This window comes from Cervus canadensis, chromosome 24 (assembly GCF_019320065.1).
Source record: "Cervus canadensis isolate Bull #8, Minnesota chromosome 24, ASM1932006v1, whole genome shotgun sequence".
NCBI lineage: Eukaryota > Metazoa > Chordata > Mammalia > Artiodactyla > Cervidae > Cervus > Cervus canadensis.
This window is the reverse complement of record NC_057409.1, coordinates 39287128-39575485: the sequence shown is the minus strand read 5'-3', so window position 1 is coordinate 39575485 and position 288358 is coordinate 39287128. Positions and strand designations below refer to the sequence as shown.

Here is a 288358-nt window from a genome sequence, read left to right as displayed (position 1 = left end):
GGAAACCTTCAGAAAAGGGAGAATATACACTTAGAAAATAAGGATAATGTACCTATTGTTTCTGAAAGCAGTTTGAAATCTGGTATTACTTTTCATTTAGTGACTGGTCATCTTTCCATAGCTATTAAAGAAATAAACCAAAAAGAAGAACATGTGAATTTAACAGATAAGAATAATGAGTCAAAAGTTTCTGAAACAAGTTTGGATATTGATATCCCTCTTCAATCAGTAACTCATAAACCGGAATTGATTGTGAAAGAACTAGGGCTTCAAAAAGAAAAGCATGCTAAGTTAAAAGGTCAAAGTGCTGAATATAGTGATTCTGAAATAAGTTTAGATTCTGATTATTCAATGACTGAACCTCAAATAACTGTTAAAGAAATAAGTGTTCAGAAAGAAGAACGTGTTGGTCTAGAGAACAAGAGCGATAAATGTAGTAGTTCTGAAATAATTTTGGACTCTGGTGTCCCTCTTCAGTCAATGAATGAAAAACCTCAAATGACTGTTTTGAAGGAGGACCATGTTGACCCAGAAGAAGAAAGTACTGGACCCAGAGGCTTTGAGAAAAAATTGAATACTAGTAACTCTCTTCATTCAGTCATTGACCAACCTCAGCTAGCCCTTTTGAAGGAAAAACATGTTCATTTGGAAGATACAAACAATGAATCTAGTGATGGTAAAGTAGATTTTGATTCTGCTGACCCTCTTCAGCCATTGACCGAACAATTTCAGGAAGTGGTTGAAGAAACAAATGTGCAGAAAGAAGAGGATATGAGCCTGAAGAATAAGGTTGATGAACCTAATGATTATAAATTAATACATAATTCTGATGTTTCTCTTCCATCTGTGTCTAGTCAACCTAAAGTGGCTGTTAAACGAATAAACCTCAAGAATGAAAATCATGTGTACTTGAAAGATAAGAACAGGCAAGATAGTGGTTATTTTGCAATGAGTTTGAATTCTGATCTCATGGATCAGTCAGTAGTTGACCATCCTCAGATAACTATTTTGGAGCAAAAGCATACTGAACTAGAAGATAAGCACAATCAATCTTGTGGTTCTGAAGTAAGTTTTAATTCTGTTGACCCCCTTCAATCAGTGGCCAACCAGCTTAGACAAACTGTTAAAGAAATAAACTCTTGGAGGGATGAAGTTGACGTGGAAGATAAGAGAGATGAACCTAAGCATTTTGAAATTGTATCTGACTCTGATGCCCGTTTTCAGTCAGTGGCTAGCCAAACTGAAGTTGTTAAGAAGGTAAACCTTCTGAAGGAGCGTGTTGACTTGGAAGATAAGGTTGTCAAACCTAGTGATTCAAAAATAAATCTTGTTTCTGATGAACCTCTTCAGTCTGTGGCTAATGAAGTTCAAGAGGCTGTTACAGAAATGAATCTTCTGAGGGACGGACCTGTTTGTCTGAGTGCTAAGAGCTATGAACCTAATGATTCTGAAATCATTTTTGTTTCAAATACCCCTCTCCAATCAGTGGTTGAGCCACACCACGATTTGGAAGAGCAACAAGCCAATTTGGAAGATAAAAGCAATGACCCTTGTGGTCCTAAGATAAATTTTGTTTCTGAATGTCCTCTTCAGTCAGTGACTGGCCCGCATCAAAAAAAAGCTGTTAAAGAAATAGGTCTTTGGGAGGAAGACCATATTTACCTGGAAGATAAGAGATACAAACTAGGTGATTTTGAAGTAAGTTATGATTTTAACGTTGACTTTGTAGCTGGTCATTCTACTGTGGCTGTCAAAGAAATAAACTTGCAAGAGGAAGATCAGAATGACCTAGAAAATAAGAACTGTGAACTTAGTGTTTCTGAAATAAAATGTGATTCTGGTGTTCATCTTCAGTTAGGAGTTGACCAACCTCAAGTGGTTTGCAAAGAAATAAATCTTCAGATGGAAAAGCATCTTGACATGCAAGAAGAGGTTAGTGAACCTAGGGATTCTGAAATAATGTGTGATTCTGATGTTCCTCTTCAAATAGTGATAAACGAACTTGAAGAGTCAGATAGAGAAACAGATAAGATGCTGTTTGTGGACCTGACAGCAAGTGATGATGACTGTGAAATGATTTCAGATTCTGATGTCCCTTTTCAGCCAGTGATTGATTCACCTCAAAGGACTGTCAAAGAAATCAGCTGTATAAATGCAGAAAGTTTTGACCTAGATGAGAACTGTGACTCTTGTGATTCTGAACTAAGATATGTTTGTGAAGCCTCTCCTCAATCAGTGAAAAACCATTCCAAAAAGGTCTTCAAAGTAGTAAAGCAAAAGCAAGATTATATTATTTTGGAAGAGACAAGCTGTGAGCCTTATGTTTCTGAACTGAGTTTTCAAATTGATTCCTCTCATCAGTCTGTGACTTACCAGTCGCAAGAATCTGAAAAGAAAAAGGCAAAATATAGTGACTCCAAAGATAAGAGCTGTCAATCTAGTGGTCCGAAAAGAAACTTTGAGTGGGAGGAGACTTCTCAGCCAGTAACTCAGCAACAGCAGAAGGTCGACAAAGGAGTCAACCTTTGGAAAGATGTAGAAAATATTGGCCTAAAAGATAAGAACTGTGAATCTGGTGTTTCCACAATGGATTTCAATGCATCTCCTGGATTGGTGATCCATCAAATGCCTGATCAAGAAAACCTTCTGAAGTTAAAACATACTGATCTAGAAAGTATGATCTGTGAACCTTGTGGTTCTGGGGTGAATTTTCAATGTGATCCTTCTCTCCAGTCTGGCAATGACCAGCCTCAAGAAGCTGTTAATAAGATCAACCTATTTAAGAAGATGTCTTTTGACCAGAGAGAAACAAACCATAATAATTCCCATTCAGACTCTGTTCCCATGGTTGATTCTATAAGGGACTTGGAAAAAGCAAAGGAGGTCATAGAAGATGATCTTCATGAACTACTTCCTAAAGACTTGTCTCCCGTCCCTCCTTCATTTGTGGGGAAAATGTGGTCTCAGATAATGAAAGAAGATGATGTGCAAATGAGTGCTCTTGTGAAGGAATTTAAGAAAGGTCATTTGTACTGTTACTTTGTTAGCGACTGTGAGATGAGAAAAATTAAAAAAAAAATTTTGAATGAAGAAAAAAAGATGACCTGGACTGACCTCAATCAGGACACCACATCATTTCAAGTTCTCTCAGATTGTGATGATAATGTGGGTGGTATTTCAGATATTGATGACTTTTCAGTGGCTTTAGATAAACTTAATCATTATCCTTCAACAGAGAGGAATCATGAACAAACATGGCGAGAAGCCTCTCAAGGCCAGGCTATAAAAGTGAGCCATGGAACTCAAACCAATCTCACAAGTCACCCAGGGACAAAAAGAAGAATTAGTGGACAAGAGAAAGACTCTCCAGTAAGGAAGCATTTACTTTTACAAAACGACGGGAAATCAAGAGAGAAAGTGAAAAAAAATGAATTTCCCGAATCAGGTATTAGTGTTTTGAAGCCTTTGCAAGCAAATACCTTAATTTATATTCTTTCTTCAAATATTAAGTTGAAGAAAGGTGAATCCAACAGCTTCTCTAAAAGGAAGGATGGTAGTAGAAATAATTGGAATATTAACATACAGTACAAATTTAACCAGAGTTCCTTTAATTGTTATGACCCATTGAATAAGCAGATTGTAATCGATCCTTCTCTGAACATAGAAGTACCAGGGTCTGACAGGAATAATTGTGTTGAAATGCATGTTAGCCACTTAAATTCCAATGCAGGAGATAATGATCCTTATGTACAAAGCTCTGCTTCAGTACCTTTTGTGGCAGTGTCAGCAGGACATGAACTAAAGACACAGGAGGCCAGTGAATCTTCTGTGTTTCCAGAAAAGTCCAGGATTTTCAGTTCTAGTGAAATTTCAAAAGAATGTAATTTCCAATCAACTTTTTCAAGTCGTGATGTTGCCAAAACTTCATCGAAATCATTTAGAAAAAGGTTTTTGAAAAGTAAAAGCAAAAATCAGAGAAGGAAGGTAATAGCTAATAATAAGCCAGATTTTCCCAAAAAAGGTTGTAGATCAGTTATTCCCCAGCAAAATACCAGAACTGCTTCAGAAAAACGGTCGATTTGGATTCAGAGCAAACTAAGTGATATAATTAAAAAGTATATTCCAAAATACTCTGTTTTTTTGCGTCACAAATATCAGTGCAGGAGCACTTCCGTTAGGATGCATGTTAAGAAGAAAAAACCTGATGTTAGTAGGTTAAAGAAGGTGAAGAAACCAGCTAACGTGCTCTCAAACGCCTCAGTTCTGTCGGCAGGAGCTGAAGAGCAGTCACGAGCTATAGCAAGCTCTTCTCCTAAGCAACCTGTGCAGACACCTTCCAGCGCTGCACGAAGTAAGAAGAATGGTAATAAAAAACACCCTAGAAGACAACAGAGAAAGCCTTATAGACCTATTAGAACATATGATTTGAGAAGTTTGTTTTCTGGTGTATCATATTCAGATAGAATGAGGACTCGATTCTCTAACAAATTATGAGGTAATGAAGTAAACTAGAGGTGTTTCTGTTAAGGGCTGGTTGAAGATTCAGTGCTTCAGTTGAAAATATATTTGGTACCAGTGTACCACCTAGTGTAGCTTTCCTCACTTTGCTGAAAAAAGTGAACCTTCAACTATTTTGCTATAGCCTTATTTTTCAGGACTTTTAATATTCATTTAAAAAAATTTTTATTTTAATTGGAGACTAATTACAATATTGTGGTGGTTTTGCCATACATTCACATGAATCAGCCATGGGTGTACATGTGTTCCCCATCCTGACCCACCCTCCCACCTCCCTCCTCATCCCATCCCTCTGGGTCATCCCAGTGCACCAGCCCTGAGCACCCTGCCTCATGCATCGAACCTGGGCTGGTGATCTGTTTCACATATGTTAATATACATGTTTCAGTGCTATTCTCTCAAGTCATCCCACCCTCGCCTTCTCCCACAGAGTCCAGCAGTCTGTTCTTTACATCTTTTTCTCTTTTGCTGTCTCGCATATAGGGTCATCGTTACCATCTTTCTAAATTTCATATATATGTGTTAATATACTGTATTGGTGTTTTTCTTTCTGACTTACTTCGCTCTGTATAATATGCTCCAGTTTCATCCATCTCATTAGAAGTGATTCAAATGCATTCTTTTTAATAGCTGAGTAATATTCCATTGTGTATATGTACCACAGCTTTCTTCTCCATTCATCTTCCAGTGGACATCTAGGTTGCTTCCATGTCCTGGCTATTGTAAACAGTGCTGCGATGAACTTTGGGGTACATGTGTCTCTTTCAGTTCTGGTTTCCTCGGTGTGTATGCCCAGCAGTGGGATTGCTGGGTCGTATGGCAGTTCTATTTCCAGCTTTTTAAGGAATCTCCACACTGTTCTTCATAGTGGCTATACTAGTTTTCAATCCCACCAACATTTAATATTCATTTAAAGTTAGTGTTAGGGTTTTTTTTTTTTTTTTTAATTTAAAAATGCCCTATGTCCCTTTGCTGTGGAAGAGCTTCATCTTAATTTATATTACATAATTTAGCACAATATATATACCATTTTATACCTTCAGTCATGTCCCATTTATTTTTTATGATTGTGTCTCATGTCAGCAACTTAATAACGTTGCAAGAATGAATATGGCAAACACAAAATACTATTTTATTTTTTACTTTTTAAAAATTGGAACAGATGCATATGTAGTTATTTTCTGTGTGTTTCAAAGTAGTGTTGTCAATATCATATTCTAACTGGGTAATTAAAAAGAAGAAGTTCTAATAGATTATCTCAGCTTTTGAGTGGGGTTAACCTAAATAATCACACATAAAATACAATTTATCTTTCTTTAAAAAACGTTACAGAGAATGAGATTTCATTAACTTTGATCCAGTTTTAAAAAAACTGCCTGGTGATTTAAATACATAACAGACGACTCCTGTTTCATTTAAACTGTATCTGCAGGCCTTCAACTTTCTTCATTTAGACACATCCATATTGTATATATACAATCTCTGTAGGTTTTTCTTTAGCATTACTAGATCTTAAGGGGGAAAGGATCTTGCTACTGTGATTATGCTTTTCTACCAGCTTCCCTGGTGGCTCAGATGGTAAAGAATCTGCCTGCAATGCAGGAGACCCAGGCTCGGTCCCTGGGTGGGAAGGATTCCCTGGAGAAGGAAGTGGCAGCCTACTCCAGTATTCTTTCCTGGAGAATTCCATGGACAGAGAAGCCTGGCGGGCTGTAGTCCATGGGGTCGCAAGAGTTGAACACAACTTAGCAACTAAACCACTATCACCAATAAAACTGATAACCTAAGTGGAGTTCCATTTTGCAAGTGAAAAGCTGTATTTGTACATTGGTTTGGCCTGCCTTCAACTTGCTAACTGATTTTAGTAGTTCAGATGAAAGATGTCAAGATATGCAGTTTAGGTCTGACATACTCAGAAAATCTTTAGGTCTTTTATTCAGGGACACTGGTTGTGCTGGTACAGATTCATTCATTATCCTACTAAGTCAAGGAAACTGGATCCTTTTCTGTCATTGATGCTAAAAGGGAAACATGAATTTCAGCTTCTATATTGTATAAACCATATTTAATTGAAACTTGATCAGTCAGAATTAAGTACAGTGTAACAGTTGGTTTCTAAATGTAGCTTTATTTCAGAGGCCATTATTTAGCCTGTGGGTATGTTATGGTGTTATGTTGTATTGTATTAATAATTTCTTTCAGTTCTACTCCTGTCTGACTCTTGGCGACCCCATGGACTGTAGCACACCAGGCTGTTCTGTCCATCACCAACTCCCGGAGCTTACTCAAACTCATGTCCATCGAGTTGGTGATGCCATTCAACAATCTCATCCTCTGTCGTCTCCTTCTCCTCCCGCCTTCAGTCTTTCCCGGCATTAGAGTCTCTTCCAATGAGTCAGTTCTTCCCACCTGGTGGCCAAAGTGTTGGAGCTTCAGCTTCAGTATCAGTCCTTCCAATGAATATTCAGGACTGATTTCCTTTAGGATGAACTGGTTGGATCTCCTTGCAGTCCAAGGGACTCATGAGAGTCTTCTCCAACACCACAGTTCAAAAGCATCAATTCTTTGGTGCTCAGCTTTCTTTGTAGTCCAACTCTCACATCCGTACATGACCACTGGAAAAACCATAGCTTTGACTAGACAGACCTTTGTTGGCAAAGTAATGTCTCTGCTTTTTAATATGCTATCTAGGTTGGTCATAACTTTCCTCCCATGGAGTAAGCGTCTTTTAATTTCATGGCTGCAGTCACCATCTGCAGTGATTTTGGAGCCCCCCAAAAATAAAATCAGCCACTATTTCCACTGTTTCCCCAACTATTTGGCATGAAGTGATGGGACCAGATGCCATGATCTTAGTTTTCTGAATATTGAGCTTTAAGCCAACTTTTTCACTCTCCTCTTTCACTTTCATCAAGAGGTTCTTTAGTTCTTCTTTGCTTTCTGCCATAAGGATGATGTCATCTGCATGTCTGAGGTTATTGATATTTCTCCCAGCAGTCTTGATTCCAGCTTGTGCTTCATCCAGCCTGGCATTTTGCATGATGTACTCTGCATATTAGTTAAATAAGCAGGGTGACAATATACAGCCTTGATTATATTCTTTTCCCAATTTGGAACCAGTCTGTTGTTCTATGTCCAGTTCTAACTGTTGCTTCTAGACCAGCGTACTGATTTCTCAGGTGGCAGGTCAGGTGGTCTGGTATTCCCATCTCTTTCAGAAATTTCCACAGTTTGCAGTGATCCACACAGTCCAAGGCTTTGGCATAGTCAATAAATCAGAAGTAGATGTTTTTCTGGAACTCTCTTGCTTTTCTATGATTCAACAGATGTTGCCAATTTGATCTCTGGTTCCTCTGCCTTTTCTAAATCCAGCTTGAACATCTGGAAGTTCACGATTCACATGCTGTTGAAACCTGGCTTGGAGAATTTTGAGCATTACTTTGCTAGCGTGTGAGATGAGTGCAGTTGTGTGGTAGTTTGAACATTCTAGCATTGGCTTTCTTTGGGATTGGAATGAAAACTGACGTTTTCCAGTCCTGTGGCCACTGCTGAGTTTTCCAAATAATTTCTTTACTTCTAAATTTAAAACAGTAATTAGGTTTAAAAATGGACAAATGTTTATATTTTTAGTTGCAGAGCAACTTCAACTTACCCTATATTCAAATACTTTAATTTCTTTCCTTAAAATATCACTCTCAGCTACTAATTTGGAATAATCCTGCAATTTTAATTTAGAAATAAAACTGTCATTCTGATTAGGAAGTAAATAAGCAATTAATTCATACAAATATTCCACTTGTGGTTATTGGTGTCTTTTTTCCCTATGAAGTAGACATGTAATTCCCTTGAGTACTGTTCATAGGCATTTTGCAAGCTTTTAGTGTCAGTTTAAAAGCAAGAGATCATATGGAAAAAAATGTACCATGTAATTGTGATGCATCATATCTACTGTGTTTACATCATGCAGAGAGGAAAGTTCTTATAATTCAGCTGATGAAAAACTTAAAGAAAATTTACTACTATTTTCACATTGGAAACTCTTCTAAGTACTTTTTTTTTTTTTAGAAGAAGAGGTTTATATCTAAAATTTAAAGTATAAAATAGTCCTGATGAGATTTTAAAAAGCATTTTGAAATGTTTACTAAGTTCCTGTAGTCATTGTTGTTTTAGACAGGCTTGAAAACTTGAAATTGTAAACGTTATAATTTAAATTAAATAAGTAGTGAATAACTTTCAGAGTTTGGTAGGATACAAGAGTGCCTCTTTGTCAAAATTTGCCAAAATTTATTTGGGCTTACTTTACTATTAGATAAAAATTGGATTTTTTTTGTGTGTGTGTATTCAAGTATGCATTAAATTATTTTAATAGTAAAAAATCAAATGATAGCCATAGTGAGTATTTTATTAATCTTGTCCTTGCTCAGTATCTTGCATAAATATTTATTATAATTATTCCAGATTGTGTAGTATGTAGACAATGTGTAAAGTGTGTTTTGGATTTGTGTGTTTAAATTTTTGTGTAACTCAGGCTCTGAGTGACAGTGATTTTGCTAAAGAGAAACTATATTTAAATATTCAAATGATTATATATTTCCTTGTAAAACTAATGTGAAGAGTAATGTATTTTTTATAATGCAATTTAAAGAGTAAATTTGTTTTCAAATTATCATGATAAAATTTATCAAATATTGAAATTTGCCTCTATTTTCTCTTCATGTTAGGAACTTTATGTGGGACTACTTAAGGAATGATAGAATAAGGAAAACAGGTTCATTTTATAAATTGTCATACAGATAATATAGGGGAATATAAATGTTGATGCTGGTGAGAAAATAGTTCAACCAAAGATACATAGGTTATATTCGATGAAGTAGTTATTTCAAAGGATTAAAATTAAACAACTTTTTCTTTGTCTGGTGGAGTGGTGGGTTGGCAGTTTTTCACTTTGTATACCTGTGTGGAAAGAGTCAGCGAACAGGCTGAGCTCAGAGGCGGTGCCTGTGTCGTTATTTGACCCCGCCTGGAGGAGGAGCTGGTGCCCCCAATACCACAGCGCATGTTTTAAGGATGAGCAAACGTGGAGGAGTGTGCGTGTCTATGTCAGTGCCTGTGGCCTCACCAGTACTGGCTTCTAGAGTTTTGGTCCAGGATTATATTGGATTATATAAGGAGAAGTCTCTCCTATATAAGAGAGACTTTTATGTAAGTCTTACATATGTCTCATATAAGAAACTTCTTATATAAAAACATTGATAAAGTAAAAATGTCATTGGAAGCCAATTTTCAGTAAAGGACTTTTATGTGTTGAAAAAATGTGAAAAACTGTGAAAAATCATGTAATTAAAAAATTCAGGAGATTACCCATCAAAATGTCAAGAAGATGAAAGGTTGAGGAAGAGTCTCAATATTTCCTTATACTTCATTGAGACCGCAAATATTAGGGAAATAACAGTATATTTAATGAGTTTCATGTGTTCTTATAGTTGATTGTACATATTTAAAAAGTTCTCCCAAAGTCTTTTAAATTATTTACCTTGATTAAGGAGTTGATTATTTGTCATCAGGAGACCAGTGTTTTATTTTTATTTATTTATTTTTTTTGAGACCAGTGTTTTAAATTATTTACCTTGATTTGGATGAACTCCAGTTTGATGCTGAATCTTTAAAGTATGAACTTGTACTTTTCTCTATGTTTACCATTTATTACATGCATATTGTTTTGTTCTACATGCATTTTATTTTCTGAATTTTTAAGCTGGACATGTGTATGTACGTGTTGAGCCCTCACTAAGTACCAGACATTGTTCTAGACTTTTGACCTGTGTTATCTCATTTGATCTTCAAAAGGCCCATTTGAGTTAGGAACTGTAATTGTGACTAAATAGCCGATGAGAAAATTAAGGCATTGAGCTTCAGTTTGAAGATTAAAGATGAGTTGTTTCCTATAATCAAATGAGGATTACATGTAATCCCCATTCCCTTCCTCATCCGCAATTTCAGGCCACCCCTAATCTATTGTCTGTCTTTAGTTTAGCTTTTTCTGGACTTTTCATATAAATGGCATCATATAATATGTTGTGTTTTGTGTCTTGACTTTTTTTCATTTCCCGTAATGTTTTTTAAGGCTTACTCATATAGCATGTAACAGTATTTGTTCTTTTTTAAGTTGCTGAGTAGTATTAATAATCAATTTTTGATAAATCTGGAAACAGAACACTGGTCTTCTGATGACAAATATAATGAAAGCTATTAGGTGTGAGGTTAGATGTTCCTTTATGCCTTGTATACCTGTTATCCTCGATTACTACCCCAAATCCACAACCAACTGGATATCTGCCTCTGTGAGTGCTCTTATTCCATACTTTAATGCTTTATACTTCTGTTTTTGACACATTTTCTTTACTGCCCTTCTTGGCATTCTTATCATTGTGCTTCGTGAATTCTCATTTTCAGTATCAACACATTACTTTCATTATGAATTGCTTGCAAGTAACTAAACTGAGAATCATATCCAAGGTGCCCATTTTTCTAATCTTACATGTATGATAAAGCCAGGAAGTGTTGATGATGGTACCTGTCACAGTGAAAGTTCTTGTTTAAAATGACTATCCTACAGGGACTTCCCTACCGGTCCGATGGTTGAGACTTCATGCTTCCACTAGAGGGGGTCTGGGTTTGATTCCCTAGTCAGGGAACGAAGTTTCTGCTTGTCGCTTGGTGCAGCCAAAAAAAATTTACTCTCCTACATAACCACAGTGTACCTCATCAAAATCAGGAAACCAATGTTGATATGATTATTACCCTCTACTCCACCGGCCTCGCTTGGATTTTACAGATTGCCCCAACGCATCCTCTGTAGGTCCAGGATTTAATTCAGGACCACACAGTGTCATGATTCTCGTTTCCCTCAGTATGGAACAGGTCCTCAGCCTTTCTGTGTATTTTATAACTTGACATTTTGAAGTGTACAAACAAGTTTCTTCGTGGAATGTCCCTTAGTTTGAGTTTGTGTGGGGTTTCTGGATAATGCTTTTTCTGTGGGGGGTGGGGCGGGGCAGAAAATCTGTGGACTTCTCAGTGTATCATAACAAAAGTCGTGTGATGTCAATTTGAATAAATGTGATGATTGAAGATATCTAATTTTTGTTCTTATTTTAGAGTAAAAGAGTTTAATAATCTGAAATGGGGGCTCTCATATAGAGTAAATTATCAACAAATAGTTACATTTTTTTCACAGCTCAACCTAGAGGCAACTGTGACTGTGAATATTTTATCTGTTACATTTATCATCTAACTGATCATAGATAAGGCAGTTACTTATTCATATATTTAACAAATATTACTTAGACCCCCTACTATGTGCCTAGCCCTATGGTGGGTGCCCAGGATCCAAACGTCAATTAAATAGGTCTCTAGTTGATCACTTTCATTACTGATAAGAATGAAAGACAATTTCTGTATTAGTAAGTCTGTGGAATTGCAGCATAATTCTTAAGCTTTCAAAAGATCATTAAAAAACCTTGTGTTAGATCTAGATAGTGCTCTTTGGCATTAAAGAATTCCCCGACTTTCTACATTGAGGCCCATTGCAAAGCATTTCTCATGATTATCTTGGAAAGATTGTTTTCCTATGTTTGCATTATTATGAATAGTCTCTCTTGTGTTGGTTTGATGCCCTAGGATGAAGTGTTATTTATATAGATTTACTTAGTTACCCATCTTATCACAGCACAAAAATGACTTCCTAAGGAAAAGTTTGTATCTTCATCAGATGTTTATTTGAAGAGATTCTAATTGAAGTATAAGATGATTTACAATATTATGTTAATGTATAGCATATTGATTATCTTTGCAGATTACATTTCATTATAGGTTATTAAAGGTAATGAGTATAATTCCCTGTGCTACATGGTATGTCCCTGCAGCTTATCTATTTTATTATATATAAATTTGTATTTATTAATCCCATACACCTAATTTATCCCTCCCCATTTTCCTCTCCCCTTTGGTAACCATACGCTTTAAAAAAAAAAAAATCTGTTAGTCTGCTTCTCTTTTGATACATATATTTGTATTATTTTTTAGATTCCACATATATGATATCACATAGTATTTGTTGTTTCAGGCTCTGTTTACTTCTCCTCTGATATTTATGATTTCTTTCCTTCTGCTAACTTTGGGTTTTATTTGTTCTTTTTTTTCCTAGTTCTTTTTGGTTTAAGGTTAAGTTGTTTGTTTGGTGGGGGGGTCTTCTCAACCCAGATGGATGGCGTGTTTCTCCCTCACCTGGCCATCCCTTGCCTCCTCTGCAGGACTCAGCCCATATACTTTGAAATCTAGATCTTGTTTATTTCTCCCAGTTACCTTTTAATTTTCAGAACTTTGGTGTGGTGCATGAATTTTTTTGTTTTTTTCCAATTTTGAAAGTTAAGTAGAAGGTCCTGAGGATGAAGAGGGGTGAATTCACTGAGGGGTATACACTTGAAGTGGCAGCATCCTTTTTTTTCTTTACAATTTGTTTGAAAAAAAATACACATTTATAACAATATATAAATTATATATTAAGATTCAAACACATAGCATTGGAATTCAGGAAGAGTTAATCTTGTCACTTTCTGAGCAATTTTTGACTTGTTATTATGAATAAGAGGTTCTTTTCCTTCTTTCCTTGAATTTTGTTACAAAGTCCTCTCTAATAACTTGCCATTGAAGGATCCTATGAGTGTGTGTGTGCGCGTGCATGTGTGTGTGTTCATATGTGTGTTTTTTCTTGACTAGGAGAGGTAAGAGAGAGGGAAAACCTCTTATATGGGAGAAAATTGTGACATAGAGAGGTTAGATCTATTATTATCAATAATCAATAAATGTTGAAGGAGCATTGTATTTCTCAGCAGCTAAGTGCCTGTTCTGCATCCTGACCAGAGGCTTCTGGGGACACTGGTGTTTGGGTAGTAGTTTTTCTTTAGGCTGGTTATTTGGCGCCACAGGACACTTTCACCCCTTACAGCTACAATGCTATGAGGGAAAGAGCTGTGGCTATCAAAATACTTATGGCTGATTCATGTCAATGTATGACAGAAACCACTACAATATTGTAAAGTAATTAGCCTCCCACTAATAAAAATAAATGAAAAAAAAATACTTATCTCTAGAATATCAACTATCTAGAAGCCATTTATCAGATTTACTTATTGATGTTTAAGACAGAGATGTTGAGTAATTTTCTTTACAAAAAACAAAAATGAAAGCAAAACTTGTAGAAATTAAAGATAAGAGAAAAAATAAATTTCCTTGTTTGTTGTAGAAATACTTGAAGCTATGGACAAACAAAGTTAAAATCATCCAGAAATAACAGTTTTGGTATTTTGGTGTATATTTTTCCAGATACATTTTAATAAGATGATCCTATAAATAGTGTACGGAGGATTGTTTTTTGTCTAGTTTTCTTGCCACTCAGTTCAGTTCAGTTGCTCAGTTGTGTCCGACTCTTTGCGAACCCGTGGACCGCAGCACGCCAAGCCTCCCTGTCCATCACCAACTCCCGAAGTTTACTCAAACTCATGTCCATTGAGTCGGTTGGATGCCATCCAACCATCTCGCCCTCTGTCGTCCCCTTCTCCTCCTGCCTTCAATCTTTCCCAGCATCAGGGTCTTTTCAAATGAGTCAGCTCTTCGAGTCAGGTGGCCAAAGTATTGGAGTTTCAGCTTCAACATCAGTTGTTGGGTCTCCTTGCAGTCCAAGGGATTTTCAAGAGTCTTCTCCAACACCACAGTTCAAAAGCACCAATTCTTTGGTGCTCAGCTTTCTCTATAGTCCAACTCTCACATCCACACATGACTACTGGAAAATAGTCACTCGCCTCTAAATACATTGTGATCATCTTTTCTTGCCACAGTTTTGAACAAGGTACTTTTTTTTTTCAGGCCTTGCTGGGCAGCATGCAGGATCTTAGTCCCCTGACAGGGATTGAACCCGTGCCCTTGCATTAGGAGCATGGAGTCTTAACCACTAGACCATCAGGGAAGTCCCTGAACATTTCTTTTTAATGGTCTTGCTGTACTCCGTTGCATGAATGGTCACACGTTTATTTAAATAATTCTAGCTATATTAGATGGTTTTCAGTTTATTTTTTGCAAATATGTAAAAACTCTGCAACTACTATTCCTGTGGATAAAGATTTTGAATATTCATGATTATTTTCTTGAGATAAATTCCTAGAAATAAAACTGTTGGAACACAGCCTACGTGCATTTTTAATAAGTGCTTTTCCTAATGTAGACAAACTGGTTTTATAATTAGTTGCTCTACCAAAAAGTGCAGCAGAGATTTAACATATGGCTTTTTCTTAAATTGTTCCATAATAAAAAGCTGAGGCTAACTTTTGTGTTATATTGTGAAAGGCAATTCTATTGAGGATAGAAGAACAATATAGTACAGATTATTCTTGGCAGTCTGTCTATTACACTGTCTCTCTAACCCCATAGAATGTAAGTTCCATGAAGAGAAGGATTTTTTTTTCTGGTTTCTTTAATACTGTATTTCCAATGCCTGTATCTAGCACAGAGTAAGCATCCAATACATAATTGTTGAAAAAATAAATTAATGACTCTGGACTTTTTGGGCTTCCCTGATAGCTCAGTTGGTAAAGAATCTGCCTGCAGTGCAGGAGACCCTGGTTTGATTCCTGGATCAGGAAGAGCCACTGGAGAAGGGATAGGCTACCCACGCCAGTATTCTTGGGCTTCCCTTGTGGCTCAGCTGGTAAAGAATCTGCCTGCAATGTGGGAGACCTGGATTCGATCCCTGGGTTAGGAAGATCCCCTGGAGAAAGGAAAGGCTACCCACTCCAGTATTCTGGCCTGGAGGAGAAGGAAATGGCAACCTACTCCAGTATTCTTGCCTGGAAAAGTCCATGGGCAGAGGAGCCTGGCGGGCTGCAGTCCATGGGGTTACATGACTGAGCATGTACGCATGAAGGTGGAGGGAGATGGGTTGGTAGCAATAAAGTGGTAGAACTAAAAAAAAGAGAGAATTCCACAGTTCATGGGGTCACAAAAAGTCGGACACGACCGAATGACTTTCACTCGGTGGACTTTTATAGGTACATATTGAAGCCATTAACAAGTGCTTAAACTGCATGGTGTTAAGTAGAGGCCCACTGGCAGGGTAATGGTGAGGTAGGAAATGTAAGTTATCTTTATTTAATTGGTAAGAAAAATTTAATTATTGCATATATTCCAAGAAAAAACATGATGGAGTTAGAAATGAAACTAGAGACTTATTGTGAAACATTCCTGTCAAATAAAAATACCTGTGAAATAGGGAGGGAGCGAGAGTAGGCAGAAAAATTCTTCAGATGTAGTACATGTCTGATAGCGATGAAAGGAGAAGGAGGAAAGAAAGAGGGTTGGGTGGGGAGAGTCACAGACCGGTACAGTCTGATAAAGTCTTGGCCAGCCAGAAGGGAGCTCCAGTGACCCATGGAAGAATTCCACATGGTAGCAATGGCTTGGTGGTTGGCTGAGGGTTGTCCAAGAGACTCGTGGGCCAAGCTCAAATACTTAGTGGGTCCTGAAGATTCTGCCGCTAGAGATGATAAATTAACTGCACTCCTGATTGCTGACCAGTGAATTCCTCTTAGAGTCAGGAGGTGTATCTCCTTGGTTATCATAATCCTTACCTTGAGCTGTGCAAATCCTCCTTTTCATGCACATTTTTGAGAACACCTTCATCAAGGTTTATTGTGGTCTATTTGCCTTTAAGCTTACACCTTATTAAACCATGTCACTGCTCTTTCAGACTCATTGGTGTTTGGATGGTACTGTGTGTATTATGACCAGTGAATGCCATGGTCATGAGCTCATTACTGGACTTCCTTTGCTGTGAGGTAGGTTGGATGCTATGTTGTGTGTGGTTTTATGGTTGCAGATTAATCCCTCTAAGCCCTCAGATCAGGGATGTTAGCAGGAAAAGTGGAGGCAGAAAAGACATTCCCTTTACTTGAAAGAAGTATATATTCTTGAGAGAACCAATCACTGGCTTTTCAAGGACATACGGGGTCCAGAGTAGTCAACTGGCCACCAAGTGGTTGTTAATAGTTGGTTTCAATAAGAAATAGTGCCCAATCATGGGTTCAACATTGGTCTCTATTGTTGGCAGTTTAGACATTCAGAAATAGCAGTACCTCGATTGGCCTTGGTAAGTAAAAGTTCTTGCTCTTGGGACCACGTGCAGCGTCTATCCCTGACATGGTGGTTACTCTATTTGTATGCCCATCTTTCCAGTTCTCAAGAGATTAATGATGCAAGCTATCTAATGTCACCATTTTATCTACGCTGTTGCTTATTGCCTGCATGCTTTCTGGTGGACGTTAACATTTGACATAAAAGTTTTTACACTCTGTACCCATCACCATCTGTCCATCCACTTGCCTCTACTCCAGAACTCTCTTCTCCAGTCACTCAGAATTTTCCTCTTAACCCCTTGACCAGCCTACCAGGCCATTCTTTTTTTAAAAAAATTATTATTTGGCTGTGCCAGTCTTTCACTGTGACATGCAAACCCTGAGTCTTGGCATGTGAGATCTATTTCCCTGACTAGGGATGGAACCTAAACCCCCTGCACTGAGAGCTTGGAGTCTTAGCCATTGGACTACCAGGGAAGTCCCTATCAGGCCATTCTTTGCTGCTTATGATTTTGTGTATATTCTCTCCTTGGACCATTTCTCCTTCCACACGTGAGTGATCAGGTGTGCCAGGTGAGGCTCCTGTCATTGTAAAGATTTTTTTCTCTCACCACTGTCTTTCAGAGTCACCCCTGGATGGGACGTAATGCAGCTTCCATTTATGTTCAGCTCTCACCAATATTCAGAGCCAGTCCATCTGTGAAGCTAGCTCAGGTTTTCTCCTCTTGATTCAGCTGTTCATGTGGGACCCTCCATATCACCATGAGGGGCAAGCTAAGGAGGAACACTTGTGCAACCAAGGACGGCAAGTAGGAGTATGGACTACTTTCCCATGCAGCTCACACATGCCTTCTTGTCTTGTGTAAGCTTGACCTCAGGCCTATCTTTTCAGTCTCCTGCTCTTGCTGGGCAGTTATGTGTCTGGTCTTTACCATTTCAGGGACCCATTATCACTACTGCTATCTCTGAGCCTCTGACTGGCTCTCCTGTGGTCAGCCCTAATCTGCAGAGATGGACTACACTGAGCTTCTTAGTGAAACTGGTGCATTTCCTCTCCCTACTGCACTTCCTTTTTTTTGGTATTTCTTTTTCTTAGGTCTTATGGCTTAATTTCTACATTATTATGCAAGTCCAAACCAAATCAATTTTTTTACCTACATTAAAAACTCTACCTTTATGCACCCCACCAAGAGATATCAAACAGTGAATCACAGACATGGGGCTCAGATTCAAGACTGAAGAAGCTAAGTCACAATATTGAAGAGAAACAGAGGGTCAGAGGAATCTAGGAAAGGTCAGAATCCAAAGGCAAGCAAGCACTTGACTATAAGTCAGGGAGCACTGTTACCTCTGTAAGCGCCCCAGCACTCAGAGAGCAGAAATAGGTCAGGGGGCTCCTGTGTAGGGTCAAAAGGTTTGCTTAAAATCCTGGCTCAGTAAGGAATACCTCCATAGCTAGGGGCAAGTAATTAAATCTTTCTCAGGCTCATATTTCTCATATTAAGTAGGGATAATAGCATACCTTTGTAGGTCATTGTGAAGATTAAGTGAGTAAATGAGTTCTAAGCGCTCCCTACTGCATTTCTGATGGCCTTTGTGAATGGCGTGTCCTCCCGGTTCTCCTGTGGAATATTCTTCTCTGGTTGTCTTCTTGCCCCACATATATATGCATTCCAGCATGTTCAATTCCCTGAGGCTTTAAATGATTTTTTTTCCCACTGCTTTCCAGGGCAACTCATGCATTTAAATTTACTTAGCATGGCTCATTGCTTTTTCCAGGTGTTTAAAGTCACCCTACCAGTGAGTTTCTGTCATCTCTTTGGGTCCTTGCCAGGGTGCTAAATCTTGTGTTCTGAGACAGTGTCTCTTAAGTCAGTAAACTTTTGCTTGTACGGGAATTGATCAAGCACACTCAAAAATCCAGTCTTTTGACTTCTACCTGTATATCCTAGCTAATCCTTGCTAGTCCTTTAGGGTATAATCTCTTCTTCCGTTATTATTTCCAACATGTTTCCAAGGATTTTACCCTAGTTATTGCTCAGATAGATGAGGAGGTGGAAACAGCTTCTGAGATGAGGTGTTGGTTGACACGCAGAGGGAGACATCTCCGTAGTGTCTTTCTCATAGGGGAGGTGCTCACTCAGAAGGGAGCCTCATGGAGGAAATGCTAAGTGTTCATAGGGAGGGACAGGTAGTCTGTGAGGGCTTAGTCCACAGAGCCGAAGTCTTATGGGAGAATTCATTCTTATCCCATATTTTAAAGTCCTGTATTTTCTAGCCAGAGCCTTGATCTTAGTAAATCAGACTTGCCTTGGCTGAGTATTCCATAGTCTTTGAAGGTTGGCTATCCTAAATTTGCTCCACAACTGTGTCTGTTCTCTAACTGTGGGAGATACATCTCTTTGGAAGCTGTCTTTTGTCTCACATGCTTAGTTTTAAAATAAGTGGCTTCAGTTTCTCATCGGCCCTGTACATCCTACAGTAATAACCAGCCAGTTCCATTGTCCTGGTTCCATTGTCCTGCAGGTGTATGGTTCACCCGCTAATGCCTGAATTAATGCACTGGCCAGAGAAGTCTCCTGCATCAGAACACTCTCCTGGGTCACCACTGGTAAAAGTTCAGTGAATAGGCACCACCTTTTGCTGGGAACTATCCATGACACTGGGGCGCAGGGTCCTCGTTTGCAGCTGAGCAGTGAGTAACCTAATCCTGAAAGTCCCTTTTGCTGTCCATTGTTTTGGACCACTCTCAGGATCAACTGAGTTTGAATCCTCTGGGAAGAAGATGTCAAGTCCAAGTTGGCAGTGAAAGTGATGGGAGTGACTCTGAGATATAAACAGAAACAGCAACGGGCAGGTAAGAAGAGGGAGAAGGGAGATGAATTACGCAGGACAGGGCTAACCCTCACTCAGCTCAGTGGAGGGCTCTGGTGTAAGGACTGTGGGTAGAGGGGTCCCGTGTTGGCAGATGACCAGTCCCTTGTACACCTGCCATGCGCGGTCATTGGCTTGGGGTTGCCAGGCAGAGTGTGGCAAATCCTGAAGGTGTTGTAGTTGGAGGCTGTCAGCTAACTTGAGCTGAGCTTGAGCTGACTGGCAAATCCACGTGGCACACATCTACGGCTGCCATATTACATCAGTTATTTATATATAACCCCAGGTGTGGTAGATTGATAATAACTCACAAGCGCCTTATTAGGAAAGAGGAAGATCACACACACACACACACACACACACACACACACACACACACACACACACACACACGGTAAAGTGATATGAAGACAGAGGCAGAGTTTGGAGCAATATGACCAAGGAACACCAGCAGCCGTCAAGGCTAGAAGAGACAAGGAGGAATTCTCCCCAGAAATCCCAGAGGGACCACAGCCCTACTGACATCTTGATTTCAGACTCTGGGCCCCTAGAATTGTGAGAATAAATTTCTGATACTTGAAGTGACAATTCTGTGGTGGTTACAGAAGCCCTAGGAAACTAATGCACCAGGTTTATAATTTCTTTTTTAATGTAATTTTTAGTCGAGATTTAATTCACATACCCTAAAAGTTCCCTTTTAGAAATAAATAATTGAGCGATTTTCTAGTATAATCACAAAGTTGTACAACTTTTACCACTCTCTAATTTCAGAACATTTTCACCATCCCCAAAAGAAACCCATACTTGTTAGCAGCAACTCCCCAATGCCCTTTACCCCATTCCTTAGCAGTCACTCATCTGTTTTATGAATCTAATTGATCTGCTTGTTCTGAACCTTTCATATGAATGGAATCTTGCAATGTGTGGCCTCTGATCTGGCTTCTTTTGTTTGGCATAATGTTTTCAAGGTTCATCCTTATTGTAGCAATCATCAGTACCTCATTCCTTTTTATGGCCAAATAACATATCTCTTTCTGCACTCAATCTGTGGCTTTGGTTGAACTATGAAAAAAAATGGCCTTAAATAGATGTCAAGTGGAAAAAATGAAGTATTTTAAAAGTCTTGTCAGGTAATTGTGCACATTTGTCTTTGAAATTACATGGAAACTTGACAAGTGGTCTTTCTTAAAGGATAGCTGCAATGTGAAATCTAAAATCATGCCAATGATCATTTTATACTTTTTTACTTTAAGGTCCATTGGTCTATTTTGCATTTTGAATGAATCTTTAACCCTTGCATGATTTTGTAACTTACTATGCATTGATCATTTGGGAAAATGCCATTTCACTGAGATATGCAGATCTTCCAAATGTTGACACATACTATACAATATCAAAAAATTATTTTTATTACTGCTAATTGTATCAGAAAGTTCTTAAAGTATTGGCAAACTGTTAAGTTCACCGTGTTGGATACAGTTTTCTAAAATTCTAATTTTCAAGCGAAAAAGCTTGCATTTTTTTTTAAAAGCTTGGATTTTATCATTGGTGACAATACTGTCACTTGTTTTCCTTGAAGTTAAAGGGTTCATTTTGTTTATTTTCAATAAAGTGTCTGCCAAATATACAAATCTGAATAAGCATACCTTGCTCTTTTTTGTTTTTTTCAAGAAAAATGAGGTTACAGGAAAAAGTCTAGTTCACACATCAACTGTGCAAATTCTCTTCCTGGAGACTATTCTAATTTAGTGCACAATAGTTCTTTTTAATTTTATTTAATTTATTTTTTCTTGAGTTGGTTTACAATATTACATAAGTTTCAGGTGTAATACTCAGGAGATTTTTGTGTACTTATCATTTCATTTTATGGAATATTTAAAAGACATGTACCTAACCACCCAGACAGACTGTAACTAATAATTTTTACTGATTCATCAAGGGCATTCTTAAATGAACCTGTTTTTCCCCTCAATAAGGACATTTTGGTAAAGACTATAATAACCATTGGCACAGCACCCCTATTTTATTATGTACTTATTTTCCAGCACTTTCAATCACTATCATTTTGTGCTATCAATAGAAATGTTAACTTGGTGAGGCAAGCCCCTCAAATGATGTCTTAGTAATATTATAATATTAATTTTTTTATCTTATGACCGGTTGAAAGGGTGGGCTTCCCTGGTGGCTCAGATGGTAAAGAATCTGCCTGCAATGTGGGAGACCTGGGTTCAGTCCATGAGTTGGAAAGATCCCCTGGAGAAGGGAACAGCTACCTACCCTAGTATTCTGGCTTGCAGAATTCTGTGGACAGAGGAGGCTGGCAGGCTACAGTCCATGGGGTTGCAAAGAGTCGGACATGACTGAGTGACTTTCACTTTCCTGGAAGAGTATCCCTGATCCCCAGTGGTCCATGGGTCATGCTATGAGAACAGCTGCCTTAGATCATCTTGTGTTCCGAGTGCAATGCTGCTAGGAGCTTTAAGCACCCCATCATCTCAGCTAAGAAGCGTTGATAGTGGAGGTATGGCCTGCAAACTTCATAATTTAGCAGTGAAGATAGGCGTGAAACAAAGAAGCTTTGACTTGTTTAATCTACCAACTGTTTATCGTCTGACTTGTTTGCTTATTTATTTATATCACTTAGTTCATACGGTTTTTATTATAAGCTACAGTAGTGAACTCATCAATGCAATTTTATAAATATTTATATGGTATTAAATAGGTTGATGAGGTAAAATAATCTTTCAGCTTGACAAATGAAGCTGTTCAGTTTCTACAGAGCTCTAAGTCGTCCAAAGATAAAAGTCACTTATAAGAGCAAAGAACAGGGACAGAAATCGATTCTGGTATCTCATGTGGGCAAAATCCATTTTCATGTTCCAAAATTATCGTTACACCAGAATCTAAAAGATGTCATTATCAATATGAATTCTGCTTCTATGAGCTGTTCAAAGTGGATACCATTTACTGGTTAGTAATTTCACAGAACACGGAAGTTTCTGTATTTTTTTTTAGCGTATGTTTCAATTCAGGTTAGTTTCAGGGTAAAGCATCAAAAAGATCAAAAAGCAGTTATGTGGGCAGGAGTTATACTGTAAACATTTTTGTTATGGTCATGAAGATATACAAAAGGAGAATTTTGGGGTGTCTTCAAGTGCTATGAAAGGGCTTTCTTTATTTTAGTAGTAGCCAGTTAGAAAAAACTAGAAATCTATAGATAATGATACTTGAAGGGAACTAAGATGTGATATGCAGTTAGTTGCCTTGAGAGAGAAATCAGAAGGTTTGACCAAATATCTGCTAGGATTTCTTCTGGATAAAGTGCTCCTTGTCAGGGAACTTGTTTGAAATAGTCACCCTAAATATAGTGATACAGCTCATTCATTCAGACAACACTTATTTATTATTATTTTTTAAATGGAGGGCTGACTATATTCCAGGCACAACATATTTGATCTGATAGAAAATTATGAATGTGTGTCAAATCTGAGTGTTGGAGTAAGCTGTAAGTTTGACAGTAGTTCAGTAATATAATGATATGATACAGGAAGGTGTTGACAAGGTCAAATGCCCACTTAGTCTTTCACTCCCTATTTATCTACTTTCACTCTGAGTAACTTGCACTTACACTCTTTTAGTCTACCCTCTGAGTAGATCCCAGGTGTTACACATCTCCTTCCATCCCGCTTCACTCATTTATCCAACAAATATTTATTAGCCACTGCTTGTGTGCCAGGCACTCTGCTAAGCACTAAGGATGCAGCCATGAACAAGACCCTTGGGCCCATGTGGCACTTGCAGTCTATTTGAGGAGACAAGATTAGATACACAGTTGGATAACTAACAAGCACAGTTGTGATAAGCAAGAGAACTGACCTAGACATGTGATTTGGGACTTACTTACCTTCTGTCTCGTGTACAGTCAGGCAGCCAGAGTCACCAGGATGATGATCAATTGTGCAAATCCAAGGGCCGAGGGGTACATGGAGCCTTGTTATGGTGACCAGATTTGCCTGGGACTTGACATTTCTGGCACATGAGTCTGTCAGTGTAAACCCAGGTAAACCATGATCATCCCAAGCTACCCCTATCCTAGGACATTTTCTATCAAGTGGAAGGCCAAAGGCTCCTTTGGAATTGATGGACCTTAAAGACAGTGCCTAGTAGTGACACAGAATTTCCCCTTCTTGCCATTTAAAGGAGGGTGGGTGGGATGCAAAAGATTAGACTGGAAAATGTATAATAAGCTTGGTCACAGCAGGTGAGTCCTGAGGACCAGGTCTCCTCTGCCAGGGCAGAACACTGTTTAGTGTGACACTGGAGATTTCCAGTGGTTCCAAGCTCAGTAAGTATTCTTCAGTTACAGAGGGAAGTGTGATTAAGTGATTTTACTATGGTTACAGAGCTAGTTGAGAGAATAGGTGATGCAAGTCTGGTTTCTATGGAAACACACTCTGATATGTTGATTCTGTTGCCAGTGATTTATTAGAGCTTGCTCTTGGGAGCAAGGAAAGCAGGACTGGGGAGAAATAGGTTGAATTGTGATGTGTTTAGCCAGGAAACTCTAAAGTGGGGATGGGCATTCAGAGATGTGTGGATTGAGGCAAGAGGTCTGGGTCCATGAGTCATTGTATGTAGATTGACCCTGGGAAGAAGCCTAACCTTTTGACTGAGAGTACTTTCTTTCGTTCTGCTGGGGCAGTGAGTACTTAGTTCTAAACACTAGACCTGAGTGGCACATATTCTAGATACCAGGTCTTTGAGTTTCTGTTCAATGTTTCCATGATACCATGTGTCAGCATTTAATCAAGAATTGCCCATTTCTTTCGACTGTTGACTTAGTATGTAATAAAGAAAAATTTCCTGCCTTCAGAAAGATGCTCATTGATATGTAAAATCATAAAGTTGTTAATAATGAATGAATCTGTAGATGCAGATGGGATACAATTACTATGTTGTGCTTTCACTGAAAAGACAGTGATTATTTCAGGTGGAAGCTGACTTTTAAAATATAAACTGTGATATACCCATAAGCAAATAATCAGATTTTTTTTTTTACAATTCCAAAATAACATGTGAGGTGACATTTTCCTACCAGCTTAGAAAGTATTCTGTGGACATCTAAGAAATTTCAACAGAAAGTTAACAGAAGAAATTGGGGAAATGTGTCTAAAAACTCGGTTTTTTTAAAAGGATTTTTTTTTGATGTGAACAGTTTTTAAAGTCTTTAATGAATTTGTCACAATATTGCTTCTGTTTTATGTTTTGGACTTATTTTTGGGTTGCAAGGCATGTGCGATCTTAGCTGCCTGGCCAAGGATGGAATCCATGCCCTTACACTGGAAGGCAAAGTCTTAACCACCGGACCACCAGGGAAGTCCCTAAAAACTTAATTTTAAAAGATTCCATCAATTCTTTTTTTAAGTAATAAGTCTCCAAGTCAAGTTTTCAGACTATTCAATTTCTTGCTATATGTCAATATAGCATGATGTAAAAAAAAGATCACCATGTTTCATTATATAAAATCAGTCCATGTAGAGTTGAGTCAATTATGAACAAAAGACAGATAACTGTTTTCTTGCCTGTAAATCTGCTATGGTGAAATTGTAGAATGGCAGCCTTTAAACACAGCTACATATTGGAACCACCAGGGGAATATTAAAAAATGCTCAGACTCCCCCCCAGACATAATGCATTAGAATCTTGATGTGGCCCTATATATAGCTTGTATTTTGGCCAAGCTCTGAAAGTAATTGGAAATTTACAGTTAATTGGGCACCAGGCCAGTGCCCTGCTTTACTTTGCGGAAGTTCTGAGTGAGAGGACAGCTTCAGTTGTGGGTGGTGTTTTGTTGTAGCTGACTTTTTTTTTATTGTGGTAAAACACATATAACATAAAATTTATCACTTGACCCAATTTTGAGTGTACAGTTCAGGAGCATTAAGTAAATTCACATGGTTGTGCAGGTACCACCACAATCCATCTGCAGAAAATATTCAGCTTCCCCAACTGAAACATGATACCCATTAAACAATAAATTCCAGTTCTCTTCTATCCCCAGCCCCCTAGCAACCACAGTTCTATTTTCTGTCTCTGTGGATTTGACTGTTCTAGGAGCCTCATACCACTGGAATCATACAGTATCCTTTTGTGACTGGCTTATTTCACTCAGCATGGTGTCTTCAAGGTTCATCCATCTTATAGCATGTGTCAGAATTCCCCTTCTTTGAAAGGCTAAGTAATATTCTATTGAATGTATATACAATTGAATGTATACACAGCATCGTAGATGGATACTTGGGTTGCTTCCACCTTTTGCTATTGTTAATCATGCTGCTTGAAAATGGACGTACAAATATCTGTTTGAGTCCTCACTTTCAGTTCTTTTGGGTATATACCCAGAGGTGGAATTGCTGGATCATATGATAGCTCTATTTTTAATTTTTAGGGGATTCCCATAACATTTCCCTCAGCAATCTCATCATTTTAGCCAGAAAAGGGCCAATTTTTCCTTATTATCACTAACACTTGTTATTTTCTTTTTTAAAATAACCATCCTAATGGGTGTATAGTGGTATCTAGATTTGATTTACTTTTCCCTACATGATTTCTATATGATTTGTGATGTAGAGAATTTTTAAAGTGCTTATTAGTCATTTCTCTTTGGAGAAATGTCTATTCCAATCAGTTTATATTTCAATAAATCCCCTAGATTTATTGAAATATAATTGACATATAAAAATGTACCTATAGCATAATGTTTTAAAACATGTATATATTGTGAAATATTACCATAATCAAGCTAATTGACATATCCATCATTTCTCATAGTTCTCATTGTTTGTGTGTATGTTGGTGAGAACACTGGAAGTTTATTCTCAGCAAATTTCAAGTAGAGATCCTCCTTGACTTACAATGAGGTTAAGTCTTGATGGTAAGTTGAATATTAGTATATGCAGTATTTATGGTATATGTCAGTATCTCTTAAAGAGCCATATATATATAACAATACATATATTCTCTTGGTTTAGTCATTTGCCAGAATCCACAGGCCTAGTCACAGAATTAGCCCAGGCAATTTTGGAAAACTCTAGTCATGATCGATAAAAGTTATCTAGGCAGGAAGGTAACAGGATGGCTTGGCAGTAGGTACCAGACACAGGCTTCCTGTAAAGAATGACAGGAAAGAATCTGCCTCCCATGCAGGAGACACAGGAGATGTTGGTTCGATCCCTGGGTCAGGAAGATTCCTTGGAGAAGGAAATGTCAACCCACTCCAGGATTCTTGCCTGAAAACTCCCATGGACATAGGAGCCTGACGTGGTGGGCTACAGCCCAAAGGGTCACAAAGAGTCAGAGATGCGCGACTAAGCACTCACCAGACATTAAGTACAAATACTTGCATTTTCTCAGGGACCTTCCAGAGAATGATTTCATTGAATGGAAGGTTATAATAGTGAGGATTTCAGGTCCTATGTCAAGCCGGAAGTGCAAAAATTTAGGGGCAAATGGACTTGTCTCTCAAATCACATTATCCAGGTAGCTGATTGCTAGTTTTGATTTTATGAATAATTAGTCCCAAATCTGAACAACCAATGTCTTCCAGGAAGTTAGACTACTTATTTCTTTATGAGGTACTTTGAATTGCAGAGTTCATTGGGCTGAAGTAAAGCCAGTGAATTGGCAGGTGAGTAGAATTCTGCTTTACATTCAAGCCCCATTTTCTCTGACTAATCTCCCCGCCCTCCCCGTTCTCTCCACCCCGTTTCTCACTTGTTCTCACATCTGCTAGAACTGTTTTCAGAATTTATTGTTTGGGCAACTCATTTTGACATAACTGGCAAGTTGACTCATGTGGATAGTTAAATTAATCATGGGTTAAAAGTTTGTGATTATGGCAGCACATTAGAGCTATCATAACTCCAGTGTTGTCTTTGCATGAATTTTCCTTCCTTGTCCTCAGCTGAACATCTCATTTTCAATTTAAATGAGAGGTTCCTGAATCTGTCTTTCCTGTCTTGTTCACTGTTTCGGTTTAATTCACTATCTTCATTGCTAAGCTAATTGGAGTTAGAATGTTATTTCCTCTGTCTTAGAAGAGATAGAAAGTGGCTAGACTATGATTCAGAGTTAAATAAGATAGTTCCTGTATCTATTTTACAGTAAACACAATTGTAATCTTTTGGGTATATTAAGTGTTCTGTTTCTGGGGGTGATAGGTTCAGAGCTTAAAGGAGCTCAGTTGTGATTTGTTGAGACCAACCTATAATAATTTGTCACATTGAAGAGCTACTTAGTAGTGATTTGGAAGCTATCCTCTACTTTGGGGATAAAACAAATTGAGAGGACATCGCTGGTGGTCCACTGGTTAAGAATCTGGTTTTCAATACAAGGCATGCAGGTTCGATCCTCCGTTGGGGAACCAAGATCCCACATGCTGCAGGGCAACTAAAGGCCTTCAACTAGAGAGCTAGTGCATCACAATGAAGATCCAGCACAGCCAAAAAACCCAAACAACACTCCCCCTGCCCAAGACAAACAAAAAAAAAGCAAATTGAAAATCTGATGGATATATGAGATGAAATTTATAAAATGGACATAAAAGTGGGACTTACGTTTATTCATCTTTGAATGCCTAGTATGTAAGTGCTCATGAAATATTTGGCTGATTTGAAGGTGTTTCCCTTGTTTACCTCCCTTTATCTGTCAGTCACCTACATAAATGGCATGATTTACGAGATACTGAAAGGTCCACTTGCTTTCCAGTTTTTGCCATTCTGGTTTGACATGGTATCTGAAATCTTTATTGTAATAACCATTCCCTGGAAGATTTCTGAGAATATGCAAATATTAGCATTTTCTCTTAGTACTTTCTGCCATTTACCTCCCTAATAAAATTGCTCACTATTATTGATGCTACTCTCACTTTGCCTATTCAAACCATTCATATCTCCCTCCAAAGAACTTTCTATAGCACCATATTTAACGAGATGGTGATTGTCTCTACCTCTGGTATGGTCCCATTCAACCTTGAAGTAGGATTTAGTTATTTTTCACATTTCTCCAAAGACAAAGCTAATCAGGGGCTTATTTTAAGGAGTCTTCCAAGATTGTTTCTTTATAATAGACCCACTTCGGCTTGTACCTCATTGGAACTTAGCTACAGGCCGTATCTATCTACAAGGAAGGCTGGGAAACACGGTCTGTATTTCAGGCAGTAATGTACTTGAGTATAGATTGGGATCTCTACCAAAGAAGAAGATATGAATAACTATTTGCAGGCAGCCAACTGTTCTTGCCCTGTGACTCCATACTGTCTTTCGGGTATTCCTTCTCACATGGCCTGTCTGGGAAGGGTACTGCTTGGGATGGCCTGATGAGCAGAAAAGCATATGACACGTGCAACTCTTCAGATACCACATGGAAACCAAAAGCCAGCTGACGTCTCAGCCTTTCAATATGCTCTGCTTCCGTTGTGGGGAATTTTCCTGTCCTGTTCCTTCCTGCTTGCCATGCTGAGGGCCCTGCCATAGCTTCAAATGCCCCTTGATGCTTGTTTTCTTCCTGTTTCCCAGCCTTACATCTTGCTTCTTCCTCTTCAAGGGTATGTTTTGTTTTGCCACCATTGGCTTGTCCTCAGCTCTCTCTTTTATACTTCCCATGGTTACTTCGAAATTAGCACCTCCAAAATAATTTTAGTCTTAGTGGTGGAGGTTGATGATGGGAGTGAATGGGCAGGCGTGTATGTGGGGATGTTATTAGGTCTTCTTCCAGACTTACCTCCTCCGCCATGCCTGTCATTATTGTCATTCTTCTGTAAGAGACTCTCTTTAGTCACAGAACTTGGCTTGAATTCTGCCTAACAGCAATGCCAAGCATGAATGAATGATTTCCCCATTTACTTTTTAGCATAAATTCTTTATTTCAGATGGTTGGGGTTTTTTTTACTTTCCCTTCCCTTTAATTTCCCAAGCTCAAAAATCAGTGGTTTGTGGAATCTCTCCTACTTTTGTCGTTTTTTTCTCTTCCTATTTCCCCACTCATCTGTGTCCATTCTTTCAATCAATATTTTACCTGATTCTCAAATAGTAGCTCAGTAACAACCAAGCACTTTATGTTGTCTTCCCTGACTCTTCAGTTCAGTCGCTCTGCTGCTGCTGCTGCTGCTAAGTCACTTCAGTCATGTCCAACTCTGTGTGACGCCATAGACGGCAGCCCACCAGGCTCCCCCATCTCTGGGATTCTCCAGGCAAGAACACTGGAGTGGGTTGCCATTTCCTTCTCTGTTCAGTCACTCAGTTGTGTCCAACTCTTTATGACCCCATGGACTGCAGCACGCCAATCCTTGTCCATCTCATGGAGCTTGCTCAAACTCATGTCCATCAAATTGGTGATGCCATCCAACCATCTAATCCTCTGTCGTCCCCTTCTCCTCCCACCTTCAATCTTTCCCAGCATCAGGGTCTTTTCCAATGACTTAGTTCTTTGCATCAAGTGGCCAAAGTCTTGGAGTTTCAGCTTTATCATCAGTCCTTCCAATGAATATTCAGGACTGATTTCCTTTAGGATTGATGGTTGGATCTACTTGCAGTCCAAGGGACTCTCAAGAGTCTTCTCCAACACCACAGTTTAAAAGCATCAATTCTTTGGCACTCAGCTTTCTTTATAGTCCAACTCTCACATCCATACATGACCACTGGAAAAACCATAGCTTTGACTAGACTTTGTTGGCAAAGTAGTGTCTCTGTTTTTTAATATGCTGTCTAGTTTATCATAGCTTCTCTTCCAAGGAGCAAGCATCTTTTAATTTCATGGCTGCAGTCACCATCTGCAGTGATTTTGGAGCCCCCCAAAATGATCTCTTTCATATTAGAATACTTTGAACATTGGTAGTTTGTATTACACACTCAAACAGTTGACTGTGTTGTATCATTTATCTAGTTATTTTATAGAATAATAGCTCCTCAATAGCACTGTAAGATTTTAGAGAGTAGGAACTATGCGATTTATCAATCTCCTACCTATCAGCTACCTTTCTTTCTTTTATCTATCATCTATCTATCTGTCTATCTATCTTCTATCTGTCTATATTCTACTCAATATTTAGGGTAGTATTGGAAAGATAGTTGTCATTATATAAACATCAATTACCTTGACAAATAAAACAGAGTGAAAATAACCTATAAAAGAAGAGACATACTACACTTTAATGAATCATCATGTTCATGCTCAGTAGCTCAGTCATGTCCAACTCTTTGTGACCCCATGGACTATAAACTTCCAGTCTCCTCTGTCCATGGGATTTTCCAAGCAAGAATACTGAAGTGGGTTGCCATTTCCTACTTCACGGGACCTTCCTAACCCTAGGGGATCAAACCCACATCTCCTGCATCTCCTGCGTTGGCAAGTGGATCCTTTACCATTGAGCCACCTGGGAAGCCCGATGAGCATATAGAAGCACTGTAATCCTGGTGAGGAGATCACCTGTGATGACATCGTGATGACACAGCAATGGGTGGGCATGGCAGCTGCTCTGGAAGCTGCACCTGCTATTCGTCCCTTCACTGTGCTCAGCGGGGAGGCCATGGTCCTGGTGCTACAGAAGCAGCAAGAGAACCGTCATGGCCTCTCAGGAGAAAACACAAGCCACCAGAGGCTCTGCCTGGCCAGTGGAGGAGATTAGAGGCACTTAAGGACCCTGTACATTTATCTGTGGTGAGACACTCTGGAGTCCTCTTCACTGGCTCAGAATTTCCAGAATGTTCCAGAGTAACTGAGAAGGAATAAGACTGATTCACCATTGCCTAATAACGATAATAATCTTGAAGATGAGAATAGCTAGCACAGCTGCTAATGATGTGCCAGGTGCTGTTCTAAGGGCTTCACAGACACAGTAACTCAGGCCTACCGCCACCCACTGCCCATTAACCCCCCAAGCACCTGTTGGCCTTGCTGGCCTCTCGAGCCTGGGAGGGTGCCGAAGAGTGTGTGGGGAGCAGAGAGGAGCTGAGGACTGTCTTGGAGAACAAGCCTGTAGATTGGATCTTTCTTCTTCTGAATCTACTCTTTCTGCTAAATGTTGAAAATTGCTAAGAAAACCAGTTTTTTTTTTTTGTTCAATAGTTTTCTCACTCTTTATTCTAAATTGCGAAGTAATTTTCATTTGGAAATGCATTTTGAGATTGCCCTGGAGAGCAAGAAGGATAACAGAGTAGTGGTGGGCAGTTGTGACTCATAGGATGCGTGATTTGTGCATCAGTAATTTCCAGAAGAGCAACAGGATTAGAAGAGGAACATAACAGGGAGCAGACAGATCATACTTCTAGGACTATAGGTAGTCAAGTCTTCAATAGTAGCTGACCATTTCTGCTTCTATTCCTATCTTAGAAAAAACTGTTTATTAAGTGAAGGTTTCTCCACAGGCTACTGGGTGATTACCCATTACTATCTGGTAAAGTGTGACACTTAGTGTACTTTGGGGAGCAAAGTAGTTTTTGTGTTTCACTATTTTGGCTCAATATGAAGCATTATCTTCTTGGTATTTGACAGTCAAAAGAATAGTCAAAAACCTTTCTCTTCATCTAAGTAATTAAAACCAGAGTTGATATTAGAGGAAAGCCAATTATATTCTGCAGAAAATTAGTTGAAGAAATTGAATGTATTCTTATTTCTACTATTTTAAGTATTTATGATCTTCCCTGGTGGCTCAGTGGTAAAGAACCTGCCTGCCAATGTAGGAGATGCAAGGGGCCTGGGTTCAATTGCTGGGTTGGAAGATCTCCTGGAGAAGGAAATAGCAACCCACTCCAATATTCTTTCCTGGAAATCCCACAGACAGAGAAACCTGGCAGGCTATAGTCCACAGGTTGCAAAAGAGTCAAACACAACTTAGTAACTAAATAGTAACAACAAAGTGTTTATTATTATAATTACTTTTTAATTTTTTTATTGGAAGATAATTGCTTTACAACATTTCATGCAAAGATGTGCATAATAAAGGACAGAAATGGTATGGACCTAACAGAAGCAGGAGATATTAAGAAGAGGTGGCAAGAATACACAGAAGAACTATACAGAAAAAATCTTCATAACCCAAACCCAGATAATCACAGTGTGATCACCCACCTAGAGCCAAACATCCTGGAATGCAAAGTCAAGTGGGCCTTAGGAAGCATCACTACCAACAAAGCTAGTGGAGGTGATGGAATTCCACTTGAGCTATTTCAAATCCTGAAAGATGATGCTGTGAAAGTGCTGTACTCAATATGCCAGCAAATTTGGAAAACTCAGCAGTGGCCACAGGACTGGAAAAGGTCAGTTTTCATTCCAATCCCAAATAAAGGCAATGCCAAAGAATGCTCAAACTACTGCACAATTGCACTCATCTCACAAGCTAGCAAAGTAATGCTCAAAATTCTCCAAGCCAGGCTTCAACAATACTCGAAACGTGAACTTCCAGATGTTCAAGCTGGTTTTAGAAAAGGCAGAGGAACCAGAGATCAAATTGCCAACCTCCTCTGGATCATCAAAAAAGCAAGGGAGTTCCAGAAAAACATCTATTTCTGTTTTATTGACTATGCCAAAGCCTTTGACTATGTAGATCACCACAAACTGTGGAAAATTCTGAAAGAGATGGGAATACCAAACCACCTGACCTGCCCCCTGAGAAATCTGTATGCAGATCAAGAAGCAACAGTTAAAACTGGACATGGAACAACAGACTGGTTCCAAATTGGGAAAGGAGTGCATCAAGGCTTTATATTGTCACTCTGCTTATTTAACTAATATGCAGAGTACATCATGCAAAATGCTGGGCTGGAAGAAGCACAAGCTGGAATCAAGATTGCCAGGAGAAATATAAATAACCTTAGATATGCAGATGACACAAACTTTATGGCAGAAAGTGAAGAACTAAAGAGCCTCTTGATTAAAGTGAAAGAGGAGAGTGAAAAAGTTGGCTTAAAACTCAAAATTCAGAAAACTCAGATCATGGCATCTGATCCCATCCCTTCTTGGCAAATTGATGGGGAAACAGTGGAAACAGTGACAGACTTTATTTTTTTGGGCTCCAAAGTCACTGCAGATGGTGGCTGCAGCCATGAAATTAATATATGGTTGCTCCTTGGAAGAAAAGCTATGAACAACCTAAATAGCATATTAAAAAGCAGAGACATTACTTTGCCAACAAAGGTCCGTCTAGTCAAGGCTATGGTTTTTCTAGTGGTCATGTATGGATGTGAGATTTGGACTATAAAGAAAGCTGAGTGCTGAAGAATTGATGCTTTTGAATTGTGGTGTTGGAGAAGACTCTTGAGAGTCTCTTGGACTGCAAGGAGAGCCAACCGTCAATCCTAAAGGAAATCAGTCCTGAATATTAATTGGAAGGGCTGATGCTGAAGCTGAAGCTCCAATACTTGGCCCACCTGATGCGCAGAGCTGAATCACTGGAAAAGACCCTGATGCTGGGAAAGGTTGAAGGTAGGAAGAGAAGGGGATGACAGAAGATGAGATGGTTGGATGGCATCACGGACTCAATGGACACGAGTTTGAGCAAGCTCCGGGAGTTGGTGATGGACAGGGAAGCCTGGTGTGCTGCAGTCCATGGGGTCGCAAAGTCGGACACGATTGAGCAACTGAACTGAACTGAACTGAACTGAACTGCTTTACAATGTTGTGTTGGTTTCTGCTACACAACGTTGCTAGTCAGTCATGACTATATGTCTATATCTATATCTATATCTATATATATCTCCTCCCTCTTGAACTTCCCTCCCACCTGATTATATTCTTGAAAGTGCTCAACACTCCATGACTTTTGGTGCATTCTTAAATCAAACTGAAAATTTTAAGTGTATGGACCAGAATTTTTTATAAAAGTAATCATTTGCATTTTTTATGAAAAGCATCTCTTACACAAGAACCAATTTAGACAGACACATAATAAATGGATAGATGGAGTAACATCTAAGATTTATCCTGAAAAAAATGTTGTGTCATGTTGTCCCCCTAGACAGTTTTGAAATTTTAATTTTTAGGAAAATTTTCAAAGATATAAAGGAAAGTAAAATTAGGCTACATGAAATAAGCATCTTCTCCTTTTCATGTTTATTATAATTTTGATGATTTTTTAATGATAATGATAATCATTTTTGGTTAAAATTGTTGCTATAGTGGTTAGAGTTATTATGTCTGAGACCTGAGCTTTAGATCAATATACTTTGTGTAATGGAATTTAAAATGCAAGTTTTACTGTCTTAAAAAAGAGATTTAAGTTCTGGTTAGTTGTAAGTGGACAATTTAAAATGATTTATAAAAATTATCTTTCTTAGTGACGTAAAAGGGAACTCTAGTGCTATAGCTACTATTTTTAGGTTCTAAAGTACCCTTTGAGAAACATTTATTCTAAAGACATTAAATCTCTCTAGAACATGGGAAAATCAGCCTGAAAATTAGAAGTATGAGAGTGAGCATGGCATATTTAAAGAATAAGAAATAAAGGAAAGTATTTCAATTGTTTTTTTAAAAATAACAGCTTGATTTAAAAAAATAAAAGCTTGATTGTGTGCTTCTTGCCACTCTGATATCCATGTAGATGGCATTTGTGCACAAAGTAACTTCATGTGGATAGAAAACATCTTCAAGGGTCCTCAGTTGTGTGCGTGCTGCTAAGCTGCTCGGTCATGTCAGACTCTTTGTGACCCCATGGACCGCAGCCCTCCAGGTTCCTCTGTCCACGGAATTCTCCAGGCAAGAATACTGGAATGGGTTGCTGGGCCCTCCTCCAGGGGATCTTCCTGATCCAGGGATCAAATTTCTTACATCTCGTGCACTGGCAGGCTTGTTCTTTACCACTAGCACCACCTGGGAAGCCCAGGGGTCCTCAGATGCTGCAGTAATTTCCAACCAAATCTAGCAGACACAGCGTCATGTCACAATTGTGGTATAGCTTCAGGCTGTCTTCAGTTTTGTGTTATATTCATGGTGGTTCTAAGGCCAATATGGACCTTACTTTTATCCTGGTTGTCTGGTGGCTAAGTCTACTTAATGAAGCCTTCCCTCTAGCTTTTACTAGGCCCCTACCATCTATACCTAGATCACCAAAACTCCACCTAACCAGGCCTAGACATGAAGCCAGACATGTTTCTAAAATGCAGATCTGATCATGCCATTTATCATTTAAAAATCATTCCCATCCAGTTTTCTGGCAGAGATGCAAGCTTGTACACATCTTTTGGATAAGTGTTGCCAATATTTATCAAGAATTTAACAAATATATCTGTCTTATGATACAGCAGTTCTATTTTTCAGCATCCATCCTCAGCAGATAGTCCTAAGCAAGGTGTTTTGAATACAGAGATGTTTAATGCAGCATTATTTCAGTTCAGTCGCTCAGTCGTGTCTGACTCTTTGCAACCCCATGAACCACAGCACGCCAGGCCTCCCTGTCCATCACCAACTCCTGGAGTCTATCCAAACCTATGTCCATCGAGTCGATGATGCCATTCAACCATCTCATCCTCTGTCGTCCCCTTCTCCTCCTGCCCTCAGTCTTTCCCAGCATCAGGGTCCTTTCCAACGAGTCAGCTCTTCGCATCAGGTGGCCAAAGTATTGGAGTTTCAGCTTCAACATCAGTCATCAGTCCTTCCAATTAATACCCAGGACTGATTTTTTTTAGGATGGACTGGTTGGATCTCCTTGCAGAGTCCAAGAGACTCTCAAGAGTCTTCTCCAACACCACAGTTCAAAGCATCAATTCTTCGGTGCTCAGCTTTCTTCACAGTCCAACTCTCATATCGATACATGACGACTAGAAAAACCATAGCCTTGACTAGACAGACCTTTGTTGGCCAAGTAATGTCTCTGCTTTTTAATATGCTGTCTAGGTTGTTCATAACTTTTCTTCCAAGGAGCAAGCATCTTTTAATTTCATGGCTGTAGTCACCATCTGCAGTGATTGTGGAGCCCAGAAAAATAAAGTCAGCCACTGTTTCCACTGTTTCCCCATCTATCTGCCATGAAGTGATGGGACTGGATGCTATGATCTTAGTTTTCTGAATGTTGAGCTTTAAGCCAACTTTTTCACTCTCTTCTTTCACTTTCATCAAGAGGCTCTTTAGTTCTTCTTCACTTTCTGCCATAAGGGTGGTGTCATCTGCATATCTGAGGTTATTGATATTTCTCCTGGCAATCTTGATTCCAGCTTGTGCTTAAGATAATAAAAATTGGAAACAAACTTAATATACATTTACATAGTTAAGTAGGCCATGGTCAGTAAGATTTTTTTCAGCAACTAAAAGTACTTAACTACACTATTTCATAGCATGCAAAGATCTCCTGTAGAAGGGGTGGCAACCCACTCCAGTATTATTGCCTGGAGAATTCCAGGGACAGAGGAACCTGGCGGGCTACCATCTATAGGATTGCAAAAAGCTGGACATGGCTGATTAACACTTTCACTTTCATAGCCTGGGACAGTGCTTATGCAATAATGTTTAGTAAACATCTTAAAATACAAAACTGTATCAAAATCCAAAACCATAAAATACAGAAAAAGAGTTGAAACCTTCTCTTTCCTCTTCTCATTCTGCATACCCTGCCCCACCCTAACCACCCAGGGTGAAGTAGGGAAGGATAATAAACCTCAAGTTGCCTTTTACTACTGACAAACCTAGTCTTGGAGATAGATGCCCTACCTAAGAAAATGATTTGATATAGTAGAAAAGTAAGTGATTTCAACACCTTGCTATTTCTTTGTGGAGCCAGATGTGGCCATCTCAGACGCTTGAAAAAGATGCAGAAATTACAAACCTGGGAAGGATTAGTGAGCAGGAATACAGGAAATAGTTGTGGGGTGGTGAGGTTGGGATTGTTTTGTATAATAAGGTAAAACATTATCTTCGGTATATGTGAGGGCCATGTTAACTCACATTTAGGAAACTGTTTCTCTGACTCCTTGGTATGAAATGAGACTGAACTCTGAGAATTTTCTTTGTCTCTCTGTGTGTATACATTTGATTCAATGATTACCTGCTGAATCTATCAGGAAGAAAGCTGCCTGTTTTTACCTTACAATGGTAGAGACACCTTTCCTGGGATATTATTCTGACTTTGGGAGATGTTCTCCTGAGAGTGTCCCACGGACTGCTTATGAGAGAAAGGAGCTGAAGGCAGGGGTCTGGGTCTGCCCACAGACTGCTTTGGTAGTGATGGCTCTTTTTCCTTGAATTGTGGAGGCTCGTCTCTGGTGTCTGGTTTGCATTTTTCTTTGCTCTGTGTTTCCCTTCCATTACCTCCAACCTTCCAGAAAGCCTGTTCTCTCTTTTAGGCTTGTGCAGTACTGTTGAAGGGAGATTAAAGAGCAGGTCAGTAAAAGGGGCTTCCCTGGTAGCTCAGCTGGTAAAGAATCCACCTGCAATGCAGGAGGTCCTGGTTCGATTCCTGGGTCAGGACGATAACAATGGAGAAGGGAGAGGCTACCCACTCCAGTATTCTTGGGCTTCCCTGGTGGCTCAGCTGGTAATGAATCCGCCTGCAATGTGGGAGACCTAGATTCGATCCTGCGTTGGGAAGATCCCCTGGAGAAGGGAAAGGCTACCCACTCCAGTATTCTGGCCTGGAGAATTCCATGGACTGTATAGTCCCTGGGATCGCCAAGAGTTGGACACGACTGAACGACTTTCACTTTCACAGTAGAAACATCATGTAGCTCTCTACTGTAGTAGCTCACCGACTTCCTATGCATGCACTCGGCAGCACAAATAGCAACACCGCCCCAGAAAGGACACGAGGCGTGAGTCCAGGCCCTGGTGGGCAGAGGGATGGGCCGTGGCCAGAGCAGGGCTGGGCATAGGGGAGAACTAATCCTTAGGAACAGGGGCTGCCAAATGGGTGGCTCCATGGTGTACTGAGACCATTTGCTTCTTCACCAAAAAAATGAAACAGAGGTTCTGCTCCAGGTTGCTCTGGAACAATCTAGGAGTTTTCAAAGCTACTGATACCTGGGGCCCAATTTGTAACAACTGACATTTAGGAATCTGAACCTCTGGAGATGGGGTCTGGGCATCAAGATTTTGTGAGAGGTCCCCAGTTGATTTTGATGTGCAGCCAGGTTGAAACCACTGCTATAGAGATGGTGATGAAGAATGGGAGAGGCTGACCTGGGTAAGAAATATATATCATACAGATCTCAACAGCAATATTGCAAAAACCTGAAGCATATTAAAAAGTCTGGAAAAAAATGCAGTCCATTTTCAAACTGGTATTTATATTCCATAAAGTCTGGAAACACTGAATTAGTGGATACTGAATCACTGTTGTTTGGAGAAACACGTTCTTGTATATATATATGTTTCACATAGATCATAATCTTAAATACTAAAAGCAAATCATTCTCATAGAAAACCATGAGGTTCAGAGGTGTTAAGTGACTTGCCTGAGACACTCCCATGACAGGTACCAGAGTTGAGATTTAAACCCTATCTAGGTGATCTCAGAACCAGAGTTTCTTTCACTACACCACACTGCCCCCTACTGGCTTCATCCTCTGGTCTTCTAAGCAGGAGAGCTGAAATAGAAGGCAAAGAGTGACTTGCCTAATCTGGAACCAGTGCAGATCCAGTAGACAGCTCAAAATTTTCAGCGCTGTGTCATGCCCACAAGTATTGATTTTGGAGTTCCAAATAAATTTTAGAGAGTAGGTGCATTTGCAAATTTGGAATCCACTAATAATGAACATTGGGCTTCCCTGGTGGCTCAGACGGTAAACCGTCTGTCTGCAATGCTGGAGACTGGGGTTCAATCCCTGGGTCTGGAAGATCCCCTGGAGAAGGAAATGGCAACCCACTCCAGTATTCTTGCCTGGAAAGTCCCATGGACAGAAGAGCCTGGTAGGCTACAGTCCATGGGGTCTCAAAGAGTCGGACACGACTGAGCAACTTGTGAATTGTGTGAATAATGAACATCAATTGTAAATAATCATATTATAAGCAATTGTGTTTGGACATAATTAATTGGCTTTTTCTTTCTCATTTTTCTATTTTTCTAATATCCCTTTAATGTGTATGTATAAATTTTGTAAGGAAAAAAATGTAAAAAAGACAAAGTAAACAGTTTCCCCACGGCATTTGTCTATAGTCCTATTTCTTCCCAAAGTGTGGCTTTGACATAGTTACATCAGAATCACTTTAACTGGTGGCTGAAAAAGTTTAATCCTGTCCCATCCCTTCCAAAACTACTAACCTAGAATCGCAAATGAGCCCAAGAAAATCTGCATTTGGCAAATTCCCCCAGATGATCCTTATGCATGCTAGTGTGAAAAAATTTGCTATTGCGGTCTCTAAAGAGTGAGGATGAAATAATGGTATTTCAGATAAAGTGACTGAAAGAATTTACCTGTCACAAACCTTTGCTAAAAGAACTACTTAAGGATATACTTTGCTTTAAGAAAAGGAATTAAAACTAAAAGGAAGGATTGGGATGCAAGAAGTAATGGTGAGCAAAATGGTAAACATATGGTAAACCTGAACAATTACTTACAGCAAACAAAAAAGAAAACTATTGAAAGGGGAGGAAAATGAAAAAGAGGCAAAATTAAATTAAAAGGCAACTGTAACAAGGAAAAAGAGATGGTATAAGTGGTGCTAAAGCATGCTGAAATCTTTGTAGACTTTGGAAGAAGAAAGGAGACACTGATCAAACCTTTTTTTTTGGAGGTACATGAGCATGATCTAAGGATAATAAAAAAATAAAAACATAAAGTATAATTTTGAGGTTAGTAGGGAAAAAGGAATTTTAAAACTATGATAATCAGATAAAGAGAAAAAGAAGAAACAAAGAAGAAAAAGGAGGAAGAAAGAATGTTTCAAAAGAATGTGTGGGCAATGGAGTAGAAGTGGAGAAGAGGCTCCACCATCAGGTACATTTGAGTTTACTCTACTTACATGCTAATAACCTATTATTATAGCTTCCTGGATGTTGGCGGGAGACACAAGGTTGTTGGATAAGACACAAAGGGCGGTGTTACTCACAGCCTGGCTAATAGCGGAAGCATTAATCAGCATATTTGTGTCAGTCCCTGTTTCCCAAGTCCCATAGTAGTGATAGACAGGGTTCAGAGGGATGTTTGCACATGTAGTGGGTTGTGTTATAGGAGAGAAACACTGAATCCACTGATGATGAACATCAACTATAAATAGTATTATAAGCAATTGTATCTGGTTTTATAGCAAGCCGTAAGGAAGTCTGTTCTTTGTCCCAGAGGAAAACATTGCCTCATTGGCACAGGTTATAGATAACCCTGAGAAATGGTACTGGTAAAGATCAGTTAGGGCTTTGCATGCTTGGCACAGGCTGTTAGACATGTAAGACCATGAGAACCTCAATAGAAGTGTAAGAGTAGAAAAGAAGTTGTTTGTTGTTGTTCAGTCACTTGGTCATCTCCGATTCTTTGTGACCTCATGGACTGCAGCATGCCAGGCTTCCCTGTCCTTCACAAAGTAATTTAAAACTCCAGTACGAAGGGACTTGTGTGGCTACTTGGGCTGCTATAGTAAAATACCATACACTAGGTGGCTAAAACAACAAACATTTATTTCTCACAGTCCTGGAAGCTGGGATGTCCACGATCAAGGTGTCAGCCAGGTTTTTATAGCATCTTAATAAATAACGATGAACAGAAGAGCCTGGCGGGTCACAGTTCATGGGGTCGCAAAGAATCGGACATGACTGAGCGACTGAGCACAATAAAGAATACTAAGCTTGTAGAGTAATGACAAAACAAAGGAAAAGCACCGTGAGCTTCTAGGGGATGGCAAATTATGGAAAGATAAATATATAAAGGAAACTAACCAACCTAGACAGAGTATTAAAAAGCAGAGACAAAAAAAAAAAAAAAAAGCAGAGACATTACTTTTCCGACAAAGGTCTGTCTAATCAAAACTATGGTTTTTCCAGTAGTTGTGTATGGATGTGAGAGTTGGACCATAAAGAAGGCTGGGCACCAAAGAATTAATGCTTTTGAGCTGTGATGTTGGAGAAGACTCTTGAGAGTCCCCTGGACTGCAAGGAGATCCAACCTGTCCATCCTAAAGGAAATCAGTCCTGAATATTCACTGGAAGGACTGATGCTAAAGCTGAAGCTCTAATACTCTGGCCACCTGTTGCAAAAAGCCAGCTCACTGGAAAAGACCCTGATGCTGAGAAAGATTGAAGGCAGGAAGAGAAGGGGACAACAGAAGATGAGATGGTTGGATGGCATCACCGACTCGATGGACAAGAGTTTGAGTAAGCCCTGAGTGATAGTGAAGGACAGGGAAGCCTGGCATGCTGCAGTCCATGGGGTCACAAAGAATTGGACAAGACTGAGCAACTGAACAACAACAAAAATGGACAAGTGCGGTTTTTAGCAAAGTTTGTTATGTAGTATTTTCTGGCGCCATCTCTGGGCTGATAAGAGTCTAGTGTTGTCTCTAATGATTGAGAGTCTATCTGCCCTTTCTGGTAGAGAAGGGAAGACAGGAAGTTTTTCTTGTGTCTGATTGTGGTTCATTTTTTATATCTTTAGTTATAGAAAATCTTTTCTGGTAGGTTATGGCCTTTTCCACTGATGGTTGTTCTGAAAATAGTTGCAATTTTGGTGTACTCTGCTCTCTTATCTCTAAGTGCAGACCTTTCATTGGGTTGGTGAAAAAGTTTGTTCAGGTTTCCCCATAAGATGGTACAGAAAACCCAGAATGAATTTTTTTGCCAGCTCAATAAAATAGACTTAGTCTGTTTATATCCCATGCCAACATTTCCTTTTTGAGGAGAGATACCTCTAAGAGCTCTTTGTGAATGAAGAAAATTAGCCCTTTGTTACATGTGCTGTAAATATTTTCCTGAATTGTTCCTCCCCCTTTTTTATTGAGTTGTAGTTGATATACAATATTACAGAAGTTGCAGATGTACAACATAGTGATTCACAATTTCTTTTTTTGGCTGTGCCTTGCAGCATATGGAACTTCCCCAACTAGGGATCGAACCAGCAACGGAAGCACAGAGTCTTAACCATTGGACCACCAGGGAAGTCCCAGTGAGCCACAATTTTTAAAGGTTGTATTTCATTATGAAATATTGGTTGTATTCCCTGTGTTTTGCCATATGTCCTTGTGAAGGTGAAAAGTGGAAATGAAAGTCACTCAGTAATGTCTGGCTCTTTGCAATCCTGTGGACTATACAGTCCATTGAATTCTACAAGCCAGAATACTGGAGTGGGTAGCTGTTCCCTTTGCCAGGTTGATCTTTCCACCCCAGGGATGGAACCCAGGTTTCCTGCACTGCAGGTGTTTTTTTTTTTTTTTTTTTACCAGCTGAGCTATCAGGGAAGCCCTGTGTCCTTGTAGCTTATTTATTTTATACATAGTAGCTTGTACCTCTTAACCCCCAACCTCTGTCTTGTCCCTCCACCCTTCCCTCTCCCCACTGAGTTGCCCTTTGTTGAACTGTTTGGGGCCTTGGAGAGATGTTTAATTTCTTCTTCTTCTTTTTTTTAAAAAATGTAGCCAACTGTGCCATTAGATATTCGTAGGCACTTATTCCTGGAGCAGCAAGGAAGTAGTAGCCACAGTAATCACTTCCTTGAGTGACAGATTAGGAGCCAGGAGGGGAAGCCTTATGGTTTGTGCTGTCGGAGTTGGAGAAAGATAAGCAAAAGGGAAGCAAGTTAGGAAACTGTTAGGATAACCATGTGGTTGGGAGCACGGGGGAAATATGGAAAGAGCTCTGGACTAGCCTTTGTGTGTTTAAATCCCAGGATAATATTTACAGAACGACTTTAAGGGTAATGAGCATTTCTGTGCCTTAATTTCTTCATGTAGAAATCATTACTATTTTATCTGAGGCTTAAATGAGATGCAATACTGGAATAGTGCTTGGCAGAGAGTGAGTGCTTCCTGAAAGAGAAATAAAGAGAACTTGGGTTAGATTTCAGGTGGACTGGAAAAGAATAGACATAGAGAGACTTGTGGATTGTAGGTGAGTGTTCAAGAGGAATGAATGATTAACTCTCTTTCTGTGATTAAAATCATCACCATATCATGAAAACAGCAATCAAATGCTGTGGCTTGGAGGTTCAACATAGAGACGCTAGAACCAGACAGCTTGTTCTAGGTCTAGCCTGTTACTGGTTTCATGACATTGGGCAAATCACTTAATGTTTCTCTCTCTGGTTTCTTCAACTAAAGATGTGGAATAATCATTATACCTGTCTTATAGATGAAGAAATGAAAAGTGAGCTAAAATATATAAAGCACCTAGAAAGCCACCTGACACAGAGTATGTACCCTAAACATAGTTATTATATGACTACTAATCATTTGTACATTTTTGCATCATGCATTTTTACTATTACCTCATTTGAGTTTTCTGAGATACTTGTTCTTTTCAATTTATACCCACCTATTGCCAAAATGCTGTTCCTGATCTCACCAGGTCCTAAATTTGGGGACTGACTTAAGCCTGCTTTTCCCTGCTCTGGATCTTTCATATGCTCTGCTAAGCTAATCATATTCTATGTTATTAATAGGTATTGATAATTTCATGTTATCCCTCTCAGATGACATTTGCATTTTAACAAGAATTTTCAAGGCCTTGACTCAAAGGAGTGAGTAATGTGGTTATTTTAGGGATCCTGGCAGAGAGAACCAGTCCTTGGGTTGGGAGAGATTTCCTAAACTCTAAATTTATATCAAGCCAGCAGCTGCCTACTCTTCTCACTCAGAATATGGTGTGGGGTTGCACTGGTGACCAGGGAGTGATTTAAATCAATTAATCAATATTTTCATCACTAGTTATATGCCAAGAGCTGTATTAGATAATATGGGGAAGAATATAAAAATGAATAACCCTTGTTTCAAGGAATCTATGATCTAATTGAAGAGCTCAAGATGTGGAAAAATAAAAAATATAGTTATTCTCATTGCCAAGGTCAGAACAGACCTGAGAATCTTGCCTTCCATGCATGCATGCTAAGTTGTTTCAGTCATGTCTGACTCTGTGTGACCCTATGGACTGTAGCTCAGCAGGCTCCTCTGTCCCTGGGATTCTCCAGGCATGAATACTGCTGCATATGCTGGTGTGAGGTCTTGAGGGCCGGGTCAAACCAGGAAGATGATTACCTAGAAGCTACTCATAAGATCGTTTTACCGCAGGGCCATAGTGAGAGCAACTGCTTAGAAATGGATCTGGTTCTGCAGTCAGAACCACTGAAGGGGCAGATACTGCCCTGGGTTATGCACTGGATAAGAGTCTGGATGAAGCATTATTAGAGAGGAAGGGCCTGGAACAGGATGGGAGTGCAGGGCAAGTGAAGGTGGAGGATCCATGTGGCTTAGCAGGGACCTCTATATGAATTCCGGCAAGACTTTTGAGGTAAGGATGGCATCTTAAAGGAACAAAACTGGGATGAACAAATAATATCTCTTTTCTCATTTGTGGGGCTTCCATGATAGCTCAGTTGGTAAAGAATCCACCTGCAATGTAGGAGACCCCAGTTCGATTCCTGGGTCAGGAAGATCCCTGGAGAAGGGAAAGGCTACACACTCCAGTATTCTGGCCTGGAGAATTCCATGACTGGATAGTCCATGGGGTCCCAAAGAGTCGGACACGACGGAGTGACTTTCACTTTCACTTCTCGTTTGTAAAATAAGGAAGGTTGAAACACATGACTACTAAGAAATTGCCCAGCTCTAGAAGTTTATAAGTCAAGCATTCTAGAACCAGACAAAAAGCTATAATAGGTAGTATTCAAATCAGCTATATAGACTGATGTTTCCAAATCATAGCCCATCAGAGTTCTTTTATTCATTTGCTGTGAAATCTTTTAATTTTCTTACACTATCACTTGAATGTGTTGAGGAAAGGTAGATTCCTAGTTCTCCAAAATTGAAGTGATCTTCTTTTCAGAAGAAAAATAAACTTAATCCAGTTCAGTGATTTAAACCTAAAGTTAAGCATATTGAGTCAAAATGATAGTGTCCCTTCTCCATTTTTTCCATTGAGCATCAGATCAGCTTTGATAATAGCATTTTTAAAATTATCCTCCTCTGTTTTTAATATATTAACAGCTCATTACTTGTTTATTGTATAATTCTTCAAAAAGGCCTCCCAAAAAGTATTGCTGAAAGGAGAAACAAAAAGTATTACAAAATAATCTATGAATATGAAAAAAAAAATTTAGCTAATCTTATTGGTCTTTGCTCTTTCTTCTTCCTTCTTGTTTCACTCCAAGATGGTGTCTTGGTGTATTTGCTCACATAATCTTCTGGTATTGAGAGGAGGATGTCCTTGTACTCATACACCATGTCCTCTGGCTCCTTAGTGCTATCAGTTCTCCACCTGATTAGTGCCAGACCTGAATGCACTCCACGGAGAAGCCACTGCCTAGGGTAATTTGTGCTCTGGCCTCTCTAGTTTGATCAGGGCCAGTGTTTTCTCTGGTTGACAGGATCTATGGAGACCCCTTAAAGTCTGGTTTAGACTCCCATTTGGCCCTGGCCCACAACACTCTTCCTTCTCATTACACATTCAACTTCTACCCTGACTTGTACTTTTTCTTTCAAACCCCCTTGCTAGTTTTCAATGATAAATGAATCCCATCTATCTCACATCTCCCAAACCATGCTCACCACCTGATTTACTTTCAGGAGTTTGTGTCTCTGGTGGGTGCTGGGGCAAGTGGAAAGGTGATTGCATTCCAGATGTTCAACAGGAAGCAGAACGAAAGTCTTCTGCCCGTGGAGGTCCCAGCTTATGTGAGTGTTTCTAAGTCTCCCTTAGTTTCTTCACTCATTCAATCAATGTACATTGAGAACAAGATAAAGTCCCTATCCTCTGGCCTTTATAGAGTAATTGGGACTGGGGAGTACCCGTGATAAAGAACTCAGCAAATAAGTGAATAAATGCAACTTTTAAAAGTGCTATGGAAGAAACCAGATTTGTGTTCCAAATAATAAGTGAGAGTTACTAAAAAACCAATTTTAGAAGTAGTTTGGTAAACCAATTTTAGAAGTAGTTTGGTGAAGATTTCTCTGATAAGACAATCTGTTAAGGAGGAGAGGCAGCCAACCATGTGAAGATGGGAAGAGTAATGCAGGGTGAAGAACAGCAAATGCAAAGGGCCTAGAGCATAAAGAGCCTCCAGATGGATTGGAAAGTGATCTGCAGATGTAAGATTCTCCTTACATGCTTATTGGAAAGTGACATGATTTTCTAGGTATGATTGAAACTAGAAACTAGAAAATTGCTGAGTTTTAAACAAGGCCCAGGCTAGAGTAAGGCAAGTGAGGCACTCACCTCAGGTGCAAAATTTAAGGATGCACCAAAAAAACTGAAGTTTGGAAGAAATGATCTTTATGAGTGCATTACTAGTTTTGACTTTGGTAGTGGAGTTCTATTGTTATACACATATTCATTCACTTAATAAACATTTATTAACATATGAAAAATTACCACTAGCTTTTCCCTTTGTTAGATTTTTTTCCTTGTATCATCTTGATTATTCTCAAATTCTTTTTCCATTGAAAATTAAGAATGAATGAAGGTTGAGCTTCCCACGTGATGCGGTGGTAAAGAATCTGCCAATGCAGGAAATGCAAGTTTGATCCCTGGGTTGGGAGAATCCCCTGGAGAAGGAAATGGCTTCCAGCATTCTTGCTGGAAAATTCCATGGGCAGAGGCTCCATGGTGTCACTAAGCATCAGATATGGCTAAGTGGGCTGCTATAAAAAATGTTTGAGCAGTGCCAATGTAGCCCCCAAATCAATGTTTGAATTATTTTTAGAAAGGCTTTATGGTAATCTAGGACAGAAAGAAGGCATCAAGATTTAAGCTGCTATTTGATTCACTTGCCACTTCAACGAAGAATGAACAGGGCTGTGGCAATAGAACTGAGACGTGGAAAAGGGGCTCCAACCCTATTCTGTGATGAAGCTAGAAATGTAAATAAAGCTGAAAACTGTTGTGCAGGAGTTCTGAGATTTAAGGGCTCATTAGGCAGGCTCTGGGGGTAGCCACAGCTGAGGGGAACTGGGGGCAGCTAGGACAGCCACGTTTGAAGCAAGAGTCATGACTTCTGTAGTCTCACATCCTCTGCGTAGCAGCTGGAAGCTTTACTAGACTGGGGGCCCTGAGGATATTAAGGGCAGAACCAGACAGTGTCACCCACTTAGTTATTCTCCGTCAAAGCCATCTGACCTGCCACCTTCCTTTGCTCTGTCTTCATGTGTGTGTGCATGTGCTAGTCGCTGAGTTGTGTTCAGCTCTGTAGCTTGCCAGGTCCTCTGTCCATGGAATCCTCCAGGCAAGAATGCTGGGTAGCCATTCCCTTCTCCAGGGGGTCTTCCCCACCCAGGGATCCAACCTGGCTCTCTCACATGGTGGGAAGATTCTTTACTCTCTGACCCACCAGCGAAGCCCCTGTCGTCATGCCTTTGCTCAACTGTATTTAGAAAGCCAAATTATTGTAATTAGGCTAGCTGCAGAAAGGGCAGGGTAGATCTCCTGGTATATTTTTTTCTACTTTTCTTTCTTTTTAGTCCACCTTCCATTTTTGTCTTATCATACAAACTATACACCTTCACATGCGCACACAGACCACACACATTGTGAGTCCCAGGACATCTGAAAACTCATGTGGACATAACTTCAGAGCATACCCAACTCTCACCACTGGTCTTCTTGGGTAGGAAGATAATATTTCCCTGCTGTTAATTTCTAAACTGAAAAAAAGGAACCATGTTTGCTTTGAGTTCAGAGTCCTTTCCACTGGCTTTATGGATGAAGACACTTGATCAGGTAGGATCCAGTGTACCTGATACACTGTGCACATGGGTACATATCCCATGTACGGTAGAGAGGAAAGAGATGACTGAGAGCTGCCACAAAGAGAGAACTAGGACTGGATCAGGTTTGGGACCATGTCCTGGTATATTCTTTACCAGCCTCACCACTAAAAGTCAGTGTGCTGCTAGCGCCTCATTTTCTGGATTGCTGAACTATCTCCTTTGGACCATCAGAAATCCCGAGGTGTTCCCGTAGACAAAGGCTTTGGATATCGGTTGGTCATATTCAAGACACATTACTCCCTTGATCTTGCGTGTCCATATTATAACTATAATTAGCTCAGAAGGCCAGGAACTTTGCTGTTTTCCCCCTAAAACACAGCTGCAGTTGCTGTACCCTTGATTCTGAATGTTGTGCTGGGACTGAGGCCACGTGTCCCTGTATCTGTAATTTTTTTCTCAAAGAGCTGAGTGATTGCCTTGAACAGCTGTGGGTATTTGTGTTTTATTTTTATAAGCCCTAAGCAACTGAGTGAAAAGCAAAGCCAATTATGTCATTGAGTCTTTTAATATGCATGAACAGAATAGCAGAAAACTGAGTTAGCCATGGCAAATCCAAGGTTTACATAGAAGAAGCGGCACTGAATTTTACTGGGAAATCAGTGAACAAAGAGGCAAAATGTTTGCTTTTGGGGGGAAAGACTATTTTTATTTTGTTTATGTTCATTTAGATAAACTATCTTTACACAAAGTCTCTTTAAATCCTACAAACACTGAATTCATCAATACAAGACGGTAGAGGAAGCGTGGTTGGAGGACACGCAAAATCTAAGTCCAGCAAAGAGAATTAGGTTTCTAGAGGCAGTAACCCCTACAGACTTATTTGTTCTTGGGGATGTTTAAAATAATGTTCCCTTTTTCTTTGATTTTTATGGAGTTTAAATGTTACAGACAAGTTCAATATCCCCTCTGAAAACCTACTTGTAGCATAATCAGAGTAAGTCAAGAATTTGGAGAGCTGGAGCCTGATTTCTGACATTCATTTCAGATGCCAGTGGGTCTTTGATCACTGACTATCATTGCAGAATCTTCAGGTCAGTGTTTAAGGCAGAACGCAGTTTAACCTAGTATTGTGTGCATCTTGTTTGGGATTACAGATCAGATCTTCGATGGCTACATTTTTAGTGACAACAATGGTGGTGAGTGGTGATGTTTTGGGAAGTTAAATACGTGGACCTTCCAATCTGCATATGAAAACTTGTAGAAGCATTCTACCTAAAAAATTATCACAAAATTTGAGACATTTTGATCTCTTTTTCTCATTATTTTCCTTCTTATTTTAAGGTGAATGCAGTTTATCTCAGTTGTATTTTTTCTTCTTTATTATGAAAATGCTACTTAATTATTGCTTTTTAAAATGATAGAAAATACAGGAAAACTAGAGATAAGAAAAATTCTATTCCAAAAGGCCATGTTTTAAGTATCTTAGTCTTGGCCCAGATTTGTGTGTGTGTGTGTGTGTGTGTGTGTGTGTTTGAAATCGCTCAGTTGTATCTGACTCTTTGCAACCCCATGGACTGCAGCCCACCAGGCTCCTGTGTCCATGGGATTCTCCAGGCAAGAATACTGGAATGGGTTGCCATTTCCTTCTCCAGGGGAACTTCTTGACCCAGGGATTGAACTGGGTCTCCCGCACTGCAGGCAGATTCTTTACCATCTGAGCCACTGTGTGTGTTTGTGTTTTCATAATTGAGTCTGTATTGTATGTACACTTTTGAATTCTTTAAAATGTTAAGCATCATCAGCCTTTTCCAATGTTATTAGAAATTCTATAAGCAATTTTGCCACTTCTTTTACTTCTCCTTCCCTACCTTTCCATTCACTTTCTTTTCATTTAAAAATTCATTTATCTATTTATTCTGGCAGCCCTGGGTCTTCATTGCTGTGGGTGGCTTTCTCTAGTTGCTGCTAGGACAAGTGGGGGCTACTCTGTAGTTGCGGTGCAGAGGTTCTCATTGCAGTGGCTTCTCTTGTTGCAGAGCACAGGCTCTAGGCGTGTGGACTTCAGTAGCTGCAGCACACAGGCCCTATAGCACAGACTCAGTAATCATGGCGTGTGGGGTGGGTTGCTCCGTAGCATGTGGGATCTGCCCAGACCAGGGATCTCCTATGTCCTCTATGTTGGTAGGTGAATGCTTATCCACTGTACCACCAGGGAAATCCCCATTCTCTTTCTTAAATGGTATTTATTTTCTTATTTTTTCTTTCTTTCTTCCTTTTTGCATCATCAAAATGTCATTAAGAAAATGTTTGCTTTTGGACAAGACAGACTAGGAACTGGATTTTCCTTGGAGCCTATGAGGAGGTGGCAGTGTGAGTCCAGTGGGGCCACAGCAATTGGGACTCATGGGGAAAAGTAGCAAAGAGACAACTGCACAAAAATAGAGCCCTAAAGATCTGAAGAGCATCGCCTTTGAGTTTTCACCTGAGTACTGAACAGCATCTTAGTGTCAGGAAATTATGACGTTTGGGGAAAGAACTGCATAAAAGGACTAGAAGGAAAAATCACTGGGATTCACATAGGGCTTAGAAGAGCCTGTAATCCCACTAGCCAGGGTGGATAGACGGCATGAGTTACGGATGTCAGAGTTATATACCAGAAGGATAAGGCTGTGCATCAGTGGGACAAAATTGTCCTTAGATTAAAAGCTGTTCTGGTCTCACATAAAAAAGTATAAAAGCAAGCCTCAAAAAATTTGAAATCTTTCTAAGTATCTTTACTCCAAGAACAAAGCTCAAGAATATTTGTATAAATATGAAAAAATAAAACCCAGTACCTAACAGGTAAAATTAACAGTGTTTGATATCCTATAAAAAGTTAGCAGTTATACAAAGAAGTAGGAAAATATGAACCATAATGGAAAAAAATTGGTCAATAGAAATAGACTCTGAAATAACATAGGTTATAGAATTAGTAGACAAGGACATCAAAACTGGATATTGTAATTATATTTTATATATTTGAGACAGTAGGTTAAAGTATGAATAGTTAAGGAGAGTTATGAAAATATTTTAAAAACTCAAACAAACTTCTCAAGATTAAAAATGTATCTGGAAGTGACTTCCCCAGTGGTCCAGAGATTAAGACTCCATGCTTCCAATGCAGTGGTATGGGTTGTATCTGTAGTCAGGGAACTAAGATCCCATGTGCTGCAGGGTGCAACCCCCACAAAAAAGTCTGAAATAAAAAATGCATTGGATGGAATTTACAGCGTATTGGTCACTGCAGAAGGGAAGATTAGTAAATTTTAAAGCATAACAATAAAACCATAAAAAATGAAACAGATAAAAAGAAAAAAGACTGAAAAAAGTGAACTCAGCTTCAGTGAACTTGGGAAAAGTTCAAACAACTTAATACACATATAAGTGGAGATCCTAAAGGAGGTAAGTGAAGATAGAAAAAGATGCAAATAAATAGTGGGTAAAAGTTTCTAAATTTGATAAAAACTCTAAATCCACATCCCAGAAGCTCAATGAACTCCAAGTATAATGTTTTCCTTCAGTTCAGTTCAGTTCAGTTGCTCAGTCACATCCGACTCTTTGCAACCCCATGGACTGCAGCACGCCAGGCTTCCCTGTCCATCACCAACTCCTGGAGTTTACTCAAACTCATATCCATTGAGTTGGTGATGCCATCCAACCATTTCGTCCTCTGTTGTCCCTTCTCCTCCGCTTTCAATCTTTCCCAGCATTAGGGTCTTTTCCAATGAGTCAGTTCTTATCACGTGGGCAAAGTATTGGAGTTTCAGTTTTAGCATCAGTCCTTCCAAAGAATATTCAGGACTGATTTCCTTTAGGACGGACAAGTTGGATCTCCTTCTTGTTCAAGGAACTCTCAAGAGTCTTCTTCAACACCACATTTCAAAAGATCAATTCTTCAGCACTCAGTTTTCTTTATAGTCCAACTCTCACAGTGATAGAAAAAACTTAAAAGTAGGCAGAGAAAAAATTCATATGTAAAGGAGAAGAAAGATAAGGGTAACCACAGACTTCTCACTGGAAACAATGCAATTAAAAGAGACAATTAAATGGAGGAATATACTGCGTTCATGAATTAAAATAGTAGATATTATTAAGATGCCAATTCTCCCTAAACTACAATCCAGTATGAATCTCAACAGTTTTTTTTTTTTTTGGTTGCAAAAGACAGTCTGATTTTCCAGTTTATATGGAAATTCAAAGGGCTTGGAATAACCAAAAACTTTGAAAAAGAAAAAGAAAGTTTGGGGGCTTTAATGCTTGATTTCAAAACTTATAAAGATACTATAATCAAGGCAGTGTGGCATCAGCATAACATTGGAAAATGGTGAAAAACTATAAATAAAACTGCTTCTATAAGAGTCTTGTGTACCAGGTAGAGATCATGAAAACTTGGTACTGTTGAAGACCAAGAAGAGCTGTTTTGGCAAGACAAGCTCATAGTCAAGTGACTGACTTGCTGTGGTCCCAACTGCAGAAACACAAAGCAATAGTATGTAAAACAGCATGATACTGGCATAAAAATAGACACATGGAACCATAGAACAGAACAGAGAGCTCAGAAAAAAAAACCCACACATTTACCATCAACTAATATTTGACAAAAGAGCCAAGAAAATTCAAAGGGGAAAGGATACTCTATTTCGATAAAGTGTTGGGAAAAAACTAGAAATTCACAAGCAAAAGAATGAAATTTGATTTCTGTCTTATACCACTCACAAAATCACAAAATTTAACTTGAAAGGGGTTAAACACTTAAATGTAAGGCCTGAAAAACTCCTGGGAGAAAGTATAGGGTAAAGGCTTCTTGACACTGGTCTTGATAACAACTTTTTGGATATGATACTAAAAACAAAACCAAAATAAACAAGTGGGTCTATATCAAACTAAAAAACTTCTACACAGCAAGCGTCAACAAAATGAGAAGGTTACATACAAGATGGGATAAAGTGTTTGCAAATCATATATCTGATAAAGTGTTCATATCCAAAATATGTAAGAAACTCATATAACTCAAAAGGAAAAAAATCAAATAGGTTGATTTAAAAATGGATAGACATTTCCCCAAAGATACACAAAAGAGGTTCATGAAAAGATACTCAACATCACTAATCATCAGGGAAATGTTAATCAATACCACAATCAAATATCACCTCATACCTGATAGAATAGCTATTACCCAAAAACAAGAGATAACAAGTATTGATGAGGTCTTAGGGAAATTAGGACTCTTGTACATTTTTGGAAAGAAAGTAAATTAACACAGTATGGAGTTTCCTGAAATTTAAAATTAAAATCACCATATGAACCAACAATCTCCCTTCTGGGTATAGATCTGAAGGAAATGAAATCAGTATCTTGAAGAGATACCTGTACCCCCCATGTTCACTGCAACATTATTGACAATTGCTAAGACATAGAGACAGCCTAAGTATTCATCTACATATGAATGGATAAAGAAAATCTGGAATACATACACACAGTAGAATATGATTCAGTTATAAAAAAGGAAATCCTGCCATTCACAACAATATGGATGGAACTTGAGGACATTATGCTAAGTGAAACGAGTCAGAGAAAGATAAATATTGTATGATCTCACATGTGGAATCTAAAAAAGTCAAACTCACAGAAGCAGAGTAATATGGTAGTTGCCAAGGGCTAGGAAGTAGAGGAAATGGAAATAATTGGTCAAAGGATAAAAACGTCTTATATAATTGAGATGTATCAATTATATCTCAGTAAAGTTGGATAAATAAATAAACATGAAGGCTAGAGAAAGTCCTTTGAATAGAAAGCTAATTACTAATTGTGGAAGCATTGATGATATTAGAAAATCTCCATTTGGCAAAAATTAGAGTAATAATTAATACAAATGGGTGTCAAAATTAGTGAGTGAAAGTGAGGTAAAGAATCAGATTTTATATAGTTATCTCTCTAGGAAATATTTATTGATGACAAAAGAGGAAAAACACAGCTTTACTCTCTTAAGGATCTGGCAAATACTGTCTTAACCATGTGAGGTTAACACCTCAAGTTGTAGGGTTTTTGTAGAGATGAGATGAACCACCTTCCCACAGTTGGTTCAGATGTCAAGACTGGTGATCACACGCACACCCACACCCCAAGAGGACAGAAAGAGGTTTATCACTTACATTTTGAGACTTTTTGAAAAGAGTAACAAGCATGTCTGAAAATGGCTTGAGAGAAGAAGAAATGTGACTGGTTTTGGCTTTGATTGGGTTAACGGGTGGGGCTACAGACATGGCTTCCCAGGCATGGGCCAGGGCTTATATAGTTGGAACTTATCTGCATGAAAAAAGGGAGCATCTGTGCTTTCTTACCAGCTTGCCCAGATGTGGGGCAGCAGAAGGGAGAGGAATAAGACTTGAAAGCCATCAGCTTGTTTTCAAAAATAAGTTGTCCAAAGTCTACTTTACTGCACGTGAATGCCTCATTTTAGCATTTCAAACATCTTTGTTAACATGTAGACAAAATGTTATCTTGTTTTAATTTTTATTTCTTTGATCTCTTTAGAGGGTGAAGTATTTGCAAATTTTGTTGCTCATTAGTGTTTCCTCTTTTGGAAATAACGTCTATATCTTTTTTTGATCGAGGTTATAATCTTTCTCCCAGAGTTTTATATAAGTGCTTTATCACAGTCATTGCAGTCTTGCCCCAATTTGTGGTTTGCCTTTTAACTTTGGCTATCTTACTCTTTAAGAGAAAGAACTTTTTTCTTTTTGAAATGAGAAAATATGCTGCTGCAGCAAGAAAAGTTGGCAAATTCAAGGCTAGCTCTATATCTGGAAGGAGTTCCTAAGACAGAGGAGGAAGGAAATACTGCAAGCTTTGGCTAAGGGGCTCTGTGTTTTGTGCTCTTGAGTTATACGGGGGTGAGGAATGTAGATGGCGCTAGTGGTAAAGACTCCACTAGCCAGTGCAGGAGACATAAGAGATGCGGGTTCAATCCCTGCGTAGGGAAGATCCCCTGGAGAAGGGCATGACAACCCACTGCAGTATTCTTGCCTGGAGAATCTCATGGAAAGAGAAGTCTGGTGGGCTACGGTCCATGGGATTGAAAAGAGTTGGACACAACTGAAGTGACTTAGCATGCTTGCAATATGGATCAAACTCAGCAAGTTTTGTTTTGTTCTTTTTTAAAAAAGATTTTACTTTATTTATTTTTGGCTGTGCTGGGTCTTTGCTGTTATGCGCTGGCTTTTTCTAGTTGCAGTGAGTGGGGCTACTGTTTGCTGCAATTCAACGGCTTCCCATTGCATTGGCTTCTCTTGTCACAGAGCATAGACTCTTGAGTGTGGGGTCAGTAACTGTGGTATTTGGGATTAGTTGCTGCATGGCATGTGGGATCTTTCTGGACCAGGATTGAACCAGTGTCCCCTGCATTGGTAGATGGATTCCTAACCAGCAGGCCACCAGGGAAGCCCTTAATTTGTTCTTAATCATAGGTCTAGATGACTTGTTTTGAGAACTACTTTAGAGTAAATTACACACACACACAAGTTATTTTTCTCCTCTGTCATAGAATATTTGGAAAATCTGGTACTAAGTTAATTGTATCACAGCCCTAAAAATTAAAAAAAAAAGGCTCAAAAAATGATTTCACATAAATAGTGCCATGTGGGTTGACAAAAAGAAACAGAAAAGAATAAGCAGATTGTACAATCTATTACTGAGAAAAATTCTGGGCTAACCCCAGTCATAAATACTGTAATAGTCAATGTTTCAGGATAAGAACTCATCACAAAATAATGTTATTTCAGAAAACACTTATAAAAAAACACATCAAAGGAAGATAAATGGATTGCTCACAGAGTTGAGAAGTTCAGAATAGCTAGAAAAAACGCAGCCTACCCATCCAGGTGAGCAGAAGTTTTCAGCCACTTTGTTGTCGAGTCGCTCAGTTGTGTCCAACTCTGCATCCCCATGGACTGCAGCACGCCAGGCTTCCCTGTCATTCACTATCTCCCTGAGCTTGCTCAAACTTATGTCCATTGAGTTGGTGAGGCTAACCATCCATCTCGTCCTCTGTTGTCCCCTTCTCCTCCTGCCTTCGATCTTTCCCAACATCAGGGTCTTTTCCAGTGAGTCAGCTCTTCGCATCAGGTGGCCAAAGTATTGGAGCTTCAGCATCAGTCCTTCTGATGAGTATTCAGGGTTGATCTCCTTTAGGACTGACTGGTTGGATCTCCTTGCAGTCCAAGGGACTCTCAAGAGTCTTCTCCAACACCACAGTTCAAAAGCACCAATTCTTCGGTGCTCACTTTTCTAGTCCAACTCTCACATCCATACACGACTCCTGGAAAAACCATAGCTTTGACTAGATGGACCTTTGTCGGCAAAGTAATGTCTCTGCTTTTTAATAATCTGTCTAGATTTGTCATAACTTTTCTTTCAAGGAGCAAGCATCTTCTAATTTCACGGCTGCAGTCACCATCCACAGTGATTTTGGAGCTCAAGAAAATGTCTGTCGCTGTTTCCATTGTTTACCCCTCTATTTGCCATGAAGTGATGGGACCCGCCACTTGGGGGAGCTCAAATCTCACGTCCCTCAGTTACTACTCCACCTGCAAAGAGGTTGCCAGCAGACACTGGATTGATTGGTCAAGTCCAAGAACACAGGTAGAGCATTTTGCCAGGGCCTGGAAATTTCTCTATGCTGAAAGGAAGGGTAAACACAGTTCCTTTTGAGGTTCTCATATTGCAGGGTTTTCTTTGATTGAGTTTTTAGGAAAACTGGCTTCCTATAGAGCTGGGGTGATTAAAGAGAGCTCTTCCTAGACAGAGGTGCTCTACTGTTCCCTGGGTGGTCTTGGGGGACAATGAATGACTTTTGGTACTAAGAAAAACTTTTCTTTCTCTCCTTGATTTAATTGAAATTTCACTGGAGTTGTCTTTTCTTTCTATCAGAGCCAAACAATGAGGATGACTGCAGGCCAGGTAACCTCTCTGGCTAATGGAACAGAACTGGTCATATTGCACTAAGAATTAGTTTCAAGGGCAAAGGAGGGCTCAGCTCACAGAAGAAAGAGCTCTGTAGAGAACTTTTGACTGGTGGTGTTCGCATTTGTGGACAGGAGAGTGCATGCATGATCCAGGGGTTTTATTTCCCTTTAATCTCCTTTTTCTCAATATGGGCTAAGATAAAGTCTAATAATGGCATAGATATTAGATCACTAGACGTGTCTGATAAGCCAGCACAATGAAATTCATCACTAAACAGATAAAGAGTCCTTTTGCCTCCTTTTTTGTTACCTTTCTCTTTCCCTTCATTCATTCCTTCAAGCTGGAAAACACATGGGAGAAAACTTCCTCTCTCCCTCCCCACCTTTTTTCTCTCTCTCCCGTCCTTCTTTCCATCCTTCTCTTTGTTCACTCATTCATCTTTTCCTTTTTGATGTGGTTCCATCTAAGATGTATCAGTAATTGCTTTTCCTATTTGGAATTGACTTTGAATAATATAAGTGATTCCTGAATACACTCTCAGAAACCTACAGTTAAAGCTGCTGTGAGGTCCTCTTGGAGCACTATCTTATTGCCCCCAATGTGTATCCCAAGCATCATTATTAAAGGAGGCCATGTATGGATGTGAGAGTTGGACTGTGAAGAAAGCTGAGCATGGAAGAATTGATGCTTTTGAACTGTGGTGTTGGAGAAGACTCTGGAGAGTCCCTTGGACTGCAAGGAGATCCAACCAGTCCATCCTAAAGGAGATCAGTCCTGGGCGTTCATTGGAAGGACTGATGCTGAAGCTGAAACTCCAGTACTTTGGCCACCTCATGAGAAGAGTTGATTCATTGGAAAAGACCCTGATGCTGGGAGGGATTGGGGGCAGGAGGAGAAGGGGACGACAGAGAATGAGATGGCTGGATGGCATCACCGACTCGATGGGCATGAGTTTGAGTAAACTCCGGGAGTTGGTGATGGACAGGGAGGCCTGGTGTGCTGCGATTCATGGGGTCGCAAAGAGTCAGACACAACTGAGCGACTGAACTGAACTGAACTGATAGCCAGATTATCTTGGCTTAAGTTATACTCTACCAATTAACTGGCTGTGCGACTTTAGGCAAGTTACTTAACCCGTCTGTGCCTAAGTTTCCTTATCTGGAGAATGGAAATTTTGTTAACACCTACCTTATAGAGTGGTTTTAAGGATAAAATGCAAAAATTTATGTAAAACACTTGAACACTATATCGTATTTAGTAAGCTCTTTAAAATGTTGGATGTTACCCTGCTTCCCATTTGTGATATATTCCTTTCCTCTGTTCCTGGAGGTTATCACTACTATGAGTTTTTATTGTTTTAATATCATGTGTGTGTGTGTATTTGACAAATGGTGACCTATTAGTCCACTGGGCTCCTCTGTCCATGGAATTTTCCAGGCAAGAATACTGGAAAGGTTTGCCATTTCCTACTCCAGGGGATTTTCCCGACCCAGGGACTGAACTGATGGGAGGTGAATTCTTCACCACTGCGCCACCTGGGAGCCCCCAACATATTACACATATTATTCTGTAGTTTGCCTTTTTAAATGAACATTTACATTTTATGATTTATCCATGTTGATGCAAATTGGTTTAGTGTACTCCTTTTAACTGCTGTATAATACTGTGAATCTAACTTGTTAAGCTGGAATCAAGATTGCTGGGAGAAAAAAAAAAAGATTGCTGGGAGAAATATCAATAACTTCAGATATACAGATGACACCACCCTTCTGGCAGAAAGCGAAGAAGAACTAAAGAGCCTCTTGATGAAAGTGAAAGAGGAAAGTGAAAAAGTTGGCTTAAAACTCAACATTCAGAAAACTAAGATCATGGCATCCAGTCCCATTACTTCATGCCAAATAGATGGGGAAACAGTGGAAACAGTGAGAGACTTTAATTTTGGGGGCTCCAGAATCACTGCAGATGGTGACTGAAATTAAAAGACGCTTGCTCCTTGGAAGGAAAGTTATGACCAACGTAGACAGCATATTAAAAAACAAAGACATCGCTTTGCCAACAAAGGTCCGTCTAGTCAAAGCTAGGGTTTTTCCAGTGGTCATGTATGGATGTGAGAGTTGGACCATAAAGAAAGCTGAGCGCTGAAGAATTGATGCTTTTGAACTGTGGTGTTGGAGAAGACTCTTGAGAGTCCCTTGGACTGCAGGAGATCCAACCAGTCCATCTTAAAGGAGATCAGTCTTGAGTGTTCATTGGAAGGACTGATGTTGAAGCTGAAATTCCAATACTTTGGCCACCTCATGAGAAGAGTTGACTTACTGGAAGAGATCCTGATGCTGGGAGGGATTGGGGGCAGGAGGAGAAGGGGGTGACAGAGGATGAGATGGCTGGATGGCATCACTGACTCGATGGACATGAGTTTGAGTAAACTCCGGGAGTTGGTGATGGACAGGGAGGCCTGGTGTACTGCGATTCATGGGGTTGCAAAGAGTTGGACATGACTGAGCGACTGAACTGAACTAAACTGAACTTGTTTAGTTATTTTATATTTGATAGATAATTAAAACGTTACTAATTTCTTCTATTATAAATAGTGCTGCATGGAACCCTCATATAAGTTTCTGGGCCATATTATGATAGAAATCTATGTGTAGAACTTATGAGTTGTAGCAAAAGTATAAACTGGTTGAACCAATTTGTATCCCCACTGCGAATATCTGAAAGTACTCATTCCCCCAAACCTTGCAAAAGTTCAAGAGGAAAATCAACCATTTTTGGCACTCTAATGGATAGGAAGTTTGCCATTATTCTTTTAACTTGTATTTCTATGGTTACTAGTGAGATTGAGCATCTTTTCATATGTTTAATGGCCATTTGTATTTTTTTGTGAATCATCTGCTCATAGACTCTGTTTGCATTTCTATTATATCATTAATCTTTTATTACTCTGTAAGATAATCTTTAAAAGATGATAAATACTGTCTCCTAATCAGGTTTGCTTATCTTTTAGCTTTGTTCATGAAGTCTTTGATCATACATGCCTAAATTTATTTTCAGTTATACTTAACTGAACACTTATTCTTGTAAATACCATTTTCAGCCTTTTAGTCTATAGAAGGAAATTGAAGTTCTATAAGAAAAAACAAATTGTGTAGAAAGAACACATAGAGTGAGAAAGGGAGAAAGGTAAGAATCAAAGCTTGCTCTAAAGAGCACCTTCATGTGCAAGTGGCAAGTCTGGAACATGGACAAGAATAGATCTAGCTTTAAAAATATATTTTGTCTTGCAATTCAATGGAGAGAGAACATAAAGAAAATGATGACATCAATCAGACAAACAGTGTAACCCTATATGTTATAAAGGAGGAATGAGAATAATTTAGGAAGGGGTGGAAGTTTGGGGGGAAAGCCCCTAAATTTGACTCTAACTGAAAGAGAGAGGGATTCTCTAGGGGGAAATGGAAGTGGAATACAAGAGTAAGGAATTAGGTTGTGCTACTGCAGGAACGGAGAAGGCAATGGCACCCACTCCAGTGCTCCTGCCTGGAAGATCCCATGGACGGAGGAGCCTGGTGGGCTGCAGTACACGGGTTGCGAAGAGTCGGACACGACTGAGCGACTTCACTTTCACTTTTCACTTTCATGCACTGGAGAAGGAAATGGCAACCCACTCCAGTGTTCTTGCCTGGAGAATCCCAGGGACAGGGGAGCCTGGTGGGCTGCCATCTATGGGGTCGCACAGAGTCAGACACGACTGAAGCGACTTAGCAGCAGCAGCAGCAGCAACTACAGGAAAAGAGGTAGAGAAAGCAGTGTTCTTCTTGACCTGAAAGAAAGCTAGGAAATACATGGGATAAGACCTATTGCTCTTTCCTGCACCACTAATGGCTTGAGAAATGTTACCAGTGGTAAATTCAGCTCAGAAATACACTGATGGAAGGATTCTCCAGCTGGTATAAATGTGGTGGCAGAAGGAAACGCTAACCTAGGAAGTAGGATTGTTAGGACTAAAAACGATTTTAGACTCCAAAGTCTAAAACAGTAGCATCTTCAGCATAGATGACATCATAGGACTGGAAACAAACAATCACATGACATCTGGTGGGAGAAAGAGAAACAGACATGAGCCGGAAATTGGAGGTATGGGGAAATACCCCGGGCAATGGGAGATGCCTTTTGTAAATGAGTGAGAACTGTTATAAGAGAGAACGTGTGCTCTTTGATGGGGTTCAAACTCAGTTCAACGTTTGGACAGTAGGAGTAAGGCAATAAATATGAAAGCAACTTAAGAAATTTTCAATATGCAGAATGAACACCAATGAGAAGAGAATCCTAGAAAGCCCTGGAGACTGGTGGACCCTCAGTGAAAATTTCTGAGTCATGCAATTAAAAGGACAGTTTACAGGGGTGATGGATTCTTTAACAAAATTTGGAATCTAGTATCATAATTAATCTCTTGATTGCATTTCTTCTGGTTGTAAGGTCATGGGGTTGATGGAATGGACTCGGGAAAATTGCATGGATTGTCCTGGCAATGCTTTTTTACTCTTTCTTCTATTCCTTTTTGGAATGTATCTATGTTAGTCTTACAATAAATATGCATTTGAGCATTTTTCATTCCTCAGCTGACACGCTTGTTCCCTTTGGTTAGGTTATCTTTGTGTCTTTGGAAACAAGGCCATCTTTAAGGACACTGTGATGCTCTTCAACTTCTGACTCCTGACCAACAGATTTATCTATAGTCACACCTTACTTCCGTTTCTTTCCAGACTTCTCCGTCAAGTGGTACTGTGAACATATCCTTAAACATTTCCTCTCTGCGCCAAACCTAAAAGGCCTAGCAATGAGGAACAAAAACCCAAACAATAACTCAACATTTTCATGTGCCAGGAATGGAAACACTCGGCAGTAAGCCGGGACTGCATCATAGGCCTGCTGGGCTCTAGGTTCAGAAATAGACAGTTAGGAGAGTGACTTCTGCAGCAGAAAGAAAACCAAAGTGACTGACATGCGGTGGGGCACCAGGGCCAGCATCCCCATGTAAAGGCCAAGGCCAGGTGGGCCCACCCTGACCATGAAAGGAGGTGGAAACAGCTCTGATCACTGCTTGAAGCTGTGGCTGAGTCCCTGCAGGGGGGGCAGAAGGAAGTAGAGCAAGCCCAGCGGCAGGACTTGTTTGGCTCTGTAGCTAGATCTAAAATAGCCCCATCACTCTGCACTTGGAGCTGTCCTTCAGTCTAAGACCTGGTTCTGGACTTGAGTGGTGGGTCTCCCTGGGGGCCGAGTGGAGGCAACCACATAGTTTATACAGAGAGGTATTGTCACAGAGAGTGAAAATAAGATAATATAAAACAGCAATAAACCTGTTCCATCTAGGATTAGCCTACCAACCCATAATACAAATTCAGCATTATGAAAACTACCACTAAAAAAGAGAGCAAAATAGTCAGATGGTTCACTCCTAGTGAAATGCAAAATAATAGAAACATATTGAATGATTAAAAGAAATAGGTTTCTGATTGTCAAAAAAAAAAAAAAAGAGTAAGAAATTACAGGACTTCCCTGGTGGCACAATGGATAAGAATCCACCTGCCAGTGCAGAGGACACAGGTTTGATTCCTGGTCCAGGAAGATTCCACATGTGATGGAGCAACTAAGCCTGTGCTCCACGACCACTGAGCCTGAGCTCAAGGGCCCGTGAGCCACTACTCCTGAGCCTGAGTGCTACAGTTACTGAAACCCTCACCTAGAGTCTGTGCTCTGCAACAAGAGGAGCCCCCAAAATGAGAAGCCTGCACAGCTCAACAAAGAGTGGACCTCGCTTGCTGCAACTACAGGAAGCTCGTGCAAAGCAATGATGATCCAGCACAGCCGAAAATAAATAAAATTAAAATATATGTAAATATGTATGTAAAAAGAAATCGCAAAAAAAAAAAAAAAAAAAAGAATCAATAGGTCACAAATAAAAAACAATTAGGAATTGTGAGAATGAAAATACAGTTAAATAAAAAGTTTAATAGGGTAAACACTATACTAGACACTGTAAAAGAATATTTTCATTAACTGGAATTAAATAATCTTAGAAATATTACATTTCCCCTCTTCTTCTGATGGTCTTGTATGTGAATGCTCTTTAGAGCCATCTTTGATTGTCACTTTTCTCCCTTTTTCACGCTACGTGTTCTTCCTACACAACTTGTTTTCTCCTGCGTCTTTAGTTTCCTCCTATAGCCTAAAGGCCTGAAAATGTAGTCCAAAGAACAATTGTGCAATTATGTGTAATTATGCAAACATGGTCGATGATACATGAACCACTGTAGCTCTTATTATTGGATAGTTTGCTAGAATAGTAAAGCTATTCTTCAGCCAATGTAAAATATTGGCTGAAAATATTGCCACAGATCAGCTTCCAAAATTTCTCCTAACTTTTCTGCAACAGGCACTGTGATGAATAAGCTGCAGAGGTTCCAACTATTCGTGTGACATATAAGTTATAGAACTGTTCTGACAGCTCACCTTCTCTTTACCACTGTATTCCTTTCATAAAATTGCTTTTGAATTTAAAAACTGCTTGGAAGGCTCTCTAACTGACGGGAAGGTCTTAATATGCATCTACTTGAATGAATAGTTGGCACTAGTGGTAAAGAATCACCAGCCAGTGCAGGAGATGTAGGAGATGTGGGTTTGATCCCTGGGTTGGGAAGATCCCCTGGAGGAGGGCATGTCAACCCACTCCAGTATTCTTGCCTGGAGAATCCCACGGACAGAGGAGCCTGGTGGGCTACTAGTCCATGGAGTCGCAAAGAGTCAGACACGACTGAAGTGACTTAGCAGGCATACACAGGACTTCTAGACTGTGACCAGTAGTCTGATGACTAGGATGAGGAAGGTGTGGGAGACACTTCTGGTTGCTTCCCAGTCTTTCTACTCCCTTCTTTGCTAACAGAGTCCCAGTTTTATTCAGGGTGGTAATGGGTTCAGTCTTAAGAAGGAAGAATTCCCAAGTAAAACCCACGGTCCAAGAAGCCAATTGTGACAATCCTGCTTTGTTCTTTGTTCTTTCTGCCAGCCTCCCTCGTCCTTCCTCGGCAGTGACCTTATGACTCAGTTCTATTAAGTGGGATGTGAAAGGAAGACTGCTAAGTAGAGGAGCCATGTGGTTGGTGCTGCTCCTGCCTCTCTCCTCCTGCCTTGAAACTGATGCTTGGAAACTGTGACAGCTCTCTTGGGAATGAGGGACAGACCAAGAGAATCGTAGAAATACCAGCCCTGGCCCATTGAGCTGGGTGAAGGCCAGCAGTAGCCTGCCATTGGGCATTTTGTCACATAAGAAAAACTAGGTTTTATCAATGTGCTTTAAGCCATATGCAGTTCTAACTGATATAGTGTGGGAATAAAACAGTTAGCTCTTTCAATCTACATTTTGAAAGACTAAAGTGATTAGATCAGATCTAGGCTAAAGTAAAAGAAATGCATGTTAACTGATCTATATTAGATAAAAACTTAGGCTTAAAGAAAAGAGAATAGGAAATATTTCCCTCACAACTCTTGTTAGAGTTTTTCAATGAATGTGGAGATGGACTTAAATATTTGAGCTCCTATGGTATCTCGACTGAATTAAGTGAGTTTTTTTTAAACTATTCTTACCACTATATTTACAGAAATTGGAGTAGCATATAAAGATTAGAGAACTGAATAAGGACTGAGGGTGAATGTGTTGGGCTCTTTCTAGCAGCTTATTACTGTCATCTATTGCCTTCTTACTATTCTTATTTTGAAATAATTTTAAGTTTATAGAAATGTGGTAAGAATAGTGCAAAGAACTCCCATATACCCTTTACCCAGTTTCACTAATTATTAACATTTCCCCACATTCCCTTTATCAGCCTCTCTATTTTTATTTATTTTTGGATGCAAATGTATTTTATTGTATTTTTTCATGGAAAGGCATTTTATTTTAAATATAGCAATGTGTACATGTCAGTCCCAAACTCCCAGTCTATCCCTACCCACTTACCCTCCCCCCACCCCCGTATCCTTATATTTGTTTTCGAAGTCTGTGAGCAATCTCTCTGTTTAGCAAAGTAGATATAGAAGTAAATATTTTTTTCTGAACTATTTGAGAATAAACTGTAGACCAGATGTTCCTTTACCCTTAAACTGTTGAGTGTATATTTCTAAAGAAGACAAAAATTCTCTTACATAACCATAGTACAATTATCAAAATCAAGAAATAACATTAATGGAATATTGTTTAATTATAATATAGGCCTTATTCTAATTTTGGCAATTATTCCAATAAAGTGATAGATAGATAGATCTGTCTTTGGGTCCAGGATCAATTCAGGATTGCATATTGTTTTTAGTTGTCATGAACCTGTTAACTTTATAATTAAAAACATGCATGTGTCTATTTTCCTAGATGGCTGTATATAACAATCAAAATACAAAATGCTGTATTTACTCACTGTCCGTCGAGCTCATTATGTTGGTGGGTATAGATGAAGATGATTTGTAAGTGTAAGGCTATTGTCTTTAATTAAGTTTTAAATTTGCACTGAAGTTTTAAACATATGTAAAGAGTCAAATAATTCTAAAAGTTTTCTTACAAGAAAAAAAATAACTGCCTCTGTCTTGACGTTTTTATCTTTTCCATTTCTCCTTTCTCAGAAGCAAATATGTTAAACAATCTTAGCTGATTCTTTTTATATTTACTTTCATTACCTAAATAACATGCTTATATTACTATATATTTTTATGAGAGCCTAGACAAAATCTATTGATTTCCTGCTGTGGCAAATGAGAACATACCCTTCCCATACATCTGACCTAATTTAGTCATATCATAATTTTGGTTAGATTAATATTTGGAGTTAATGCTTTTATTGCTATAAAATGCTACTGATAATTGATATTCTAGGACAACTTTTCTTTTTCTGTCCAAATTTGCTTTCCTTGGACTTAATAATTGTCTTTTTATATTTATTTGCTTATTTTCTATGTATAACATATAGCACTAACCCAAGGCCACATTCCTCTAGTTGTCTGTCTCTTTTTATTATATTCAGCTGTATTATGTCTTTTATCAATTGATCTTCTTGACAAGATGTCTCCCAGAGCCCTCTGACCTTCTTCCATCTGAACCAGTTGCCCCTCTCTGTCTAAGGACCATTGTCATCAAGCATCTCTCTTTATCGTCATTCTGAGGATTCTCATACCCTTTCTCTTTTGTTACATCTCCCATTTCCTATATTCTGTGTCTTATGTATTTATTTATTTTTGGCTGTGCTGGGTCTTTCTTGACACGTGGGCTTTTCTCCAGTTGCAGTGCGCAGGCTTCTGTGGTGGCCCCTCTCACAGAAGCACAGGCTCCAGGGCATGCAGACCACAGTGGTTGCAGACTTCAGTAGACATGGATCTCAGTAGTTGTGATTCGTGGGCTCAGTAGGCACGGTTCCCAGGCTCTAGAGCACAGGCTCAATAGTTATGGCGTGTGGGCCTAGCTGGGATCGTGGCACGTGGATCCCCCCAGACCAGGCATCAAGCCTGTGTCTCCCACATTGGCAGGCAGATTCTTTACCACTGAGTTACCAGGGAAGCCCTATTCCATGTCTTCTTCTTTCTTTTTTCTCTGTTTCCTGGCACAGTCAGTTTTTGGGATTTTTGACAGTTCTAATGTGTAAGTTAAATCATATCTTTGTCATTTTCACTGCTGGGTCTAGATTCTGCTTTTCTTATAATTTTCAAAGACTCAAGATGCACCACATGTGACAACACAGATGAACCTGGAGGGCTTATTTTAATGAAATAAGCTAGTCACAACAGGCCGAATACCCTGTGATTCCACCTATATAAGTACCTAGAGTAGTCAAATTCACTGATATTTTACAGATGGTAAAATGATGATTAACTTTTAGTGCACCTGCCGCAGTCACCAGGTTTGAACCTTGCGGGTGGGCCGATGCAACCCCCCGGCCCAGGCCGTGCCAGAGAGCTCATAGAAGCCAAGATGGCAGAGTAGAAGGACATGCGCTCACCTCCTCCTGCGAGTACACCCAAATCACAACTAGCTGTTGAACACCCATTGACAGGAGGATGTTGGAACCCACCAAAAAAAGTACCCCGTGTCCAAGGACAAAGGAGAAACCACAATGAGACTGTAGGAGGGGCACAATCATGATAAAATAAAATCCCATACCCACCAAGTAGGTGACCCGCAAACTGGAGAACAAAAATACCAAAGAAGTTTTTGCACTGCTGCAAAAGTTCTAGGCCCCACATTAGACTTCCCAACCTGGGGATCCAGCAAAGGGACTGGGAATCTCCAGGGAATCTGACTTTGAAGGTCAATGGGATTGGATTACAGAACTTCCACAGGACTGGGGGAAGCAGAGACTTTTGAAAGGCACAAACAAAACCTTGTGTGCACCAGGACCCAGGGGAAAGGAGCAGTGACTCCACAGGAAATGGAGCCAGACCTGCCTGTGAGTGTTTGAAGTTCTCCTGCAGAGGCCTGGACCGGCAGTGGCCTGCTATGGGGACAGGGCACTAGCAGCAGCAGTCCTGGGAGGTGCGTGTTGGCATAAGTCCTTTCGGGGGTCGCCAGTCACCCTTCTATGGAGCCTAGAGACTCCAGGACTGGGTCACTTCAGGCCAAACAGCTAACAGAGAGGGAGCACAGCCCCACTGACCAGCAGACAATTGGATTAAAGATTAGCTGAGCATGGCCCTGCCCACTGAGCAAGACCCAGTTTATCCCATGGCCAGACCCGCCCGTCAGGAAGCTTGCACAAACTTCTTATCCTTATCCATCACAGGGTGGATGCAAGAACTATAAGAAGAAGCAAAAACTATAATCCCTTAGCCTCTAGAAGAAAAACCACAATCACAGAAAGCTAACCAAAATGATCACATGGGTCACAGCCTTGTGTAACTCAATGAAGCTCTGAGCCATGCCATGCAGAGCCACCCAAGACGGTTGGGTCATGACGGAGAGGTGGAACAAAACGTGGTCCACTGGAGAAGGGAATGGCAAACCCTTCAATGGCCAATACACTTCAGTATTCTTGCCTTGAGAACTCCACAAACAGTATGAAGAGGGGAGAGTGAGGAATGGTGTATTATTGCTTAATAAGTACAGAGTTTCAGTCGCATGAGAAGAAAAGATCCGTGAATTGATGGCAGTGACCACAGTAAAACGTTGTGAATGTTTTCAGTGCCACTGATGTGTGTGTACTTAAAAACAGTTACGGCGGAGCAAGATGAAGGAACAGGGAGGCTTCTGTCATCTTCTCTCCCATGGACACACTGATTCCACAACAATACATGGACGAATTTTCCCGTTTTTCCCTCAAGAAATCAGTTGAGATGATTCTATCACTAAAGAGAGCAAATCAAGCCACCCTGAAGCTGGTAGGAGAATTTGAGGCTCCATTTTGCCATAATCCTTCCCTTTGGTAGAGTGCCACATGATGGGAAACTTCCAGCTCCCTGGATAAGGGAAGAAAAGGTTAGACTGGGTGTCCAACATTCTGACTTTTCTGTGGGCATAGACCACATACTGGATTCTTCCTTGCCTGAATGTGAGCGCTGACAGGTAAACACCCTGCCTTGGGAGCTTTTAAAAGCAAAGGCAGTTCTTTGGATTAACACGCAAGGACTCACCATAGCCTTTCGTCTTGGCTCAGTACTGAGTTAGAGAATGAAAAAAATCCCAAATCCCAGCTTCTCTCTGGGGAGGGAAAGCGTTGGGCCACATGTCCAAAATCCCAACATTTTTGTAGTGCTGTCTGAGAGACTGATATCTGTCCCACCTGTTTCAGAGTACTGGATGGGATCGACATATTCTAGACTTCTGAAGGCCATTGAGAATAAAGTCAAAGGCTTGGATTAGTACACAATCACCCGTTCAGTTCAGTCAGTTCAGTCGCTCAGTTGTGTCCGACTCTTTGTGACCCCATGAATCGCAGCACGCCAGGCCTCCCTGTCCATCACAAACTCCAGCTCCTCAAAACAGAGTGAGCAGAAGAAAAGTCCCAAGTACCAGGTCCTAGCTGGGTAGGGAAAGGATTAACAAAATGGTGACATCAAGTGTTAATCTGCTGACAAATACTTTTTGTCTGGAAGTGATGTTCATTTTTTCTGCCTGCATCCCATTGGCCAGAACTCAATCATATGGCTTCTCACAACTGCAGGGGAGGCTGAGAAATGTAGTTTTACTTTGTCCCCAGAAAAGAGAGAGATTAGATTGCCATGGGCTAGTCGATGAGCAGCTAGGACCCTCTGTGACTGTGTCCATCTTTCCTTATATTTTACTCCATAGGCCTGTGATATTTATTTATCTGTATGTTCATTTTTTTAATCTTAATATTAGAGGCATGTTCATTGACAGATGAATGGGTAAAGAAGACGTGGTATATATAGAATGGAATATCACTCAGCCATAACAAAGAACGAATTTGAGTCAGTAATAATGTGGTGGATGAATCTAGAGCCTGTTGTACAGAATGAAGTAAGTCAGAAAGAGAAAAACAAGTATTATATATTAACATGCATATATGGAATCTAGAATAATAGTACCGATGAAGCTAATTGAAAGGAAGGCATGGAGATACAGATATAGAGAAAGGACTTGTGGACTCAGTGTGGGAAGGAGAGGAAAAGACAAATTGAGAAAGTAGTGTTAACATATATACACTATCATGTGTAAAACAGATAGCTGGTGAGTGGTTGGTATATAACACAGGGAGCCAGCCTGACGCTCTGTGATGACCTAGAGGAATGGGATGGGGTGAAGGAAGGAGGATAAAAAGGGAGAGGATACACACACACACACACACACATATATATATATAATTATGGCTGACTCCTGGTGTTGTATGGCAGAATCCAACACAACATTATAAAGCACTTATCCTCTAATTAAAAAATAAAAAGTTTTAGAAACATATGAGTAGAGGGAGTGGAGAGGAATGTTTGGATGGGTTTCAAAGGATCTTCTACTATATCAATGAACATTTGTGTTTATGGTAGAGTGACCAGGGTTATGGCCTCAGGGTGGGATAAGGAGAAGGAGGCTTCTTGCTGAATAGTTTCTCTGAGGCACTAAATGCTTCATTGGAAAAAAAAGTCTTAATTTAAAACTGATAATTCTTTGCCAGCTAAAATGCTGCTATATATAGTAATTCCTTTAATTCCCAGCACATTAAAATCTAACGTGATTGGCAGATTCTTTAGTTGGTAGTCTGAAGAACAGAAAAAAATAAATAAATTTCACTGTTTGAATAATTTTGCATCTTTTATAGGTCCTTGGGGTCCTTTCTGTTTTCACTCTAAATAGCCAGAGTCCTTGGAAACACAGAACTGCTCATTTTCTAGCCCACTAGAGGTAATGCCAGCCAGTACTTTGATAATTGGACTTCCTGAGGCTCACACTGTCAGATTTATGAAGCGCAAGGAAGGAATTTCAGTAATGGGGCAAAATTCACTTCCAAGAAGGGGAAATGTCAGCCATGTTGCTAGCTCATGTCATATAGATCAATGGAAAGACAGTCTCCTTGACCATGTGTGGAATGTTGTGTCCTTTTTTGATGAACTCTCCACATATGCCACTAATGTAAATGAATCTTGGTAAAACGTATTGAAGGTGAACAAGACAATAAGGAGACATCATATTTTTTTATTGCCTTTATGTTAAATAGTATCTTGTTTTCAGAAATGCTTTAAATTTGAAAAATGACTTAGCTAAAGTTGTTTGGGATGGAGAGGGTACAGAAAATGTCAAAGTTTAACTGCTGCCCTCAAGTCTACCAGTGACTGTGGACTAGATTATGAAGATGGAATTGAATGGGGTCTTTTTCAGGCTTACAATGAGTCTGTTTTAGTCTCACTGATGTTTTTGCCAAAGATTTTTTTTCCTTGCATGCTAATGAGATCCTCCTCTAACTTAGCCTTACTTAATCTTCTACTTTGAAAACTCTATCAAGTATCTCCTAATGGTTGCACTTAGAATGAAAAAATAAGGAACTTTATTGTTATCAATATAAAACTCATGCCTACTACTGACTAACTAGTTTGGGGGCAAGTTACTTAAATTCTCTGGAATTAATCTTTTTAGTCACAATGATCAATACTGCAATTTCTGAGTTGAGCTGAATCTTCAGAGTTGAGAGGGAATGTGGTGGTTATATTTTTCAGAGGGTCCAATTAAAGCTCCCTAGTTCTCTAACCAGAGTCTATGCAAGCCGAAAGAAGACTAGAGGCCAAAGCCTTATTCTGTTCTGATGGAGGACTTCTGTCCTCTGTGGGTAGCTCAGTCCCAGTAGGAGAAAGGAAAGCTGATCTATGAAGTCCAGTTTATTCACCTCAAACTTACTCATCAGACAAATCACTTCCGTATTCCAAAGGTGGAGCCAGGAAAGTGACAGAGAGAAGCCAGGAGCAGAATGCAGTAGACTTCCGCTCCCTTGGAAAGAAACATTAGGAATGGAATTATTTCCCGCTAATAACATTATGTACATGTTAGTCATGTATGGAGGTGAGAGTTGGACCATAAGAAAGGCTGAGGGCCAAAGAATTGATGCTTTCAAACTGTGGTGCTGGGGAAGACTCTTGACAGTCCCTTCGACAGCAAGGAGGTCGAATTAGTCAATCCTAAAGGAAATCAACACTGAATATTCATTGGTAAGACTGATGCTGAAGCTGAATACTTTGGGCACCTGATGCGAAGAGCCGACTCATCGGAAAAGACCCTGATGATGAGAAAGATTGAGGGCAGGAGGAGAAGTGGCTGACAGGATGAAATGGTTGGATAGCATCACTGACTTAATGGACATGAGTTTGAGCAAATTCAGGGAGACAGTGAAGGACAGGGAAGCCCCGTGTGCTGCAGTCCCTGGGGTCGCAAAGAGTCAGACACGACTTAGTGACTGAATGGCAACAATAACAACAACATGTTAGAGCAGGAGACATAAAGTAGGAGGTTTATATGGCAACCAGGGGTCAGATCATGAAGGCTCTTGAAATAAAAGGCAATAGAGAGTCACTGTAGGTACTTCAGAAAAAGCAAGATGAAGACAATTTAAAGAAAAGCGCAACTCAACAAAAAATTAAAGAGAAAAAGATAGTTTGGAGAACAAAGAGGAACTGGATGGGTTAGAAAAGGAAAGAGGTAATAAAAACTTAGGCATTTTGTTTTTGGAAGACATCTTTCAAGAACAAAAAGCAAGTACAGGAATAGGATTGTCCTGTGCTGATCCAGAGAACAGAGTCGTATAACGTGGAAGCTACACTAATATTGAAAGCTTTGGTTCAGAATAGAGAAGCATTCAGGATTAGAGGGGTTGAAATGTTTATTGTACCATCAGTCTGATTTTTCACGGAGAAAAAGTCACCACTGTGAGTCAGGTCTGGTTCACGTCCAGGTTTTCTTCAACCTCAGGCAATATTTTGAAACATTTGAATAAGTGGATAATATTTAATAATTTTTAAAAATCACCAAAAATCTGGGTTTCCAGTTCTTAAAAAATTGAAAGGTCTAGCAACATGAAACCTACTCACAGACAACGACTGGACTGAGCTATGGAAGAACTGCCCCATGTAAACAAGACATGCATTTTCTTGTTTACCACCATTCCCACCATTCCTTATTATATGGCAAATGCTTTTTTCATTACCTGCTGGTACCTATACAGGCATTTGACTTTTCAGCCCTTGTTGTGCAGGGAGTCTCTACACCAAGAGGGAGGATGGATTCAATAACTCTTGACTCATGGCTTCTCTGATTCCAAGGTCTTTGGCCATTTTTATCTAAATTTATCTCATTTTAAATAAGATCAGCTTCCTTCTGTGATGTGCTATTTTTATTATAATTTTTCACTTCATTGTTCTGGTAATATTTCCTTTTATTTTGGAACAACTATGTGAGGTTTTCACCTGGTATTAAGCATAGAAATGGCCAACAGGATCTGTAGGTAGGCCTGGTGCCAAGCAAAGAGGAACGTGACCAGATTTGCTAGAGGTACTATTTCTCCCTCTCACTGCATCATCAATGAAGACGGGGGCTCTTCGGGACAATTGCTGTAGGTACGTTGTCACAGCTTGTACTCTCAAGTCCCTACTTAACAAGGTTTCAGAAACTCTGGGCTCCCTAGATGGCTCAAGTGATAAAGAATCCACCTGCCAATGTAAGAGACGCAGGTTCGATCCCTGGGTCAGGAAGATCCCCTGGAGGAGGAAATGGCAACCCACTCCATTCTTGCCTGGGAACTCCCATGGATAGAGGAGACTGGTAGGCTATAGTCCATGGGGTTACAAAGAGCTGGACATGACTTAGCAACTGAACACACACCCACACAGAGCACCCTGCATGGTTCCTGGCTAGCCTACTGGACTGCTTGCATGCGTGCTAAGTCGCTTCAGTCATGTCCAACTCTTTGTGCCCTTGTGGACTGTAGCCCTCCAGGCTCCTCTGTCCTTGGTATTCTCCAGGCAAGAATACTGGAGTGGGTTGCATACCCTCCTCCAGTGGATCTTCCTGACCCAAGGATCGAACCTGCATTTCTTATATCTCCTGCATTGGCAGGCAGGTTCTTTACCACTGGTGCTGCCTGTGAAGCCCTTGGACTGCTTCGCATGGCTTAGTTTCTGAGAAGTGACTCTAAAGCCATGTCAGAGTGGTTACATACTCCATAGTCAGCACAAGGAAACCTGATCCACAAGGAAGTAGATAAGTCAGAAATGATTCTAGAGAAGCTAGGAAGAGACTCAAAGGGCCTCAGGGGACAAAAACAGTAGGAGGCCAGGTGGCCAAGGGGGATATCAGTAGGGCAGGGGAGGGACAGTCAAGGGTGGGAGGAAGCAAAGCATCTGCATTACAGAGTGGGTGCAGGAGAAACTTTGCCAAGTAGGGATTCTGATTACTATCGTCACCTTTATGTATATTTTGGTACTGGACTGCAGGTGGGTTCCTTTTCTGTTTACCTCACCTTGTTGACTGACCATGACTTGTATCTTATTTCTTCATAGTTATTAACAGAGAGCCAATAAACTGATGAACACTTGATATTATGATAAACGGAAAGGAACTCTCAGATACTAAGGAAGGTGTATATTGATAAAACCACTATAATATATTATATATATGCAGCACGGAACCTCAGAGGGTGGTTTTTCACTCACAAATGTTGCCCCATGTCTGGGAGCTGTTCCAGAAAATGAAAGAGAACATGTATCCTGGATATCAGCAACTACAGCCAGGATCTACCCCAAGGCTCATGCTACAGTAAAGCCTCATTTTCTTCCATGACATAAATATCAAATACCAGAGATGTATGTCAAGTCTGTCCCTTTCCTCTAACAATTTTTATCAACCATAAACATTTAACTAAGTGTAAATTCCCAAATATGATAATTGACAAGTTTACAGTATGTCAGAGTTTATCTAGTGATTCCATGTCTACCCCTTTTAAAATTCTTCATAAGACTGTACTGAGACAAGACCTTCAATCATGAATTGTATGCTCCCACCACTGCACTGCACTGCCTTTCTGCTGCTCTTACCAGTTCCTGGTTTTTGCCAAAATGCATTATTTATCAGCCCTTCAACATAGCAAATCACCGCAAAATAGATTGTGTACTCCCCAAAGAATGTTATAATTGAGGGTTGCCTTCTTCACTTAAAACATGCAATCATATTAAATAAATCAAAACAAACTACCAGCATTTCCTCTTTAAAATCTATTAACGGTAAGTCCAATAAATTGGAAAGGAATGTTTATACATATTGATTACACAAAGGCTCAAATACAGCATAGTTTATATAAAGTCTGGCAACTTTCTAACTCTATCACAAATACCATCCATCTAAAGTGCATATGCTGGTTAAAATAGCCATCAATTAAATGTGCAAGACAGACCTATGTGTTTTAATGTAACAGAGTACAAAAATATTCAGTGATAGAGTTTTAGGTTCTACATTGCAACTAACCTTTTGAAAACCAACACTCAATGTAGTTTAAGTTTAGTAGCAAAGACAAAAATCCATAATTATCTAAAATGGTTATGAAAGTACTCATATGCACTCATTGTGTGAGGCTGAATTTTTTCATATCCTGAAGCGCATGCTGGAATCAAGATTCCAGGGAGAAATATCAATAACTTCAGATATGCAGATGACACCACCCTTCTGGCAGAAAGCGAAGAAGAACTGAAGAGCCTCTTGATGAAAGTGAAAGAGGAAAGTGAAAAAGTTGGCTTAAAACTCAACATTCAGAAAACTAAGATCATGGCATCCAGTCCCATCACTTCATGCCAAATAGATGGGGAAACAGTGGAAACAGTGAGAGACTTTAATTTTGGGGGCTCCGGAATCACTGCAGATGGTGACTGAAATTAAAAGACGCTTGCTCCTTGGAAGAAAAGTTATGACCAATGTAGACAACATATTAAAAAACAGAGACATTACTTTGCCAACAAAGGTCCATCTAGTCAAAGCTGGGGTTTTTCCAGTGGTCATGTATGGATGTGAGAGTTGGACCATAAAGAAAGCTGAGCGTCGAAATATTGATGCTTTTGAACTGTGGTGTTGGAGAAGACTCTTAAGAGTCCCTTGGGTTGCAGGAGATCCAACCAGTCCATCCTAAAGGAGATCAGTCTTGAGTGTTCATTGGAAGGACTGATGTTGAAGCTGAAACTCCAATACTTTGGCCACCTGATATGAAGAACTGACTCATTTGAAAAGACCCTGATGCTGGGAAAGATCAGAGGAGGAGAAGGGGATGACCGAGGATGAGGTGGTTGAATGGCATCACCAACTCGTGAGTTTGAGTTAGCTCTGGGAGTTGGTGATGGACAGGGAAGACTGGCATGCTGCAGTCCATGGGGTCACAAAGAGTCAGACATGACTGAGTGACTGAACTGAACTGAACCATTTAATAACAGCAAATTAAAAGCAGAAACAGATATGAAAATTCAAAGATCTTCTCAAGAGACAGACAAGAAGGCGTCCCTGCTGGGTCAGTGGTAAAGAATCCTCCTGCCAATTCAGATGACTCAGGTTGAATCCCTGGTCTGGGAAGATCCCACATGCTGTGGAGCAACTAAGCCCATGTGCCACAACTACTGAGCCTGTGCTTTGGAGCCTGGAAGCCACAACTGCTGAAGCCTGTATGCCCTAGAACCTGTGCTCTGCAACAAGAGAAGCCACCATAATGAGAAACCTGTACACTGCAACGAAGAGTAGGTCCCACTCTCCGCAACTAGAGAAAAGCCCACGCAGCAGTGAAGACCCAGCACAGTCAAAAGTATACAAATAAATAAAATTTAAAAAAAGCAATTACCACAGAACAATTTTTTTAAAAAAGAGACAGACAGGAATGCAACTTGCAAAAATGTAAATATAATGATTAATTTTATTAATTTATTATTATTATTAACTTTATTAATTAATATTATTCTAAATAAGTTTTTTTAAGACTTAAAGAATTAGCCACCAGTTAAACATTTATTTAGCAATTATTTTCCTTTGTCATTTTAGACTTAGGAGAACTTTTGTGGTATTACTTTTATGATCATCCTTTGTCAAAAGTTGGGTGAAAGGCAGCTGGTTGTCTCATCTGTTGTGGGTTTGGGTCTCTTGCTAAGCAGACATGAAGATGGAGTTTGGCATACAGGATGTTTTTTATGGAAGGACATTGGGATCAATGCCCCATGGAAGAGTGGGGGAGGAGGGAAGCAAAGGGAGAAGGCGAGGTGACCTAAGAGCTGCGTTGGCACACTCCACCAAGGGTTCTGGAGTGCAGATGGCTCATCGGAGCTTTACTGCATGCGGGAATATTATGGCTGTCAGATAAAATACAGGACACATAGTCAGATTTGAATTTCAGATGCAAATTCGAATGGGACATGCTTCTACTAAAAAATGATTCATTATTTATCTGAAATTCAGATTTAACTGGCTGTCTTGTATTTTCATCTGCTACAGCTGGCAATGCAAGCAAAAATGGACAGGCTTTTATATCCTGCTAGTTATTGTTATTGTGGATCATCCAGGGGATGGTGTGACCCCTGGGAATGGCATTACTCTCTGCCACTCAAGGAATCCCTAAGAGAACTGACATCTGAGGGCTTTCTGCTGACAAGTCCCTTTTCAAGTGGCATCTGGGCAGCCCAGCTCTATGTCAACTGCACTACAGGCAGACCTTGGAGATACTGTGGTTTGGTTCCAGATCACTGCAATAAAGCAAACTTACAGTAAAGCAAGTCACATGAAGTTTTTTATTTCCCAGTGCAGGTAAAAGTTATGTTTCCACTATCCTGTAAGTTTATTACATGTTCAATAGCATTATGTCAAAAAAACTGCACATACTTTCATTAAAAGTACTTTACTGTTAAAAGATGCTAGTCATCATCTGAGCCTTCAGTGACTCAAAAATTTTTCTGATGGAGGATCTTGCCTCAGTGTTGAAGACTGCTGAATAATCAGGGCAGTGGTTGCTGAAGGTTGGGGTGCTTGTGGCAATTTCTTTTTTTTTTTTTCATAGAGTACATTCTTTGGGTTATATATTCCATCAGTTTTGACAAAGGTATCATGACATATATCCACTATTATAACACCATACAGAATAGTTTCACAGCCCTACAAATCTGCTGTGTCTCACCAATGCATCCCACTTTCTCTCCCCAAAACCCCTGACAACCACTGATCTTTTAAATCTATCCATCAGTTCTGTTGCTCAGTTGTGTCTGACTCTTTGCGACCCATTGGACTGAAGCAAACCAGGTTTGCCTGTCCATCACCAACTCCAGGAGTTGACTCAAACTCATGTCCATTGAGTCAGCAATGCCATCCAACCATCTCATCCTCTGTCAGCCCCTTCTCCTCCCACCTTCAATCTTTCCCAGCATCAGGGTCTTTTCCAATGACTCAGTTCTTTGCATAAGGTGGCCAAAGTATTGGAGTTTCAGCTTCAGCATCAGTCCTTCCAATGAATATCCAAGACTGATTTCCTTTAGGATGGACTGGTTTGATCTCCTCGCAGTCCAAGGGACTCTCAAGAGTATTCTCCAACACCACACTTCAAAAGCATCAATTATTCGGCACTCAGTTTTCTTTATAGTTCAACTCTCACATCCATACATGACTACTAGAAAAACCATAGCTTTGACTAGACGGACCTTTGTTGACAAAGCGATGTCTCTGCTTTTTAATATGCTGTCTAGATTGGTCATAACTTTCCTTCCAAGGAGTAAGTGTCTTTTAATTTCATGGCTGCATTCACCATCTGCAGTGATTTGAGCCCAAAAAATAAAGTCTCTCACTATTTTCATTGTTTCCCCATCTATTAGCTATATCTCCACAGTTTTATCTTTCCCAGAATGTCATATAGTTGAAATCATCCCATGTATATAGCATTTTCATTTTGACTTCTTTTACACAGCAATATTCATTTAAGGCTTCTCCATATTCTGGCAATTTCTTAAAATAAGACAGTAATAAAGTTTGCCACATTGATGAATTCTTCTTTTCATGAGCAATTTTGCTGTAACATGCAGTGATGTTTAATGGCATTTTATCCACAGAAGAAATTCTTTCAGAATTGGAGTCTGTCCTCTCAAACCCTGCCACTGCTTTATCAACTAAGTTTGTGTGATATTCTGTCTTTTTTGTCATTTCAGTAGCCTCATCAAGAGTAGATTCCACTTTCTTTGCTCATCCATAAGGAACAACTCTTCATCCATTAAAGTTTTATCATGAGGTTGAAGCAACTCTGTCACAGCTTTAGGCTCCACTTCTAATTCTAGTTCTCTTGCTATTGCCACCACATCTGCAGTCACTTCCTTTGTTGAAGTCTTGAATCTTCCTTGATGTTTGTAGTCTTGAGTTATCCGTGATGGTTATAGTCCACTTCTTCCAAATTCCTATTAATGTTGATATTTTGAGCTCTTCCCAGGGATCACCAATATTCTTTTTTTTTGTTTGTTTTTTCTGAAGGAAATATCCTTTATCTCTTTATTTCTAATTATAACATTCTCATTTTGACATAATTTACACCTTTTTTACCCAATTAACACTACGCAAACAAAATTTTTCCAAATGTGAAGACTTTCTTTACCATTTATGACATATGACATAACTGTAACTCTTTAAAAGTTCCTTAAAAGAAAGTTGAAATTTTAATTTTCACCGTGCATCTGTCTGATAAAAAAGTAAAGGACATCCCTACCACATGAATTAACACAAAGAATGGAATAAAAAACAAAAGTGGCATCTATATAATCAGCAAATTATCTGATAAGACATTTTAACTACTTCACATTTCTACTTAGCACAAGTGAGTACTGGTTCCAAGGTACTACAAGGTTTGCCATTTTTACTCTTAAGCTTTAAATCATTGAGTAGTATTACTCTACTCCAGTCATCTTTGAGAAAATGGCAGTGTTCATAAGTACAAAAATTATTATATCCAGTAGATGGTATTCTACATAGTCAAGATAACAAGAAAATTCTTTATAAAATTAGATTTTTTTAAATGCAGAATATCTGGTAATTACCAGTATCTCAAAAGCTAAAATGAGAAAAATACAGAAAATAGAGAGGTACTCATTGAATAATATTATTTTGCTTTGAGGAAACCAGAAATGATTCTATCCCAAGAAATAAGTAACAATGATAAGAGATGTAGTTAATACACCATGTATCTTTTAAGCCAAAGCATGCTTTTCTGCTCAGAACAACTCTGGTTTCTATATTCTTAATCTCCTTTGTCCAAAACAGGACCCCATTTTAAGCCATTATTTGAATAGAGTTCATAATCTAAAGCCACTTTTCTTCACAGGATGTTTTCATTTTGATATTCATTCACAAGCTGCAAAAAGACAAATGAAAGTCAGTTATTAGAATTTGTAGCATAATAAATGCCAGTTTACAGTAACTGTCAACAGACTTCTATACTGAAACCGAAAAGTTGCTACAGTACAAGTGAGAACTGACATGATTCTTCCATAGACTCAGACTTTGTTTGGTAATACTGTCATAAGATCCGAAAAGAAACCTTAATGGGTCCTTTCAAAGATGCATAATTTTCCAAACAATTTTCCTTTGGATGCACAGCCTGTTCATTCCTTCAACCTTTTTTCAGTCGTTTAGCTTTTGCAATATTTTCTTGACGTTTTTGTTTCTTCTTTTGCTCCTTTTCTCCGGCCTCAATCATCTTGGCCAATTTCCAAGACATCACAGCACTTGCTAGAAACAATGGAGTGAGAGCCAAAATAACTGTTGTAAGGAAGCCACATGGGTCCTTTGCAGCCCATTCCACATCATACTCAGCTCAAGCCTTTAAATCAAACATCTTCCTGGAGGCCTTACACTTGAGTAGTAATCTGTAATTTTGTCCTGGGACTATCAGCCAGTCACCATTTCAGATGACCTTTGGTTGGCTGTCTTCTTCTTTAACTTCTGAGAGAAGACTTAAATTCTATATACTCCTGTACAACTTCACACTTTAAGAAATAAATATTATTCTTCTTTTGTAAAGGATCCACCAGGCTTTATCTTCGGGCCAGGCCCACACGGCGCCTGAAGCGGATGGCACCTCACAGCCACCCACACTTTCCCTTCCTTCTGTTTTCCCCTCGCTCACCCTTCCTCACCCAGCCCGGTGGCCCTCGTCTGGGACCATGCTTTTCCGATCCTCTGCCTCAGTGAGCGTGGGCCCAGCGGGGCTCGGACAGCTGGTGGTCCCCGGGAATCAGGGGTCGTCCCTGCCACGCCCTGGGCCGAGGCGCCGTGGTCATCTCCACTGAGCACTAGGGCAAAACCGCAGCGGTGACCGCCACCCACCTCCCCTCATCTTGCCGGGGATGGTGGGTTGGGACCCCCACTCCCGGCTCCCACGTATATTCTTAATACCACCTAGTATGGTGAATCTTTTACAGAGGTTTTAAATTGACTTTGCCCAAATCCATCAGATGAATCATTGTCACTAGCAGCTATAGCCTTATGAAACAGACAGCTTATATAATAAGTCTCAAAAGTCTAAATTACTCCTTGATCCATGAGCTGCAGAATGGATGCTGTGTGGTCAGGTATAAAAACAACATTAATCTGCAGCATTGTACATATCTATCAGAGCTCTTGGGTGAGCAGATGCATTGTCAATGAGCAGCAATATTTTGAAAGGAATCCTGTTCCTGAGCAATGGGTTTCAACAGTGGACCTGAAATATTCAGTAAGCCATGTTGTAAACAGATGTGCTCTCATCCAAGTTTTGTTCTTCTACTTAAAGAACACAGAGTAGATTTAGCATAATTCTTAAAGGCCCTGTAATTTTCCTAATAGTAAAAGAGCATTGACTTCAGTAAAAATTACCAGCTGCATCAGCTCCAAAAAATGGAGCCAGACTGTTTTTTGAAGCCAGACATTGACTTCTCCTCTCTAGCTATGAAAATCCTAGACGGCATATTATTCCAATATAAAGTTGTTTCATCTACACTGAAAATCTGCTGTTTAGTGTAGCCACCTTCATTAATTATCTTAGATCTTCTGGATAACTTGCTGCGGCTTCTACATCAGCATTTGGTGCTATACTTTACATAATCTATTCTGAAAATGGCTTCTTCCCTCAAACCTCATGAACCAACCTCTGCTTATTTCAAACTCTTCTGCAGCTTTCTAATCTTTCACAGCTCTCATAGAATTAGAGAGAGTTAGGGCCTTGCTCTGGATTAGGCTTTGGCTTAAAGAAATGTTGTGGCTGGTTTGATCCTCTATCCAGACCACTCAAACTTTCTCTGTATTAGCAATAAAGCAGATATACTTCCTTATCATTCATGAATTCATTGGAGTAGCATATCAGTTCTTTCAAGAACTTTTCCTTTGCATTCACAACTTGACTGATTCTTTGGCACAAAAAGCCTAACTCTTGGCTTACTTGCTCTCAACATATCTTCCTTGTTAAGCATAATCATTTCTAGTTTTTGATTTAAAGTGAAAGATAGCAACTCTTCTTTTCACTACAACAAGTGCTCAGTGAGCCACTGGAGGATTACTAATTGGCCTAATTTCAATATTGTTGTGTCTCAGGGACCCCAGGAGAGTGAGAGAGACAGGGGAATGGTCAGTTGGTGGAGAAGTCAGAATACATAGCATTTATTGACTAAGTTTGTTTTCATTTATGGCCATGTTTGTGGTGCTCCCAAACAATTATGATAATAACATAAAAAATCACTGATCACAGATCACCATAACAAATATAACAATAATACAAAATTTGAAATATTGTGAAAATGACCAAAATGTGACAGAGAGAGAGGAAGTGAGCAAATGCTGTTGGAAAAATGGCACTGATAGACTTGTTTGACTCAGGGTTACCACGAACTTTCAATTTGTAAAAAAATGCAACATGTGTGAGGTACAGTAAGCCAAGTGCAACAAAACATGGTATGCCTGTGTCTTGTTGCTATTGCTGTTGTTTTTAATGTTTGCTATATTAATTGTTTGATTAACATTAGTACAGCTCAACATTCAGAAAACTAAGATCATGTCATCCGGTCCCATCACTTCATGCCAAATAGATGGGGAAACAGTGGAAACAGTGGCTGACTTTATTCTTTGGGGCTCCAAAATCACTGCAGATGGTGGCTGCAGCCATGAAATTAAAAGACGCTTGCTCCTTGGAAGGAAAGTTATGACCAACTTAGACAGCATATTAAAAAGCAGAAACATTACTTTGCCAACAAAGGTCCATCTAGTCAAAGCTATGGTTTTTCCAGTGGTCATGTATGGATGTGAGAGTTGGACTATAAAGAAAGCTGAGCACCGAAGAATTGATGCTTTTGAACTGTGGTGTTGGAGAAGACTCTTGAGAGTCCCTTGGACTGCAAGGAGATCCAACCAGTCCATCCTAAGGGAGATCAGTCCTGGGTGTTCATTGGGAAGACTGATGTTGAAGCTGAAACTCAATACTTTGGCCACCTGATGGGAAGAGCTGACTCATTTGAAAAGACCCTAATGCTGGGAAAGATTAAGAGCAGGAGGAGAAGGGAACGACAGAGGATGAGATTGGTTGGATGGCATCACCAACTCAATGGACATGAGTTTGGCTGGACTCTGGGAGTTGGTGATAAACAGGGAGGCCTGACGTGCTGTGGTCCATGGGGTCACAAAGAGTCAGACACGACTGAGGGACTGAACTGAACAGCAATTAAAGTGAATATTAGTCTTTTTCAAAACCAGCCTCTGCAATATTGAAATACTGAATACATTAAAAAAATAGGTAAGAATAGCCATGATTCCTCTCCTTGTTCTCTCTGTTTATAGCAAGAGCTAAGGGGAACATACATCTGAGTTTTTTCAAGACATCCCAGTTTATGCCAGTTCTCCTCTTGGTTTAAATACTAATAACACTACCTTCACTCTCAAAAGTTTCTTGATTTGGAAAACAAATTTTCTATTCTTCTTAGTGAGGATCCTCTTAGTGCTTCTCATTGTGGATGGGCACCATTTCTGACTTTTCAGAATGTGAAACAAAGCTGCTGATCCATATATCTCCAGAGAGGGATCTATTCTCTTTTCTTAGGTCTGATTTGAGAAAAGTCCATAAAAGGCAAGGACGTCCCCTCTCACCACTCCTTTTCTACACAGCAGAAATCCTGGCTAGTGCAATAAGACTATTTTCCAAGAATAGACAAATACACACACATACGTATATATGTGATATATACACATAGACACACTGATACACACACATATATGTGATATATGTTATACATATATATATCTATCACATCTTCAGTCCATGGGGTCGCAAAGAGTCAGACAGGACTGAGCAACTGAACAACAACAAAATCTCATCTTCTTTATTAAGTGTTGATGGACACTTGGGTCACTTCTATCGTAAACAGTGCTGCTATGTACATTGAGGTACATGGATCTTTTCAAATTACTGTTTTCATTTTCTTCAGATATTCATCAAAGTGTGAAATTGCTGGATCATATAGTAGTTCTATTTTCAGTTTTTTGAGGAACCTCCAGACCATTTTCTATAATGGCTGCACCAATTCATATCCCCTCACCAACAATGTACAAACATTCCCTTTTCTCCACATCCTCGCTAACATTTGTTATTTGGAAATTTTTGATGATGGCCATTCTGACAAGTGTGAGGTGAGAGCTCACTGTGATTTTATTTGCATTCCTCTAATAATCAGCAATGTTGAGCATCTTTTCACGCACCTGTTAGCCATCTGAATGTCTTCTTTGGAAAAATGTCTAATCAGGTTTTCTACCCATTTTTTAATCAGGTTGTTTGATTTTTTTTTATATTGAGCTGTATGAGACTATGTATTTGTGGGAGTAGAGGGCACAGGGGAAATTGCTTTACCTTAATCTCAGTTTTGCTGTGAAACTTCAGTTCAGTTCAGTCGCTTAGTCGTGTCCAACTCTTTGTGACCCCATGGACCACAGCACGTCAGGCCTCCCTGTTTATCACCAACTCCTGGAGCTTACCCAAACTCACGTCATTGAGTCGGTGATGCCATCCAACTATCTCATCCTCTGTCGTGCCCTTCTCCTCCTGCCCTCAATCTTTCCCAGCATCAGGGTCTTTTCAAATGAGTCAGCTCTTCTCATCAGGTGACCAAAGTATTGGAGTTTCAGCTTCAGCGTCAGTCCTTCCAATGAACACCCAGGACTAATCTCCTTTAGGATGGACTGGTTGGATATCCTTGCAGTCCAAGGGACTCTCAAGAGTCTTCTCCAACACCACAGTTCAAAAGCATCAATTCTTCGGTGCTCAGCTTTCCTTACAGTCCAACTCTCACATCCATACATGACCACTGGAAAAACCATAGCTTTGACTAGATGGACCTTTGTTGGCAAAGTAATGTTTCTGCTTTTTAATATGCTGTCTAAGTTGGTCATAACTTTCCTTCCAAGGAGCAAGCGTCTTTTAATTTCATGGCTGCAGCCACCATCTGCAGTGATTTTGGAGCCCCAAAGAATAAAGTCAGCCACTGTTTCCACTGTTTCCCCATCTATTTGGCATGAAGTGATGGGACTGGATGCCGTGATCTTAGCTCTCTGAATATTGAACTTTAAGCCAACTTTTCACTCTCCTCTTTCACTTTCATCAAGAGGCTCTTTAGTTCTTCTTCACTTTCTGCCATAAGGGTGGTGTCACCTGCATATCTGAGGTTATTGATATTTCTCCCAGCAATCTTGATTCCAGCTTGTGCTTCATCCACCCCGGGGTTTCCCATGATGTACTCTGTATATAAGTTAAATAAGCAGGGTGACAATATATAGCCTTGATGTACACCTTTCCTGATTTGGAACCAGTGTGTTGTTCCATGTCCAGTTTTAGCTGTTGTTTCCTGACCTGCATACAGATCTCTCAAGTGGCAGGTCAGGTGGTCTGCTATTCCCGTCTCTTGAAGAATTTTCCACCGTTTGTTGTGATCCACACAGTCAAAGGCTTTGGCATAGTCAATAAAGCAGAAATAGATGTTTTTCTAGAATTCTCTTGCTTTTTTGATGATCTAGCACGTGTTGGTAATTTGATCTCTGGTTCCTCTGCCTTTTCTACAACCAGCTTGAACATCTGGAAGTTCACGGTTCACGTATTGCTGAAGCCTGGCTTGGAGAATTTTCAGCATTACTTTACTAGTGTGTGAGATGAGTGCAATTGTGTGGTAGCTTGAGCATTCTTTGGTATTGCCTTTCTTTGGGATTGGAATGAAAACGAACCTTTTCCAGTCCTGTGACCACTGCTGAGTTTTCCCAATTTGCTGGCATATTTAGTGCCGCACTTTCACAGCATCATCTCTCAGGATTTGAAATAGCTCAGCTGGAATTCCATCACCTCCACTAGCTTTGCTCATAGTGATGCTTCCTAAGGCCCACTTGACTTCACATTCCAAGATGTCTGGCTCTAGGTGAGTGATCACACCATCATGATTATCTGGGTTGTGAAGATCTTTTTTGTACAGTTCTTCTGTGTATTCTAGCCACCTCTTCTTAATAATTTCTGCTTCTGTTAGATCTACACCATTTTTGTCCTTTCCTGTGCCCATCTTTGCATGAAGTGTTCCCTTGGTATCTCTAATTTTCTTGAAGAGATCTCTAGTCTTTCCCATTCTATTATTTTCCTCTATTTCTTTGCACTGATCACTGAGGAAGGCCTTCTTATCTCTCCTTGCTATTCTTTGGAACGCTGTATTCAAATGGGAATATCTTTTCTTTTCTGCCTTGCTTTTCACTTCTCTTCTTTTCACAGCTATTTGTAAGGCCTCCTCAGACAGACATTTTGCTTTTTTGCATTTCTTTTTCTTGGGGATGGTCTTGATCCCCGTCTCCTATACAATGTCACAAACCTCCGTCCATAGTTCATCAGGCACTCTGTCTATCAGATCTAGTCCCTTAAATCTATTTCTCACTTCCACTGTATAATCATAAGGGATTTGATTTAGGTCATACCTGAATGGTCTAGTGATTTCCCCCACTTTCTTCAATTTAAGTCTGAATTTGGCAATAAGGAGTTCATGATCTGAGCCACGGTCAGCTCCCGGTCTTGTTTTTGCTGACTGTATAGAGATTCTTCATCTTTGGCTGCAAAGAATATAATCAATCTGATTTCAGTGTTGGCCATCTGGTGATGTCCATGTGTAGAGTCTTCTCTTGTGTTGTTGGAAGAGGGTGTTTGCTATGACCAGTGTGTTCTCTTGTCAAAACTCTATTAGCCTTTGCCCTGCTTCATTCTGTACTCCAAGGCCAAATTTGCCTGTTACTCCAGGTGTTTCTTGACTTCCTACTTTTGCATTCCAGTCCCCTGTAATGAAAAGAATATGTTTTTTGGGTGTTAGTTCTACAAGGTCCTGTAGGTCTTCATAGAACCATTCAACTTCAGCTTCTTCAGCATTAGTAGTCAGGGCATAGACTTGGATTACCGTGATATTGAATGGTTTGCCTTGGAAATGAACAGAGATCATTCTGCCGTTTTTGAGATTGCATCCAAGTACTGCATTTTGGACTCTTCTGTTGACTGTGATGGCTACTCCATTTCTTCTAAGGGATTCCTGCTCACATTAGTAGATATAATGGTCATCTGAGTTAAATTCACCCAATCCAGTCCATCTTAGTTCGCTGATTCCTAGAATGTTGACGTTCACTCTTGCCATCTCCTGTTTGACCACTTCCAATTTGCCTTGATTCATGGACCTAACATTCCAGGTTCCTATGCAATATTGCTCTTTACAGCATCGGACCTTGATTCTACCACCAGTCACATCCTCAACTGGGTGTCGTTTTTGCTTTGGCTCTGTCTTTTCATTCTCTCTGGAGTTATTTCTCCACTGATTTCCAGTAGCATATTGGACACCTACCCACCTGGGGAGGTCATCTTTCAGTGTCCTACCTTTTTGCATTTTATTTTTCCTTTTTGCATTTTTATACTGTTCATGGGGTTCTCAAGGCAAGAATACTGAAGTGGTTTGCCATTCCCTTCTCCAGTGGACCACATTTTGTCAGAACTCTCCACCATGACCTGTCCGCCTTGGGTGACCCTACTCAGCATGGCTTAGTTTCACTGAGTTAGACAAGGCTGTGGTCCATGTGATTAGACTGGCTAGTTTTCTGTGATTGTGGTTTCCCTCTGGCTGCCCTCTGATGCCCTCTCTCAGTGCCAACCGTCTTAGTGGGGTTTCTCTTACCTTGAACGTGGGGCATCTCTTCACAGCTGTTGCAGCAAAGCGCAGCCGCTGCTCCTGACCTTGGACGCGGGGTAGCTCCTCTCGGCCGCTTGCTGCTCCAGCTGTGAATCTTAAACTGCTCTAAAAGATAGTCATTATTTTTAAAAATCTCAGGTAAAAACTTGATTGGCCACAGTGAGCTGGGGGAGCAAGACCATGAAATATAGACATAATCATGGAAACCTACTTCTCAGGATGTTTTCAGCAGTGGGGATTTCCCAAGAGGGGTCCATGTGTGGGACTACTTGTCTGCTCAAAATTTCTCTCTCAAGTTTCAGATGCCTCGCCTTCATTAAAATATTTTAGGATTTGGATGGTTATGTTCACCTTATCTACACGGTTCATGCTTTTAAATTCTTTGAGAATATTCCTTCTCATTCTTTATCTTGCCAGATGATGTGGTTCTTATCTTCACAGGTTGTTCTCATCTGGCAGCAGCTTGGTCTTTCAAAATGCTCTTTCCTGAATCATGCACAATTGCTTTATAGAACTTGTGCATCACAGTTTGGTGTAATTTTGATCATATTTTCTATTTGATTATCAATATTGCTTTGTTGGCATTTTAAAATAAAGTTGTTCTATTCAAGGGAGAGTCAGCTCCACAGTCTAACTCCCATGTTGGTGTGCAGGAGTGTGTGTGTGTGTGTGTTATTGCCAGCTGTGATGTGGATAATAATGCTATGTGTGCTGTGATATTTGAAGGTGGGATGTATAGCTATGTAGATATATAAATAGTTTAGATTACTTTTTCCAAAACTTACTTGTTGATAATGAAATTCTTAGTTTTTTTTGGCCAGGTCACACAGCCTCAAAAATTTTTGTTTATAGTTTATCTCAGTTCAGCCAAACATTTTATTACATGGAAAAACTTCATGTTTTTTACAAGAGCATCTTCAGCATGGAATCTATTCCTCAGATAATTTAAATAGCAAACAAAAAAGTCTTAGAATTGGATTCAGGAGAAGCCTAGAGTTTTATCATTTCCTTGCAGAGAAGTGATTGTCTCTATCACTCGTTTTCTATCTCTAAGCTATGTCTATGTCTGTGACGTGAATAGTCTAATTCCATGACAGTCTTACAGGAATAATATAGCTATTTTAGCTTTAACTCATGTGCCAGAATATAGTAAGTGACAAATGTTGCACCAGAGCATGCTATATGAGCTAAGGAGCTATTAGCTATTCCCTTTGCCTCAGAATAACAAAAGAATAAAAATATTTAATAACTGCTGATCAGAGTTTAAGCTTTCTTTGTTACATCATTAGAAATCTGAAGGTGTTAATGTGTTGGCAAAAGATAATATTATTTGATAGGAGTAGGTTAATAAATGTTGCTAATTATAATTAAACTAACTTGAATGGGTAGCTATGTTGGTTAATTTGAAATTTAGAAAAAATTAAATTCTCTAGTGAGGATCTTGGCCCTCTCTTGTGGAATGGTATTTTAATTAGGAAACTAAATATCTGGACATAGCTAAGTTTTGTTTTGGAATTATACAAATAATTATACAGAATGGCTGTAGAGATTCAAAAAATCTCTACTGTGAAGTAAGTAACACAATTCAGAACAATTCTGTGTGTGGATCAATATGTTTATGGTTTTAAACAGGCAAAAACAAAAATAAAAATTCTATTTGTAGTCAAGTCCCATGATTTCAGAAGGCTATAAGTCCTTTGAAAAGACTGTTTCAGGTGTTTGTTTTGAGGTTGTGGCCAAATAAATTATACAGCATTGGTGTTTTTCAGCTCCAGTTTCAAACAAAATTAATTTCTGATTAAATGTGAAATGGATAGAGGATTGAATTTTAGTTATTTTTTGGTGAATCTGATTATTAGACTTGATAAACTGACAGTATTTATGACTCATCATGATGTGCTTGAGAGTTTATTCTTTGGAGTCAGGCAAACACACTTCCTGATCCAGCCCTACTTCTTAGTAGTCATATGACCTTGGATAAATTATCTGACTTCTCCCAAGCCTCAGTTCTCTAATCAGTCAAAATGGAAGTAAGAACAGTAGTTCTTCATAGAATTGCATGAAGACTTAACGAGACCATCCGGTTAAAGTGCTTAACACAGTATCTAGCACATCTTAGGTGCTGCATAAAAATTTCTCTTCTTCCTTTTTCTCTTTGTTATTATTGTTAATATTTTATTTTGGAGGCTTACCAGGTGGCTCAGCGGTAAAGAGTCCACCTGTAATGCAGGAGACGCCGGAGAAGTGGGTTCAATCCCTGGGTCAGGAAGATTCCCCAGAGGAGAAAGTGACAAGCCACTCCAGTATTCTTGCCTGGAGAGTCCCATGAGCAAGGAACCTGGTGGGCTACATTCCACAGGGTCACAAAGAGTTGGATACAACTGAGCATGCACGCACTATTTTATTTTTATTGTTATTATTTGTGTTCTTCTTTGGTTTCTCACCAAATTTGGTACTACCTAAACTATGATTTAAGAAGTTACAGTTGTTGAATTCTTAAAATATACTGAGGGTATTACAAGAAACTCATTGGATGAGAAAACTGTCCCTTGGAAATATTTGAGACACAAAAGACAAGAGAAATAGGAGAAAGATAGGTATTGTATTTTGTTGGATTACCTCCAAAGATGTGTGGGACCTTGCCCCATAGTTCTCCCCCCGCCATATTGAGCTGCCTCCATGCTGCTATACGAGACTGTATTGTGCTTCCATGCTATTGAACTGGGCTTAGTGGAACTGACGCTGTTGGGCCCAGACCTCATATTTCTATCTCTCTTTATCTTTATGCAACAATGCCGAGTGGAAGACCAAAAATGAATTACATTGCAGGCTGACCAAGACTTTTGCAAGTCAATTTTTTAAAAGCAAAATATTGGAAACTGTAAGCAAAGTGAAAAGACAACCTTCAGAATGGGAGAAAATAATAGCAAATGAAGCAATGGACAAAGAATTAATCTCAAATATACACAAGCAACTCCTGCAGCTCAATTCCAGAAAAATAAAAGACCCAATCAAAAAGTGGGCCAAAGAACTAAACAGACATTTCTCCAAAGAAGACATACAGATGGCTAACAAACACATGAAAAGATGATCAACATCACTCATTATCAGAGAAATGCAAATCAAAACCACAATGAGGTACCATTACACGCCAGTCAGGATGGCTGCTATCCAAAAGTCTACAAGCAATAAATGCTGCAGAGGGTGTGGAGAAAAGGGAATCCTCTTACACTGTTGGTGGGAATGCAAACTAGTACAGCCACTATGGAGAACAGTGTGGAGATTCCTTAAGAAACTGGAAATAGAACTGCCATACGACCCAGCAATTCCACTGCTGAGCATACACAACGAGGAAACCAGAATTGAAAGAGACACGTGCACCCCAATGTTCATCGCAGCACTGTTTATAATACCCAGGACATGGAAGCAACCTAGATGCCCATCAGCAGATGAATGGATAAGAAAGCTGTGGTACATATACACAATGGAATATTACTCAGCCATTAAAAAGAATACATTTGAATGAGTTCTAATGAGGTGGATGAAACTGGAGCCTATTATACAGAGTGAAGTAAGCCAGAAAGAAAAACACCAATACAGTATACTAACTCATATATATGGAATTTAGAAAGATGGTAATGATAACCCTATATGTGAGACAGCAAAAGAGACACAGATGTATTGAACAGTCTTTTGGACTCTCTGGGAGAGGGCGAGGGTGGGATGATATGGGAGAATGGCGTTGAAACATGTAAATTATCATATGTGAAATGAATCACCAGTCCAAGTTCGATGCATGATACAGGATGCTTGGGGCTGGAGCACTGGGATGACCCAGAGGAATGGGATGGGGAGGGAGGTGGGCGGGGGGTTCAAGATGGGGAACACATATACACCCATGGTGGATTCAAGTCAATGAATGGCAAAACCAATACAATGTTGTAAAGTAAAATAAATAAATTAATTAATTAAAAAAATAAAAGCAAACTATTTACAAAGTACAATGGAATGTACTGGGAAGTCTGGAAAGAGGAACTCTGAATCCAGCCCCAATTCTGCCACAGAAAGCCTGGAAAGAGGAACTCTGAATCCAGCCCCAATTCTGCCACAGATTGGTGTGACCTTGGTTAACAAGCTTAAACTCTGGGCCTTTGTTTCCACAACAATGGGTTTGAAATCCTAGATGTCTTCAAAGATAACTTTCGGCTCAAATGCTTTCTAATTCTGTATTTTCCTAAATCCTGCAGCAATTGTACTAAGTTAATTTTTTAAACTTTCCTTGTTCAGGGTAAACTTGTTATGAAAGCAGAAATAGGGAAGAAGACCTTGGGAACAGTGCAGGAGTTGAATTCAGGGTTCCAATTCAAGTTCTGATGTGTTAATCTTGTTCTGGTGTGTGATCTTGGGAAATCCCTCTTCTTAGTATATCTTAACTCTGCTTCACATTCAATTAAACTGGGAGAAATTTTAAAACACTGACGTTAGACTCCATTCATGAGGGTTCTAAATACTCAGCCATCAACAGGTTGTTAAAGCTTTCCAGGTGACTAGAACGGAAAGGCAGGATTGAGGATCACTGCAAAAACCAGGGGTCCTTAATATCCTTGCATCCAAGATGGAGCCCCTAAAAAGAATAGTAATTACTGTCCTCTCTGTGACAGAATTGAAGATCAAATAAAATAATAAAATAGATAAAAGCACTTTAAGGCTTCCCAGGTGCACAGTGATAAAGAATTCGCCTTCTAATGCAGGAGATGCAACACGGGTTTGATCGCTGGGTAAGGAAGATTCCCTGCAGAAGGAAATGGCAACCCATTCCAGTATTGTTGCTTGGGAAATCCCATGGGGCAGAGGAGCCTGGCAGGCTTGGGGTTGAAAGAGTTGGACCCTACTGACCAGGAGTGTGCACCGTGCAAAAGCACTGTGTGATGTGTAAATGCACAGTAAGTCTTAAAGCAAATGCTATTAAAGAGCTTAAGTATTATTATTATGTAAATGGAGAGATTAGCTTTAGTACATTAATTCTTTTGGTGGGATTCTACCCTTTCACTTACAGTCTCTAAAAGTATTGATAGTTGAGGACCTCCTTCCCCAATCAGGACGTGGCAATTTACTACTGCAGAAACTCGAAGAGTTGCTCCGTGACCCAGAGGGAGTTTAGTAGTGACATGTTGCCTCGGTGATTATTATCAATAAACAGAATTCTTCCAAGTTTTGCACAGCATAGATTATCACCACAAATCATCACGACACACTTGTTTATCCCTTTGTACTATGGCTTGTAAATGCAGCAAACGGGGATAAACTAGTCAAATGTTTGTGCAGTGGGGAGAGAAGTCAGCTGTTTTAAAGCTGTATCTTATTCTGTCAGGAATTCATACTTAACCTTCATTTAGTAGAAATAATATCCTTTAAGAACTAAATTTTATGTGTCCCCCGTGGTTATCTTTATTCAGATGTATTCACGCTTGGACACTTGGAAACATTTTTGCCTGTTCAACTATTCCATTAGAAATATGACTGTGACCATTGCAGTTTTGGTAATAAATACTTTTGCTTTTCCCGGTAGGGTTAGAGTAAGTCACACCTTGACTTCTGAAATTGGCCCGCTGTAGTCCGTCCTTCAGAATGAACACGTGTATTTAATACAGACTTGCAGACTTATTTTCCATGAATCTGCAAGCTGCCTGTGAAGCTGTATCCTTGCTGTCTTGCAGCTACTCTTCAGGGTTGAGTTTGAGGAACACATACTCAGGGCACCTATGGTGACAGCCTCCGGGAAGGGCTCTCACTGCGTGCGTTAGTCCATCCTCTGACGTGTCACGGCTGTAGCCTTCCTTCAGCATCTCTCTGCTCACCAGAAAATACATCGTGGCAAAACAAAGCAAAGTCTGGGATGTTTTCTGTGTCTGTATTTTTTTGGCAAATGATTTCTGACATTTCCCTCTGTTTTCTGAGTCTGGGAATGATCTCAAAATGTAGGAATGCTTCTTTCTTTAGGAATCCCTTCAACTGTTGAATGTCTATTAAAAATTAAGCAATTACATGCTGATTAAACAAATCATAAAGTTCAATGAACAGCTAGTTTTTTTGGAGTTAGAGCCATATACTGTTGCACATGTTTTCTGCTCACAGGCATATTAATGCAGTTGATGAAAAAATTTAACCTAAAGTCATTTTTATATATATATGTAGTTAAAAACGGTAGGTTGACAAACTAGGGCCTGCAGGCTGCGTAATTTTTACATTTTTAAAGGGTTATTAAAAATACCAAGAATATGCATCAGAAACCATATGGCACACAGGGCCTAAAATATTTACTATATGAATCTCTAGAGAAAGTGCTCGCTGACCCCAGAACCATGTGGAAAGTACCAATAAAGAGCTCACCCATCTCTGGCTTTTACCAAGAAGTACATTGTCTTGTTTTGAGAGGCTGGAGCTGGGGGACTGAACTAAGAACATGCAGATTATGACCTGCTGAAAGGTGAGGGGCACAAGCCACTTACAGGGGCAGACAGGTTTCTCTCTCGTTTATCTGAGCTCCCACTTTGGGAAAGTGTAATCAATGAACTCATTTGGATTGAAGGCACAGTTTCAATAAACCCACACAAAGGAAGCAGAGAGACAAGATTTACTACTTACAGATCCCAGAAGCTGGGGGAGTGGTGGGAGTAATGAGCTGGGGAAAGGACAGTCCTCTGTCCCAGGTCACCAATGAGCAGGAGATAGAGAGTGTGGCAAGCATTGATCCCTTATAACGTGGTTGGGGCAGAGGTCACTGACCTTTTACTGGTTTAATCCTAGGTGGTTACTTGAAGAGGTACAGCGGAAAAAGCAAATGCGAGCTTAAGGTGGGAATCTGAAGGTCGAGTCCTCATCTAAATGTTCAGACTCTGGCGTGAACAGGGTTTTCATACTGTCAAACGCCTAGGCAGCAAGTCAGAAAAACAAAAAGTTGTTTTTCTCATCACACTTCTCTCCTTGGAAGCATTAATTCTCACTTGTAAAATCAGTCTTCACAGCCAGTCTAAAAAGAGAACCAGAAACCTCCTGTAGCAGACGCTGTAACAGAATTCTCAGCTCTTCAGTCAGAGCTGCTGCCCTTTGGCCCTCGTTTGCTCCTTTGCTCTCCCTCCCCCAGACCGCTCCTCAACATCATCACCAGCCACCAATTTGCCACCCCCGGTCTTTGACCTTGGCTTCTTGGTCAAATGCTTTTTCCATTCTAATTGCTCTTGTGAATCTGCTTTGCTACATTGTCCTACTTTTTCACCTGCTTTCATCTTCCAAGGCCCCTCTTCTGTGATTTTTTTTTTTTCCCTGCCTTCTCCACCAGAATCTCAGCCCTGTAGAGACAGATGCCTTCCAGATCGAATATTTCTACCCTTTTACTTGCTCCTGGGCAGGCCCAGTTTTCTTGCTGGTTTCAAGGCAGGTCTGGTTCTGGCCCCTGCTGCAGACGATAGCAGAGAGAGGACTTTGGGCATCTTCCCTCACCAGCCTAGCTGCACCACTTTTGGGGAGCAGCATGGCTATCTTTCATGGACACTGTTTGCGCACACCTTTCATCCTGTTCTTTTAGTATCCATATTGCTTGCTGTAATTTTCTTCCTGTGGACTTTCTGGCTGCTTGCCTTCCCCTATAACTGCATCAGTTTTCCCCATCTACCAAACTGACCAGGCCACTCCAGTGGTGCCTGCTGCTCTTGGGGTCCAGCGCGCATGTCTAACCAGAGCTATTGTATGCTCAGTTGGTAAGTCATGTCTGACTCTGTGACCCATGGACTGTAGCCTGCCAGGCTCCTCTGTCCATGGGATTTTCCAGGCAAGAATACTGGAGTGGCTTGCTGTTTGCTTCTCTAGGGGATTGTTCCAACTCAGAGATGGAACCTGCATCCTGCATCTCCTGCGCTGGCAGGTGGATTCTTTTTCACGGTCCCTCCTGGGAGCTATTACAGCACTCAGATTTCTGGTACAGTTCTCTCTTCATTCCAGTTCAGCTTGCTGAATCCCTCCCTCCTACCTGTGAGAGCCTCCTCTACCCAATACACATTTATCAAGTGTCGACCCTATAGGCTCCGCAGGTCAGGGATGACTGAGAGGCAGCCTAGGTCTCAGTGTTTTTCGACAGAGGAGAGATGATATGCACAGACATGAATATAGAGCAAAGCAGTAGGTGGTGATGAATACAATTACTAAATATTATGAGACCAGAGGAGACTGTTTAGAACTAAACTCTCTAATGATAAAACTGCCAAACTACCTAGTGAAGATATTACTAAATTAAACAAATTAACCACTTAAAGAACTTTGATTCTGTTTTTAACCTTTCCTTAAATACATAGTTTAAAGGTCAAACTCCTGGGACATTTTTTTCTGAGTGACTTATTCCTTCTCTGACTCAGTTTCATTTACTGATACATTATCTTGCCTCCAGTCGAGTCTATAAACATTAAAGTTCTGTAAATAAATGCAGTTTTTGGATTATAGTGCAAAAGACAACATCTTTTTTTTTTTTTTTTTTTTGGCAAACACTCCTGCTTCTTACTAGAAATGGAATTCAGTCCTTATTCCATTTCTCAAGTCTGTGGGATGGCGTCTGCTGACAGGTGGGTGTGCAGCTGATCCAGGGTGATTCATGGCTTTGTTTATTGGAAGAGGCTTTGAGAGGTTGCAAGAGATATCTTTTAAAGAACTTTGCATCTGGGCATCCATTGTCTTCATTTCCTTTTTTTCTTCTCATTCCTTGTCTACCTCCTTTGGCCCAAACCCTTTTCCAAGGATTATATTGATATATCAAATATAAATTGGGAAAACCTGGCCAGGACCTGCTTGTCTTGAGGGAGATACCCTCAAGAGCACTGGGCTGCAAGTAGGAACTGTGGGGCCATGACTGTGTTTTCATCAGCTGCCCCATGTGACTCCTGCTGTGGGTACCACCGGCTGGTCTGGTCATTCATGACATATTTTCTGAGAGCCTTCTCTGTGCCACAAACATCATGCTAGGTTCTAGGGACACAAATTGAGTCAAAAGGAAAACTGTTGCTGCCCACATTCGGGGGAGGTAGCATCAATTACAAGTTCACATTAATAGATGTGTGATAACAAATTATCCTACCTCTGATACAGAGAGGAAGAGCTAATATTAGTGTTTAATTCTCTAACAGTTCTGAGATCTCTGGTCTCTGAGGGTGTGTCTCATCTCTCTCTCTCCCGCTCTTCCCTCTCTTTTAAGTGAAGGTGGAGAAGACAGCCAGCAACAGAGTCCTGTCATCCCAATGGTGCAATATACCCACATATTTTCTTTTATTATTATTATTTTAATTGGAGTATAATAGCTTTGCTGTGTTGTTTTAGTGTTGTAGACATGAATCAGCTATATGTAGACTTAAATCCCTTCCCCCTCGAGCCTCCCACTGCTCCCCTGTCCCACCCCTCCAGGTCAGCACAGAGTACTGAGTGGAGCTTCCGGTGCTATACACTGGCTTCTAACTAGCTATCTATTTTACACATCATTTTTTTTTTTTAATTGTGGAATTCTTGATCCCCCAAAGTAGATGTTATGATCTCCATTTAAAATACACATAACGGAGAAAAACACTATTGTTATTACTCAGACTGTCATCGGGAGGGGGAATAAGTGAGTGCTTGTATTATGGGGGCCGAAATCTGCCACAGGCCCTAGCCGGAAACCATGGGATTTAGTGGCTGCTAATCCATTCAATTCAGGCATTTATTTTTTTCCTCCGTATTTTTTACAGCAGTGAGAGAGAAATCTCTTTTTCTCCACAGAAGTCATTTCAGATCTCAAAATCTGAAATGCGTCCTCTCCGATGCATGCCCACCCACAGGGTTGACAAATGCTAGATTTCCCAAGATAGCTGCTACACGCTCGGTTTCTAATCTCCGTATTCATTCCCCGCCAGAATTTCTAAATCCTTCCCCAGTACGTCCAGCCATCCTTTCTGAACTTTTGAGCTCCATCTGTTTTCCACAAAGCCCCTGGGCACTAGTCGGGCGACAGAGGCCAGGACGGAGGGCCCAGGTGGGGCATCCCTGCACCCGAGGTCTGACTCTGCAAGGCCTCTGGGCGTTCTCGGGCCAGCCAGCCCGCCACGCGCCAGCGTGCTTCCCAGTCTTCGTTCCCCGGCGCTGCCGGCGAGCTGAATGAGGAGCAGCGCTATTTTTACCTTCCCGGCTGCAATCCTTTATATATATTTGCAGGAAGGAAATAAATAAAGGATTGAGAAGGAAAGGCTTGGCCTAAGTTTTACACTAGAAGGAAGGGGTTGGATTAGGAGCGGGTATGTAAGGTCTGGGGCGGTGGAAAAATGCAGGTCGATTTCTCTGGGTGGGTGGTTCCTCCACATCCTTTTGCCCTGGAAATCCCCACACTCTTCTTTTCCTCCCTGACTGCCAGCGTCCTCTCTCCCCCGCCCCCACCTCTGGAGGTGCCACCATCACCTCTGATGCTGCATCACTCTGCTGCCTTTTTTCTCCCCTCTTTTTCTCCCAAAATAAAGCATGCGCAGTGCGTCCCGTGCCAGGGACCAGCATCAGCACCAGCACCAGCATCAGCACCGGGCCGCGGGGCCGCGCCCGGGCGCGCTCTCGAGGGCGGGGCGCACGCCCGCGCCACTCGCGTCCGCGCGCAGCCTCAGCATCCTCAGCCCCCGCAGTCGCTGGAGCTGCCGCGCCCGCCGCAGGGAGGGCGGAGCATCTGGGGAGGCTCCAAGTTGGCTGAGCGACTGGGAACCCCCGGACTCTTCAGCGGCCGCCCGGGGAGGGGCTGAGAGGCGAGCGAGGGAGGGGGCGCCGCCCAGCCCCTAGCCTCGACCCCCTGTCCGCGGCCGCACCATGCGCGACGAGCCGGCGTGACCGGCTCCGCCCGCAGCCTCCCCTGCAGCCTAGACCCGCGCTCTCGCTGGCCACACCAAGCGGCGCCCGGGAGCTATGAGCCATGAAGCCACCCGGCAACAGCTCCCGGCGGCCGCCCCTGGCGGGCTGCAGCCTTGCCCGAGCCTCCGGCGGCCCCCGCGGCGGCTCCGCCGCCCTGGCGCCCATCCGCGCCCTGGCCCGCGCGCCTCCCTGCCGCCTGCTCCTCGTCCTTCTCCTGCTGCCTCCACTCGCCGCCTCATCCCGGCCCCGCGCCTGGGGGGCTGCTGCACCCAGCGGTGGGTATGGCCCCGGTGCCCTTTGCATTGCCTTGCCCAAGGGGCCCTGCAGAAGAAAGCGAAGGGCGCGCGGGACCGTGCCCTCCGGACACGTCCAGGGCTCGGCCTTTCCAAGCCTCCCTGCCTGTCCACCCCTCTCATTCCCAAACCCGCGTTCACTCCAGTTCACTTTTTGAAGTCCATTTCTGTTGCAGTCACTGAATTACTGCCGGAAGATATTTAGTGGATGCGGGGTCCCTAATTGATTTCTGTGCAACTTGGGGAGACCGGTGTACGGGAGATGCAGCGAGGAAGCAAGTTTTTTTCTCGGGTGGTGGAGCCTGAACGCGAATGCGGGAGGATGTGATGAGAACAGTGCTAATGTATCTTCTTAGATTGCCTAGAGGGTTTATTCACCGCTGTTGGAATTATAGGTGGGGGAGGGAAATTTTGGGGCTCTAAACCTTTGGCTTGTGATTTCTCAAAATACTTGTTATTATCATGAACAATTAATGTAATGTTCAATACATTGATGACGGAAAATCAGTGAGAGCAGGAACCTGGCCATAGCAGGAAAATAAATTGGAAAGCTGCCAGCCTCTGCATCCCTCTCTGGCAAAGGATTTTTGCTCATCTCAAAGTTAAAAGAAAAAGGAATTATCCATTTTGTTTAATGAATCAATTAACATTCAGTGTTCATGAATTCAACACTCAAGTTATCTTAGGAGTGTTCTTAGCTCTCAGGTGGGATACTGCTAGTTGGAGTCCCATTTAGCTTCTGCAGAAGCCGAAGGGGTGGAGAAGAGGGTCAAGAACCACTGAGCATGTTTGTTTAATGACCCTACCTTCAAGTCCATTCTCCCCCACCCCCATATTTAGAAGTATAGATTTAAGACTATAAACAGTACATTGTTGGATATTCCTTATTGGCTGTTACCCTATCCAGGCCATTTCGTTGTTGCAATAACTTGCTTTCCTGTGTCTCTACTCCTTACATGCTTTTAAGTAGAAAACTTTGTTTTTGCAATTAATGGAAAAAAATGCATTTTAGTACTTATGTATTGATAGGGTACTTGTGTGTTTGTGTATGTTTGTGTCCCCCTCCGTCCCCCAACCCCAGCTCCCTATTGGAGTGAAACTGCAGGAAAAAAATTGGGAGTCCTGGCAGATGAAAACAACACATTGCAACAGAATAGCAGCAGTAATAGCAGTTCCAGCAATGCAATGCAGAAAGAAATCACCCTGCCTTCAAGACTCATATATTACATCAACCAAGACTCGGAGAGCCCTTACCATGTTCTTGACACAAAGGCAAGACACCAGCAAAAACATAACAAGGTAGGCAGGGGCTGGGTATGCAATGTGGCTGCTGTGAAGAGTTGTCCTTTGATTTGATTTTCTGCCAGAATCTGATTTTACAAATTTTATTGCAGCATTTTATTAGGAAACCAATTAATATTATGATAGGGGAGAAGCTGAAGGGAATTCACCTGGAATCTACTGGGATAGGGTTGCTGTTTCTCTCTCCTTTCTGACTCTAAACTGGAATTGGAATTTTCTTAAGGCCTTATAAGTTTAACAGCTGATATGTGGTCCATTTTTCTAGGTGCATTGAACACTGAACAGTAGTTAAACCAATATGTTGGTAGTCCTGACTTTTATCTGTGAGGCTTTATGTAAGGGTGCAGTATTCTACCTCCCATGATGAAAACTGCTTTCAGCCTGCACCCAGAAAATATATAAGAAGCTGTTGGGCCATAGATTCCGCATCTACACTTTCACTTAGAAATTGAGTCATTAAGTTTGAACAACCTCTTTCTTTAGTTAGTCAATACTTTTTTTTTTTTGGTTATATTTTCAGTAGGTCAATAATATGACATATTGAAGGATTAGGGTGAATATAAACAAACAATTTATATAACTCAGAGACCAGTTCTTTCAAGACTTTATCTGTCTTGTTCATTGTGAGCAATTGCTTTACTTTGGTTCAGAAAGTGTCACTGATTTTTTTAAAAAAGAATTCAGTGGAAGATGAAGGTGCATAACATCCAAAGAGTTTAAGAGATCCTTTTTTTTCCTGCTTACTAGTCATTATTTGAGTTAATAATATTTTGGACCCCAAGCAGATTTCCATAATGGATTATCAGTGCCTTTTTCTTTATTAGCAGCAGAAAACAGAATTTCTGTGTTAAATATTTTACTTTGGACTTGTCAGGGAGGAAGAAAACGTTTTTCTGGCTTTCTAGGTTCTTCTAGCTGGTCCAAATATTAAATTGACATGAGTTAGATTAACAAGAGAAAGTGAAATTTACTTTCATTTGTATACATGTGAGGGCCTGAGGCCCCTGCATACCTGAAAGGGTCAGAGATGGAAAGATAAAATGAGGCATATATACCATCTTAGGCTAAGGAATGGCATAGGGCCCTGGGGCTTCCAGGGACAGGAGGGTCATTCATAAGATGATAAAAAGAGTGGATGGTTGGTAATTAGATGTTTGCTGGCCATATAGATGGGGCCACTTAGCTAAAATTTATCTCTGGTAATAAATCTTTTCTGGGAAAAATCCTCAATTTAAATTCTTCTGAGTCATTAAGGGAGTTGCAGTGGTTTCTTTTGAACTTTCAGGGTCTTGATTGCACCTTTAGCTCAAAATAATCCTGATGCAAAAGTGACATTTTGTGGGAAGTGGTTCTGAACGCCTACAGATTATACCTGTTCAGTTGAGAGGAACAGTCATTTTCTAAACATGTGGAACTTAAGGAAAGTAGATGGTTTGCATCATTACTTCCCTTAGTTTTCTAAAATATAGGTAACAGTATTTATTCCCATTTTCCAAACGGGGAGTTAGACATTTAAGGCTATCAGATGACTTTCCATGAATGTAAAACCACTGATATAAAATTCAAGGGGCCTGAATATTTAATATTTACAGGTCAGGTTTCTGAGAAAATGCTTCCTCCATATAAGATGTTATTGGAGAAGTTAACTTTGCTTCACGGTGCTGTGAAGTGACTGCTCCCCACCTTAGCTGAGGTGCAGGGGTCTCTATACTCACAGCCCTTTCCCCAGCTGCTTGTATGTAACTTGATGGGTTCACTCCTGGATCTTCTCTACCCATTTGTCTTGTTGGTAGGAGGAGTGGGTGAGTCTTCAAGGAAGAAAAAGTTCCTCTTGATAAAGACACTGAGGCCAATTTTATGGTTTTTCTACTAATTAGTAAGATCTTCTATGGTTTGGTAACAAGTTCTCAAACTCACCAGTGCCTTCTGCATAGGGTGCTGGAGGAAGAAAAAAATAACGGCCTGAAAGTCTATTTTAAAGAAGTTCTCTTGAGGTGAGACGAAGGAAACTTTAGGGGAACTTTTTTTTTTTTTTTTCCTAACAGCTCAGGTACTGTTGTTGGCTATGACTGACTCCTGTCTTCTAGCCTAATGTTATGTGATTGCTTTGTTTGGTGGGACTTGGTTTGACTACAGTATATCAGAAGTTTTATGTTAATGAGGTTGTTAAAACTTTACCCATGACCATATAGAGGAATGGGTTTCCCAGATGGCGCTAGTGGTAAAGAACCCACCTGCCAATGCAGGAGACAAAGAGATGCAAGTTCGATCCCTGGATCGGGAAGATCTCCTGGAGAGGGCATGGCAACCTGCTTCAGTATTCTTGCCTGGAATCCCATGGACAGAGGAACCTAGCAGGCTACATAGGGTCCACAGGGTCACAAAGAGTCGGACACGACTGAAGCAGCTTAGCATGCACGCACTTGTGCACACATGTAGAGGAGTAGATTTCTCACTGTGGAGCACATACTTGCTTTTGGAAGGATGTTGCCTCTCTATTTCCACCACCCTTAGTGGTTGAGTTTCTTCTATCTTCAAAGCAAATGTTTATGCAAAAATTACATTTGAAAGCATTTTTCTCCTTATTAGTTTGACTCAACAAGTATTTGTTGCACTGTTCTCAAGTGCAAAGTGGTATGCTAAAGATTCAGAGATAAGAGATAAGGAGAACAAGGATGAACAAGACATGGTCTGTCTTCCAGGAGATGCAGAAATGAGATCAGCAAGATTCCATGAAGTGTTCCCGAACAGGTGTAAGCAGTGTTCTTCCTGTATGGTGGTTTCGCTGAAATTTCCCTTTGAGTCCTGTGATTTCCCTTGTGCTTCTGTTTTGAAGCTTCTCTTGAACTCATTGACAAACAGTGTTCCGTATGGTTTCTGCTAGATCTTTCGCTGACTTACCTAATCATAGTGATGGGAGATGCATGTCAATTCAGCAGCTTTCCAAATGCTTCAGTAAGAGAGAAAGTATACAGTTTCCTTATTTTTGCTTTTATAAAAGGATGTTTGACTTTAATATCTGTATATTTTGCACCTTTTTCTCCACTGATTTCATTGCACTCAAGCACATTTTAATGAATGCCTTAGAAATGCTGAATCACTGTGCCATTCTCCTGGGTCCCTAGATTGGGGGATAGAGGTGGAGAGGGAGATTTCCAGATATAGATCGCAAGGCAGAGCTCTGTATTTACTTCCTAAATATTCAGAGTTGACCAGGCGCTACTACTTTACAGTTGTGAAAGTTAAAATGTTTGTTAACTCTTTCAAAAATCACTAAGTGTAAAAGCAGACTGTGCAAAGCACTGCTGTTAACACTAGTGTTTTTGAAAAGCGTTAAGTTTTCTCTCTCAATGATTGTTTAGGAATCTTTTTATCTCTAGATAGGGCTTTGCGTAACTTACTGTTCAAACTGTGACATTTTTTGAGAGTGAAAATAGGTGCACCTAATAATTATGCCAGGATAATTGGCATAAACCTAGATGGTTCAGGGCGGACTGGAAACGTGGTTACCTCAGACCTAAATAGTAATATTCCTTGATTTTTGGAACTTACCCAAATTCAGGTGTTTTTAGAGACAGCATTATTTTCTGATGATTTATTGTAATTTTTCTCTTACTAACTGAGTGTGTTAGTCACTCAGCCGTGTCCGACTCTTTGCGACCCCATGGACTGTAGCCTGCCAGGCTTCTCTGTCCATGGAATTCTCCAGGCAAGAATACTGGAGTGGATTGCAACTAACTAGGAAGTTAGTTTACCACCACGTGGAAATAATAGGGTCTGAATTGGAAACATAGTTTTGCTGCCTTATCAAGACTTTTCTTTACTTGTAGAGACTTTTATAAGCATAAATGGAATTTTATGATTACTAAAGACAAGCATTTTATCAACCATTCATTCAGTTTATTGATAAACATTTGAAAAGGAAAAGAATCCATTTAGATAAATAAATAAATTAATTAATTAATAGATAATCCTATGAGATCTGTTTCTGAGAAAGTTAATGAACCTGTGGAGGAAGAAAAATACTTTTTCTTCTACTTTTCAAGATTCTTGGCTGAGACACGCCCTGTAATTAAAGACAGGTTAACAGGAGAAAAATAGAAATTTAACACCATAACACTATAATATCAATAGTTAATAGTTGTGTTTAATAATGTGTATGTCTTCTGTGTGCATGGGAGAGACCGAAGAAAACTGAGTAACTTGAAATGGCCCAGCCACCAGCTTAAATAACTGTCCTGCTAAAGACCAGCTACTGGGGACTGGGGAGCCACTGATGGGAGGCTGTCAGGAAAAGCACCGTAAATGAGGGTAAGATTGTATACGGATTTAAATCGTTGCCTTTTACACTGATTAAGTGTTTCTGGTGGCTTTGAGCCTCCTCCTCTTTCTGGTATGGACAGGGAAACACCTTATAAATAGAGATTTCTTATACATATAAATGTCTCTTACAAAAGAGTAACTTCTGTTTGGTTTACAGAGCTTCTCCTGTGTCTGCTGTTTCTTAAAAATAACCAGCCTAAAATAATGTTTATGCCAAAGAGGCATATTTTGGGATAGTATATTCTGCTCCCCTTCAAATCTTTTCCTAACACTTGCCTTTAGTCAAAATTACTTGCCTTGAATCCTACTTTTTTAGGATTCTTTTCTCTTACAGTTGGGAAGGGATGGAACAGGCAGCTTATGAACAGCACAGGGTCTGAGGGAAGATGAAAGTCATCTCCTTGGCTGAGTTTTTTGTTATCCTCCCTGCTGTGTTGAAAGTGTTAGTTGCTCAGCCATGTCTGACTCCTTGCAACTGTGTGGCCTGTAGCCCACTGGGCTTCTCTGTCCTTGGGCTTCTCCAGGCAAGAATATTGGAATGGGATACCATGGTCTTCTCCAGGGGAATCTTCCTAACCCAGGGATCGAACCTGGGTCTCCCACATTGCAGGCAAATTCTTTACTGTCTGAGCCACCAAGTCAGGAATATCCTCTGGAGGAGGGCATGGCACCCCACCCCAGTATTCTTGCCTGGAGAATCCCATGGGCAGAGGAGCCTGGTGGGCTACAGTCCATAGGGTTGCAAAGAGTCAGACACTACTAAAGTGAATTAGCTCACACACATGCAATGACCCTCATTACTGTGTTGAGGGGTTGGAGTTGGTGTATTGAATTAAGGACATACAGATTATGACCTGTTCAATGAGGGGGCTCAAGCCACCCACACCGGTTGGCTAGTAACTCCCTCAGCATCCAAGCTCCCACTCTGGGGAAGTGTAATCAATTAAGTCATTTGGATTGAAAGCACAGTTTCAGTACATCCGTGCAAAGGAAGTAGAATCACAAGATTATTACTTAGAGCTCCCAGAAAGGGTTGTGGGGCAATGAATGAGAAGGAGGTGGGGAAAGAGAGTCCATTGTCCCAGGTCACCAGTAAACAAAAGATAGAGAGGGTAGCAAGCACCTATCACTTATAAGGTGGTTGAGTCAGAGGTCACTAACTTTTCCCAGGTTTACCTGTAAGTGATTATTATTATTATTATTTTAATATTTTTTTGTGTGGCTGCACCAAGTCTTAGCTGAAGCATGCAGGATCTAGTTCCCTGAACCGGAATTGAACTCAGGCCCCCTGTGCTTTGAAAGTGCTGAGTCTTAGTCACTAAGTGATTATTTTGAAGGAATCTGTGGAAGGCAAAGAGGGACTTTTTGGTGGGAATCCCGAAGTTAAATTTTTATCTAAATGTCCAGACCCTGGGTGTGAGCAGGATTTTCATTCTGTAAAATGCCCCAGCAATAACTAAGAAAAGCAAAAGTTGTTTTTTCGTCACACCTATCCCCACCACCCCAGGGTGACTAGAAAGGTTTAAGTGGATTTAGATCTCCATGGTTATTGGAGAGATCTGCCTACTCTGCTTCAGGACAAGGCTGGTTCCACATTTCCTGACCACCCAGAATCCAGCTGCTCCACCACTCTGGGTGTGGGACAGCAGAAAGAAATACAGTGTCCTCAGAACTGATAGTGTGACCACTACTAGGTTATTTGGTAAAACAGACTTTGATATTGGCCTCAGTGGCCTTCCCACATTTTCTATGACTACCAAATTGTAATACATAGAATTCAGGTCTGTAATGGTTTTCCTTATAATGCCTGGCATATAATAGGCTGTCAGTAAATATCTGTTGAATGAATTGATGGTTGAACACTCCTGTGTTAGAAAGAGTGCAGTGCTTTCTGTGAAATTTCATGTTATAATTAAATTGACATTCAAAAGAGCCTGAAGTTACTGTTAAGTATTTTTGGCACTGTGACAGAGCAGCCAGAGACAGAATTTTGGTCTCAAGTTATTCAGTTCAGTTCAGTTCAGTCGCTCAGTCGTGTCCGACTCCTCGAGACCCCATGAATTGCAGCACGCCAGGCCTCCCTGTCCATCACCAACTCCTGGAGTTTACTCAAACACATACCCATCGAGTTGGTGATGCCATCCAGCCATCTCATCCTCTGTCATCCCCTTCTCTTCCTGCCCCCAACCACTCCCAGCATCAGGGTCTTTTCCAACGAGTCAACTCTTTGCATGAGGTGGCCAAAGTATTGGAGTTTCAGCTTCAGCATCAGTCCTTCCAATGAACACCCAGGACTGATCTGCTTCAGGATGGACTTGTTGGATCTCCTCGCAGTCCAAGGGACTCTCAAGAGTCTTCTCCAACACCACAGTTCAAAAGCATCAATTCTTTGGCGCTCAGCTTTCTTCACTGTCCAACTCTCTCAAGTTATTAGCACTGTGTAAATTGTGCTTACATTACCTAAAATTGTGAGAATACTTCTATTAACAATTCTTAGATTATTCCTGTCCCTGTCACTCACCGTTAATGTGGATAATCACGAGCTGACTGCGTGGGAGATTTTGTCATTGCAACTGGTTAATTCTCAATGGTGGAACCCAAGGTGTCCACTCATATAGTTTCCAGTCAATCAGATTTACATCTGATCTGTGAGGTGTTCAGTTCCATTTGGTTAATGCCTGTTTTGAATGAGACCCTGTGCTAGCCTCTGGGAAAAGCGAGGAAGAGAACTACTGAGTCCCTCCCTCTGCTCTGACCTGCTGGACATCAGAAACACGGCAGCTGCTGGTGTGTGTGTGGTTCCTGCCGGAGTATTGCTAATTGTAGGAAGAAAGGGCTGCAGGGACTCAGGAAAGTCAGAGAAAACCTCAGACAGGAAGAAATGATGGAGCTGGCCCTAAAGACCAACTAGGAGACACGTTCTCGGGAGATGGAGAGAGGGTAGAGGTGGAGAGGGGCCCACAGTCAGCAGCTTTGGCCTTGGGGAGGCAGCGAGGTGAGTGTGAGAAGGGGAAATCCAATTGTGGGAAATTTAAAAGAAACAGGTGTTATTATTACATTCATGTTGTTGTTTAGTTGCCAAGGTGTGTCCAATTTTTGGTGCAACCCCATGGATTGCAGCCCTCCAGGCTTCTCTGTCCATGGGATTTCCCAGACAAGAATACTGAGTAGGTTGCCATTTCCTTCTCCAGGGGAGCTTCCCAACCCAGGGATCAAACTCGTGTCTCCTGCATTGGCAGGCGGATTCTTTACTGATGAACCACAAGGGAAGCCCATTGCATTCAGAGTCAACTTAAAAAAACGCTCACTTAATTCCTCCAGAAACCCAGTAATGTACGTGTTTATAGATGCAGCAGTTGAGAATTATTATTAGTGTTTTTAGAAAGGACAAACAGCTAGTACATGGCTGACAGAGTCAAGATTTGAACCCAGGTCTTACCCTTTGCAGAGGCCAGGCTGGAGAAAGACTTGGTTGTGTTGGGCATGGCAGGTGGCCAGGGGGAAAGGCTATGAAGACTGTGAAGAGATCAGGGATTTTGATTTATTTTGTGTCAAATGGTTCAGTCCTGACAAGTCCAGAGGTGAGCCTGTGACTGGTTGAACATTGATTGAAGGCCAGTTCTGGGCTCCTTAGGGAACTTGTCTTCCAGTGGGGCGAGACAGACTATAAACACAGAAGCAAAACAGCACAAAGATTTTAGGTATTGACAAGTGCTTGAAGAAGATAAAATGGCACATGTGATAGAGAATCGTGGGTGGGATGGTTGCTCTTGGAGAATTGGAAGATTGGGCCTATGGTCTTGGGTGAGAGTAACCTACCTACTGTGACTTCTCTTTAGATGGGGTGGGTGAGTGCTGTTTCAGTGCCCCCCCACCCCATCCTTGTTGCCAAATACCTACCTGTCCTGTTACTTGCCGGGCCCCTGTAGGAGTTTGAGTTTGGACCCTAGTCTTTGATTCTTCTCTCCTACAAAGTCTGAACCATTTTTGATCATTTCACCCTGATTTGATTTGACGACCACCGTGTTTTCCATGGTAGGACTTCCCAGGTGGCACTAGTGGTAAAGAACCCACCTCCCAGTGTAGATGCAGGAGATGAAGGTTTGATCCATGGATTGGGAAGATCCCTTAGAGGAAGGCATAGTAACCCACTCCAGTATTCTTGCCTAGAGAATCCCATGGAGAGAGGAGTCTGTGGGCTATGGTCCTTAGGGTTGCAAAGAGTTGGACATGACTGAAGTGACTTAGCACATGTGCTTTCCATGTTAAGTCATGGTCTTCAAAGTCTTGCTTCATTCTGTGTCCCTACATTATATTTTCCACTCTTTCTGTTCCTGGGTTGGTGCCTTCCTGATAGCTATGTAACTACTGTGTCATGCTGTCTTCACTTACTCTCAGGTTTTGTTAACAGATTATAGGCCACTGTTCTCTCTTTTGTTGTTGTTAGTGTTCAGTCTCTCAGTAATGCCCGACTCTTTGCCACCCCATGGAATGCAGAATGCCAGGCTTCCCTGTCCTTCACCATTTCCCAGAGCTTGCTCAAACTCATGTCCATTGAGTCAGTGATGCCATCCAACCACCTCGTCCTCTGTCATCCCCTTCTCCTCCTGCCTTCTGTTTTCCCCAGCATCAGGGTCTTTTCTAATGAGTCAGTTCTTCGCATCAACTGGCCAAAGTACTGGAGCTTCATCTTCAGCGTCAGTCCTTTCAATGAATTTTCAGAGTTGATTTCCTTTAGGATTGACTAGTGTGATCTCCTTGCAGTCCAAGGGACTCTCAAGAGTCTTCTCCAACAACACAGTTCAAAAGCATCAATTCTTTGATGCTCAACCTTCTTTATGGTCCAACTCACATCCATACATGACTACTGGAAAAACCATAGATTTGATTAGACAGATCTTTGTCAGCCAAGTAACTGTCCTCTCCGAAGCCAATCATAAAATAACAAGGCGCGTTTATTTGCTCATTGGCTTTGCCCAGGGCTGGTGGCATCACCCAGGCTGAGGGTAAAGTCACACAGGACCAGAGCTGTCCTGACTGCCTTGTTCCTGCTTCTCAGCGGTACCACTGTTTTCTCAGCCGCTGGGGAGTGAACCTTGGGAGTCGTCGTTGACTCTTTCCTGTCCTTCATCTTCTGTCTATAAGTAGTCACATGTTAAGTCTTGACATTTCTCCCCAAATCCATCCTTGCCTCCTCTTCTGTATTGTGTTCTTGTCATCGCCTCTTGTCTCTCTTTTTCTCTCTCTGTCAATCCATCAGCCCCACTGCTGACAGATTAATCTTCCTGGAACACTTAGTGCATCACATGACTGCTTTTATCCACATGCAGCAAGCATGATTTCAGCTGATGAATTTTCCTTGTGGGATGAAGAAGAGAAAGTGAAGTGCTCTGGAAGAGAGCTGTCGCCCCTGCACTGCCCTTCTGAATCCTACACATTTGCTGGTCTTTTCTCCTTTCAGCATTTCTCCAGGCCTCTTTTAACCCAAAAGTCAGTTCATGGCAGGAGTTAATTTTGTCCAGATGATTCCATTCATATCCATCCAAACCCTGGGTCTAGTTATGGAAAACCCTTGTGTGCGTGTATGTGTCTTAGTTGCTCAGTTGTGTCCAACTCTTTGCCACCCCGTGGACTGTAGCCCACCAGGCTCCCCTGTCCATGGAGTTCTCCAGGCAAGAATACGGGAGTGGGTAGTGATTCCCTTTTTCAGGGGATCTTCCCGACCCAGGGATCGAACCCAGGTCTTATGGGTTGCAGACAGATTCTTTACAGTCTGAGCCAGAGAAGCCCCAAGGGGGATAGTTATGAAAAACCCTTGTGATCAGTGGCAATAACTCAAACTGTCAGCAGTGTGTTCTTGACTTTTGTTTCAGGTTCAGATACCTAACTTTGCAGGTTAAATTCCTGCCTCAGAAGGTTCTTCCTCTCTATCTTTAAGATCTGAATAATTAATCGCTTCTAGAGAATATGTTTTCAGAATGAAAATATTTTATTCCTTTCAAAAATGTACATAATCATAAGGCTTTATTCAAAGTATTCGGTTCACAAATGACGTGGGTATCTGTAGCTTTCTGGAAACCTCATTCATTCACAATACACAGAGCCTCTTAATTTTGCAATTTTACAAAGGAGTTTTTGTGTTTAGAATTTATATAAATTCAGTACAATTTAAATCAAATCCAGTGCTAGGAATTCTATTATGAAAGGGTGGATTCAGTTATCATATTTTAGTTAGAATAATGAGAAGTTAAAAACAATTACGTTCATTCACAGCAAATCAAGATACAGTTTTTGTGTCTCAAGAGGAAATGAGACATGTGTCCTCCATCATTGGTTACAAAGTACGGACAGAGCCAGACTGGGAATTATGTTTCAGATAAGGTTTTGTAATACAGGTGTCTTCTCGGGCTCAAGAGTAGACAGAACTTACTTTCCTCATCTGGAACATTGCAAATTAATGAATTAAAAATCTATGTTCAAATCTATTGTGGTCAGTATTTGTCAACGAGAACTACCTCAGTGCTAAATGTTCTCAAAGCTTTCTATTTAGACATAGAATGGATAGAAACTCAAGTATCTCTTCTCCTGATAGACATGAATTACAGAGAGTTAAGTTAAACAAACCAATGGACAGAGAAATATAAGTGGAACCCCATAACCAGTGACCGTATTGCCTTTTAGCTTTGATCTGTTGTTATATATCTGGGGACATTCATCTCTTTTTTATTTGCATGGCAGTGTCCACATGAGGGAGTCATTCTGGCAAGTTTTAAACCCTCTGTGGATAGGAAGAACAAGATAATCACACACTTCTGGATCATCTCCTTCTGCCCTCAGTGGGGCTAAAGATTAAGTGTATGAGTCAAGTCTAAGCATAACTAAAGACATATCGTACAAAACAGTCCAGAGCCATGAAGACGTTGATTTTTGAGCATCTGCTTGAACTCCAGTATCTGTTCCAGTGCTGCTGCTGCTGCTTTTTTTTTTAACTGTGGATGTTCAGGAATTTGCTGTATCAAGTTGTAGTCTGGATCACTTAGCTGGGTGCTTTGTATTGTCTTTTGCTTGTTAACAGGCCTGCTAATACCATAATACTATAATATCAATAGTTAGTAGTTGTGTTGCAGATGGGCTCCATTAATAATATAAATCAGGCAACATTTAGATCAGTCTTCCCACTGCATGTGCCTCCTTGCTCTTTTCCAACATTAAATCAACCTGCACTCACTCTGCGGTACACCGGTAGTAACACAGATAATAATTCAGTTTGCAGTGAGCCTGAACAGTTTTACTGAGGCATTTTCATATCTATAATCTCACATGGTCCTCAGAGCATTAATACAAGTTTTCTTTTTTTTTTTTTTAACTGGATGATTATTATTTCTGTGCTCTAGATGAGAAAACTGAATCCAAAGGGGCCAGATCAGTTACTCTAGGTCTTAAATTATTGGCATGGCCAGAATGATCAGAACCTTGGTCTGTAGACTTTTAGGCCCTCATTCTTATCGTAGCACATCTGGAGTTTGGGTTTGACTAGGGAAGTTTACAGCCTTTTTAGACACCTTTCATCTCAATAATAAGGGCCTATGAACCAGGACTTTCCTGGTGGCTCAGCTGGTAAAGAATCCACCTGCAATGCAGGAGATCTGGGTTTGATCCCTGGGTTGGGCAGATCCCCTGGAGGAGGGCATGGCAGCCCACTCCAGTATTCTTGCCTGGAGAATCCCATGGACAGAGGAGCCTGGCAGCTACAGTCCATGGCTTGGCAGAGTCTGACACGACTGAGTGACCAAGGCCAGCATAGCACATGAACTAATCACACACCAAGGGTTCACAGCCACGAACACCACCCGTGGTCTTCCTCTGCAACCAGTTGGTTTTCTTGACATTTTTTTCCCCCCTAAATGAACTCCGGATAAATAATCTTGTTGCCATTTTAATAGTATTTTTGTTTATCTGCTTACCTTTGCTTATTGATCTTCCTTAATTTCTTTATTCCTCTATCAGATTCTCCTTCTGCCTTCTTTACCGAACAAGGGAGTTCTTGTTGGGTGTTTCCAAATCACGTGTTGGACATTTGACTGTTCTATGAGAGCCTTTTATTTTTTAATATTTTAAAATATTTTTAATATAGTAGTGTGCATGCAGCCTGAAGAAACACATCTTCATAAAGAGCTGAATTTACTAAGAACTGGTTAGTTTGCCTTCTTCTCTCCATTAATACCCAATTTAAAACTTTTGCCAGCATGTGATAACTAGTGTTTCCACATAGACATGCTATTTCCACATAGACAGTCCTAAGCCGGGAAACTGGCATTTTAATGATTCAGTGTAGGCATTTATTTTTGGGATAAATATGATTCATACTAGGCTGTTTAGAGTGTCAGATATTATTTGACTTATCTTAAACTCCTTTCCCACATAGCAGGGGAAGAATGGTTGGGGAGTCAGGGGTCAGAGGGTCTTTCAGATCTGCTAATACCAGCTATTTAGACTTGGGCAAGTTACTTAGCCTGTCTAAGCTCTAGATTTTTTTTTTCTTGGTCAATAACATGGACTTAATAATAGTACCCACCCCAGAGGCTATGCTTGGTCAAAATGGTATCAACCCACGTAAAGTGGTTGCACAGTGCCAGGCATGTAGGAAGTACTCAGTAAATGTTATCTGTTAATTACTGACTAGGGAATCCAAGCTGTGCTCTTTTATGGACAAACAGTTGTTTTATTAGAAAAGAAGGTGGGCTTAGAAGTCATTGTGAGGACATTTGTGGGAAGGGTGATTCTCTTGAGTCTTCCTGGTTTTATGGTTGCTGGTGAGCTCGACTGATCCACCTCAGATGAGACTGGAATATTTATGCAAGAATAAATACTCACGGGGGGCTTCCCAGGCAGTGCAGTTGGTAAGGAATCCGCCTGTCAATGCAGGAGACATAGGAGACTTGGGTTTGACCCCTGGGTTGGGAAGACCCCCTGGAGAAGGAAATGGTAACCCACTTCCTGTATTCTTGCCAGAGAAATCCCATGGACAGAGGAGCCTGGTGGGCTGCAGTCCATGGGGTCACAAAGAGCTGGGCACGACTGAGCATGCATGTGCTATCACCAAGTACTCAAGGATGTGACGATGCCCTGCAGGTTGCTGCCCTCTAAACTGCAGTGTGTCTACAGGGCGTTTGTAGACTGGCAGATAGAAGAGCTTGCCCTGAACCTTTGCCGTGATTAGTACACTCCAAGGCAGGCTTGGAATCAAGCATTTTGACACAGTTTTTAAGGTGAACTGTTTTCTGTGTCTAATTGTATGTCTATGTGTGCATGCTCAGTTGCTCAGTCATGTCTGACTCTTTGCGATCCCATGGACTGTAGCCTGCCAGGCTCTTCTATCCATGGGATTTCCCAGGCAATAATACTGGAGTGGGTTGCCATTTCCTTCTCCAGGGATCTTCCAGACTCAGGGGTGGAACCTGCTCATTCTGTGTCTCCTGCCTTGGCAGGTGGATTCTTTACCACTGAGCCACCTGGAATCCCTAATTATTTGTCTTTATGTTTGTGTATGGCTCAGTGGGTAAATGACCTGCCTGCCAATGCAGGAGACACAGGAGGTGCAGGTTCGATCCCTGAGTCAGGAAGATCCCACAGATGAGGAAATGGCGACTTGCTCCAGTATTCTTGTCTGAAAAATCCCATGGACAGTGGAGCCTGGCAGGCTATAGTCCAAAGGGTTGCAAAGAGTTGGACATGACTAAGCAACTAAACACAAAAACAACATCTATGTAATTGTCAAAGTTATAGATATGGTGTGGCACCAAACACTATATATAACACACATTCATATGATAATTTCCCTACAACTGTCCCTATTGGACATTCACACTTCTCTCATCTCCCAAATTCCCCAAACAAAACAAAACCCAAGAAATATTTTCATCTGCCATTGATAGTTTTCTGGCTTTGGAAAGGAATGTCAACAGTCATAAAATCATAGCAGATGGAATAGTATGTAGTCCTCATAGCCAGAAACATTTAACAGGGTAAAAATATTAGAAATACAATTCTGTTTTTGTTTGGACCCCATGATATTACTGAACATGTTATGATCAAGAAGTGAAATTTTGGGCTTTGCCTTTTAACTGCCTTAACCAAGTGGAGTTCATATACTGACTCCCCTTCTCTTATAAATCATGGCTAAAAATAGTTAGTGAACTCTTGTTAATTACTATAGTCCGCCCTGTACAATGCAATGGACTTTCATCTCTGTAGAATGTTCAGACCATAGTTAGAGGCATTTATCACTGCTGGGCAGCATAAAAGCAATTACTCGTTCCCTTCAGAACCAGTGGGGCATTGGGATGATACTGTCTTGTTATTTTTGGCTTTGCAGTGGTGCATAAAACATTTTTTTTGGAAATAGTTAACTATTATTGCTTCCTTTCTAATAAAATATGTCTGTATTTTTCTTTTTATTCTTTTATTTGGTACATTAATCCTTTTAAGATCTGCTGATGTACTTGAGGATTATTACTCAGATAGTGTATTTATAAACTATCCTGTCTGCTTGTCAGATCTTATGTTGTTTTTTCATTTTAGTTTTCTGGAATTCCTGGCTTTCCCCTGACATGTTTTAACACCCTAATGTGTTAAACGTTTAGGAACTTCTTTGGTTTATTTATGTCATGCACTTGTTTGTTGTGTAACATTTAAGAATTTTAGTTATTTCACAAACAGCATCATCTTCCTTGATAACCAGACTACATTTCCAGCTATTTATCTCATATCTCCACTTGGAGATCTAAAAGATGACTTCAACTTAACATGTTCAAAGAAGAACTTTAGCTTCTAATATCTCCTTCCCCATTCTGCCCCTTCCACTTTCTTCTCATTTGAGTTAGTGGAAAATCATCCTTCCACTAAGCCCTAGAGCTGTTACCCTTCTCTTAAACATAACTTCAAGCCATCAGATCTTGTTGGTTCTCTTCTCAGGGTTGTTTAGAATCTGACCATTTCTCATTGGCTCCACTGATGCCAACCTGGTCTAATCTACCATTACCTTGTATTATTCCTTCCTACCTCTTAATCCCTACTTTGGTTTAGTTCCTGTCAGTCTGGCTCCAGTCTGTTTTATACATTTCAGGCAAAGTGATTCTTTTAAATACTAAGTGGGATTCTGTCAGTCTTCAGCTCAGTAACCTGCAAGGGCTTCCCATCTGGCTCAGAGTGACTTTTTATCTCTGTCAATCAGAAAGTAGTCACTGCTAGTAGGAAGTTCTGTATATGTTTTATATACACAGCTTCAGTTCAGTCGTTCAGTTGTGTCTGCCTCTTTGCGACCCCATGGACTTCCGCACGCCAGGCTTCCCTGTCCATCACCAACTCCCGGAGCTTGCTCAGACTCATGTCCATTGAGTCGGTGATGCCATCCAACCATCTCATCCTCCGTCGTCCCCTTCTCCTTCAATCTTTCCCAACATCAGGGTTCTTTCCAATGAGTCAGTTCTTCGGGTCAGGTGGCCAAAGTATTGGAGCTTCAGCATCAGTCCTTCCAATGAATACTCAGGACTGATTTCCTTTAGGATTGACTGGTTTGATCTCCTTGTAGTCCAAGGGACTCTCAAGAGTCTTCTCTAACACCACAGTTCTAAATCATCAATTCTTTGGCACTCAGCCTTCTTTGTGGTCCAACTCTGATATCCATACTTGACTCCTGGAAAAACCATAGGTTTGATTAGACAGACCTTTGTCGGTAAAGTAATGTCTCTGCTTTTTAATATGCTGTCTAGGTTGTCATAGCTTTTCTTCCAAGGAGCAAGCGTCTTTTAATTTCATGGCTGTAGTCACCATCTGCATTTTGGAGCCCAAGAAAATAAAGTCTGTCACTGTTTCCATTGTTTCCCCATCTATTTGCCATGAAGTGATGGGACCAGATGCCATGATCTTCATATTTTGAATGTTGAGTTTCAACCCAGCTTTTTCACTCTCCTCTTTCACCTTCATTAAGAGGCTTTTTAGTTCCTCTTCGCTTTCTGCCCTAAAGGTGGTGTCATCTGCTTATCTGAGGTTATTGATATTTCTCCTGGCAAGCTTGATTCCGCTTGCGCTTCATCCAGTTCGGCATTTCGCATGATGTACTCTGCATATAAGTTAAATAAGCAGTGACATATACAGCCTTGATGTATTCCTTTCCCAGTTTGGAACACGGCTTAGGAAGATTGCTAAGACGTAAGCATCACATTCACTCATGGTTTACAAATATTATAATAAGTGGATTAACCTACTTTGTCCCATTCACATTTTAATTAAAATTTTTTGTTTTCAAGCCATAGATCAAGGAATTAAAATGGAGCCTTTTTTGTTATAACAATAAGAGCAAGAATAATGCAGAAATATATTTATTGACCTTGTGACAAGTTCAAGATTACCTTGTACTGTTTAAAAATGCCTTTGATGTGTCAGTGGTATAATATATAATTGTACTATAGTATACTATACTATAATTATATTACTATATGTATATATAGTAATATGTATATGTATATATAGTAATATAATTATAGTATAATTCACAAGATTATACTATGTTATTTACTGCAAAAAGATAGATGATGCTTCTGAGATCAGCAAACAGTGGGCTGAATGAGAGAAGGGTTATTGCTGTAGTAATGAGTGTCACAGTTTTTATTTCCATGAAGAGCAGTGCTTTCTTTAGTAGTTGGGGAGATTGCTTGAGGCCAAAGAAGAGGAGCTTCATTGTGAGGTCTGGAGTCTTCACAGAATTTTTGGAAGGGGACTCTTAATATCAGACCTAAAGGAAATGGATTGTACTGTAACCATTGGACTTCCCAAGGAGTGGATGGTGGGTATCAGCTGATGCTCTTGAAAAGAAAATTGCTCAAAAGAAGTATTTGGAGATGTTTTGCTGGAAACTGAGATTTGCTAATTGCTAGATGAATAAAACAAATGGAGAGTAATGTTTAAGAGAAAGAAAAAGGAGTAGTTCTGTTTTTGCAAGTTAAACTTCTTTATAGTTACAAAATAGATATAAACTTTACCATGTTAATCATTTAAGTGTATATTCTGTGGTATTAAGAGGGAAATGGCAACCCACTCCAGTATTCTTGCCTAGAATATCCCATGGACAGAGGAGCCTGGCGGCCACAGTCCATGGGACCTCAAAGAGTTGGACATGGCTGAGTGACTGAGCACGCGAGTTTTATTGTGCAACTATCAGCGTCATCCATCTCCATGATGTTCTTCGTCTGCTCCAACTGAAGCTCTATAAATATTTATTCCCTATTCCTCCCCTTCCCTGGCCTCTGGCCACTGGAATCTTACTTTTTATCTCTGTGAATCTGTCTTAGATACCTAATATGACTAGAATCATAAAGTATTTGTGTTTTTTGTGACTGGCTTATATCACTTAGCGTAATGTCTTCAGGGTTCATCCCTATTGTAGTATGTATTGGAATTTCTGTTCTCTTTAAGGATGATTAATATTCCACTGTAGACCCAGGTTTGATCCCTGGGTTGGGAAGATCTCCTGGAGTAGAGAATGGCTACTGGAGAATACTCCAGTATTCTTGTCTGGAGAATCCCATGGATGTAGGAGCCTGGTGGGCTATGGTCCATGGGGTTGCAAAGAGTTGGACAGAACTGAGTGACTAACACTTTCACTTTTTTCATACACACACACACACACACACCCCACATTTTGTGTATTCATTAATTTGCTGAAAGATACTTGGACTGTTCTACCTTTGGCTAATGTGAATAATGCTGCCATGAACATGGATATAGAAATATCTGAGTCTCTGTGTTCAGTTCTTTTGGGTATATACCCAGAAGTGGAATTTCTAGGTCATATGGTAGTTCTATTTTTAATTTTTTGAGGAATTACTATAACATTTTCCAAAGCAGCATCATTATTTACATTCCCACCAGCAGCTCACAAGTATTCCAGTTTCTCCATGTCCACATCAAAACTTGTTTTCTATTGTTGTTGTTGTTGTTTTAATAACAGCCATCCTAATTTGTGTGAAGTAGAATCTTATTATGGTTTTGATTTACATTTTTCTGATGGTTAGTAATGTTGAACACCTTTTCATTTGCTTATTGACCATTTGTATGTTTTTCTTGGTGACATGACTATTCATTCCTTTGCCTATTTTAAAATCGAGTTGTTTATTTTCTAGTTGAGTTGTAAGAGTTCTTTACATATTCTGGTTATCAATTGCTACCAGACATATTTTTCTCTTATTTTATGAGCTGATTTTTTTACTCTTAAAATTTAGTTCTTAATTTTAATGAAGTTCAACTTTTCTATTTTTTCTCTTGTTGCCTGTGCTTTTGGTTTCATAGCCAAGAAACCATCGCAAAACCCAGTGTCATTAAGCTTTACCCCTATATTTTCTTCTAAGAGTTTTATGGCTAATGGTTAAGCGTTCAATTCATTTTAAAATAATTTTTGTATATGGTGTAAGTTAAGGATCCAGCTTCAGTGTTTTGCATGTAGTTATTAAGTTTTTTTTTTTTTTACATCACTGTTTATTGAAAAGACTGTCTCTTCCCTATTGAATGGCCTTGGCATTCTCCTTGAAAATCATTTGACAAGAGTTTATTTCTGGGCTCTTTAGTCCATTGGTCTATATGTCTATCTTTCTATCAGTATCATATTGCTTTGATTACTGTTGTTGTTGTTCAGTTGCCAAGTTGTGTCCAACTCTTTGTGACCCCATGAATTGCAGCATGCCAGGCTTCCTTTCACTATCTAAGGAACTATGAGACTTTCAGCTTTGTTCTTTTTCAAGACTGCTTTGACTGTTCAGGGTCCCTTGAAATTCCATATGAATTTTAGGATAGATTTTTTAATTTCTGCAAAAAATATGATTGGAATTTTAATAAGGATTGCACTGAATCTGTAAATTTCTTTGGGTAGTATTGCTATCTCAACAGTATTATGTTTTCCAATCCATGAATATGAGATGTCTTTCTATTTATTTCTGTTTTGTTTAGTTTCTTTTTTATCAGTGTTTTAGTGTTCAGAGTCCAAGTCTTTCACCTGCTTAGTTAAGTTTATTCCTAAGTACTTATTCTTTTTGATACTATTGTAAATAGAATTGTTCACTTAGTTTCCTTTTAAGATTTTTCATTGTTAATGTATAAAAATGAAACTAAGTTTTGTGTGTTGATTTTTGTATTCTTTAACTTTGCTGAATTCATTAATTAGTTCTAATAGGGTTTTTTCCTTCTTTATTATTTTTTAATTTATTTATTTTAATTGGAGGCTAATTACTTTACAATATTGTGGTGGTTTTTGCCATACATTGGCATGAATCAGCCATAGGTGTACATGTATCCTCTATCCTGACCCTCCCTCCCGCCTCCCTCCCCATCCCATCCCTCTGGGTCATCCCAGTTCACTGGCTCTGAATGCCCTGTTTCATGCATCGAACTTGGACTGGTCATCTATTTCACATACGGCAATATACATGTTTCAATGCGATTCTCTCAAATCATCCCACCCTCACCTTCTCCCACAGAATCCAAAAGTCTATTCTTTACATCTGTGTCTCTTTCACTGTCTCACATATAGGGTTGTTGTTACTATCTTTCTAAATTCCATATATATGCGTTAATATACGGTATTGGTGTTTTTCTTTCTGACTTACTTCACTCTGTATAATAGGCTCCAGTTTCATCCACCTCATTAGAACTGACTCAAATGTGTTCTTTTTTATAGCTGAGTTATATTCCATTGTGTATATGTACCACAACTTTCTTATCCATTCGTCTGCCAATGGACATCTTGGTTGCTTCCATGTCCTAGCTATTGTAAACAGTGCTGCGATGAACATTGGGGTACACGTGTCTCTTTCAGTTCTGGTTTCCTTGGTGTGTATGCCCGGCAGTGGGATTGCTGGGTCATAGGGCAGTTCTATTTCCAGTTTTTTAAGGAATCTCCACACTGTTCTCCATAGTGGCTGTACTAGTTTGCATTCCCACCAACAGTGTAAGAGGGTTCCCTTTTCTCCACACCCTCACCAGCATTTACTATTTGTAGACTTTTTGATGGCAGCCATTCTGACTGGTGTGAGATGGTAACCCACTGTGGTTTTGATTTGTGTTTCTCTGATAATGAGTCATGTTGAACATCTTTTCATGTGTTTGTTAGCCATCTGTCTTCTTTGGAGACGTGAGTGAGTGACTGAACTGAACTGATGATTTGCAAACAGAGATAATTTTATATCTTTTCCCCTTAATTTTCATGCCTTCCCCCTTAGGCAATGAAATTTGTTTCTTTTTCTTGTCTAAGTGTTGTGGCTAGGAATTCCAGTACTATGTTGAATAGAAGTGGCAAAAAGTGGCATGTTTTTCTTATTCCTGATCTTAGAGAAAAAGCTTCCATAAAGTATGATGTTAGCTGTGGGTTTTTCTTAGGTAGCCTTTATTATGTTGAGATAGTTTCTTTCTAATACATGTTTTGTCTTCCAGGTTTCTTTAAAAGGGATACCACAATATGTATGAGTAGAATAATGAATTGGTTGCATATCAGGTGGGCAGTTTTGGACAGTTCACTTACCTCTCTGGATTTAACTTTCTTCATTTCAAAAATAAGGAGATTGGGTTAGATGAGGAATCTCAAACTTTTGTGTGCACTGGAACTTTCTGGAGTAAGTTGTTGAAAACATTTTGAGTTAGTAATTCTGTATGGAGTCCAGTGGTTTGCATTTTTATATCTCAGGCTATTTTGATGTGGGTGTGTTTGTTCTCTGCAGTCCTTTATCAATTCTAAAATTCTGTGAAATATTCTTCATTGAGAGGTGACTGGGTATTCATACCGAGATTGGTGGTTGAGTTAGGGATTGTTCATTATTCCAAACAAGGTCTGTGTTTGTGGAGTAGTTGCTTCCTGAGTTTCTGGCATGTTGGAAAAAGACAAGGAATTATAAAATGTGAAGTCATTGTTTGAAAGTGTGAGAATAGCTGGCTCCAGAAGTAATTGGCAATTCAGGAAGGAAGAACTTTTGGAAAATGGAGGCAAAAGAGGGCCTAAGGAACAATTTTCTACAAAGAGACTGCTAGTGAGGTCACAGCACCCTTTGATTTATCAGCAAGAAGTCCTTGGTGGGATGTTTCTAGTAGGGGAATTCCAAAGAGCCGTGCTGGGAATCAGAGGAAAAAAATGTTGCAATAGGTGAAAAACTGATGACCCATTTACATATATAAACATGCACACCCTCACGGGCAAAATTTGTGTAAATATTTGTGCAAAGTTAGTAACTGCTCTCCTGTATTTATTTATTTAGTCTAAGAATTTGGAGTTCATTAAAAAAAATGAAATGAAAAGTCTCTCTCCCATAATTCCCCATGGGCTGTTAAATTTTTATTTTTAGTTCTCTTAATGTTAAATAATTTATCTCTGCACTATTTTTAAACCCATCAAAAGACATTATCTTTTGTCTGCCTGTTATGAAATGTGAAGACTCTATCACACTGTGTTGTGCCTCTTCCTTTCTTTGCTCTACCTCTTGATTTTTATTTCTTACATTTCAAATTTTCTGGTAGCATTAGCAGGAATGTACAATTAACACAGACTTGGAGAGGGAGGGCATAGGTTTAGAATTATGTGGTAAGTTACTGTCTTCTGCCTCTGGGGAGAACCACGAAGGTCAGCTCAACTACATGTACCTTCCTTTGATGAGCTGCTAACAGGTGCTGCTCAGCATACAAGGCTTTGGAAGGTTGATGGTAAGGGGTGGAGAGAAATGTTGTGGAGGAAAAAAGGTGCATTTTTTCTTCTCCGTTATTTTTTAAAGGTGAGAAGGGACCAGAAGATGAAGTGCTGATTAGAATTTTGTCCTGGTTATAATGGCTAACCACTGATGGGTTTTAAACAAGGAAATAACACTATCTGACTTATATTTTAAGAAGATCCTTCTGTGAATTTGTAGATGGGCTGTAGAGGGATAAGAGTTGCAGGAAGGGGATCAGTTAGGAGATGCTCACAGTTGTCCAGGGCAGAGTCTGTGTGGCCCTGCACAAAGATGGTAGCAGAGGAATTAAAAGAAAGTAGTTCAAAGAAGGCAGAGAGCCGAAGAATTGTTGCTTCTGAACTGTGGTGCTGGAGAAGACTCTTGAGGGTCCCTTGGAAAGCAAGGAGATCAAACCAGTCAATCTTAAAGGAAATCAACCCTGAATACTCTTTGGAAGGACTGATGCTGAAGCTGAAGCTCCAATACTTTGGCCACCTGATGGAACAGCTGACTCACTGGAAAAGACTCTGATGCTGGGAAAGATTGAAGACAGAAGGAGAAGAGTGTGACAGAGGATGAAATGGTTGGATGGCATCACTGATTCAATGGACACAAACTTGGGCAAACTCGGGGAGATGGTGAGGGACAGAGAAGCCTGGCGTGCTGCAGTCCATGGCGTTGTGAAGAGGTCGCCAAGGTTGCCAAGATCCCCGACTTAGCGACTGAACAACAACAACAAAAGTTGATTAGAGATATATTTAGTGGTGGAGCCTCCAGACTGTTGATGATGTAGGGATGGGTGAGCTAGAAAAGTCTTGATAGAATGATAACCTTCCAAAGATGTCCACACCCTAATCCCCAGAAACTGAGTATGTTGCCATACGTGGTGGTAAACGGTGGATTTGATCACTAAATTCTAACATGTGGAGAGGGTTTCCCATAGCAGCAAGCAATTCTCAGGACCCAGCAATGTATCTGATACTGCAATTCATTTCTGACATTATTCACCTGGAGATAGGTAAATAAAATCACCCTCATTTCAGATGCCAGTTGCAAGCACTGGTTATCACCTGTACTTCTGACCGACCGGCTGTAAATAAGAGGCCCCCATGACCTCCTTGGGTTTGATTAATTTGCTTAGAGCAGCTCAGAGCTCAGAGAAACATTTTGCTTACTAGATCGTTGGTTTATCATAAAAGGAGATAACTAAGGAACAGCCAGGTGGAAGAGATGCAGAAGGCAAGGTACGAGGAAAGGGCGCAGAGCGTCCATGCTCTCTCCGAGCCGCCACTCTCTCCGAATCGCCATGTGTTCACCAAACTGGAAGTTCTCTGAATCTCCTTTTTTGTTTTTAAGAATACTTCATTGCATAGGAATGATTGATGAAATCATTGGCCATTGAACCTCCAGTTTCTCTCCCTTTCCCAGAGGTCAGAGGGTGGAACTGAAAGTTCCAATTCTCTATTCAGGATCGGTTCCCCTGGCAACCAGTCCCCATTCTTAGATGCTTTCCAAAAGTCATCTCAATAGCAAAAACTTAGTTGTGGTGAAAAAGGGCTTGCTATGAATAACAGGACACCTTTACAGCTCTGAAATACTTTTAAAAACTAATGATAGAGACCAACTGGTATGATAAAATATGCTCCTATTGCTCTCATTGCCCAGGAAATTACCAGGGTTTGGGGAGCTGTGAACCAGGAACTGTGGATGAAAAAATATATATAAATTTTTGGTCATGTGACCAAATTCATATATTTCTTATAAATCACAATATTGCACATGGCAAATAGACCTTGTAGATGTGATCAAGTTAAAGATGGGGAGTTTATCCTTGAATATTTTAGTGGGCAGTGTCCTCACAGGTCCTTATCATCACAGAAACAGAGGTTGGAGAGATGCGAGGATTGTCACAGAGCTGGCTGCCTGACGTGCACAGAAGCTAGTGCTATGGCTCTGGCTTTGGAGGAAGCAAAGAACTTTATTTTGAGGTCATCAGGCAAGGGGACAGGAGACAGGACTCAAATCTGTATCTCCCATCCAGGGTTCAGGACAAAATTTAAGGGCAAACTTGGCAGAAGCTGATTGCCTGGTCTCAAAACAGTCTCTCTGGAAGCAAGGTTTCCTTGTTCAAGAACTTCTCCCTTCAAAAAGGGCCCTAGTGGCAGCATTTCTGTCTGTAAAATAACTCCAGGTTTGAATAATCAGCCATTTGCTTCAAGAAAGCAAAGCCAGTTTAAGCTCGTCAGTGCTGTTTTGGTTTCCCCCTTTTTCTTTATACATTCCTCAGTCTTGAGGGAAATCATGTGCCGACTGCGCTAGCTGCTTCCTGCTGATTAGGGGCGTGGATTTTTATGAGAAGAATGAAATTATTTTGTACTTAATTGTAAATATTCTTGAGTCCCACCTTGAACTCTTACATCTTGGGCAATTATCATGCTAGTGGGGAGACCTTTTTAAGTATACAAGACAGACAATATGTACAAAATTTTATAAGACCCATGAAGGTGTCTACAAATATCAGAAAATGTGTGTGATTTCCCATGGCTTTTGGCATGGCGGTAAAGTCAATTTGCCAGTCATTGCCTGGTTCTGTCCCTTGGTTTTGCACCCCTTTTATTATTGGGGGTGGCTTGGAGTTTGGATTGTTTCTGACCAGGTCAGGCAATTTCGTGTTACCTTTTGGTTGGTCCTGTGTGTTTGTGAACCAGCAGTAAATTGTAGCCAGTGATTGGGTAAGTCACTCCATAATGGGTTCCTTGATGTAGATAAGTAATAACTCTTTTCATTAACTGCTCAGGTATAAGCACTAGTTCTTATTTGTTATAAATCCAGTCTTCTTTGGTTGTTTGGTACTGATCATCTAAGTCTTAAGGTTCATCATGAAATCTCCCTTCATCTGCTTTCTCTAGATCCATATCTGAATACTGAGACTTAAAGGGGGATAGGTCCACTCTTGGGATGAGTGCTAAGGCCTTAGCATCTGGTTTTTTGGTTCCGGCTTCCTGTTTTGTGACCTGATCAGGCAAATTATTTCCGTTAGCTGTATAACATCAGTCTTTTGGTGGCCCTGGGCAATACAATATGATTACTCCTAACATCATTATAATTGAGTCTAGTAAGGCCAGTATCTCCTCCACATGTTTTTTTTTTTTTTTCTTCCAGATGTTAGTAGATTCGCCCTTCTGTGTGGCTCTATGTGTGTGCACAGTAGAGAAGGCATACTTAGAATCAGTGTAAGTGGTTATCTTTTATTTAGCTCTAAGGTACAGGGTTCTCTTAAAGGCTATGAGCTCTGCCTCTTGGGCAGACATTCCTGGAAGGAGGGCTTCCTCTTCTAAGACTTCGACTTCCTGATGACTTTCTGCTGCTTGTTCAGCCTTTCAGAGTCCCCAGTCCATGAAGTTGCTCCCGTGTGTAAACATTTCTGTATCTGGTCTATCAGGCAGGTTGGGTCTGCTAAAATCGACTTCTTTAAGATTTGTATACAGTCCACAAGCCAAGGTAGCTTCTAGAAGCCAGAAAGGTAAGGAAACAGATTTTCTTCCAGAGCTTCCAGGAGGAACTGCCCTACTGACACCTTAACTTTAAGCTCTAGACTTTGATTTTGGACTTCAGACTTCCAGAAGTGTTAAGGTAATTATTTGTGTTGTCTTAAGTCACAAAATTGGGCTTCCCAGGTGGCTCATTAGTAAAGAATCCACCTGCCAATACGAGAGATGTGGGTTTAATCACTGTGTCAGGAAGATCCTCTGGAGAAGGAAATGGCAACCCACTCCAGTATTCTTGCCTGGGAAATCCCATGGACAGTGGGCTGCAGTCCATGGGGTCACAAAAGAGTCAGACATGACTTAGCGACTAAACAACAAGAAGTCACAAAATTATGGATATTTGTTATAGCAGTAATAGAAATGGGGTCAAAGATGACTGTCAGGCTTTTTCCTGGGGAATAGGTTGAGAGTTTTGGATATATGATGTGTGCTCAGTAGTGTCTGACTCTTTGCAACCCCATGGGCTACACCCACCAGGCTCCACAGTTTGTGGATTTTCTAGGTAACAATGCTGGAGTGGGTTGCCATTTCCTTCTCCAGAGGATCTTCCCAATCCAGGGATTGAACCCACGTCTCTTACGTCTCTTGCATTGGCAGGCAGGTTCTTTAACACTAGCAACACCTATGGGAATAGCCTACTATTTCTCAATATAGGAAAGCCTGGGGAGGAAAGAAGGCTAAGAGGAAACGGAACCTGCCCTCTTCAGGCGGACAGTTGGTCATCATTCGGGTATGTTGATGGGTGAGTTGGCCTTGGTCTCAAGGGCAGCCCAGGGTGCGGTGGAAATGTGGAAGCTACCAGCGTATAAATGGTATTTTGAAACCTGAGGTTTTACACCCCTGGAGAAAGCATATTACATTAATCATGGAAAGACAGCTCAGTAACTTCCAAACAGAGGCCCCATACAGACTTACTCCCCTTCATTTCTTGCTGTTTAAATTACAGTTGTTTTCTTTTGAGTCACCAAATGACATTTCAAAAGATAATAATAAGCTGCCACTTTGAAAGAAAAAAAAACCACATTAAGCATCCTTTTAAAAGATCACATTTCTGGACTGTATAGATAGTTGCAGTATTTCTTTCTTCATTGCTTTTGAAGAATACATGTGAGCTCACTTAACAGTTTTAGACCTAAAGTTTAATTTGGGGGGATTTTTATGGGTATAAGGTTTTAAGAATTTGTTTCTTACCAGGTGGATAACCTTTACTTTTGAAAGAACCAAACCCCCCTTTTCTGTTGGTATCAGTTGCTTCCTGCTGTTTTGTTCCAAGGGTTTCAGTTGAAAATGAGCTTTGAAATTAAAGTTAAATTTTGTGTAAAGACAGCCCATGTAGAGGAATCTATATAAACTCACATTTCTCCTGAACACATAGATCAGGGGTTCTCAACCAGGGACAGTTTTGTATTCCCTGAGGGACATTTAACAGTGTCTGGAGATATTTTTGGATGTCCTTATGGGGATGGGATGTTACTGGCATCTCCTGGGTGGAGGCCAAGAAGGCTGCCAAACATACCACAATGCACAGGATAGCCCCTCCCCCCACCTTACATCAAAGATGTATGTAGCCTAAAATGTCAGTAGTGCTAAGGTTGGCAGACCCTGTAATAGAACTTGTACACCTACAGGTTAAGAAAATGGGAATTATTATCTTTCTGTCCCTTTGAAACTGAAAGTCACTCAGTCGTGTCCAACTCTTTGTGACCCCATGGACTGTACAGTCCATAGCATTCTCCAGGCCAGTTGGGTAGCCTTTCCCTTGCACCAGAGGATCTTTGCAACCCAGGGATTGACCCCAGGTCTCCTGCCTTGCAGGCAGATTCTTTACCAGCTGAGCTATCAGGGAAGCCCTCTGTCCCTTTACATATATGCTGTTTCTCCAGAAATCTGATTGCTCACTGAGCTGGGAGACTTAGTTTTGCTGCCCAGTTGCAAGTACTTCAACATTCTTGCAGATTCTTTAAGTGCTATTTTGTGAGAAACTGGCTAATTTCGTGTTAACTGGTTTGGAAGGCAAAGGAGAGTTTGAAATAAATTTAAATGACTTCTTTGGGGGCTAAAACGAAAGTGCTAAATGTATTATAGTCCTGTTTTGGGGAAAATTTCATATTCTATAAGCAGTTTTTGTTTTGGACTGTTTATCAGGTAACACTTAACATTGTGCCCTTGCTAGTCATGACTAATTAAATACTGCCCTGATACAGTTATTTGCTTATTTCAGGTTAAAAAAAAAAATCACTTAAAGTAGCTATAACTGAAATAAAATAAAATTGTAAAAATTTCTTTGCTTCTTATTTGGCATTATTGAAATAGAATAAGCATTTTGATTTAAAAATGTATTAATATATTGAAGAAAAGCCTCCTTCCTATCATTTGCTAATTTAAGTAGCAGTCAGGAACAGATGTGGGAATAAAGATATTTGTACAATGATCTCAAGTCTTTTCACTCCTAGATGCAATATGAACTTTAATTCAAATTGCTTAGATACTTTCAGAAACCCACATTATTTAGTAAGGTGTGGGATATACCTTAATTTCTTGCAATGTAAGATTAAGCCCCTATGGTGCAGCCACTATGGAGAACAGTATGAAGGTTCCTTGAGAAACTAAAAATAGTTACCATATGATCCTGCAGTTCCATTCTGGGCATATATCCTGAGAAAATTATAATTCAGAAAGATACATGCACCCCAAATGGGCTGTAAAGCAGGAGGAGCTTCATGCTCTGTGATAACCTGGGGGGATGGGATGGAGGGGTCTGGGATGGAGGCTCAAGAGGGAGGGATCTGAATGTATTTAGCTGATTCGCTTCATTGTACAGCAGAGACTAATACAACATTGTAAAGCAGTTATACTCCAATTTAAAAAAATAGAAAATAAAGGTCCATGTAGTCCAATAAGTTCCATAGCAGCACTGTTTACAATAGCCAGGACATGGAAGCAACCTAAGTGTTCATTGACGGATGAATGGATAAAGAAGATGTGGGATATATACACAGTGGAATATTAACTGTAAAAAAGAATGAAGTAATGCCATTTGCAGCAACATGGATGGACCTCGAGATTATCATATTAAGTGAAGTAAGTCAGATGGAGAAAGACAAATACCATATGATATCACGTATATGCGGAATCTAAAAAAATGATATAAATGAACTTATTTACAAAACAGAAATAGACTCACAGACATAGAAAATGAATTTATGGTTACCAGAGGGTATAGTGTGGGGGTGGGGAGGGAGAGATAGATTAGGAGTTTGGGATTAACATATACACACTACTGTATATCCCTGGAGAAAGGAAAGGCTACCCACTCCAGTATTCTGGCCTAGAGAATTCCATGGATGGTATATTCCATGGGGTTGCAGAGAGTCGGACATGACTAAGCAACTTTTACTTTCACTACTGTGTATAAAATAGATAAAAGACAAGGACCTACTATATAGCACAAGGTACTATATTCAGTGTCTTGTGATAACCTATAATGGAAAGTAATCTGAAAACGGATACATATACCTGCAGATCTGAATCACTTTGCTGCACACCAGAAGTTAACACAACGTTGTAAATTAACTACACTTAAAAAGTGCTTAAAAAATTAAAGTGAAAAAGAGAAATATTTAGAGGTTGTGCCTTTTAATTCTGCAGGGACATAACAAATTGAAAAAATGGACTAAAAGTTTCTTGTTAATAAAGAGAAGAAAAGTCAAGTAAAAAAAATGATTAGGCCCCTAAGATTGTAGATACAGTCAGTAGATTAAAATCACAAGGTGTATACCTTAAAAAATTCCTAAAATGAGATATATGACAGTGTATTTCTAAAAGCAGTGACCAGTTTGAAATATTAAAAGTAATTAAGATAGGACCACTTTCAGAATATGGAGGTGGGCTTTGGAAAATCAGAGATAAACATTGTATTGTTTTTTTAGAATACTTAATACAGATACATTAATACTTTCAACTCATTTGGTTTGTTAAAGAACTAATGTACTCATTTGCTAATCATTCTTTTGTAATTTTAACACACACACACACACACATATATATATATTTACACAAGACATATGAAAATGATGCCCTTGGACTTAAATTCTTTTGGGGGAATTTGTAGTGCATTATATACCACTTGGATTCCAAAGTGGTACTGTTGTAACAGAAAATGTTATTGTATAACCCAGTGAGTGAGTTGCTTTGTACTGACTTCTATAGTCCCCTTCTCCCCGTCCCCTTCTCCCCAGTTATCTTAGCTTTCTCACTTAAGCCCAAATTATTTTAGACAGTAAGTTATTTGCTGAATGGTACTCTCCTCATTACTTCTTATACTGAAATATTTTTGTATCTCCAACATTCATTCATTCATATGCTCAATTGTTCATTTGATCATCACTCAGTAAATGTTAATGAAAAGAAATATCTATATGCTTATATCTAACTGCTAACTCCACATCTCTGCTTAGATATACAATGTGCATATCAAACTTAATAGATTCCAAATAGATGTTCTGAATTCTCATTACCACTTTTTCCTTCTGCAGCATTCCCCATTTCAATACATTGCTCACTCCTTCTGGTTATTTAGGCCAAAATTTCTTGGTCCCCTTATTTCGTTTATAATCCATATCTGATCTGTAAGTAACTCTTGTTGACTCTGCTTTCACTAGCTACCCAGAATCCGACCATGTCTCATCAACTCCACTGTTACTACCCATGTTAAACCCATCATCAACTCCTGCCTGGATTATTGCAACAGCCTCTTAACTGGGCTTTCTCCCCTGGCCCCTCACCTTTAGTCTTTTGTCAATACAACAACCTTAGTGAATTTTGAAAAATGGAAGGCAGGTCATGTGACTCCTCAGCTCAAAATCCTCAGTGAGTTCCTGTTTCATTAAGCGTAAAAGGCAGAGGACTCACAAGATCCTATATAGCTGAACTTCTCTAACTTCAGTTGCTTCTTTAACTTCAATGCTTACAACACCTTGCTTTATCTAAACTGGCCTTATTGCAGTTCTTTAACATACCCACTATGTTCCTGCCTCAGAACTTTTGCAACCACTGTTCTCTCTGCCTGGAATTCTTTCCACAGATATCCTTGTGGTTTGTTCCTTCACCTCCCACTCTTTGCTCAAATGGCACCTTTTCAAAGAGTTCTCTCTGTCCACTTTATTTAATACTGTCACTTCTTCATACTGTACACTCCCTTTGCCTCTTTTTTTATTCCTTTTACCTATAGGATTTATCACCATCCAATGTGTTTTACATTTATTTGTTGATTCAATTTCTCTCCATTGCCCCTCAACACATTCTAAAATACAAACTCGAGGAAACTGGAGCTCCAGGTTGAAACATGGTAGATACAATAATTATTTGTTGAATGGGTAAATGATTTCATGTGTGATGTAGAAGCCAAGGAGGTCACATATAATCTGAGGAAATAGATGTGTTCCAAAGTACTATTTTTATTTTTGTATGTCTTCAAGGTTCCATGTAATTATAGGTTCTCATTTGGAAATAAAAATGAGCTTTAATGAACCTAAAACATTCTGGAGACATAGGGAGAGCTATCATTTGCTTTCTAAAATAATCAGAATATTCTACATAGCAGTCAGTATTCTAAATGCTAGTTTTAAAAATTGTGTGACTACAGGCTGTGTGGTTATCATTTTGGAGAATTCTATTGAAGTTGAATGTTAGAGAAGATGAGGTCGCATCAATATTAGCTTTTCTACATCTAACTTTGAGTAAGGTATGTGTAGTGCCCATGTTACTTGTTTTGAGTATTATGATACACGACAGTTGTGAGCCTCTGTCCCGGAATACAATTTAATAGCGTGACTTTTGAAGCCTAATGGCATCTATTTGTGAAATGGGAAAATCCATTTTTGGTTTGGCCCCCAGTTTGTAACTCTTTTCATGCCAAAGGGCATAATGCAACCCTTCCACGGTCATAACTAAGATCAGAAGAAAGGACAGAGCCAGACACAACTGAGAACTGGAAAACACAGAACTCTTTCTAATCCATAAATGTAGACAGAGCTGGGTCCTGTCTACCCAGGACCTGTCTACTCTACAAGACAGAGCTGAGTTGTAACGTCCAACTTGTGACACACATCTTCCAGAGGGTAGTTAAGGGAAGCAGAGAACGTCTTAGGAAGACTGTTGTCAAATAGCTATGTGTGTGCCATGAACTCATAAGCGTTCAAACATTTCTTCAAGCCTGAAACATTTCTTCAAGTAGAAATAACAGAGCTGATCTAGAGATTCCAATACAAATCAGTTCTGGGCAAGAATAGTGTTAGGCCCACCAATGAAGATCAGTGGAGTCAAGGTAACTCAAGAGAAATCTGGCCTGGACAGGTCTGCTTAGCCTCTCTAGATTATACATTTTCAGTAGTTTTTAAATGAAGGAGACATGGACATTAATATTTGAATTTGCTCTGTATAATTTATGGTTTGTTGTATATAATAATGCTTCGGTGAGCAGTGTAATTACTGTCTCATTTTGTATTTCAGACTCATTCATTCTTAATTAATCCTTATGTAGTCATCTTAAAGACCCAAGTGAAAGAACCTTCTTTTGCTCGAGATAGATATTTGAGTTGACTTGAGTCCCCTGGACTTCATAGGCAGCATTCCAAGGACCAGAGTGGGAAGCCCAGGAAAGTAGGGCTTGTCATGGAGAGCTGCCTCTCAAAGTATTTTTTTTTTTTTCTTTTAGGAAAGTATTAATGTTAAATAAGCAAATTAAAAAAAAAACAAGTATATGAGTCAAAGACATTAAACATGGAGCTTGGTGTTTGTTTCTTCTTTGTTTTCCAAACCTTATATCCTACTTCTTTTATTTAAATTATTTAGTGGGTGTTCAGTAATTCTTGCTAGAAAGACAGAATTTGTTCTTGTTTTATCATGAAAGTGTCAGCAGCGAGAGAAGCACTCCTTGGAGATGCATAGTTTGGTGATGTAGAAATTGACGAGGAAAAAGAATGAGGTGAATCACAGCTACTAGATTAATGCGTCGAATTAAATGTTACTATTCAGGAAGGCAGCAGAAAGAAACTGCTTCCTTGGTAACTGTTGTCAGAGTTGTATTTTCACTCATCTTTCAGAAAATATGTGAAAGCTAAATGATATAGCTGTAGTGATACTTGTAATGATTTACTCATTTTCAAATGGCAAGAGCTCTAAGGCTTATGATTTCATCTCTCTCTTGAATTGGCATTGTCGATTTAATATCTGCCAACATTAATCACCTAAGGTAAATGTATAGAAGACAGTTCATATAAATGTCCATAGATGATTTGTCTGTGAAAGTGTATTGTTAACAAAGTTCTTTTGGATTGCTAAATGATCACTAAGGAAAATCTTAATGTGACCCATTAGGGCTTAAAAGACCCCCTCGAGCCCTCTAATAATATTAGAGGTAGCTTCTCTTCTTTGGCTGATCACGAGGAATTTTGCAAATACATTTTTAGTAGAGATAACTCATGATTTATTCACTGAAATATCTGATGGATTATCCATGCCTATTTTCTCTCTTCTCCAGTGTCTGTCTTTTGTCTGAATCCTATTTTGAGAACACCTCGAACTGAGGGGTAGGTAAAAAAAGGGAGAAAGCTGAAACTGGATTCTTTTTAAAACTGGTTTATTTAGAAGAGCGCTCTTATAAAAGATTTGGTCAGAAATTAGAATTCAACCTGCTGTCCTTTTTTTCTGTATTATCAGATTGGATAATTGGATGTTGGCTAGATTTCTTTCAGAACAGACGTTCTATCTTCCTTGGCGAGGCTGGCACAGAGAACAAGGTCAAACGGTGTCCTGCTTCTTTCACAGGGAGAGCCTGATCTGCTATGACCTGTGCAAAGTCTGTGCTTTGTGGTGTTTTGGTATTGTTTTGTAATATCCGTCCAGGCTAGGATTTCTGCTTCCTAGTTTAAGGGTGAAAGATAGATTAATTAACAAAATATCTTAGTATTTGTTGGACTTGTATGTGTTCACCTGACTTACTGATCTCGTGTATTCCTTGTTTTGTAATAAATTACCATGTTTTAATTCTCACAATTAAACTCTACAATCCAAACTGTAGTTTAACCCTCCAGAATGGAAGGCTTCCTGTCTTTTACCTTAAAAGCATGTTTCTTAAGTCTCTATTTGTTAGGAAACACTTTGAAAATTTATCCTGTTGAATCAGTCCTAGAACTATCTGAATTCTATCTTTAAATACTGAGAATGATCTCCCCAACAAGCTTTTCTTAGTTCTCTCTAGACCTCAACATTCTCATTCCTCATATTTAAGTGCACTTGCTATGTATACTATATGCTTGTTCATACTAAATTGAGTAATCAATCATGGTTACATCATCTGTGGTGTCTTTATAAGTAATATTACTATTATCATTTAACTAAAGTATTATATTTCTTTTTGGCTTCTCATTTCATTTCCCTAACCAGACTATGAACTTTTTGATATAAATACTCATTCTCCTATACTTTTGGGCTTCCTTGGTGGCTCCGACAGTAAAGAATCTGCCTGTAATTTGGGAGACCTGGGTTTGATCCCTGGGTCGGGAAGATCCCCTGGAGAAGGGAATGGCTACCCACTCCAGTGTTCTGGCCTGGAGAATTCCATGGACTGTGTAAATACTCATTCCCCTATACTTTTACATCTGCCATGGTACTTCATACAAGGTAGAGGTTCAGTGCAAGTTTGTTAATGGGTTAACCAATAATCCTGTGAAATGGAACATGCTAGAAGGAAATGTGATATTCTTTCCCACAAACTACCTATTTAAATGAATCTTGGGAAGAACATTGAACAGATTACCTTAATTTGCAAAATTGCCTTCATGTAACATTTGCAGCTGTTCCACTTCTCAGGGAAATGATTCATATTATTTTAAAGACACGACAACTTGAACAAGGTCAAAACATAATACCTGATGGTAATTAGCAATACAGATATAAAATTTGCAAATTTCGCAGAGTCTAAGTGCACATTGGATTTTCTAGGAGGTGGCCAGCTATAATGGGAGGGAGCTTTTAAGACAGAGCTGACTGATAACCTTTCTAAAACAGTCATATAGTTTTCTTTTTCTGTTTTTCTTTCTCCTTTTACTTTACCCCCCTCCTTTCTAAATTATTGAGCTCTTTCTTTGTGACCAGCCTTTTCTAGGAACTTTCTGTTACATTATCATATAATTTAATCATTGCATACATCCTGTTGGTAAGCTATTATTGTTTATATTTTAATGACCAGGAAACATTGAGGTTTGGAGGCTTAAGGACTTCTGGCGTGAACTTGGCCCTTTTCCTCACTGAACCTGATCTTTCTTTGATGTGCAGCCTTGGACAAAAAATATCACTTGATTCCTTTGTGCTTTATAAAAATGTCTTTCTTCTAGAAGAGGCTAATAAAAAAGTCTGCCTTACTAGCTTCATATTATTCTAGATAACTGAGACAATTAAAACATGAGAAATATTGGGCATTATTATTTTTATTATATATGAGTCTTGACTGAATTGGTGATCACCAGTGAGTAAACTTAGAATAATGGATTAGAACAAGATTGTAATTTGAAATGATCTATTGATGTTTTCTTTTGCACTTTATTTTTTTTTATGTTTCTTTTTTTTTTCCTTTTGCGCTTTAGAACTCCTAAAACATGTTCCCATATTTGAGGTTTTGCATTATACAGAAAAAAATCCACAAGATGGACTTTTATGTTTCTTTAGCTGTGGGGTAAACCCAGATTAGTCAGGTACACAAAAGCCTGAATGAGCTAAAAGAAAAGTAATATATTTTCTTGTTTATTTATGATTATAAATCTTTGCTGCACAGCCTTATTCAGTAGAATATTAGATTGGTTCAGTTCTCAAGTTGTGATTTTGTACAGCTTATGAGGAAATCTCTTGATAGTGACATTGCTTAACATTTTCTTTTACATTTTGCTTTTTTTAAAAACTTCTTTAAGAAATTTTATATTGGAATATAGCTGATTTACAGTGTTGTGTTAGCTTCAGGTATACAGCGAAGTGATTCAGTTATATATACATATATCTATTCTTAAGAAAGTGATGCCTTTCCCTCAGACTGATTTCAATTTAAACTTGACAATTTGTTTCTTATTACAATTTAATTATTTGGGTCACCGGATTCTGTGTCTCCTGTTTTTCTGTGAAGAGGAAAACATATTGTGCAATCAAGATTGATGCAAGGCTCCCTAGTGAAGCATCTTTCTTCAGCAGCCACTCTGGTTCTCTTCCTTCTTAGTTGGAGTATTTCCAAGGTTGTTGTTTCTGAAATATCATAAAATGTCCTGGACCTCAAAAGAAGGTAGTCTTTGAAATTCTGTGAACTCTTCCCACTGTGAAGAAAAAAGGGTGGACTCTTGAAGGCACTTATGAAAAAAATCATTGAGAGTAGGGGAAGAAACCATGAGCAAGAAGATAGAGGGAGGAAAAACAATTCTCGAAAAAGTTACAGTTTATGCACCTGTGCATACAAAGACACATACACCGTCTATGTTTGGTATTTTAATGAACACAGAATAAGAAATATTATCATAGCAAAGAAGGAAGTAAGAAAAATTTTACCTACAGTCTCATGTGTGTGTGCTAAGTCATTTCAGTCGTGACCAACTCTGCGACCCCATGGGCTGCAGCATGCCAGGCTCCTCTGTCCATGGGATTCTCCAGGCAAGAACGCTGGAGTGGGTTGCCATGTCCTCCTCCAGGCGATCTTCCCGACCCAGGGAGTGAACCTGCTTCTCTTATGTCTCCTGCATTGGCAGGCAGGTTGTTTATCTCTAGTGCCACCTGGGAAACCCACCTAGTGTCTTTTCTGCTGGAAGGGGTAATGGAAAGCATGAGACAGATGAACGGTTGATTACTAATGAGATCGTGTCTAATGAGGCAGTTTTATTAATCTTTCTTCTAATTCTAATTTTAGCAGTTTTTGTTTCTCAAGCACCTTCTTTCCTAGAGTCACAGCTCTCCTCTTCAGGAAGCAGAGCTGAAATCATCTCAGCGGTGTCTGCTCATGCTTGCTTGATACCTTCCAGGTCTTTTGCTCCCGATTTGTAAAGCTTTTTCTTGTCTTATTGCTCTGCCACTCTGGATGTGTTTCCTTCATTACTTAAATGAGCATCTCCTTAAATAAACTGAATATATCTTAAGTGCAGGGAAACTTCTAAATTTTCCTCTGTTACCCTAACCATGTCTCTTATAGAGCATAGTAAAGTAAAATACATGCTCAGTGAATGTTGTCATTGATAGCACAGATACCGCAATTCAAGTTGCTCACTTTTCATGCTGAAATACGGAATTCAGTCTTGTAATGTTTTCTGAATTTGAGAAAGTGTAAACTGCGTGTTTCCCCTATTCTGTTTCAGTTATGCACACACTCTGTAGAATTCACAAGTCCTTGTAAGTAGTACAGAATACTAATTGAATACTTGTTATGTGTGAAGCATTTTTGCATGAAAATATCTGTATCCTGGAAATACTTGCTTCTCGTTTCTATAAGTAGATAGTCATCTTTTTCCATTGTTTTCATGTCCATATTAAAGTTAACTATTCTGGAATGTAAGTCCCAAGAAAACCACTGTGTCTCTTCAGCTTATATAGTGTACCTTACCTAAAGCTGAATATTTATGATTGCTTAGTAGCATAACACTGGTGGATAAGATGCAACGCCAGTCTTAGCTGAGGAATCTAATGGTCTTGTAAGGTATTTAATATGATATTAAATTGGCTCAAAAGTTTGTTTGGATTTTTCTAGAAGATGTTACAAACGGACCCAAAGAAACTTTTTGGCCAACCCAATATTATTAGGTGCCATCTACTAAAAGGAAAAAATCACAGGAAAACAACAGCACATTGTTAAGATGTGTAAATTGTTCTTCAGTGAAGGAGGTTTGTGTATATAATTGAGTTTAGTTGTTTTTGTTTACTGGGCTCCTGTAATTTCCCTGTGCCAGATTCTGAGTCAAAAGAAAAATACCAAAGTGCTTAGGCAACAGCTGCGCTCAGTCCTTCAGGGTGGTAATTCTGAGCCCAGGGTTGTGCTTATTCTTGTCGTGAAATGATGCTCTTTGACTCTGAAACCCTGCGTTCTTCCATAGTGCTACTATAGTGACGGGCTTGTAAAAACAAGTGTTAATCTTTGAATCTGTCTAGCAGATATCCTGATGGAGAAAATAACCCATTATGACCTGATGGGTGGTTCAGGCACCTTCTCTGAAGATTTCTGTGGTTCTGTGTTATTGAACGTGCCTCGCTGTGCAGGTCCTCCTTTGAGCAATGCTCTTTGAGGCAGTCTTCGTATTTTCAGCGGGTTTCAGTGGTGCTGGTCAGATAACTTGGAAATATTTAATAAGCTATAAGCAATACGGCCATGTATTATAAAAATTTTCTACCCATCCTGGCTATTCTTCTAATTTTTTTTTTTAATCTTTTGGAAGAATCAGGTTACTATGAAATAAAAATAAATAGTATCCACAAATGTAATTTGTAAAACAATAATGACTCATTTTACCTGATTTGAAAACATATTTAAAATTGACTATTATCAAAACTATATATATATATATATATATACACACATGGTATTTTGTTGAAGAAAAAATGATCAATTGATGTGGAATAGCATAGAGACTCCAAAAGTTAAAGCCCATTTTAATCATATCTAGGACAGAGCAGAAATAACAGCATGATAGGGAAAAGTAGCATTTGTCAGGTATTTATTTTGGTCTAGAGAAGAATCTGTTCTCTGTGTACAAAGGCAGAATGTATAGCAAAGGAGAGAGAATATGAGAAAAATAACATACACCACTGTATTGAAATTACTTCAAATGGGTACAGATATTTTAGATGCACCTACTAATTCCATTTGCTATCTATGCAACGAAGATGAATGTTTAAGGAAATCTTAAGTCATTTTATAGGAAAATTTGCTCCCTCTCAGCATTAAAGTGAATTTAGATGTTAAAACAGTCTTCTTGATAAAGGTAACGAAATAAAGTTTTTTTTTCCTGGGGAGAAACAGAAATGTTTTTGATGTCGTCGTACTAATTGTTTCATTTGTTGTGAAGAGGAGTCTGTCAATGTGTTTGAATCCTAGGGTTGGTATTGATGATGATGATGATGGCATATGCCAGACACTCTGCTCAGTAAGTGTGGGGACATTTAAAGGAAAGCTCTCTGTCCGGGCCACGTGTACACATGTACATGTGAGCAGACGTGTCACTGAGCATGTCACTCAAAGCTCCACAGCCCACCTTTTCAGATTCATTGTTTGACGTTTCCCCCAAAAGCCATTTTCCTGTAGGCGATTTCATTAAAATTTTTTTTAAAGTTTGTTTTCCACGTTAATTTTTTACTCTATTTTTATAATTGTTTTCCCCCCAGGCCCTGAATATCTTTTCTTCTCCTGGCAGGTGGATTCTTTTTATCTTTTTTATCTATAGCATTTAATTTTATTTTTATTGTTGTTGTTCAGTTGTTCTGTTGTGTTCTGACTCTTTGCGACCCCATGGACGGCAGCCGTCCGGCTTCCCTGCCCTTCACTATTTCCTGGAGCTTGCTCAGACTCATGTCTGTTGAGTCAATGATGCCGTTCAACCATCTTCGTCCTCTGTCACCCCCTTCTCCTCCTGCCGTCAATCTTTCCCAGCATCAGGGTCTTTTCCAATGAATTGGCTACTCACATTGAATATAGGCAAATATAGGTACTTTTTATTTCATATTGATTAACAAGCAATGTTGTGATAGTTTGAGGTGAACAGCTAAGGGACACAGCCTTACATAATAAATGTATCCATTCTCCCCCAAACTCCCCTCCCACCCAGGCTGCCATATAACACTGGGCAGAGTTCCATGTGCTGTATATGGTAGGTCCTCGGGCAGCTGGATTCTTACTCACTTTTAAAAACTTTGTTCACACTGCACCTTGTCACTGAAGCCTTGGTCCCTGTGGCTCCTTAGGCACGTGGAGGTTGAGAGCCCTGCCTGCTTCTCTGACAGATGCTGCTTTCTTGAGCCTGGGCTGTGTCCCAGCCATCTTTCTACATAGGGTGGGACTCAACACCTGTGTGTATAAGGACTAAATAAAATAAAGGAAAATCCCAGTATTAATATTATTTGCCAGGTTTTTCATTAAATTCTGTTAAACTGAAACTTGCCACATTGACTCAGTATAAACTTACTTAACAATGATCAAATTGTCTGACTCTCAATAATTTCTTCAAAATGGAGTAAGCAGTTATAGAGGAGCCTAGTGGGCTACAGTCCATGGGGTCGCAAAGAGTTGGACACAACTGAGCGACTAACATACACGCATTCACGTGAGCAGTTGTTACCCAGCTACATTATTTTGCAACAGAGTTTTCTTGGGGTTTGTACTTGTCTCAGTGCTTATTTGCTATAAAATCAGTCTTTTGCTGGGTCACTGGCAGGTTCTGTAGATTAGTTACAGACATACAGAGATTTATCTAAGCTTGAATTATAAGCACTTTTCCATGGAATACTCATTTGGAAGTTTTGCACCATTTGTTTTGATGTCATAATTTATGTGTAGTTTTTTCTTCAGTACTAAAAAAGTTGTTTATTTTCGGTTGTGCTGGTCTTTGTTGCTGCGCGCAGGCTTTCTCTAGCTGCGGTGAGCTGGGGCTACTCTTCCCTGTCATCCACAGGCTTCTTACTGTGGTGGCTTCTCTTGTTGTGGAGCCCAGGCTCCAGAGCGCGTGGGCTTCAGTGGTTGTGGTGCGTAGGCTTAAGTGCTCTGCTGCATGTGGAATCTCCTCGGACCAGGGATTGAACTCATGTCCCCTGCGTGGGCAGGCAGATTCTTATCCACTGTACCACCAGGGAAGTCCCTATGTGTAGTTTTTGTTTTATGTATAGTTATTCTCTTTTTACCACAGTATCTTCTTGTTTATAAAGATGCTCAAACAAGTACATTTAGCAGCTCTTTTAAGCCAGAGTGCCTTTAATGAACTCTTCTCTACTATTTAATATTCTTAAGAGAAAGTATGCCTAAGGGACCATGTCTTATTCCCAGGAAAAAAAGCTGTTTTCTTAAGCTTTTGGGACCCAGAGATGAAAAATTTTCCCCTATACAAATTATTCATCAAGTACAAATTTTCATGCAGAAATTAGTGCTTCAAGACACAAAATGAATTTTTTTTTTTTTACAAAATGAATTTAGATGAAAGACTTTGTGATAGTTATATTAGGTGAATAGAGGTTTTGCTGCAGATGACAGAGACCACACTTGACAAGGCAGAAATTTCTCAAGGAGTTGTCTGAATATAGGAAGCTCAAATCAAGGATAATGATCCTGTTCTACATGGTTGTGTGGGGTCTGACATGATAACCCATGATATTAGGGATTGAGGCACCTTCTCATTGTTCTGTACTGAAAATTTAATATGTTAATTTCCTCTTAATTTTATTTGCTGATTATTGAGTGACTATCAGATCAGCAGTTATGCTTGACAAGAAGTTGAAGTCATGGTTTACTTATAGTATTTTATGGATTTGGCATGGTGAAATAGTCCTGATTATAAATATTTGGTTAATTAGTTGAAAGTTCATATATTTTGGGGAAGGATCGTTAATATACAGATGTTTGCAAGACCCCTGTGCTATCAGTTGTGAAGCAAACCATCCATAATGGAATGGGATTATCCATCACTGTGGAGGGAGGGCACAGTGCTCCTGAAGCCTCAAGTTCATTCCCAGCAGGTGTGTGTGAAGAAGGCTTCCTGGAAAGTAATGTCATTGGTCTGCCCTTGAAGGAAGAGTAGGAGTTTGATAATGGGAAGTGGAGGAGGAAGGCAAGAGGAACAAGCAGTGGCATTGAGGAGAGTGGGAGTGAAAAGTGTCTGGTTGCTATGCATGTAACACTTCATAGAGGACACCCACTGTGCCTTAAGAATGAAGTCTGGAGGAAGAATGTTTGTGAGCAAGGCAGGGGGTTATGTTACATTTATCTTTGTTCTTTTTTTCCTGATAGGGTGACAAAGGAGAGTCTTTTCTTAGATAATACTTTAACAAAACTTCATTGATTTGTTGATTTATATTATTCAAGATGCTTCTGTGAGCTATTCTAATCTTTAGGACCATAACCCGCCGGGCTTCTCTGTCCATGGGATTCTCCAGGCAAGAATACTGGAGTGGGTTGCCATGCCCTTCTCCAGGGGATCTTCCCGATCCAGGACTTGAACCCAAATCTGTTATGTTTCCTGCATTGGCAGGTGGGTTCTTTACCATTAGCACCAGCTGGGAAGCCCCTTTAATACCTAGAATGTATGACTCATGTTGAGATGAGATTATCTTTACATTTTGGGTTAAATCACAATGAGGACAGTATTTGTAAATGTGTGACTTCAAAAGGGGACAGAAACTCTTAGTCACAGAGGGCCTGGTTTGACGTGCTTTCTGAAATTGAAAGGTTTTTTTTTTACTGGGACATTCTGCTGATAATTCATTTAGAGAAAGTTCCAATTCCTGATGAAGAGCAGAACGCTGACATGAGTTTTCATTTAGGTGTGCAGAAAGAATTGGTTAGCTTTGTGCACAAAATAGGCTGAAATCAAGCTTTAATTAGTCAGACTTTTGCATAATTCATCACAGTCACTTTGAAAGTTCAGTTGAATCTGCTCTTAATTTTTATCAAGATGGATTCTTTTTTAAAGGACTTTTATTAGTTTCTTGCTGAACAGATATTTAGGCCTTCCAAGTAAAACCATGATGATACACCTGTTCTGTTTTTAAAGAAATGAATTATTATATAGGGATCCATAAAAAAATGAATCAGTCCATAGAATGTTCTTCTTATTAAATATCATTCTTGATATCAATATAATCAGCTTTAAAGATATGAAAGTAAACTAAGGTTCTTTCTGTCTTTTTGAATCCATAGGCTGTCCATCTGGCCCAGGCAAGCTTCCAGATTGAAGCGTTTGGCTCCAAATTCATTCTTGACCTCACATTGAACAAGTAAGTATTTAGTTATGATCTTGTCAAGAAATAATTGCGATAAAACTCTACTTCCTGATAATAGTTTTGTCAAAATAATACCTGTTGTTGAAGCAACTGATATTTTTTAGCTAATTATATGTCGTATAGAACCTAAAGAAAAATATAAAGCCTGAAGTTAATTCTTTTCTTTTGCTGAAAGAAGAGACATTTAATGTATTAAAAATCTCAAATGGAGTACTTAAATGTGATTTTAAATGGGATAAATATTTGAAGTGATGCTAGCTAATTAAGTGCTAACTACAATCTTTACTATATGTATATAGCAAGCATGATAAGTTACTGACTCAAGTATAATTGGACTTCAGTCTAGAAATTCCACTTTACCTTTCAGTAGGCAGTTCACATGACTTCTGTATGAAGAGTAAAGAAAATGACGACTTGCAAATAGTACCTATTTTGAGAATGTTCTTTGCTTCCTAATTTGCTCTAATACACTTTCTTAGCAATTTTGATCCTGATGAAGATTTACCCGATTTTCCTCTGAGCATGTGTTTATGTTGATATTTAAATGCTATTTCTCAAGTTGGAACCAGTTGCCCAGATGTCTTTGTTCAAAGCATGAGCAAGAGCTGTTGCCTTAAGCAGGACTCTTCAGTCTCTAATTGATCCAGCAGCGAATATTTCTTTGGTGAAGGAGCATTCCTGCATGGTTTTCTGTAGTTTGAGAAGCTCCAGTCAATATCTTAAACTCTCATCAGTATTTTGACTAAGACTGCATTTTTTGCCAGAAAGATACCACGTAATGCTATCAGACACTGCAATGTAGGTGACCACAGTTCAATATCTGAGAAATTGCAAAAGACTCTAAAAGAACAACTATTAAATTTCTTGTGTGCCAAATTCTGAGAGCTCTGCAGAAAAAAAAATGCAGAGTCAGCTTGGGTACTCCTTACTCAAGTGTAATTGCAGCTTTAAGTCAGGATGAATCAGCAGAACTCAGAATTTCCTGTGTTACAGATATTGCAGGTTTTCTTCTCTGAGTCTGCTGAGTATTAGTTGAGTTCCTTTTCACCATGCTGGGTCAGCACTGTGCCTGCCTGAGAGATTTGTCTTGCCAATACTTAGACTGTGTTGAGTAACAAGATATAGCTAATTTTAGTTTGTTTAGATCTTCTGTTCCTTTAACTCTTACTGCAGTGGATGCTGTCATATCAGACTGTACCTTGGTGATAGCAACCAACATTGCTATGTGGTTGAACATTAAAACATCCTGGCCATAGCACAGCATCCCAGATGACTGAGAAAGGATCATACGGGGATGTCCAGGGTACTTAGAGGTCTGCCAGTCAGTCAGTTCAGTCAGTTCAGTCGCTCAGTCGTGTCTGACTCTTTGCGACCCCATGAATCACAGCACGCCAGGCCTCCCTGTCCATCACAAACTCGCGGAGTTTGCTCAAACTCATGCCTATCGAGTCAGTAATGCCATCCAGCCTTCTCATCCTCTGTCGTCCCCTTCTCCTCCTGCCCCCAATCCCTCCCAGCATCAAGGTCGTTTCCAAAGAGTCAACTCTTCACATGAGGTGGCCAAAGTATTGGAGTTTCAGCTTCAGCATCAGTCCTTCCAATGAACACCCAGGACTGATCTCCTTTAGGATGTATAGAGGTCTGTAGACACATCCAAAAATTATTTACCACTAATATTTAACATGCAGAGGAATCAAGTTGAGCACCTACTCTGAGCAGCCCTTGCCTTAAGGAGCTTATTACTTGGGAGAGGCTAGTAGATAAATATATAATTTTACTGGAGTGTGAAATTCATTGTGCTGGTGATAAACATGGAATGCTCTGGAGGCACTGAAGAGTGGAAGCTCTTCAAGCTGAAAGAGTGTGGGAAGGCATCTTAGGAAGGGTGATGCTTGAACTAAATCTTGGAAGGCAAGTGCTAGTGAGGAAGAGAAGTGTTAGGCATGGATTGGAGAGAGAAAAAATGGAGAACTGTATTCTCGGCAGAGCAGAGAGTGTATGCTATGGAGACAGGGCCATGCAGCAGTGTAGCAAGTTAAATTTTGTTGAATTTCTTGGTAAATTACAAGATGCAGAGGGAGATAAGTCAGGAGAGGTAGACCCAGGGACAGCTCAGCTCGTGGAAGATCTTGTATGTTATGCTTAAGTGCTTAGCTATTATAGCCTAGACTGTGAAAAATGAAGTAAGGGGAATAAACACAAGTTCTATTCTCAAGAAGTGCTAAAAGCCATGGAGAGGGAATGCTTTTAAGAAATCTTCGATGGATAAAAATCATTAGGATAGCTTTGATGTGGGTGACAAGGCAGAAAAAAGACTTAAAGTTAATGGGTACCTTGATTGCATAACTGGGTAGAAGATGGTATCAAGTTGAAATGGGCACAAGGAACAAACAGGTTAAATGGTGAAGAGAAAAGAATGTGAAATCAGGGTAGACATCATTGATTTGAGGGCTCTGGGACGTTTCAACGTGGTAGGTGGATAGAGCAGTCTGAAGTACAGGGAAGACATGGGGGCTGGATGCTTAGCTTCCTAAGCTTTAGTTTCCTTTTTAAGCTATGTGTTGCTATAAGGACTAACTGAGATAATGTGTGGTACTTATACACGTCTGCTAATTGGAAAGACATGCTTAATGCTGTGGACTGAATTCCCCCTAAAATTTCTATGTTCAAACCTTCACCTGAAACATGACTGTATTTAGAGACAGAGTCTCTAAGGAGGTAATTAAGGTTGAATGAGGTCATATGGTGGAGCCTTGATCTAATAAGACACCAGAGAGCTTGCTGTCTCTCTCTCTCTACCATTGAGGACACAGGAAGAAGGTAGTCATCTGTAAGCCAAGAAGGGAGCCCTCACCAGGAATTGAATCAGCCAGAATGTTGTTCTCGGAAAGTCTCCAGAAGTGTGAGAAATAGATCTCTAGTTGTTTAAAGCACCCACTTTATGGTATCTTATAATGGCAGCCTGAGTTGATTAACACATTCAATATATGTTTGTATTTATGCTTAATTATTATTGCCACAGCCAGGCAGTCATGGGGCTGGGTGTTGGGGAATTTTAGGATTGAAAAAGAATCAGTGACCTCATGGAACTCATGATCTAATAAGAAAAGCACAGTAAGTCTTTGCTTTGTTTTCTGTCAGTACTTTTTTTTTTTTTCTCATTTTTGTACATGAGGGTAGTATACTCTGTGATCTTTACTTTGCTGAAAGTTAGACTGAGGGAAAACTTGAGGACAGTTTGACAGGCCAAGGTTGATATGCATTCAAGGTAATGAGCACTGAGAATTCAGACAACATACTTTTTTAAAGTTAAAAACCTATTTGCAATACATTTGGTCCTTCTCCAGCTGCTTACCCGAAATCCATTAAAGAGCATGACAAGAGTTGTAAGTCATTGACTGGATATTTAACTTTCCATTTGATTGTGTCTGATGTGGCTGCTGAAGCTTTCAGCATGCTCTCCTGTTTATTGTAAAGTGAAATCCATGCAGTCCTTCTGGCCTTTGCCTGGCACAGAGAGGGAAGAAATCTCAGGATTCCTCAGGTGCAGTAAGAGAGCAGTTTGTTCCTGAGAGAACACTATCCAGTGAGAGAATAAGGGAGTCTTACAAGCCTCTGCTGTACATTTGTCTTGAACAATCAGGAAAGCTCCAGTTGGGTGAAATCTATGTGAGACATAAATATTGGATGGTTGTAGCTTAAAACTGAGGAGTGGACCTAAAGCAGCTTGGAGAGTAAGGGCTTTGCTTCATGGCACCTAAGTGAACTGACAAAAACAACTCTGATTTTGGATGAAGGGTGGAATGCTAAAAGCTGTATCATGATTGTCAAGCAGGTACCAAGCTAAACAGTCATGCATGTGTAGTTATCAGCTATCTGTGGTTTGCTTTCCACACTGCACCGTGACCAGAGTTCTGTCGTGAATGGTCACTCTAGGGAAAGTGCAGGGGAAGGATGTGGATGAACAACTTGTGTGGTCTTTGGTCTCTTCTTTTTTTTTTTTAAATTATTGAATTTATTTTAATTGGAGGCTAATTACTTTACAATATTGTAGTGGTTTTTGCCATACATTGACACAAATCAGCCATGGGTGTACATGTGTTCCCCATCCTGAACCCCCCTCCTGCCTCCCTCCCCATCCCATCCCTCTGGGTCATCCTAGTGCACCAGCCCTGAGCACCCTGTCTCATGCATCGAACCTGGGCTGGTGATCTGTTTCACATATGATGATATACATGTTTCAATGCTATTCTCTCAAATCATCCCACCCTCGCCTTCTTCCACAGAGTCCAAAAGACTGTTCTTTACATCTCTGTCTCTTTTGCTGCCTCGCATATAGGGTCATTGTTACCATCTTTCTAAATTCCATTTATATGTGTTAATATACTGTATTGGTGTTTTTCTTTCTGACTTACTTCACTCTGTATAATAGGCTCCAGTTTCATCCACCTCATTAGAACTGATTCAAATGCATTCTTTTTAGTGGGTGAGTAATATTCCATTATGTATATGTACCACAGCTTTCTTATCTATTCGTCTGCCTGTGGACATCTAGGTTGCTTCCATGTCCTGGCTATTGTAAACAGTGCTGTGATAAACATTGGGGTACACATGTCTCTTTCAATTCTGGTTTCCTCAGTGTGTTTGCCCAGCAGTGGGATTGCTGGGTCATATGGCAGTTCTGTTTACAGTTTTTTAAGGCATCTCCATGCTGTTCTCCATAGTGGCTGTACTAGTTTGCATTCCCACCAACAGTGTGAGAGGGTTCCCTTTTCTCTGCACCCTCTCCAGCATTGATTGTCTGTAGGTTTTTTGATAGCAGCCATTCTGACTGGCGTGAGATGGTACCTCATTGTAGTTTTTATTTGCATTTCTCTGATAATGAGTGATGTTGAGCATCTTTTCATGTGTTTTTTAGCCATCTGTATGGAGGACACCCTTCTTTATTGCTCCATCTCCCTGGGAGGATAATGGCTTTGTTCTGATGTGGGGGGATTCAGGGGTAATTGATTTAAGATGAATAGCTAGAAAATGCTGATTTAAAGAAATACATGCACACGGTGGTTTGCTTATGAAAAGTAGTTCATGCAATGGTTTTAAAAGAAGACGGGCTTCCCTGGTGGCTCAGAGGTGAATAATCTGCCTGTCAGTGCAAGAGACACAATTTTGATCCCTGGTTCAGAAAGATCCGACATGCTGCAGAGCAGCTAAGCCTGTGCACCACAGCTACTGAGCCTGTGCTCTAGAGCCCAGGAACTGTGACTGCTGAGCCCGTATGCCACAACGACTGGAGCCTGCGCACCGCTGAGTCTGCCCTGTGCAACAAGAGAAGCCGCTGCAATGAGAAGCCGCAACACCGCGAGCAGAGAGTTGCCGCCCCCTGCTCGATGCAGCTAGAGAAAAGCCTGTGCAGCAGTGAAGACCCAGCACAGCCAAAAATAGATTAATACATAAATAATTGAAAAAAAACAAACAAGCAAACAAAATCACAAAATAACATAAAAAAGAAAGAAAGAAGGAAACAGCTACATTGATGTAGTTTCAGCTAGATTAAATAAAAACCCTGGCTTTCATGCTGATTAATATGATTGATTTATTCTTTGTTCAGCCAGCACACGTTTACTGAGCATCTAGTTTGCATTAAGATACTGTGCTGAGCAACCCAGGGGTTTCAGGACTGTGTAAAAGACTCCTCCTCTCTTAAGAGCCCACAACAGAGAATAAAATATATGCAAATTGTATTAAATATGATAGGAAGTGACTTGGGAGGCCTTGGTGCTGGAAGGTTTTATGGGGAAGATGAGATTTAATATTTGTCTTAAAGGATGCTGTCTTGGGTTTAGTTCCCCTGGTAGCAGATCCTGAGGCAGGATTTCCAGAAAATACCTTCAGGGAGTTAGGGAGTGAGATGTGGACGGGGTGGGAGCTTTAAAAGAGAGATTTCCCATGTGCCCAACTGGGGCTCATTCCCACTGAGGAAATCCTGGGAGTCCTTGGGTTCATTCTCTAGAACATGCCAGAATGTTATCCAACCGAGAATGGAGAAAACTGGAGTTCCGTCCGCTGACTGCAGTCTGTTGTTGATTAAGGGTTGTTTCTGGGAGCAGTGCCTCTTCAGCATGTTGCTTTTGCCTCCTGTGAGGTAGAAAAAAGCCGAGAGTCTTAGGTGTTTCTCGTCACCTGCCTTCAGCGTGTCGAGGTGCCTGCTGAAGGCATGTGGGCAGGGCGTGTCAGGGTCTGCTACAGAAAGATGTGGGAGGGAGAAAGGTACATTCCACATGGGAAAGTGGCAGAGCAAAGGTTGGGGAGCAGGAAAGCATCGAACCCCTGGTGCGAGTGAAAACCAGTGAACCCCTTCTCTTGAAGAATTTTGAAACACCCATCGGTGGATGGAAGGCAAGCTGCCCACCCCGAGTCACTGGATTCGGAGGGGGAATTTCAGTCGTGTTCTGTTGAGTGTTTTTTCAGCTCTTCACGTTTGGAGATTTGAACTCAAAATTGGGTTTATAAGACACAACATGTGGAGGAGAATAGGGCTCCTGCCCCATTTTCCTTTTGTGTATCAATCAGAGAAGGAGTTCAGAACTGTGGCTGCAGAAGACTGAGGCAAATTTGCCTTCACTGCAGCCCAGGGCAGGCCATCCTGGCTTCCATCCAGGCTTTCGTGTTGGCTTCTGAGTTGCTTTGACTCTTCTTTTTTTTAATAACAGAAAAATAAAAATTAAAAAAATGATTTGTTTTTAGTTGAAGGATAATTACCTTACAGTGTTGTGTTGATATCTGCCAAACATCAACATATAAAAGAAAAAAATTTTTATTTAGGAAAGAAACCTAAGAAGAATATTAACTTGAAGTGCAAGATAGTAAGATTAAATACTGTAAATAACTAAATTTTACACACACAGATTCTCTTTCTCTCCATATATATGTATGTATGTATGTGTGTGTGCTCAGTTGGGTCCAACTCTTTGCAACCCCCTGGACTGTAGCCCGCCAGGCTCCTCTGTCCATGGAATTTTCCAGGCAAGAATACTGGAGGGGGTTGCCATTTCCTTCTCCAGGAGATCTTTCCCAACCCAGTAGGCTTGACTGTTGACCTAGGTTAGCTGGTCGTGTAGCTCAGTGCTAACCCCTGCCCCAACCCTCTTCTCTCTTGCTGTCCGCCCTTTAGTCTCACTGCTGAAATTCCTTGCACACATCTGGGTGAGGGAAGGCACTGGCTTTTCAGAACTCAGGCCTTTGGTCTCAGGCTTGTGCTGAGGCTGCCAACTGAGGCATGTTTTCTGGGTTTGCGTCCAAAAGAGCTAGAAATGATGAGTAACTTGGCTCTCCATCTCAGGATTCTGTTCTTTCAGATGCTGCTAACTCATAGGCTCAATGCTGCATTTGCTAGTTTCCAGAGTCTGTAGAAGGAAGGCTTTCAACTGCAGTCCTACTAGTAATAGGACCTCTGCTAAGCCCTTTACCCATTTTATCCAATTTAAATCCTGTGTGATCATTTCCAGCCTGAGACCTCGTGACATTCAGTTATGTGCTGGCGTTCAGGCTGTACTGTCTGTCTGGAGTCTTCTTCTGTTGCTGCTTTGATCACTGGACTCTCAGCTTACAAGGGAGCTGGGCATAATTCTAGTGATTGCTCATCTCTTCACATTAAGTGAGACAAAACAATTTAGCTATTTTAGTCAATTATTTCATTTTATTTATTTGTTTAAAATTTTTGCCTGCACAAGGGTCTTCATTGCTTTGCGTAGGCTTTCTCTAGTTGCTGCGAGCGGGGGCTACACTTGGTTGTGGTGTCTGAGCTTCTATTGTGGTGGCTTCTCTTGTTGCGGCGCATGGGCTCTTGGGTGCACGTGCTTAGCTGCTCCGTGGCATGTGAAATATTCCCACACCAGGGATCAAACCTGTGTACCCTGCATTGGCAGGCGGACTGTGCCACCAGGGAAGTCCTATTTTTAATGGTATAAAGAAAATACAGGAGACCAGGGTTTGATCCCTGAGTCTGGAAGATCCTCTGGAGAAGGGAACGTCAATCCACTCCAGTAATCTCGCCTGGAGAACTCCAAGGCCAGAGAAGCCTGGCAAGCTGTAGTCCTTGGGGTTGAAAAGAGTCGGACCTGACTAAGCAACTAACACACAAAGAAAATGCAGAAGAAGGCCCAGTGAGGTGGATGAAACTGGAGCCTATTATACAGAGTGAAATAAGTCAGAAGGAAAAACACCAATTCAGTATATTAACGCATATATATGGAATTTAGAAAGATGGTAACGATGATCCTATATGTGCAAAAGAGACACAGATATAAAGAACAGACTTTTGGACTTTTGGGAGAAGGCAAGGGTGGGATGGTTTGAAAGAATAGCACTGAAACATGTGCTATTACCAGATGTGAAACAGATCACCAGTCCAAGTTCAATGCATGAAACAGGGCACTCAAAGCCAGTGCACTGGGATGACCCTGAGGGATGGGATGGGAAGGGGAGAGGGGGGTTCAGGATGGGGGACACATGTACACCCATGGCTGACTCATGTCAATGTATGGCAAAACCCACTACAATATTGTAAACGAATGAGCCTGCAATTAAAATAAATTAATTAATTAAAAAAATAAAATTATCCTGTTTTTTTAAAAAAATTTTATTAGTGACATTGGTTTGTAACATTATATAAGTTGCACATGTGCCACATTAGATTTCTACTCATGTATACACTATAGCCGGCTCACCACCCAAAACGTAGTTGCCATTGGTCACAGTGCAGTTGATCCCCTTTATCCTTTTCATGCTTCGCTCTATTCCTGCTCCTCCCCTCTGTTAGCCCCACTCTGTTCTTTGTATCTACTTGTTCATTTTTGTTTGGTTTGCTTTATTTATTTAGTTTGTTTCAAATATTCTACATGTGAATGAAATCATATGGTATTTGTCTTTCTCCGTCTGACATTTCACTTATCATAATACCTTCAAAGTCCATCTGTCTTGTCATAAATGGCAAGATTTCATCTTTCTCATGACGAGTAGTATTTCATTGTGAGTATGTATACACCACATGTTTTGTATCCATTCATCTGTTGAAGGGCACTTAGGTTGTCTCTATATCTTGGCTATTGTACATAATGTTGTCATGAATGTATGGGTGTGTATATTTTTTTGCATTACTGCTTTTGTATTCTTTTGATAAAAACCCAGAAGTAGAATAGCTGGAGCATATGGTAGTTCTGTTCTTAACTTTTTGAGGAATATCCATAGTATTTTCCACCTGTTCACATTCCCACCAACAGTGTGTGAGGGTTTCTTTTTTCCTATATCCTTGCCAGCACTTGTTATTCTTGCCTTTTTCGTAATAGTCATTCTCATAGGCATGAGGTGATAGCTCATTGTGTTTGCGTTGATTGCGTTGATTTGTGTTACGCAGTGATAGTGAACAACTTTTCGTGTGCTTATTAGCCATCTGTATGTCTTCTTTGGAAAAATGTTTCCTTTGCTTATATTTTTATTGGGTTATTAGTTTTTTCACTGTTGAATTTTATGAGTTGTTTGTATATTTTGGATACTAATCTCTTAAGTGTATGATTTGCAGATATCTTCTCTTGTACAATAGGCTGTCTTTTCATTTTGTTAATAGTTTCTTATATTGTGCAGAAACTTTCTAGTCTGATGTAGTCCCATTTATTTATTTTTACTTTTGCTTCCTTTGTCTGAGGAGATACATTCAGAAAGATAACATGAAGACAGATGTCAAAGAGTGTACTGCCTGTATTTTCTTAAAAAAAAATTTTTTATTGGCATATAGTTGATTTACAATATGGGGTTAGTTTCTGCTGCACAACAACGAATCAGTTATATGTATATGTGTATTCACTCTTTTTTATATTCTGTTCTCTTTTCAGTCTCTATTTCATTTTTTTCCCACTCCAATCTATTTTATTTCCTTCCTCCTGTTGACTTTCGACTTCATTTGTTCTTCTTTTTCTGATTCTTTTACATGTGGGGTTAGGTTGCTTGTTTGAGACTTTTCTTGTTCCTGGAGAAAGTCCTGTATTGCTATAAACTTCCCTCTGAGTGAAAGTAATCCAGTTTGTTAAGCAGACCAGGTCATCTATTATGGGCTGCATTTTGTCCTCCAGAATTTATATGTTGAAGTCCCAACTAGCCAGTAACTCAGAATATAGCTGTATTTGGATATAAGGACTTCAAGGAGGTAATTAAATAATGAAGTCTTTACTGTAGGCCCTAATCCAATAAGACTGGTGTCCTTTAAGGGATTCCCAGGTGGTGCAGTGGTAAAGAGTCCACCTGCAAATGTAGGAGACACAGGAGATGCGGGTTTGGTCCCTGGGTCGGAAAGATCCTCTGGAGTAGGAAATGGCAACTGACTCCCAATATTCTTGCCTGGGAAATCCCATAGACAGAGGAGCCTGGCAAGCTGCAGTCCACGGGGTCGAAGAGAGTCAGACAAGATTGAGTGTGCACACACACACGGTGTCCTTTAAGAAGAGGACATTTGGACACAGACACAAGAGAAATACCGTGTACCGTGTGAAGACCTAGTGATAAGGAGGCCATCTGCAAGTTGGGGAGAGAGGCCTCCAAGTGAAACCAGTGCTGCCCATAACTTGCTCTTAGACTTCTATCCTACAGAACTGTGAGGAAATAAATTTCTGTTGTTTAAATCTCTGGTCTATTGTACTTCGTTATGGCAGCTCTAGCAAAGGAATACACCGTTGCCATCCATTTATTGCTTATTTACTGCAATGAGACAGTCAGCATTAAACTGCTGCTTGTTAATGGGTGAGTCTGTCCCTGGTAGCTAATTCTGCTACTATAAATTTTAAGTGTTGTTCTGAGAGATTATGGCCTCTTTTGCATTTATGTACTTCAAAATAAAGAGTAGCGCTATTTATGCAGTTTTGAAAAAGTTTCTGCCATAATAAGGAATCTTAAGAAGCAAAGGAAGGAAAAAAAAAAAAAGAATCAAAGATCCCCAAAGTTGCTGTATTGATTGCCACTGTGCCATGTGCAATATAATGTAGATAAATATTGCTTTTTATTTGTCCTAGAGGCCCAGAAGTGTTCTAAGATTTCCAGTGCTGGCAGGATTGAGTTGCTATGGGATTTTTCTCCTTAAGTCATCCTTTCCTGTATATTTTTAAACATTTTGTTTAAATGTATGGTACAAGGTAGTTCCTTTTGCCTTACTTTCACTGATCAGGTCTCCCTCAGGCATTTCTGTTTGAATAATGAAGCCTGTAATGGATGCTTTGGATAATATCATTGTCATTTGCTTTTGATGATGCATCTTTAAGCTGCTAGATTAGATCCAGGAACTCTTGAAAAAAATTTAAGATAAACGTTAGTAGGTTCTAGTTCTATTTTTGAGGATATGTGTTAATATTTGACCTCCTTTCAGAATGCTTTGACAGTGACTTCAACAATTAAACATAATAGCAGAAGCGTTAAAAATAAAATCACTATTGAACCATTGGTGTTTATTTTTATTTTTTATTTATTTATGGCTCTGCTGGGTCTTCTTTGCTGTGTGAGGGTTTTCTCTGGTTGTGGTGAGGGGGGCTACTCTTCACTGCGGTGCACAGGCTTCTCACTGCAGTGGCCTCTCTTGTTGCGGAGCGTGGGCTCTAGAGTACGTGGACTTCAGTAGTTGCAGCCCTTAGGCTCTAGAGCACAGGCTCAGCAGTCGTTTTGCAGGGGTTCATTTGCCCCGAGGCATATGGAATCTTCTGGGGCCAGGGAATCCAACCCATGTCTCCTGCATTGGCAGGTGGATTCTTCATCACTGAACCACCAGGGAAGTCCAAACCATTGGTATTTATGTACTAACTCTTGATGTAGGTGGATGAGGTCTAATGTAACTCTTGAGTGGTGAAGGACTGTGGATGTTTGACCTCTACTTTCAGTAAGAGACTTCATTTATTCCATCCCCGTCTTGTCTGTTGACCATAATTTTTATGGATGAAGGAGACCCAGGGAAATTAAACACAAGACTGAAGAACTCAGAAGGGCTATAGGAGCTAGATGTAGATTCTCTAAGTTCCAAGAAATGTAAAGATGTGAAGGTGAAGGAAAGTGAAGTTGTTCAGTAGTGTCCAACTCTCTATGACCCTATGGACCATATAGTCCATGGAATTCTCCAGGTAAGAATACTGGAGTGGGTTGCCGTTTCCTTCTTCAGGGATTGCCCAGAAATGAGGAACTTCAGTGATAGCCTCTCACACAAAAAAGAAAAAAAAAAGGCATTTGAGAATTTCTAGCACAATCAAGTGATCTAATTACCAATGGGATCACATAGCACTGTTTTTTAATGCAGGATACAAATACCATGTATTGAATTAAGAGACTATTTCTTGACTGATGGATTAAAGGAGACACTTTGAAGGTGTCCACCCCAATGCAGAATGTGGGCAAATGAAACGAACTTGGTTCATTCTTCAAACTACTTCTTGGTCTTTATGGTTACTGGGGGGAATGATGGGGCAGAGATAAATTGGGAGTTTGGAATTGACATGTACACTCTGCTATATTTAAACAGATAACCAGCAAGGACCTACTGTATAGCACAGGGAAATCTGCTCAATATTCTGTAATAAATGGAGAAAGAACTCAAGACATATTAATGATTAATGAAGAATTACAAAAGTTAATTTTGACAAAAAATTGAAAAGCACAGAGGATTAGTGATATAAGTCATCTAAGATAAGTTAATTGCATTAGTTACTGACTGTAGATCTTACTTTTCTTACAGTTAAGTGAGGAATGCCAGGTGCTGAGGTATATAATTTCCATTATCTGATAAAGGAAACTTATCTGTCTAGAGATATAAATGTTTTCCTATCAGGGAGAAATTTATCCCTTGGGTGCTGATGTTGCCGGACGTTCGGTAGCATAATGGTTAATGTCTGTAACCATGATTTTGTGAATGACCAGAAATGTTATTTAAATGGACTTCTCATATTGACCCTCTGTGGTAGCCAAGTGCATACGTACTTTCTAACCTCAGTGGATTGATGAATAGATTCCTATTGATTGAACCCTTTTAAGAACCATTTCAAGCACTTTTTTTTTTTCCAGAAATGTTTACTGAGTACCTGGTAAGTGCCAGACAATGAGGAAGCTGCCAGAGAGAAGCTCTCCCCTCATGAAGCTTACAGAACAATGGAGGAGAAAGACAGTTTGACCACATCTAAATTATAGTCTGAGAAGTGCCGTGGTGGGGTAAATTGAGGGTGCTTTTATCCCCTGTAGGAGAGGGATTGAATAGGAAACTAAATGTTTATGGAGCTAAATGTCTACATTCAGATCTAAAGTGTAAGAGTTGTCCAGCCAAAGGTTTGAGTGTCAGAGACGGTGAGGGTCTGAAAGGTAGGCGAGAGGGATGAAGCTTGTAAGTGAATGCAGGCTTGGAGAACTTAATAAAACCACACAATGAGTTAGAAAAAAAAATAGAAACTTTGTCATGGCAGAGCAGTATATTTGGGGCAACTTTGTAAATACACATCTGAAAGTACCACTTGCTATCTTTTACATAAATTTCTTTAAGCAATAGGATTTTTTTTTTCTCCTAGAAGAGCTGTGGGCAGAAGGTTAATAATGACTTCTATGTTCTTCTTACCACCTGACTTAAATTGCTTTTTGCTCTGAGTAAACAGCAACTGCTGTTTCAGTACATCTCAGCAGAATTTTATCCCAACAGAAATGGTCCCTATTCCTCCCCATGTAACCTCCATAGATGGAATGATGGACAAGGGAAGCATGGCTGACCTGCTGACAGGTTAGACTTCTGACAGTCTGCTTCTGATTCAGTGGCTATTCTGTGTATGCTTCTCACAACAGAATATTATTTCATGGACTCTATCCTGGTCATTTATTTTATGCTGTGTTCTGACTTTTAATTTTTTAAATAGCCTTTTTTTCCTAATCTCAAAAAAAAAAAAAAAAAAAAAAAGAATCACACAGTAAGTGACAGAATTGGTATCAGAATTCAGGATCACCCCCTGTCAAAGCCTTTGAGAGCAGTGACGTTTTTCAGTAATAATCCCCTTGAAGTTATGTTTCAAAAGCTCAACAGAACCTTAGTTATAAATAGAGATATAAATTTTATACTACTTGATTTTACATTTTGCTTTACTTTCACTACTCCAATTTTTTTTCAGAAATCTAGTCCCAAACAATAATGTATTAACTTTCCTCTAAATACTATAAAGTGAGGGTTTGATCAGGTAAGAGAGCTTATTAGGATTCTTGGTCATTATCTGCTGCCAGTAAGAATTATGTTATTTTCCAGAACCAATTTTTTGATGATTCATAGACTAGAATCATCGTGTAAGATCATTTCCCCTATTCTCTTAAAATTAATTATAATATTAGAATCTCCAGTATTAGAACCTAAACCATGGTTTATTTTGATTTGTTTATAAACATGTCCTCTTTAAGTGGTCAGTTCTAACTCAACTCCCATAATGATAACTGTGTGCTTTATGGCATTTTGATTGTGTTTAAAGACAAAATCTATTTAGACTTTTTTCATGTGATCATTTCTGCAAGAAGTTTCAAGTCAATTCAATTAAAATAATTTTAAAATGAAAAAAGACCTATCTGTCTCTCTTTCAGGAATATTTTTCAAACAAGAGGCTGAAAACCTCGAATACATTGTAGAATGAACGTTTCATTTCTTCCTCCTTTACTTTTTACCAAAACGACGTCATGCATGTAGTAAATCAGACTAAACTATTTGACAGTAAGGATCTTACAGCGTTAGGATAAAACTATGTTTCTTATAAACTGGTAGAATTTCTCAGAGACTTAATTGTGTCTGAGGCTCTTCCTCACTGCTGTTAGCGTTTATTCATTAAGTGCTGACTGACCTGGTACTTGACCCTAAAGAGATCTTTTGGTCTGTGAAGCTCTTCAGACAATGGAAAAGGGTTTCTTTATGTGACTTCTGGCACTTGCCCCATCCTCCCTCCCTCCATCCCTCTGCACTGTCTTAGGTTAAGGGAAAACAACCAAGAATAAGATGCAGTCTCTGTGAAGTCTACAGTTTAGGGCAGGAGCGGGGCAAGCTACAAAGAGGAGAGGATGGTTGAGCTGAATTTTGAAGGATGAGTAATTCAAAGATGAGTGGTTTAAAACTTTTGCATGGGCTGGGCGGGCAGTAACTCCTTTGGGCCCCCATTTAATATTTCTCTATTTACCTTGGGTTGTGCTGGATCTTTGTTGCCGTGCGGGTTTTTCTCTAGTTGCAGAGAACAGGGGCTGCTGTCTAGTTGTGGTGCGTGGGTGTCTCACGGCGATGGCCTCTCTTGTGGAGCACGGGCTCAAGGGCACGTGGGCTTCAGTAGTTATGGTTCCTGGGCTCCCGAGCACAGGCTCGATAGCCATGGCTCAGGAGCTTAGTTGCTCCACAGCACGTGGGATCTTCCTGCCAGGGATTGAACCCGTGTCTCCTGCATGGGCAGGCGAATTCTTTACCACTGAGCCCCCAGGGAAGCCCTGGGCACTCATTTATTTTTGCGGGTGAGTCAGTGTTTGGTGTGGAATGTTCATGGGACATATACAAGTGGTGAGTGTTGATACAGGGCAGTTATTTTGCATTCCTTTCTCACCCCCACCAGTATCTTTACCTCGTACAGTTTTAATAGTCAGGAGTAGTTTTATGGGCTGTAAAAATGAAGTACCAATATTTTACTGAGGTTAAAAATGCATCTGTGTCCTTTTCTTTTGGGGAGGTTTAGTTAACTATGTTCCTATGAAATTATTAATGTACTCGTGATGGGATGCAAACATTCAGTGACAACAGTGCTTTCAGAAGTAAATAATATATCTACCTTTTCATCCAGCTTTGAATACCTGGGTTCTTTGTGTGCTTTTGATTTCGTGAACTATAAAAAAATGAGAAACTGCAAGACACTATTAATTATTCTTTTTCAAAAGAGCAGTTGGAGGCAAGGTTTCCAGGTCTGAGGATTAAAGGCAACATACTGTTCCTACCGCCTCCATCATCAGCAAGACGCCCTTACTGCCTGCTCCTTGTTTTGACTGTATAGCTCTCCTTAAGATGTGCTGTTTGGAAGCACTTTTTATAATTCAGATATGGCATGATTTATTTGAAAAAATTTTTTTTCTGTTTTATAGGCAGGATATTTTTCTTTCCTCCAGCAAGGCCAAGTAGATAAGGCTTGCTTATCATCTGCTTGTGTTGATCAGATACTAATGTCCACATAGGGTATTTCATAGCATCATCCCCATTGTCCTATAATAAAACTACACAAAAGCCAACAGAAAACCAATAATTTTGGCTCTTTGAAGGCCACTTCCTAGCAAGTAATAGTTAAATTACAGGGCCCTCAAAGTACAAGGTCTGCAGATCCCTAGGAGTTACTCAGCCTAGGTGCCTCTCTCCTTCTTTTGTGCAAAATCCAGAGGGTCAGCCCCTCTCTGCTTTGCTGTTGGCATCAAGGTATGTCCAAGAATGTGAGTGTGTGTGTCTCTGAACTAGATGTACTTAAGTCTGCTGTCATCTTCCTTAACTCGGAAGAGAAGTTGGTGGTTAGCTGGGGGATACTTTCTTGACACTGCTGTTCGCTCTGTCATCTTCCTCTTCTGATTTAGGGCTTTGAATGTAGCCCCATATTTATTTTGATAATTTTTAAAATAGAAGATATTTTCTTGATAGTTAAAGAAAGCATGGTCCAAATTATCTTTTGAGAGTTGGACTTAATCACATTATTTCCTACTCTGGTGTTTTTAAGAGTTGAAAGTCGACATATGAATGTCTTAAAATTTTTTTTTTTAAAGCTATATGACTCTTTTTTTTTTTTTTAAATCTTTGGCTGCACTACATGGCATGTGGGATCTTAGTTTCTCGACCAGGGATCAAACCTGCATCCCCTGCATTGGAAGCATGAAGTTGAAACCATTGGACCATCAAGGAAGTCCCTATAAAAATGTCCTTTATAAAAGTCTTGTTTCTTGTATTAAAGGAGGCTAAGAGATGAGTTTGCTTCCTCTTTTGACTTGGCTAAAGTATATGATTTTTGAATCTCCACTTTGAAATTGAAGGGATTTACAAAGACTGCTGAATTAATTAAAAGGGTTTTCACAATGAGTGTTCATGCTAAGTAGTATCTGACTCTGTGCGACCTTATGGACTGTAGCCCACCAGGCTTCTCTGTCCTTGGGATTCTCCAGGCAAGAACACTGGAGTGGGTTGCCATGCCCTCCTCCAGGGGATCTTCCCGACCCATGAGTCGAACCTGGGTCTCTTACCTCTCCTCCATTGGTGGGTGGGTTCTTTACCACTAGTGCCACCTGTCAAACCATCACATTCTATACTTTAAATAACTTACACTTTTATCAGTTATGAAAAGTGTAATTGTGATCCCTGAATGAAAGCTCTTGCAGGTATATTTGTGTATTTGGTTCCTGTTTCTAAGAATAACTTACAGCTTCTTTTATGAGCTTCCTTTGAATCAGGAGAGATTGAGGTTAGACAGGAAAGCCTGGCGTGCTGCAATACATGGGGTCTCAAAGAGTCAGACATAACTGAGCAACTGAACTGAATTGAACTGAAATTCTTAAAAGTCAAGCAGTCCAGCTCCCAAACTGATGATCGAATCCTTTCTTATCCCCTTGAGTAGTAGGGTGTATTCTAGAACATCTCCAGGCCTCGGGTAGCTGATTCTTAGACTGTGTTAATTTATCAAGTCCTTTTAAAATATCTTTCTGAAATTTTTTAACTCCCAGTCTCAGACTTTATACTTGTTTGTGGAGACTAAATATTAGTCTGCTTCACTCAGTTATTAGCACTTTCTAGAAATTAGTTCCTGAGGCTGTTGTCCCCCACCAAATAGCCAAGATTCTGTTCATAAAGCGTTCACTGGATTATAGAATAAGAATGCAGATCATTTTCCAAAAAGAAAAGATTGGAAAGTTATAAAAAGAATTTTTCTATTACTTGAAAAGTGCTATTTTCTTAAGCATGTAAGAAGTTATTTATAATTTCTTCCTGCCAGTGTTCAGTACTATTAAACAGCAGGAGCTTTTTGCTGTCTAAAAAATGGTATTTTGAAGTCTTTAAGAACTTTTTTCAAGGCGAAAGCAAGTCAGGTTGAATTCTGCCAGAGTTTTTTTTATTTCAGTATGTTTTACAGATGAGCTGGACTTGATACAGTCTATTAAGAAAACAGTTAATAACCATCTATCCATTAATTGATATACAACCCAATATATTAAATATAATTTAGTTTGTTTCTAAAACTGCATTGAAATATGATCAACATTCTGGTTAGAACTGAAATGCAGTGGCCTAAATATGTTTTTAGTGTCCCCTTTGGAGAAAATTTTAGTCTATTTCAAAATCAAATTTGATGTCCAAATTTAATCTGTATCTGATCTGACTGTACTGGGAAGGATAGTATGAAAAATATACTAACTTCCTTTGCCTTATTTTGGAGAGTGAGGGTCGTGCATAGAAAAATAATCTAAAAGCCATCTGTGTGAAATACCATACTTTAAATTTATTACTATATTTATTATTCTTAATCATTCAAATCTGATTGAAATTTCTCTTTTTATACACACATAGGAGGCACCTGAATATAAGGGTGTACCTTTAAATTGGCTAGGTATTTGGCCATCTTCTTTTTTCAAAACAGATCACTTTCTGATGGGTTTCTGTTAAAAGATCTCATAAATTACTGTAGTTATTTTCTCCCGTGTTATCTGTGAACCAGCAAAAGTGTTTGCTCTGGGTTAAGGGAGTTAAATGTTTGTTTTTTTTAAAGCATTTTTTTTTTTCAATAGCATGTATTTAATTGAATCTTTACCACATAAAACAAATGTAAGGGGTAAAAATCAGTATTTTCAATTGACTCTGCAGAATAGTAGAAAAGAAGTCAAACACCTATCAATAGCATTTTTTGGTAATTATGACTGATATCTTGTTAATTTCCACATGAACTGCAGGCACAGAGGGTTACTATGACACAAACACCAGACCATTAATCATCTTTCTCATTCGGGTATTAGATATACGCATGACAATGACGTAATGCACCGTGTCACTGCTCTGGGCAAAGCCTCAGCATTGTTCGATGTTTTCATTCTTGTCTATCTCCAGCCCCTTCTTATTCACCCCATCCAAACGAGGCAACCATTTTAAGGTGTCTTACATGATCTTTTATCTGCATGTGTTCTTACTAAGATGTATATTTTAGTTTTGTCGGCGTGCGATTTTATTCATATCAATGGTGTTGTGCTACTCAGCTCACATAAAGATTTATGTCTGTGACTGTATGTCTAGTCCATTACACCTAACTGTCGGAAAGTACCCTATGGAGTATGTCCGATACTCTTCTGCTCTCCCACGGCAGAAATCTAGATTCACTTCAACTATCTACAGCCACAAGCCATGTTGTCATGGACCTGTGTAAGAATTTCTCTGGTGCACGTTCCCTGGGGCAGGATGCTGGATCAGGCATTGTAGACAGGTTTATTCATAATCTGATGAAGTACTGTAAAGTTACCCTGCAGAAAGGTTACACTATTCTATTCTTGAGCCAAACCTGGTGCTCAATAGTGTCCTAATTCCATTCATTTGTGGGATGTATCAAGTGATCTTTTTCCTCCAGGCATAGTTCTTTTCTATATGTTGGGAAACTAATTGCTTATTTTTATTGGTTAATGATTTCAGAAGTGTCAGATTAAACCTTATGAGAAGCAGCATCTCCTTCAGTAAAATTAGTTCCATTGGGATCACATGAATTTGGTCAGGCCACTGTGATCCTTTGGGAAATGGACTTTTACTCTTCCGAAGCGAAGTGTTGTCTGATGTTTGTCATGGTGTTAATTTGAAAAGCTACAGTAATGGAAAAGGAGAAGCATATTCACTTTGTAGAATTGGATTTGTATTTACTTAAAGTCATGTGTCATACTTAAAGTCATATGCCAAGAGAATACCAGTACCTGCAGCATAAGAAGAAAAGTTTATGTGTATGACTTCTTACAGTAGATGAGATAAAAGGAAACCAGACTGAAAGTGGGATGAGAGGAGATAAGAGGTGAGAAAAGGAAGAGGAACAAAGTAATACGTGGTCTGTTAGCACCTAGACCTTGCCTGGCATGTGGTAGAGAAGCAATTGATATTTGTGTGATGAGTGAATTTGTAGTGTGGTATGGTGGAAAGTATGCTTTAGATTTATAGCTAAGTTTTTTTTTCCAAGTTATTTTTACTTATTTTATTATCAGCTGCACTTGGTCTTTGTTGCTTCATATGGGCTTTCTCCAGTTGCAGAGAGCGGGGCTGCACTTTAGTTGCGGTATTGGCATCTCACTGCAGTGGCTTTTCTTGTGGAGCACGGGCTTTCGGGCATGTGGGCTTCAGTAGTAGCTGCACGTGGGGTCAATAGTTTCAGTTTGTGGTCTTCGTTGCCCTGTGGCATGTGAGATCTTCTTGGACAAGGGTTCAAACCTGTGTCCCCTACATTGGCTGGTGGATTCTTATCCATTGTTACCACCACGGAAGTCCCTGGCTAAATGTTTTGATCTGCATACTGATTCTGCAACTTGGGGAACTCATGGACCTGTTCCAAGCCTCAGTTTATTAAACTGTGAACTGAAATTGAAGAGAGGACTCACCAAGTTGCTGTCTGTGAAAGAGACCAGTGTATATAATAGACACGTAACAAGTGTTCAGTTCCTTGAGTAAAGTACACTTTCTATTTCCTGACCATTAGCAGTCTTTTGCAAATATTTTGTCATAAGTTGATTCAACAATACATGAACCATGAACTTCCAGATGTTCAAGCTGGTTTTAGAAAAGGCAGAGGAACCAGAGATCAAATTGCCAACATCCCCTGGATCATAGAAAAAGCAAGAGAGTTCCAGAAAAACATCTGTTTCTGCTTTATCGATTATGCCAAAGCCTTTGACTGTGTGGATCACAACAAACAGTGGAAAATTCTGAAAGAGATGGGAATACCAGACCACCTGACCTGCCTCCTGAGAAATCTGTATGCAGGTCAGGAAGCAACAGTTAGAACTGGACATGGAACAACAGACTGGTTCCAAATAGGAAAAGGAGAACGTCACCCTGCTTATTTAACTGATATGCAGAGTACATCATGAGAAACGCTGGGCTGGAGGAAGCACAAGCTGGAATTAAGATTGCTGGGAGAAATATCAATAACCTCAGATATGCAGATGACACCACCCTTATGGCAGAGAGTGAAGAACTAAAGAGCCTCTTGATGAAAGTGAAAGAAGAGAGTGAAAACGTTGGCTTAAAGCTCAACATTCAGAAAACTGAGATCATGCCATCCGGTCCCATCACTTCATGGGAAATAGATGGGGAAACAGTGGAAACAGTGGCTGACTTTATTTTGGGGTGCTCTAAAATCACTGCAGATGGTGATTGCAGCCATGAAATTAAAAGATGCTTGCTCCTTGGGAGGAAAGTTATGACCAACCTAGATAGCACATTAAAAAGCAGAGACATTACTTTGCCAACAAAGGTCCGTCTAGTCAAGGCTATGGTTTTTCCAGTGGTCATGTATGGATGTGAGGGTTGGATGGTGAAGAAAGCTGAGCGCCGAAAAATTGATGCTTTTGAACTGTGGTGTTGGAGAAGACTCTTGAGCGTCCCTTGGACTGCAAGGAGATCCAACCAGTCCATCCTAAAGGAGGTCAGTCCTGGGTGTTCATTGGAAGGACTGATGCTGAAGCTGAAACTCCAATACTTTGGCCACCTCATGCGAAGAGCTGACTCATTTGAAAAGACCCTGATGCTGGGAAAGATTGAAGGCGGGAGGAGAAGGGGATGGCAGAAGATGAGATGGTTGGATGACATCACCGACTCAATGGAGATGAGTTTGGGTAAACTCTGGAAGTTGGTGATAGACCGGGAGGTCTGGAGTGCTGCAGTCCATGGGGTTGCACAGAGTCGGACACGACTGAGTGACTGAACTGAACTGAACTGAAGTTGACTTTGGTCTTGGCCTTTCTGATGGCTGGTGTGAGGGTTTCTCAGCAGTCCCTTATTTTCTACTTTGCTATTCATGGAAGCACTTGATTGAAAACTATAGTAAGGTTCTATTTAAAAACCACTCAAAGTGATTACCACTTCACTTACACAATTGTGTGTACTGAAACTGTGTAAATTTTTTAATTTATTTTTTACTGAAGGATAATTGCGATACAGAATTTTGCTGTTTTCTGTCAAACCTCAACATGAATCAGCCATGGGTATACATATATCCCCTCCCTTTTGACCCTCCCTCCCATCTCCCTCCCCATCCCGCCCCGCTAGGCTGACACAGAGTGCCCTGTTTGAGTTTCCTGAGCCAGACAGCAAATTCCCGTTGGCTCTCTATTTTACATACAGTCATGTAAGTTTCCATGTAACTCTCCACACATCTCACCCTCTCCTCCCCTCTCCCCATGTCCATAGGTCGGTTCTCTATGTCTGTTTCTCCATTGCTGCCCTGCAAATAAATTCTTCAGTAGCATTTTTCTAGATTCTGTATATATGTGTTAGAATATGGTATTTATTTTTCTCTTTCTGACTCACTTCACTGTGTATAATAGGTTCTAGCTTCATCCACCTCATTGGAACTGACTCAAACGCATTCCTTTTTATGGCCGAGTAATATTCCATTGTGTATATATACCACAGCTTCTTTATCTATTCGTCTGTCAATGGACATCTAGGTTGCTTCCATGTTCTAGCTGTTGTAAATGGTGCTGCAATGAACAGTGGGATACATGTGTCTCTTTCAATTTTGGTTTCCTCAGGGTATATGTCTAGGAGTGGGATTGCTGGGTGATATGGTAGTTTTATTCCTAGTTTTTTTAAGGAATCTCCATTCCGTCTTGCGTAGTAGCTGTATCAGTTTACGTTCCCATCAACCGTGCAAGAGTGTTCCCTTTTCTCCACACCCTCTCCAGCATTTATTATTTGTAGACTTTTTGATGAGGGCCATTCTGACTGGTGTGAGGTGATATCTTTTCCTCATCACCTAAAACCCATCAAGGACTGTTTTTAAAGTTCTTAAATTGTGAAGCTTCATGTACACAAGATTGCTAGGAAATGGGTTGTTCTACATGAAGTGGGTTTTCCAGATAACTAAAGTTTGTTCCTTGACATGCTAAGCTTTAAAACTGAGTTATTTTTGACAGAATTGTTCTAAAATGGGGAAAATATCTTTCTGTTTCTTTGACAGAATATGTTTTAGATGTAATTTAACTTTTCAAAAATGTGAAAGGTTATTGTTTTGCTTGCCTGACCAGCAATATAATAGCAATATAATAGGTATTCCATCTGATTTCTTGCTGCAGGCTGTACCTTTTGCTCTCTGTGAACCTGTCATTTTAGCCTAGGTCTTACTAATTTGTTTTTTTTGAAATGTTACAGCCAGAATAAGAAATTACCAAAATTATTAACATTTTATGTAAGAGTTGGTAACCTTGAATAAAGACTTGAGGTCTCCTCTAGCCAAGTCTAAGAGATACCCTTCCTTTAAAATAGTGATTTCAGGGACTCAGTAAGTCTTTTTGCTTTGTATCCTGCATGCTGGTCACATTCCAGGTGGTTAAAAGTACCATGCATCTGAGGAAAATAAGGGGTATTATTTTACTTTATAACAAAATAACTGTAGAAACGTAGCTATCAATTTGATACATAGTTTGTAATTTATAGAGTCACAGAGTTTTCACCAACTTTCACCATTTACAGATGAGGACCCTGAACTTCAAAAACAGACTCTTTTCGCCCAAGGTGACCCTGGGGTGCGTTGAGTCCCAGGACCCAGGCTCTTGTCATTCTCTTTTTCCAGTATGGAGGGCATTGCCTTAGGGCTCTTACGTATACAACTATGGATTATACACGTGATATTATTCAACTGTACATTCTGTACCCAAATACTTCAAATTATTTAATAGTAAAGAGAAAGTAGAAAAGATAAAGATAAAATAGTAAAGATGGAGAAGAAAGAATGAATGTATGAGAAATTTGGTGAGGATTCTGCGGTTGATAAGGTAGGCTTTTGAGGTATTAAATACCAGACTTCATTCCCACAGAGTATTCTGTCTTGACTGTGATAGAACCAGGTGGTTTGCAGAGCAAAGAAGGGACTACCACACCTTCGAATAATTGAATTTGCAAGTGGGTATGTATTTGCAAGGGCTTCCCTGGTGGCTCTGTGGTAGAGAATTTGTCTGTTTATGCAGGAGACTCAGGTTCGATACCTGGGTCAGGAAGATTCCCTGGAGTAGGAAATGGCAACGGACTCCAGTATTCTCACCTGGAAAATCCCATGGACAGAGGAGCCTGGCAGGCTGCAGTCCATGGAGTCTCAAAAGAGTCAGACACAACTCAGCTACTAAATAGCAGCAGCAATATATTTGCAAACTAAGGCTTTTGACAACAATGGTTTAGATCTGATTTTCTCCAGAATTATCTGCAAAGGGATAAAAATTTTAACCCAGGCAGACAAAGTTAGCAGGACTTGGAATTCAGGTAAAAATGAATATAATAAATTCCTTATTGATCACCTCCAGGGTGTGCTGCAGTTCAGAGGACTTGTATGTGAAATGACACATTTAATCTTCACCATAACCCAAGTGAAAGGTACATTATTACCTCCCCGCCTTTACAGATGGTGAGACAGGCCCAGAGAGGTTAGGTGTTGCACTTTTTTTTTTAAGTTGATTAAAGTATAGTTGATTTATTGATACAATGTTCTGTTTTTTTGTACAGCAAAATGACTTCTTTATATATACTTATATTCTTTTTCATATTCTCTTCTATTATCGTTTATCACAGGATATTGGATATAATTCCCTGTGCTGTACAGTAGGACGTTGTTGTTTATATATATATTTTATGTATATATATATATAGTTTGCTTCTGCTAATTCCAAACTCCCATTTCTTCCCTCCCCTTCCCCTCTTGGCAACCACAAGTTGTTCTCGATATCTGTGAGTCTGTTTCTGTTTCATAGATCTGTTCATTCATATCCTGTTTTAGATAGGATCCTGCATGTTAGTCCACACAGTTAGTTAGTGATAGCCCTGGGATTTAATCCCCGTTTTAGCCCTAGAGCTCCATTTCCCCTCTAAGAAGGTAACCCCATCTATTTGTAAGGAAATCTAGATTTTCACCCAGCTTTTTCCTTTCCTTAAGAGGGAGTTTGGGTATCTTCTGGGGCAACTCCAATTTGCATTGAATGCTGGGAAGGTCTGGCCTCAATTTAGTTGTGTGTTGACATTTTATAAAATGGATCTTCACATTAAGAAGGATTCAACTTAAAGTATACTGTTCTCTTACAAGAGAGCATAATTTCTTTCCCCTAAGTTGACCTCTGACATTCAGAGGGGTCACCAGCTTTTTATTTTCGTGTTTGTTTGGTTTTTGTTTAATTTTTATTTTTTGAAATTTTTTTATTTTTAATCAAAGGATAATTGGTTTACAATATTGTCCTGCTTTCTGCCACACATCAACATGGATCAGCCATAGATACATCTCCGCCCCCTTGAACCTCCCTCCCGTCTCCCACCCCTCCCACCCCTCTAGGTTGTCACAGAGAGATGGTTTGAGTTTCCTGAGATATACAGCAGATTTCCACTGGCTATTTTACCATGGTAGTGTACCTGTTTCCATGCTACTTTCTCCATTTGTCCTGCTCTTTCCCTCCATCCGTAAGTCTGTTCTCTCTGACTGTGTCTCCATCGCTGCCTTGCAAATAGGTCCGTCAGTACCATCTTTCTTGATTACATATATATGTGTTAATGTATAATAATTGTTTTCTCTTTCTGACTTACTTCACTCTGTATAATAGGCTCTAGGTTCACCTGCCTCAATAGCACTGACTCAAATGTGTTCCTTTTTATGGCTAATATTCCATTTTATATATGTACTACAACTTATTTTTTATATTTATATTTATTTTTTAATTGAAGAATAATTGCTTTACAGAATTTTGTTGGTTTCTGCCAAACATCAATGTGAATCAGCCATAATAGGTACCAAAACTTGTTTATCCATTCATCTGTCAGTGGACATCTAGGTTGCTTCCATGTCCTAGCTATTGTAAAAAGTGCTGCAGTGAACATTGGAGTACATGTATCTTATTCAGTTACGGTTTTCTCAGGGCATATGCCCAGTAGTGGGATTGTTGGGTCGTGTGGTGGTTTTATTCCCAGTTTTTTAAGTAATCTCCATACCGTCTTCCATAGTGGATGTATCAATGAACATTCCCACCAACAGTGCAAGAGGGTTCTCTTATGTCCACATCCTCTCCAGCACTTACTGTTTGCAGATTTTTTGATGATGACCATTCTGACTAGTGTGAAGTGATAATCTTATTGTAGTTTTGATTTGCAGTTCTCTAATAATGAGTAATGTTGAGTATCATTTCATGTGTTTATTAGCCATCTGTATATCTTCTTTGGAGAAATGTCTGTTTAGGTCTTTTGCCCACTTTCTGATTGGGTTGTTTATTTTTCTGGTATTGAGTTGCATGAGCTGCTTGTACATTTTGGAAATTAATCCCTTGTCAGTTGTTTCATTTCCTATTATTTTCTCCCATTCTAAGGGTTGTCTTTTCTCTTTGTTAACAGTTTCCTTTGCTGTGCAAAGACTTTTAAGTTTAATTAGGTCCCACTTGTTTGTTGTTTTTATTTCCATTACTCTAGGAGGTGGGTCATAGAAGATCTTGCTGTGATTAATGTCATAGAGTGTTCTCCCTATGTTTTCCTCTGAGTTTTATGGTTTCTGGCCTTACATTTAGACCTTTAATCCATTTTGACTTTATCTTTGTATGTGGTTTTAGGAAGTTTTCTAATTTCATTCTTTAACACATAGCTGTCCAGTTTTCCCAGCATCACTTATTGAAGAGAGTGTCTTTGCCCTGTTGCATATTCTTGCCTCTTTTGTCAAAGATAAGTTGCCCACAGGTGCCTGCGTTTATCTCTGGGCTTTCTATCTTGTTCCATTGTCACCAGGTTTTGTTTTTTAAATTTCTTACCAAGACTCTAGACAAGTCATGCATTATTTTTCACCTCTACAGTCTCTGCAGACAAAAAGCAGTCTTTAGCTAATGGTAATTCTTTGTTACACTTGGGTAAGTCTTCAGAGGAAAGGGCTTGTGGGAAGAGATTTGTTACCATGTTCTGAGCCTAGGGCAAGCAGGATGGTGGGGGGCAGTAAAGAGGGAGAGGGGGACGGGGGATGCAAACAATAGTAACTTCAGCTGAAAAGTGAAATGTGATGATTTTAAATTAAGCCCCTGTTCCCGAGGTTCACCAGGAGGTTGGTGTTTTTGCCGGGCAGAAGAGAACCTCAGTTAGGACTCTCTCCTGGACTCCTCCACCTACTCACTATACAAGCTGTGGTACAGTTTAATACTCCCGGGTTTCCACTTTCTAGCCTTTGCCCTTTCAAACTTTTCCTCGGCTACAGCTTGAACCTATATTTGGAGTTCCAGGTAAACAGGCTACCTGCATTTGAATTTTGCCTTCTTACTGTTGAGATCCAATCTTTTTATTTTTATAGATGTCTGCAATTGAAAGGATAAAAGCTTCCTGTGTTTTATCATCAACTGGAAAAAAAAATTTTTATCTTCCCTATTACTAACAAAGCAACTAATTGACTTTAACAGATATATAGTTCTGTCCCTTGCATGCATGCTTGCTAAGTGGCTTCAGTCATGTCCAACTCTTTGTGATCCTATGGACTGTAGCCTGCCAGACTCCTCTGTCCGTGGGGTTCTCCGGGCAAGAATACTGGAGTGGGTTGCCATTCCCTTCTCCAAATTATGTCCCTTAGCTGTATTCACTCTGTATTCATCACCTTTCTATAAGGTCGGTTAATACTAACCAAACTCATTTGGTCAGGACCTTTTTTTTTTTTTTTTTTTTTAACAAATATAATAAAATAGGGGGAATTGTCAGGAAGCATTTAACAAGAGGCTTCCTGTGTCCTGTTTTGGATCTGTCAGGAACCCTCTGGCCCTTATTGATTCCTGAATATTCAGGAATTAAGAGGAGAGGCACGCCTTTCCCGGGGCTGAGGAATCCAGGCATTTCTCATTACGGTGATAAGTACCCTCTTCCTTTTTATGAGCCATACGGTAAAAGGTGATTGTTTGCAACTCTCTCTTTGATAGGGATCGTCTTATGTTTTTTAAGTCTGGAATTTTAATCTTTATCTTTGCTGAGAATAACCACCTTGTAAGACAGTATATGTGCCCACACTATGTTGATTAAAACACCTTTGGTCCATCAGAGCTTGGGTCCCCGTGTCTTTCTATTCTTCCTGTCTTTCTCTCTCTCTCTCTATTTCTGGCTAATTCCTTGAGGCGCGGAGGCCCGCTGAGCTCACTTTCTTGCCAGGGCTTCTAAAACCCTCTCGAGAAGGCGCACTGTGCCTTCACCCACTCGAGAGGGCGCCCGGTGCCTACGTGCAGCAGCGAGCCCTAAGAACAGGGCTCTATTGGCTTTCCGCGTGAACCAGGGGATGTCAGCCTCTTTCTCTCTCTTACTTTCTTATCCTCGACTCCGGACCACCAGGTTCCGGTCCATTAAAGGACCAACAAGTGGCACCAGAGTGAAGTAAGCCAGAGAGATAAAGACCAATACAGTATACTAACACGTATATATGGAATTTAGAAAGATGGTAATGATAACCCTATATGCAAAACAGAAAAAGAGACACAGATGTACAGAACAGACTTTTGGACTCTGTGGGAGAAGGCGAGGGTGGGATATTTTGAGAGAACAACATCGAAACATGTATATTATCAAGGGTGAAACAGATCACCAGCCCAGGTTGGATGCATGAGACAAGTGCTCGGGGCTGGTGCACTGGGAAGACCCAGAGGGATCGGATGGAGAGGGAGGTGGGAAGGGGCATCGGGATGGGGAATACATGTAAATCCATGGCTGATTCATGTCAATGTATGGCAAAAACCACGACAATATTGTAAATTAATTAGCCTCCAACTAATAAAAATAAATGGGAAAAAAAAAAGAAAAAGAAAAGGAATGAGAAAAAGTTTTTCTAGTCAACTATACTGTATTTTGATATGGGACGGTAGATGTTTGTCAAAATTACTGATTGTCTAAACCTGAAAGTATAAATGAAAGAGGGTAGGATGGCTGTAAAAAAATGTAAGAAGGTGTTAGGGGATCTGAAAAACATCGTGGGGTTATATATTAGCTTGCAATAGAAGGAGATTAGCCTCTATTTAAGGATTTCTTACAGGGCTTTTTTTTTTTTTTTTAACAAGAAGAAAGTATATTTAAAGTTTTGACAGTTGACAAAGTCATGGCGTTCTGGATGACAATTTGCAGTAGATGCTTGTCTGATAGGATTTACTGTATAAAGTTTTCCCAAGGGCTTCACTGGAAAATGCACTTTTCTTAATATTTTGTCTGCATATTTGATGCTGTGTATTTTCATGTCTTAGTCTTATGCCATTGTCCGGTCTTACTGATTAAAAAAAAATACAAACTGCTTTTATGTTCATAGGTGTCTTTAAACTTTACAAGAGTACCGATTTTTCCTGGTAGACTTTATCCCTATAAAGTGTTTATTTTTATAAGCTGGAAACAGATTAGGATTATAGATCTGCAGATCATGGTGTGGCCTGCTTGGACTTCCTTCATTGCTAGATCTCTTTTCCAATGGTCAGGGTATGGAGGGAATGGGGAAGAAGACATGAAATGATAGCATTTTTCTTTTAAATCACCTTGGTTGTTCATTTGCTAAATTGTGTCCAACTCTTTGCGATCCCATAGACTGCAGCACACCAGGCTTCCGTGTCCTTCACTGTCTCCCAGAGTTTGCTCAAATTCTTGCCCATTGAGTTGGTGATGCCATCCAACCATCTCGCCCTCTTGTTGTCCCCTTCTCCTCCACTCAGTCTTTCCCAGCAACAGGGTCTTCTAATGAATCGGCTGTTTGAATCAGGTGGCCAAAGTATTGGAGCTTCAGCATCAGCTGAATAAATATTCCAATAAACATACAGGGTTGATTTCCTTTAGGATTGACTGGTTTGATCTCCTTGCAGTCCAGGGCACTGTCAAGAGTCCTCTTGAGCACCACAGTTCAAAAACATCAATTCTTCAGTGCTCAGTTTTCCTTATGGTCCATATGAGCTATGAAAAACCATAGCTTTGACTATACAGACCTTTGTTGGCAAAGTGATGTTTCTGCTTTTTAACTATGCTTTCTAGGTTTGTCAGCTTTCCTTCCAGGGAGCAAGCATCTTTTAATTTCATGGCTACTGTCTGCAGTATTTTGGAGCCCAAGAAAATAAAATCTGACACTGATTCCACTTCTTCTCCTTCAATTTGCCACAAAGTGATGGGACCGGATGCCATGATCTTAGTTTTTTGTATGTTGAGTTTCAGGCCAGCTTTTTCAGTCTCCTCTTTTACCTTCATCAGGAGGTTCTTTAGTTCCTCTTCATTTCTGCCATTAGAGTGGTGTCATCTGCATATGTGAGGTTGTTGGTATTTCTCCCGGCAGTCTTGATTCCAGCTTGTGATTCATGCAGCCCGACATTTTTCTTGATGTACTCTTCATATAAGTTAAATAAGCAAGGTGACAATATATAGCCTTGTCATACTCCTTTCCTTATTTGGAACCAAGTCAGTTGTTCCATGTAAGGTTCTAACTGTTGCTTCTTTATCTGCATACAGGTTTCTCAGAAGACTGGTAAGGTGATCTGGTACTCTCATCTCTTTAAGAATTTTCCACAGATTATTGTGATCCACACAATACAAGACTTCAATGTAGTCAGTGAAATAGAAGTAAATGTTCTTCTGAAAGTCCCTTGCTTTCTCCATGATTCATTGAATACTGGCAATTTGATCTCTGGTTCCTCTGCCTCTTTGAAATATAGCTTATACATCTGGTAGTTCTTGGTTCATGTATTGCTGAAGCCTAGCCTGAAGGATTTTGAGTATAACCTTGCTAGCCTATGAAATAAGCATAACTGTCTGGTCGTTGGAACACTCTTTGGCATTGCCCTTCTTTGGGATGGGAATGAAAACTGACCTTTTCTAGTCTTGTGGCCACTGCTGAGTTTTCCAAATTTGCTGACATACTGAGTGCGGCACTTTAAAAGTGTCATCATTTAGGATTTTAAACAGCTCAGCTGGAGTTCCATCACCTGCACTAGCTTTGTTCGTAGTAATGCTTCCTAAGGCCCACTTAACTTCAGACTCCAGGGTGTCTAGCTCTAGGTGAGTAACCTTCTAAGAAGCAGCTAATGGTGAATGTTTTAATTAGTTTCCATTTCATTGTGAGAAATCTTTGTACTTTTGAGACATAGAAGTTATTGTTTTATTCACGAAGTTGTGTTCAACTCTTTTGCAAGTGGACAAAGGACCCCATGGACTGTAGCCTGCCAGGCTCCTTTATTGATGGGATTTCCCAGGCAAGAATACTGGAGTGGGTTGCCATTTCCTTCTCCAGGGGATCTTCCCAACCCAGGATCAAACCCACATCTTCTGCATCAGCAGGCAGGTTCTTTACCACTCAGCCACCAGGGAAGCCAGAGACATAGAAGTTGTTGTTCAGTTGCTCAGTTGTGTCTGACTCTTTGCAACCCCATGGACTGCAGCACACTAGGCTTCCCTGTCCTTCACCATCTCCCGGGGTTTGCTCAAGCTCATGTCCATTGAGTCAGTGATGCCATCCAACCGTCTCACCCTCTGTCATCGCTTTCTCCTCCTGCCTTCAGTCTTTCCCATCATCAGGGTCTTCGCATCAGATGGCCAAAGTGTTGGAGTTTCAGCTTCAGCATCAGTCCTTCTGATGAAAACGAAGATGACTAGCTGTTAAATCAAAAGCAATTTTCTGATGGAAATATTTTATTATTTTCCTAAAATGATATGTCTCTTTATAAAATTTAAAGTCAGTACAAAATAAATGCAGAGGAAAAGTTAAAAATTACCATTCAGAAATAACCATTATTATTATTCATATAGATTTTTAGTGAACTCTCTATGCATACAGATAGGTGTGGTAGATAATTTTCAAAAGTAGGGTTATTTTATAGTAATATTGTAAATATAAATGATTACATTTAATGAAATGCAAATTTAATGAATATTAAATTTAACAAAAGGAAAGAAAACAAGGAGAAAGGATGGGGGCAAGGGATAGGGAGTTTGGGATGGACATGTTCCCACTGCTATATTTAAAATAGACCACCAACAGGGAGCTACTGTGTAGTACTGGGAAGCCTGCTCAATGTTATGTGGCAGTCGGCGTGTGGGGGAGTTTGGGGGAGAATTGATACATGTATATGTATGGCCGAGTCCCTTCAATGTTCACCTGAAACTGTCACAACACTGTTTGTTAATTGACTATACCCCAATAAAATATATAAAAGCTCTTCATAGCAAGAGGTGTTACTTTTAAAAAAATTCTACTAATGTGAAGAACAGTGTTCTGAGTCATGAGAAAAAAACTTGTTTCAACTAGATTGTATATTTGAATGAAGTTAAAATTAACACACAGTTTGTCTATTGTTAGTTATAATACTCTTTTTATGTTGTCAAGGTTTATCATGTTTGCATTTTGTTCAGTAACCACAATTTTCACAGTAAGTGTTTGTTCTTGAAGGATTAGGCATCCACCATGTGTCCTTTACGATGGTTTCTCCATTCTTCCTAGATATTTGTAATTTTGCTTGACTTGAATTAATTGAACTTTCCCAGAATTAATATCACTCTTTAGTGTCAATGGTGTTTTATAAAATTTTCCAGGAACGTGACTTGGCTCTTTGAGCTGCAAATTCAAGTCTTTTTTTGATTTTAGGAAGCTTATGTTCTATTTTTGCCTTTTTTTTTCTTTCATGTGTTTTATTCTTTTCTTTGGAAATATCAACAATGTACATATGTTATCTTCTGCATCTGTTATTGCTGTATAATTTTATTATTGATACTTGAATGTGTTTTCATTGTTTTTTCTTTTTTTTTGTTTCCAACTTGATTTGCATCCTTGTAATATTTATTTTCTATTTAGTCCTTTTCTCCTGATCCTTGCCAGCTTCTTTTTCATTGATTCTATTCTTTTATCCAGTTCTTTTTTGAAAAAAGAGGTCATTTCTGTAACTTCTTTGAGGTCATAGAGAGGTATTTGCTTTAACAATTCCGGTCTCCTTGTGATGTATATTCTTCATCTCCCCTGGCTTTAGTACTTCTCTCTTTTCTTCCTCAGTACTTCTGACCAAATTCTTTGCTCTTTTTAGTTATGATGACTCCCTGCATGGGGCTAGCTGTTTGCTGAGCATGGTGTGGAGAGGAGGGACAGTGGTAACAGGAAGGGAGGAATAGCCCCGAGGGACCCCCAGCGTGGGGTTTGTTGCCTTGATCACTGTTCAGCAGTCTCTTACCCTCCTTCAGAGAGTCACACCTCTCACCAGGGCCATGAAAGAGTCAGGGGAACTCACTGCACAGCCTCCTTGGAGCTCTGTGTTGTGAGCAGGTGTTTGCACTTTCACCCTCCTCCCTCCATCTCCTTCACTTCACCTCTGAAAAGTGCTCTGACCGGTTCAAGTTCTGGAGGAGAAGTATGTTGGCTCAGATTTCCAAGTATTCAGCTTCATAGTTTTTAGTAGCCTTGAAATTAGAACCATTTCTCCTTGAAGGAAACGTAGTAAACTTTTGCTCCTTTATGGTTTATTCTTCTGTTATGATCTATGTGGAGTTTATAATCTATATAAGAAACATGGAAAAAATCAATGATAGTCTAAGACAGAACGTGAACATTTTCAGTCTTTGGGGGAATTCTGACCATCATGTATTTCTTTTAGGTGTTTACAGTGGCAGAGTAGCCTTGAATTTGTAGAACGGATGACATGGTAACAAGTCTGTTATTAACTGGAAAGTTTCACTGAGTTATCTATCACTGGATGGAGGTGACTGGGACATGGGGTATTTAGATCATTGTTTCTGTGACACCTGTGGTAAAATTTAGGCAACTTTAGAAAATGATGCAGTGCCTCGAATCCAGAGAAAAGAGCTCAGTTCAGTTCAGTTTCTCAGTCATGTCCGACTCTTTGTGACCCCATGGACTGCAGCATACCAGGCCTCCCTGTCCATCACCAACTCCTGGAGCTTACTCAAACTCATGTCCATTGAGTCGGTGATGTCATCCAACCATCTCATCCTCTGTCATCCCCTTCTCCTGCCTTCAGTCTTTCCCAGCATCAGGGTCTTTTCCAGTTGGTCAGTTCTTTGCATCATGTGGCCAAAGTATTGGAGTTTCAGCTTCAGCATCAGTCCTTCCAATGAATATTCAGGACTGGTTTCCTTTAGGATTGGCTGGTTGGATCTCCTTGAAGTCCAAGGGACTCTCAAGAGTCTTCTCCAACACCACAGTTCAAAAGCATCAATTCTTCAACATTCAGCTTTCTTTATAGTCCAACTCTCACATCCATACATGACTACTGGAAAAACCATAGCTTTGACTAGACAGACCTTTGTTCTCAAAGTAACGTCTCTGCTTTTTAATATGCTGTAGAGAGCTAATATCCATATGCTTGTTATCTGCGCTTATGGGATAAAAATGAGTATTATCTTTCATTTTTAATACACGCTGTTTAATATCCTCTTAAGGGATAAGCAAACTAAAATTCTTTTCTAGTTAAGAATTCTAGGAATGATTGTGCTTGAGACACAGAAAAAGGAAAAAAGTCTCATTTTGATATTGCTTCTCTCATGCTTTCTGATATTGAGTTGCAGTTTATTGTGGGTATGTAAAGTCATCTTAAAAATATTCTCTGGTTTTAGATATTCTTAGGCATCCAAAAAGGCTAGGTGCCATTACATGGCTCTATGATTTAAAACATTGTGTATAAAAATAGAGATACTATTTGACCCTCAGAGCATGCATGTGAATACAACCCTAGAATAACCTTTTTCAGAATTGTTGGATGTTCTAAATATCCAATACGTTGTCTTTGATGAAAAAGAAGAACTCTGGAGAAGACTTTGTCTTGTTGAGGATAAAATGTGGCTTGTATTGGGTCACGTGAGTATGCCTTTGTACAGCTGTGACATGGGTCTTGCTTGTTCTTGGACCCAGTGTTGGTTTTATCATCCGTGAATTCCACCTTCCTATGAACAGATTAGTCTCTTAAATGATAGGAGGATGAGGGAGCAAGAAAGGGAAGATACTTGTTGACATTATGAATTCATAAATCGATTATAAATGGTTACTAAAACAACTGAGATTCATCTTTTCCAGCCATGACAATCTTGATGACTGAAGATGAGGAATTTTTTTTAAGAAGTTATATTTAAGTATTTCAGTGATGGGTATGGGATGGGATCTTTTGCCATTTTATTTGGAAAGCAGTCATTTGCCATGGCAGTGCTCTCTGGGAGCTTTACTTAACTTTGTACCACACACATTCTTCACTTTTTGAATGTGGTTCCACAGAAAATCGGTGCATAGAAGGGTTTCATTTGCCTCATGCCTTAATCTTCTGTTCTGTTAGCTCTCTAGTCTGAGAGTTAAGTATTTTGATAATAAAGTCATCTGCAGTTCAGATTCTGTCTGGTCTATTACATTTTATTACATTTTTGAACTTTTCTATCCTTTGATATCCAGCAAGAACTTCTTTTCCCTGAGTTTTATTCTTTTAATAGAAATGGACTCTTCCATGAACACTGGTGTCTAAAAGTGGCCTAATAAGCTTGCTATTTTTAGAGAAGGAGAAAGTTGCCTTTTGTTCTCTCTCTGCTTTTCACCTCCCACATCACATGTTCTTTAAAGTTTTTTTCCCCTCTGGTCTTAGTAGTGATGGCTTTCTAATTCCAGATGCTTTTTCCTTGGTCCATTTTTGGCTCACTTTGTCTCATGCTCAGATTTTTCAATGTCAGAATTGAACTGGGCTCATCTGTTTCTGTTACTTACAGATATTTTGGATACCTTTTTCTTTAATTTGCTAAAATGATAAAATATATACACCGAGAAGTAGAAATATATTTTTGCAATTTAAAGAAGAATGCTAAGATGGCTGTTCATATAATACCCACCCTTTGGGTTGAAATAGAATATGGCTTCTATGAAATATATGAAATATATTTATGAAATAGATGAAATAGAGGGGCTTTCCTAGTGACTTGGTTGTAAAGAATCCACCTGCCAGTGCAGAAGACACGGGTTTGATCCCTGTGTTGGAAAGATCCCCTGGAGAAGGAAATGGCAACTCACTCCAGTATCCTTGCCTGGCAAATTGCATGGACAGAGGAAGCCTTGTGGGCTGTAGTCCGTGGGGTTGCAAAAGAGTTGGGACACAACTGAGTGACTAAACAGCAACGATATCTCAGAAGCTCTCTGTCCCTCCACCAAAGTATTTCCTCCTTCCCGTCCCCCACCCAGGTAACTGCTCATCCTAAAGCTTGTGTAGGAGATTTGGATTTTTTAACACAGACAGAAAGCAAGATAGTCATAATATTAATTAATAATCACAGTAGAGTTTTCAGAAGCAAATAAAATGTGGGTGCACATTTATTCCCTGCATCCTGTAAAGGAAAAATTAGTTAAGGATTTTAAGGAGAATTAACCCTCTTGGAAGGATTCAGCCATTCATGGTGTCTTACTAACATTAGAGTTAACAGGTTCAAACATACGTCATGAAAATACTCAGTGGACTGCTATGCAGCATACCCTTGTCCGATGTCATAGAGACAAATTAGAACTTTCCTATCTTCATCTATCATTTGAGAGCACACAACTTCTCTTTATCTTGTTGACTCTCGGTGCTCGAGATCCTTGCCACATTTCCATGTCTTACTGCTTGTCGTGGATAACCCATTAAGAAATTACACACACACACACACACACACACACACACATGCACACACAGTCCTGTCACTACCTGCCTAGAGGTAGTTGTTGGAATAGTCAAGAGCACTGCTCTTAGAATAATTTCACAATCACATTTGCTCTCATCCTTCATTTTTCTCTCAGCCTTGTAGTCCCACTCTTCATGGGCTGACTGCCTGGGATTGGCTTTTGACTTCATGGATACTTATAAGAGAGAGGTGAAAAGTAGCCTGAGTCTTACTTTTTCTGTTGCTTTTGCCATGGACTGTCTCTGGCCCCACCTTGCCCACCAGGGGGTGCTGAGCTCTGCTTATAGGACGCTGGAGTTCTGTAGATTCCTCAAGCTAAAGTGTGATGTACCATCTTGTCTTGTCTTTTGTCTCTTCGGGCTTCCTGCTTGTGGACTCATCAGCCACAGGACTTTATTAGGTGTTTCCTCTGTGTAGATGACAATACGAAGAGCTGTGGATACAACATGGTACCTGCCATTTCTATGGAATAGTAGTTTGGAGAATCTCATTTACTTCTGTGTTATTTATATGCTGGTGTGATCTCTAGACTCTTATATGCATTTCAACTCCTGAATATTCTCTGAGCCTGGAGTTTTAACTCTACTGGACCGTTAGTTTCTGGGTTTTTCTCTGAATGTAGTCCACTCCATTTTCTATCATTGTAGTGAATTACCTGTCTTGGTATGGCTTTCTTTAGGATTGACTGGTTCGATCTCCTTGCTGTCCAAGGGACTCTCAAGATGAGATGCTTTGGATGACATCACCGATTCAGTGGACATGAACTTGGGCAAACTCTGGGACATAGTGGGGCAGAGAGAGACCTAGTGTGCTGCAGTCCATGAAGTCTCAAAGTGTCTGACATGATTCAGCAACTGAACAACAACAAGACTTTCTTTGATGTCAGTCAGTTCACTTAGGATCTTTATTCTTCCCCATCATCTCCAACACTAAGTACTCATGATCCTGGAATTGGCTATTGATACTTAGTAAATTTGCCACTATGGATCACATTGTTAATTGTTAGAATTTCCTTCAGTGTTCTAAAAATGTCTGTTTTTAGGATTAAACTAAAAATAGTTTCTCTGAAAGAACCTAAATAGAATAGTTTCTCCTTTTTTTCTGTGTCAGTCTCTCTGGGATTTGGCTGCTTCTAGAATCTTATAAAGATTTCACTTTCCTCCAAACATTGAGAAGCACTTTAATTGTGAATGTGGGTAATAATGTCTACTTGGACTTAAAATTTTAAGACAATTTAATGAAAGTTTCCTGGCTTGAGAAAAAACCCATTTATAGCAATGTCTTAAAACTCTGATTTATAGGTTTATTGTTTTGCTTTTTTCTACTACCACTGATTTTATTTTATTACTGGCACTTTATATTTCTTAAAATTGATGGAAAGTGTCTGATTATATAATGTTTAAAATGAATTTTAAGACACGTATTCAGAGAAGTGCAAATAGCTAATGATCTGAGTAGCTTTTGGAAGATATAAATTCAGGTATTATGCAGTATGTCTGAATGTTATAATAAGACTGAAATAGATGAAATTACTCAGCTGTAATCACTGTTTTATACATGTCTTTCAAAATGACATCAGATGTCATCAGATTTGCTTATCATAGGCTACTTATGCAAACAAATTCTTATTTTTTCCTGTTATCTTTGGTTCTTAGTATCTTTATGATAAAGAATGATAGTTGACTTAAGTTTTTTACCTATTTTTAGTTGTAATCAAGTAACAGGTTTATAATTGTGTTGTCTGGTTTTCAGCATACCCCTTAAATGTGTGCATGTGAATGTGCTCAGTCACTCAGTTGTGTCCAGCTCTTTGTACCTCATCAGGTTCCTCTGTCCACGGAACTTTCCAGATAAGAATACTGGAATGCATTGCCATTTTCTGCTCTAGGGGATTTTCCCATCCTAGGGATCGAACGCTCATCTTCTGTGTCTCCTGCATTGGCAGGTGTATTCTTTGCCACTGAGCCACCTAGGAAGCCCTATACCCCTTGAATAGATTGGTGTTAATACACTGTAGTGTTGGCAGATCTTAATCATCGGCTCATAGCTGAATTTCTATGTAAAATTTTTTTTGTTCTTTATTAATCTAATCTGTAGAAAGAGTTTATCACTTTCTTTCTTGGAAACTGAGGTGTTCTTTTTTGGTGGAGGTACATAGAAATATGTAGAATTAGATAAAAATGATCAAGCAGCTCTTTGTAGTATATATGGAATATGAATGGAACTGTTCTTCTGGCACCATTCTGGAAAAGTTGGCCTGAAGTCATCCCAGTATATAGAAAGTTGATTACTTGACAAAGCAGGTACCAAACAGATGTGATATTGTGTTAACAATGCCAAGACCCAGCTGAGCACAGCTGTGCATTTAGGGTAGGAGATGACGGCAGTCACGCAGTCACTGTTTTGGACGTGGAAGTTTTTTTAGAGGTCCTGTAATCCAACATTTTTGGTTTTTGTAAGGGAGGAAACTTGTTCCACAATGTTAGGGACTTCTCCCAAGACCCAGAGACAGTAGGTCAGGTTAGGAGTTGGATCTCCTGATTCTTACTCACCTGTTTGTGCATTAGTTCAAAGAACAGATGGCTCCTGGGTGCCTGTATAGTTTGGGTATTCATCATTGACTAAGGGTTTAACAGCGAGCAGAGTGAAAAAAGGTCCAGTTGGCGCTCGAATGAACTACACGGAATCAGAAAGTCTGCAGTAGTTGGAAGAAATCCCCTTTCCAAAGAAGTTACCAAGTAATGGTAGTTTTGCCAATAAATCCTATCACTTTTAGAGGTCTGTTGTCATTATTTTGAAATGGTACCTAATTTGGAAGAATGAAAAAATCTCTTTGGTTAGAGAAACTAGGAAAATCATGATTTTTTTTTAAAACAATCAAAAGCCCAGTGAATAATTTCTTAATGCGATGAAATGTGCTTAGAACATCAAAGATCATTTTTCCAAGTGGTAATTTATTTATTTATTGGCACTTTAAAAAAACTGGGGTATAACTGCTTTACCATCTTGTGTTAGATTCTGCTGCACAACAAAGTTAATCAGCTATATGTATACATACATCTCCTCCTTGAGCCTCATTCCCCCCCACATTCTCCCCCTCTGAGTTATCACAGGGCTCTGAGTTGAGCTCATTATGTTATATAGCAGTTTCCCACTAGCTGTCTGTTTTACGCATAGTAGTGTGTATTTGGGGCTTCCTTGGTAGCTCAGCTGGTAAGGAATCTTCCTGCAATGCAAGAGATCCCGGTTCAGTTCCTGGGTTGGGAAGATCCTCTGGAGAAGGGATAGGATACCCTCTCCATTATTCTTGGGCTTCCCTGGTGGCTTAGACGGTAAAGAATCGGTCTGCAATGGGGGAGACCTGTGTTCAGTCCCGGGGTTGGGGAGATTCCCTGGAGGAGGGCATGGCAACCCACTCCAGTATTCTTCTTGCCTGAAGAAGCCCCATGGACAGAGGAGCCTGGCGGGCTACAGCCCATGGGATCACAGAGTCGGACACGACTGAGCGACTAAGACAGCCCGGCACAGTGTATATATGTAAATGCTATTCTCCTAGTTGGTCCCACCCACCTCTCCCTGCCCCCCAAGTGGTAATTTAAAAAATGGGTGCCACTTTGTATGAGAGTAATTTTGTAGTTTCTTGAAGAAACCACGAAAAAGTTCTCCTTTTCCTCCCCCCTCCTCTTCCACCTCTTCTTCTTGCGGTGTGGTATTCTTGTCTTCTGTACTGGTTTGATATTAACACAGAACAGATTGCTATATTCTGACAATTTTATGAACATATCTAATACTTAGGAAGGACCATGGTTATCATCTCTAAAGGGTCCCGTGTTCTATGTATGAAGGATCTCAGGATTGCACAGAATGTTGTTTTCTGATCGGTAAGAGAAATCTAGGGTGACAACATCAAATGTTTCTTCCTTTATAGGACCTTTCAGGCCTTGGTTCTCAGGTCAGCCAGCAGATACCACGCGTGCTCAGACTGTAGCTCCAGAGAAGTAAAGGGTTAGGCTCCTCCTCGGTAGGGTAAGAAGAGAGGAAGAGAGTGCACAAAGGACAGTTGTGATTGTTCTACAGAGATTTTACTAAAACAGCATAAAATTGCATTTTATGCTAAACTTTGCACAACAAATTTTAGGACAGATATCTGTAATTCACAGTAAAAACATTTGCAGAAATTCTGCCGTTTACAGCAACATGGGCTTCCCTGGTAGCTCAGCTGGTAAAGAATCCACTGCAATGCAGGAGACCCCTCGGTGGGGAAGATCCCTGGAGAAGGGATGGGCTTCCCACTGCAGTACTCTTGGGCTTCGCTGGTGGCTCAGACAGTGAAGAGTCTGCCTGCAACGTGGGAGACCTGCACTCGGTCCCTGGGTTGGGAAAATCACCTGGAGGAGGGCATGGCAACCCACTCCAGCATTCTTGCCTGGAGAAGCCCCATGGACAGAGGAGCCTGGCGGGCTACAGTTCATGGGATCGAAAAAAGTTGGACATGACTGAGTGACTAAGCACAGCGCAGCCACGTGGATGGACTTGGAGGGCTTTATGTTAATGAAGTCAGACAGAGAAAGACAAATACCACATGGTATCGCTTATATGTGGAATCTAAACAACTAGTTAATATAACAAAAAAGCAGAATCAGATACAGAGAACAAACTAGTGGGTACTGGTTGGGAGGGGAGGGTGGTCAACATAGGGGTAGGTGAGTGGGGGGGGTACAAACTATTAGGCGTAAGGTAGGCTCACGGATGTATGGTACAACACAGGAGAATATAGCCAATATTCTGTGATAACTGTAATGGAAAATAACCTTTAAAAACTGTATAAAAATAAAAAACTGCATTAATACACATAAAGAGGATATGGAAAATTTAAGTAAAAGTGAATTAATCTTTAAAATTTGGTAATGATTTCCTTATCTAACTTCATCTGCTTTCTTTTTTTCCTTTTTGCTTCTCATCCAGTCTTCAGCCATTAATTGAATGATTGAGAGAAAGTTAAAGCTACAGGTTTTCATATGTGGAAAGGCCTTTTCTTAATGCCTTTGTTGATCTCATGCCGTTCTCTCCTGCTGCTCACATTAATTACTTTGCAGATGGCTCTAATTGACCCAGTAAAAGAAGCTTATCTGTGTTCAGTCCTTCCCAGGCTTTAGAGACTCTGCAGCTTCTGAAGACACAGAATGCAGTACTCACGCTCAGCTCTTCCTAGTCTGAGTACTCGGTCCTAGAGTCCCCTTTCCTTAGGAGGTTCAAACTTCTCTGCTTAAACCTGCGTCCTGTCTGGTCCCGATCCTGCCTTTTAAACACCATCACCCCATGCCTGATGCCCTAGCCACTGGACTTCTAGCCACTCCCAGAATATCCTCTCTGGCTGCACACTTTGATCCCTGTCCATGTTACCTGCTCTTTGCTGCCTGTTTCCCTGTCTGTATTTTGCCCTGAATCTACCCTGGCCCTGTTTTTCTTTTCTTTTTTCAGATTTGTTTATTTTTGGCTGCCCTGGGTCTTCGTAGCTGCACGTGCGTGTTCTGCAGTTACGGCTAGCTGTCTGTCATTGCGGTGGCATCTCTTGTTGCAGAGCATGGTCTCTAGGTGTGTGGGCTTAATTGCTCCCCAGGAAGCCTGGACCAGGGGTTGAACCTGTGTCCCCTGCATTTGCAGGCAGATTCTTAACCATTAGACCACCAGGGAAGCCCTGGCCCTGTTTTCTCACTGAAGAGCTCCCAATCATCTTGAAAGTGAAAGTCACTCAGTCACGTCCAACTCTGTGACCCCATGGACTAAACAGTCCATAAAATTCTCCAGGCCAGAGTACTGGCGTGGGTAGCTTTTCTCTTCTCCAGGGGATCTTCCCAACCCAGGGATCGAACCCAGGTCTCCCACCTTGCAGGCGGATTCTCTATCAGCTGAGCCACAAGGGAAGCCCACCCAATCATCTTAGTTGAGATTAATTTGCCCTTTTGGGGCATCTTGATGGTTTACTGTTTATGATATTAGGGTATATGCTGTCCAGTCTTATTTCAGCTGTGAGATTATGGTCACCTTGAGGGTGGGGATTGCATTTTGTTTCTTGTCCTGTCCTCACCCCAGCCTCCTTGTGTTCAGGGATTGTTGATCGCACCAAGTTGAGGGGACAGAAATAGCCAGACCTAGCCGCTGCCCCCAGCCTGGTTGGTGGTAGTTGTCATCGCTGTAACTCTTTTCTTTACCTGTGCTTGAAATTGGTCACTTATTAATTAGTTAATTAATTAATCCTCTTCCTGAAGAGCTGTGTTTCCCTTCCTTTAAGAAAATATAACTTGTGGTTTCTCAAAGAAAATGTATATTCATTGTAAAACTTTAGGAATTATGGGTAAGGAAAGAAAGAAAATAAAAACCTTTGAAAATTCTACAGGAAGCAAGCCTACAATTATATTTGTGTATCTTTGCAGATTTTTTTCTGTATGTGAATATACACATACATCCTTTTAAAAAGTTACTGAACATAATATCATAGTATTTTCTCACTAGCTTTTTTTGATGTGGTATTGTGAGCATCTTTCCCATGTTTTCAAGCATCTGTAAATACATATTTTTTATTTATTTATTTTTTTTAATTTATTTTTTTAATTTATTTTTTTTTGTCATACATTGATATGAATCAGCCATAGATTTACACGTATTCCCCGTCCCGATCCCCCCTAAAATTTAGTTTTTATTAAAAAAATTTTTTTTTCCAAAAAAAATTTCTTTTTTTTCTTGTTTTTGGCTGCTCTGGGTCTTCATTGTGGCACACAGCCTTTTCCTAGTTTTAGCCACACAACTAGAGAACTAGTTGTGGAGCACAGGCTCCAGAGCACCTGGGCTTAGTTGCCCTGCCACGTGTGGGATCTTAGTTCCCTGACCAAGGAATTGAACCTGAATCCCCTGCATTGGAAGGCAGGTTCTTAACCACTGTACCACCAGCAAAAACCCCTGTAGAAACACATTTAAACCTATTCGCATTTACGTCATCTGCAGAGAAGAGTTCCATGTGTATCTGTGTGTTTGTTTTTGTCTAGTAATTTCCTCAGGAAACCTTTTTAAGTAGCACTTAAAAGATTATAAAAACCTATGGATTTGAGGTGAAAGTGCTTTCAGGACTTTTAATGGCTGTGGATGGGTCGCCCCCTGTGTGCTCATTTGTGGCCCCGTGGACTGCAGCCCGCCAGGCTTCTCCATTCGTGGGATCTTCCAGGCAAGAACATTGGAGTGGGTTGCTGTTTCCTTCTCCAGAGGATCTTCTGACCCAGGGATCGAACCCACGTCTCCTACATTTGCAGGAGAGTCACCTGGCAAGTTCAAGTTGCCCCCTAGCAAAGCATATGAATTCATGTTCCCAACAGTACTCAAGTGCCAATTTTGCTCCAAATCTAGCTCCTATTACTCATTTTTTATTTTCTAAACTGATGGGAGAAAATGGTCTCTTACAGCTCTTTTGATTTACAGGTGTTTTATTACTAATACAATGGTAGATTTGTATGTAATTCATCACCATTAGCATTTGCTTTCTTTTTTCTGTGGATTGCATTTTGTACATAATATTTCATGTATCATCTGCCCATGTCATTTGCCTTCTTTTTGTTGGGTTGTTTGTTTTTGTTTTGGCTCCTTAAAAAATAGCAACTGTTCATTTTTCATGTACTTACTTTTTCTCAGTTTGCCTTGACATTGTTTATGATATTTTAAAATTTAACTTGTGGAAATTAAAAAAAATGTATAGTCTTATCTGTTATTAAAGTTACTTCTGAGTTTAAGATCATGCACAAAGTGATCTCTTCTTCCTAGCACTTGGTTAGATTTTTTATAGTAAATTGATTTTAAAACATACATACCTTTAATGTATATATTATTATTTGGTGTAAGATCTACTATAGGGATCTAATTTTCCCAAGAAGTTTAGTCAGTTGTTCCAAACCTATTTATTCTTTATTGATTTTCTTCTTTACCAATTTAAAATGTCATTATTTTCATGTTTTACATCTTTTATATGATGTACTTTTATACTTTCTGTTTGTCCTTTGGAGTGTCCATCTAATCAGGCCAGTGCTCTGTATTTCATTTACTGTTGTAGTAATGTAAGGTCCTATTGTTATCCCTCTTTTGAAAACAAATGGGTTGTCATAAACATTTATTCTTTAAAATAAACTTTAAAATACTTTTGTCAAGTTAAACAAACTTTATGAGATTTTGTTTGGAATTACATTAAAGGTATAGAGTACATGTTCATCTATACATGTGTGTGTAAATATTCACATCCATAACACATATATAACAATTGTTACCACTGTTACTTTGTTAGTAGAAACTTTTCCCCTGGATTATTTCTAGGTTATTTTTGTTTGTGCACATAGAATTGTATTTTGTTTTTGCACGTATATCTTATAACTGGCTATCTTACTTAGCTCTTACTATTTCTGGTAGTTTTTCCATTCGTTTCCTTTTTATCTTTTTGACTATTTCATGCATACCTAGGAAGAATGGACACTGTATGAACAAATGGAAAGTTTATTCCTATAAACTGAAAAATAAAAGAAGTAGGGAGATCTTGTCCTGGGAGATGACAAAAACTGGAGTTGGAAGTTAGTTTTTTTCTTCTAGACAAAGTTCCAAGAAGGCAAGACTGATAATGGATCTATGTCTATTTCTGTAAAGTTTCACTGCACGTGAAGTCTGGTTTGATAGTTTTATAAAGAAATATTGGGCAGGTCAGAAAAGAACCTGAATTAGCAATATTCAGCAAACTATAATATTCATTATCAATTTTGAAAATGGTACACCAAAGCATTTCAGTTATGTATAACTGTGTTCAAAAGATCTGCTGTCTTTATTTGGATTCAGTTTTCCTTATGTTTAAAATTGTTCTTGTTTCATGACATATTGGAGTAAAACCACTTGTGTGAAAGTAACTGCAGTTCTGTCATAGAGGAATCTCAGAATTACTGATATACTTACAGAGATAGTGGCAGCCACACTAAGAATGTGTTAACTCCCTCAAATGATGTGGCTTAAAAGTTAGGGAGGAGAAATTAAGCATCTTTCATTCTTATATGTGGTCTTCCCTTGTGGCTCAGCTGGTAAAGAATCTGCCTGCAATGTGGGAGACCTGGGTTCGATCCCTGGGTTGGAAAGATCCCGTGGAGAAGGGAACAGCTACCCACTCCACTATTTTGGCCTGGAGAATTCCATGGACTATATAGTCCTTGGGGAGTCAGACATGACTGAGCGACTTTCACTTTCACTTTCATTCTTGGGTAATTAAAAATGTCTCTATTGATTGATGCTGCCTCCCCTGAGAACTCAATTGAAGGATAATTACTTTACAATATTATGTTGATTTCTGCCATATATCAACATGAATCAGCCATATATATATATATATATATATGTCCCCTCCATCCTGAACCTCCCTCTCATCTCCCACCCCATCCCACTCCTCTAGGTTGTCAGCGCACCGGTTTGAGCTCCTTGAATCATATAGTAAATTCCCACTGGTTATCTATTTTACGTATGTTAGTGTTTGCATTTCCATGCTCCTCTCTCCATTTGTCCAACCCTCTGCTTCCCTCACTGTTTACACAGTCTGTTCTCTCTGTCTGCGTCTCCATTGCTGCCCTGCAAACAGGTTCAGCAGTACTATCTTTCTAGCTTCCATATATATGCTTTAGTATGTGATATTTGTTTTTCTCTTTCTGACTTACTTCACTCTGTGTAACAGGCTTAGGTTCATCCACCTCATTAGAACTGACTCAAAGGCATTCCTTTTTATGGCTCCTCAGAGGAGAACTCTTAATTGACTCCTTTTATCAGCTGATCAGGCCAGCTTGCATGGGGGTTCTCAGCTTTTACATCACCTCAGGTTTATCCCTTACTTCTCTGCTAACTCCTCTTCTCTCTACTGCCTTATCTATTAACCTAAAAGGTTTTAACTTTCCTACTCTTATTGTGTTACCAAAAAGTTAGTTACAGAAAAACTCAAATGAACTTTTTGGACAACCTAGTATTTTGTATGATGTTCTTAACTGTATTATGGTGCACCGGCCATCGCTTATGAATGCCTACACATTAAGGTACTGAAGCCTCTCCTGTGGTTCAGGAACTCATTGAATTCCTGTGGTGACCCTCAGAGAAGCTCACATCTCTATGACTTGCTTGTACTAGGACTGGTCTCCGCCTCCAGCTCCAATCCTATGAAATATGCCCACATTCTTCAGCCCTGGCCTAGCATGCCATCACTGTTTGACTTAACACCAAGCCTCAATTCAACCTGTAATTACCTTCACCCACTTAACATATCATTTCTATGCTCTTAAATCGAAACTTCTCCATGTCTACAATCTTTGAACACAGCTTTAAAATTCTCACTGTATTGTTTACACTCAAAGGAGTATATAGTTTCTAGCTGAAATAACTTTTGGTATTAAAAATTATTTCAGTTGGGTTGAGTCTAACTTTTTCTTAAAACTTGAGAAAAGTGGTGGTTAAAGACTCTTCTTACCTTTTAACTTTGTTGTTTTTAAAATGGAAAGCACCATGAGAATAATAGTAAATTTACAAGCTTCCACTTGTATGAATGTACTAAGTTTAAAGTCTGTATCTCTCCTCATTACAACTTAGAGTAATGATTTAATGAATTAAAAGTTAGGTGTATAAAAGGAAAAAAGTGAAACTTCTGATGGAAAGAAGGAGCAGGCATGGTGCTTCGTTGTCCAGTACTGTTCTCCTTGATGCCCCATGAAGTTGAGCCTCTCCATAGCGCTCAGCGTTTATTGTTATCAAATAAATGAATGTGTTATTGACCTGGGTCCTTGGACTTTTTCATCAGTAGAAATTGATAAAAGGGCAGATGAGAATTCCAGGCAAAGCTTTATTGAAACTTGTGCTGTAGCATGAGAGAGCGAAAACAAGTAACAGGTACTCCTGCTTGCTCTCCAAGGAGGGCAGGCTGGTTCCTCAAATAGGGTGAGGGGAGGGTGCACCAGTGAGTGGGTGGGGCTGGAGGGGTAGCTTCGGAGGTCTGCCCACCCCCTTGCTGATGCTGCATGCAGGGATCACGTGCAGTACCTTGCTTTTGCTCGTGGCACCTCCATAATGGTAGTTGGTTTGTGGCTTTTTGTATGTTATTGCTCATAATTGCTCCCACTGCAGCAGGCATGTAGTTATTTTTCATCTCTTATGGTTTCTTGTATTTTGTTGTCCAGGTGCAAATTGCAAGCACCCTGGAAAAGGGTCCCAGGTCCCAGCCTACTTCAGGTGTGAGACCTGGTGGGGTGAAGGGCAGACCTCCAGGGTGAATCTGTTAGGAGCCATGTAGGATGCTCAGGGATCCTAATACTGAGGAGTTAAACGTTGTCAAACAGAAGATAATCAGATGAGTGAATTTCCATTATGAAAATGAGCATCAGTGACACTCCTTTCTTTTTTAGACATAATCTTTCACTGTTTATACAAATATTGACCTCTGTTCCAGTCCCAGTTTGAAAACATATGGAAGTAATTTACATATTTTACCACCAAGAATGGAATTAGGGTATTAATGATACTGTTTCTTTAAGAGCAAAGACATTGAGTGGCAAGGAGCATGGCTGGTCAGGACCTGACAAGTCCAGTGTATTGCAGTGAATGTAGATTCACAACTTTCTGGTGTCTGCATCTCAAACTGCTCATTTCCCTCTCATGTACTTCCTGACGTCAAGCGCTGAGAGAGAGAGAGATCCTAAGTCTGTCCAAAAAAGTGACCATATAAAAAACCCAGAAGCAGCTGGAGAAGGAGACATATTCATAGTCTACTTGCTTAGTAACATCTCAGCTTTGGAGTATTTTTCACCTCATAGACTAGCCTAACTTTCTCTGTAGAACTTAATGTGTGTACCTTAAATTTGACCCTTAGGTAGAGTAACTGTATGTCCCCATTTTTCCAGGGCAGTCCTTCCTGGTTTATGTCTGTTGTCCTGGAATAATTATTAATATGCCTCTTTCTGTATCCTGATTTGGATGATAAATCATATGGCCAGCCAGTGCTTCAGCCTTGGTGCTTGCTACTGTTCTTCCAGACTTTTCCCCTAGCTCTTCTGGTGAAGGAATGCCCTATTGGCCTCAGCTCCCTCCAGAAGAGATTGTTCTCAATTTCCTAATCAGAGGTGTAGCCTGAGGGTTCATCTCATTAATTGCAGTGAATGCAGATTTCAGAACTGGAAGAGACTTTAGAGACTGGTAGTTTGACTACTTTTTAAAGGAAGTAAATGATCTTTAACTGATGTAGAACAAATGACTGTCTTATGGTCCAATGTTTGTCTTTCCTAGTAGTCTTCCCTAGAGCGCAAGGGTCTTTTTCTCTACATCATCTCTTTCAAAACAGATGAGTTTGCTTGATGAACCCACTCATAGCCTATCATGACCAGGATTGTCCAAAAGAAAGCATATAGTTCTTTCTTTAAAGTAAGGGATTCAACTTATTTTCCAAAGAAGTCATTCACTCTTCTTCATTAATGACTTTTCCAGGCTCTAGGGATTCTTAGTAAGTAACTTTTCCAGTTACTCAGATCCTTCCTTGGCTTTTCCATAATGAACCTCCATGGAGGAATGTAAGATATAAACTTTTGGAGTTTTGACCACCTGACTGTTCATATATCTTCTTTCATTAGACACACCATCTCAAACTCAAGGATGCCAACAAATATTTATATAGGGAAAACTTCTCTTTGTATGAATTTTCAATGTCTAGATCTTTTTTTTTCAATGTCTAGATCTTAATAGCAGTTCTCTTTGTATATTTGTTAATGATTCTGAAATTCTTTCAACATAAATTTCTAAAACTTTTTCTTGTGACACATGCTGGAATCAGGATCATTTTGAGCATGTTTCAATAATAAAGATGAAATCTGAGAATTAACAGTGTAATATTTTGTCTTTTACCCACAGTATGGTCTAATACAAATTGAGTGACTTTCCTAAGAAGCTCTTCTCCAAATCAAATGTAGGAACCTAGACTGCATCCACCTTGTAGCTATGCCATCTGGGACATATGACTTCCAGGATTCCAGGGAAGAGAGAGCTCTGATAGTCATGCCTGGATTTTAATGTTCAAACTGGAAGAGTGGACATCACTTCCACCCATATCTCTTGAGCCTAAATTCAATCTCTTGATCCCATCCTAAATGCTGGGAAAGCTATGAAGTGTAGTCTTACCATGCCAGGAAAAGAAAGACAAAATTCGATTGGGTGGATACTCCACGTTATTTCTGCCAGTCTCCTCCTTCATTGCTATGACTCTTGGTTCATCGCCATTTTTAAATAGCCTTGCCATTCTCTTGCTGTTGGAATTCAGCGTCTTCAAGGTGCTTACATTTGTTCTTCATATGTTAAATAAAATCATACTGTCTGCCTTTAGAGTTCAGGTTCTCTTCACTACCTTTGCGCAGATTCACCATGAAGGTGCTGAGTGAGAGGATTCCATAACAGTATCAAAAGAGAATTTCCTTATTCCAGTTCTTCCACTCTCTTCCTTCTTGCTTTGAACTTCCATCCTACATTTATCCCTTTACTTCCAAAGGCCACCTCTCTTTCATCAGATAACCTGCATGAGAAGCACTATAGTAGCTGGGGTGTATAGCTTTTCTGTAACTTAAATGCCTAGAAAAAAGATGTTTATTTCAGAATTTAAAATGTTCAGAATTCCTTTTCATCAGTTCCCTCACATTATTAGATAACCAGAACCAAACGCCCAGTTGGCTGATCATCAAAGTAAAATGACAGTTTATACTTGGAACCATAATTGCTAAGTAGATCAGTATTAGCCTGTTAGAACATTCTGTTCCCGACAGGAAATTCTGCTAGGGAAACTGCAGAGGGGAGAGGTGGAGGAAAGGCCTTGGAGAGCATCTGCAGGCAGAGATTGCCAGACAGCTTATCTTCAGGCTTACAGAGACAGTTGACCTGCTCTTTCTTTGCAGGGTGTGGCTGGAGACAGGCTGCCACACCCCTAGCTGTTCAGTTCTGTTCCTCCAGTATTACTTGCCCCTCACTGAAAAGTCTTGTTTCGAAATTACATTAAGACTTTTATAATGAGATTACATTTCAGTTGGCATTAATTCATCTTCAGGAAGATTACAAATGCCCTTTTAGGATGAGACGGCGAATCTCTTACATTTGTGCTGATTTGCTTAGTTTCGGTTTCGGAGAGTGGCATCCTTCATCCCACCTTCCCAGCACACGGTGTGGGCCTGGCGTGGCGTGGATGTTCGTAGATGTTCGCTCACTCAGCAAATGTTGGTTAGGCACCTGCTGTGCACCAGGCATCATGCCACGTGCTGGGGTCACTGTGATAAGTGAGAGAAACAGTTTTAAGGCAGGGATGGCTTTGGTCAGACAGGAGGGAAGGATGGTGCAAGTGAGGATGTGGTGCTATTTATAGGAGGCAGGAGAGGGTAGCGCCTTTGTCACAGGGAGCATGTGGTCTTATGTCTGTCTCTATCTGTCATAGGCGCCTAGAAAAGTGGCTATTTCTCTTCTTTAAGATTCTCACATGTGGGAGATAGTAGAAATAGGTATATCTGTGATGGGCAAAAGACCTTGAAAAGAGAGAAATACGATAAAGTGACCTTTATCATATTTGGTGGTTAGTGGTTAGAATGTTATGATCTGCTTTTGTAATTACAAGCAAAAGTAGGGGGTCTAAAATAGCCTTGTTTTCAACTGTTAGACGTGCTCCAGGGATGATGTGGTTGAGAATTTTGAAAATAATGAAGTACCTGTAGAGAGAGGTAATTAAAATGCAGTTAGTGCAGCCTCTCTGCCTCTTGGTGTTGTGGAAATATTCCTGAGAGATATGTTGTCATGAACAACTCTGCTTATGCACATTAACTGCTGACTTTATTAACTAGAACTGAAAGAAGTTTCTGCACCCTGCCAGGTTCTCCCAAGTACGGAGAGCTGAGAACTGTCATTGAAGAAAGTGAAAGTAAAAGTTGCTCAGTCGTGTCCAACTCTTTGCGACCTAATTCTCCAGGCCAGGATACTGGAGTGGGTAGCCTTTCTTCCCAATCCAGGGATTGGACCCAGGTTTCCCACATTGCAGGTGGATTCGCACCAGCTGAGCCACAAGGGAAGCTCAAGAATACTGGAGTGGGTAGTCTCTTCCTTCTTCAGCGGATCTTCCCAACCCAGGAATTGAACAGGGGTCTCCTGCATTGCAGGCGGATTCTTTACCAGCTGAACCACAAGGGAAGCCCCCCTCATTACATCTGCTATTACTGAGATTTTGAGAAGGGAATGAGTAGATGGTACTGTAAGTTAAGTTAATTTCAAATGGAGAATTTTTAATAGACACACATTTGATTAGTAATTTCAATAGAAAAACCTGTCCAAGATACAAGCATCTGCCTTATTTCTGTGTTGTAAAAGTTATCCTTCAGCTCACACCAGAAACCAGGCTGGACCAGACGCTCATGTGACTCCCAATTACTCTGTTGATTGGCTCCAAGCCTCCTCCAGACCCTCCACACTGGGTCATAGGAGAACCACATCAGGTGCAGCTCTCAAAATGATGCAAAATCCTTGAGTCCTCCCATCCTTTTGTTAAAGAAGCAGTGTCAAGATTTTCCCAACAAGAAAACCTACTGGTAGGAGAGTTAGGGAAGACAGAATGTCAGAGCAGGCCTTCCTGAGACATCGTCTGCTCCAGCCTTTTTTCTTACAGAAGAAATGGAGACCTAAATATAGGGCACACCCTTGGCTCATCGTTGAACCCACTGTTGTCCTTCAGTTACTATTAGGACTAAGTGAGTTCTCCCCTGATAGTCCTTAGAGCAGTGGCTGGGATGTAGTGAGTACTCAGTCAATGTGAGTGATCTCTTGTTACCATTATTTCTAGTGGTACAGCTGAAACAGGAACCCAGATGCCCTAGCAGTTCTGTGCTCGTTTGGAGGCACATATTTTGTGTTTCTTACCTTGTATAAAGGGAAATATGTTGGAGGAAGCTGAGTTAAAAATAGTGCCAGCTGCAGTGCCCGTTACTGGGCACTTACTCAGCGCTGAGTTCTCGTATGGGTGGTTTCGATTATTCCTGCTAGTATCTATGCAATTCACACTCTTTTGTCTTCGTGTGACTCATGTAAAGGCTGAGCTGGGAACCTTGCCCATGGTCACACTACTAATAAGGACCTGGGCTAGGTTTTAAACCTCATTCTGACTTCAAAATCTATGTTCTTAACTATTATTTTATTCCAGGAGTTAGCAAACTGTGGACCGCAGGCCATATCTGGCATTTCTGCTTTTGTAATCCTCGAGTGAAGAATGTTTATTAAATTTCCAAATTGTTGCAAAAAATTAAAGAAAAAAAATATTTCCTGATGAGTGAAAACTGTGTGAAATTCAGATTTCAGTGTCCATAAATGAGGTGCTATTGGAACACAACTGTGCAGCCTGTAGTGACTTAGATGATAAAACAGCAGAGTTGAATAGTGGTTATACAGATCCTGTGACTTGAAAAGCCTAAAATATTTTCTATCTGGTCTTTTCTCTGTACTCTTCCTCAATGATTGTTTTGTGTTTCCAGTTAGTTAGAGTGTAATTGTGAATTTTTATAGCGCTCATCTTCTCCTGTTACCTGCCTCCTTGTTCCATATTAACATATCAATCAAATGATGCATGTGTGTATAAAAAGAGTTCATCTTTAAGTTATCTGTATTTTACCCTTTTTAACAGATGGAGGAGTGATTTGTTGCTGGATAACATTTGGCACTGTTGATGACATCTGTTCTGCCCTTACTGTGGACAGGAGCACTTTGTGGTTTACATGGCTCTCACATCCGTTTATTGAGCTGGTTATTTTTAAAACCTCCAAGTATCTTAGATGTGGAAATCACTGTATTTTCTTTCCTTTGTAGTGGTTTGCTGTCTTCTGATTATGTGGAGATTCACTATGAAAATGGGAAACCACAGTACTCTAAGGTATGGTCAGCAGCATATGGACATCCTATAGTATAAATATTCTTGTTCATAGAACGCTGTTCATTGCACACTGCATTGTTTTGCTGTCTGTCTCACTAAAATCCTGTGGCCTCTTACAAAAGCTATTATTTTTAAATTTAATATACATTTAGGAGAAATTTATTAAAATTTGCAAATGTTTGAGATAAGATTAAATGCCCCAGTCAATAAAGAAATGTTCATTGTTTTGGTTATACACACGATCTTATGTAAGATATCAAGACTTCTCCAGTTCCATGGCAGCCCCAGGCTCATGGTCAGAGAAACTGAATGATCAGACTGGAGGGGCTGTTAGAGGGACTGTTTAGTCCAAGGGACTTTGGTGCCCAAGGACAGAGGACAGATGGGGAAAGGAAGATGTAGGGAACCTTCTCCCTCTCAATCTTCACAATAGTTCTGTGATGTGGGTATTATTATTACCATTGTGCAAAGAAAGACATGCAGGCAGAAAGAGGACAAATAAACCTTCTCATGGCCACCAAGCATTGTCATATCAGTGCAATTGGGTGCTTGATTTCCTTCATTGGAGATTAACTGTTCTTTTCATAGAGAATCAATAAGGAAAACTGGGTTTAGATTAAACAAGAGAGAGATTACTTGTATATAAGGAATACAGTTGATCTCCCCCAGTCAGGGTGAAAATTCCCAGAATGGCTGCATCCAGAGAGAGACTCTGAGTTGTAGGAAGGTTACGGAGCGCCTCTGAGCATGAGGTGTGTCCGTGGATGCCTCAGGCATGGGATGCAAACAGAAAAACAAAACAAAGTGGGGAAACACGACTGGATTTGTTTCTTGATTGCTAATGAGCACTAGCACAAAAGTGTGGGCTTGCTGGGTTGTACAGTGTGGGGAACTGGGCTGGTGCATCTCATATCCTCTCCGTAGATATTTCTAGGTGGCCTGAACTAACTACTGCCCAAGGGTCATGGCATTTCTTAGGATTTATAATTGCCCATCTAACAGTGGGCACATTTGTAATTTGATGTATGTTCCAAACCTTTGAATTTTATGCCCCAGATTAAGAACTTTCATGTATTACCTTTACTAGTCTGTCACTTCTCGCCTTAGGCCGCATCTTGGGGTGTTGTCGAATCTCCCTAAAAGTTAGTGTTGTGGAAAGTGAACAGAAATGCTAAATCAAGCTCGGGAACAGTGCTGCCTGGCATTTGTACAAACCAAAGCTTCTGTCAGCTGTGCCAGTGCTGGGAGCACTGCAGATGCTGAATCATGAGTCTGGAGAAGAGAAGATTGCAAGAGACCTTTACAGACTCAGCAAATGAGCCACCTTTGCAGGCCTCTGTAACCTGATCCAAACTTCTCACTAAGAAAGTATTTTTTTTTTTCTTTTAAGGAAATGGAATAGCTAATTGGCCTCCAGAGTTCATTTGAGGTCCCAAATGGAGGTCCTATCATGGATTAGACATGTCGAATCTTGTATCAATTGTAACTGAAATTTAAAACAAAGAGTATTTTAGCACTGACAAAAGAAGTATTCATTGCAGTTTCATGTTCATTTCTTTTTTCTTATTTATGACCCATTTTCTCCAAACAGCTTGTATACCCAAATTACTTGCTTCATATCTAATGAATAAGTGGTAACAGTCTGTTTTTTATTTGTATGTATCTATCTATATATATGGGCTTCTCAGGTGGCACTAGAGGTAAAGAACCCACCTGCCAATGCCAGGAGACATAAGAGATGAGGGTTTGATCCCTGGGTCAGGAAGATCCCCTGGAGAAAGGCACAGCAACCCACTCCAGTATCCTTCCCTGGAGAATCCCGTGGACAGAGGAGCCTGGTGGGCTGCAGTCCATGGGGTTGCAAAGAGTCGGACATGACTGAAGTGACTTAGCTCACACCTATGCCTCTCACACTCCCAAACCCAAGTTGATATGGTATACATTATCCTGTGGGAGAAATTTTTAAAAAATATATACATATTTTATTTCATTAAACAATATAAAGCAAATTTTTAATGAAATATTTCAGATTAGAACATTTTTAACAAACATGGCAATGTTCTGTGCCAATTTGTACATGCTTTGAATTAATCTAAATTACATAATGATAAAAGATAAACCATTTAAGCATAAATGGATGAATGAAATAAATGTATATTTCACAAAAGAAAAATGCAAATGGCTGGTAAATTTTTTATAAGTAAATGCAAGTTAAAATGAGAATACAAATGGCATCTTTTAAAATGTTAAATTATCAAATTTCTTAAAAAAATCATAATATCCAATAATAGTCACAATAATATAGGTGGGGGTATAAATTTGAGGAACATGTCTAGAAACAACTTGATTACAGTTATCAGGAATCTGAAAAAAAAGTTCAAATCATATAAATGGATCTTGAGAACTTGTTTAGAGGTTTCAGTAAGGGAATACAGCTATTTATATATCCGTGATGGAGGAATGGTCGTTCTTTCAACTTCCAGGAAAATGACATTAGTATTGATGAAGGAATAAAGAAATACCCAGCTCCTCAGACCAGCAGAATACTGGAAATAACTTAGGCAATGAAAGCTACAACCAGATCATTTATATAATCCCTTTTGAGCTGTTCATTTTCCTTCTGAGAATCAAGTCCTAGGTAATAATCAGAACTTATACCCATATATTTACTTGCAAAGTTTTGGTAATTTACAGTAGAACAGAGAAAATAAAATTTTTTTGTAGCCTAACAATATTATAAATATTTTAACATGCATTAAAATTTCTGCTAAACTTTTGTTTTTAAAAGGTGTATAATATTGTATCCAATTCATTTGCTATAACTTGTTTAATCCCACAATGATAAACATTTAAAATTGCTTCTAATATTTCACTGTACAAACAACTTTAAGTGCTGGTTCTTAGTCACTTAGTTGTGTCCGACTCTTTGTGACCCCATGTGACCCCATGGAGCCTGCCAGCTCCACTGTCCGTGGGGGTTCTCCAGGCAAGAAAACTGGAGTGGGTTGCCGTAACTTTAAGTAAAACCCGTCTAAATATATTTTGTGTACTTCTTTAATAATTGCTTAAGGATTACTTTCAAGAATGGAATTTTCTGGGTTAAAGAGTTGGTACATTTTTAAGGCTTTTGCCACATATTCACAGTTTTTCTTTCTAAAATTTTGTATAAATTCATACTCCTACTATCGTTGCATATCTATTTTTAAAAGTGTGTCTTTAAAGTTCACATTGTGTTCCATGTTAAGAAAATCTTCATACCGAATACCAGAATAGAAAATTAGTATGTAAGAATGGCAAGTTAAGTAAGCCTGTTTTTACACCTTGCAACCTTTCTTCCAAATACCTCAAGTTATTTAGACAAAAGTACACACGTGCATGCATATATACACACACACAATTATTCATATGACTAGGGAAGAACAGAATCACTAATAGCTTACTTGACTTTAAAGTGAAATATAAATGTGGACATTTAAAATATTCTGGGAATTAGTTTCAAACAAAATGATGAGTCACACTTCAGAGATACTACATGTCTGCTGCTGCTGCTGCTAAGTCGCTTCAGTCGTGTCTGACTCTGTGTGACCCCATAGACAGCAGCTCACCAGGCTCCGCTGTCCCTGGGATTCTCCAGGCAAGAACACTGGAGTGGGTTGCCATTTCCTTCTCCAGTGCATGAAGGTGAAAAGTGAAAGTGAAGTCGCTCAGTTGGGTCCAACTCTTTGTGACCCATGGACTGCAGCCTACCAGGCTCCTCCGTCCATGGGATTTTCCAGGCAAGAGTACTGGGGTGGGGTGCCATTGCCTTCTCCCATGCTACATGTCTAGGTGTTCCCATTTCATGACTACCAAGCTCCTACCTAGTTCCCACTTTTAACTAAGAAGAGGTTAATGTCTTATGCTTTTATTTTTGTTGAATTAAAGTGATTTAAAGGGGCTTCTTTCCTTGTGAAGTGAATATAGGAACTGAGAGGTCAACAAATTAAGTAGGCAGGATAGAATAGGTGCCAGGTATTAGTAAATGCATATGAAAGAACTTTGCTTCTGCACCAACAGTTCCTAGCATGATGCTTTGCACACAATATACAACAAAATAACTTTGTTGATTTGTTGGTCAACTTTATTGATGAACCTAGTAACATAAGTTATTTTTTAGTGTATCAGTTCTAAAGGAGTTAGGCATCAATATAATGGTATAATAGTTCATTTCCAATTTAGTGTATTTCTATTAAATCCCTTTTAAGTGAACCATTCACTTTAAATGCTTGCTAATACTTTGGTTTCTCTTTTTATTAAAAGAACTACCAGCAGTGTAAGACTGAATGGATAGATAACAGTGGTTCTGTCCCCACCTCCGTTGTTACTCTTCATTTTTATTGGGTGGGGATATTGTCCTTTCCTAACGGTATTTTCTCACCCTGGCTTCTTCCTATTTCTTTGCTCACTCTTGCCCAGGGAAGAAAGAATGCTTTAACTGATGGGAAGGAACTGAGCATGTCTACATAGTCCCTTCCTCTTTTTTGGAGGGTGAGATTCACCTCCCTACAGGAAGAACACATTTTCTCTACTTTCCCATATTCTAAGTTGTTCAGTGGTAGCCTCTGTTTATTTTTGGCTGCCCTACTTGGTTTGTGGGATCTTAGTTCCCTGATCAGGGATAGAACTTGTGCCCCCTGCAGCGGAAGTGCGGAATCCTAACCACTGGACTGCCAGGGAAGTCCCACAATTCTATTTTAATATATTAAAACTCACTGAATCACAAGAGTGTCTCAAAAAAAAAAATCTCTCAGATAGGTACTGGGAGTTTATTTACCCACTCTTTCAACAAACATGAATCCTTTGGTCCTTTAAGATTGGCTTCTTCATGAGCCTAAGTGACAATACCATTTTTATTCATTCATTAAACAGCTGTTGATTTCACTCACTCTGATCTCATCATTGTTCTAGAAGCTGGATATGCAATGACAAACCTAGCAGAAAAAAATCCTGCCCTTGTAGGTTCTATATTCTATTCTCATCTTGGTTCTTTTCTTTGTCATTTTAATCACATTGCCCTCCTAGAATTTTGTGTGTGTGTATGCTTTCCTTATCAACTCATCACCATGGTCAAGCTCAAACTCACTTCTTCCATGAATGCTTCTTGGCAGAGAGTATTGTCAGAGGCAATGGGCTTCTGTGGGCAAGGCTCTTGACTGGGAGCTTAAAAAAAACACTCCCCAGGAAATCAAGAGAGCATCCCACACTGGCTCCCTACAAAGTTATTTTAAACCTGAATAGTATAACTTGTGTGAACTATTAAAAATGTATATAGCACTAAAATTTATGTAGTACAGCTCTATATATAAACATATAAATTAGAACATGTAAATGTTTTGATACCTGGGCATTTTTTCCCCTTGAGTTTAGCAAAGATAAATAATTAAACTGGTGTTGGGTTCTCAAGTTGTCCAATTCTCTGAAATATTTTTTTGTATCCTTATTTTGCATTATTCAAATTCAGGTATATGCATCCCATTTAAAGTCCCTTTGACGATGCAATAATGTCCATTTATTAGATTCTCCATTTTTGTTGAATGTTAGTACCTGACAGTTTTTAATCTGAAAATGCTGATGCCCATGGAGACACATATAGACTTGTGTCGTGCATCGAATGAGCCCTTTTTGATTCTCCTGCCTGCCGTTTGCCTAGTTGCAGGTCTGTGACCCCCTCATAGGTGGTGATCTCAAAGTCTCTGACCAGCGCTCTTGAACTGTCTGAGGCCTTCCTGATTGCAGAAAGCAACACTAGAGTCTGCAGATGTGGGATTCAGTTTAGCTTTGCTGTCTGCGGCAGAGCCTTTTAGCACTTTGTGACTCTCTCCCTATTTGTACACAGAGATGGCAGTTACTCTGTTAGGCAGCGAGGGTTTCAGATGGCTAGTACCTTGGATGGAGGCACCCTGGGAACTGACTATCCAGTGTCTTCATTAACAAGGCTCTCCCCCTGGAAGAGGCCCCTCTGACCTGACCTGCTCCTGTCACCCTGATACCCAAGAGAGAATACTTCTCAGCAGGGATTTATTTAATATGAAATACCCGAAGATCTTACTTTGTGGTGACATTAACAAAATGCTACAAAATCTGGACAGTTGCCAAATAGTATTTTTCTGGTGATGCTTTCTCAAAAACTTGGTGTAAATTAAGCAATAAGGAAGTCAGAAAGTCTTCTAATACTACTAATATTAACACTAAATTAGGACTTGCCAAATTGCATGTTGTGTTTAATATAACTACACAGGTTAGATATTAAAGCTTTCTTATGATGATAAACATCAGGGATTAGATGTTACTGCAAGTTTCAAAGTCCAGGAAGTATGGTGATCCACATCCACATATACCGTGAACTGAACAGTTCCCTTCAGATGATATTCTGCCGTAATTAAAACAGGTACCAATGACCTTTATGCTGAAAGAGCATCAGCTTTCAGTTTTCAGTGCAAGCGAATGAAACTGAAGTGTAAGAAAAGACTTGGAAATATTTTCTGGGAAAAAAGATTATTTGCAGGAAAATATAAAAAATAGAGCTTTTCTTAGAAAGGTCAAGTAAATATGACAGTATTTTCTGTGCACTTCTAACAGTCACTTGATTCAAGAGTGCTTTTTGGTGTGACACATAGTGCTCTGTAACTGGTCCAATGGAATTTACAGTTTCCTGTGGTTGTTTTTAGAATCATGGGAAGAGTCTGCTATTTAATTACAGGGTATTAATGTGGATTCTCAAATTACTGAAATGTGTGGTGACCATTTGCCCCAACAAGTTCCAGAGTTGAATATGCAAATAGAATTTGACATAGTATATAAAGTCAATATTTGTGCAAGGGGTAGAGTTTGGAGAAGCAAAAGCAACACTTTACAAAATAGTAACAAGATTGTAATACCAATTTTAGAAACCAACATTGAAACTTTATATTACAGTTACTAAAAGGAAACAAGCTAAGTTGATTGGGGAGTAGTCATTTGATAATTGGGTGCACCCTTTTACACACTTAAATATCATCTGAGGCTATTGTAATACAGCTTAATAAGCAGTGATCAAGATGACTGTAAATCGTCAATAAAAAGTCAAAGTCAATATTCTATTTAAGAAATTTGGGATTAACATATCCCCACTGTATATATAAAATAATCAACAAGGACTTGCTGTATAGCACGGGGAACTCTACTCAATATGTGTGTGTGTTAGTCACTCAGTCGTGTCCGACTCTTTGTGATCCCGTGGACTGTAGCCCACCAGGCTCCTCTGTCCATGGGATTTCCCAGGCAAGAATACTGGAGTGGGTAGCCATTCCCTTCTCCAGGGGATCTTCCCAACCCAGGGATTGAACCCAGGTCTCTTGAATTGCAGGCAGATTTTTTTATCATTTGAGCCACCAGGGAAATTACATTTCAATATTAAATTAAAAAAAATAGGAAACTTCTGGTTAGACAGTGTGGATTCCGTGCTTGTATTTATCTCTAGTTCCTTATAGTGACAAACTCAAGTAACAGCTAAGGATTTGTAAAAAGGGTAGAAACCCACGGGGATTAAGAGAAGAGAAGACAGCTAATAAGAGGTGTCCATAAGATGGCAGGCACTAGAAAGCAGATGGATTAAGAGTAATTGTCCTAGATTTGAGTTTTTCTTGCTCTGCTAAGTTCCACTGGGACAAAGCCAAGCAGAACCAAGCCAACTTGTGTTTCTTCACCCATAAAGCCCCAGGAATTGAAAGTACCAGAAAACAGAAAGATTGGTTGAAAGTCTACCTGGAGAAGGTACTAAATCCCTGATCTACTCCCTGCCCTGGAGAGCCATTCCTCTGCTTCAGTAGATGAGCTCAATTTGTAGAGAAAAATGGAAAGGAAGGGGCTTATCAGAGAAACAGTAGAAGTTTCCCAGAACTGAAGTGCATGCATTTTCTTTTTTTACTATTTTGATATATATTATTATTACCTGCACTGACACATGCTCAGATATGTTTCATGTGGAGTTGTAGGTTTTTTTTAAATTTTATTTTATTTTTATTTTTTTTAAACAATTATTTTGTATTGGAGTATTGTTGATTAACAATGTTGTGTTAGTTTCAGGGTGTGCAGCAAAGTGATTCAGTTATAGATATACAGATACTCATTCTTTTCAGATTCTTTTTCCCATATAGGTTATTACAGAATATTGGGGAGAATGCATTTTCTTGATTCAAAAGTGCCCAGCACAATCAATAAGCAAAGTCTCCCCTTGAGGTACATCATGAGATTTTGTGAAAATGGGTATGAATAGAATTTCCTGCAATCTTCTTGAAAAGGGAAACATAGATTGTGTGGACAATGTTTAACATTAGAATAATTTCCAATTCTCAACATTAGAAGATTTAAGAGTGTGCACAATGCCCTTGAAATACTGAGAGAAAGTAATTATCAATCTAGAATTCTCTACCCACCCACATGATGTAGTGTGACGATAGAAATGGGGTTTTCAACTTTCAAATTTATCTTTCATAAATACCTTTTCAACAATTACCAGAGGATGTGTACCTCCAGGAAAGGGGGTCATGAATGTAGAAGACATAGGATCTAGGATTCAGTACAGAAAGAGGACAGAGGAGTTCCCAGAATGATGCTATAGACCAGTCCTGGGATGCAACCATGCATCAGACCTAGCATGAGGGTGAAACAAGCGGGGTGTATCCAGGAACAAAATGGATTTGATAACTTACCTGCTATAATTGATCATAGGAGAAGAGTTGTAGATAATATTTTAGATAATAGGGTCTGTACCCATCTGAATATATGGAAAAGCAAAAAAGAAAAGTTCTCAAAAAATTTTAAAATAGAGCATGAAAGACAATGTCATCAGAGTGGCACAGCTGTGAACAATATTTGTGTAGTCATAATACAAACACTGTTATGACCAACCTAGATAGCAGAGACATTAAAAAGCAGAGACATTACTTTGCCAGCAAAGGTCCGTCTGGTCAAGGCTATGGTTTTTCCAGTGGTCATGTATGGATGTGAGAGTTGGACTGTGAAGAAAGCTGAGTGCTGAAGAACTGATGCTTTTGAACTATGGTCTTGGAGGAGACTCTTGAGAGTCCCTTGGACTACAGGGAGATCCAACCAGTCCATCCTAAAGGAGATCAGTCCTGGGTGTGCATTGGAGGGACTGATGCTGAAGCTGAAACGCCAATACTTTGGCCACCTCATGCGAAGAGTTGACTCGTTGGAAAAGACCCTGATGCTGGGAGGGATTGGGGGCAGGAGGAGAAGGGGACGACAGAGGATGATATGGCTGGATGGCATCACCGACTCGATGGGCATGAGTTTGAGTAAGCTCCGGGAGTTGGTGATGGACAGGGAGGCCTGGCGTGCTGTGATTCATGGGGTCGCAAAGAGTCGGACACGACTGAGTGACTGAACTGAACTGAACTGAATACAAACACTAAATATAATTTAACCAAAAGCTTCTGATGTGTGTTAGACTGTATTGTGGGCAAGAAGAGTTTTCGAGATTCTATATAAGGAAGGTAATTTCTAAAGTGAAATAAATTAGGATATAACAGTATAAATATTCCATTCAGAAATACATAGGTAAACAGCAGAAGAAACAGCTGAGAGTGTTAAAAATAGTTGCTATGGAGGTGGTGAGAGAAAGTGCTGGGAAACTGCTGTGTGTGTGTGTTTTTAAATAGGTCTTGCAGTTACTATTTGCCTTTGGAAAGTAATTTCATACATTATTTCTAAAAAAATTTATCAACTGATTTTCAAAGGTCGGAAAGCAAATCACCAAGTCTTATGTAGTTTTCTGTAAAAAATGATGATAAACACCACCTTTGGGGGAATCACCTCAGTTATGTAGAAGATTTTATTCCCTAACAATATCTGCTAAGTGTCTACTCCCTCACATGCTTAGGAAAGGTATAAAAGTTGTTCCAGCTGCATTAATGTCTTATTCTTGTTAAAGCCTTTTCTTCATTACCTCGTATATGCACCTGCATCTTATAGAAAAGTTGAAAAGTTGAGATTTCATAACAGCCTTGAGGCGTTTCTAGGGTCATCTCTGCCTTTCTTTTGGCTTTACAGATGCATCCCAAAGAGAAAGAATCATGCTGCAGACAGCATAATTTAACAATAAAATCTTCTTCTGTATTACAGGGTGGAGAGCACTGTTACTACCATGGAAACATCAGAGGTGTCAAGGACTCAAGGGTGGCTCTGTCAACCTGCAATGGCCTTCAGTATGTGGGATCTCATAGCGAGAATCACCTTGCTTTCATCTGTTTCTTTCACCCTTTCCATCTTGTCTTTCATAGATGTTTATTTTAGTGACTCTTCTGTACCAGTCCTGGGACAGAGACTGGATGTGGTGAACAAGGAGGGCTTAGTCTCTGCTCTCTTAACACTTAAGAGTTCGCAGGTGATTTAGAGATTAAATAAATAGTTATACAGATTGTTTTTTGATTGCCATTTTGGTGGGTACTGTGAAGGAGAAGGACAGGAACTTTGAGGGTGGCCGAACCTAGCCCAGAAAGGTTTCCCAGAGGTATCTCCCAGAAGAACTGTCAGTCAGCTTAACCTAAGGATAAGGTGAAGGTGGCCAGGCAAGGGTGGTTTGAAAGAAGAGGAGCCCATGTTTCAGTTTTCAGGCAGGCTCTTAAAAAACATTTGTAGGTGCCTTTTAGACTCAAACACAGTAGCGCTTTGTGGAAAAATCTGTTATGGCCATGTGAGGAAAAGGATCTTGAAAATCTTCTTTACACACTTTACAAAAAATCCTGTGTCTCTCAAAATTAAATGTGGCTCCCAACACAGAATCTTAATAGAAATTCACAATTTGCAAGCATGAAGATAATTCTGTTTGCCTCTTCAGAATCAAGTGTTTTAAATTGTTCTTATACACAAAGAACCTGTTTTCTTACAGATGATACTGGATTTGCGAATCAAATTTGTGCTAGTTGTACATGGCTCGGTAATAACTCAAGATATTAGAACAGCATCCATAGCCCTATCCCAGTTTGACCTTCTTATATGTTCATTTAATTCCAAAAATTCACCATACCAGGTATAATGTGTATACTTCTCTTGCACACGTTTTGCACTTTCTATAGCCTATACGTTGTCTAGTGCAGTGCTAGGACCACAGGGTGATTCCATGCAGATATGTGAATTTGATTTGAGGCAGAATAAAGGTATTTATTCAGGTACACTCATTTTTAAAGACAGTGTGTTTGCTATATGTGCTAACTCTCTTACTGTCGTTCCTTGTGTCGTAGTGGTATGTTTGAAGATCATACCTTTGTGTATATGATAGAACCACTGGACCTGGTTCACAATGAGGTGAGTGTGACTGTGACATCACTTTCTTTATGGGGCTTTATTTTTCCAGCATTTTGATTTTGAGCAATCAAGAGATGATCATGTAGATTTCAAAATGCATTTATCTAGAGCACTTTATTTCACATTTAGGCTGGTACCATGAGTTTTGAAGCTTAGGTTGCATGTCGGAGGTGGCACGTCAATAAGGGATGGTAAGAGGCCTCAAACATTTTGTGAAGCTAAGATCAGTTCTTCCCAGTCAGAAGAGAAAAAAGATAAGATGCTTTATTTTATACTGACCAATTTGTTTTCCTTTAAGCAAGCTTTTATTCTCATGGTCTTTAGATAGTTGTATGACTGTAAGCAAGTATATACATAACTTTTATGAGTCTAAGAATCTTCAGTGGGGAGATTTGTGGGTTCAACTATGATTACATTAAACAGTATTTATTTTTCTTTTGAGATAGGGAAGAAAATAATGTTTAGAGTCATGCATAGGCCAGCAACCTAGATAAGAAATCATGAAGGCATTATGTTAAGTGAGTTAAGTCAGCCAGAACAAGGCAAACATTATATGATCTCTCTTGTATGTGGAATCTAAATAACTGAACTTACATGAACACAACAGATTTGTGGTTACCAGAGACTGGTGGGGGAAATGAGTGAAGGTGGTCAGAAGAACACACTTCCAACTATAAGTTAAGTAAGTTCTGGGGATGCAGTGTACAGCATGTGATTGTCATTAACAATATAGTATTGTATATTTCAAAACTGCTGAGAATAGATTTTAAAAGTTCTCAACATGAAGAAAAAATCCTTAACTAAGTGAAGTGATGGATATTAACTACACTTATTGTGGTGTTCATTGTATAATATATACATCTATCAAATCATTATGTTGTATACTTTAAACTTTTCCAGTGCTATATGTCAATGATATCTCAATAAAACTGGAAAAAAGAAGTCGTGTGCTCTGATCATGTTGCTAACTAATAGAATGCAACTAAATTTAAAATTTGATATATTTATGTATTCCTGTTTCCCTGGTGGCTCAGATGGTAAAGAAATTTGCCTGCAATGCAGGAGGCCTGGGTTCAATCCTTGGGTTGGGAAGATTCCGTGGAGGAGGGCATGGCAACCCATTCCAACATTCTCGTGTGGAGAATCCCCACAGACAGAGGAGCCTGGCGGGCTACAGTCCATGGGATCGCAGAGTCATACACAACTGAGCGACTAAGCACACATATATTCATCAGTATTGTAATAAGGGCTTTCTACATGCTGGATATTATTTTAGGTGCTGGGGATAAAATGGTGAACAGAATAGACATAGAACCTGAGCCTAATAGAGCGTGTAGTCTTCAGGGGCAGAGACAGGAATAAAGGTGAATAAGTAATTTCATATGGTATGTTAGATAGTGCATACTAAGGAGAGAAAAATGAAGCTGGGAAGGTGGTGCATGCTAAGTCATTTCAGTCATGTCAGACTCTTTGGAACCCTAGAGACCGTAGCCTGCCAGACTCCACTGGCAGTGGATTCTTGCCATGGGATTCTCCAGGCAAGAATACTGGAGTGGGTTGCCATATCCTCCTCCAGGGGATCTTCCCAACCCAGGGATCGAAACTGTATCTCTTACATCTCCTACATTGGCAGGCAGATTCTTTACCACTAGTGCCACTTGGAAAGGTGGGGAGGAGAGTTAAAACTTAAATTAACTGTCCAGGGCAGGGCACAATGAGGTGGTGAGTTTTGGACGAAGACTTTCAGGAAATTAGGGGACTGGATGTCTATTGCAGGAGAAGAACAAGTGCAAAGGCCCTGAGGTAGGAGCATTCTCAGTGTGTTTTAGGAACTGCGAGAGACTTCTGCTGGCTTGGAGAGGAACAGTAGGGGGTGAAGGTGCTGAGAGGTATCAGTTGGGAAGTCGTAACAGTGAAAAGGACTGCTGATGGGAAAATAGCAGTTTGAAAGTGATAGCGTCAGGATATTGCAATCATTGATGGGGAGCAGAAAAAGTGTTTTTTTAATCTTTAGAGATTTAAAATGTAGATAAGATAAATTTGGAGGCAGGAAATAGTCATTCAGGCTATTGATAATAATAGTTGAACAGACAAATATTTATTTTCTTTGTATGGCAACATGTGTATGAATATGGGGTAATTTCAAATTTGAGGCAGGAAAGTCTTTAAGTTTTAACTGGTTTATGTTTGAGTAAAGCAGTATTATTTTTAACTGATAATTTAAGAATTATCAGATAATGAAGATCACCCCACCTAGACAGATAAAGACATTTTGATTAAGTAAAATATTTTTCCCTTACTCTACTTGTAGGTAGATGAACTGTGTACAGCACAATTATTTGACTCATACAGTAAAAAATTGACTTTGATTTCTGGCATTGATTAAGGATCCTGTGACCCTAAAATAAAACAAAAACAAAGCCAAAGAGCAAAACACCCCCTGCCCCAAATAACAACTCTCTAAGCCTTGAGTTTTTAAATAGGTGAAATGAAATAGTTTTTCATTGCATCCCTCATAGGGCAATCTTACACATTTGATGAATTAATAAATATACACGACTATGTCTATTAAACTGTTGAAGAGACTTATAAGGTGTTATTATCATAATGTTTAAAGCATTGGTTTTGCCTTGTTAAACCCATAATCCTATTCTTCAGGAGCTGATTGTTATACACTTAATGCCTTTTCTCTTTTGCCTTCCTTTTTACTGCCTGCCTATCATTCATGCAATGATTTATCCTCATCTTCACCATGGGAGAGGGATGGGAACAATGCTTGAAACTTTAGTTGGCTTTTAAAATTATGTTGCTAGTTGTGGGTTTCATCACTCCACGTATCTTTTCACCTGATACCAGAATTAAGAGTCTATGGTACTTGAATTTAGATTTTTGATATTTAATTTACTGTTAATTTTAGTATTCTTTGTAAGTCCAGTAATATGGAGGAAGTATTTCTTGTGAGAACCCATGTTATTTCTCAAATAATAAATGAATGGCAAAACTTTTATTTATTATAAGTCTTTTATGTAATTTAATAAGAGCACTTTTTAAAATAAGCTTTTTTTTCTGATTATAAAACATTGTGGGGAATTTGGAAAAGCGCAATAAGCAAATATTTAACTGAATAGTATTTATCCATTATGCCATCCCCTAGAGATAACTTCTCTTTACCTTTCAGTGCACATTCTTCCAGTTTTTCAGTGATACGTTCCCATATTTAAAAAAATAAATGGACCATTATTTTGTAATATAATTTTAACTCATTAATGTATCCTCTGAAACTCAATATTTTTGTTTGTTAAGTGGCAATAAAATATGCACCATATGGAGTGCTTGTGAGCATTAAATTGGTAAATTGGTAGCGCATCCGATGCACTCAGTAATGGAAGCTTATAGTGATGGAAATAAGACTTTAATAAAAGTGTAATATCTTGGGCAAAAGATATGGATATTTTCAAGATTTTTGATAGACTTATTAAATTTCTCTCTGACCTGTGCTACCAGCAGTGTGTAAGAGTGATTTTTGCCTTGCAACTGTAATTGACTATGGTTGTAAGAATTTTTAAACCTTTGCCAACCTGATGGCAAAAGTTGGCATATCTTTTTACTTGCATTTTGAAGAAGTGTTAAAGTGTTTGTCTTTCATTATGCAGTCATTGCCCATTTGTGTTTCTTTCTTGTGAATTTCTTATGCATGGGTTAGAAGAAAGTTAAGGTTTAAGAATAATAATGAAACTATGCTTTTTATCTAAACTGGGGAAATTGGATGATGCTCTATTTTATTTGAAGTTCAACTTTTAGCAAGACATATACTTTTCATTTTTGGTAACTAAGCCATCAGCATGTAAATGTTCCCATTTTAGGGAGAATATTAGAGAAAGTGCTTGCACTGTTCCATATAAATGCAATCATATCTTGCTTTTTAATTGACTAATTGTTTTTGTTTCAGAAAAGCACAGGTCGACCACATATAATCCAGAAAATCTTGGCAGGACAATATTCTAAGCAAATGAAGAATCTCAGTAAGTTTTCGTTAAAGTAGCCATTCTGTTTTATGTACTAGAAGCTTTGACTTGGAGCTTGGTAGACATGCAGGCTCGTTGGAAAGTGGAATTGGTTTGAGATCTGGAGTGAGCAGTGTTGGTAGGCAGTTCACGTGGCTTTCATGTAATGAAGCATGAAGAGTCGCTTCCAATGGAAGGACTGAAATATGAAACTCAGATGTAAGGCTGTGTTAGAAACTGCGGAGTGTGGCCATATTTAACAGAGTTATTTACAGGGAGGTTCATCCTTAGATTTTCATGGAAGTTTGCTGCTCTTTGATTAGCTGGTACTATCTCTCTTATGGTCTGGTTCTGAGGCATCTTAAGCATGCTGATTTGGCAAAAGCCGCTTTTGGATTACTGGGGTATGCAATGTTATTTCTGTATATCAGTACCAAAAGTTTTTAGTAATTTATGCAAAAGGTTACGCCATGCATTCTTCTTAATTCTAAAATAAATTAAGGGGACTTCCCTGGTAGTCCTGTGGCTAAGATTGCACAATCCCAGTGCAGGGGACCTGGGTTTGATCCCTGTTCAGGGAACTAGATCCCACATGCCACAATGAAGACTGAAGATTTGGTGCAGCCAAATAAATAAATAATAAAAACCCTCTAAAAAAAGGAAAGCATTTAAAAAATAAAGTGAATTAAGCATAGTAGAATTCTAAATTTTCAGATATCTAGGGTCAGGTGGTTGTGGATCAAATACGCATATTCCCAGGAGTCTTGAACAGCTCATTATGTTTTTCATGAGGTTTGGAAGAAAATAATGCTTTTGGATTACATTTGTGATCATGAAAATGTGAACTATTTAATAATTGGCGTGCTTTTTCCACCTTAGTTTATTTTGATTTTGAGAAGACAAATGCTATCAATGCTGCTATTCCCTCACATAATATTTTTAAAACATTTTTGCATTGAAATGCAGTCAAACATGCATTTTGGCCTTCTTTCCTTTTGCACAGGTATGGAAAGCAGTGACCAGTGGCCCTTTCTGTCTGAATTACAGTGGTTCAGAAGGAGACGGAAGAGAGCAGTCAATGTGAGTGTGACACTGAGTCACTAAATACGAATCCTGTGATTATATCATCGACAACTTTCATAGAGCTCCTCTGTGTTGATAAATGTATAGGGGCTTTGGAATTGAAATTATGTTCCTAGTCTATTTCATAATAGGTTAGAAAGCTGTAATGATGGGGACTGTTTAGTAATTACATGGTGAATGCTATGTAACCAAAAATTAATTCCACAGCATATGGATTACATGGTAATTTACTCGATAACTTAATGAGTAATTACACTGAAAATTGCACTTTTAATTTTTTTGACTGTGTCGCACAGTTTGTGGGATTTTAGCTTTCTGACCAGGGATTGAACCCATGCCCCGGCAACAGAAATGTGGAGTCCTAACCATTGGACTGCCAGGGAATTCCCCAAAATTGCACATTTAAGATAATGTTTTGCTAAATGTAATTTTTATGGCAAATTAGACCACCAGCCATTGAAAACTTAGTGATAGGTCGGATCATCCTCTCTTTTATGAGCTTGTCTTTGTATTGTGGTGATTATGGATACAATTTTTTTTAAACTTATAGATCTGTTTTTGCTTACTCTTGAAATTGCAGTTGGTAATAATAAATTTTATATAGACTGTTGATGTTTGACTGCAGTCCAGTCTTATCAAATATAAACTGATCAATGACCATGTGCTGTTCTAACTATGAAAAACAAATGATAGTCCAAATGACAGCTAAAATACTTAGCCCTTGCTCTTTAAAGGATTATCTAGTAATCAAACTTTAGAATATGATAATTGTCAACATTTGTTCCTTTGAGAACTTGTGTGGTTAGCAATTAGTACAGTATTATGAGAATTTCATTCCCCTGAATTCACGTTTCTATGTGACTACATTGGTACCTATTCCAGATGTACTATGCTATTCTTATTGAGATTTATTTATTTTAACATATTAATAATTATGCATTTTTCTCTAGAATATTTTTACATATTAAAAATTGTATGAAAACCACATGAGCTGCTCTCTGTCTGTATGAGTACCTAATGATAATTAAATATAGTTCTTTCCTAAACAGTTGTACATTTGTTGTTGTTAAGTTGCTCAGTTGTGTCCAACTCTTTGCAACCCCATGGACTATAGCCCAACAGGCTCCTCTATCCATGCTGGTTTTCAGGCAGAAATATTGGAGTGGGTGTCCAGTTCCTCTTCCAGGGGATCTTCCTCACCCAGGGATCAAACCCATGTCTTCTGCAAGTCTCCTGCATTGCAGGCAGATATTTTATCACTAAGCCACTGAGGAAGCCCGATTGTATGTTTTGTCTTTTTTGTTCAGTTGCTAAGTCGTCTCTGACTCTTTGTGACCCTACGGACTATATGGGTTCTTCAGGCGAGAATACTAGAGTGGGTTGCCATTTCCTTCTCCAAAGGATCTTCCTGGACCAGGGATCAAATCCATGTCTCCTGCATTGGCAGGCAGATTCTTTACCACTGAGCCACCAGGGAAGCCCAATTGTATGTTTACCCACACTTCATAGTCACTTTTTCCTTCCATTTCCCTGACCAGTTTCTTTGAGGGTGTTCATAAAGTGAGCAGCAAAGAGTTCTTCTGAAATTTTAAGTCAGTCTTGCAGTTAACAGCCAGCATTAGAGATATTTTCTTTAACCACCATTCTGATCACATATTTTTATTTTCTACAGCCATCCCGTGGTGTGTTTGAAGAAATGAAATATTTGGAACTAATGATTGTTAATGATCACAAAACGGTAAGAATACAGAATCAATGGGTTTTAGACTGGACAGTTTACTTCAGAAACAACAATAATCTTCTGTTAGCGTCTGTCAAAGTAAAATACTTAAAAGACATGTGAAGAATAATTACTATCCTCCATTGGCCCCTCTTGAGGATAAAGTAGGAATTTTCTTAACCGTACTCTGCTGAACCACTTTCCTTATAAAATATCTTGGCTGAAGCCCAGAGCCTCCTGAAGGGTCTTGGTCAGTAGGCTGTTTGCTAGTACAGTTGAATTCATAGATACAGATGGCCGACTGAATCTACTGTAATGTGCTGAACAATTTTATATAAAGTCCTTGAGCATCAGAATTTTTGCATTTTTGCCGCTGCTGCTAAGTCTATTCAGTCATGTCTGACTCTGTGCAATCCCATAGATGGCAGCCGGCATCTTTAGGGGCTCCTAGAACCAACCATCCTTGGATACTGCAGGACAACTTTATACCTAATACTTGTGGTGTGCTGGTAAATGCTTAACACTTGGTTCTCTGAAAAAAAAAAAAAAAAAAAAAAGCTTTGATTTAAAATGTTTGCTGACACTACTAGATATATATAAAATAGGTTAACCAGTAAGGTTCTATTGTATAGCACAGGGAACTCTACTCAATACTCTATAAAAGTATATATATGAGTATGTATAACTGATTCACTTTGGTGTACACCTGAAAATAATGCAACATTGTAAGTCAACTATACTCCAATAAAAAATGCTAAAAAATGTTTGCTGATATCCATGGTGTAAATACTCCTCCGTGGCTGATTTCAAGCTACCAAAGCGATGTCATTAAATGAGGACCTGGGAAAGATGTATTCAGTTAGCTCATGTGAACTGGTGGGAGCTGGCTCCAGTACCCTACTGCCCCATTTTTCAAACTGTTTAGGGCACTTGTAATTTTTGTTGTAATTACATAATTCAGTTTTTTAAGCTATATAAACTAAGACAAAGAATAATTTGCTTTATGAAAGCTAAGTTACATTTTTGGAGAGACTTTATAAAGATGGGACTGTTAAGACACACCTACAAGTCAGGTATAGATGAAAAACTTGTTAAAAATTGCAACAAAAATTCAGATTGTTTGGAAATATCTTTAAGTCCTTGTTTTTCTTTAAGGAAATAAAAATTAGGTTAGTAAACCTATTAGGTTAGATTTTATATAATGTATATATAATATAGCCTATTGCTGTTGTGTCTGACTCTTTGTGACCCCGTGGACTGCAGCAACTCCAGGCTTCCCTGTCCATCACCAACTCCTGGAGCTTGCTCAAACTCATGTCCATTGAGTTGGTGATGCCATTCAACCAGCTCGTCCTCTGTCATCCTCTTCTCCTCCTGCCTTCAATCTTTCCCAGCATCAGGGTCTTTTCTAATGAGTCGGGTCTTCGTATCAGGTGGCCAAAGTATTGGAGCTTCAGCTTCAGCATCAGTCCTTCCAATGAATATTCAGGATTGATTTCCTTTAGGATTTGACTGTTTTGATCTCCTTGCTGTCCAAGGGACTACTATGTGAAATTCTAATCAGCCGAAAAGCCCTTAAAACTGTATGTGTTTAAAAATGTTGATTTAATTTATATTTAAACCTTTTTTGGGTCTCTGCTTTAACTGATGTTTTCCATTAATTACCAAGTACTGGCTCAATTATGCTGAATATGAAGTTATTCAGTAGCATCTCTCTTAGTAAGATATGCAGACTTATGTTTTGATCCAGTAGCTTTTAAGTACATTGCTTGAATGTTAGTAGGAAACAGAAGAATTATGTACAATTTAGGACAGATCTGTGTGATAGAAAGGAAAACCGAATGTGTGGATAGCCATTTTAGATAACAAAGGCTAAAATATGACTTTCTGAAGGACATTAATTTCCTTGAAATGCCAAGATAATTTTTTTATCTGAATTATTTTTGTTGATTGGAACTTTGAGATTATTGCCATCTACTTCTCAATCTTTAGGCATGTTGTAAAATTATTTTAGAAGCCTAAACTTTTCCCAACATACAGTGTACAATATTTTTACAGTAGTGAAAATAATAATTAAGATATATACATTACCTTTTAATTCACAAAGAGCATTCACATATAGCTGGTAATTGATAGACAAATTCTCCAACCCATGACTTGCAATTCCAATCTCTTGTTCCATGACTCTGTTAGGAAGATTCATGAAGCCATCAATCAAAGAGCAGATTTCAGAAACTGTACAAATAGGAGGCATGATTAATTTAGAAAATTATATATTTTGAATTTATTTTTATATATTTTAAAATGGGAAGCCTTTAAATAATCTTGCCTTTATTTATGAATAATAAAATAGTGCTCACCTTTAAAATATTGTTTTGTAGATAGAATATTTCTAATATTATTTATATTCTGTGATAAAGTTACCTTATTTAGGCTACCAGTCTTTTAATGGTAGATATTAGTAATTTGTTTTATTGTTATTATTAAAGTGAGTGAGAATTAGGCATGAGTACATCTGTGTTTGAAACCAGAAAAAAAACTATAATTCACTCTGATAAGTTTGGAGGGAATACATGTTATGAAATGGAAAAAAAAAGAAAGCCTTTATTATTGGATGATAATAAGGCCTAAAGTAGAAATAAATTACTTAAGAAGATTTCTACTGTTTTTTTAAATTGAAGTATAGTTGATTGACAGTGTTTCAGGTGTATGGCAAAGTGATTCCATTACGCAGATTCTTTTCCATTATGTGTTATCACAAGATATTAAATACAGTTCCTTATGCTATGCAGTGTGCTTCCCAGGTGGCCCGGTGGTAAAGAATCTGCCTGCCCACCAGGAGATGTCTGACAAGCAGGAGATGCGGGTTTCGTCCCTGGGTCAGGAAGATCCTCTGGAGAAGGAAATATCAACCCATTCCAGTATTTGTGCTTGGGAAACCCCATGGACAGAGGAACCTGGCAGGTTACAGTCCATGCAGTTGCAAAGAGTTGGACATGACTGAGCAACCTACCAGCAGCAGTAGTGCTATATAGTTGGTTCTTGTTAGATTTCTGCTAGTTAAATAAATGCTGCTTCGGTGCAAAGAACTAGATAGATTCCTTTTCTTAGACCAAACTGGATTCTAGCTCATAATAGTCCCAGATAAGTGGGTCATTTTATACGAATTTCTTTTCTTTTGAAAGTTGTTGTTGTTCAGTTGCTAAGTTGTGTCCAACTCTTTGCAACCTCATGGATTGCAGCACCGTTGGCTTCCATGTCCTTCACTATCTCCCAGAGTTTGCTTAAACTCATGTGCTTTGAGTTGGTGATGCCATCCAGCCATCTCATCTTCTGTCACCCCTTTCTTCTCGTGCACTCAATCTTTTCCAGCATCAGGTCTTTTCCAATGAGTCTGCTTTCCATATCAGGAGGCCAAAGTATTGGCACTTCAGCTTTAGCATCAATCCTTCCAATGAATATTCAGGGTTGATTTCCTTTAGGATCGAGTGGTTTGATCTCCTTGCCATCCAAGGGACTCTCAAAAGTCTTCTCCAGCACCACAATTTGAAAGCTTCAGTGCTGAGCCTTCTTTATGGTCCAACTCTCACATCCACACATGACTACTGGAAAAACCCTGATAGCTCAGTTGATGAAGAATTCACCTGCAGTGCAGGAAACCCCAGTTTTATTCCTGGGTTGGGAAGATCTGCTGGAGAAGGGATAGGCTACCCATTCTAGTATTATCGGGCTTCGCTTGTGGCTCAACTGGTAAAGAATCCGCCTGCAATGTGAGAGACCGGGGTTCGATCCCTGGGTTGGAAAGATCCCCTGGAGAAGGGAAAGGCTACCCACTGCAGTATTCTGGCCTGGAGAATTCGATGAACTGTATATGGGGTTGCAAAGAGTTGGACACGACTGAGCAACTTTTCACTTTCACTTTGACTATACAGACACTTGTCAGCAAAGTGATGTCTTAGCTTTTTAATATGCTGTCTAGGTTTGTCATAGCTTTTCTTCCAAGGAGCAAGCTACTTTTAATTTCATGGCTGCACGTTAAAAAGAATTCATTTGAATCAGTTCTAATGAGATGGATGAAACTGGAACCCATTATACAGAGTGAAGTAAGCCAGAAAGATAAAGACCAATACAGTATACTAACACATATATATGGAATTTAAAAAGATGGTAATGATAACCCTATATGCAAAACAGAAAAAGAGACACAGATGTACAGAACAGACTTTTGGACTCTGTGGGGGAAGGTGAGGGTGGGATGTTCTGAGAGAATAGCACTGAAACAAGTATACTATCAAGGGTGAAACAGATCACCAGCCCAGGTTAGATGCATGAGACAAGTGCTCAGGGCTGGTGCACTGGGACGACCCAGAGGGATGGGATGGGGAGGGAGGCGGGAGGGGGGATCAGGATGGGGAACACATGTAAATCCATGGCTGATTCGTGTCAATGTATAGCAAAAACCATGACAATATTGTAAAGTAATTAGCCTCCAACTAATAAAAATAAATTAAAAAAATAAAGTAAAAAAAGAAAATAAACACATTAAAAAATGTTCAAAAAAATATTTCATGGCTGCAGTCATCATCTGTAGTGATTTTGGAGCCCAAGAAAATAAAATCTATCACTGTTTCCACTTTTTCCCCATGAAGTGATGGGACTGGATGCCATGACCTTAATTTTTTGAATGTTGAGTTTTAAGCCAGCTTTTTCACTCTCCTCTTTTACCTTCATCAAGGGGCTCTTTAGTTCCTCTTCACTTTCTGCTGTTAAGGTGGTGTCATCTGCATATCTGAGGTTGTTGATATTTCTCCCGGCAATCTTGATTTCAGCTTGTGATTCATCCAGCCCAGAGTTTCTCATGATGTACTCTACATATAAGTTAAATAAGCAGGGTGACAATATACACCCTTGGTGTACTCCTTTCCCAGTTTTGAACCAGTCTGTTGTTCATGTCTGGTTCTAACTGTTGCTTCATGACCTGTGTATAGGTTTCACAGGAGACAGGTAAGGTGGCCTGGTATTCCCATCTCTTTAAGAATTTTCCAGTTTGTTATGATCCACCCAGAAATTCATGAAATGAGGTTGAAAAAAGTTATTTTTTAAAGATGTGCTTTATATGAGATGAAGATAGTTTTTGAATTTGAATACTTAATAAGGGATAAATCAGAATATGGATCCGGTACTTAAATTTGAGTGTCAAAGTAAAACTAAACTAGAATAATTGTCATTTATTTAAAAAAATGTTTTTGGCTGCACTACACAACAGGTGGGGACCTCCCTGACCAGGGACTGAACCTGTACACCCCGCAGTAGAAGCATGGAGTCTTAAGCACTAGACCGCCAGGAAAGTCTGACATCTATTTTTTAATATCTGGATGTTTGCTATTGGGTTTTAGAATGTCTTCTCTCTGAGAGTGCTAATCTTATAATCTTTGTGCTACATGAGGCAACACATTTATTTTCATAACTATAACCCTCAGGTTGAAAATCAAGCTCTAATTTTAATTTTTTTTTCAAAAAGCAAATATTTTTTAAATAATTTTTATTGGAATATAGATGGCTTACAACATTGTGTTAGTTTCAGGTGTACCACAAAGTGAATCAGTTATTCCTACACATACAAGATATCTGCTCATTTTTAGATTCTTTTCCTATACAGACCATTATAGAGTCTTGAGTAGAGTTCCTTGTGCTGTATTGTAGGTCTTTATCAGTTATCTATTTTACACATAGTAATGTGAATATGTCAATCCCAATCTTCCAGTTTATCCCTACCTGCCTTTCCTTCCTGGTAACCATAAGTTTGGGGCTTCCCTGGTTGCTCAATTGGTAAAGAATCTGCCTGCAATTCGGGAGACCCAGGTTCAATCCCTGGGTCGGGAAGAGCTCCTAGGGAGGGGAATGGTTACCCACTCCAGTATTCTTGTCTGAGAAACCCCAGGGACAGAGGAGCCTGGAGGGCTACAGTCCATGGGGTCACAAAGAGTTGGACACAACTGAGCAACTAACACTAAATAACCATAAGCTTGTTTTCTACATATTGAACTCTGTCTGTTTTGTAAATAGGTTCATTTGTACCTTTTTTTTTAAAAGATTCTACTTTTAAAATTTTAAAGATTAAAGAATCTTTTTTTAAAGATTCATGAGTGGTATTATATGATGTTTGTCTATCTCTGACTTAGTTCACTCAGTAAGATGTTCTCTAGGGCCATCCATGTTGCTGCAAATAGCATTATTTCATTCAAAAATCAAATATCTTAAGGATTGTGCTTGTTCAGAAAGGAGAAGCAAATTTGACACTTTAAATGTAAATTATTCTCAGCAATCGGAAAATGTGAAAATAAATTAGTTCATAAATGGAGATTGCATATATTTCTTTGTGTGTATAATTAATTCTCATTCATGCAGGAAATAGAAACATTTTGCCTACATTTACTTTCAAGCATACCTCTTTAATTCAGAGTAACCTAATATTGCCTTCCTGAAAAAATGCAGATAACTTATTTGGAACAAGCATCATATATTATCAGTAGCTTTCAATTAGAAAAAAATCTCTCAATTTTGTGTAAACCATTTTAGCAGCAGGCTGGCGGAGTCTAATTTGTGAGCCAATTATAGCCTTGATAGGGGTCTGCAAACATTTCTTTGAGCTGCTTAAGCTAAATATTAATATAAATATGAAACACCTTTTTCTATTAGAAAACTAATTGAAATATTTTAAAGTGCATGAAAAACAAATGTTTTCTACATTGTTACTCTATCTTTATGTATAAGTCAATAGGTGAAAATATGTAATGATAACTCATATATTTCAATTTAAACCTCATGTAGTTTTCCTTATTTAAAAGCCACTATATTTTATAGGGCTTCCCAGGTGACACTAGTGTTAAAGAACCCACCTGCCAATGCAGGAGACATAGAGATGTGGGTTCTATCTCTGGGTTGGGAAGATCCCCTGGAGGAGGGCACGGCAACCCACTTCAGTATTTTCTTATTTTTTTTTTGGCCACAGGGTGTGGCATGTGGGAGCTTGATTCCCCACCCAGGGATCAAACTCGTGCCCCCTGTAGTGAAAGCCAGGAATCTTAACCACTGTACTTCCCACTGGAGTGGGAAGTCCCCCACTCCAGCATTCTTGGCTGGAGAAAACCACGGACTACAGGCCATGCGATTGCCGAGTCGGACACGACTGAAGTGACTTAGCATGCACGCACATATTTTATAGGTACCCCAACAAATTATGATTTCTCATCAATGATCATAATTTATTAGGCATGCACATAAACTATTTTATATTACTTGTTAACAAGTTTATCTCTTATGTTGACCCAGAGTAAGCATTGAATTCCAGCTGTTTGATCTTGGATAATTATTTATCCTCTCTGAGCCTCACTTTCCACATTTGTAAATGGGGATGATAAAACTTACCTCACTGAGGCTGGCCAATATTTGTTGTAGGAGAAACCCTAATCATAGATCCTAGTAAATCCTAGGTACCCAATTATACGGAATTTCAAGTGAATAAACCTAGTGGTCACTCTTTTTCCTTGTCATACTTGTCTTCTCAGCAGCATTGGACACAGTTGTTTATTCTTCCCTATTTGAAATATTGTCTTCATCTTTCTGCTTCTATGACACAATAGCTGTCTCACATCATTGGCCGTTTCTTCTTAGTCTTTTATGTTTGGCCTTTAGAATTTTGAGAATGCCTCATAGCTTGGTTTGGGCTCTCTTTTCTTTCTATAACTTTCCCTCAAGCGACCACTTCCAGTCCTAAGTTTTTAAATTATATTGTGACTTAAATTCATCACTCTCAACTTTATACTCTAACCTGCTGAGTTCCATAGTTCTATTAATATATCTGACTGCCTACTTCAATATTGGGTAGACATCTCACATTATAAATCAGAACTCTTGGTTCCTTAGTCCTAAACTGCTTTATCCCTAGTCTTTCTCATCATTTTAAATGGCACTCCCCCGCCTCCACCCCAGCTATTCTAGTTCAAAACCTTGGAATCATCTTTTACTCTCTTTCCTTATCTTCCACATCCTACATGGGTGTCCTATCTTCATTATTTTTTAACCTGGACTATTATAATATTTTCCCAACAGGTCTCTCTTCTTCCATTCTTGACTCTCTAATTCACTCCCCTCACAGCAAGCGGAGTGATCTTTCTAAAAAGAAAGAGATGGAAGTTACAAATATGAAATAAAAAACATCACATTCTGATAGCCTTTTGAAGTTCTCATTTTTTAACTTGCATGTCATACTTTCCATGTTCATTATACTATAAAAGGACATATCCCAAAAAGACAAATTAATGTTCAGAAGCAAAACAAATTCATTTGGATAGATATGTACCACCACTGCCCTAGAATAGATGTCAACTAATATTTTCCCTTTCTTTTTGTCATAAGTACTTCTTAATGTCAGGACTTTTTTAAAGTGTGCATTTCAGTGGCATTTAGTTGTGCATCCATTACCTCTATCCAGTTTCCAAATATTTCATCACCCCAAAGAGACTTAATGTTGAGACTTTTGCTTTTACTTTTAAAGATATTTTTGAAATTTTTCAGCTTGTGTAATTTGCTAGGCAACTTAAAATGCTGAGCTCTTTACAGCAACTTCTTTGTGCTAAGTTTAAACACACCTGTTAAAATATCTCACTATATCCTCACATGGTGGAAGGGACTAGGGATCTCTTTAGAGACTTTTTTTATAAGGCACTAATCCCATTCATGAAGACCCCATCCTCATAACTTAAGTACTGGTCAAAGGTCCCACCTAATACCATCATTTTGGAGTTTGAAATTTTAGCATAAATTTGTGGAGCACACAAATATTCACACCATAGCAAATATTATAAATATAAATAGCCATAAATTAATGATGCTCCTAATAACACAATACTAATTTATTGCACATTCATCATGGGTTGTCAGTATGCTTGGTATTATAAAAATTTTATATCAGATAGATCAGCATTAAGACATACTCTTCATTTTAAAAACATAGTAACAAAAAAAAAATAAAAAAAATAAAAAAATAAAAACATAGTAACAGGGTTAAAGAGACTGAAATAAAGGGATTCTGACAAATTTATAGTGTAAAAATGGACCAAGGAGAAAAAAAGAATATTATGAAAAGTGCAGTTTTTAATAATTATAATTGAAGTCAAATTTTAAAGATATGGTGCATACCTTATTTGGTAGTTTTGAAGATGTTTTTCTTTTTCCTCAACAGAGGCCATGATCCCCTTGTGGTAAACTTTAGTTTTCAAATGTCCCCTCAAAGCCATGTTAAGCTAAGTACTCCTTACTAAAACTGTAGCCCTTCAGATGTTATGTAATTACTCTATTAATTTACTTAATTTTCTTAAATGGTCATAAATAACCATAAACAACCATACTGTTGGCACATTTCATTTGTACTTTTTGTCTCTTCTTTGACTTCTGAGCTGTCAAAAGCAAAAGGCTTCGTTTGGAGGAGGTATTCTTCTGAAAGGATATATTAAAATGTATGTTTTATTATGCAAGGTATACATTTTGCAGTCCATAGTGTGGACTGAATCTAAAGTGTTGCCTAAGAAATCTTCTTGATCTTTGTATGAGATTGAATTCAAATGAGAAGGGTGTCCTGTAGGGATTAAATTTCTTGGTCTAGACTCTTTATAAACTGGTAAAGTCAAGTAACAAATTTAAAAAGGATTGCATTTGTTAGACATTGAGAGTAGTTAACAGCTTACTGCTCAAGTGTAAAGTTTCTCACACAGAATCACTCGGCCCTCCCCATTACCCAGAACATCATGGGTATTTTTAAAAATTAATTAACTAGTTAATTACTAGTTAATTAATTTTTAAAGTTGGAGGATAACTGCTTTACAATGTTGTGTTGGTTTCATCATGGGTATTTTATACAGTTATACTTTTCCTGCTTAACGGAGAAATAAAATAAGAACACTGGTATGTCCAAATCCAGCACAAATTGAAGTCAGTATTTTTAATTCCCATTTCTACTCTTGCTGTCAGATTCCTGTTTTTATGGAATTTTGAAAATTTATCATTAAATTATGGTTTGACAGTGACTGGTCTTTGTCTCCCTTCCCCCGTCCCCCCGCTCCTGACCCCAGTATAAGAAGTGTCGTTCTTCTCTTGCACATGCGAACAACTTTGCAAAGTCTGTGGTCAACCTTGTGGATTCTGTAAGTATCCTGGTTTTCTTGAACCCGTTTTTCCAAGATGGAATGGTTTATATCTCCATTATTTACTTGTTGCTTTAGTTGTTTCTGGGACAAAACTAAAAACACTATCCTTAAGCTCATCTGGCTAAGAAATTATAGACTGGTCTGAATCACAAAGAGCAGTGTTGTCAGAGTTTCAGGGGATTGTTGAGTTATTCTTGGGATCCCAAAGTTGCACTGATGTTCCTTTTGGGTGATATCTAGATATTATTTTCACCAGAGTCTATGGAGGACAAAACGTAGAGAAAATTAGCTACAGAACAAGTGTAAATTAAACTTGGCAAGTGAGGCTTTGTTAATAATAATCAGCTGAGCTTATCATCTTAAATATATGGCAGAAAAACTAATAGATTGAGGTGGATTATGTTTGGTGAATATAGGCAGTACAAAAATTTTTTTTTTAAAAGAACCCAAATTTATTTTCTTAGTGTTCCTATGAGAATGCTTCAGACTGTATTTTTAGATGACAAAGTTAAGTGCAGTTCCCAAATAGAGCTAATTTAAAAGTAAAATATATATCTTCTTAAAAAAGGCTTCTAATCCCTAAATTGTTCATATTTTTTCCTCTTCTCATTCTGATAGGAAATCCGTAAGTGTGAATATTATTCATTGTGTTCCAATAAATAATTCAATTTGAATAGTTACAAATAAACAGCATAATATTTTGTGTATTCTAATGTAAAGTTCTGTTTTGCAAGCCAAATATATATATATTTATCTGATATTTATTGTATATTCCCTCTTAACTGGGAAGAACATTATAAATTGCTTAATATCTAAATGATACTATTTTTCCCCAAAGAACCGTGTTCTTTTTTGCCTTAAATTTAAACAGTCCAAAAGCCTTTAATCATCTAAACACTCATATAATACCTAGTAGGCACAGGTGGGCTTTCCTGGTGGCCCAGCAGTAAAGAATCCACCTGCAGTGCAGAGGCTGCAGGAGACCCAGGTTCAATCTCCGGGTTGGGAAGATCCCCTTGGTAGGAAACGGCAACCCACTCCGGTATTCTCTTCTGGAGAATCCCATGGACAGAGAAGCCTGGTGGGCTACAGTCCATAGGGTTGCAAAGAGTTGGACACAGCTGAAGCAACTCAGCATGGGAACGGTGGAACAGAATAATATGGGGAGAGGGTAAGAGAATGTCATGTAGAGTTAAGATTGAAATTCTGAAAGCCAGTTATCACCGGGTTTATTAATTTCCTTTAATTTCGGCCCTTGTCAGTCTTCTCAGAGGATAAGTATAAGTGGATGTGAAAAAGAGAATATTAAACCTCACTTTTCCCATGCCCTAGCTATTTGCTTGGTGGAATCTTCATGTTTTGTCATTTCACCATGGCTGAATAGAATCACATCTTGCAATGTGTCATTTTTATTTTGAGTTGTCATACAAGGTTCTGAAGTTGACAAACTATTTTTTCAAAGACATGACATTTAACTCACTCCTTGTTGTAAAATCATTATAGCGTCAGGTTAATTTAGGCATGATGGTGTTTCTTCAGTGTGTTGTAAAGTCATCCATTATTTTCTTAATTAGCTTGAAAATAGGACAAAACATTCATCGAAATTGCTTACATGAGTGAATTCTTTAGCTATTGGGCCAAAAGGAGAGAAAGAGCAGAAAGTTATAATTTAAATATTGTGAATGATGTCACTCTGTAGTGAGAGGGACATGGGTAATATAAGTCTGCTCTTCCCTCTTTTTGGCCTCAGATTTGTTTCTCTTCCAGTGTTATTTTACTTTTCATATAACAAGGATTCCAAGGACAAGCCAACCATGGTGTTAATGCTTGTCCAAGGATGTAGTGATCTGTTCCAATCCTTCAGGAATAACTGATCATATCACACGTACTCAGAGCGAGTATATCAGACTCCAATCTGTTATTCCCTGAGGTTTGGAAGAGTGATTTTGCTGAACCCTGATTTGAATTTGTGTGCATACTTTAGGTCTGTGATGCCCTAGAGAGATGCTGGCTACTAAAAGTGGTGATTGGGGATTGAAGTAACTTTGTACGAGAGGCTGAACTTTGTGACTGTTCTTTCTTTCTTTCTTTCTTTTTTTTTTTTGCTCTTGAAAAAAGAGAAAGGAAAAGAAGATTCTCTCTGATGAGCTAATTCTGACCTCATGTTCTCCTCTCACCTCCCCTCCTGTCCTTCCGCTGACTCTGAATCACTGATTGTGCATGTTTGACCCAGTGTTTTCCTCCTGCACCTGTCCTGTTGTCTACCCTCAGATTTACAAGGAGCAGCTTAATACCAGGGTTGTCCTGGTGGCGGTAGAGACCTGGACCGAGAGGGATCACATTGACATCACCACCAACCTCGTGCAGATGCTCCATGAGTTCTCCAAATACCGACAGCGTATCAGGCAGCATGCTGATGCTGTGCATCTCATCTCGTATGTATTCCCAGCCCTTGGCTTGATGTTGTTCTCTATCCCTTTATCGTATCAGTTAGGTTATGTATTGGTAAATCTATCCTGAACAAGATTGAGGTTGAGTCCTCTGTTACATAAGAAGCACAGAAGTAGACTGCCCGGTGTTGAAACAGTGGTTCCACAGTCATGAGATCTACTTTCAGAGCACTTCCCTCCCTTCAGACCTTCCATCCTCAAGGTCAGCTCATGACTCAGGACAGCTGCTGACACTCCAGCCTTCATCACAGGCAATAGGAATGCCAGGCAGGGGACAAGTGTGAGAGGACCCTCCCTCCAGCTAACCCGTTGTAGTAGATTTCCTGAAAATGTGCATGTATCAATTTCATCAACTAATCATTTACTAGATCTTTATCACAGTGGCCACAATGAGCTGTAAGAGAGTCTAGGAAAGAGAGTCTTTTGAAATGAACTACTGAGTAAAATTGATGTTCCATCACTAAAGAAAAGGGATACCTTGTTTACTTCTGATGAGTTGCTCACTTCCCCACTGGTAGTTAAGCTGTTTTCAGACAGTCCTCTAAGGTTCTGTGCTGGGATCAAACCAACCGAAGTCCTTCTTCCTTCTTTATTCTCTCCTGTTACTCTTTGCTGTTCTCTCAGTGTTTAATCAGCAATTTACAATTGTCAATATTTTGTATAACTACTAGATAGTCTCTACTAAAAAAAATCAAGGACTGTGGTATCTATCTTTGTGCCCTCAATGTCTGTGCCAGTATGTGGTGTTTAGTCAGGTGCTCAATTGATTTTGACTCAACTGAGATTACTTAACATAACATTAAAGGTATTTATGGTAACATACATTTAGAAGTATTTAAAATGTAGTTTTTGGCTTCCTGAAGGAAGGTTGGTTTGGGGTATTCGGTGTAGGAGAATAGATGTATTGAAATTGAATGTTAATGGAATAAAGTTGGAATTAAAGGAATTAATTGGAATTTGAATGGAATAAAATTGAAATATAATGGTCACTACATTGGTTTCCTAATAGCACTTATTTTTCCTAAGGCGTGTGACATTCCACTATAAGAGAAGCAGCCTGAGTTACTTTGGAGGTGTCTGTTCTCACACAAGGGGAGTTGGTGTGAATGAGGTAAATGTTATCAATTTTCCTAAAGTAGATCTTTATCTGTGCATCTGATTTCTTTCTTCCCTGTGGCCTAGTTTACATCCCTTCTCAGACCTATTTAAAATGATAATGACATTAAGAATATAGTATAAGTGGTTTGTATTAGTAAATAGAACCCAAAGTGATCTTTAGTGTTAGAAAAGAGCTTTTGTTTCATATCACAATGATAGTCTTTCATATTTGTCAGGCAGATGCAAACCGAAGATTGGCCCAGAAATTTCTTGGTCTCTGTAGATAAGTTTTTATAATCTTGTTAATCCTTCTGTTATGACTTTTTAAAGAATTATCTGCTCTTCTGCCCATGTTAGGTTTAACACACCCTCCAAGTAGAACCAACTAAATCTAAACCTTGGTCAGTTCCTGAATATATAATGGTACTAGATTATCCCAGTAGCCATCATTCAGTGGAGACTTCTCTTGACAGATTTGTAGTAAGTTGAATTTATTCTCGGTTTGGTATGAGGTGAAATGGGGCACAGCCTTTTATGATTTTGTGTTTCCATGTGAAAACATCAAGTTCTGAGAGATGCCACATAGTGAGAGAGGCTTTCTGCTTCTTGGGCCCAGTTGCAAGGAAGAAGTGATCAGGAGCATATGCCGTGTTTTGATGCTGTGAGGCTCTACTTAGGGGACTGAGAAGATATGTGGTAATGATTAAGAAATAATAACTAGCTTTGTGCCCTCTCTCAAATGTTTCCCACACACTTTCAACTCTGAAAAACAGTATGGTCTTCCAATGGCAGTGGCACAAGTATTATCGCAGAGCCTGGCTCAAAACCTTGGAATCCAATGGGAACCTTCTAGCAGAAAGCCAAGTATGTACATTGACCTTCTTACTTTCATGTGCCATTCTGTCTGTATAATGCATGTGTGGTCAAAAAAGAAATATTTTTTCATTCCTAAGTCATAATAGCTTAACTGTGGTATATCTCCTTCCCCTAAAGAAATGATAGAAATGAGCAATTTAAGGTAACTCTTAATCTGTGTGGGTTGGAGAAATGTCCCTTTCCACGTCTGTAAAATCATCCTTTCTCAGGGCATGATCAGCTCTTTCTCACACTGCAGAATGTTGGGGTGCGTAGAGGTGAATACTCAGCCTGTAGGTTCTAATCAGTTGAATACAGACACAAGATGTCAGTGGAGCTCCATCACAAGCTCAGTTGGATCAGAAAAAAAGATCTGGAATTAAAAGGAGCTTAAACCCTAATGAAATTTACCAACATAGTACCATCATTAACATAAGAGAAGCTTCCCGTGTAGGCATCCCATCCTGGGGGCAGGTGATAGAGTATAATACTCCTCCACTGAGCTGGCAAGGCCTCGATGGAGTAGAAACAGCCACAGATCCCATCCTGTAGGAAAACACAGCCAGCGACTACTGGATATCACTTTCCTCACTAACCAGAGGAGAGGCAGATGGAAAGACAAGTCTGAGATTCTAGAGGTGCAGTGTTAAAGGCCCACAGTAATTTGAGGGGGGGTGGTCCTTGAACATTTTAAATTTCTTTTAAAATCTGTATAAAATCCAACTTAGATTATATTCCTCTTTATAGCAATACAATAGTAAAATATAGTTTCTATTAATAATACACTTTTGTGGCAGAAGGACAAAGTGCCTAGGAAGCATACGATGTCATCCTGTGGAAAAAAAGACTGAGGTATTCACTCCAACTAATCTCTTACCTGGGAATTAAGTGGAGATCTACTCTCCTTGTGAAAATACCAGATGCTGGGAATAAAGGTGTCCTTCTCCACCCCCCTCCCCAGAGAAGAAAAGGATAAATATCTACCTTAACATTATCCTATGCTTTATACCTTTTTGACTACTATCAAATAATTGTCATTAATGGATAGTGTTATGGAAACTTGAACTAAAATCTATATCCAGGATGTCTTGATTCCCTTTAAGGGACTATTAGGTCATCACTTTATGGGTACATTAAGTTTGGTGGCATTTAGCAAATCTCCACAAACTTTCATCTGTTAATTTCTTGCTCAGAGTGTTTGCTTTCCCAGAGTACGCATTAAAAGAGGTGATTCAGGTTTCACTGGCTGGCATCAATGCCCGAAAATCAGAAGGAGTAGGACCTTGTTATAATCTTGTTTGACAAACTTGGAACCAAGAGAAGGCCAGTGCTGAGGGCAGCTAAGAGATCTTACTGAGTCATATGATGGAGAAGGGTGAGCAATAGGGTTCATTACTAATACCAGGCATAGTTCCTTCCTTTCTAAAATTCTTTATTCCTTTGTGAATTGTTTGTTCAGATAGATTAGTTCTGAATTTTGAATTTTTAAAAATCCATTTGGAAGTCTTTAAAGATATCTTTGTCTATCATAGAAAAGAGAATAGAAAAAAAAATGAATGAAAAGGCTAGCCTATCACAATATCCATATGTCCATCTGTGGTATCTGTGTTAAGCTTATGACTGTTATTTAATTTAGATGACTTTACATTTCTATTTTAGATTGCTCTCTTTTCCTGTATGTTTTAGCTTAGTGTTCTTCAAGCCTATGGCTGATGCTTGCTTTGACTGTAGCAGATTGAATTCTCTTCTCTAACGTCCAGTGTGTTCTGTTAGCAGGACTTCAGTGAGGACTCATTGAATTGTGCAGTAGAGTTTTGCAGTTCCCAGAGAACACATAGGCTACCATCTCATGTGAGCCCCAGTACCATTCTGGGAGATGGGCACAGAGATACCTTCCCATTTTAGAGGTGGAAACCCTGAGACCCAAGAAATGCTAAGTCACTTGCCTGTGAAACTCTCATCAGATAGAACTTGGACTAAAACACTAGTTTGTAAAGCCTACCTTGGACCACAGTACTTTCCATTAAACATTAAACTAGAAGCTGAATTGAATTCTCTGAGTTACAAAAATGAAGAGAGGCACAATTTTACTTCTTGCAGCTGTTGTCTTAGGAGGCAAGCTATACTTGTTGGAAAGGAAACAGAAATATTAATTTAAATAAAATAGGTTTTGCTGTTGATAATTTTCCTAGATTAAAGAAGTAGCAATGAATATTTAAGGAGTTAAAGAATGACTAGCTCTCCACCCCCAGCAGCCCCTTAGCAATCCTGCAGGCAAATCAGCTGGGCAAGATAGCATCTGAAGAAAGATCAGGAGGAGTCAGGCAGTCTGCACACAATGGAAAATGATGCAGAATCCAACCTCTTGCCCCCCTGACTCACTGAAATTTCTTCTCCTTTTTCCCTTAAAAAACTGTCATGGCCAAGCAGAATCTTCAGAGCTGGTTTGAGACATGAATCTGCCTTCTCCCCAAGTTTCTGGCTTCCTGATTGAAGCAACCTTTCCTTTCCAACCAAAAAAAAAAAAAAAAGAGAGAGAGAAAGAAATAGGTTTTGTTTGGTGAGACATCATGTTCTGTACCCATTTGACATGGAATTGGTAATAAGGAATTATTTTAAGAGCTGCGATGCAAATTAAAGATGTGACTTTTGTTGTTTCCCTTTCCTTCCACTGCTTTGTATTGTTTTGCTGGACTAGAATGTGACTGCACAGAATCCTGGGGTGGCTGCATCATGGAAGAAACAGGGTAAATTTTCATTGTACCTGCATGTGATGTATAACTTTCTGAAATTGGTATCTATTATCAACTATAGTCTCTCAGGTACTGGTCTGTTAAGCTAAGCCTTAAAATAAATTCAATAATTCATTATCTGATATTTTAAAAAATGAAATAGCAGGTTCACTTTGTACTTTGAGCTTTTTATTTAAAGTTGGTAATAAAAGTAAAATAAAGTAACTGCTTCTACTTCTATTAACCATTAAAAGAAGCACATGATTAAGTGCTTCTAAGTTTAGTGGTTGCATTAATTTTTTAGTACACTTAGGATAAAAGCTGGTTGTCTGTCAGTGAAAACCCATTTAGTCAACAATTTATATTTTAAGGAACTCATAAATAGACATGTTTACTGTAATAAAATTGTACTGTATTCCTTATATAATCAATAAGACTTAAAAAAAATTGAGACAGATTTAACATGACTAAATTAGGTAATCTTCTTCTGATAGGCATTTGAACATTTCCTCATCTAACTCCTCTTTGGAAACTAGAGTTGTTCTCTCAGGGTTGCTAGTACATCTGTGAACCAAGGCCTAGAAACATAATCTTTCTCAGGGACCCCTGCCCCATCGCAGTCACTGCCCCAAGGCCTCCTAAGCTAGAGCCCCCTCCCAATAAATAGAAGTTCCTCACTCGCATTTCTCCCACTTCCTGTGCCCATGTCAGACATCTTCAGCAGATCACCGTTTCTGGTCCTGCCCCCTCCCTGACCTACTTTTACAGAGTCCCTTCCTTATTTCCCCACCAGGAGTCCAGCTCGGGAACATGAGGCGTGTGAGCATGAAGGCTTGAAGAGAGACTGAGCCATTATGCCTGCTACTTTAGAGCAGGTGTTTCTAGAAATTAGTTCAAACTTGACTGTTAACTTTGATGCTTCCCTTTCTGTTGTACCATAGTTTTGCAACATTATTGCTTAGTCAGGCTTTTTTGAGGTAACACCATTCATAATATTGGTTCTATCAAGAGAGGTCTTCTGAATTTCCAGTTTCTAAATGAATTTTTAGACTGACTCTCCATAGGATATAATAAAACTATTTAAACTTAATATGTATATTCTGATGGGCTTCCCATGTGGCTCAGTGGTAAAGAATCCATCTGTCAAGCAGGAGACGTGGGTTCGATCCCTGGGTCAGGAAGATCCCCTGGAGAAGGAAATGGCAATCCATTCCAGTATTCTTGCCTGGGAAATCCCAGGGACAGAGGAACCTGGCAGGCTATAGTACGTGGGGTTGCAAAGAGTCAGACACACTAGCACCTACTCACCACAGCCCCAGCATGTATTGACATAGTGATAGAAATTTGGTTAATTAACTCACAAAGAAGTTATTATATTATATTCCTTTGGTTTTAATATTATATTCTTGCAAAATCATGGATTTTACCAAGTAGTATTTGAAGTTGAGAATAAGGAACTATTACCTAATTCTAATTCAGAAGGAGCTTACCCTAATTCTGGTTTGATTGTGTATATATGCATATAAAAACGTCCATAGTCTAACACATCTCTTTAGGGTTTCCTTGTTTACCTCAGTTCTGTTGCTAAAGCCTGCAATGTAATATCTTTAATCAACTGACTCTCAAATTCCCTCCTCCAAAGTAAAATCTTATGGGTTCCTAAGCTCCTTTTATTTAGTTCAGAGGCAAAAAAAGAAAAAAAGAAATAGTGCTTATCTTTACTATGTGCATGCTAAGTTGCTTCAGTTGTGTCCGACTCTGTGTGACCCCCTGGACTATAGCCTGCCAGGCTACTCTGTCCATGTGATTCTCCAGGCTAGAATACTGGAGGGGGTTGCCATGCCCTCCTCCAGAGGATCTTCCTTATCCAGGGATCAAAACCACGTCTCTTACATCTCCTGCATTGGAAGGTGGGTTCTTTACCACTAGCACCACCAGGGAAGCCCTATCTTTACTGAGAGCAAATGAAAGTGACCACATTTCTACAGCCTAGATGAAGTTTCGGGATGAACTTTTCAAAACCTCAATCAAGTCTGAGTACAAAAGGGCTTGACTCCTAAGGAGGTTGTAACTTAGCCTCCCACATCTGTGACTTCCTTTGGATTTCTGTTTTTACAGGCTCTAGCACACATGCTTATTTGGCAGTTTGAACATAAGTGCCTTGCTGAAATTTGTGTAGAATCACGTGAATCCCTGGCGGCTTCCCTGGTGGCTCAGATGGTAAAACGTCTGCCTGCAATGTGGGAGACCTGGGTTCAATCCCTGGGTGGGGAAGACCCCCTGGAGAAGGAAATGGCAACCCACTCCAGTATTCTTGCCAGGAAAATCCCATGGTCAGAGGAGCCTGGCAGGCTACAGTCCATGGGGTCGCAAAGAGTAGGACACAACTGAGCTACTTCACTTCACGTGAATCCAGAGTGATCATTTTGTTCTAATTCAATGGTTTTAATTTTCTTCTTTGATGACTGTTTTGGGTAAATTATTTACATAATTGATTCTTTATTTCCTCAGGGTATCTCATTCCAGAAAGTTCTCAAAGTGCAGTATTTTGGAGTATAGGGACTTTTTACTGAGAGGGGGTGGAGCCTGTCTTTTCAACAGGCCAACAAAGGTTAGTAATTTAGAAAGTCTGCTTATTTCTCCTTTTTCTTTTTAACGTGGAAATATGCCAAATGTCAGGTACTTGTTTTGGAAAGCAGTTTCTTTCCAGTCAGATTAATGTTTAGTTATAAAAGGCTTTGTCATGTTGAAGAGTGAGTCTTGATTCAATGAATGACAAGACCACAGCTTCACTGTTTCAAAACTCTGGTGTTCCGGTGCTGGTTGTCCCTGCTGTCAGTCCTCCCTCCAAAAAACAGGCAGACAGTCCTTCCGTTAAAATATCTTGAAGTTCTCATGTTAGGGTCTTTATCCTGCTGCCAAGAGATAGTGAGTTAGACTAAGATATATTACTTTAGTAATTTAGTAAGATATATCACTTTAGTAATTACCATTACTCTGACAAAATTTCTGTTTCCCCTTGACATTTTCTGTAGGGGTATAAATAATTTCTTGGCTTTTCTTTCTTTCTTTTTTTGGGGGGGAGGAGAGGAATGGTCCATTCTCCCAGATAGAAAGCATTGCTAATATCAGCTAGCCAAAAAAAATGACCCAAAGTATTTATGGATCTTATGCATACATACATACAAATATGTATGTATTTACTTGAGAAGGTCCATTTGTCAATGGCATTTCATTACTATTCATACAACAATCTCTTATCCATAATTCCTTCATTCAAAAGCTCTGAAAATTTGGAATGTTTTTTATGAATTTGCAGGAAACATAGTGGACAGTAAAACTTGCCCTGAACTGAAAAGTTTTATTTAACTCTCATAGTGTAAATATTCATAAATCTTACTGCAGAAATGTTAATGTGTTCAATTCTAGGCTATATACCAGGCTTTTCAGGGCTCTTTTACAGAACATAGTAAATGCATCATACTTTTCTAAAATCCAACAAAGCCAGAATTCTTAAGCTCCCGGGATTTTAGATCTGGGACTGTAGACCTATAGCAGAATCATTCCAAATGAAGTTGCTTAAAGGCAAAAAGACAGGACTGGTGCAAATTAGCAGATGGCATAGACATTCTAACATTGCACATTTCATATTTCCTTTTAAGACACTGCATCATAAGTCAAATACAGTCCATTGCTCTGCAAAATACTTAATGCTCTGCAAATTGAGAGAGCAGGGAAATCATGTTAGCTTTAAAAAAAAACAGTGACTGATGTGGATAACTGACAGAATAATTTATTCCCATCCTCATAATTAAGTGATACTGCCAAGTTAAGGCTGATACTCTGATGCCTGACATCTGTATAAAATCTCAGCAAGGCTGCAGAAAAAGAAACAGGAATTTTAAAGTGGCCTTGCATCATTAAACTCAGTCGCCTGCCTTTCATGGCATTGATCTCAATGCAACAGAAATTTGAAAGCTTCAGAGTGTTTAAAACGGATGCAGTGAGTAATAATGAATTAATGTGAGCTGCTGGCATTTCTGAATTGCAAAGTACATGGCTAATTTTACCTGCCGTACAGCTCACCAGCTAATTATAAGCATCACGCCTGAGGAAACAACACTGAGTTGTTTGGAAATACTAAGAGCTCTAGTGTGTATATAAGGATCCATCATTAGCTTTCTGAGATTGCCTGAGAGTAGAAAGGAAATTATTCCAATAATGTGGAAACTAAATAAAAAAGTACCTATATGTCTTCAATTTTAGCAGTTAGTGAATATGGAATTCTGTCTTTTTAAATGACATATTGGAATAATTTTTTAAAAGCCTCTGTGGATTACCGTGGGATGGTTTATATGCATGTATGAAAGAACGGACTTTTTTCCAAGTGTTATAGTCAGTGGATATATATATATATATATATATATATATATATATATATATGCATGAGGATCCCCTGGAGAAGGAAATGGCAACCCACTCCAATATTCTTGCCTGGAGAATTCCATGGACAAGGAGCCTGGTGGGCTATAGTCCACGGGGTCACAAAGAGTTGGACATGACTGAGCGACTAACCCACATGACAGAACTGACTTTTTCCCAAGTGTTATAGTCAATGGGTATATATATATATATATATGCACATGTTTTATGTGTTATTTTCACATTATCTGCGGACATCGTTTCTGTTCTCTGGGAACCTTCTCAGCTGTCATGTCTGCCATCTGATTTGTAACAGTGACCTGTCTCCGGATGGAAGAAGAGTCCTAAGAATGAAATCTAGCAGTGGTTTACGTGGGAGGCCTGATACAAAGAGCTATCATGTTCCAGTCTGCCTTTCTCTTTTCTCCTCTCTGCTGATCAGAATGTCACAGAAATGAGGACTATTGATTTTAGTCGTTGGATTTCCCCATGGGGAAGCCCCACCCAAGTATCCTGGAAACCTTGCTTGCTTCTTATAGCAGCGTTCCTCCTGGAAGCAGAAGGAAGATCAGGTCTCCCTTGGGTGGACTCAGGGGGAGGCAGTCCTCCTTGGGTGTGTGCTGCCCTGTCTCAGATACATGGCTCTGAACATTTGGATTGGAATTCCCTGTTCCAGTCTTCGCCTGAGTGCAGTGGACATACACAGAAAAATCTTGCCCCTGGTAATGGGAAATGGAAATGTTTCTCATAAATAATCAGCTGCCTCAACAACTGATCTGTAATATAGTTTATTTGGCAGTCAAGTTCATAGCATTAGGAGGGTGGATTATTCTAGAAATTTGACACTTCCATCACTCCAGGAATGATTGAGAAATGTCTATAATCTGTGTCTATAATGTCTGAGAAATGTCTATAATATGCCTACATGTTTGCCTAATATGGTTCAGATGGTGCCGTTTTCTTTTTGGTGACAATGATGGGCATGGATTTCCAGCAACGCTTTTCCCTAACTTTATTTGAGTTTACTTGATGGCATATATCACCTTTAGCTGTGACTGAAGCATTTTTATCTTTTTGACAGTTTTTATATCTTCTCAGCTGTCTGGATATAAGTCAGCAAATTATGTACCTGTGAGTCTTATTAGAGATGCATTTTAACTCCATTAGCAAAAATGAAAAGTGATCTATTCATCTTGACAGCTTATTTCTATAAAAAGTAACTCTAATGGTAGAGGTCATCTCTGGAACCCACCACCAGAGAATCCTCCAAGAGATATTACCTCCATTTAAAATATGTTTTTTAGAAGTGTTATTAATAAATGAACAGTGTTTCCCACACAGATGTATTTGTAAGATGCCATAACAATAGGTCATAGAGGAATATCTATGATTATAGGGTGTGTATGTAGCCTAATTGGAAAATTGATTTTCTGTGATAAATTGAAATGTTTTCCCTTTACCTTTCTAACCTCTTTCAGCTATTTGAACCCACAGAATGTGGAAATGGATACGTAGAAGCTGGGGAGGAGTGTGATTGTGGTATCCATGTGGTAAGTATAAGAAATCTTTTCTACTTTCAGCACGTCTTCTACCCAGAGCAAACAGTAATAGCATTAGTGAGAAGTCTACCTCATCATTCACTGTGGCCTCACTGCCTTTATTTCTGAACTCTCTCATCAATGCTTAATCCTAGCTCAGATATGTTAGAATTAATCATGTCCTTATGGCTCTGTCTGAAGAAACCTAATACATTCTTCTAATCAAACTCATCTCTCTTAAAAATTCATAGCCTATATCCCTCTCAGACAAGTTGTACCAAGTCATGAAAATTCTTTCTGTGTTGTGTAATATTTTTGTCTTTGTAAAGCTAGATTGAATATTAAAATTGTAATAGGGCTAACCGAGGGTAGGATGCCTGCTAAAAAATAAGCTTACTCTTTGGTAGAGAAGTCCTTTCTTAGAAGATCATACTTTGCTGAGAAGTATAGCAGGAAGGAGTCTACCACTAAAATGATTAATTCTTTCCTAAAATATTTGCTTACCATTATATATATCTCCTCATGTGAATAATGCATGTCACATGTGGAGAGAATGCAGAATGACCAGCGGATGGGTTTCCTGACTTACTCACATGAAGTGTTTTCTCTAGGAATGCTATGGACTGTGCTGTAAGAAGTGCTCTCTCTCCAATGGGGCCCACTGCAGCGATGGGCCTTGCTGCAATAATACCTCGTGTCTTGTGAGTTCTCTGGCAGTTTCGTCTCTCTTATCGATGACATATTAGCCAAATATTGCAATGTGTACCTTGAGTATCTGTACAGCTTGTCACACTTTTGTTGATGGACACTGTGTATTAGCCCAGCAATTTTACTGAATCAATAAATCTACCCAAATTCTGTGAGTTACTACAATTATCTTTATTATAATTCACTACCAACAAACCCTTGGACAGCAAGGAGATCAAACTAGTCAATCTTGAGGGAAATCAACCCTGAATACTCGTTGAAAGGACTAATGCTGAAGTTGAAACTCCAGTATTTTGGTCATCTGATGCGAACAGCTGACTCATTGGAAATGTCCCCGATGCTGGGAAAGATTGAAGGCAGAAGGAGAAGAGGTTGTCAGAGGATGAGATGGCTGGATGGCATCACTGATGCAATGGACATGAGGCTTGGGCAAACTCCGGGAGATGGTGAGGGACAGAGAGGCCTGGTGTGCTGCAGTCCATGGGGTGGCAAAGAGTTGGACACGACTGGGTGACTGAACAACAACCAATAATCCTATTCTCCAGTACCTCCCTAAGAAAGTATACCTGTAATCCTTCCAAAATAAACATTGGCAATTGCCCTTCTAACATGGGTGAAAACCAAATTAAATGGTTGAATAGAAGAGGGACAGTTTCTGTGGTGTTTTTCGTAACATGTTCCACTTACAAACTTTTTCTTGAAAACCCATCCTAATTTATTTTAGAGCCTGAGCATAAAACCTAGTCCTTATATTTTCACATTTGATTTTTAAAATCCCTTAGAAAGGCAAACGAGCCAGATAAGGAAGTAATATATGTATGTAAGTTTATATGTGTATATGCACACCTTTTGTTTGTGTGGAAATATTACTTCTATCTTTGGAAAACTGTGGTTAATTTTTAAAAAGTCATTTTTAAAATCTTTGTTTTTCTCATTCTATAAAATTCTTAATAGTTTTTAAAACCAGAAAATAATATGATTTAACTTTATTCAACACCAAAGGAGTATTAGGCTTATGGTACTCTAAAAGATTCCAGCTTAGATTTTCTTGCCTTATGTCCCCAAGCAGATTATAAATTGCTTGAAAATGATGGACTCTTTCCTTCATCTTGTACCAAGCCTTCTCCTAGACAAACAAAATGCCTTGTATTCAGCAGTCATTCACCGGCATCACTGAAGGGAATTCATATGAATTAATTGAAATCTGATTGTATATATTTAGCTAAAGCAAGACTAATATCCAAGCTAATAGAGAAATTAGTGCAGATTGAGTGTGTATATCAGCCTTCAGAGAGGTCCTAAATGTTTATCTTTATATTTTAGTGTTTAGTTCTTTTGTCTTAAGCCTCACCAGTGTTTCTTCTTTACATAATTGCCATCACAGTGTTTTCCAAACATAATACTCTGAGATAGCAGAGTTTGAAATCTGAACATTTAATGCCTTGGTTAATGATTCATATTTACTACAGAGAGTGATTTTGGGGCATTATCTCTATTCTGAAACTACCTTGATGATTCATAAAAAGAGTTTGGCAGTGGTAATGAAAGGATGTCATGATTTCTGGTGAATACAAGAATACTAACTCTGAAATATTAATACTGGTTCCTAATATTGAGTTTTGATTTGCAGTTTCAGCCACGAGGATATGAATGTCGGGATGCTGTGAATGGGTGTGATATTACCGAATATTGTACTGGAGACTCTGGCCAGGTATGGCAAACTGAATTTTAGGTAATCTTATTTTCAAATACATATCATAATGCTTTCAATTTGAATTACATGTGTGAATATGATTCGATTCTTTTGGGGTTTTTGGTTTTGTTTTGTTCTGTTTTCTAGTAGTTTCTAGCTCCCACTGTGCTTTTATTTTAGGAATATTTATTGGGCCTAAAAAATCTGTTTTCTTCCAAATTTCCCCTTTATAATTAATTTCCTTTATTATTGCTTATATCCAATTAATTGGTATAGTTGTATGTATCAGCAGTGTTCTGGTCCCCACATCTAAAACAGTAGGCTCACACTGATAAAGCACTAATGGTACTATTTTCAAGCAATTTTAAGCCACAAAACCCTTTCTTTTAACAAAATTTTGGACAGAAGTTCAGTGTAGAAATCTGAAAGTGTAGCACTGCTGTAGTTGAAGTGGGATTGGGGGCAGAAGTCCTCAGTCTGTCACCATCTCTCTCCATTTATGTATGAAGCACTGGTTTCATGGCCCACACACTTGGCATGATCTTCTTCATGTTAAAAATTATTGCGTTATCATTAAGATTGTCTTTCGGCATTCCTTCTTTACTTTTTATGTTTTTAAACATTTACATCATGTTGTTTTAAGTCTTTGTCATTCAAATGAATATTTGTGGGGCCCCTACTGTGTTTCAAGCACTGCTTTGAATGCCAGGCTATGAGAGGAATCCAAATAGGCAACTCCTAGCTCTTCCCAGGCTTGCATTCTGCTGGGTTAGAAAGGCTAATATATTCATGAAACCCAGTGAGTACAGAAGCCTGGCATCTTCAAGAGATGGAATGGAAGCAGGAATAGCTGGGAAATAGTGGAAATGATTCAGGGAAGAAGTCAGGAGTCAGGCGTAGGGGCTTGGTAAGAATTTTTGACTTCATCCTACCTTCAATTTTATTCTGATGTTACTTCAACAGCAGTTTCCAATGCTATGATACAGTTTTTATAAATATCCCCTTTACAGTTGCATGAAAGTCAGCCATGTGAATTTACCAGTCACTTCTACATCTAGTGGTGAATATTTAGATTGTTGGCAGCATTTTATTATTATCATTAATATGGCTATAAATCTCTTTGCATTAAAAAAATTTTTTTTCTGGCCCGGCCACACGGCATATGGGCTCTTAGTTCCCTGACCAGGGATCAAACCTGATCCCCTCCCTGCATTGGAGGGCAGAGTCTTAACCACTGGACCACCAGGGAAGTCCCTCTATGCATTTTATTTTATTTTTTTTCATCTATTTTTATTAGTTGGAGGCTAATTACTTTACAGTATTGTAGTGGTTTTTGCCATACATTGACATGAATCAGCCATGGATTTACATGTGTTCCCCATCCTGATCCCCCCTCCCACCTCCCTCCCCATCCCATCCCTCTGGGTCTTCCCAGTGCACCAGCCCCGAGCACTTGTCTCATGCATCCTACCTGGGCTGGCTATCTGTTTCACCGTTGATAATATGCATGTTTTGATGCTGTTCTCTCAGATCATCCCACCCTCGCCTTCTCCCGCAGAGTCCAAAAGTCTGTTCTCTACATCTGTGTCTCTTTTTCTGTCCTGCATATAGGGTTATTGTTACCATCTTTTTAAATTCCATATATATGCATTAGTATACTGTATTGGTGTTTATCTTTCTGGCTTACTTCACTCTGTATAATGGGCTTCAGTTTCATCCATCTCATTAGAACTGATTCAAATGTATTCTTTTTAATGGCCGAGTAATATTCCATTGTGTATGTGTACCACAGCTTTCTTATCCAATCATCTGCAGATGGGCATCTAGGTTGCTTCCATGTCCTGGCTATTATAAACAGGGCTGCAATGAACATTGGGGTACACGGGTCCTCTATGCATTTTAAAGAGTGTTTCTTATTGGGAGTTAGCAACTTAGGGTAAGTTTCTCAAGAGCAGAATTACCTATTGCCGGGTATTGTGATTTACATGGGGTTCCTGATAGAGTATGGCTGGAAACTAAAATATCATTTTTGTTATTGCAAAGAGCCAAGTTGAAAGTCCTAGCTCAGTGTGAGGGCTAAATGGGCGTCTTTACAGATCCCAGATTTAGGCTGTAGTAACAGATTATTGACATAATTGGGCCTGGAATGACCTCTCCTTGCAAAGGTGGCCCTTGTATGCCGTGGAGGAGCAGTAGAGAGAGGGTGAATTATGTGAGTAGGCAGGAGAAGATGGCGGAACTGAGCCAGAAAGCTGAGTTATTCTTCTGAAGTTTATCCATCAACCAGTCAGTTGCTCTACCTGCCTGGAGAAGTGAGCACAGGGGCAGAGAGGAACTGGAGTTACATGGAGTTCTTCTCCCTGGAAGGAAACATGAGGAGAGAAAAGCAAAATTTCCTAATTAACCTTTTTGAAAAGTTTTGATATATACCACCTGAGGCTTGATTCAAATGGATATAGTACAAAGGTTATGGTACAGCGAAGGTATACCTATCCTTTTGTGATTTTTATGTATATCTGTCCTTACATATAAATAGATAAATTGGTTTCTTTACAATTTTTAAATAATATAGTGGCTGTATGTAAGAACTGTGGATTCTGTGATTTATGACAAGTATATTGACATTTCTGATACACTGTTTCACTGAGTTATATTTTTAGTTTTGTAGAATGAGACCCATTGTATATGGTTTTGGTTTTGTGTGTTCAATTCTTTTAAAAGTGTTCAGTACTCTTTGTGACCCCACGGACTGCAGCATGCCAGGCCTCCCTGTCCATCACCAGCTCCTTGAGTTTACTCAAACTCATGTCCATTGAGTCGGTGATGCCATCCAACCGTCTCATCCTCTGTCGTCCCCTTCTCCTCCCACCTTCAATCTTTCCCAGCATCAGGGTCTTTCCAAATGAGTCAGTTCTTCGCATCAGGTGGCCAAAGTATAAAAGTATAGTTTTTCCATTTCAACCTTTAACTCCTGAATTGTCATAAGCTTTACTGGAAATAAAGTTTTTATAATAAGTGTTCTTGTTCAATCTAATATTTTATTGATTAAATTTTTAAAATATTCTTTTAATTTCATGTCCCAAGGTGAAAATTGTACTGTTAAATTCTCAGTTCCTTTAGTAACACTTCCCTTCTATGACCAGAAGGAACCTAAACTAGGTAAGTGGAAGAGAGGGAGGTAAACACCACCACACCGTCGCCCCCAACACACAGTAATTCTTCTGTTTTGAAAGAAGCTTTTAATTTAATTGATACTAATAATTAAAATGGGATGTCTCAGAATCTCTGCATCTCTGAAAATCAGTACTTTTGGTGACATTATGTATTTATTGCTTTTATTTCACAGTATATTTCTGCTTAGTTTTTATATTAGCATTTACTGATGCTTCTGAGCTGCTTTTTAAATTCACAATTTCAAAGAGAATAAATAAGATGTGGAACTGAGAGACATTCTGAGCAAACAATCTGGATGATCTAATAAAGATATTTTTGAAAGATATGTGAAATATGTTTTGTTAAACACTATGAAATATGTCATCAAAATGGTAATATAACACAATTTAAAATAAGCACATTTAAAAGCTGTTGCACTGTGGAAGCCAGCCTCAGTTGGACCTTACTATACAGTGTAAAAATGGCATTTATTTATCAGTATTATTTTTTATATATTTTTATTTTTGGCTGTGTCTCTAGTTGAGGCACACAGGCGTAGTTGCCCTGTGGCATGTGGGATCTTAGTTCCAAGACCAGGGATTGAACCCATGTCCCCTGCACTGGAAGTCAGATTCTTAACCACTGAACCACCAGGGAAGTCCCTCAAATGGCATTTAGAGACCGAATCCAGAGCTCTGCTCACAAGCAGAATAAAGTACACAGATTTATGGTTCTTCTATTTTAAATGTCTCCAGAGAACAATAGACATTTCATAATTTCCTTTGTTAAACATTTCAGTGTTAAACAACTGGCTTTTGTTAGCCTAAACTGAAAATAGATTAGAAATCTTCTCCCATGTAGTTATGACATTTTATAATGAGAGCTTTTTAAATTTTATCAAATCCTACTAGTTTTCTCCTATTGAAACATTACAAAAGTCAAATATGACAAGTTAAGTTTAGACCTTGATGAGTGTATTCAGCGAAAAACATTTCTTTTGCATTTTGGTTCAGTGTGGTTGCATTCATCTTGGAGTAAGTGAATAATTACTGTTAGTTGATTAATAAGATAATGATGGTGTTTTGAGTGGATTTGGATGAATGAAAGAGACCATAGGGAATCTCTGTTTTTGTGCAGTTGGTCCAGTAAGCCAAGTTCTCATGCTGATAATTACATCTTTTGAATAGTTACCATCAGGTTGAATGAAAACTGGTATGAAAATTGGTTGTTCATAGAAAGCTGTAGAACCAAAGCCTTTAATCTCAATGTATTTCTTGGTAAGTTACTGCTTCTTAGCAATTCTAAATTAGTTCTATTATCTTTCTGTTGTGACCTTGATAAACAGCTTGATACTGCAGAATAAAATAACTTAATTGTATCTGTGCGGGTCATTTGTTTATTTTCTCAGTCAGTCACTAGTCATTGAGTACCTTCTCAATAATAATTGAGCCCAGCTTTGTTTAGGTGCCAGGGAGGGAAAAGGATGGAAAATCCCTGCCTGCGTGGAGCTTGCATTAGGATGGGAGCAGTAGACAACCTGCATTAGGAGGGGGGCAGTAAACAAAGCCTTTGACTGTGAATCACAACAAACTGTGGAAAATTCTTCAAGAGATGAGAATACCAGACCACCTGACCTGCCTCCTGAGAAATCTGTATCCAGGTCAAGAAGCAACAGTTAGAACTGGACATGGAACAACAGACTGGTTCCAAATCGGGAAAGGAGTACGTCAAGGCTGTATATTGTCACCCTGCTTATTTAACTTGTATGCAGAGTACATCATGTGGAATGCTGGGCTAGATGAAGCACAAGCTGGAATCAAGCTTGTCGTAAGACACACGTTATCACTGTGGCTGATTTGTGTCAATGTATGGCAAAAACCACCCCTGTATTGTAAAGTAATTAGCCTCCAATTAAAATTAATTAATTTTAAAAAAAGAGTGCTGGGAGAAATATCAATAACCTCAGATACGCAGATACCACCCTTATGGCAGAAAGCAAAGAAGAACTAAAGAGCCTCTTGATAAAAGTGAAAGAGGAGAGTGAAAAAGTTCGCTTAAAACTCAACGTTCAGAAAACTAAGATCACGGCACCTGGTCCCATCACTTGATGGCAAATAGATGGGGAAACAGTGAGAACAGTGAGAGACTTTATTTTCTTGGGCTCCAAAATGACTGCAAATGGTGACTGCGGCCATGAAATTAAAAGATGCTTGCTCCTTGGAAGAAAAGTTATGACCAACCTAGACAGTGTATTAAAAAGCAGAGACATTACTTTACCAACCAACTTCCATCTAGTCAAAGCTATGGTTTTTCTGGTAGTCATGTATGGATGTGAGATTTGACCTATAAAGAAAGCTGAGTGCCAAAGAATTGATGCTTTTGAACTGTGGTGTTGGAGAAGACTCTTGAGAGTCCCTTGGACTTCAGGGAGATGCAACCAGTCCATCCTAAAGGAGATCAGTCCTGGGTGTTCATTGGAAGGACTGATGCTGAAGTTGAAATTCCAATACTTTGGCTACCTGATACAAAGAACTGACTCATTGGAAAAGACCCTGTTGCTGGGAAAGATTGAAGGCAGGAGGAGAAGGGGATGACAGAGGATGAAATGGTTGGATGGCATCACCGACTCGATGGGCATGAGTTTGAGCAAGCTCCAGGAGTTGGTGATGGACAGGGAAGCCTGCCTGGTGTGCTGTGGTTCATGGGGTCATGAAGAGTCAGATACAACTGAGCAACTGACCTGACTGAGTAGACAAACATATATGTGAAAGTTTGGTGATAAGTAGAGCAGCGAATGGGGAACAGAGGGTGCTCACATGGGGAGGAGGTTACGGTTTTGGAGGACATGGTTAAAGAAGGCTTCTCTGAGATGCTGATGTTCAGGCAAAGTGCTAAAAAAAATTGAGAGAGCAAGCTGGGCAGAAATCTGCAGGAAAGCTTGGAGGAAGAGCAAGAACAAAGACCATGGGTTGACAGCATGGTTGGTACATTCACGTGAGGTCAGGTATGGATGAGGGCAGGGTCAGTATAGGAGCAGATCATGAATTTGGAAGACCGGTGAGTAGACTGGGAAGCCATTATCAGAAGAGCAACATGATGTGGTTTAGGTTTTTAAAGGGACACTCCGGTAACTCTGTCACCTATAAGGAGACTAGAGGGGATGAAGGGGAATCAGTTGGAGGTGGTTGCATCATCAGGTGAGAGAGAGTGTTGGGTTTGACCAGCTGTTAGCGGTGGAGATGGAGGAAAGTGGTCAGATTGTAATTATATTTGAAGGTATTGCTACCGGGTATTGTCGACGGACTAGAAAGAGAGTGTGAGTAAAAGGGGAACACAGGTTGACGCCCTGGTTCGGGGCCTGGGCAGCTGGGAGAGTGGGACTGTCATTTACTGAGAAGGTGAGAATCAAGGGAGGACCTCACAGGCTATTCCTCTGTTTCTGATTCACTTACCGCACCTGTGTTTTTTTTTCCCCCTTTTAATATTTGTTTTGAATGCTGTAGCAGAGCCTTTGACTTGAACTTTTTTTTTTTTTAGCTCTTAAATGTGATAAATAAGATGAAGAGAGAGTAAAAATGTGAATTATCCAGGATAATGTTAGGGAAAATTGAAATGTACTTTAAAAAAAAATTTGATAAATAGACCTGGAAAAAGAAAGAACTGTCACATCACAGTTGTTTCAATAACAAGTCTATAGTTTGAGAGGTCAGAAACGTAATGGAGATACAGCACTTTTATTGAAGGGCTGGGTATTTCTTCTTTTTCAGTAATGTGGCATGGAGGTGAGTGTCATGGGTGCCACATGCAGATCTGACATTTTCACAGAACTGAACAAGGCCTTATGAATTAGTTCCTGAACGTTACTAATGACGACTGAACGAAGTCTTGTAAAGTAGTTCCTGAACGTATCTACTCCTGTGTAACAAGCCGATTTGTTCCCTTCATTGACCATTTTAATCCCTTCTACTTTGAGCTTTGTAGGCAAGTGAACGTAAATTATTTTAGTGCATCTCATGGAAGACATAAGAAGCACTCACTGCTTTGATTGATTGATTCATTTTTACCAATGACGAGAATAAATTTGGATTAGCTATTTAAGGAGTTACTCATGTTTTCCTAATTATAAGTTGTATTTTTTTACATTTATTTCAAACTGATGTGCTACTGATGTGATCTGTAGCACACAATTTACAGATAGCAATAAAATCATCCTTAAATTTTTTTGCATTTTAATGTACTGTGCAAATATGCTGAAAGTTCTTCACATATTGAATGTTAACTAAAAATATATTTTTCAGTGCCCACCAAATCTTCATAAGCAAGATGGATATGCTTGCAATCAAAATCAGGTATGCTGGGCCATAGGTTTTAACTGGGATTTTATGAAAGGCTCAGTTTTCAGGTTTTTTTTTTTTTTTTTTTTTGATGAATGTAATTTTGATGGCAGATTGCACCTCAAACAACAGGAAATTATCGCATTGGTCTTCTAATTCAGAGTTGTTTCACATCATATAAAATACTAAGTATATTTATCTCTGGGTGCAAACTGTCCAGATTGAGAGTGTAGGAAAAAAAATAATGGCTGAAGAATTAGAGATCTAATTTATGGAGTTGTAACTATCTTTAATCATTTCAGCCTAATATGGAAAAATATGGTAATATATTGCAATGTTTTTTTTCTTTTCCTGAAGCTATGTTATGACCTAACCTTTCACATACAAAAAAACCTAAAAATCATTTTGGTGTCACTCAAAGAAATGTACCCATTTTTGTTTTCCATAAAGTTTAAAATTTTAGATGATTAGTTGGACTTGAAGAGCTGCACAGTGAGGTCTGTTCTGTGTTTTAGATTTTAATTTTCATTCTTTTGTGTCTCTTAAGATGTTTGTGAGTTTTATTTTCATTGTAGGGTACCCCCAAAACCCAACTTTGTCTAAAACAATGATAAGGAGACCTTGCAGTGAGAATCTGGGGGGGAAATGGGACCAGCTCCTTGTACCTTACAACATGCATTCTGTCCTCAGGGCCGCTGCTACAACGGGGAGTGCAAGACTCGGGACAACCAGTGTCAGTACATCTGGGGAACAAGTAGGTCATGCTTCCTGCCTGGTGGTCACACTCAGGTTTCTCCTAATGTTCTTTGCTGCCAGTCTTGCTGAAAGAGAGATACAGCTTAGGAGTGATTAAAAAAAAAAAAAACTAGAAAAGGCTGTAGAGAATGGTGAATCATAGTCACAAAGCCACAGCAAACAACTGCTGACGTTGAAGACTTGTCATCAGAGCCGAACACCGCTATTCGGTGATTGTGTCTGTGACAGAACGGATGTTACACCCACTCAGATTGGGTTGAGTGCTGTGGTCATGCTCATTATGAATCTGCTTGGGCAATTTTCTTTATACTTTGGATTTAACATTCACCCCTTCAAGTTAGCTTTCCATTCTTTTATCCTAGGAAAGTACCAGACTCTTTTTTTCAATTCTGTAATTGACTATCTGAGTTCAAAGTGAAACACAAGTACTTCCTTATATACAGACAGAGATTTGGGTACATGGTCATTTTCTTAGTATGTTCCCTACATATCAGTACACATATTCTCTTCCTGACATTTTTATTGTCTTGCCAGTGAATTTCAGTTAATGAGGGCCAGACTGGAAGAGAGAGAAGTGGTTCTGTCTTGCTGGCAAAGACTGGGTCACCTACCAGGAAAAGAAGTCACCCAAAGGGGACTAGGACTCACGCACAAGTGATTTTAGTGTTTGGTAAATATCATTTAACTGAAAGATTTAGTTTCAGTAGTTCAGTTTTGACACGGGAAAGATAATAGAGGCATATTTGTCTTTCAAAAAAGTTGAAATATCAAAATCCATGTGCCAACAAAATTTCAGCGAGCTCAGATTTTATAATGCTTCCTGATATTAATAGAAAGCAGGGTTAAGAATGTTTATTAGTTTTTTTGGTGTCACTTCACTAATTCCTGCTGATGATTAATCCTACCTCCCATCCTCAAACCCACCAACAGGAACTGGGAATAAATTTGTCTCGAAAGTTAAAAAGAATGGTGTGTTTGATCTGTCCTGCCTTAGCTTGCAAGAGCCATGGGTGAAATTTTCAGGAATTTTAGAAGCTGACTGGCATCATATTCTTAGTTTAAAATTAGCCATGTATTACACTGTGGAAATTTACACTATGGAAATGGGCAAGCGCTACAAATTAGGAATTTCTTCCTTTTTCTGGAGCAACGGTTATTAAACTTTACTGGCACAGAGCTGGTTATGGATAACAAAAAGAACTAAAAGTAATTCTCTTTTCTTGCTCATCTCCAAAAGAGGCTTCAGGGTCTGACAAATTCTGTTATGAAAAGCTGAATACAGAAGGCACGGAGAAGGGTAACTGTGGAAAAGATGGAGACCGATGGATCCAGTGCAGCAAACAGTGAGTGGTCACCTCTGGAGCGTCATGGGTGGACTTGGAAGCCCTGGTCCAAATGTGAAATGAGCACAAAATAAATGTCACTGATTTTTTAAATAAATTGACTACTTAAACTTTTAAAGTATGAATTTAAAAGATCATATATCTACAAGCAAATGACTATGAACTAAACTGTTTCTGTAGTACAGACACACCATTTCTGTAAAATTCAGGCAAGTTCTCACATGCTGTATTTTACTTGAAGCTTGTTTGGAAGAGATATTTTGCTAAGGTATTTTAAATTAATAGTGGGTTTTGATTTTCTACTTTTGCTTTCAAAAAGCCTACGAATATACTAGGATAAGGAATTCTGTAAGCAAAAGATGTAGACTGTCTATATTTTGGGGGCCATTTAAAGTGAAATAACATATATGTGATTATTTCTCAAATGTAACATGATTTGATTTGATTAAATATCTAATATCTGTATTAAAGTTTTATTTTCCCTTCTAACAAGTATCTGAAAGTGACAGTCACTCAGTCATGGCCCACTCTTTGCAACCCCATAGACTATACAGTCCATAAAATTCTCCAGGCCAGAATACTGGAGTCGGTAGCCTTTCCCTTCTCCAGGGGATCTTCCCAACCCAGGAATCAAACCAGGGTCTTCTGCATTGCAGACAGATTCTTTACCAACTAACTGAACTATGAGGGCAGCCAAAAAAGTATCTAGTCAGTGCCTATTGAGGACTCTTTACTCAGGAAATGAGATGCCTTCAGAGCACATTGGTAATATTTTCCCTTGATTTGTTGAGGAAAGTTAAAATTGCAAATTAATAGTTTTTTAAGGTTAACTCAATGACTTGGATCTCTGGGATCATTATGTGATAGACCAAAGCTCCTCCATTCTCCTTCCATAACCATGGGGATTCTTCTCCCATTGTGAAGCAGAGCGAGGATTTAAGAGAAGTTTTATTTATCTAATTAATGGTCTCTAATGTTGTACTTTTTGAAACTTGGCAGTTGTATGTAATCTTTGATGGTGGATGAGGACTTAGGAAGCAAAAAATCTTTGACTTCTTTAAAATTAAACCAAAATAACAGAACAGAGCTTCCCATCTGATGTCTCGTGAGTGAGTTACAGAAGTTTTGAGATGTTCAGTCTTCGAGGTTCCAGGGAGGAAGTGGAGTCTACACTAGTCAGAACCTATGGGGTTGAATGCCTCTGGCTTCATTCATTAAGTCAATGTCACAGACAAACCTGATCATTTCTCTGTGCCTCTGTGACTTCAGAAAGTTGGGAGGCATTGCTTTAGATCATTGTAGAAGACAGCTTTCTAATATCTGGCAGTAGAATATCCAGCCACCAGTGAGATAAGGAAAATAAATGTATTTTTTTTACTTTAAAAAATTGAGAAATATAGAAACAGAAAAGTGATTAATATACAAATATACATTTTGCCAAATAAATGCAAAGTGAACTTTCATGTAACCCCTCTATGAATCAAGAAATAGTGCGTTCCGGGATTTATTCTTCACCCTCACAGCCCCTGTCTCTCTCCTGAAGGTACTGTTGTCCTCAATTTTATGGCAGTTGCTTTCTTATTTTTCTTTAGAGATATACTGCTCAAGTTTTCAGCCCTAAACAGTTTACTTTGCCTAAAATTTTGGTAGCTTTACATAAAAGGAATCATGTTTCATGTATTATTTTGTATTTTGCTTCTTAAGTTCATTATTTTGAGAGTCCATGGTGTGTGTAGCTGTAGATTCGTATTTATTATTCTTTTATTTCATTTTCATTCATATTTATAGGTATATACCTTCTCCATTTTGTGTTGACAGACATTCAGATTGTTTCCATGTTTTGGCTCTTAGGAATCATGCTACTGTGAACATTCTGGTACATGTAGCTTAGTTCTCATTTATACATATTTTTCTAAGGCCATTCCTGGAAGAAAAATTGCTAAGTCATAGGGGATGTATATTCTCAGTGTCACTAGATGGTATAACACTATTTTCTAAAATGGTTGTGCTAGTAAATGCTACCACTGATAATTTGTATAAGAGAATTTTGTTGCACTGTACTGTGTTCTCACCAACACTTGGTGTCACCAGACATTCTACTTTTATGTATTCTGCTGGGTGTGAATTGCTTTGTTATTGTGGCTTTAATTTGCATTTATGAATGGAATAGTACATTTTCATCCATTTACTGGACATGGATTGTATGTGTGTGATATGCCACTTCAATTCTTTGCACATTTTTTAGAGTTCATTGTTTACTTAACAAATACACTGGAGATAGGTGTCCTCATGCTGAGTGAGTCATTTAACAATGTCACCAAAGACCCAGATGATTTCTGCCTCTCTTCTCTGTATTACTTTAGCATGTTCACTTTGTGTCTTTACATGTGAATTCATGATTCCAAGGTGAATGCCAAAGTTCTGCATTCAAAAGCAGGAAGCAGGGGGTAGCAACCAAAGACTTTCTCCCTGTCAGGCTCTAAAAGCCTGTCCAGAGCATAAAATTCTCCCCAGCAGCTCCCTCTCTGGCTTTTCTTCACATCTCAACATTCCAGGGGCCACTCTTAGCTCTAGGAGGATGGGAAGGAGGCATGGCCAAGTGGGTGTAGAGAATGGGTGTGCCATGATAGGTTCTGACACCAGTCATGAGCCGTCTCAGAGCTGGTTACTTTGCTGCCTCCTACAAGCTTTGATCCTTTTAGGAAGGAGGGGGCGGCTTTCACCAACCAACAGTATCTAAACAAATGTTTTCATTTAGAGGGAAAGGGAATATTTCCCATTTTTAAGTATTTGTGGACCAAATAATTTTGATTTTTTCAGTTTGATTCCTCCTGTCTTGATCTTTTTTGTTTAATACGTTCAGTGATGTGTTCTGTGGATTTTTACTCTGCACCAACCTTACTCGAGCGCCACGTATTGGTCAACTTCAGGGTGAGATCATCCCAACTTCCTTCTACCATCAAGGCCGGGTGATTGACTGCAGGTAACATAGTAAATGTTGGCAAGCCTAAAGAATCATGAGCATTACAAATTTAGAAAGAAATCAGTGGAAATATTTCTATTTTTCATAAGAGAAATAACAACTTAGATTTTATCATCACTTTGTGTATTGAAAGGCATTTAAAAAACAAAGTTATGTATCAGTTTGCACATTGTGTTTGCTTAAAGATTATGCCAGTTATTAGTAGGGAGACATTCTTTGTAATTATAATTTTAAAAGTAGAATTTTATGATATTCATTTTGAATATGATTAAAGTTTTGAGCATTGAAATATGTCACTGTTTGAACATTATATGTTTTATTTTTTTGTGACAAAAAAAGAATTTAAGCTATATTCTATGTGCTTGGTTTAGGAGGTTAATTGAAACCTAATCACATATAGAAAGTATGTGCTTGGTTTAGAAGATTAATTGAAACCTAATCACATATACAAAGTATAGTGACGTGAAAGTGAAAGCTGCTCACTCGTGTCCACCTCTTTGGGGTCGCACCAGGCTCCTCTGTCTATGGAATTCTCCAGGCAAGAATAGTAGAGTGGAGAGCAATTCCCTTCTCCAGGGGATCTTCCCAACTGAGGAATCAAGCCCAGGTCTCTCACATTGCATGTGGATTCTTTACCATCTGAGCTACCAGGAAAGCCCATAGAAAGTATATACTAAAATATTTATAGCTCTAGTCAGTCATTTTATATCCAATTATCTGTGAGTACAAGGCACAGAGATACACGACTTATTTTTTTTTAACACTGGGAGTCATATTATATTTTAAATAATATCGTTCCCATTAAAGGAGTTGTAATTCTAAGATGCTATGCTCTCATTCAAATGATAACTTCCATTGCCTAAAACACTTTTGGGATTCCCCCTACAGAATTGCCCTCAGCATATGTAATGTTTATCTTTAGTATCTCCCAAGTGGCAAAACTTCATCTTCCATAGGTGAATGTAAGATTTAGAATCATTCCTAAATAATTTTGAACAAAATTTGGTAAATCAACTGAATAGCCACATTGGATATTGCTATCTTGGTCAAATGGTTGCCAATTTCCTGTCTTTTAAATGGCTCTAAAGATGATTTGAACAGGGTCTTAGACAAGAAGATCCTTCCTGGGTAAATTTGTAGTATTCAAATCTAGTGACTTTGATGCACAGAAGCTTCCTTTGAGTGTGTAAGTTTTCACACATCTTTAGATACAACAACCTTGTTAAATTATATTGTTATAGTCTAAACTAGTATATTAAAAATGTTTTTAAATTTTAAAATATTTTATTTTAATATTTTAAAAATATTCAGCAAGGTATCTAGTTAGTAATTATAACATTGATTATTATTCAAATTCCAGTTGTCCTTAGCTTTGAGATTTTAGAAATATATATCAATAGAGAGGAATTGGCTTGTTTTTTTTTCAATCATGAATAATCCAGCCCTCTGAAGTAATAATTTTCAAGATGTTTTCAGTTGCTTTCTATGCCCAACACCTGCCTTTTTGTATCAGAATGTCTTGGAGTGCTAATGATAGGATTGCTTCTGTTGTTCTTATGCACACCTCCCCTTTAGTCTTAACGTTGGTCTTGCAAACAAGGAAGGTTTAGAACACGCTTTGTGCAAATGACATATTTTTGTTCTGATGAAGTGCATTGCAATAATGCTACTGAAAGGCAGTTTCTTTTATCATGCTCTTTTACTAAGGGGAGGTGGAGAAAGGGTGAAATGAAAAGTAGAGAAATGCTAGGAGAAATCTGTGTCTACTGACAGCCTCTCCAGTTTCCTGAGTAGCAAACCTCACTCATGTTGGGGGTATATTTCCAAGTGTGGTGCTAATGACTGTATGACTATCTTTTTCCTTTTTTTCTTTCTTTTTTTTTTAATCTTTTTCTTTTTAGTGGTGCTCATGTGGTTTTAGATGACGACACAGATGTGGGCTACGTCGAAGATGGAACACCATGTGGCCCATCTATGATGTGTTTAGATCGGAAGTGTCTACAGATTCAGGCCCTAAATATGAGCAGCTGCCCCCTCGATTCCAAGGGTAAAGTGTGTTCAGGCCATGGGGTAAGTAGGCATCAGTGTCCAGCTCAAATCTTCCTTGTCTGACATCCTCCAAGTTCATAGTGGTTGAACTTCTAGTCCAGCCATTCTCCTTCTGTGACTCTAGGCACTGACTATGATTATTTCCTTATACCCTTATCTTCTAAGAATAATACCTAAATGTGTTGATATGGTTTTAGTTTTTTTTTTTTTTTTTATCACTTTGTATATTTGTATATTTTTATTCTCCACAGTCTCTTGGAATCCAAGGAATTAGAAGAAAAATGATGTGATTCCTAAAGAAACTATAGACCCTATGTGACTGCTTTGCACCATTCATAATAATTTACACTTTTCAGTAATTCCCTTTCAGCTCCTCAGCTACTCAGCGTGCATACTGGGTATCTGTGTGTTGAAGATCACACTAGACTAGAGGTTGGATCACTGCTGTAATTCACATGTTTAAAGTTGGGCAGTTATGCTTGGACCATTGCCGGCAAAAGAGAAGATGTGCTCTCTATACACACCTGCATGTATCTTTAATTCTGTGCACAAAGTGTTGGGGCAGGTACTTCCTGGCAAACCTAGGTTTATTACCTAAAAACACATTTTAGTGATTACTTAAATTGGATTTAGTGAAAGAATGATAGTTCAAAATATGTATAGAATTCAAAAATGGTAAAAGACATGAAGAAACTCAGAGTGATCATATCAAAGAAGATGCTGCAGCAAAGGTAAAAACAATCCAAAATATAGATAGCTAAATGAGTGATATGTCACACAGCAAGGTAGAAAGGCATGAGGAGGGTATGCCCAATGACGTAGACTCATGAACAGGCAGTAGAGACTAATGATCAAGAGCGTGGATTTTGTGGCTGTAAAGGATCCCGAGTTTGAATTCTGACTCTGCTTCTCTTTATCCAAGTTACTTTGGGCAAGTCACTCAGGCTCTCTCAATCGTCAGGGTGCTAGTGATTAAATGAGATCCTATGCACAAAGCACTGAGTATAAGTACCCAGCACATAATCAATGTGGTAAATATTCAATAATTGCTATAGTAAATTAAAAGCTTCCCTGGTGGCTCAGTGGTAAAGAATCCACCTGCCAATGCAGGAGACGCAGGTTTGATCCCTGGGCCAGGAAGATCTCCTGGAGAAGGAAATGGCAACCCACTCCAGTATTCCTGCCTGGGAAATCTGATCGACAGAGAAGCCTGGTGGGCTACAGTCCATGGGGTTGTGGAAGAGTTGGATACGACTTAGCTACTAAAAACAACAACAAAAGTAAAAGCATTGGGCAGACCACTCAGCTACTCAGTTATTGCTCTGAAAGCATTAAATATAAAACTTAATGCATAAAAAGGTCCATGAATCTCCATTACCCCCCACTTCTTCAACTTGTTGAAAAAAAGGTTAAGTTCAGTGTGTTAATTATCATCATCACATTATATCATTTCAGATTAAAAAGCTGCTTATACCCATAAGCTTAAATTCAATTTTATCATCTCTAAACAATCTATCTCTGAATGTATTTCACAGGCAGATGAGGATTTAAACTACTCTGTCTCCAGTTTGTGGATGGTTATTTATTTCATCTAAATTACAGGTTCATTCCAGGGGCAGAGAGGGGGCAGAGATCACTCTAGGAGGGTCATCAGCCAGGCTGACAGAGGACTGACATTACAGCAGACAGGGAGGGTGGTGGCGGCGGGGAGCTTGTGTGGCTTGGAGGACGCCACCAAATGACTTCTGTGTTGGGCACGATGAGGTAATGCAGTGCATTGGTGATTTATGTCTCCTGGTATTTCATCTCTGGCAATGCCTTTTAAATCCAACATGTATTAATTTCTTTAATTAAGCATATTGTTTCTAAGGTATGTTTCTAGAAGCAACTACTTCTGAAAAAGCTACATTGTCAGACGTGAGTACTTAAACAATATCAACACCAGTAATTAACATTTAATTTGAACATTTTTTCCTTTTAATCTTTGATTTTTCTAAAATTAACTGAAAAAATATCACCCAAGTATTGGATCTATACATTGTCTAGTATTCAGAACCAGGGGAGGGGCTTCGCTGATGGATCAGTGGTAAAGAATCTTCCTGGTCTGGGAAGATCCCACATGCCACAGAACAGCGAAGCCCTTGCACCACAGCTATTGAGCCTGTGCTCTAGAGCCTCCAACCTGCAACCCCTGAGCCCACGTGCTGCAACTGCTGAATCCCACGTGCCATAGAGCTCATGCTCTGCGACAAGGGAAGACTCTGCAGTGAGAAGCCCGTGCAGTGCAACTAGAGAGTAGGTCCCGCTCACGGCAATTAGAGAAAAAGCCTGTGCAGCAGTGAAGACCCAGCACAACCAAAAATAAAAAACAAAAACAAACAAACAAAAAACAAAACCAGGGGAGACTTAAAAATTTCAAATGGTTTTAAAGCTTACACCCTGTCCCATGTGTCATTTACCGCCATTATTCTACCAAGTACGGTGAAAATGCCCCATCTCTGTTCTTTGTTCTTCACAGGTGTGTAGTAATGAAGCCACCTGCATCTGTGATTTCACCTGGGCAGGGACAGACTGCAGTATCCGGGATCCAGTTAGGAACCTGCACCCCCCCAAAGACGAAGGACCCAAGGGTTTGTGTGATTTCAGTTTCAATTCCTTGCGTACTGAATTCATTAGTATTCTTCCAATGGTGCCAGTATAGCAAGTTCATAGGTTTTCTGGAGACACATAAGAATATCTCTTTTTGTCATTAAAATGTCTGATTCATGTTCCCGCAGAATTAAGGGTTCTTGGATATGACATTGAAAAAAATGCTTAAGTTACCCCTTAGTCTAGAACTGGAATTAGGAAGAGGTTAATATACCAATTTCCCTTCTTTCCTTTAAACCTCATTCTTCCATAATCACAAATGTTAATCATTTTATAGTTGGTTGAAGCTAATTCAGTTTTTTAAATAGATGAACTCTTTTTCACTGACATGAGACTCTGGTCATTCTTCAATACTTGAGTCCTTCCAGAGGGAAGTTGTGGTCTCCTATGTTCTGTTTAAGCACACTTTTGATTAGGAAGAAACTGGAATTCTTCACAGGACTTTAACACTGCAAAGAAAACTTGAAAGATCTGGACCTTTGTTTTAATCAACATTAAAAGGAGGAAAAATGAGAATTTTAGAATTGGAAGGAGACTCAGTGGCCATCTAGAACCACCCTCATTTTGCAGATGGGAACTCTCAGTCCCTGAGGTCAAGTGACATCCTATGGTTACTCAGGTAACCAGACGCAGGGCTGGGACCAGGATCTCAGGTAACCTGAGATCACAAATGCCCGATCTCAGGCCTTTTGCTACCGTGTTATAATGTAGCCTATGTCATCTAGATGTGGTAGTCACTTTCTCCTTATTCTCCCCATTCCCAACCCCTTTTATGATTTTCAAAGAGCTGGTGAAGTCATCAGTTACAGTAGACTTACTATAATATTGTACCTGAGAAACCAAAAAATCATCGGAATGGATATTGTACACCAGTGGGCATTGTATTCTACATCGGGTTCTTCCTTCTCATGGTACTGCTAACAGCATTTCATAAATAACTATCATGCTTTTTTCCTGCAGGTAGGAAAAATACATATAGAAATAGTGTCATTTTGATCTGCTTAGTCTTGGATGAAAGCGCCTTTAAAATCAAGCTTCAGTATTGTCCATACGGGAAGCTATGATTTTGAAAGTATATAAAGTTCCATAGTCTTCAATTCCTGAAGAGATTCAGGCTGATTTGCATGCATGGGTAGTGTTCAGGAGGAGTGGGTGTTAAAACACTTCATGCATTTGCTTATTATGCCACGATGTTAACATTCTATAAGAATCACAAGCACACCCTCACAATCTATTTCTGTTCTCCTTCTAGTTATAAAAAGGAACCATTATAAAAAGGAACCAATTCCACTTTTACATTTAGTCTTTTGTTGCTTTAAAATTAGTATGAAAAATTCTTGGATCCACCTTCAGAACTTCGATTTAGAGACTATTTAGTCTCTGACAAGGAGAGATTCATTCTTTCCAAATTTTCTCTCCATGTCTGTGATTCTCTTAAAGATCTAAATGCTGTTTTCTCAAGTGATGTGTAAGTGTGTCTGAACAGACGAGCACAGCTGAAGTGGCTTAGACTTTGTTCTTTTTCATAAGGAATTTTTAATCCATTATCTCTCTTCTCCATTCCTTTACTCACCCATGCCTAAAAACTTATTTGGAGGCATAGAGTGAACAAATACATTCTAGAGAAGATCCCTCACTGCCTTTTGTTCTGTTTCTCTTTTTTCCCAGTTAATGTGGTGCTGGTTTTCATTATCTTTTAAAGATAACCTTTTTGATCATTCAAGTAATACATGTTTATTGTAGAAAATTTTGAAAATACAGAAAAGATTAAAAAGGAGGTAAAAATCACTTAATCCAGTAACTCAGAAGTAGTCAATATTAGCATTCTGGTATATTTCTTTCCTGTTGCATATTTTCTTTTTTACCTAATTCTAAATGAAGACAGTGGAATCATTTGAATAAACCTACCCATGGGTTCTAAAATTGTTAAAATCTTCATGAATCTTTAATAATCTTGATTCATTTGAGAAAAGGTTTTAATTGATATAAATAAAGAGCAGTTACTATCGTAAATTACCAGATTTCCAGAAAAAGTCAAGCAGTTTTAGAACACCTAATAATGGCTGTATCTGTACTGGCCATTTATGTCTTTTCAGCCTCTACAGAAAATTCCATTAATATACTAGGAAAATGGAAAACAACTGAAATGAAGATTTAAACACTTTACTGTAGATTTTACAGTTTTAATTTTGATATTCTGATTAAAGAAGATGGTAAGAGAGAAACTAGGTACTTTACTTCTCTTTTTTTTAATCCAGATAGCAAATATTTATTGATTCTATACTGTTTTAGAGTCAGCACATCCTTGCACATGATAGGCACTCTATGAATACCATATCCCTTCTATTTGGGAATATGTAAAAGAAGTGAAATGGTGCATGTTAACACTGATTTTCAGTTTATCAGGATACATTTGTTGTATTGCCTTGCTGAAGAGTGACAGGTAACAAACTCAATCAAGGTACTGAAACAATCAGTACTTCCCTAACTGTGAGGTGCCAAGGTTTTTCTCTATAACTTCGTGTTCTACATTTTCTCATGACTGGATTGGTTTGGTTGATACTTGACTTACTGAGCACAATCTTTGGACCCTCCCTAAATACTTGCCATAAATAATGAGCAACATCTACAATGACCTAACTTGTCATAGTTGTAGATAAGGGCTTTTCAGTAGAGATACGGTGAGTGGGTATTAAAAAATACTTATTTTATTTAATTTCAATGTACTTCCTTGTTAAGAAAAAAATTTAAGAGGTAGAATGAAAATATTTCTTTTTAAATCATGAGATTTTATCATAAAAGATGAATTGTACCCAACTACATCTCTTTGGATCAAGATTAAATTAGTAAAAAGTAAAGGTGAATTCTGTGACTCTTTGATTTGAGGAAGTGAGAAATGAACCAGTGTGTTTGGGGTATTTCTTTCATTTTAACTACAAGTTACTAAAAGAATAAAAATTCAACCTCATCTGGGTAGGAATGATTAACACACAGGAAAGTATTGCCATTGAAGTCACTCTGCACTGGCTCAGGTTGTCCATTGTTGACCCAACTGTTTAAAGCATGGAAGATAATTTGCTCCAGCTCTTAAATTAAAATTATTAAAAGACAAGAAATAGGCTCTTAAAGCAACAATCATGTGAGCGGGATTTTTTAAAAAAGATTTTTCTATTACATATTATGTGACTCACGTTTTCTACACTGTTGTTCATTTTACCTACAAAGACGCTTCTGTCCCTCTTCTCCCAACCTGTTTCCACTGAACTCCCTGCAAGAAATTATTTTGGCTTGTTCTATGAGGGAAGAATATGTTTGAATTCTGTTTAAAAGACCTGGAATTTCCACCTGTTATAGGGAGAGCCATGTCAAGGACTGATCATTTTTGTGTTGTGTAGGCATCTTTGCACAGTGCTGTCGGACTCCACTGAGCGACTTCACTTTATTATAGGATACAATGAAACTTTCCACGTTGGATGGTTTGCAACACCTTGTAGGAGGGAAGAGAAGAAACTGGAACATATCAAATATTTTCCCTGATATATATAAAGTCAAAGAATGGTCCTGGGAAGCTTTGGTCAGGTGCTGTCATCATGACAATAGTAATCAGATCAGAGATAGAAGGGCCCTAGGGACAATTAGGTTCAGACCCACTCTTCTCTAAAAATGAGAAAACTAGCTTAATTAATAAGGTTAACAGCTACTTAGATATTTAGCCAGGAATAAAACCTGCATCACCTGATCTTCAGCCCAGTGTGTTTTTTTCTGTTATTGCACACAGCCTGAGTTAAAACTGGGTGTTAAGTTATTCTGCTAGTTTTTATAACAGTACTAAGTAGAAAGGGTTAAAAAAATAAGTAATGATTAAGCTTATTAACTGATACATTACTTGTCAAAGGAAGTATTATATTGTTAGTATTTAGTATTTTGAAAACAGTTATTTCTAAGTCTATGTTGAGGGGTATTATTTAGTGTTTACCTCTGCACATGTTTTTTGATGACTTTCTTTGTGAGTGCAGAAATCCTTGATTTTGTAATTCAGATGATTAGGTATGAGAAGTTATGATTGTCATATATAATTATGCTCTATATAATTATGTACCATCTCAATATTTTTCTCATTACCAATGGCCTCATCAATAACAAGTATTTACTAAGTTTAAAATTTTTTTGATAATTCTGAGTTTACTTTGAGTTCAGAAAAACTGCATGATATTTTCATTGAGAGCATAAACAAATACTATTCTTATAAAAAATAATTTGTTTTCTTATTCTTTCATTTATCCCAATGTGTCAAAAAACTGACTCAATTTTTAAAAATTTTATGTAGAAGAGTAAGCAGATCTGGTTGTACATCTAAATACTCAATTGTAGAGCTTGATAAAATATCTATCATGATAATATTATACTCTAAAGTATAAAGATTAGAATTTATTTCTAATCTTAAATTTTAACAAAATAATAAATCTCTGCAGAAAGAACTCTGGTCCATAGAGTACAAATGATGTCTTTGATGCCTCCGGCCTTCAAAGTATTTAAGAATGCAAGATTGTAGCCCCTTTTGGTTCACTGGAGTCATATAGATGAAATACTGCAGCCTTTTGTTTCAGAAAGTCTCTAAAAGTAAGAAAAGAAAAAAATCAACCACTCAGTTTCAAAGTGTCTGAAGCATGACTTGTCTGTGAGAGAATTCTACATATAAAATAGAAATTCCTGAGAAAAGGAGAAAATTCTTAGTTCTTATCGATATTACACACTTCTCAAAAATTCTACATTTTACATGTACACCCATGGCTGATGCATGTCAATGTATGTAATTAGTCTCCACAATATTGTAATTAGTCTCCAATTAAATAAATTAATTGAAAAAATTCAACCTTTTAGCACATATGATAGCTAGGACCAAGATTAAAAATAATAATTAACCAAAAAATAACAGAAATAAGAAAACAAAAGTGAAAACATACTGCTAAGTAATAAACAGTTTCCATAAACAAGTTAAATGAAAAGTAAGTACGGTGAAGAGCTGGAGAGCAAAATTAAGTTCCTAATATGATAGTGTTGTTAGCTAGAATCTGCAAGCCTTCTAGGTTTGGTAGGATGAAAAGAAAAATAAGGTGTATCACCAGCATGGTTCCTGGAACAACAACAACAAAACCTTTTAGTAGATACTGAATGAATGAATGAGTGAATGAACAAATAAATACAGTTACCTAATAAATAAATTGGTAGGGAAGTAAAACTAGATTATAGGTCCCCGAAGGTCCGAGGAAATTTTTTTCAATGAGAAGATAAATTCTTTTTAGCTGGGAAGAGCAGCTGAGACCTTAGTTTTTAAATATCCCCTGTACACATCCATCCACCTGTGAGCCACTCAGTAAATTCACGTCCGTTTGAAAACAGGTTTTGTTGCTACCTACTGGAAGAGATAAGCCTGTTAAGTGTCATGATAAAGAATCAAATGAATTTTGCATATATTTTTAGTTAAAAAGTAGTGGGAGGGCAGGAGAGCAAAGAGGGGAAAGGATATTTTTGAAAAAGCTGTTTTTCCACTTACTTTTACCTTGTTTTGGTGTTGAGTACTCATCAGTTAAGAATTGGAGATAATTGCTCTTGCCCAGGGGAGATTACAGATTATATCTGTTTATCTTGAATACAAATTTGAAGTGTCTGTAGACCCTGTTCATCTGGTTGTTTCTAACACCTGCATGATCAGTTGCCTAATTCTCTGGATTCTGTGGTGAGAAATTACATCCAGAGCAAATACAAAAAGCCTTTTAAAATAGATATTGTTATTTATCACTCACATAGTTATTATAAAAATAACAAATATTCATTCAGCATTATGTTTTAAAAGGATTCTTTACCATCTGAAAGGGATATGTTAGTTTCCTATAATTTAGCACATACAGCTTTTATAAAATATTAAAGAGGTAATCGGACTCTCATATATTTTGGGTCTGAGGGACAATGCCCAACAAAAAGTATATATGTAACATGATGTGTCCTAGTTAAGTTAGTATTCTGAAAGCAATGATTTTCTATGGCCTCAAAAGAAAAAAAATGAGGCAGTCTATCTGGAATACATTTCATCTCAGTATTTACCTCCACAATTTGGAAATCTGAGCTTTTATTTAGGTTATATTGAATTATAATGGATTGTCATATTTGAAGCACATTGCTCAGTTCTCAGCTGTGTCCGATTCTTTGCAACCCTTTGAACTGTAGCCCACCAGGCTACTCTGTCCGTGGGATTTTTCAGGTGAGAATGCTGGATTGGGTTGTCATTTCCTCCTCCAGGGGATCTTTCAGACCCAAAGATCAAACCCGAGTCTTCCGAGTCTCCTGCATTGCCGGCTGAGTCTTTACCACCGAGCTGTGGACAACCCTTGAAGACCGTTACCATCACCTTATATGTTGGTCCTCTTTTCTTCCCCTCAATACTCTCCACAGGCTTTGTCTGTTTTTTGTTGTGTCCCCTATTGTTTTTTGTTATTTGAAGAATAACTCAGGTTGTATTTAGTTAATGATAAAGCTAGACTATCTGACTCATACTATTTACTCTGTGATAAAATGGAGTAATTATACAATTGCTCATCAGGTTTACACATTCAAAGTCCTCTCTCTTCTTTGGGAGAATATTTAGCTAAAAAGGTCAACAAACCCAATATTAAGCCTTAAAAAATTGTGACTTTGAGTCATGGGTCTTTGTGTGTTTCCTTGTGTCTCAGAGCACACAATTTATGTGAATACAGCCTTGTGGAAACTGATTTTTCATCTTCATTGTTAAAGTGAAGGGAACCAGTACTTTTGGTTCATATAGAATTGTGAGTTAAAGTGCATTCTTGGCCAGAGGTTTGCATGCATAGTCACAGACACAGACTCACAGACACACTCAACCCTAAATAAGCTGCCTTCCTCCAACACTGAATTTCATCTTGCCCAATCAGGGAGCACTAGAGACCTGTGCTCATTCCAGGCCCATTTTGCAACATTCAAAATCTGTTCACAGAAGCTTTGATGTGTGGGGATGGAGTGTCTCCACTGAGTCAAACACTGCTGGGTCATCTGAAACAATTACTACAGCATCATTGAGACCCCAACTTTCTCTCAGCGCATAATTTATACACTGGAGACTATAAAAAAAACTAAAAGTGTTCCAGTACTATGTATGTCCCAAACACTGCAGGTTATTTGAAATATACTTCTCCAGATAAAATAATTTTCTGGCTGAAAATACAGTTCATTTTAAAGATAACTATTTTAAATTTGTAAGTATGTTCATAAAATTTGAATGATAAGTTCTGAGTTTTAAAAAAGATATAGCTTCTTAGGCATATTTTGCAGTTTGAGAAGTTTATAAAAAGTATACTAATGGTTTACTGCTTTTATAATAAAAACACAGATTTGCTGCTATGCAATTAAGATTATACTTTAATTTTATCTCACTCCATGTAGGACCTATAACTCAAATTGGATTATTTATTATACATGTTTAAAGTATAAGAGACTATGTTTAAGGTAGGGTTTTTTGGAATTTGAAGGTACATTCAGAATTATTCTCAAATATTTGCAATGTGTATGTAGATCTTAATTTCAAATCTTTAGGCAAAGATCTCAATATTTGACTTTCAAAGCATTTCCTGAACAGATTATGTTGTGTGTTAGTGTAATTAATTTCCTTTGTTAAAAACTCTCCGTTTTCCCTCCACACAGTGAACATGGCCACAAGCAGGCTAATAGGTGCCGTGGCTGGCACCATTCTGGCCCTGGGGGTGATTTTTGGAGGCACAGGGTGGGGAATAGAGTAAGCATCTTTCTGAGTTTCAGCGTGTTTCTGTCTGACCCCCGGTGTGGGAGCCGGTCCTCGGCCCCTCACTCCCTCATGTGCTGTCTCGTTGCCGTGTACCCCTTGTGGTGTGATTTGAATGTCTTTGTGTCCTCTGGTTTTCTTGTGCAGTGGAAAACCTTCTCCTGTCTGGAACAATGTGGGGCATAAAATAATACTGGGGTGTTGATGATGTCTTCACAATTAAGGCAGTGGTCCCAAAGCTGCCATTGCTTCTCCATTTATAAACGTAATTTTAAGATACAAATCTTTTTTTGACAAACTGTTAACACAAATGCTTTTCTATGAGGGTTTTATTAAGATTCTTATAACAAATTTAATCTTCACAGTCAAATGGTCTAATTGCTAAGTCACGTCCAACTCTTGTTACTCCATGGACTGTAACCCACCAGGCTCCTCTGTTCGTGGAATTTCCCAAGCAAGACTACTAGAGTGGGTTGTCATTTCCTTCTCCATCACTAGTCAAATAGATCCACATATACAGCTAGAAATTATCAACAGTTGTAGCTCCTTTTAAAGAAAATCCAAATGTAGCCACTAACATTTGCTCTGTTTATATAGAGTGATATAGGAGCCTTCAGCTTAATTTTTTTTTTTAAAGAAGCTATTTAGTTTACCAAAGACATTTATGATACTGTCCTTATTTTCTTCTTATAGAATAGTTAAACATTCAAATCCAAAGTTTACATAAATATTTGGAAACAAAGAGCATCAAGATAAAGAAGATATTTAGTGCAAACCTACAAAACCTTAGGTGAACAGTTGCAAATAATCTGGTGCATTTGTCTTAAAGAATAACCAGTGTATAAATAAATCTTCTGTGTGCCACTTGCCCTATACAGAAATACAGCTCTCTTTGGTGTTTTATTTACGTTGCTTTGTACTTGATCCACATCCTCACAACGGCTATCAGTTCTCCATGGGGTATTGCTCTTATGAGATTGCTAATCTGTAGACTAAAAGATTATCCTGATATTTTTTCCCCTCTAGTTACAGAGAGAGCATATACAAATAATAGAAATACTCCCAATACATGCTGTCTTTTCTATTGAGTCTGTAGTGGGGATAACTTTTCCCAGTGGCTGGGGAATGAATTCCTAGTATTTTAAGAAATCACAGATAGCCTCTATTCAACAACCTCCCCAAACCCGGGGCATATTGCTAACATCACTCATGTTTCTCCTTAGTCCCGTTAGTGGCCACACATAGTACAGTATGGGCCTGGGGGACCTAGACCCCGAATTAGCATTAACAGAGGAACAAGTCCAGAGATCACACTTCCCACTATAGATTTACTAAACTTTCTCTCCCCTGCATCAAAGGGCTTTGTCTGGACTGGGATCTTTTAATTCACATCCCATCTCTATGGACTGTGAGGCTAATTAACCCCAGGAAGCTAGAAATACTGGAAAAGATATTTTATTTCTCACTTGTTAGAAAATAAATATTTCATTTCTCCTTACTTACTTATATATGACAGAGCTAAAATATTTAGAGAAAGCAAGAACTTTGTCCTGTAAAATTTCACTTTGGGTGTGTTAATTGGATTATACACAGAAGCAACATTTCTTTTCCAAGAGAAATTCTTTATATACATTTATGTGAAATTCCTCCTTGAAAAAAGGTAGTTTTCAAAAATGTCATCCCAGTTCCTTTTTTTATATTATTTATTGGCCATAACTGCAATGTACTAATGAAATGGATACATGTTAACAAATTCCCCTTGGAGTCTTAGAGCTGGGCAAAATTGAAGGCAGTTGCTCTAAAGCATAGTCTTTTTTACCAGCCTTTGTTTTCTCTACTCTCCCACTGTTGTAAGTTTGTGGCTATTTCTGGGTGTGACAGGTAAGTCCACATAAGTACTACTATATTTAAACTAGGTAACCAACAGGACCTACTGTATAGCTGCAGAGAACTCTGTTCAATATTCTGTAGCAACCTAAATGGGAAAAGATTTTGAAAAAAAAAAAAATGGATACATGTAAACATATAACTGAATCACTTTGCTGTATACTGGAAACTGACACAACGATGTTAATCAACTGTATTAAAAAAAAATAGAAAAAGAAATGTGGGAAGGAAATTCAGCTAAGTGGGATAATATTTAGCAGTCTTTGTGTAAAGATAGTAAGTTGTTTTGACTTTGCAGGGTGTCTGTTATAGCCTTGTGTTCTACCTCTGCTGGCTCTGCCTGAAATCAGCCATAAACAGTATTTAAACCAGTGATCGTGGCCATGTTCCTATAAAATTTCTTTGCCAGAAAATTCACCAGGGACAAATTTAGCCTGTGGGCTGTAGTTGGCTGCCCCTCAATTTGTATCATAAGCTTGAGAATCAGACAAATATGTGTTCAGGTTTTGCCTCTGTCGCTTATTAATGTCTAGAAGCCTCTGTTTCTTCATCTATTAAAGAGGGATAGAAATAGTTCCTATCTCATAGGGGTTTTATGAGAATCAAATGAAATACTAATATTTGTCAAGCACTTAGAACTGCACTTGGTAAATAGTAAGTGGTCAATATATAGTAGGTAATCTGTTTTTCTTGTTCTTGCAATTATTTATTATTGTCAGTGGGGCTCTACAAGTGCTAGAACCTCAGTGGTTCATCTTAAGAGCATATCCCTGTCCAGGAACCTGTGAAGACCATGTCCCCAACACTCCCATTGCCCTATACTCTATCCCACTCATGCCCGCAGCACTGGAAGATCTTAGTAAAAAAGATATAATGCACACAATTTTAGTGCAGTGGCATCCATTTACATACAGAGCTGAGGGCACTAATGTGAGCAGAAAAGAGAATTTTTTACACAAAAATGAATGTATGCACAATTCAGGATTTTAGGAGAACTATCAAAATTGGTTTCATGACTTCTGGAACAGAGATAAATAGGACTGGAATTAGTTTGCTATTAGGAGCACTGTACCTGCATATTAGCCCCTTGGAGGATGTGATACTTAAAATTCATGTACTAAAGTTAATGTTGCTTATATTTAAAAATAGTGTGCTAAGGTGTTTTCCATGTGAATGGAGAGGATTTACTATATGTTTCAACTGTTACTAAGACAATTGACAAAAAAATTCCACTTTGCATTTTCATTCTTGCTGTCTTTACTTCTCACTTCTTTTTTTTCTCAAATTGTCTCCAAGCCTCAAATTTCTCTTAGTAATACCTGGAAATTTGAAGATCGAGTCAGTTGAACTTAAGGAATCTTTATCTTATTTCTCCAAAATTACTCAAATAAATTTTATGCTTCCTTTGTATCTTGTCCTTGGAATTCCATGTTGCCGTGTAAACACTGTATGGGTCTCTGCAATGAAGAAGTATCTTTGAGCACTTCCCAGTTAGATCTTTGTTGGTACCTTCCTTCTTCCTTCTGAATTTTAACTGTCTTCAATGAGGGATAAAAAATTGAGCATTTAGACAACTTTATCTGCTGCTTGCAAGAGCACTTTAGTGGAATATTTTTCGTTCTTTTCACGCCTTCATTTGCCAGCCAGAGTACAAATTCTAATGCTGTCATGTTTATTGGTTCTTTTACTTTTTCGCTTCCTGATCCTGGGGTAGGGGAGGAGAAAAGAGATGGGCGATGGCAGCAAGTGGGCATCTGTAAATTTCTTCAGATTCTGCAGAAGGTGAATGGAATGGAACTTATTCTGTCAGTGGTGCAGAAACTTTAGATTCATAGGCAGACGAATCTAAGCAATAGCTGTCTATAAACAAAGGCGATGTAAGTGTTTAGTGATCCTTTTCAGAGGGGATTTGCTTCCTGTAACTGCTTATCTGCCTGTCCCTGGTGGTGATGAAAGCGGTCAGCTCATATGACTTTCTTCCCATGATCCTTTGCCACAGGTCCTAGCGCCACCAATCTCATAATAGGCTCCATCGCTGGTGCCATCCTGGTAGCAGCTATTGTCCTGGGGGGCACAGGATGGGGATTTAAGTAAGCAATGCCGCATGTCTTCTTCTCAGTGGCTCTGGCACTTCTCTATTCTGCTTACATAACCAGGTTTTGAGTTCCTGCTACCAGATTTTGAGTTTTAACAGTATAACTACTAAAAATAGATATTTGTGTCCAGAAATGGGTCAGAAAAGAAGAAACATGGAACCTCAAATATCATCTTCAGGCAGATGGGAAAACAAAATGTAGAAAGCGCTTCCATGCAGTACTTAAAGGAGAAGTTCTTTGATAAAAGTAGTTTTAGGAGCAAGCATCCTGAGAAACATTTATTTATATGCAGATAATCCAGGAAACTGTTGTTGGATATAAGTGCATCTCCTCATACAAGTTCTTTGTATCTGTTTAAAACTGGTTTATATGCCATTGACATTTTGAAATTTTCACAACCTTATTTTTCGCATGTATAGCTTTGTGATTTGAAAAGCTTTATTATTTTATAAAAACATTAAAAAACAGTTTCATTAATTCCCTAACCTACTAAATCATGTCTCATTGGAATTTGAAGTCTGTGGCTTTGTGTCACTTAATATTTTTTAATGAACTGTTAATATTGACATGACTGGTAGACTAGGTGTGTTTTCATATGACCTTTCAGTTTGGATTGTACCTTGATCACTGAAGTAACTTTGTTTAAATAGACACACCAGATAGTCACAAACAAACCTTGATTGTGGTCCAAATTTTTGAACCTATTTTATCCAGTTTGGTGTTTCCATACCTCGAATTCATTGGGTAATTGCTTCCTATATCTTTTTGTGTTGTGATGACTTGTTTATTGTGATTTGTAGATAAGACCCAATACTCCCTGTGCCAAATACTCCCTGTGATAAATTCAGTTTCAGTTAGATCTAGGGAAACAAATTTAAGTGGGAAATAAGAATATTACCCAAATTCAAAAGCGACTTTGCCTCCATCTGGTTACTTAATAGAGGAAGTTTTTGACCTGAATTATCTGAGTAATTACCTCAATTATGAACTTTTTTATATTTTGTATTTGGAATTCTCAATTCAATATATTTAAACCAGGTAAAATGTTATTATTAGAAATTGATTATGAAAGAAAAATAAGCCAAAAGGTGATTTAAACAAATTAAACATTTTCTGTTAATTTTGTTATTATATTAAGATTCAATGAATAAGCCTACAAATTTTTGAGTGGCTTCAACTTGGAAGGGTGTTATCAAATGGTACCTCTTTTCTTCAGAGATATTTATAAATTTGAACCTGTTTAGTGAAACAGTAATTTTGACATCACTGTGCTTTCAAAGACACACAAACACATTTAACTTTCTCATCATGATATTAAGATTTTGCCCAGTTAATAAGTCACTTACGTGGTACCTAACAACAAAAAAATATGTGTTTGTTTGGGCCAGAATAATTCTAGCAAAAACTTTTCTTAGTGTCTCATTACTGTAAAAAAAAGTTATTATACATTTCAGTAGTTCCATGATCTGTTACTCTAGAATTCTTCTTTGAACTTTTTCAGAAGTATGCCTCAAGGAAAATCAACTTGGCTCATGCCAGGCTTATGCCTCCTTGGTGTTAGGAGACTTCAGTTTCAAAGGCCTGGAAAAGAGTTCGCTGGACATCTTAACCGCGTGCAGTGACAAATGTACCACTTCAGCATTTGGAGATGAGAGCGTTGTTCTGTAGCAGGACCTCAAAACAGTGGCCTGGCCTAGCTCACAGCTTGAATTGCATGTTTCTTTGGGGAAAAGCAAAAAAGCATTTATCACTGTGTATATAAGTAGTTTAGGCCTGTACAGTGTATTTATATCTGCGAAAGATATCTAGTTATCAGAACAGAAAATAAAGGGGAAGAGATGGACATTTAGTGAGGTGAGAAATGACCTTTGGGGGGATGCCATCGTGCAGATATGTGTAGCTGGGTTCTGTCAACACCCCTTTCCTTCCCTGTGACCCTTACAGGAAAACATTGAGAAGGCACACAGTAGTATAAAGTAAATATTTGTCTGTCCTGGAACAAAGGAAAAAATGAAGACAGAATTCTTCAGCATGTCATTTTAGCAGTTTAAATTTGTAGAAGGTACTGCTGTTTGTGCTATTTATTGCTCCATGGGAATCTTTAGTTTAGATTTTTAGGTGTTAGATCTTTAGATTTTAATAGTAGCTATGTGGTTTGTATGGAGCTTTAAATAACTACTTCAACCTTGCAATAAAAGCCTTTGGATGCTGAATGATGAAGCTTCAATGTTCCCACCCTTCACACAGTTTTGGAAATGATTAGTCTAGAGATGATTTGGGAGTATAATTATTTGCTGTTTGAATTGAAACTTTGAAGTCATTCAGTTCAATGTAGATACAAAAGAGGTTTCTCTAGAATCAAAAGTTGAAAATAGTTTGTAAAAAGAATTGCTCTAAATATCTTTATTGGAAAGCCTTCCTGAAACTGGGTTTTTATTACTGGATGAGAAATTAGCAAGATAGCCTAAAGAATCTGAAGGTACATATACTTTTAGATTAAAGGAAAATATAGTAACTGCTCAGGGGAAGTATTGCTTTTTCCTAATGTTGAATTTCTTTAGGTGTAACGTGCTGAATAATGTAGCTGTGGAAGAAGTTTCATACCCAACACAACCTGTTCAAGTATGAATGAGAGATACAGCTGTGCTGTGACTCCTAACAGTGCCATTGTGGTTCTTTTTTTAACCACATTTACCCTTAAATGGCTGGTTAAAGCATAAGCATATCTGAGTGTACATGCATGTGTGAATGTGTGCAAATTGGTGTGTGTAAAATGATATGAAGCTTTATCGAGATTTGTGGTCGAAACAATAGTATGAATTTAGATTACTTCTTTTTAGCAGAATAGTAGAGTCTGAAAACTTTGGTTAATGCAAGCAAGACTTCCCTGAGCAAGATGGTGAAACTCTTAAAAGGAAAAAATGTTTTATTGGGTAGGTTATCTTTTTAAAATATTCTGATATATTGGGTCATGTGGTAGGCATACCTAAGTAATTTCAGCTAGTTCTGTATTCCAGAAGTGTGAAGATACTAAGGTATAGTTTAGTCTATGGATTCTCAGTCTTTGAGGTGTTAGGATTTTTCTCTGAGAAAGCTTGTGAAAACTGAACATAGGCCCTTGTCATGCCAATTTGGTCAACTTTCTCCCATATCTGCATTTATTTGCTCTCACCCTCTGCTCTTATAAAGCTATGAACTGTGGTGCAGAAGATTGCAAACGTGGTTGCCAAGGAGGCTTATGGCTATCATTCAGCGTTGAATAATAATGTTGCTCCACTGGGTCATTAGAGCTGTTGCCTTTCCTGGACATTGAAAAAAATCGAGACTGAAGTATCATTTTATTAGCATCTTTCTCTAAAGCTTAGGATGAGTGACAAGTATTTAAAAAGATAATTTCATCTCTTCATCTAACAATGAACAGAATTGCTGTTATTAACTTGGATGCAGCTTTTTATTTGAATTCTCTAAATCTGAAGACAGGAGTTTTGATGTGAGCAATATGGTCATCTATATGCACATAAAGTATATCCACACCATAGGTGATGGTGGTATACACTGAAAAGAGATTCTAGGTATTAATAGGAAAAGAACTTGAAGGTTAATAGTGCCATAGTTTGCTGACAGTTCATATCACAAGATTTGAGGACGAATGTTGAGTTCTTTCAGCCGTGTTATAATTGCAGGCTATGGAAGACCATTGCCATGTCCCATTATTCCACCACCTGCTCTCTCCATGGTATTCAGCAGCAGGAGTGGCCATGTTGGCCTGGCAGAGCTACCCCTGGCAGACATTAAAAGTGTTAATTTAATAAGTCTATGTAATTAAATACGTGGTTTCCTGTCTATGAGAAGTCAGATTCAGCCCCTCCTGAACCTGACTGGTACGCTAGGAGATTGTTTGGCTTGTGTTCCTTGTCATTGGAGGTGCTAAAGAAAAACTGTTTAGGTACTTGCAATAAATGAAATTGAAAGGGTCATATCTGGATTATCACAAGAAAAGTTAACTGAATTGTTTGAATGGCATACTGGATGAAATTTGAAATGAACCTAATATTGCTAGTTACATTTTCTCAAAAAATCAAATGTCTTTTTTCTACTTTTGTTTTTTGTGGAGTTTAGAAATGAAATCAATTTTAGCTAGTCATTCTATGAGGAGGATAACCAGATTGCTCCTTATCTAGATTGCATGACCATATCCCAGTGCAAAATAAGGGACCTGGTTTCCCCAGTATCCCTCTGACACTTGGGTTAGGCACTTTCTTACTCAAACCTAGAAGGTGGTGGTGGTGTCAGGTGAGCCAGAAAGACCCAGTTCAGCTCCCTGACTCAACCACCTGGGGAAGTGAGCTCAGTCTAAGGTGACCAAGGAGGCAGAGTTGGGCAAAGGGTTCTTGGTGGGCGCGTGATGACTCGTCATAGAAAAAGATCTTAGTGGTGGATAAACATACGCTTAAAAGAACATCTAAGACTTTACAATTCCCAGAACATTATTGTTACCTGAAGAGCCTTTTAAAAATCTTTTGTAGATGTATATATAGTATAATATATAGTAGACAAAAGTACAGGTTTTTCAGAGGTAGTAAAAATGGAGGAAAACTGAGTCAATGCAGGGTTTATGGATTGCACTGATATTCTATAATGATTCAGAAATACCTTGCAGGTTATGATGAAAAAGTGAGCGGCCTTCAGAATCCAGTGAACAAAGGATTTCAGAGGAAACACTTGTGGAAGGAAAGCAGCAAGCATCTATGCATGAGAGATGTGCTTTCACATTAAAATAGAACAAAATAACTTGATAGGCAGTTCTCAATATATAGTAGCCAGTAGTGGTTTGACAGTTGACCCGTGAGGAGCCCTGACAGTCAGCCAGCTGCAGGAATGGCCCTCACTGTCCTCATCACAGGGCTCCACCTTCTCTCTGCTGTGACATCAGTGGTGGAAGCATGGTCCTAGAACACCCCATTAGGATTTAGAGTCCATTTTCCCATAGACAGGAGGGTGGGTTGGCCTCCTGATCTGCCCTGGGAGGCCAGTCACACTGTAGGACATTGTTTTTATAAAAAATGCAATCTAAGCTTCAAAACTGACAACTTATAGACACCAGAGGTTTCCTATACGTCAGGCTGAAATGGAATTTCATATCTCCGAATGAACCAGGGAATTCACTGGCAGTCCAGTGGTTACGACTCAGGGCTTTCATTCCTGAGGACCCAGGTTTGATCCCTATTTGGGAAACTCTGATCCTGCAAGCTGTGTGGCTTGGCCAAAAAAAAAAAAAAAAAAAAAAGGACCAGATTGTTATTACGACCTTAAACGTGGCTATTTATCTGACATTCTCTGAATTTGAATAAAGGGATTTAGATAAGGGCAATAGAGTCATTTTGGGCTTCCCTTGTGGCTCAGCTGGTACAGAATCTGCCTGCAATATGGGACACCTGGGTTCGATCCCTGGGTTGGGAAGATCTCCTGGAGAAGGGAAAGGCTACCCACTCCATCCAGTATTCTGGCCTAGAGAATTCCATGAACTGTATAGTCCATGGGGTCGCAAAGAATCAGACATGATTGAGCGACTTTCACTTTCACTTTCAACGTAGTCATTTACATGTGTAGCATGAGCCCACTTGATTTTTCCTCCACACCCAGTTTTAATTGAGAAGACAAAAGTTTAATGTTTCTCTTGCATTCTGGCAATACATATCTAAATAGGTTGGGGCTCCTAGTTGGTGGTTCAGACAGTAAAGCGTCCACCTGCAATGCGGGAGACCCAGGTTCGATCCCAGGGTTGGGAAGATCCCCTGGAGAAGGAAATGGCAATCTACTCCAGTATTTTTGCCTGGAAAATCCCATGATGGAGGAGCCTGGTGGGTTACAGTCCATGTGGTCGCAGAGTCGGACACCACTGAGCGACTTCACTTTCATTTTCCTAGTCCTTCAAGGTCATTCCACAAGGTCAAACAGTTGCTGTTTTCCCCCCACCTGACTCACAGGAAGTGTGGTTCCTAATATATCTACCTTCAAGGGCAGTGAACATGGCAGAGACACAGGCCCTGTGCTCTGAAGGAAACTGACTTAGTAACATACATCATGGGAGACTTCCTGATTGTTCTCACCTTTCTTTCCTGGGCAGCATCAGCAATGATTGCTTTTAAGGATACTGACCCAAAAGAGGGTTGAGAGGGAGGAAGGGGAATGGTGAAAAAAAGTAGCAGTGCTACAAATAGTGTTTGTACTGTGTGTTAGCCAGTGATCCACATGCGTAAGCCACTAATGAAGATGCCATAATGAAAACTTTGAAAAGGAAAAAGGGAGATTTTCTTTAAAGAGTTTTATATTTGCTATTGAAAAAGAGAAGCATCAAAGCAGTCATCTTGGAGAAAAAACTTTGCAGGATGTCTTTCTACATATTTTGAGCTTTGGTATTGTCTTTATTTTGAATTACCTGTGGGGACGAGGAAGATACTGCAGTCCTTTTGGCACTTAGGGCTGTAAGGGTATCAGCTGGCCCCGAGTGAACGGGCAGGGAGGGGGATGAGGGGTCTCCAGTTTTGCATGACGCCATGGTGGCAGCTGCGTTGCGCCCGCCCAGTGTGCAGACTGAATGCATGAACCCCTGCTTGATGCCCCACATGAAGCCAGACCATGGGGAGGTTGCAACCAACTTTTGTTGTTGCCTTGTGATGTCTTGCTGGTTCTCTTCTTTTCTCTTTTTAAACACAAGAACCTCTTTTTAGGAGACTGGACACTGTGAACGAGGCATTTTAACTTGCTTATTTCAACTAAGCTAAGCTGCTCCATTTGCTTAACTAACCTGAGCCTGTGTCCATTCTCCTTGGAGTGTACCATCTTACTGTGCACTCTGGTTTTCTACTTTCTAGGTAAGAAAAATGCTTGTTCCAAAGTGAGGTAAGAGCTCACACCCCAAGGCAGCAAGATAACTGAGTGGAGCAAAGTTTTTTTATTTTGTTTTTGTTTTTGTCACTTTGGCAAAAGCCAGTCCACAGATACAGAACTCTTAAGTTCCCGAAGGAAGCAGTTATAAGACTTTCAAAATTACTTCTTAGTTTTTCTAATAGCCCCCTAAGTGGAAGAGCCTCCTGGATTAATTTTTACCTAGTTAAAGTTAGCTATGTCATTTCCTTCTGAAATCTGCTTCCCTGGTAGCTCAGTTGGTAAAGAATCCACCTGCGATGCAGGAGACCCTGGTTCGATTCCTGGGTCGGGAAGATCCGCTGGAGAAGGGACAGGCTACCCACTGCAGTATTCTTGGGCTTCCCTTGTGGCTCAGCTGGCAAAGAATCTGCCTGCAATGCAGGAGAACTGGGTTTGATCCCTGGGTTGGGAAGATCCCCTGGAGAAGGGAACAGCTACCCACTCCAGTATTCTGGCCTGGAGAATTCCGTGGACTGTATAGTCCATGGGGTCGCATAGAGTGGGACACAACTGAGTAACTTTCACACTTCCTTCTGAAATAGACAAATTGGGCTGCTGAGGCTTTCTGTGGTTTACAGTGAACAGCTGGAAGCTTCTTTCAGCCTTCACAAATGGATATACGCTGGCAGGGAGGTTGTAACAACATCCAAAGGTGTGAGCTGTTCTGTGTTTCAAGTTATTTTGGACAGTCTGCCTCGGGGTGAGTTGATTACTTTGCTCTGGAACTAGCGTTGCTGTCATTATCATTACCCTTCTCTCATCATGATCTGATTAATATTGTGGATTTTTCCCCTTCTGCTTGCATCTTTTTTTGACGCACTCTGGAAGAAATGTCAAGAAGAGGAGGTTTGATCCTACTCAGCAAGGCCCCATTTGAATCAGCAGCCCTGGATGAACAGCATCTTGCACTGTGGGATTCTGGGTATGACATACTTGCAGCATCGTTGCCAGAACTATTAAGTCTGTGAACAAAAACCTTGGGTGGTAATGACTAGAGAACTAACGTTGGGGTAACAGGGATGGGGTCAAAGAAAACTGTCCTTTTTGGGAATAATTTCAAAGAACCCCTCCCACCACCTATCAATAAAAGGGAGCAAAAGACAATATTGTACAAAGAACTATTTCAGAATCTTTTTTTTTCTAATGAAAGGAAGAAGGAACAACAACAAAAATTAAGTGCAATAAAAGAACCATTAAAAAATAGCAAATGATCTTTTTCTTTCCTCAGCCTGCTACCACTTAATATCTTCTAAATGATTTAGCATGATTTTTTTTTTTTCTTTTCTTACCAATGACACACTCCAGCGGCATGAAGATCTAATTTTCGAAAGGGTAAAATCTGCATGGCCTATATACAACAAACAGCTAGCAAGCCAATCCACAGCAAAACCTGCAACTGATTTCCTAAGATGAAAGTGGCAGATGAACCCACGGAAGCTGCCTGCCCCCTCCCCCTGCTCCCTAGTCTTGACCAGGCCATGAGGAACTCCACACACCCCTGCTCTTGTTGATTCACTTCCTGTTGTCTTTTCTCCTGGACCTCGCATCCTTTGGAAATGGAAGCTGGAATTTGAACAATGATGCTATTGTATAGTTCTTTTATAAATGTAAATATGGAAATAGATTTTGACACATCATTTTCACTTGTCTGTACTGAAATATTTCTCTTGTAAAGGTTGTCTGTAAATTTGAGTTTATTGTTTGTTCTCCATTATTTTTATTCTTTTTCTCTATTTCTCTTGTCTCTGTCCTCTCTTGTAACATGTTGTACAATGATTCTTGAGTTTGCTTAAAAAACAAAACAAAACAGATATGGCCACAGATTCAAGGAGTTTGGGCACAAAACAGGTGCAATTAAAAAAAAAAAATGAAATGATTGAATGAGATGAAATGCTTGAAACCAAAAATAAACAAAGGGTGGGGGACACAAAGAACAAAATAACCCATAGAAAAAGCATAAAAATTATGTAAATGCAAATATATGTACTCACAGTCTCTAAATTTTTTTTGATGTCATTATAAACATCTGTATATAATGTAAGAAAGTAGACACCCTCTCAAATTAATCACAAAAGTGCCAAGCTCATGATGTTAGTTTTTGATTTTGACAGTTTTCTTTCCCTGTCTTTAATGTGAAAGGAGGATAAACTTAAAGCCTTAAATTAAAAAATAATTTTTAAATGTTGAAAGCTTGGGGAAAAAGTTAAACTTTTCATTTTATTCCATATCTATTATTGTCAGTATTTCATTCATGCCTTCAACTTCCTGCCTCAAAATATATATGGTGGATCCCCACTGTAAAGCTGGCAATGAGGACAGAAACAGCATTTACCTTTTTCTGAGCACTGTCAAGATAGGCTTTAATTCTGTGTGTTGTGTTTTCAACCAACCTTGTCTGGCCCTCAGTGTATGACTGATCTGTGGAATGTTGTGATGGATTACAGTGGGATTCTACTATATACAAATTCACATTGTTCTTTTCCCTCCAGGCAGATTTGCAGATGTAATCTGGGTTCCCAAGCCCCTCTGAATTTAATTCACTGTCACTGATTTTTTTTCTTCCATTGATGGTCAAGATAGCTTTCGTTCAAGTATTGAGTATCTACGGTAATAAATTTAGTTCCAGCTTTTTTTTTTTTTTAAATATAAAAGCTTGTACATGATCCCTTTAGTAAGCATCTAGTGATGTTTTACTGTTTTACTGAGGGCCCCTAAAGAGCCCACATTTCTGTAATTGTCCCATCCACTTCTTCCTGACAACTAAATTAGTTGCTCAAGTGAGCTTTGAGTTCTTTTTCAGCAAGATTCGCGACACCAGTCTCACCACTTTTGCCTGGACTTTGCAAAGGATTTTTTCCTTAAAATGTGCTGGTTTAAACAGTGGGGTTTTCCCCAAGTTATCCTTTGCTTTGGAAGTGTTGCAGTCGTAGAGCAGAAACCTTAATTTCTAAATGCTACAGTAGACTGTAATCTAACATCTTAATCCTGTTATTGCTTTCTGAGTCCTAGGTGCTACACAGGTATGTAGTCTTTCTCTAGCACTAGCTGTATGCTTATGTTGTAATAACAGGGTTACTGACAAGCTTTATCAGCCTTACCCTTGGTGTCATAAGACATGAGTGGTATCCCTCTACCAAGCAGCACTGGCTCTTAGAGGGAGCCTGGAGGAAACTCAGATTACTCGGGATCTCTTCCTGTCCCTCCGTTGTTTGTGCCTCTCTGTTGTCGAGTCCTGTTCACCAGTGGATACTTAGCTGCTGCTGAGTCCACCACACACATTTCACTGTTGTTCCAGAGGTACCATGTTTGACTTAATAGATACAAAACCATGGTACTACAAACAAGTTTAAACCTGTTGTTAACTTTTGAGCATTTCACAAACAACATTGTAAATGTGCGATGTTACGTTTTAAATCAGACCACAGTGGTCCCCAAATATTATGTACATATGCCAACTGTCAGTGTAACTTTTTATTACACTAGCAATTTCATAGGTAATGAAACCTATGCTCCAATGTTAAATTATTTGTGTGTATATGTAAAATACACGAGCTTTAAGCTATCTGTGTGTGACTATGAAAGATAATGCAACCATACCAGTTGTGAACAGTGGATTATAGTTATGTTTGGTGGTATTAGTTTATGTAATTTCAAGATCTGTTGTATTTTCTCTTGCACATGCCATTCATTTGCTGATTCTTGTGGTGTGACTATGCCAGTTTATTCATTTGAGCTCAAAGCACAGGCATCTCACCGTTTAATGTTACCCAACAAGAGTTAGTGTAAAGTGATGACAAGTTCCCATTTCACCCGTTAACTTTTGCTTCATCAATTGGTGACACCTGGATGAGGAGATGCGCGCTGACTTCATTGCTCACCCTGAGATACTGCATGAACCCATCGAATTAGAGCTACTCCTATTAGATAAACAGGCAGTACACATAGGTGCATGTTCTAAAACATGAGTCACATAGAGCTGTGGAGTTTTGCCAAGTGGTACGTGTGTGACTTTAGCTTCTGTTTTTCTTTCTTTCTTTTTTTTACTATGCAAAGATGGGAAATGCACAAACTTCTCAAAGACTAGTGTCTGAAGAACTTTCCAAACAGTACTTGAATCCTCTCTTTAAAGTCATCCTGCCATCCTTTATAGCCATTGTTGCTTCCACTGTTAATTTTCATTTTTAAATGGTTTCCAGTTCTTTAAGTGCACAGCCTGAAGTTTTGCTGGAAGCTAATAAATTCATTCGTATCTTGGTTGTCTATAGATGGAGATTCAGTAGTCATTGTATGCATCTTCAGTCAAGTGTATATTAAAACTTTTGTTAACATTGAATGTTGTAGTTTTATACTTTGGTCATTTTTCTTAAACCCTTTTCCTGTGCTATCTTGCGTTGTTGATTCAGTGGCTGTGCACCAGATATCTTTTAGCGCCGGTCTCTCAATCAAAAGCTCACTGAAAACTTAATCGGTCAATGGAGCAAAATAAAATCCTGATTGATGGTAAATATATTGCTGATTAGGATTCAGTTTCAGTGGATTTATTGGAAATGCCTTGCTTTTTATAAGTTGGGGGGAAAAAACACAGTAGGGTCATGCCATTACTATATTTCTTTCTTTGGTGTCTCTCTTCTGAGTTTAAATAGGGGACGGCTAGTCATAACATCAGCACTTCTGACCCTGGTACCATTAGAATCAAACTAAAAAGAAAATAGAAGTGTTTGGTTGTCTACATTGTAATACCAAAAACATTCAAAGGAAGGTATTTCCTCACACCTTACAGAGGATTGTTCATCAAATAACCATCTTTTTTATGAATGTCTCTCAATGTCTCCTCTCTCGTCCCACTGCCCTGCTTTGGTTTGGCATCAGCAGCTGCGTGTATCTCACATAAAGGTACTGCAGTAACACAGAGAACCTAATCTGACTATGTCATTCATCTGATAGAGTTTGTAGCAGTTCTTCATTTACTATGGGATAAAGCCCAAACCTAACAATATGACTTAAAGTGCTAGCTGCCTTTCATGACCTCACCCTCATTTATTTTTCTAGTCTTCATCAATTCTTATCCTCCCATAATCACCCTGCTTAGAGTTCCCCTCAAGAGCCTTATCTGCCCAAGTCTGAAGAGTCTGATGTAGATTTTATGTCTGATCACCATAGTTCATTTGTTTTGATGTCATTGTGTATGATAAAAGAAATATGGAACACTTAAAGTAACATGAAGATTATACTTTAAATAAAGAATATTAGAGTATAATTTATCAGTATATTTGACTTTAAAGGAATTATCTGATTTTTATGTTTTTCTTTCTCATTCCATTTTTGAGGTTGACACCGAATTGAATTCTCTCATGCTCCCTTGGTAACTGACTGTGAAAGGTGACCCAGAAACTTTCTAGAAAATAGGACAGCAGGCCTAGAGTTAAAACTTTGATATAAATAATTAGGTGGATAATCCATATACTCACAATGGAATTCCTAAGTAACCTTTCAAATTTAACGTAGGCCCCCTTTAGGTTAATTACAAAAGTTAGGGATTTCTACTCATTAGTTTATTCATTTGACAAGTGTTTATTAAGCTTCTGTGCCAGGAACTCGACCTGGGACTTGAAGGAATAGAGTAAAATTCTAGGCCCTGAGGTGCTCACAGTTTAGCATGGGAAGACAAGGTGTCTAAAACAAAACAAAACAAGACAAAAAAACAAAAACAAACAAAAAAAACCCTCTGAGCCCAAGGTGGTAAGTTAACTAAATCTTGTAGGAAGTGAACATAAGAGGACTGGTGTCAGGAGAGGGATGAAGGAAGGCTTGCTGAAAATGAGTGTTGACCTATCTTGAAAGATGTCAAGTTTACTGGTCTAATAAACTGGGAAACACTCAAGGCTTAGGAAGTAGTATGCTTCAAGACCCAAGAAGAGGAGCCCGGACACTCTGGGTAAGTAGCGCTAAGTGTGTCTTTGCTTCCATCTGGCCTGTGTTTCCTAACGTTCTGCTAGCCTGCCATCCTCCTCTCCCACTCCACCACCTCCTTCTTTCCTTCCTACCTTTCCCAAACTTGATCTATAAAAATTCTGTAGTACTGTGCCAGGTCCCAAGGACACTATGACTCTGAGCTCTCAATCTTCTAGCAAGACGCAACATTTAAATTCAATGTGATAAGTGCCCTGACAGACTTAAGAAATTCGGTGCCTCAGGAGAGAGGAGGGAGACTATCTCTGCCTTTGAGTTCAAAGAGGTAAGAGAAGCGGCACTTGAGCAGAGAGGCTGTGCCAATGGACCTAAAGCCATGATCAGGGGTTGTCACGTTTAAGCAGGGCTTGCTTTTGTTGACGGAAAGAAGTCTGTCTACAAATGCCTTGGGAGTAGAATAGTCTGTAATATTCAGACTTAGTTTTCTGCTCCAGATATCTGGATTTCTTTTGCCAGAGTGATGGTGATTATTATTATAAAGTTCTCCATCAAAACCTAATATTTTTAGATATTTTTCCACCAATGAGCTTATCATAGATCAGTCTTCAGTGTTTGGGGCTGTCAGTAATGACAATGAGGGCTTCTTGATCTGAGCTGTAAACCCTATTTTCTTAGTGTAAAAGTCCCCAGCTAACCTCAGTCTGGAGTGAGGGGATGGATAAGAACCATAAATGCTTTTATAGCATTATTTAGTAAGTCTTTCAATTCATGAGGGATCAAAATCATCTTCCAAGTGTAACTTCACTTCCAGTCTACCAAAGTTACTATTTATCTCTTTTTTTATGCCTTAGAAGGTTATCCTTCCTCAGTCTTTTCAAAAACCTATTAGATTCTCTGGCTCCTTGACTAGAACAAGTTACTGGTCACATATTTGGTTTCTGGTGAGAAAGGAAACACATGATCCCTCATCACCTGATAACAGTTGTCCTGCTGGGATCTTCCAAGGTCCCCTTTGCCAGTCCATCATCTGAGGACACACCCTTGTCCTGGTGTGGCTGAAAGGCTGCACTTGTGACCCTATAGTGTTCACCCAAGAGAACATTTATCTGACTGTGATGATCACTGAAAGCCAGATTGACCCAGGACATTGAATGGTCCCTCAAAAACAAGCTAAAACAGAAAAATCTTCATCCTGAATGATCAGGAAGGTATCAAGAGTTCTTCAGATCTGTTTGGAGCTTTAAATAGCTTCCAGCCTCAGGAGGTAAATGAGCTGACAGCAGAGCTCCCTGCTTCTTCAGACCCAGGTCTCAGACTGAAAGAAGGAAGGTGGTAACTTGTAAATGACATCAGGGTGGCCTCTGCCCTGCAGCAAGAGACAGCACCGCTGAGCCAGGGTCACTCCCACAGAGATAGTGAATGGACGGTACGCGGTACATTTAAACTGCTTTTCCTACCAATACATAGGTGAAATGGTATGAAGCAAGGGTGCCCATTACCCACATGAACAGAACAGCAGTCTAGAAGACAAAAGAGCCAAGGAGACCGAGCTGAGCTGGAGAGCACACACCCGGTCTCTGTTCCGCTCCAGCCAGTGGTCACCACGCGGAAAACTGGACCGCTCACTGCTTCGCGTGCTTGCTAAGTCCCTTCACTTGTGTCCAGCTCTTTGCAGCCCCATGGACTGTAGCCCACCAGGCCCCTCTGTCCATGGGATTCTCCAGGCAAGAATACTGGAGTGGGTTGCCATGCCCTCCTCCAGGGGATCTTCCCGACCCAGGGATCAAACCCACATCTCTTATGTCTCCTGCGTTGGCAGGAAGGTTCTTTACCGCTAGCACCACCTTCATTGCCTCTCCCACTCATTTTTCTAGAGAAGCCATCAGTCCAGATTCATATATAGGATTACCTTTTTTTAAAAAAAATCGTGCAGCAATTCATACTTTAAAAAGACCACGTGGATAAAGGCAGTGCAAACAGAAACTGTCTTTGCACAGAATTGAGCCTATGGCCCCTTGCATGTAAGTTCTACATAAAATAATGAGATGTTTTCACATGCAACCCCTGCAATCTTCTTGATGGTTTCAGCGAGCGTGCAGACGCGACCTTGACCTCAGTCAGGGTTGCACGTGGCCGTGTGAAGAGTCATGCCAGCATTTTCGTGAGCTGCCCCTTAGGTGTCAACCTACTGCTGTTTCTTGGGGACATGAAAGCCACCGGGGATCAAAGGAAGCCTGTCTGAAGCTACTTTCTTTTGGTGGTGCGTTGAGTGCTAAGCTTGTTCAGATGTGCTCATTTGTGGGAGATGGACTGGTCTAGTGTTGACAAATAGACCTTATCTCAATGCTTACTATAGCAGTGTAGTGGCTGCCTGCCTCCTTCGCCATATCTACCATTGGTTCGAGAGAGAGCTGAGGTTGATTATGCATGTCTGCGACGTGGAAACAGGAAGTACAAGACTAGGTCCAACCAAATCTTAAGGACAGTATTTCTTTCAGTCTTTCTCTCAAGGCCAGTTAGATACAGGGATGAGTCAGCCAATGTGGCAAGTCCAAAGGTCCTTGTATAACTTTTTGGATCCAAGGAAATAAAGGATTCTTGAGCAAAGAAATTCAGAAACTGAAAAATCCATCAGGAAAGAGTGATGAAAAATCTATGTGTTTATTGCAGAAAATGTGAAAAACAAAAAAATTCAAGAAAATAAAAATCACTGTAATCTAGTCACTGGCATATACACTCCATTAATACTTTGGTAATTACTTGAACGCTTATTTTGTTTTTTCCTGTCAGCACAGAATCAGGTCACAAAGGTAGGCAACCAGTGGGTCTCTCTGGGGATCTGTGGTTCTACATCCCTGCTCATTTGTGTGTGTGTGTGTGTGTGTGTGTGTGTAAGTGTGTGTGGATGCATGTGTATGTATGTATGTATGTGTGCATGCCCCACTGGCTCCAGAAAAGGATGGGATAGTTGAAATCATTAGAGAAAAGGTATGCTTTCTAGCCTCTCAGCTGTGGCTCAGACTGTTTCCTTCACTGGGAAGACTTCCCCTTCTTCCCATAGCTCTAGTCACATTCCTGTGCATCACTTGGGGATGCACAGGAATCCAAAATGACCCCCTTCACAAAGTTTTTCCTGATTCTTCCACAGCTTTCTAGATCATACAGAGTGTGAGAGCTCCACTTAGTGATGGAGTGAGAATGAACCCCCGGATCTTTTAGGCTCCAGAGCCCATATTCCAACTACATTACTGTATTGCCCCTCTTGTATTTCCATTTTACAGTTGAAAACCTCAAAGTTGAAAAAGTTTAACACCTTCATTGTGATCATCATTGTAGTAAGTGGTAGGACCAGTGTCAGGACACAGATGGCCCAATTCCTAATCCTTGTCTGAATCCAAGACCACGTGTGATGCACACATACAATGAGCATGAGGGTGTAATCAGAAAATCTTTGGAGAGAATCACTTTCTGCCTATGTTTGTGGGCTGATTGTGCTCGAAGCTACTATAGAAACCACTGCCACTAGGAGGTAGTGGGAGTGTCCCCAGTTAGAGAACGTGTGATGATGTCACTGCCTAAATGTACATTCTGGCCATTTGTTAGAACTAGACAGGATGGGGCTTCTCAGGCGACACTAGAGGTAAAGAATGTACCTGCCAGTGCAGGAGATGCAAGAGATGCAGGTTTGATCCCTGGGTCAGGAAGATCCTTTGGAAGAGGGCAAGGCAACCCACTCCAGGATTCTTGCCTGGAAAATCCCTTTAGACAGAGGAGCCTGGCAGGCTACAGTCCATGGGGTCGCAGAGTCAGATGTGACTTAGCACACCCACAGAGAGAGAGAACAGCAAGACCAAAGGAAAAGGTTGAAAATGTATTCCTACAAAATTTATTCCACCTAAGCGGGAATGTGTTAATCAGCTTATGAATCTGCAGGATGTTAAGTGAGAGAAGAAAGGGGATTTTTCTGTTACCTCTGTTGAGTGAAAGTTTTCTGTTACAAAACTGATCAGTGAAAATTGAAAGGAATACCCCTTTTAATCCCATATTTTAAAAAAAACTTCATTGAGTCAACAAGTAATACAAGCATCAACCAAATGAAAGATCTTTGCTGGATACAGCAGATCAGAAGCTGTGATGGTCAGATGCTTCTCTGCGTTCATGCATGCTAAGTCACTCGGTTACGTCTGACTCTTTGTGATACTTTGGACTATAGCCTGCCAGGCTCCTCTGTCCATGGAATTCTGCAGGCAAGAATACTGGAGTAGGTTGCCGTTTGCTCCTCCAGGGGATCTTCCCAACCCAGCGACCAAACCCACATTTCTCACATCTCCTGCACTGGTAGGTGGGTTCTTTACCACTAGCACCACCCGGGAAGCCCAGTGCTGCTTTACAGGATGTTAGCACAGGATCTGAGAATACGGGAAGAATGACCAATTACTTTTTCTTTTCTTTTTTAATCAAACTATAGTTGATTTATAATGTTTCAGCTATATAACAAAGTGATTCAGTTATACATACATATACATCTATTCTTTTTTCAGATTCTTTTCCATTATAGGTTATTGAAGATACTGGGTATAGTTCCCTTGTGCTATACAGTTGATCTTGTAAGTCAATTCACTCGCTCAGTCGTGTTCAATTCTTTGCGACCGCATGGACTGCAGCACGCCAGGCCTCCCTATCCATCACCAGTTGCCGGAGTCTACCCAAACCCATGTCCATTGAGTCGGTGATGACATCCAACCATCTCATCCTCTGTTGTCCCCTTCTCCTCCTGCCCTCAATCTTTCCCAGCATCAGGGTCTTTTCCAATGAGTCAGCTCTTCACATGAGGTGGCCAAAATATTGGAGTTTCAGCTTCAATATCAGTCCTTCCAATGAACACCCAGGACTGATCTCCTTTAGGATAGACTGGTTGGATCTCCTTGCAGTCCAAGGGACTCTCAAGAGTCTTCTCCAACACCACAGTTCAAAGGCATAAATTCTTTAGCACTCAGCTTTCTTTATATTCCAACTCTCACATCCATACATGACCACTGGAAAAACCATAGCCTTGACTAGATGGACTTTTGTTGACAAAGTAATGTCTCTGCTTTTTAATATGCTATCTAGCTTGGTCATAACTTTTCTTCCAAGGAACAAGCATCTTTTAATTTCATGGCTGCAATCATCATCTGCAGTGATTTTGGAGCCCCCCAAAATAAAGGCAGCAACTATTTCCACTGTTTCCCCATCTATTTGCCATTAAGTGATGGGACTGGATGCCATGATCTTAGTTTTCTGAATGCTGAGCTTTAAGCCAACTTTTTCACTCTTCTCTTTCACTTTCATCAAGAAGCTCTTTAATTCTTCTTCACTTTGTGCCATAAGGATAGTATCATCTGCATATCTGAGATTATTGATATTTCTCCCAGCAATCTTGATTCCAGCTTGTGCTTCCTCAAGCCCAGTGTTTCTCATGATGTACTCCACATACAAGTTAAATAAGCAGGGTGATCATATACAGCCTTGACAT

At 39.3% G+C, this 288358-nt stretch overlaps 2 protein-coding genes and 1 pseudogene across 7 annotated transcripts in view; 2 read left to right on the top strand and 1 right to left on the bottom strand.

Annotated features, from left to right (window-relative positions):
• The window catches only part of ZDBF2 (zinc finger DBF-type containing 2), a 14786-nt gene extending 10198 nt beyond the window's left edge, over nt 1-4588 (top strand). Inside the window, exons 6-8 of the mRNA XM_043445637.1 lie at nt 1-48; nt 181-485; nt 603-4588. The exon at nt 1-48 is cut by the window's left edge and continues 2593 nt beyond it. Of these exons, the coding sequence (XP_043301572.1) occupies nt 1-48; nt 181-485; nt 603-4494 (4245 nt within the window). The 3' untranslated portion in view covers nt 4495-4588. The remainder of the gene's footprint in view (nt 49-180; nt 486-602) is intronic.
• A 75930-nt stretch (nt 4589-80518) lies between these two features.
• On the bottom strand, nt 80519-80743 carry LOC122426139 (annotated as a pseudogene).
• Nucleotides 80744-98816: 18073 nt separating this feature from the next.
• On the top strand, nt 98817-281442 carry ADAM23 (ADAM metallopeptidase domain 23). 6 transcript variants are annotated; one of them, XM_043445575.1, is made up of 27 exons: nt 98817-99292; nt 100392-100609; nt 143143-143219; nt 197026-197089; nt 207254-207336; nt 208372-208435; nt 212385-212457; nt 213443-213519; nt 215195-215260; nt 225373-225444; nt 227719-227882; nt 228924-229008; nt 229769-229859; nt 232549-232597; nt 235094-235193; nt 238483-238554; nt 239154-239243; nt 240881-240961; nt 248395-248445; nt 249121-249184; nt 250424-250529; nt 253393-253512; nt 255414-255582; nt 258080-258191; nt 269907-269997; nt 277762-277855; nt 278239-281442. In XM_043445575.1, exons 1-26 carry the CDS (start codon nt 99079-99081, stop codon nt 277808-277810), a joined length of 2502 nt encoding a protein of 833 aa, XP_043301510.1. In that variant the 5' UTR covers nt 98817-99078; the 3' UTR covers nt 277811-277855; nt 278239-281442. The 6 variants fall into 6 exon arrangements, with proteins under 6 accessions (XP_043301510.1, XP_043301512.1, XP_043301513.1 ...); XM_043445577.1 differs by lacking the exon at nt 269907-269997 and adding an exon at nt 265924-266014; XM_043445578.1 differs by lacking the exon at nt 269907-269997.
• The last annotated feature ends 6916 nt before the right edge of the window (nt 281443-288358 follow it).

Excerpts from the sequence above, each read along its gene's own strand:
- ADAM23 (XM_043445576.1), top strand. The coding sequence starts at position 99,079 with ATGAAGCCACCCGGCAACAGCTCCCGGCGGCCGCCCCTGGCGGGCTGC. Across the intron at positions 207,337-208,371 it reads TCAACCTGCAATGGCCTTCA|TGGTATGTTTGAAGATCATA; the intron begins GTATGTGGGATC and ends CTTGTGTCGTAG. Across the intron at positions 258,192-277,761 it reads CAAAGACGAAGGACCCAAGG|AAATGTCAAGAAGAGGAGGT; the intron begins GTTTGTGTGATT and ends GCACTCTGGAAG.